The sequence below is a fragment of the Trichoderma gamsii genome (assembly GCF_001481775.2).
Source record: "Trichoderma gamsii strain T6085 chromosome Unknown Scaffold_30.2, whole genome shotgun sequence".
NCBI lineage: Eukaryota > Fungi > Ascomycota > Sordariomycetes > Hypocreales > Hypocreaceae > Trichoderma > Trichoderma gamsii.
In genome coordinates this window covers 1-272,023 of record NW_020171367.1, presented here as the reverse complement: position 1 = coordinate 272,023, position 272,023 = coordinate 1, and the positions used below count along the sequence as shown (strand labels likewise).

The 272,023-nt window shown below is 49.3% G+C and overlaps 77 protein-coding genes across 77 annotated transcripts in view; 40 read left to right on the top strand and 37 right to left on the bottom strand.

The window, feature by feature from the left end:
* The window catches only part of TGAM01_v207836 (hypothetical protein), a gene marked incomplete at both ends in the record, with an annotated part of 2,157 nt that extends 824 nt beyond the window's left edge, over positions 1-1,333 (bottom strand). Inside the window, 2 exons of the mRNA XM_018805300.2 lie at positions 1-711; positions 769-1,333. The exon at positions 1-711 is cut by the window's left edge and continues 824 nt beyond it. Of these exons, the coding sequence (XP_018661471.1) occupies positions 1-711; positions 769-1,333 (1,276 nt within the window). The remainder of the gene's footprint in view (positions 712-768) is intronic.
* A 2,002-nt stretch (positions 1,334-3,335) lies between these two features.
* Positions 3,336-3,881, top strand: TGAM01_v207835 (hypothetical protein; the record flags this gene model as incomplete). The annotated part of the gene is made up of 1 exon (XM_018805301.1): positions 3,336-3,881. The coding sequence occupies one exon, from the start codon at positions 3,336-3,338 to the stop codon at positions 3,879-3,881; it is 546 nt and encodes a 181-aa protein (XP_018661472.1).
* Positions 3,882-4,653: 772 nt separating this feature from the next.
* Positions 4,654-7,509, bottom strand: TGAM01_v207834 (coatomer subunit beta; the record flags this gene model as incomplete). Its single annotated transcript, XM_018805302.2, has 4 exons — positions 4,654-5,659; positions 5,721-7,182; positions 7,257-7,341; positions 7,492-7,509. 4 exons carry the CDS (start codon positions 7,507-7,509, stop codon positions 4,654-4,656), a joined length of 2,571 nt encoding a protein of 856 aa, XP_018661473.1.
* Positions 7,510-9,803: 2,294 nt separating this feature from the next.
* TGAM01_v207833 (serine/threonine-protein kinase gad8) lies at positions 9,804-15,280 on the top strand (the record flags this gene model as incomplete). The annotated part of the gene is made up of 9 exons (XM_024550184.1): positions 9,804-9,825; positions 9,970-10,098; positions 10,161-11,689; positions 11,752-11,927; positions 12,680-13,012; positions 13,354-13,914; positions 13,975-14,508; positions 14,577-14,683; positions 14,754-15,280. The coding sequence occupies 9 exons, from the start codon at positions 9,804-9,806 to the stop codon at positions 15,278-15,280; spliced, it is 3,918 nt and encodes a 1,305-aa protein (XP_024405079.1).
* Positions 15,281-16,412: 1,132 nt separating this feature from the next.
* TGAM01_v207832 (hypothetical protein) lies at positions 16,413-16,640 on the bottom strand (the record flags this gene model as incomplete). Its single annotated transcript, XM_024550183.1, has 1 exon — positions 16,413-16,640. One exon carries the CDS (start codon positions 16,638-16,640, stop codon positions 16,413-16,415), a length of 228 nt encoding a protein of 75 aa, XP_024405078.1.
* Positions 16,641-21,225: 4,585 nt separating this feature from the next.
* On the top strand, positions 21,226-22,472 carry TGAM01_v207831 (mannitol-1-phosphate 5-dehydrogenase; the record flags this gene model as incomplete). Its single annotated transcript, XM_018805305.1, has 2 exons — positions 21,226-21,274; positions 21,325-22,472. The coding sequence occupies 2 exons, from the start codon at positions 21,226-21,228 to the stop codon at positions 22,470-22,472; spliced, it is 1,197 nt and encodes a 398-aa protein (XP_018661476.1).
* Positions 22,473-27,031: 4,559 nt separating this feature from the next.
* TGAM01_v207830 (hypothetical protein) lies at positions 27,032-29,508 on the top strand (the record flags this gene model as incomplete). The annotated part of the gene is made up of 2 exons (XM_018805306.2): positions 27,032-27,448; positions 27,550-29,508. 2 exons carry the CDS (start codon positions 27,032-27,034, stop codon positions 29,506-29,508), a joined length of 2,376 nt encoding a protein of 791 aa, XP_018661477.2.
* A 361-nt stretch (positions 29,509-29,869) lies between these two features.
* Positions 29,870-30,746, bottom strand: TGAM01_v207829 (hypothetical protein; the record flags this gene model as incomplete). The annotated part of the gene is made up of 2 exons (XM_024550182.1): positions 29,870-30,575; positions 30,637-30,746. Coding segments are annotated over 2 exons (816 nt in total), but the record flags the coding sequence as incomplete, so codon positions are not given.
* Positions 30,747-31,169: 423 nt separating this feature from the next.
* Positions 31,170-33,612, top strand: TGAM01_v207828 (hypothetical protein; the record flags this gene model as incomplete). Its single annotated transcript, XM_018805308.1, has 3 exons — positions 31,170-31,329; positions 31,400-33,456; positions 33,520-33,612. The coding sequence occupies 3 exons, from the start codon at positions 31,170-31,172 to the stop codon at positions 33,610-33,612; spliced, it is 2,310 nt and encodes a 769-aa protein (XP_018661479.1).
* A 990-nt stretch (positions 33,613-34,602) lies between these two features.
* TGAM01_v207827 (hypothetical protein) lies at positions 34,603-35,430 on the top strand (the record flags this gene model as incomplete). The annotated part of the gene is made up of 1 exon (XM_018805309.1): positions 34,603-35,430. The coding sequence occupies one exon, from the start codon at positions 34,603-34,605 to the stop codon at positions 35,428-35,430; it is 828 nt and encodes a 275-aa protein (XP_018661480.1).
* Positions 35,431-37,144: 1,714 nt separating this feature from the next.
* Positions 37,145-39,193, top strand: TGAM01_v207826 (hypothetical protein; the record flags this gene model as incomplete). Its single annotated transcript, XM_018805310.1, has 2 exons — positions 37,145-37,397; positions 37,485-39,193. 2 exons carry the CDS (start codon positions 37,145-37,147, stop codon positions 39,191-39,193), a joined length of 1,962 nt encoding a protein of 653 aa, XP_018661481.1.
* A 2,813-nt stretch (positions 39,194-42,006) lies between these two features.
* Positions 42,007-42,771, bottom strand: TGAM01_v207825 (vesicle-associated membrane protein 7; the record flags this gene model as incomplete). Its single annotated transcript, XM_018805312.1, has 2 exons — positions 42,007-42,673; positions 42,737-42,771. The coding sequence occupies 2 exons, from the start codon at positions 42,769-42,771 to the stop codon at positions 42,007-42,009; spliced, it is 702 nt and encodes a 233-aa protein (XP_018661483.1).
* Positions 42,772-43,151: 380 nt separating this feature from the next.
* TGAM01_v207824 (hypothetical protein) lies at positions 43,152-45,491 on the top strand (the record flags this gene model as incomplete). Its single annotated transcript, XM_024550181.1, has 2 exons — positions 43,152-43,361; positions 43,419-45,491. 2 exons carry the CDS (start codon positions 43,152-43,154, stop codon positions 45,489-45,491), a joined length of 2,283 nt encoding a protein of 760 aa, XP_024405076.1.
* A 2,185-nt stretch (positions 45,492-47,676) lies between these two features.
* TGAM01_v207823 (hypothetical protein) lies at positions 47,677-48,621 on the top strand (the record flags this gene model as incomplete). The annotated part of the gene is made up of 1 exon (XM_018805314.1): positions 47,677-48,621. One exon carries the CDS (start codon positions 47,677-47,679, stop codon positions 48,619-48,621), a length of 945 nt encoding a protein of 314 aa, XP_018661485.1.
* Positions 48,622-49,315: 694 nt separating this feature from the next.
* Positions 49,316-51,782, bottom strand: TGAM01_v207822 (hypothetical protein; the record flags this gene model as incomplete). Its single annotated transcript, XM_024550180.1, has 14 exons — positions 49,316-49,466; positions 49,526-49,639; positions 49,700-49,749; positions 49,970-50,193; positions 50,247-50,325; positions 50,387-50,714; positions 50,784-50,861; positions 50,913-50,956; positions 51,028-51,069; positions 51,121-51,181; positions 51,239-51,276; positions 51,333-51,355; positions 51,415-51,514; positions 51,588-51,782. 14 exons carry the CDS (start codon positions 51,780-51,782, stop codon positions 49,316-49,318), a joined length of 1,527 nt encoding a protein of 508 aa, XP_024405075.1.
* Positions 51,783-52,771: 989 nt separating this feature from the next.
* Positions 52,772-55,522, bottom strand: TGAM01_v207821 (hypothetical protein; the record flags this gene model as incomplete). The annotated part of the gene is made up of 1 exon (XM_018805316.1): positions 52,772-55,522. One exon carries the CDS (start codon positions 55,520-55,522, stop codon positions 52,772-52,774), a length of 2,751 nt encoding a protein of 916 aa, XP_018661487.1.
* Positions 55,523-56,309: 787 nt separating this feature from the next.
* TGAM01_v207820 (hypothetical protein) lies at positions 56,310-57,050 on the bottom strand (the record flags this gene model as incomplete). The annotated part of the gene is made up of 1 exon (XM_018805317.1): positions 56,310-57,050. One exon carries the CDS (start codon positions 57,048-57,050, stop codon positions 56,310-56,312), a length of 741 nt encoding a protein of 246 aa, XP_018661488.1.
* Positions 57,051-59,476: 2,426 nt separating this feature from the next.
* TGAM01_v207819 (hypothetical protein) lies at positions 59,477-62,406 on the top strand (the record flags this gene model as incomplete). The annotated part of the gene is made up of 5 exons (XM_018805318.1): positions 59,477-59,654; positions 59,714-60,414; positions 60,523-60,825; positions 60,906-61,769; positions 61,831-62,406. The coding sequence occupies 5 exons, from the start codon at positions 59,477-59,479 to the stop codon at positions 62,404-62,406; spliced, it is 2,622 nt and encodes an 873-aa protein (XP_018661489.1).
* Positions 62,407-63,517: 1,111 nt separating this feature from the next.
* TGAM01_v207818 (hypothetical protein) lies at positions 63,518-68,241 on the top strand (the record flags this gene model as incomplete). The annotated part of the gene is made up of 4 exons (XM_018805319.1): positions 63,518-63,881; positions 63,943-65,006; positions 65,061-66,593; positions 66,646-68,241. 4 exons carry the CDS (start codon positions 63,518-63,520, stop codon positions 68,239-68,241), a joined length of 4,557 nt encoding a protein of 1,518 aa, XP_018661490.1.
* A 1,094-nt stretch (positions 68,242-69,335) lies between these two features.
* TGAM01_v207817 (hypothetical protein) lies at positions 69,336-71,667 on the bottom strand (the record flags this gene model as incomplete). The annotated part of the gene is made up of 2 exons (XM_018805320.1): positions 69,336-71,491; positions 71,580-71,667. The coding sequence occupies 2 exons, from the start codon at positions 71,665-71,667 to the stop codon at positions 69,336-69,338; spliced, it is 2,244 nt and encodes a 747-aa protein (XP_018661491.1).
* A 5,080-nt stretch (positions 71,668-76,747) lies between these two features.
* On the top strand, positions 76,748-78,775 carry TGAM01_v207816 (serine carboxypeptidase; the record flags this gene model as incomplete). Its single annotated transcript, XM_018805321.1, has 4 exons — positions 76,748-76,876; positions 76,944-77,056; positions 77,119-77,776; positions 77,840-78,775. 4 exons carry the CDS (start codon positions 76,748-76,750, stop codon positions 78,773-78,775), a joined length of 1,836 nt encoding a protein of 611 aa, XP_018661492.1.
* A 677-nt stretch (positions 78,776-79,452) lies between these two features.
* TGAM01_v207815 (hypothetical protein) lies at positions 79,453-79,893 on the bottom strand (the record flags this gene model as incomplete). Its single annotated transcript, XM_018805322.1, has 3 exons — positions 79,453-79,500; positions 79,556-79,641; positions 79,707-79,893. 3 exons carry the CDS (start codon positions 79,891-79,893, stop codon positions 79,453-79,455), a joined length of 321 nt encoding a protein of 106 aa, XP_018661493.1.
* A 2,366-nt stretch (positions 79,894-82,259) lies between these two features.
* On the bottom strand, positions 82,260-82,759 carry TGAM01_v207814 (hypothetical protein; the record flags this gene model as incomplete). Its single annotated transcript, XM_024550179.1, has 2 exons — positions 82,260-82,556; positions 82,613-82,759. 2 exons carry the CDS (start codon positions 82,757-82,759, stop codon positions 82,260-82,262), a joined length of 444 nt encoding a protein of 147 aa, XP_024405074.1.
* A 943-nt stretch (positions 82,760-83,702) lies between these two features.
* Positions 83,703-84,380, bottom strand: TGAM01_v207813 (3-octaprenyl-4-hydroxybenzoate carboxy-lyase UbiX; the record flags this gene model as incomplete). Its single annotated transcript, XM_018805323.1, has 1 exon — positions 83,703-84,380. One exon carries the CDS (start codon positions 84,378-84,380, stop codon positions 83,703-83,705), a length of 678 nt encoding a protein of 225 aa, XP_018661494.1.
* A 2,098-nt stretch (positions 84,381-86,478) lies between these two features.
* On the bottom strand, positions 86,479-89,092 carry TGAM01_v207812 (fungal specific transcription factor domain-containing protein; the record flags this gene model as incomplete). Its single annotated transcript, XM_024550178.1, has 4 exons — positions 86,479-86,611; positions 86,665-87,790; positions 87,849-88,108; positions 88,173-89,092. The coding sequence occupies 4 exons, from the start codon at positions 89,090-89,092 to the stop codon at positions 86,479-86,481; spliced, it is 2,439 nt and encodes an 812-aa protein (XP_024405073.1).
* Positions 89,093-89,389: 297 nt separating this feature from the next.
* TGAM01_v207811 (hypothetical protein) lies at positions 89,390-90,992 on the top strand (the record flags this gene model as incomplete). Its single annotated transcript, XM_018805325.1, has 2 exons — positions 89,390-90,379; positions 90,450-90,992. 2 exons carry the CDS (start codon positions 89,390-89,392, stop codon positions 90,990-90,992), a joined length of 1,533 nt encoding a protein of 510 aa, XP_018661496.1.
* A 663-nt stretch (positions 90,993-91,655) lies between these two features.
* Positions 91,656-93,413, bottom strand: TGAM01_v207810 (hypothetical protein; the record flags this gene model as incomplete). The annotated part of the gene is made up of 2 exons (XM_024550177.1): positions 91,656-93,317; positions 93,369-93,413. The coding sequence occupies 2 exons, from the start codon at positions 93,411-93,413 to the stop codon at positions 91,656-91,658; spliced, it is 1,707 nt and encodes a 568-aa protein (XP_024405072.1).
* Positions 93,414-94,357: 944 nt separating this feature from the next.
* Positions 94,358-96,747, top strand: TGAM01_v207809 (mitotic spindle assembly checkpoint protein MAD1; the record flags this gene model as incomplete). Its single annotated transcript, XM_018805327.2, has 2 exons — positions 94,358-94,486; positions 94,567-96,747. 2 exons carry the CDS (start codon positions 94,358-94,360, stop codon positions 96,745-96,747), a joined length of 2,310 nt encoding a protein of 769 aa, XP_018661498.2.
* A 597-nt stretch (positions 96,748-97,344) lies between these two features.
* On the bottom strand, positions 97,345-102,170 carry TGAM01_v207808 (hypothetical protein; the record flags this gene model as incomplete). The annotated part of the gene is made up of 2 exons (XM_024550176.1): positions 97,345-99,474; positions 99,525-102,170. 2 exons carry the CDS (start codon positions 102,168-102,170, stop codon positions 97,345-97,347), a joined length of 4,776 nt encoding a protein of 1,591 aa, XP_024405071.1.
* Positions 102,171-103,287: 1,117 nt separating this feature from the next.
* Positions 103,288-106,333, bottom strand: TGAM01_v207807 (hypothetical protein; the record flags this gene model as incomplete). Its single annotated transcript, XM_024550175.1, has 6 exons — positions 103,288-104,003; positions 104,059-105,111; positions 105,167-105,837; positions 105,919-106,004; positions 106,087-106,179; positions 106,295-106,333. 6 exons carry the CDS (start codon positions 106,331-106,333, stop codon positions 103,288-103,290), a joined length of 2,658 nt encoding a protein of 885 aa, XP_024405070.1.
* A 927-nt stretch (positions 106,334-107,260) lies between these two features.
* On the top strand, positions 107,261-108,615 carry TGAM01_v207805 (CMGC protein kinase; the record flags this gene model as incomplete). The annotated part of the gene is made up of 4 exons (XM_018805331.1): positions 107,261-107,325; positions 107,401-107,479; positions 107,551-108,504; positions 108,580-108,615. 4 exons carry the CDS (start codon positions 107,261-107,263, stop codon positions 108,613-108,615), a joined length of 1,134 nt encoding a protein of 377 aa, XP_018661502.1.
* Positions 108,616-108,791: 176 nt separating this feature from the next.
* TGAM01_v207806 (hypothetical protein) lies at positions 108,792-113,699 on the bottom strand (the record flags this gene model as incomplete). Its single annotated transcript, XM_018805332.2, has 3 exons — positions 108,792-108,843; positions 108,931-109,816; positions 109,871-113,699. 3 exons carry the CDS (start codon positions 113,697-113,699, stop codon positions 108,792-108,794), a joined length of 4,767 nt encoding a protein of 1,588 aa, XP_018661503.2.
* Positions 113,700-114,859: 1,160 nt separating this feature from the next.
* On the top strand, positions 114,860-116,848 carry TGAM01_v207804 (heterokaryon incompatibility protein; the record flags this gene model as incomplete). Its single annotated transcript, XM_018805333.1, has 1 exon — positions 114,860-116,848. One exon carries the CDS (start codon positions 114,860-114,862, stop codon positions 116,846-116,848), a length of 1,989 nt encoding a protein of 662 aa, XP_018661504.1.
* Positions 116,849-118,648: 1,800 nt separating this feature from the next.
* On the top strand, positions 118,649-121,186 carry TGAM01_v207803 (hypothetical protein; the record flags this gene model as incomplete). The annotated part of the gene is made up of 1 exon (XM_018805334.1): positions 118,649-121,186. The coding sequence occupies one exon, from the start codon at positions 118,649-118,651 to the stop codon at positions 121,184-121,186; it is 2,538 nt and encodes an 845-aa protein (XP_018661505.1).
* Positions 121,187-121,958: 772 nt separating this feature from the next.
* Positions 121,959-122,260, bottom strand: TGAM01_v207802 (hypothetical protein; the record flags this gene model as incomplete). The annotated part of the gene is made up of 2 exons (XM_018805335.1): positions 121,959-122,155; positions 122,227-122,260. The coding sequence occupies 2 exons, from the start codon at positions 122,258-122,260 to the stop codon at positions 121,959-121,961; spliced, it is 231 nt and encodes a 76-aa protein (XP_018661506.1).
* Positions 122,261-124,248: 1,988 nt separating this feature from the next.
* On the bottom strand, positions 124,249-126,017 carry TGAM01_v207801 (hypothetical protein; the record flags this gene model as incomplete). Its single annotated transcript, XM_018805336.1, has 2 exons — positions 124,249-124,281; positions 124,356-126,017. The coding sequence occupies 2 exons, from the start codon at positions 126,015-126,017 to the stop codon at positions 124,249-124,251; spliced, it is 1,695 nt and encodes a 564-aa protein (XP_018661507.1).
* Positions 126,018-129,432: 3,415 nt separating this feature from the next.
* TGAM01_v207800 (hypothetical protein) lies at positions 129,433-130,653 on the top strand (the record flags this gene model as incomplete). Its single annotated transcript, XM_018805337.1, has 2 exons — positions 129,433-129,516; positions 129,592-130,653. The coding sequence occupies 2 exons, from the start codon at positions 129,433-129,435 to the stop codon at positions 130,651-130,653; spliced, it is 1,146 nt and encodes a 381-aa protein (XP_018661508.1).
* Positions 130,654-131,023: 370 nt separating this feature from the next.
* On the bottom strand, positions 131,024-132,019 carry TGAM01_v207799 (palmitoyl protein thioesterase; the record flags this gene model as incomplete). Its single annotated transcript, XM_018805338.2, has 1 exon — positions 131,024-132,019. One exon carries the CDS (start codon positions 132,017-132,019, stop codon positions 131,024-131,026), a length of 996 nt encoding a protein of 331 aa, XP_018661509.2.
* A 1,073-nt stretch (positions 132,020-133,092) lies between these two features.
* On the top strand, positions 133,093-135,447 carry TGAM01_v207798 (hypothetical protein; the record flags this gene model as incomplete). Its single annotated transcript, XM_024550174.1, has 4 exons — positions 133,093-133,197; positions 133,956-134,212; positions 134,284-134,491; positions 134,575-135,447. 4 exons carry the CDS (start codon positions 133,093-133,095, stop codon positions 135,445-135,447), a joined length of 1,443 nt encoding a protein of 480 aa, XP_024405069.1.
* Positions 135,448-135,602: 155 nt separating this feature from the next.
* Positions 135,603-136,487, bottom strand: TGAM01_v207797 (dienelactone hydrolase; the record flags this gene model as incomplete). Its single annotated transcript, XM_018805340.1, has 3 exons — positions 135,603-135,926; positions 135,977-136,361; positions 136,438-136,487. The coding sequence occupies 3 exons, from the start codon at positions 136,485-136,487 to the stop codon at positions 135,603-135,605; spliced, it is 759 nt and encodes a 252-aa protein (XP_018661511.1).
* A 1,197-nt stretch (positions 136,488-137,684) lies between these two features.
* Positions 137,685-140,087, bottom strand: TGAM01_v207796 (hypothetical protein; the record flags this gene model as incomplete). The annotated part of the gene is made up of 1 exon (XM_018805341.1): positions 137,685-140,087. One exon carries the CDS (start codon positions 140,085-140,087, stop codon positions 137,685-137,687), a length of 2,403 nt encoding a protein of 800 aa, XP_018661512.1.
* A 4,163-nt stretch (positions 140,088-144,250) lies between these two features.
* On the bottom strand, positions 144,251-146,211 carry TGAM01_v207795 (hypothetical protein; the record flags this gene model as incomplete). The annotated part of the gene is made up of 2 exons (XM_018805342.2): positions 144,251-145,544; positions 145,613-146,211. 2 exons carry the CDS (start codon positions 146,209-146,211, stop codon positions 144,251-144,253), a joined length of 1,893 nt encoding a protein of 630 aa, XP_018661513.2.
* Positions 146,212-146,932: 721 nt separating this feature from the next.
* On the top strand, positions 146,933-147,875 carry TGAM01_v207794 (hypothetical protein; the record flags this gene model as incomplete). Its single annotated transcript, XM_024550173.1, has 2 exons — positions 146,933-147,573; positions 147,653-147,875. The coding sequence occupies 2 exons, from the start codon at positions 146,933-146,935 to the stop codon at positions 147,873-147,875; spliced, it is 864 nt and encodes a 287-aa protein (XP_024405068.1).
* Positions 147,876-148,983: 1,108 nt separating this feature from the next.
* Positions 148,984-150,346, bottom strand: TGAM01_v207793 (hypothetical protein; the record flags this gene model as incomplete). The annotated part of the gene is made up of 3 exons (XM_018805344.1): positions 148,984-149,510; positions 149,617-149,875; positions 149,936-150,346. The coding sequence occupies 3 exons, from the start codon at positions 150,344-150,346 to the stop codon at positions 148,984-148,986; spliced, it is 1,197 nt and encodes a 398-aa protein (XP_018661515.1).
* A 1,156-nt stretch (positions 150,347-151,502) lies between these two features.
* On the top strand, positions 151,503-152,099 carry TGAM01_v207792 (hypothetical protein; the record flags this gene model as incomplete). The annotated part of the gene is made up of 2 exons (XM_018805345.1): positions 151,503-151,708; positions 151,889-152,099. The coding sequence occupies 2 exons, from the start codon at positions 151,503-151,505 to the stop codon at positions 152,097-152,099; spliced, it is 417 nt and encodes a 138-aa protein (XP_018661516.1).
* A 1,000-nt stretch (positions 152,100-153,099) lies between these two features.
* Positions 153,100-153,654, top strand: TGAM01_v207791 (hypothetical protein; the record flags this gene model as incomplete). The annotated part of the gene is made up of 2 exons (XM_018805346.1): positions 153,100-153,453; positions 153,520-153,654. 2 exons carry the CDS (start codon positions 153,100-153,102, stop codon positions 153,652-153,654), a joined length of 489 nt encoding a protein of 162 aa, XP_018661517.1.
* A 319-nt stretch (positions 153,655-153,973) lies between these two features.
* Positions 153,974-154,396, bottom strand: TGAM01_v207790 (hypothetical protein; the record flags this gene model as incomplete). The annotated part of the gene is made up of 2 exons (XM_018805347.1): positions 153,974-154,061; positions 154,134-154,396. The coding sequence occupies 2 exons, from the start codon at positions 154,394-154,396 to the stop codon at positions 153,974-153,976; spliced, it is 351 nt and encodes a 116-aa protein (XP_018661518.1).
* A 1,600-nt stretch (positions 154,397-155,996) lies between these two features.
* TGAM01_v207789 (hypothetical protein) lies at positions 155,997-156,681 on the top strand (the record flags this gene model as incomplete). Its single annotated transcript, XM_024550172.1, has 2 exons — positions 155,997-156,308; positions 156,562-156,681. The coding sequence occupies 2 exons, from the start codon at positions 155,997-155,999 to the stop codon at positions 156,679-156,681; spliced, it is 432 nt and encodes a 143-aa protein (XP_024405067.1).
* A 2,393-nt stretch (positions 156,682-159,074) lies between these two features.
* TGAM01_v207788 (hypothetical protein) lies at positions 159,075-164,652 on the top strand (the record flags this gene model as incomplete). Its single annotated transcript, XM_024550171.1, has 6 exons — positions 159,075-161,157; positions 161,232-161,312; positions 161,375-161,560; positions 161,625-161,649; positions 161,721-162,293; positions 162,354-164,652. The coding sequence occupies 6 exons, from the start codon at positions 159,075-159,077 to the stop codon at positions 164,650-164,652; spliced, it is 5,247 nt and encodes a 1,748-aa protein (XP_024405066.1).
* Positions 164,653-165,204: 552 nt separating this feature from the next.
* On the top strand, positions 165,205-167,332 carry TGAM01_v207786 (heterokaryon incompatibility protein; the record flags this gene model as incomplete). Its single annotated transcript, XM_018805350.1, has 3 exons — positions 165,205-165,559; positions 165,616-165,921; positions 165,975-167,332. 3 exons carry the CDS (start codon positions 165,205-165,207, stop codon positions 167,330-167,332), a joined length of 2,019 nt encoding a protein of 672 aa, XP_018661521.1.
* Positions 167,333-167,526: 194 nt separating this feature from the next.
* TGAM01_v207787 (hypothetical protein) lies at positions 167,527-168,621 on the bottom strand (the record flags this gene model as incomplete). Its single annotated transcript, XM_018805351.1, has 1 exon — positions 167,527-168,621. One exon carries the CDS (start codon positions 168,619-168,621, stop codon positions 167,527-167,529), a length of 1,095 nt encoding a protein of 364 aa, XP_018661522.1.
* A 2,559-nt stretch (positions 168,622-171,180) lies between these two features.
* Positions 171,181-172,336, top strand: TGAM01_v207785 (hypothetical protein; the record flags this gene model as incomplete). The annotated part of the gene is made up of 3 exons (XM_018805352.1): positions 171,181-171,691; positions 171,742-172,099; positions 172,156-172,336. 3 exons carry the CDS (start codon positions 171,181-171,183, stop codon positions 172,334-172,336), a joined length of 1,050 nt encoding a protein of 349 aa, XP_018661523.1.
* Positions 172,337-173,882: 1,546 nt separating this feature from the next.
* On the top strand, positions 173,883-176,192 carry TGAM01_v207784 (period-4; the record flags this gene model as incomplete). The annotated part of the gene is made up of 3 exons (XM_018805353.2): positions 173,883-174,773; positions 174,828-176,032; positions 176,120-176,192. 3 exons carry the CDS (start codon positions 173,883-173,885, stop codon positions 176,190-176,192), a joined length of 2,169 nt encoding a protein of 722 aa, XP_018661524.2.
* A 621-nt stretch (positions 176,193-176,813) lies between these two features.
* Positions 176,814-178,850, top strand: TGAM01_v207783 (hypothetical protein; the record flags this gene model as incomplete). The annotated part of the gene is made up of 2 exons (XM_018805354.1): positions 176,814-176,998; positions 177,065-178,850. 2 exons carry the CDS (start codon positions 176,814-176,816, stop codon positions 178,848-178,850), a joined length of 1,971 nt encoding a protein of 656 aa, XP_018661525.1.
* Positions 178,851-179,605: 755 nt separating this feature from the next.
* On the bottom strand, positions 179,606-185,377 carry TGAM01_v207782 (beta-ketoacyl synthase domain-containing protein; the record flags this gene model as incomplete). Its single annotated transcript, XM_018805355.1, has 4 exons — positions 179,606-180,964; positions 181,036-183,471; positions 183,538-184,650; positions 184,718-185,377. The coding sequence occupies 4 exons, from the start codon at positions 185,375-185,377 to the stop codon at positions 179,606-179,608; spliced, it is 5,568 nt and encodes a 1,855-aa protein (XP_018661526.1).
* Positions 185,378-186,836: 1,459 nt separating this feature from the next.
* Positions 186,837-187,805, bottom strand: TGAM01_v207781 (hypothetical protein; the record flags this gene model as incomplete). Its single annotated transcript, XM_018805356.1, has 1 exon — positions 186,837-187,805. One exon carries the CDS (start codon positions 187,803-187,805, stop codon positions 186,837-186,839), a length of 969 nt encoding a protein of 322 aa, XP_018661527.1.
* Positions 187,806-188,896: 1,091 nt separating this feature from the next.
* On the top strand, positions 188,897-189,731 carry TGAM01_v207780 (hypothetical protein; the record flags this gene model as incomplete). Its single annotated transcript, XM_018805357.1, has 3 exons — positions 188,897-189,155; positions 189,218-189,307; positions 189,364-189,731. The coding sequence occupies 3 exons, from the start codon at positions 188,897-188,899 to the stop codon at positions 189,729-189,731; spliced, it is 717 nt and encodes a 238-aa protein (XP_018661528.1).
* Positions 189,732-190,585: 854 nt separating this feature from the next.
* On the top strand, positions 190,586-191,076 carry TGAM01_v207779 (hypothetical protein; the record flags this gene model as incomplete). Its single annotated transcript, XM_024550170.1, has 2 exons — positions 190,586-190,758; positions 190,818-191,076. The coding sequence occupies 2 exons, from the start codon at positions 190,586-190,588 to the stop codon at positions 191,074-191,076; spliced, it is 432 nt and encodes a 143-aa protein (XP_024405065.1).
* A 352-nt stretch (positions 191,077-191,428) lies between these two features.
* TGAM01_v207778 (hypothetical protein) lies at positions 191,429-193,913 on the top strand (the record flags this gene model as incomplete). Its single annotated transcript, XM_024550169.1, has 6 exons — positions 191,429-191,547; positions 191,611-192,007; positions 192,082-192,280; positions 192,341-192,372; positions 192,420-193,781; positions 193,863-193,913. The coding sequence occupies 6 exons, from the start codon at positions 191,429-191,431 to the stop codon at positions 193,911-193,913; spliced, it is 2,160 nt and encodes a 719-aa protein (XP_024405064.1).
* A 330-nt stretch (positions 193,914-194,243) lies between these two features.
* On the bottom strand, positions 194,244-195,891 carry TGAM01_v207777 (major facilitator superfamily transporter; the record flags this gene model as incomplete). The annotated part of the gene is made up of 2 exons (XM_018805359.1): positions 194,244-195,419; positions 195,487-195,891. The coding sequence occupies 2 exons, from the start codon at positions 195,889-195,891 to the stop codon at positions 194,244-194,246; spliced, it is 1,581 nt and encodes a 526-aa protein (XP_018661530.1).
* Positions 195,892-197,082: 1,191 nt separating this feature from the next.
* Positions 197,083-198,294, bottom strand: TGAM01_v207776 (RTA1 domain-containing protein; the record flags this gene model as incomplete). Its single annotated transcript, XM_024550168.1, has 4 exons — positions 197,083-197,833; positions 197,898-198,065; positions 198,120-198,219; positions 198,276-198,294. 4 exons carry the CDS (start codon positions 198,292-198,294, stop codon positions 197,083-197,085), a joined length of 1,038 nt encoding a protein of 345 aa, XP_024405063.1.
* Positions 198,295-198,870: 576 nt separating this feature from the next.
* TGAM01_v207775 (C6 zinc finger protein) lies at positions 198,871-199,497 on the bottom strand (the record flags this gene model as incomplete). Its single annotated transcript, XM_018805361.2, has 1 exon — positions 198,871-199,497. The coding sequence occupies one exon, from the start codon at positions 199,495-199,497 to the stop codon at positions 198,871-198,873; it is 627 nt and encodes a 208-aa protein (XP_018661532.2).
* A 1,595-nt stretch (positions 199,498-201,092) lies between these two features.
* On the top strand, positions 201,093-203,131 carry TGAM01_v207774 (hypothetical protein; the record flags this gene model as incomplete). Its single annotated transcript, XM_024550167.1, has 2 exons — positions 201,093-201,423; positions 201,480-203,131. 2 exons carry the CDS (start codon positions 201,093-201,095, stop codon positions 203,129-203,131), a joined length of 1,983 nt encoding a protein of 660 aa, XP_024405062.1.
* A 1,340-nt stretch (positions 203,132-204,471) lies between these two features.
* Positions 204,472-204,968, top strand: TGAM01_v207773 (protein SnodProt1 precursor; the record flags this gene model as incomplete). Its single annotated transcript, XM_018805363.1, has 2 exons — positions 204,472-204,532; positions 204,592-204,968. The coding sequence occupies 2 exons, from the start codon at positions 204,472-204,474 to the stop codon at positions 204,966-204,968; spliced, it is 438 nt and encodes a 145-aa protein (XP_018661534.1).
* Positions 204,969-206,865: 1,897 nt separating this feature from the next.
* On the top strand, positions 206,866-211,650 carry TGAM01_v207772 (ABC transporter; the record flags this gene model as incomplete). The annotated part of the gene is made up of 5 exons (XM_024550166.1): positions 206,866-207,078; positions 207,158-210,162; positions 210,231-210,683; positions 210,765-210,893; positions 210,951-211,650. The coding sequence occupies 5 exons, from the start codon at positions 206,866-206,868 to the stop codon at positions 211,648-211,650; spliced, it is 4,500 nt and encodes a 1,499-aa protein (XP_024405061.1).
* Positions 211,651-213,044: 1,394 nt separating this feature from the next.
* On the top strand, positions 213,045-213,818 carry TGAM01_v207771 (hypothetical protein; the record flags this gene model as incomplete). Its single annotated transcript, XM_018805365.1, has 1 exon — positions 213,045-213,818. One exon carries the CDS (start codon positions 213,045-213,047, stop codon positions 213,816-213,818), a length of 774 nt encoding a protein of 257 aa, XP_018661536.1.
* Positions 213,819-214,382: 564 nt separating this feature from the next.
* Positions 214,383-215,808, bottom strand: TGAM01_v207770 (hypothetical protein; the record flags this gene model as incomplete). Its single annotated transcript, XM_018805366.1, has 2 exons — positions 214,383-215,402; positions 215,461-215,808. 2 exons carry the CDS (start codon positions 215,806-215,808, stop codon positions 214,383-214,385), a joined length of 1,368 nt encoding a protein of 455 aa, XP_018661537.1.
* A 3,530-nt stretch (positions 215,809-219,338) lies between these two features.
* On the top strand, positions 219,339-221,404 carry TGAM01_v207769 (hypothetical protein; the record flags this gene model as incomplete). Its single annotated transcript, XM_024550165.1, has 5 exons — positions 219,339-219,610; positions 219,675-219,937; positions 220,115-220,446; positions 220,528-220,658; positions 220,729-221,404. 5 exons carry the CDS (start codon positions 219,339-219,341, stop codon positions 221,402-221,404), a joined length of 1,674 nt encoding a protein of 557 aa, XP_024405060.1.
* Positions 221,405-223,460: 2,056 nt separating this feature from the next.
* On the bottom strand, positions 223,461-225,325 carry TGAM01_v207768 (hypothetical protein; the record flags this gene model as incomplete). The annotated part of the gene is made up of 2 exons (XM_018805368.1): positions 223,461-225,150; positions 225,228-225,325. 2 exons carry the CDS (start codon positions 225,323-225,325, stop codon positions 223,461-223,463), a joined length of 1,788 nt encoding a protein of 595 aa, XP_018661539.1.
* Positions 225,326-226,536: 1,211 nt separating this feature from the next.
* TGAM01_v207767 (hypothetical protein) lies at positions 226,537-227,775 on the bottom strand (the record flags this gene model as incomplete). Its single annotated transcript, XM_018805369.1, has 3 exons — positions 226,537-227,069; positions 227,154-227,377; positions 227,699-227,775. The coding sequence occupies 3 exons, from the start codon at positions 227,773-227,775 to the stop codon at positions 226,537-226,539; spliced, it is 834 nt and encodes a 277-aa protein (XP_018661540.1).
* A 2,818-nt stretch (positions 227,776-230,593) lies between these two features.
* TGAM01_v207766 (hypothetical protein) lies at positions 230,594-255,292 on the top strand (the record flags this gene model as incomplete). Its single annotated transcript, XM_024550164.1, has 3 exons — positions 230,594-240,380; positions 240,507-253,960; positions 254,315-255,292. 3 exons carry the CDS (start codon positions 230,594-230,596, stop codon positions 255,290-255,292), a joined length of 24,219 nt encoding a protein of 8,072 aa, XP_024405059.1.
* An 863-nt stretch (positions 255,293-256,155) lies between these two features.
* TGAM01_v207765 (hypothetical protein) lies at positions 256,156-257,427 on the bottom strand (the record flags this gene model as incomplete). Its single annotated transcript, XM_018805371.1, has 1 exon — positions 256,156-257,427. The coding sequence occupies one exon, from the start codon at positions 257,425-257,427 to the stop codon at positions 256,156-256,158; it is 1,272 nt and encodes a 423-aa protein (XP_018661542.1).
* Positions 257,428-258,122: 695 nt separating this feature from the next.
* Positions 258,123-259,754, top strand: TGAM01_v207764 (hypothetical protein; the record flags this gene model as incomplete). The annotated part of the gene is made up of 3 exons (XM_024550163.1): positions 258,123-258,206; positions 258,280-258,765; positions 258,846-259,754. 3 exons carry the CDS (start codon positions 258,123-258,125, stop codon positions 259,752-259,754), a joined length of 1,479 nt encoding a protein of 492 aa, XP_024405058.1.
* Positions 259,755-260,974: 1,220 nt separating this feature from the next.
* Positions 260,975-262,141, top strand: TGAM01_v207763 (hypothetical protein; the record flags this gene model as incomplete). Its single annotated transcript, XM_018805373.2, has 1 exon — positions 260,975-262,141. The coding sequence occupies one exon, from the start codon at positions 260,975-260,977 to the stop codon at positions 262,139-262,141; it is 1,167 nt and encodes a 388-aa protein (XP_018661544.2).
* Positions 262,142-265,632: 3,491 nt separating this feature from the next.
* Positions 265,633-267,235, top strand: TGAM01_v207762 (hypothetical protein; the record flags this gene model as incomplete). The annotated part of the gene is made up of 5 exons (XM_024550162.1): positions 265,633-265,720; positions 265,791-266,527; positions 266,585-266,713; positions 266,762-266,874; positions 266,926-267,235. The coding sequence occupies 5 exons, from the start codon at positions 265,633-265,635 to the stop codon at positions 267,233-267,235; spliced, it is 1,377 nt and encodes a 458-aa protein (XP_024405057.1).
* Positions 267,236-267,637: 402 nt separating this feature from the next.
* On the bottom strand, positions 267,638-268,819 carry TGAM01_v207761 (hypothetical protein; the record flags this gene model as incomplete). The annotated part of the gene is made up of 3 exons (XM_018805376.1): positions 267,638-268,221; positions 268,279-268,699; positions 268,799-268,819. 3 exons carry the CDS (start codon positions 268,817-268,819, stop codon positions 267,638-267,640), a joined length of 1,026 nt encoding a protein of 341 aa, XP_018661547.1.
* A 1,201-nt stretch (positions 268,820-270,020) lies between these two features.
* TGAM01_v207760 (catalase) lies at positions 270,021-271,628 on the bottom strand (the record flags this gene model as incomplete). The annotated part of the gene is made up of 2 exons (XM_018805377.1): positions 270,021-271,328; positions 271,386-271,628. The coding sequence occupies 2 exons, from the start codon at positions 271,626-271,628 to the stop codon at positions 270,021-270,023; spliced, it is 1,551 nt and encodes a 516-aa protein (XP_018661548.1).
* Between the last annotated feature and the right edge of the window lie 395 nt (positions 271,629-272,023).

The window sequence follows — 272,023 nt, the reverse complement described above, 5'->3', positions numbered from 1 at the left end:
CCGATTCTCCGTCACATTCCCAGAATACCTGCTTGGCGGTAAAATGAAGAGTCCGTTTTGACAGGTAGCGCTCCTGTACAACCCAACCGCGGTTATTCAATACGTCCAATTCTGGATTTATCAAGGGAGATGGCATAAAGTCAAATATCAGGTCGTCTTTTTCAGGAAGCGGGCGTATCTGAACTGTCCAGTCTCTTGGCCGGTCAAAGAAACATCCAACGCTGCCATCTTCAGCAGAAGTAGCTGCAATATTTAGATCACATTGCCCATATATCTGGGCCATTAGGGCTGACTGCTGCGCCCAGTCCTCTGCGCTATCTTGAATTATGCATAAAGAATCTATCCATATATATGGAATATCAAGGTATCTGCAAGTGTCAATGGCATCTCGGAAAGTCTTTGTTAAAGCTTCTGGCGGGATTCGTTTTTGAAAGTCATTGATATTGTCTTTCTTGAGCGTCGTGAAATTAAGGAAGCCCCAGCGGTGGCTGAGGGCTGCGTAAGGGCTATTAGGGCTCAGCTCTTCAGGCAGACAAAGCCGAGCTTCTCCATTGGAGACCGCAACAAGTCTTGCAGCAGTAGGGCTGGCCTCAGCTACATCAGCATGTGGAAGACTGCATGTCTCATGCGAATCCCGGCAGTTTTGAAACCAAATTTTGCACAATGTTAAAGCATCTCGAGTGTTTGGAACTGGGGAATCGTAATCCAGACCTAAAAAGTGAACAGAAAGTTTCAGCGATATTCATCACAGTGGGTAGAGCGTCATACTTTGTGAACCTGCCACGAATGATTCAGTCCTAGCCGTCAAGCAGTATTGATCCTCTGCGCCACAAGGCTCCAGGTGTGTGAATCCTGGAGTTGGATCGCCGTCCATCCAAGGAATCGCTACCTGCCACGAAAATGAAGATCCACTGGCATGTAGTGTCGCTGTTTTCATCTTTTTGCCGGGCTTGACTTTATCCTTTAGCTCAATTCGAAACTCGCGGAGAAGCATTGAGCAGATTCCACATCCATCCTCGGCGGACGATTTCACAGCTGCGTAGCTTTCGTAATATTTGCCGTCGAATTGGCTGCCTGTTGCCACAACGTTCGAAATCAGCTGTAACAGGCGCCGACAGGTATTGCAAACCTCTGATGGAGCCCGATATTTTAACAGAGGTACTGAACTAGAAGGGAGATCTAGTTTCTTTGCCGATGCGCTGTCGGCTCGTTCAAAGAAACTATGCAGAGGCGTATATGCCGGCTCTGAATTCTCGGAGCTTTCTGAGTTCCCGGAACTTTCTGAGTCATATTCCTCATCAGAATCTGCCTCGGAATTACGGTTGGAATACATCAGGAGAATGCAATACTGAGGGTGGGTGGGTAATGTGAGTGCAGACTGAATGTAAACCTCCAGTGGCCTCAAGTATTTGTTGCCAGGTATATAAGTTTTGGTGAAAGCTGCTTTCGGCCTTTTTTTTACAGCCGAATTGCGGACTAGTGTTCAGCCAGTTGCATGAGGCTTACATCCAGCATTTATGATTACTCGCAGTTAGTAAACAATAATTAGACATATGCAAGAAGATTCGGGCCAATCAGTACCTAACTCCATTGTAAGTCCTACTGCTTATGTTATCACGGGCTTAAGCCAACCTCTATACGGAGGGCTGTACAGAGCCTCATTCACCGACTTCCAGACCAGCCAACCCTTGCTAGTTCGCAACTTCCATCACAACTCTCGCTCAAGAGCGTCTCTCCAAGAGCTCAGAATCGAACGACGTGTCAGAGGCTGATTTATATGTTCAAGCAGACATAGACCCCTGCGCTATGAAGCCGCCATTAACATGGATAGCAGAGGCAAAAGTATGCTGCACTTTGCAGCCTCGAACGGAAACAAGGAAATCGTTGAAACCTTGTGCGAAGTCAACTTTCAAAAGCGGCTTTGTGCAGCGGTTGCTTACTATTCGTCAGATTAATATGTCCCCCAATACAGCTGGCGGCCGCACTGAATGGATAAGTCTCAGCTTCTCCGCATCTATCCTACCTTTGGTGTAGAGATATACTATTTACATGCATATAGAGAAATAGTCGCATCATTCTTTGCAGGCGAATACGCCAAATGCTATCGTAAGTTGTAAGTCAGCAGAGTAAGAGTATGTTTGTTCCAATAAACCCTGGCTACCTCTATCCACCGCTGTAAAGCCAACCGGCAACTCTCCGAAAAAGTCCAGAACCCCTCGAAAAATGCGAAACCCCTGGTGGTGCCTAAAAGCACAAGCGATAAACTCAGTGCTTACTGCACGGTATTCATAGAGCATTGCACTCCTGCAGCAATTCCCTTTCTTTTCATTCTTTCTTTCTCTTGCCCCAATGCTGTCACTCTCAACACAAGTCATGCATCTAAATGTATGTGTCAATGCTGTTCGAGGCTATGCTGGAAACTATTTTAGTTGATACCTTAGTTAGCTCAGGCAGACCGACTATAGTAAACAACCTACTGCAGCAAAGCCAGCAAGCCACCATCTTACACGTCAACCAAAGCACATTTACCCTCTGCTTATGCAGGAGTCCGGATCATATCACATCAATTATTATACACTATAACGTAGTTTTGCTTTTATCAAATTGTATCAACGACATTCACAAACCCATAACTTGTACAAACCAGCATTCCTAGTCATCAGCCCATTGACTCTGTACAAAACGCCTCACCGAAACCCTCCCATAACCTCCAATCTCCCCAAACAGCCTCAGCACGCCACTAACCCCCATCCAGGCTATTCGCTCCCAAACTAGTACTCAGCTCTCAAAGCGTAGCAAACCCGTTTTAGCGCCAGAAGCCCCTTTTTTCCTATCCCGTCTTCTTCCACCATCCTTCCACACCCCTTCAAACACTCAAACAACGGCAGGAAAACGAAAAAAAAATGCTACACTAGGCATGTAATAGCGTAGCCGAGCTAAATCCTGCCAGGCTCAGCTGCCGCAGGGAAGCGACATTACGGAACCCACCGTCTTTGCGCCAAGTCTGGATTCGGTGAAGCGTCACTTCAAACACGCTGGGCTGAGCAAGGAGAACGTTGCAGCGTGGTTTGCATTGGACGCAGTTTGACGGACTTGTCTCTAGGCAACAGAACGCGAGCTATGACTCTGCCGAACTATTGGAATTGTTACTAGTAGCATGTAGTTGTAAAGCAGAAATAGTATATATATAGCGCCAAGACCCGTAGTTGACAGGAAACAGTCTCGTAGTAGTTTCTCAACTCCAGTCACTCACTCATACTCCGCGATAGTATCAACTCTCAATACGCTCACTCACTCACTCATTTGATATCAATCATCCACTCAAACCACCCATCATGCGTTCTGCCATCGCCATCCTCTCCCTCGCCGCCTCGGCCTCCGCCGCCCTCGACGTCCGCGCCCTCCTCCCCCGCGCAACCGGTATCTCAGGCTCCGACGCCAGCAAATGCGCCTCCGAGGCCCTGAGCATCGTCTCTTCCCTTCCCACGCCTCCTCCCGCCATCGTCTCCGACCTGACCGAGCACCCGCAGACCGACCCCTGCAAGCTCAGCGTCGCCTCCAGCCTCAGCGCTGACTACTCCTCCTACGAGGCAAAGGTGCTGTCCTGGTTCAGCAGCCACAAGGACGAGCTGACCTCGCTGGCGTCTGACTGCTCTGCCCTGGCCTCCTACACCAGCCTCGTGCCCGTCTGCAGCAACAGCCTGCTCGCTGCCGCCGGTGCTACTGGTACTGCTACCTCTGGTGTTGCTGCTCCTACTGGCTCTGGCGCCTCCAAGTCTTCTGGCGTTCCCAAGTCTGGCATCAGCACGGCCGGTGGTGCTCGTGAGACTGGAATGGGTCTTGCTGTCCTCGCCGCTGCTGGTCTTGCTGCTGTCCTGTAAACGGACTCTTGATTCAACGGATGGAGGAAAGGGGGGATATAGACATGTCTAATTTCACGCTTTTTACGGAGGATAGACGACATCTTAGAACGCTAATCAATTTTAATGAATCAATAAATAACAATTGCGAGCATTGCATCTTCCGCTCCGCATAATCATCACTGCTTTCTCTTCTTTCTTTTCTTTTGCCGTGAATTGACATTGACTGTGACAAGTTGCTTTGCGCTTAGCTCGTGTAAGTGAGCGGCCCGAATGTCTCGCGCTGAAACACTTTCACTAATCAGGGGCACGTGGCATTCAGGACATTGTCCAAGTATTGTGCAAAACATCGAAATTTTGATAGTCACAGACCCTCTTCAACAAAGATCATCATTTCCTAAAAAGGAAAAAGAGACCAAACACCGTCGATCAGAGAGATTAGCTATATAAACCTTGACTATGCTTAAAATGCTGCTTGACAACCCCAAGTGCCCCTTTAGCCAACCTCCTTACACCATCACCCTCTTCGAGGCTTGTTCACATCATTCACATAAATCCACTACAAGCTGGAATCAAAAAATTAATTAACATCTGTTTAGTATATTCAAGCAAACACAGGCCCCGTGACTACCCACAATCAACCACCCAACCATACAGCTGTTTTATAAGTAAAAAATATGGTGCAGTGTATAACGCAACACAACAGCTGAGAATCATATTCACATAAATCCCTCTTCTACGCCATCTGCCATCTAGAAAATAGTCGGTTGATTTTTTCTCCCTTGTGCCCTTTTTACGCCTCCTGCTCCTCCTTAGCCTCCTCCATTTCTTCGTCCTGTTCCTCTTCCTCTGCCTCTTCCTGAGCCTCAGCCTCGCCCTCTTCCTCAGACTTGCTATTAGGTGTCGCCATATCGACATCGGCGGCTACGCCACCCTCACTCTCCAGCTTCAGCCACTCATCCCACTCCGGGAACAGCTCCGCATCGTCATCGGGCACACCAATCAACTTGGCTACTCGTCCCTTCTTGTTCTTCTCCAAGCTCTCTTTCCATGATTTCGCCGCGGTCGCGGCTAGGCTAGGCTTGTATGTCTGGGCAAACAGAGTAGCTTCTACTGCCCGTCCAGTCTTGGTCAAGATGTCCACGCATCGGTCAATGTCTCCGACGAGCCAAGCGGCCGAGAATGCCACGTTGTGAGCATTGGCCTCTTCGGCCTGAGCGACCAGCTTGGCGAGACCCTCGTGGTCACCTGTTGATGAGTATACGAGGAGGAGAGAGCCCAAGTCCTTGCCGTGTGTAAAGCACTCCGCAGCAAGATTGACATCCCAGGCTGTCAGAGCCGCGTCTCCAACAGTCTTCCACTTGTGCTCGACGTCGGCTTGTCGGGCCAGGTCAAGAGCAATAGTGAGCTGATTCAGGGCCAATGCGAGCTCAAACTTGTGTTCGGGGTCAGTTGCAACCTCCAGAGCAAGGTCTTTGTGTCCTTGGCCTTCCAAGAATCTCGCAACCTTGTTCAGCTGATCGGCAGGGATAGTAGGCAGCAGCTCAGCAGCCGTCTCCATATCCTCGCGCAATACCAAGGTCTGGTATTCGAGAACGGGCTGTGACAGGGCAAAGGAGGTGACACCGACGTCTTTATCGGCAAGGTAGATGCGAGAATCTCTCTGGATGTAACCTAGGAGGTACATGGGCTTGTCGAAGTGAGAGATGGTGTAAGTCTGGTCGCCAACCAGGTAGTTGAGTCGGTTGGTGCTGTTGGTGTAAATGAAGCAGTCACCTACCCATTCACCCGTGCGAATGCTATGTCAAGTGTTAGAAAGCTTTCATGCACAAAATGGAAGAAATGCCCATCAATACTTACGATTCGTTGACATCGGTAATGACTTCGAACGCTGATTCGACGCCATCTTCCTCAACCTCTCCGGATTGCACAGCCTCGACGTAGTTTTCGCGAGAGAAGCGCAGTACGTAAAACGTATCTTCGCAAGCAATAGCCACCAGCTCGCCGCTCTCTGACCAGTAGACCTGTTTGGGCTCTACCTCGATTCTGCGAACCAGGCCACCAGTGTTCCAGTCGAAGAACGAGACACCGCCCTGGCCAGTTACACCCAGTAAAACACCTCCCGTAAGACCATCGGCCTGGAATCCAACATCGAGGCCTCCGCTCTTCTCCACAAAGTTCTTGAACACCTTGACGCTCATGGGCGACTCTCGGATGGCAAAGTCATTGCTGTTCTCTTTTGACGCCCACACAAAGTCCATGGCAGATCCAAAGGCCTTGTTGCGCCATGCCAGCGCCGTGTAAATGATGTACTCGCCGTCACCGCACACGGCAACGAATCGGCCATTTGGTGAGTGGATAAGCGTCTGGGGGTAGACTTCGCAGGTGCCTAGATCCTTGGTCGGTAATGTGATGGGCTCGTTATCCTTGATAGAAGCATCTCCCTTGATGATGGACGATACGACTTCGTTCTGCTTTGCCCAAATCAGCTTGCCGGAGGGATCCATGGAAACAGCCGGCTCCTCGCGTCCCAGCTTGATCACCACAGCACCGTCATCGTAACCAACGGCAACGCCCTGTTTTCCCTTCTGATAAGAGGCGCACCAGGCTCTTTCCAAGCTATAGCTCAATGACTGCTCCAGCCGGTATGTGTTGGCGTGCCAGAGCTTGATGGTGCCGTCTTCTGAACCAGAGATGATGACGGGCAGCTCAGGGTGGTAGCAGGCGAACGAAACGTTGTTGGTGTGCCCCTCGAGGGTTGCAATCAGAGACTTTGTGGTGTAGTCCCAGATCTTGACTGTTCGGTCGTCGGAAGTGGTGAGGAGGTAAGGCTTGTCGGAGTGGGGGTAGTAGTCGACATGGTTTACACCCTTGGTTTCATGGGCCTCGAGGGTGAAGTTGGCGGTGCCGGATCCCAAGCTCCAGATCTTGACAGTTCGGTCCAAACACGCCGACGCAAACGTGTTTGTATCTTTGGGGTTAATGGCAAGACCCATGACATAGTGGCTGTGGCCCTCAAAAACTTGGACACATTTCCAACCCTTGTCCCAGTCCCAAAGCTTGATGCTCATATCATCGGAGGCGGTCAGGACAAACGGCAGCGTTGGGTGAACGCAGATGGCTCTGATATAGTCGGGGTGGGCCTCAAAGGAGGTAATCTTTTCGGAGGTGTTGTAGTTGTAGACTCGCAGCTGGAAGTCATCTGATCCACAGACTATCCAGTTCTTTCGCGCAACGAATCTACCAGCTCGCACGGGGACATCTGTGAGCTCGAATGACTTGACAATCTGCTGCGTCTCGTATGACCAGATGTTGACGTGGCCTAGAAAGAGGAGAGTGCATTAGTGATGCGAGTCGAGATCGGCCTCTCGGTTCAGGCTGCCTGCTGTGACATACCGCTGTATAGGGTGGTGAGGATCCATGGCTCCTGAGGGTGGAAATCGATTCCCTTGACTCGTTCGCTTCGAGCGTAAAGCTGGCGCTGTTGTTGCAAAGCTCATGGTCAGTGACACGGTTGCGATATTGCAGAAGCGGTAAACTAGGCCGTCGTCTTGCGACGACATCCATAGCTTGGTATGCAGCATGCAGCGCGGACACCGCACGGAATGGGGCCAATGTATTGGAATCTGACCTTGACGTCCAATCTCATCTTGGCGGCTTTATCCTTCTAAGGCTCTGGTGTCGCGGATGTGGTCGAGGCAAAGGGAGGTGGCGTGGGTGAAAGTAGAGCGCGGGGTGAATCGAACTCGATGACCTCCCACATAAGACGCCGAGGCTGTGATGGATGCAACAATTGCTGGTCAGGACGAGCCGGGCAGAGTCTGCTGTCTCTGGAGCTCTTTGTCGTCGGCGGGGATCGGATCGCAGCAGATACGGCAGCTCTCAATTGGGCTTGACCAGCTTCTCGAAAATGTGTCCTGCTGGCGCTATCGAGAGTCGGAGCCGTATATGGCCAGGTGGTCAAGCTAGGGACGAGTGGGGGCCTGGTTTCTGAGGCATCAGTGTGAGCTGCTGCCAATGAGGTACCTGGGTACTTGTCGCTAGTGCCAGGGGTCAAGGTGGGAGGTCAGAAAAGGTACAACCAAATAGCGTACGTGGCTACAAAAACGAGCCGCTGTGGATGTACCATTTTAGCAGCTCTCTTCCAGTCCACAGCAGAAAAGGGGGAAAAGCGGCTCGAAATTTTGAGACTCCAGGGTAGCAGATTGAAGCAGCAATATTCTGATACAACTGCATGACGACGTTCTCGAATGATATTGAGTTCAGTAGAAGTGGTAATTGTATGAGTTTTATATATCAATTATCGGCGCTGCATTATTTATCTCGCTATAGGATGTGGCAGAACAATTTCTGAAGCAGGGCAGCATCTGGGAGCGAGGTACGATTCAAGTAAAAGATAACTGACTTATTGATGGATATCACTACTAGTAGTAATAATAGCAGGTAGCATCTACGGAGGATCTCTTGTACAAAACCAATGTAGAAACAATCCAAAGCCCAGCAGAGAATGTTCCTGTCCTTGTATGCAGGTAGATGCCTGACGACAGTATCACCAGATATTACGGCTTATGGTACATGTATGTAACAGACTGGACATATGAGTGTGGTACAAGACCTGTAATAGAGACGCTGTGTGTAGTACTTAGCAGTACTTACTAGGCCTTGAACACGTCTATCTGGGTACCTACCTAATGATAGTACGTTCCCTGGCACTGCTGATGGAGAAATACCACTTTGCGCCTAGACGGATTCTATAAAAGCGCACGCATTACGCACCCGCTGGCGTGTCAACCGAGTCTCGATGTGGCTGCGCATCTTGGTTGCCATCCCTAGGCCATGGAGCATTGAGTGTGGAACCAGGAACCGCGCATCAATGACGTACCATGCAACGTTAGGCTCAGGCACTGCTGTGAGATTTCAAGTGCTTCATGAGATCTATCTATCTGTACATTCAAAGAAGAAGAAGAAAGAGAATAACCACTTTGCCTTCAAACACAACACGGCAAGGGAAGGGACCGAAAAGCCAGGTCTCTCTCAGCAAGGTTCATGACACAAAACAGAGGGCACGGCAAAGAGGCCCTGTAAAACCCACCACCGGCTCGAATGAGTCGCCAACCCATCAAGGGTCTTGCACTGTGCCATCGCCGCCAACCGTCTGGAACTTTGTGTGCAGCACAGCGATAAGCAGCCGCGCACAGGCACTATCCCTCGACCTTTCTCCCCTGCAGCGCACAGTGTGCCTAGCGCCCGCGCGCCCCAACCGCCGCCAGCTTTTAGTGCTCGTCCAGCGGGCTTCAGAGCCACTCACCCCAGATTTGCTCCTTCGCGGCTTCGCCTCCTTCTGGTTTGATGATCCAGCCCTCGTTACAAAGACTTCGATCCATTTATATAATCAAGCGTTTGTCGCCTCTTCCCGTGCACCGCCCACTTCTTTTTTTACGTTGCTCCTCGTATCTTGATTTTCACAGCATAGCCGCGCTGTGATCTCTACTCTGCGACTCTGCTCTCTTCTCTTCTCTGCGACTCCAACTACACTGCATCTCATCTCATCTCATCTCGTCGCATCGCGTGTCCCTCAGACATCCTTACAGACAGCACAGGCTTTTATTGCCACCAAAAATAGGGGCCCGCCCTCCGCCAACCAACCCCCAGCCCTTCCATCCCTCAACTGGAGCGGGTGGGTTCTCGCGGGTTTCGACGTCTGCGGGGTTACTTGATTGGACTGAGCTCGAACCCAAAACACGCCCGGCCATATCGTCTGCATCAAAAGCGGCTGCTTCCTTTCGATACCTCGTCAGCTGCCTTATCTCGCAGCCGTCTATCGTATCGCATTCGCTCCTTGGCCTCCAACTTTTTCTTCTTTTTCTTCTCTTCTATCATCTGCGCCCGTCTCTCACTTTTAGCTTTCTATCCCATCGAGCGGTCTTGCCGGGTATCGTCACCATGTCGTGGAAGCTGACCAAGAGTATGTCTCTCCTTTTCCTGTTCCCCCGATGTCCCGTCCAACTCGCTGCTACTGGCAGTCCCACGCCGTGCTGGGCTCGACGGACGTCGCCTTTGGCCGCCTGCTGGCAATGGTTATCGCATGAGGCTGACTAGATTTGCGCAGAGCTCAAGGACACGCACCTCGGCCCGCTGAGCGCGTTTTCCCGGTCGCCGTCGACTTCCACCATCACCGACAAAGATGAAAAGGGGACCAGCCCCGGCGCCACCACGCCGACCAGCGAGACTGTTCCTGGTAAGCTGCAGCCGGCAATTGATGGATTCTGATTACCTGTTCTGACTCTTTAATATCCATAGGCGGCGCAGAGGCCCTGTCACAAGCGCCGGTCGTCAAGAAGCCCGGCATCTTGGTCGTTACCATCCACGAAGGCCAGGGCTTCTCCCTGCCCGAGCAACACAGAAGCGCATTCGCGTCCAGCCACCAGAGCTCTCGCTCCTCGGGCGGCGCCTTGACCGGCTCTGTGCGCCCAGATAAAACCGTTGCTGGGTCATATAGCAACGGCGCGAGACCGCATTCTTCTGGCGGCGGATTTGGCCTTTTGCCGACCAATCACGGCCGCATTTCCGGCAAATACATGCCCTATGCGCTCATCGACTTCGACAAGGTGCAGGTGTTTGTCAATTCGGTCGAAGGAAACCCCGAGAACCCCCTGTGGGCTGGTTCAAATACACAGTACAAGTTTGACGTTTCAAGAGTGACGGAGCTGGTGATTCATCTGTACATGCGGAACCCTGCTGCCCCCCCTGGGGCTGGACGAAGCCAAGACATCTTCCTGGGCGTGGCCCGGATAAACCCCAAGTTTGAGGAGAGACAGCATGCCACCGACGACGCAAAGGCTAGCAAAAAGGATCGCGAAAAGGCGTCCGAGGCCCAGCGTCAAAAGGGAGAGGGCCATGCTGGCGTTGAGTGGGTCGATGTCCAGTACGGCACGGGCAAGATCAAGGTTGGGGTTGAGTTCGTGGAGACACGGGCGGGAAAGCTCAAGATTGAAGACTTTGAACTGCTCAAGGTGGTGGGCAAAGGTAGTTTCGGCAAGGTGATGCAGGTGCGCAAGAAGGACACCAATCGAATCTACGCGCTCAAGACGATCAGAAAAGCGCACATCATCTCTCGATCAGAGGTGGCCCATACTCTGGCTGAGCGGTCTGTGCTGGCGCAGATTAACAATCCCTTCATCGTCCCCCTCAAGTTCAGTTTCCAATCGCCCGAAAAGCTGTATTTTGTGCTGGCATTCGTCAACGGAGGAGAGCTCTTCCACCATCTGCAGAAGGAGCATCGCTTTGACGTTAATAGGTCAAGGTTCTACACTGCAGAGCTTCTGTGCGCTTTGGAGTGCTTGCACGGATTTAGCGTCATCTACCGAGACTTGAAGCCGGAGAACATCTTGCTGGATTACCAGGGCCATATTGCGCTATGTGATTTCGGCCTCTGCAAGCTGGACATGAAGGACGAGGACCGAACGAATACATTTTGCGGTACCCCTGAGTACCTCGCCCCCGAGCTTCTCCTTGGTCAGGGATACAACAAGACTGTCGACTGGTGGACGTTGGGCGTTTTGCTCTACGAGATGTTGACTGGTCTTCCCCCATTCTACGACGAGAACACCAACGAAATGTACAGAAAGATTCTGTCCGAGCCGCTGCATTTCTCCGACGTAGTGCCCCCGGCTGCCAAGGACCTTTTGACCAAGCTGCTGAACCGGGACCCGAAGAAGCGACTTGGCGCCAATGGCTCGGCCGAGATCAAGGCCCATCCGTTCTTCCACGATATCGACTGGCGCAAGCTCCTCCAGCGGAAATACGAACCTACATTCAAGCCTAGCGTGGTACGTTATATTTCCTCTTACGAATGTTCTCTAGGTAATTTGCTGACTTTTCTTTTTTCTAGGCGGATGCCATGGACACAACCAATTTTGACGATGATTTCACAGGAGAAGTCCCGCAGGACTCATATGTAGATGGACCCATGCTGTCTCAGACGATGCAGGACCAGTTCCAGGGGTTCAGCTACAACCGCCCCATTGCGGGCTTGGGAGATGCCGGCGGAAGTGTCAGGGACCCCTCGTTTGTGGGCAGCCTCCAGGACAATTGAGCTTTTCAGGGCAGCATTTTATTTTCGGCGAATACCAATTTGAGTTGAGAACTAGACACTAGAAGCATGAATTCGAAGCGATAGGAAGGATAGGATGACGGAGACGAGGATGAAGAGGTGACTTGAGCGCGACTGATTTGATGCCATGCTTTCATCAAGACTAGCGAAGCTGATGGGACAGAGGAAGCGTTATGAGCGAAGAAGAGATGCGAGGCACGGGTCTATATTGGCTTGAAACATGCATGAGAACACATGTTATATGGAGTTTTAGCAGGAATCATGATTTTTATCAGCCCTTTATCTTTGTTTGTCTGCAACTAGAGTGACAGTAGCCAAGGCTTGCAGCCAACTGTAAGGGCATAGAGCTGACCAAATTTATATCCCGTCTTGTCGGTACTTATCCAGGAAGTGTCTAGAATGAATCAGGCAATTACCATCACCGTAGCTTGTTGAATCAAGAAGGATTCAGGTTGAAGTTGAATCAAATTGCGGCATGTCAGCACGTGTATACACGTATAATTCCCATACGTCCCCCACTAATGCTTCACAAGTAAGGGCGAAGCAGGATTTCTTCTGTGTTGAACAGAGCTTCGTGTATGGCAAGAACAGCGTAGAAGCAGGCCAAGATGGGCATTTGTAAGACTTGACAAGCGAATGACAATTCAAATATCAAGAAACATCAATCTAAGCATTCAATTACCATACGATAACTCGTGTCTAATAGAATGACCACCGCTGAGCTAAGCGCTTTGGTAAGCAACCAACCAATTGCAGCGGGCCGCCAAGTTCCAGCAAAGTTCCAGCAAAGTTCCCAGGTTCCCAGTAGTGAGGTCATCAGTGAGGGGCAGTGGCTCAAGCTCACTGAGGAAAGCATCAGAGCATGGGGAGCTCCCCCCTCTGTCAGGCCAGAAAAAGCTGCAAAGCCACATACACATAAAACCTCCGTCCAGTCTGTTGCGGCATTTCGACTCCCGGCATTGCATCTCGTCCAAGCGGCATCTTCCGAGTTTACGCTTTCGTCAATTGCTTGCTTGCTGAGCAACAGCTATTCCTGCTGGTGAGTGTTGAGTCAGTTCCTTTCCTCCCAAGCCGGGCAACTCCCCTGGTGTCCCGTCGGCCTCGTTCCCTTTGCGCCACCCCCACCACGTCGAGGTCCAGATGCTGGACGAGAAGCTTCCGCAGAGCCCGCGATGGCCGGGATGAGAAGCTTTTAGTCATGGCTGCGAGCTGTCGTGGGTTTATATACTGCTGTGCTTCCCCTTGGCTGGCTCGTGGCTGCTGCTTGAGCGTTGCTTCCTCATCACTGGTGCTGAATTGGACACCTCGAGCTGAACCTGCCTAATCCTAATACCTGCTTGCTTGCTCTATTATACCCCATTCCAACGTCTGTATTAACAGCTCGAATCTTCATCAGACTACCCAACAACTTGTATCACCAAATAAAACAGACAAACGACACGCAATGGCTCCGGCAAACACCCTCCCCGCGTGGAGCGAGCTCCAGGCTCACCGCGACGACGTGGCCAAGAACTTTGTGCTCAAGGAGGCCTTTTCCTCCGACGCCGACCGCTTCAGCCGGTTCTCGCGCACCTTCAAGGCCGCCGGCTCGGCCGACATCCTCTTCGACTTCAGCAAGAACTTCTTGACCAACGAGACGCTCGACCTGCTCGTCAAGCTGGCCGAGCAGGCCGGCGTCGAGCGCAAGCGCGATGCCATGTTCCGCGGCGACAAGATCAACTTCACCGAGAACCGCGCCGTCTACCACACCGCGCTGCGGAATGTCGGCGGCTGGGACATGAAGGTCGACGGCGTGGACGTCATGAGCGGGCCCAACGGCGTCAACAGCGTGCTGGACCACATGAAGGAGTTTTCGGAAAAGGTCCGCAGCGGCGAGTGGACTGGCTTTTCCGGCAAGAAGCTGACCAATATTGTCAACATTGGAATTGGTGGCTCTGATCTGTAAGTTTGAGCTCATCTGAGGGAATGTGAGTGAGAAATCTTTACTTACGTCTTATACAGCGGCCCTGTCATGGTCACCGAGGCTCTCAAGTACTACGGCGCCCCCGACATGACCCTCCACTTCGTTTCCAACATCGACGGCACTCACATGGCCGAGGCGCTCAAGGCCTCTGACCCCGAGACCACCCTCTTCCTCGTTGCCTCCAAGACCTTCACCACAGCAGAGACCACCACCAACGCCAACACCGCCAAGTCATGGTTCCTCGAGAAGACCGGCGGCAAGGGAGACGTCGCCAAGCACTTTGTTGCCCTGTCCACCAACGAGGCCGAGGTCACCAAGTTTGGCATCGACAGCGCCAACATGTTTGGCTTCGAGAGCTGGGTCGGCGGCCGCTACTCTGTGTGGAGTGCCATCGGCCTGAGTGTTGCGCTGTACATCGGCTACGACAACTTTTACAAGTTCCTCAGCGGTGCCCACGCCATGGACAAGCACTTCCGAGAGACTCCCCTGAAGGAGAACATTCCCGTCCTAGGAGGTCTGCTGAGTGTCTGGTACTCTGACTTTTTCCAGGCCCAGACTCACCTGGTTGCTCCGTAAGTTGAAAATTGCTTGAAGAGAAATTGTGTTGTTTGAGCGTTACTAACTGAGCCTCTCGTTCTAGCTTCGACCAATACCTTCACCGATTTCCTGCCTACCTCCAGCAGCTGTCCATGGAGTCTAACGGCAAGGCCATCACTTCTGATGGTTCCACCGCCAAGTACACCACTGGTGAGTTTCGACGTTCCATTTGCTACGGCTAGAACTGTGGTATAAAAGTGTGAGACTAATACTCTACCAGGCGCTATCCTGTTCGGCGAGCCTTGCACCAACGCCCAGCACTCCTTCTTCCAGCTGGTCCACCAGGGCACCAAGCTGATCCCCACCGACTTCATCCTGGCCGCCAAGTCCCACAACCCCATCCGGGACAACCTGCACCAGAAGATGCTGGCATCCAACTACTTTGCCCAGGCCGAGGCTCTCATGGTCGGCAAGACTGACGACCAGCTCCGAGCTGAGGGCACGCCCGAGGATCTCATCCCTCACAAGCGCTTCCTCGGCAACCGACCAACCACCTCCATCCTGGTGGGCGATGTCATCGGCCCGGCTGAGCTGGGCGCCCTGATTGTCTACTACGAGCACCTGACTTTTGTCGAGGGTGCCATCTGGGACATCAACAGCTTCGACCAGTGGGGCGTTGAGCTGGGCAAGGTCCTTGCCAAGAAGATTCTCAAGGAGCTCGACGAGCCTGGCAACGGCGAGGGCCACGATACTTCCACTGGTGGCTTGATTGGAGCTTTCAAGCAGTTTGCCAAGTTAAACAGTTAAAACATGAATTACAAAAAAAGCAACAAGGGAAAAAGGGGTCAAGCATGAGGGAAAGTTAGCATCTGAAAGACATGAGAATTAATGAAACGAGATGAACAAATGCTCCAATTTCTAACAGAGCTAGAATCTTCATGAGCATGAGTAGCCTATCTGCGGATTGGAAACGTGACATGTGTAGTGCGTCGATGTGATCGGCATGACCAACGCCTTGAAATGAGAAGCATGTGGTTTGCACTTGAGGCATTTGCCCAATATCACGAGAATACAAACCGTATAATACGTTCAATAGCAAACAATAATACCTCTCTCTCTTTTGAGTACGCCTCTTATTTAGCCTTACCTCTTCATACTTGGCCGCTCTCCACAAGAGTGAAGAGCAAGTACTCTACTTGTATGTACTTGCATCCCTCTATCCACACATTCTCCTAGAACTACTACTACTATAGACGCTTGACATGTACTCTCACACCACTAAGAAGGCATGCAAGTAATTAACTCAGATTATTATTTTCCGGGGCGCAGGACGCACATGCACGGGGAGGGCAGGCAGGCAGGCAGGCAGGCACACACACACACATGTGGGAAGAAAGAGTCATATGGGGAAGGCTGAAAGCTGAGGCTTTTTTTAGTGAAGATGAGATTTGGCGATGATTACGGGAATAAGCAGGCTTGGCGCTTCGTGACACCGACGCAGAGACAATGGCACATGTGAAGAGCGATTTCGGGAATGTGAATGTGAATGTGAATGTGAATGTGAATGTGAATGTACTTCCTATTAGAGTCGGCTGTAAGGAAAAGCACAGGGTAGCATTTCAAACTTATACGGGGTATGGAGTTGCAGTAGATGCGGGATAATACGGGGAAGATGTCGATGAGCGATTTGCGATCCATGGCTGGATATATGTGTACTTGGTGATAGATAATGCGATATTAGCCTAGGCTGAGGGGAGAAAAGGCTGGGCTAAAGATGCTGGTGAAACGGGTCTGGGGGAGGTTCCTCTGCCATGTGGGAAAAGTGGCGTGTTTGAGAAGGGAAGAACTACTGCAAGTGAAGGACATGTTGGGGGAATGTAACTGTCAGTTGGATGTTGTAGATGAGTGATGAGAGTGACATGATGGGGGTAAATGTGGTTCATCGTGGTGTATAATGAATGGATTGTAAGGCTGAGAGGCATCCAAGCGTGATTAATTTACACAAAGGCAGTGCAATTGGCCAGGACACTAAAATCCGAGAATATCCAAAAAAGAGAGAAATAGGCATACCAGAAGAAAGAGGCAGCCAATCCACATGTAAATGCAAGAAAGCAAGAGAGGAAAGGTGACAAAGGGGTAGCGGGCGCATGTAGGGATCTATCAGCATCGTGGATGAATATTGGTTATCGTGGGATTTGCTCGCCCATGGATCTGATGACGGTTTCGCCGCTATCTCGGGCAATCCTACAGTTCTAACTGGCCTTTGCACGATAGCACATGTATGGACTGACACATCATATTAGCGTCCCTGCACGTAAGAGGGAGATAACGACTTCTCGGCGGGATATAATCGTCTTGTACTGTACCTTACACGCACATGTTAGTGATAGGTAAGGGGGGCTATGTAAAAGAACGGAGTATTGCTACCCCCTTTTTAATGGCAAAAAGAGGCATAAGGAAGTGAATATTGAAATGCTGCATGCCAGGCACGTATTAATGTAACATAGCATGCCGGCTTGACTTGTCAGTTTGCTTCTCTTGATCGGGGAATCCGAGTCATGCCGCCGTCTCTCTTTTGTCGAGCTGAGCTGAGCTGAGCTGAGGGAGAGACAAGCTGGGCCAAAACCGCCACCGTCTAATACAGATTCATGCCTCGAGCCAAGTCCAGCTTAGCAGCAACATGGATTCATTCATTCTTCCGGGTTTGCGGCCTTTTTCGCTAGCAACTCGCCCCCATCAGAAGATACGACTTTAATGCCGCCAAAGGCGAAACGGTTGGGGCCCCATTTTCTTTGTAATCGGTCGGTTTGTTACGGCCGGTGCACAGTGGAGAACAAAAGAGGACCCCGGAGCACCGGCGGAGGGCGCTGCTTTAGGGAGGAGTGTCTCGGGAGAATTAGCCGTTGGTTGGCAATGGATATTGAAGGAGATTGTTTGATAAAAAGTCCCAAGCATGCACGAGGTAACGTTGGCGAGGGCGCAGGTACCTGCTAACTGCGGTGGATACTCACGTTGTCTTGTCTTTTTGCCAATGATCAAACGGATGTCGTTGATTGGGTCCCTTTGCTCCGCCGTTCCGGGAGAACGAGGCGAACAAGGCCGGAGGGATGCTGGAGAGCTGACGCTGAGGTCTTGACTGAGCGTTTCTGATTTGTAGACAGACAGACAGCGCAGAGAGGAGGTGACAGCCTGACATATTGCGGTGAGTCTGTTGCACCACGTTCCTGTCTTATCCAGGGATCAATATGTTTTGCAACGTGGCTGCTGTTTCTGCCAAGTATACGAAGCAGAATCGTGCAATCTCACCATCTTACGATAAGCGACGCCCAGCTGGCTACCAGGGGTCAAACAGCACAACAAATGAGGCCGAAGCAAAGGGCATCGTGAAATCAAACCGAGCCAAGCCACGCTCGTCTTTGGTTGCTTTGAAGCCGACGGAAAAAGCGCGCAAAAACTCGTCCATGTGTCGGCCCGTCTTGAGACTTTGAGACTTGGCGCGAGGCTTATGGGCTGTGAGTGGCCGAGACGGCGGCAAATCCATGCTTGGACAGCCCGCAACGGGTATCGTCAGTGAACATCACTTTCTTTTTTTTGCCTTCTCTGTCTTGTGTCTTGTTGGGCCCGATCCCCGTGTTTGCATGAAACTCGAGGCTAACGTCGTATCTTTCACGCAGTAGTATATTACTTTAGCATGTTTTATTTTTGATTGAAACCGGGCTCGTGCAGGTATCACAGCCAAGCTAGGAAAGCGAGGAATCATCCTTTTGGCCAAGTGGCTTGATGTCGCTATCACCGTGCACGACTGGCTTCTGGTTACGAACAGGCAATGTGTTTTGTTTTAACGAGAATGGCCAGTGCCTGCATGTCTGTTTCATAACCTGTTTTCCCTGTTTTCCCTGCCCGAGTAATGAAGGCTTGTCACGATGCCTAGCGTCCCGGCAGATGGAAAGAAAACTTGAAGTTGAGGTGTAACCTTGGCCTAGTGTCACGACGTCCCTAGTGTCACGACGTCAACTTACATGAGCGAGGACATGAGCAAGAATATGAGCAAGAACATAAACAGGCGGCACCGACACGCTGCAGACGTAGCATGTGGTTGATGGAGAGCTACGGGACAGAAAGAAGCAAGAGATCGACGAGCACATGTTTCCCCGCGGGCGTGTATTGGGTCAAGAGGAGATAGCGGAGACCATCAACTGACTAGAGAATCGCCCGCAGAGGTCCTACGGGAAGGCGTTTTTTTGAGGAGTCGTTGCTGCGAGATGGATATGGATGCCCCTTTGGACGGATGGATGCGGTGCCGACGCAAACCTCGTTCGTTTTCTTCCTTTGGCCCTTTTCTCCTTACTCTTCCGTTGCATGAGGGCGTATTCGATGCAAGGGAGAAATGAGAGCGTCCTGAGCAAGAGGAGCTATAGCATAGCAGCTGTAGTAGCCGCGTAGCCGTGATCCCAAAACAGCCATTGACGTTGATGGCTTTGCGTACAAGGACAACAAAAAGCCAGACCCAACCGGCGAGACGCGTTTCTTGTTTATGCTGGATGACAGCAGAGTGCATATTATTGCTCTTGTATTCTGCATCAGCATCTGCACCTGCATCGTGCACAGCTAGCTGTAGGTGAAACAGAAACACCAGATGCCACCTCCCGGCAAGCTGTGATTTGTGTGAAGCAGCTTGCTTGGTGATGGCTCCCCCTCAATCGACGTCATTGTGCTGCCGGGGCCCCCCCTGTGAGGCGACGATCGTAGATACGAACGTGTCTGCATCTGGTAAGCCCAGCAGCATCAGAGTTTGTCTTTGACAGGCAGCCTTGTGAAAGGGGAGGGGGAGGGTAGGGATCCTGAATCTAGGGGGGACAAGCCACGGATGATTATAGGAGATGAGCTCTTTGAAGGTGCGATGCGATGCTCCAGACACATCTCGAGAGCATCGATACATACCGAAGGTGTGGCCTCCAGGAGCGGCTTTCAACGAGCGAGGATTGACGCTAAATTGCCCATTGTGAACAAGTAGATGTTAGCTAGGTTTGAAGTTAATCAGCCATAGAGGAACAGAGACGAGACGAGACGAGACGAGACCTGAGCCGTTACCTAGTGTGAGCCACGAGTAAGCTTCCGTCTGGACCTCGCGGCTGGAATGATATCACCCAGCCTTGCCTCGCCTCGCCAGAAGACGAAGCAAAACAAAATTGCCAAATTCCTCTCCATAAGCTGACCGCCCACAGCGAGTGGCCCGTGACGCAGGGTTCAGCCATTCTGCATATTCCCCCGTAGCGGCCTCCATCGCATCGAAGCCAAATCGCATCGTGCAGCCAGCAGGTATCGTGAAGGATGGAAGCCACCGCCAAAGGGTGGTGAAGCGCTGTTGATGTCACTCCCCACCCGCTACAGCACAGCGTCCCCATTTCTTAGGCCGCCTCAGTGGGCCCCTTGGTTCGCACTAGCTGGTAGCCACCCGACCGCTAAAACCAGCGCAAGTTTCGGGGGGCTTTGCAGCAGTTAAACAGCGCGCGTCTGTTTCGTTGCTGGCTGGATGTTACCGTACCGTGCTATCGTGAGAATTCGACTGCAGGCAAAGCAGCGCCGCCGGATGACGTTAGGTTGGGCGGTGGAGACGGCACGCCGCACCAAAGACCACGACAAAAAGGCGCAAAGGAATTTCCTTGGTTTCGGCGCAGGCAAACGGTGGTTTCCAACCATTTCTTGGCCACGGTCCCCCCTGACGGGGAGTCGTTGGAAACGGCGGGCAAAGAGTCAGTCATGATGATGATGCTGGTGATGATGATGCGGGCGTGGCACAGCAGCAAACATGCGCAAAGAAAGCATCTGATGCCATGCTGGCGTAGTTTGTGAGATGCAGCGGCAAGGCGACACGATACAGCACAACACGCCATAGAGCTGAGACGCCGAGTTTCGGCTTCAGTTACTGACTGCAGCGTACAGCAATCAACAATACAGCGCAGCACATGCGCTGATATGGGTGCGGTGATGAGTGCATGTGAAAGAGTGGCACAGTAGAGTACATGAGACAGGTACTTAATTCTGCAGCGGCGTCAGGGCAAAGGCGCAAGTACCGACGCCCAAACTTTGCCAGCGCCAGACCCGCCTCGATCCTGCGCCACGTCCAGTCTGCGCCAGGCGTCAGCCAGTGGCCGCTGATTGGCCGCCGCGAGCCATGATGTCTTCATGTCGCCTCCACCCAACTCGCACCGTCTTGCGTCTCAACAGTCCGTTACATTCTCCAACTAGTGCTAAGGCAGAGCCCCTGCAGCCCCGCCTGTACCTGTACGCTGCGCGACTCCCTGGCCGTACTGGTAGCCTCTGACGATATGGCCGATCAGCTCGCCAAAGTTCCCTGAATGCTCGCTGCCGGACCCGCCATCGTCATCGGCACGCACGCCCTGCCTCCACCCCCGGCTTCTGGCCATGTTTCGAGCTCGGTGCTGCTCTGCTCGCATTATCGTGGGCTTTTGGCAGCAGCAGAGTTTCGCCTACGCGCGCCGAGCATTATATAAAGCGCGCTTCCCTCTTGCGTTTTAGTCTCGTCTCATCATCCTCAGCATCCAAACAATCCAAAACGGTCTACCGTTCAAAACCATCCACCTCACTTATAACTCAACCTCAAACCTACCTATATATCCTACCTATATATCCTACAACCATCCATCAGTCCGACTCTTGGTTACCGGCTGATCCTATCCTTTAAACTCTATCCACCTATCTCCTCCATCCACCTATACTCATAAACCACAATGGCCAAGATGGGCAAAAAGGCAGTTCACTTTGGCGCTGGCAACATCGGTAAGCCACTCTAATCTAACCAACCTTGATATCTGTTCTAACAACTCCAGGCCGCGGCTTTGTCGCCTGCTTCCTCCACAACTCCGGCTATGAAGTCGTCTTCGCCGATGTCAACGGCGACCTCATCGACAAGATCAACGCCACGCCCTCGTACAGAGTCATCGAGGTCGGCGCCGAGGGCACCTCTGAAAACACAATCACAAACTACCGCGCCATCAACTCCCGGACCCACGAGGAGGATCTGATCGAGGAGATCCGCACTGCCGACGTCGTCACCTGCTCTGTTGGCCCCAACATCCTCAAGTTCATCGCCCCCGTCATTGCCAAGGGCATCGACGCCCGCGCCGACGGCCCGGAGCAGAGTCCCCTGCATGTCATTGCCTGCGAGAACGCCATCGGCGCCACAGACACACTCGCCGGCCACATCAAGGACGCCCGAAACACCAACTCGGAGCGTCTGGAGTCTCACCACCTCCGTGCTCGCTATGCCAACTCCGCCATCGACCGCATCGTGCCCGCCCAGGACCCCAACGCCGGCCTGGACGTGACGCTCGAGAAGTTCTTCGAGTGGGTGGTCGACAAGACGCCCTTTGAGGACGTCGGCGTCCCCTCCATCGACGGCATCAACTGGGTCGACAACCTGGAGCCCTTTATCGAGCGCAAGCTCTACACCGTCAACACCGGCCACGCCACCGCCGCCTACCACGGCTACAACCGCCGCAAGCGCACCGTCTTCGACGCCCTGCAGGACAAGCAGATCATGGCCGAGGTGCGCGGCGCCCTGACCGAGACCAAGAACCTGCTCGTCGCCAAGCACGGCATCGACGAGGACGCCCAGATTGCCTACATGAACAAGATCATCAAGCGCATCGGCAACCCCCACCTGGAAGACGCCGTCGAGCGAGTCGGCCGTGCTCCCCTGCGAAAGCTGTCCCGCAAGGAGCGCTTCATCGGCCCTGCCGCCGAGGCTGCCGAGAACAACATGCCCATCGACTATCTCCTCGACGCCATTGAGATGACCTTCCGTTTCCAGGACGTCGAGGGCGACGACGAGTCCAAGGAGCTTTCGACCATCATGTCCGAGAACACCCCCGAGGACGTTGTCGCAAAGGTCTGCGGCATCCAGGCCACAGAGAAGATCTACCCCCGCCTGGTCGCAGTTGTCAAGCGCGTCCAGGACGACAGCCGCGAGGATTGACTAGCTCGTCAAGCTCCAGCCGAGGAACTCCGATCCAGGATATGATTGATGGGTCGCAGTCTTTTTTGTCTCTTCTTCTTCATTTCTACTTCGGCATCATTACACGCACAAGCCTGTTGAATGAATAGCCTGCACCTTTTTCTGCATTTCTCTTTTCAATTCGCTTCTTGAGCTTGTTTTATCAAATGCAATGAATGAACGGCAAGGCGCTGGGATTATTGGGAACATCATATAGATACATTATCTATTCTTTTTTTTTTTTTTTTTTTCGTAATTGGGTATTACTAGCACGGTTTTCACTTTCTTTAGTCAATCGATAGATTGATTGGTAGCATAACGAATCAGCATATCATATCAATGAAAACAAAAATTATTAAAAACAAAAAAAGATCTCTCTTCTTGTGATGGATAATTCCTTTGTGCTAAAATAACCTTATCTCAGTAAACCATCCCCAAATCGTTCAGCAGCAGGAAATGAGGTCACAATGATCTCAGTACTTACCAGACACGGAAACACACCAATCTTTCTCCCCGTCTAAAACGGTTCGCCTCCTTTTTAAACCAACAACCTTTCTCTCAAGATAGGTTGGTGTCACACAACATCATTTTGCGCTAAAGCATGCATGCCATGCCCACGCCTTGTCATGCTTAATTAACATCGTGTGCTTATATATCTGGAATTGCCTAATTAGGAAGGGGACGATACGCGGGCCCTTGGAGGTTTAGACTACCTCCATGCAATGATCGGTATTAGCACCCGGGCTTCCCCGAGAAAAGTGATTCAAAGTGAGACAGAATAGTAACAGGTGACTAAACAAAAGTCTCACGCAAAGGAGCATGCCAGTCAAAAGGGCATTTCTCCATTTCCGCTACTCCCAATCCTCCGAAATTGATGATACACGTAACCTTTTTCTTTAATTGATTCCAGGCCCAACAGTATGCATGCTAGCAGGCACATGGAAGATGGAGCAGGAAGTAAAACAGTACATCACTTATCTTGCTTTTCTTGCATCCTGCTTGCTACATTCTGCTGTACGACATTGTTCCGCGGCGATATGCGGAAGTCTTCCGCCACTCGATACTAACCTAAATGCAAGCCGAGCCCTCTACGTGGCATGCTGTAGCTTGAGCTGGGCATGGCTTACATGCGGCTAGAGACGTAAAGTGTTGGCAGAAGGAATATGCAAGGGGTTCTTTTCTGGATTTCTCGCGTGTTACAGACTACATGTATCTATCATACGACTAGTTGCAGTAATTAAACTCCAAGAGTCTGGACTGGCAATTGGCTTTCCATCATGCAGGGGTTATGCCTTTGAATGTCTACAGTCGTGGCTGAATGGGTTGGAGGATGGAACAGCTCATCATGTGCTACACTATTCGTGACCACGTGTATGCGGTAATGAGTAATGGCCTTACGTTTCCAGCACCTGTCTCTGAGGTTTGAAGCTGGAAAGGCATGACCAAGGATCTACAGGAACGTGTTCAAAGGGAAGCTGTTTCACGTTAGGTACAGCACCTCTTTAACTTACCCCATATCGTAGCCTCGTGATTTGATGCCGAGGGGCTGAGGAATGTTGATCACCAATCCGCCGGCGAAGCTCTCCCGGGCTTGTCGAGTAAGCCCCCTTTTGCTGCCCGTGATGAGTTGCATAAAACTAGTGCTTGTAAGTTGCCAACGGCCAGCTCTAAGTTTTCGATTGCCCTGCATGCATTAGCAGTAGCGTAGCAGCAGCATCATCTGCAGCAGCTTCGCTCCCTTTGACGCTGGCAAAAGCTTGCTTGCATAATTCACGCTTGCACCAAAACACCCTGGCCTCTCTCATCCACGGAGCAAAGCAAAGCACCATGCTGCTTCAGATAGGGGTATTCATCCTCTCCGGCCTTTGTGGCCGTGCGCCTCTTGCCGCTGCCATCACGGTCCCTGTCGATCCGGATGTGGCCCCACTTCCGCTCTCGACCTCCGGCGCTGTGACGTCTGCGTCGGAGCTGCTCCGGCAAAGCTGCCCCGAAGAGTTCCCGCCGCGAACGCCATACTCGCCGGAGCTTCTCATGTCGTCCTTTGCCGACTTTGGCACTGCTGGCGAGGACGTGTTTCCCAATGGCACCGTCTTCCCATCATCGGACAGTCTCGTGAGAGGGGCAATCGAGGCGTGGGGCCAGCACCAGAGCCTTGTCCTCCGGCCTGACGAGATATGGTTCGAGATTCTGGTGCAGCTCAACTTCTACATGACTGCACATGCCGAAGACATCCGACACCTCTTTGTCGACTTTGACGGCAAGCAAGAGATCCAAGTGTGGCGTCTGTCATGGCATGACGTGATCGCGGCGTTTGGGAGCGAGATCCAGAAGAGGGTCAAGACCGATTGGCTGCTGGACTGGATCACCCCCAGCTTCACCACGACAGAGGAGACGGACGGGCTCACAGCCACTGTCCTGATGATGGGCTTGATGCAGCACTACTTTGAGTTCAGTGGGGGCATCATCTGTGGCCTTCCCGAGGTGACCTTGTTAGGCACGAGAGACGATTGGGTGAAGCTGCTCAACAAGCTAGACAGGCTGAAGGAGTGGGGAGAGGAGCCGGCAGACTATGCCGAGCGTCTGCGGCCAATTCTTCAGCGCTTCGTCGACACATGGGACTGCCCCGACGGCGAAGAAACCAAAGACTTCTGGAAGAACATTGTGCGGTCCCAGCGCCTCTTCTCCTGCGGCGGGCCCCCTGACTACCGCATCTCAGGGTGGATCACCGGCTTCCTGCACTGGACCGCCGAGGGCTCGCTTCGTATCCCGCGCGACGTCGAAAAGGAGTACGTGCCCTCTGACGACGACCTGGTGCTCGACGGCGTCGCGTATTTCCCAGCAACGCTTAAGGACGTGCCCGTCGGCTACGCAAAGGCGCCGCTCAAGATGCTGGACTACCCAAGTCCAGGGGCCAACTCGACGGCGTATCTGCTGGCGGGCAACGTCGGCGTCCAGAGACTGGCGGTGACCTCGAGCGATGGACCGGGGGAGGACTGGAAAGTGACGGCGCAACCGATGAGTGCGTGGTTCTTGTACGGGCCTGTGGACGCGACGGTCAAGACTGGGCCGGGATATGGCAGCGGGGATGAGCTGCTGAAGATGGCGGCGGGGCTGGGAATGTGCGAGACGCATAGTAATGCCACAGAGGGTGATGGGGATGGAGATGGTGACGGCCCTATTCTTGTTGGGATTGGAGGCGATGGCAGCGGAACATCGTGGTGGTGATGATCATGATGGTGATAATCATGATGGTGATGACGGTGGTGATACCATCTTTGGTGTTTTAGTATTACAACCGACGATGATGATGCTGATGATGTATGTCGTTGATCTCATGACTTGTGCGAGGTCCAAAAAGGAAAGCTTGCATGTGTGCTATTCTTGGTACGGCGCGGGAGAATAGTTGATCCCATTTGAAGCACAGCCTACTAGGAATGGTGCCATCACAGAAACTTTGGGCATTGATATGCCGAGTTATCGACGATGAGCTCTTGGAAACAATTGCTGCGTTCACAATCAACTCATTGAATGTTCAATGTCACCTGCCTTATGCTGTTAGTGCTAGCAATACACGTATGTACAAGTATCTGCGCTCAACAATTCTCCGAGCATTCATGATTAATGATTGGAATCAGAGCCTGAACCGGCAGATTATGTGTTTGTGTCGGGCTCAGTCCACACATCTCACTCGCCAATGCTCATAAATCATGCTCATTCATAGTCATGCTCTCATGCAATATTCTCCGCATCTCCCGTATAAGCTGCACGCACGCAGCCATTGGCCCCTCTCATTGGCCGCAATGCATCCATAAACAGCCTGTACTGTCGACGATATGTAAGGTGAAGTGTTCATAAACACACTGGCCAGCGCCGTCCAAAATGCGGGACAGCGCAGTATAAATGCGCCTTGCCGCCGTGGCCCCCCCCAGCTCCAGTGGGCTGCTGCAGCGCTCACCGACACCTGTGATGCGCTGGTTGGCGGGGCGCACCCACTGCCAGCCCACTACGGGCGCCCACTGCGAGCCCGCTGGCCTGTCCGCTGGCAAGCCCACCAGCCCCTGCGGTGCCTGAGTGAATCAGTGGCCGGCATTCTACACAAGCGCTCTCCACCAGCCTTCTCCAGCTCCAACCTCACATCAACCTTCAATCTTATCCGCAGCCACTCACAGCCAGTCCCGCCGCATCTGCATCTGCATCTGAACTGGCAATCGACGTGCAGACACACTTGGAGTCCCAATTGCGAGCCCGACGATGCTGTAGCGGCCAATTGCTGGTTTGCCCGGATCTCTCGCTTTTCTCTCAAAGGGACGCTCTCTCGACGCTCTCGATACATCCAGCACTGCCTGCTCTTTTCCCACAGTCGTTTCTCCAAGTTTCAAGCCGGGACCAAGAGCAGTAAGCAAGCAAAGCAAAGCAAAGCAAAGCACGCACGCAGGAGGCGAGACAAGACGCAAAGCATCGCATCACCTGCATCGCAGCATCGCATCACCGCATCACCCCAACTGCGCCGCCAGCCACCGCGGCCGCACGAGGGCGCCGAGATGGCGACTGTCGTCCAGCAGACGCAGCTCCTTACTCGGACGCGCGCCTCTCGCGTGCCTTCATCCACCACACGGCCCCTTCGAGCAGCCGCCGCCGCTGCCGTGGCCGCCGCAGCGTTTGCCAGACCCGTGCGCGGCCTTGCGAAGCCCGAATCAACTGAGATCCCGTCCGGCAATGCCCCTGCAGAGCCGAATGCGGGTGGAGGCATAGCGGCTGCAGGTCCGGCCTCTCTGGCGCTGTTCCTGACCAACATCAAGCTGCTCAACCTCGACCAGCTCCCCGACTGGCCCGGCATTGCCGCCGAGACATTTGCGGCCTCGGGCACCACGCTGCAGGACCAGAAGAGGCGAGTACAGTGCGTAGAATGGGCCTTGTATCAGCTGTTTGTCATCTGGGATCCAGACGAGGCGGCGAATGTGCGTATTTTCTCCCATCTCCTGACTGCCAATCGACCCTCTCCATCCTCTGTGACATGGTGAAGTGCTGAGTGCTAATATGTCCGTCTCCCACCCGACAGAAGCTGAAGCCATTCTATCCACCGAGTGATCAGCTCCAGTCCGTCAACCTCCGTGCTGCACTCGTCAGGGCCCTCGAGCAAGCCAAGAAAAATGGCGACCTCGGGCGGGACACCATCATCCGCAAGACGATGCTGGATGAGTGCAAAGGCGAGAGGCTGGAGGAGGTCTTGGCCTTCTTTTCCACTGCTGTCCTGAAAAAAGTTGTTTCAGACAGCCTTGCCACAAGCCGCGGCTATCTATCGCCCGCCGTTGAGCTCGCCTTTGAGAACAAGGGCTACAAGAGTGAAAAGTCTCATTTGATTGCGCTTTCCATGGCCCACAAGGCGTCGATCCGCCAAGTCTTGCGACGCAAAGAAGCAGCCAAAGCTCGATTCAAGGATCTTGCCCACGTCCTAGACGACAAGGAGGATGACATCATTCGTAGACGGGAAACGCTCGAAATCAAAGAGATGGACGGCGGCGGCCAGACAGTGTCTGACAATGCCAGAGCCGAGATGCGAAGAGCTGTACACCATAATTGGGCCGGTAGCGAGGCCTGGATGGAGGCTCTTTTGAGTGGAGACCCAAAGCACGGCGGCCTTCTTGCTACAAGCTTCGACCGCGTCTGGAGAAGAGCCCAAAAGGGCCGACTGAACGACCTCGACACCGATGACGTTGGTCTCCTGGAGCAACTTGACAACCGAGTGAAGCTGCAGAAGGAGAGACTCCATAGATGGGATGCCTTCCGCAGGAATACATTTGGTGAAGCGGCATCCGTACCGTCCAAGCCCAGGACCTCATCCGCCAAAACCAAGGGCATTGACCTTGGCTTCTCAGCCCATTTAGACCTGCACACTGTGAGAAGAGTCAAGCCAATGAGAGCTGCACTGTTCCAGCATGCGCCCCAGATGACGGATGACTATGCTGCGCTGGTCTCAGATCTGAAATACGAGCTGGGAAAACTCGCGACCAAAGAGGTCAACACTGCCAGTCTTACAAGGAAGCGGACGCCCGTGAAGCAAGATCGCCGCGACCGCCGTCTCCTCTCCACCTCATCCTTTGAGGGCGGCGATGATGACGAAATTAGTGATTTGGAGGACGCTGAAAGTGTATTCCGTACCGATGGCTCAGTTACATCCTTCTCGTCGTTCCAGGATAAGTTTGCTGTGCCGAGCCGCACAGTGAGACCCGTGATATCTCGACCGAGCCTGTCGCAACTTTCTGGCCCCGAGACGCCGCCGGTCCTGAAGAAATGGCCGAGCCAGAAGAACTTCCCCGGGCGAAGCACCTATGACCTGACTCAGATTGACGACTCGCCGCTGGCCACTCCTCCTTCTCCAACGAAGAAGGTTTCAGGATATGATACCCCGACACGCCGTCGGTCTCCTCCTGAAAGGACAAAGTCCATGCCGGGACAAAAGGCATCTAATAGCCCTCCACGATCGTCTACAAAGGCGCCTGAAGACGATGTCCTTGAATCTATGAAGAACAAGACTCCAGCGCCTACGAAGCGCACGAAACCACGGCATACACTTTCCTTGGCTGAGCGTACTCGACTGTCGATGAGCCGTAAGAAGTCTCTGCTATTTGAAGATGAGGAGCTTGACCCCCCTACCCCTCTATCTGCCACCACCAAACCAGCAGATATCAAAGTCCCAGAGCCAGACTATTCGGAAGATCTCGCTAGTCGGACCCGTAAAAGCATGGCTGGATTCGAGCAGGCGCAACAAAAGGCCCAAATGGAGCGGCGTAGATCTCTCAGGAGGTCCAAGATGCCACAGCGAAAAGAAGGCGGCTACTTCCCCACGGTGGAGGAAGATCTCAACGAAGCCACTCTTTTGCTAGAGCAGCTGGCTGAGGAGGCAGACATGGAGGCTGTTTTCCGATCGCGGCCAAAGGTTGGGCAGAGCTTGCAGCCTAGCCCGACGAGAGAGGAATGGGGGGATATTCCGGAGCACAATGGCGTAAGGATGAAGTGAGTTGAATGTTATAGGGGGGGTTGTTTTGTTTTGATAGGTTATACTTGGATTTTTGCTTTGAGCGTTGAGCATGTATGTGTTTTACTCTGATGAATAGACTTTGGAACGGGAATAAATGATTAAACAGTATGGCAACATATAACCACCTTTTCCCTTTTTACCTTTTCATTTTTCTTCATTGACTTTTCTTCATAATAACGCCTTATTTATTTCGCATATAGGCGTTTCATACTCCATCTATCATATTGTACATGTATATATATAGTTCGTCTTAAATGGCATTGTCCAGACGCACCTTTTCTTCCCTGAATCCTGCTTCCCTTTTGAATCCATCTTTCATCATACATATCAGACTCCCCTTTTACCAGCCCTGCTTCTTCAACTCCATAACCTTGCTAACAGCAGCCTTGAACCCCGTCTTGAACCTCGCCCTCCACCGCTGACTCCGCAACCTCTTCTTCTTCAATCCCTTTCTCTCATGGAACTTTTGCGAGTGGTACTTGTTCCGCACCTTTTGGTCCCGGCACATCCTCTCCAGCACACGAATCGCCACGGCAGGCGTAGGCGCCGACGTCGGGGAGAGACGATCCTGGATGAAGACGGTGCGGCCAGTGACGGCCTCGGTGCGGATCTTGGGCCGCTGGAGGGGGTCGCCGACGTTGAGGGACTGGCCCCAGGCGGCAGATCGGGCGGCGACGATTTCGGCAATGTCGAAGTTGAAGGAGCTGGTGGATGAGTCGGCGGCGTTGTAGGGGAATTTGGACTGTGATTTCTCGGCGGATGAAGGTGATTCTGATTCGGCGGCGGGAGGAGGTGGGGGTGGTGGTGTGAACTCGGCGCTGGGCTCTGCTGTCTTGGTGGGTGTTTCGGGCTGAGCCTTTGGCGCTGCGGCAGGCTTCGGAGCTGGCGTAGGAGGAACAAAGTTGCCGATCAGAGGGTTTATTCTCTTGTCGAAATTCGGTCTCGAGGCGTTGAATCGCACAGCCAGTGTTGTAGAAAATGCGCGGGCCTGCGCCGGGGCAGCAAGTCTGGACAGCATCATGCTGCCGTATCTGGAGGTCGCAGCCCTGTAACAAATGTCAGACAAACAGAAAAGATCATCTTATGCATAGAACAAGTAAAACGCACATCTTTGCCGTCCTCAATGGCTCCTCCAATTCGACTCTTTCGCTACATGTATCCAAGCCAAAAGGTCTCCATCCCGCAAAAGGTCGTTGCAAAAAGCTGCGGGCGGATAAACGTTGATGCGGGGCACCGCTGCAAGCTTCAACTTATCTGCCGAAAGCCAATGGAGCCGCGATTCGAACCTGCAGATCGCAAAACCAACAACAGATCTCGACATTCGAAACCCTGGCGAAATAAACAGCTGGATATCGCGAGCCAGCTGAATTGAATACTCTACTGTGAAGCTATTCGCATGTTTCGAAGCAGCCTCCTGTGTCATCGCGCTTCAATGCAATCTGAGAACCCTGCAATTTGAAGCTGCTTTTCGTTGGAGACTTTGCTTATCGACGAGCTGCCTACCGAATCCCTGTTTTTTTGCCATTCAACAAGCTGTACCCTTCAGCGGCGCGAATATTTGACCTGCAGACACGACCAATTCGTCTCTCTGCTAACTGCCTACGTGACGCTGCTCTGAGTCGCAGAGCCTGTCCGTCACCATGGCGTACAATCCCTATGGAGGTACTCAGCACAGAGGCCGGCCTTATCCTCGCTATGCATCAGCTAATCGAGTCTCAGCACCGCACAATCCCTATGGCGCGCCACCTGGATATGGCTATCCGGGCGCGGCGCCTGGCATGGCCGCTCCTCCTGGGTTAGGTATGCTGCTCTCATATCTCTCCAGCACCGCCAATACAGGCTACCAGATGCTAACACGATCTTGCTCTAGGACCTCCACCAGGCATGTCTTCTGCCCCGGGAATGGCCCCTCCGCCGGGCTTCCAGCAAGCCAACGTGCCCCAAGCTAATCGTCCAAGTGGCCTGCCGCCCTTCCAAGCCCCGACCAACATGCCCAACATCAACTTCAACGCGCCCGTGATTCGACTGGGCACAGGAGCGTCAGCCGGTGGCGGCAGATCCGATGACCGACCAGCACAATCCGGAGGAAGAGCCGGGCTTGGCATGGAACGAGGTTCAGATCAAGGGCGAATGGCGGCGAGAGAGAGCATGCAGACGCTACTGCCCCCGACGAGCGATGAGAAACTCCGAACGATCTTCCTACATCAGATTCCAGAGGGATTGGGCGGCGACGAGGGCACGAAGAAGCTTCTTGGAGCCGTTGGTAAGCTGAGGCGCTGGGATTCGTCGGATAGCACGTCAGAAGAGCGAAAGGGAACCAAATTCGGCTTTGCCTTGTACGAGGACTTTGATTCCCTGGCAGCTGCGGTCAAGCTCCTTAGCGAAGAGGAGGTCCAAATCCCCACCAAGAAGCAGCCGAGTACTAGTGAGCCTCCAGCCGACGACTCCTTTGAAGATGTGGAAAAGATAAAACTGCAAGTCGCAGTGGATGCCACATCGCTTAGCTACCTGGAGTCTTATAAAGAAGGAAGGGCAGAGGATGCATCCTTTGAGCAGAGAATAGAGAGCGCCCGCGCTGCGCTGAAACAGGTTATCCGAGAGCTATTCTACCCCCCTGTTGTCGAGACAGCCGATACTAATGGCGATGTTACTATGGGCAATACCGAGACGGAGGAGAACGTGGAGGTGGTCAACATACCCCTGGCACAGGAAGATGAGCTGGCCGATATCCCCGCGGAGATGCGAGAGGTCGTGGCTGGAGAGATTGCTGCCTTCCGTGAGCGCAGCAATCAACGGGACATGGAGCGTCTACAGCGAGAAGAGGAGCTCGAAGAAATGGAACGACGACGAAATGGCGCTGGGCGATCAAGACTGGCTTCACCACCACGAAACTCTAACAACGTGCCGCTGGGGCCTCGAGGCGTATCGGTGCCCAACGCCCCCTCTGGACCCAAGGGCCAAGGCGGATCTAACAGAGTGGCCTTTGTCAATGGAGGAATGAACAATTCAGACTTGTCCGCTAGAAGAGACGACGAGGATACCGACGCCAGTGACGAAGAGCTCTGGAAGAGATATACGGCTGAACGCAAGGCCGAGGACGACAAGATTTATGCCGAGGCCGAGAGGAAATGGGTCAACAGAGAGCGGTCACGACAGGCGGCATTGGAGCGAGAAAGAGAGCGAGAAAGGCATGACGTTGAGAATCTCGAGAGACGGAAACAAGAGCAGCTGGAAAGAGAGAAGTCATGGGACGATGAGCGGGAGGCGACGCGCAAATCGCACATTTACTACCGAGACCGCGCCGGCTGGGCAAGGAAACGAAACTCAGACCGAGCTGAGGAAGAGGCGCGAGACGAGGCCGACCGCCAGGCCGAAAAGGTGGAGCGAAACCGCGAGCAGGCCCGACTGGAACATGCCCGGGGCATGGCCGACGATTTCCTGGACCAGCAGGCGCGGGAGATGGAGCAGCGCGAAGCCGCCGCCGCTGCCGCCGCGCCGCAGCCCTTCAAGCTGTCTCTCGGAGCAGCAGCCCAGCGAGCGCAAGCCTCACGCGCTGCGCCTCAGCGCCGCACAATCGCCGAAGTCGAAGGCCTCCTGGACGACGAGGAAGTCGAGTCCACCCGCCGCCAGCTCATCCCCATCCAGCTGGACGCCACCTCCGGCGCAGCAGGCATGTCGGAGGAAGAAATCTCGCAGGCCGTGCGGGCGCTCGCGCAGGAGATTCCGTCGGAAAAGGACGGCCTCTGGGCGTGGGAGGTCAAGTGGGACTTTATGGACGACGCGGTGGTGCGCGACAAGCTGCGGCCGTTTGTGGAGAAGAAGATTGTCGAGTACCTGGGCGTGCAGGAGGAGATGCTGGTGGAGGCTGTGGAGGAGCATTTGCGCAAGCATGGGACTGCTGGAGCGCTGGTGGAGGAGCTGGAGGGGGTGAGTTATGAAATACTCTTTTTACTTTTGTTGTTGCGAATACTAACAATTTGGCGATGATAGGCACTGGACGACGAAGCAGAGGATCTGGTCAAGAAGCTCTGGCGCATGCTCATCTTCTTCACCGAGTGCGAGAAACGAGGCTTGCCGGCGTAAAGGGCTGTATCGCGGACATGGGATACCACTACACGGATATTGTTTTCTGGCAATTACTTATACTAATCGGCTACTTGTTTTTTTTTTATTTTACTTCAATCCATCTTGGTACTTGCCTCTTTTTCTTCAACGTGCGCAAATGCCGATCAAATCAAACTGTCCAAGTCCTGTAGGAAGAAATGTATGTATATATGCGAACTGTGAGCAAGAAACAGGAGAGTCGAAAACACCAAAAATACTGTTTACATGTACAAACAACTAGGGAGGGGCCTGGGGCACTGGGGACTTTTGAAAATAGTCTAGGGAACGTTTGTAAATGAATACGTAATATTGTTCAACTTTCTGATTGTTTGATGTTGAAATTATAAGTTGGCCTGAGCGTGTAGATGGTGTTAGTTGAAACCTATACGCAACAATGATTCACCAGCAAATCACCCAAAATCTGGAACACAATATTAGCACCAAACCCAATCAACGTTTTTCAAATCCATTCACCCATTATCAACATCTTTTACAAATCATTAAAAGCAGCATCACCAAGTCCCGGCATATAAAGCAACCGCTCGGCTCAAAATGAGGAGAAGCACGGGCCGAGGCTGAGCCCCACAGCGCCGGGCCATTCAGGGCGCGTAGCCAAAAACAACCGGTCAAGTCTCTCTGCCCGTCCCTTATGCCCAACATTCACACCGTCAGGGTGAGTTTGAAAAGACATAATTGAAAGCTGAGCGTCCGCAGCGACGCCATGATCTATATTGCAGACGCAATCTCATTGTTTTTCATTGATTGAATGAGATAAAAATCTCTGGAGGACAGCAGAAAAAGAAAGGAGGCGAGACTTGGTGCTGGCCACTGCTGCGATTCGATTCGTTATCCGGATAACATACATATGCTGAGGCCGTTTACATCGTCAACCTCCTTTGCATCTCCTTTGATGAAACCAGACACCTGAGCGAATATCAAAAAGAGAGGACATAAAAGAGATATTTCACCATGGCCATATCCATCAGCTCACCCCCCAAGATCGACGATGTCATCGTCACCGCGCCGCGCTCGCACATCCTGCTCGTCACCATCAACCGCCCCAAGCAGCTCAACTGCATCCGCAACGACATGCACTTCCAGCTGGAGCGCCTCTGGGCGTGGTACGACGCCGAGCCGTCGCTGCGGTGCGCCATCATCACCGGCATGGGCCGGGCCTTCTGCGCCGGCGCCGACCTCAAGGAGTGGAACGACCGCAACGCCCACCCGGAGGAGGCGCCCAAGAAGACGCCCGAGAGCGGCTTCGGCGGGCTGAGCAACCGCCGCGGCAAGAAGCCCATCATCGCCGCCGTCAACGGCCTGTGCCTGGGCGGCGGCATGGAGATGATCATCAACTGCGACATGGTCATCGCCACCGTCGACGCCCGCTTCGCGCTGCCCGAGGCTGCCCGCGGCGTCGTGCCGATTCAGGGGGCGCTGCCGCGGCTGATCCGCTCCGTCGGCATGCAGCGCGCGTCCGAGATGGCGCTGCTCGGCCGCATCTACAAGGCCGACGAGATGCTGCGCTGGGGCCTGGTCAACCATGTGATTGTGCGCGGCGGCGACGTCGTCGGCGAGGCCCTCCAATGGGCCATTGAGCTGGCCAACAACTCGCCCGACTCGGTCATTGTGGCTCGCGAGGGCCTGCAGGCTGGCTGGGAGGCCGAGAACCCCAAGCAGAGCACCGACCGCATCCTGGCAGAGGTCTATCCGCAGATGGACGGGGGAGACAACATGACGGAAGGCTTGCGGGCCTTTGTCGAGAAGAGGAAGCCGATCTGGAAGGATAGCAAGCTGTGAGATGAAATGTAGCTGTCATAGTGTCTCTTCTGCCCGTCAAACAGGAGAATTGTGTGGTGGAATGTCTCAGTCTTTGCGTCTTGGTGATGCAATACATGCGAGCAGGCTGGAGATGGCAGCAGACAGTATGCTCCGTATATCGAATGTACATATGACTCGTGTAGTGCCGGCGTGTTCGTTAGCAAAGCTGTTTTGTCCTGCAAATAGTCTTTTATGCACGTAGCTGCCCATAGGTAGTAACTCTTGACGAAGAGTATGCAGCCAATTTTCAGGCCATAGGCCGTTAACGTAGCATCGCAGTGAGTCCGAGGTGTACTGCTCGCACCTCAATTCAGAGATCCAGCAACCTGGGAAGACCACACATCTTCTCACATACTCATACGCCATACACACACTTTTACAAGGTCTCGGCTTCCCTTGCTAAGAATCGATCAAGCCCCGAGACATTTCACTGGATCTTCCCACCTAAAATGGTCCAGCTGGCCGATCGGCTGCAGGCAAATCCAAGATCATCACAAAAGCCCAGACCCAGCAATTGGCGTAGAATGAAGAGATCCAACACATGTGGAGAACGAAATCTGCTGTCAGCCAATGGCCGCAAGCTGTGAAATTGCTCTTACACCCAAACAGTTCTAGGCACGGCCCGTTGCGGAGACGTCGAGAAGCTCTTTTTTGGGACGCCCAAAGACCGGGTGTAGAGTAGCACCATCCGTTCTTGGAGCACAGGAAGACTGGATACTGTACAACAGTACACATGAATTCATGGAAAGTTTCCGAGAAATAAGCACGTTGTTTCACAAACCTTTTGCCAAGCTGTCCTGAAAACCATGCCGTAAGTGGAGAGACAGAGAGACTGAGAGAGACAGAGCGGCTCGAGACAGCAACTGCGTGGCATCTTTTAGTGCAAAGCCATGCAGCAAATACGGAGCAGAGGAAGTCAAAGAGCGTGTCTAGATCGCAAGTGCTGAATGGCTTCATGCAACAGGCCAATGTGACAATCTTTCACTTCCCTGCTGCTTGTCTGCAACTACATCTCAGCCGCAGAGCTGGTCCGCCATTCTGTCCAATTCCCATCATGTAACTGGCCGAATAATATCCACTGGCAGAGCTATCCATAATACCATCGTCGCTCACTGGCCGATTGAGTGAGGCTCTGAGACATGCATAAGAGTAGCGTCTCCTTCTGCAGCTCTCCCCGCTCTTCCTGGTTTGCAGCGCGTAATATCGTGAAGCCATGAATCTCAAAGGCTGCCCCCAATCTCGGCCTTCTGCCAATCACTTAGACAAAAGGGGTCTTTAATTGGCCGCTAGCCCCCGGCATTTGAGCAAGCAGCAGCTCCACCACCTCGACAGGGCAGCGATCAGCGCCTTTCAGCCGACCGCTTCTCAGCCTCCGGCGTACAGACTGCACAAGAAGTGGTTAGCAGCAGCAGCTTTGCCCAGGCCAAGTCGAAAGCTAATGCGAAAGTCCGAGACATACGGCTGCAAGGCGATCCGTAGTCATCGGCCGCGATGAGCCACGCTCATGATCAGAAAAGTACTAATATTAAGGAGCGGGCGCCCTGTGCTTACAATGACAATTTCGTTCTGCCTAGCTTTCTCACTTTTTTGCTCGCCAAGCTTGCTTGTGATCAGGTACCGAAAGGCCCCTGGCTCCGCCTCATCCTCCACATTGCCTCTTTTGTCAGCTTGAGATTAATAGAGCCCACATATAATGGCTGCAGGCAGCATGTTGGATCCAAGCTCTGCCGAGCACCCAAAGAAACGCTCCAGCTTAGACTACATCATGACCAACATGATGGAACGCCCAGCAAGTCCCACGCCGCGGGACAGAGTTGCGAGGAAGCTGATTCTCTGCTTTGACGGCACGGGCAACAAGTTCCATGGCGATGAAAGCGACAGCAACATTCTCAAGATCTTTCGCATGCTTGATCGAACTGCAGACGATCAGTATCACTACTACCAGCGTAAGTGCTTCGACAATAGCCGGCGCGTGCACACTCGCGCAAAGTCGCTCTCATGAGCTCATGAAGTTGACTAACACTCATAACCAGCTGGTATTGGCACCTATGTCGTGTCTAGCTCGCTTTCACATACCAGCACGAAGGCGCGCATTCGATCATGGTACCAAAAAGCCAAGGATTCAGCGGTTGGTTCTTCCTTCGATCAGCATGTCGTGGGAGGCTACCGTTTCCTCATGAGATTCTACAATCCTGGGGATGAGATTTACATGTTTGGCTTCAGTCGCGGCGCGTACATTGCCCGCTTTCTGGCTGAGATGCTTGACTATGTTGGCCTCTTGTCTCATGGTAATGAAGAACTGGTTTCGTTTGCCTGGAAGGCGTTTTCCAGCTGGCAAAGTCGTCGCGGTGGCGACAAGGACGAAAAACTAGCGGATGAGGAAGAGAAGAAGAAGCACGAAATGTACCACTTCATGAAAGGCTTCCGCGAAACCTTTTCTCGACCCGTTGGCAGGATCCGTTTCCTTGGTCTGTTTGACACAGTCAACTCAGTGCCTCGCTTTGAGACGGCTTGGATGCAGCGAAGCAAGTTCCCTTACACCGCGCGTAGTAGCGCGAGAGTTATTCGGCATGCCGTCAGCATCGATGAGCGCCGGGCCAAGTTCCGACAGGATTTGATGTACCAGCAAGCGAATAGGCGCCGCAGCGGTCGCGCCCATTGGAAAGATTGGGAGCACATGCTTGGCCGCCCACACAGCAGCAGTGGAAATGGCGAAGAAACAGATGGCACAGCTAAGCCCTATCAGGAGGACCGGGGCAGACGCCCAAGCAAGTACGCAACACCCGGGGAGAGGAAGTCGTCAGCAAATCCAGAAGGCAGCAAATACATGCCATATAGGGCCAGATCAAAGTCCGGCGCTCGACCTGATCGCCGCGCCTCGGTAGCTGGCTGCAATGTCTCTGAACAAGTTTCCAATCTTGACTATGAGGACGGCGGTGATCAAGACATTGATGAAGTGTGGTTTTCTGGTGGCCATGGCGATGTGGGTGGTGGATGGCAAATGGAATCCGATGGCAAAAACGCAAGTCATGTGCCTTTGGTATGGATGGTCCGCGAGGCTATGCGTGCCGGCCTAAAGTTCGACCTGGAAAAGGTTCAGGAGCTAGATTGCTTCGACTTGTACAACGAAAGCGCAAAGGCCAGCTCCAAGAGCAACCGCAGGGGACCACAAAAAGGACCCGAGATTCATCTCAATCAGGAGGACGAAGACGGAGGAGAGCTTGTAGCTCCTCCAACACCGGATACTCTTGCAGATGATGACGGAGAAAAGGACTTCAAGGAGGTCTTCCTCGACATGATGCACAAGGCCCATCTCGCCCGAATCCACGACTCACTGGTGTATGGCGGCGGCCTCACTGCAGTCGCCGTCACTGCCTGGAACATGATGGAGTGGATGCCCTTCCGACGAATGGATCTGCAGGCGGACGGGACCTGGAAGCCCATCAACTGGCCGCTGCCTCGTGGAGAAGTTCGAGACATTCCCAACAACGCTCGCATCCACGGCAGCGTCATCCGCCGCATGAAGCTGGACAAGACATATCGTCCTGGCAACCTGATTGTAGGCGGAGGCGGTCGTGGCATACGTGTCGCACCCGAAGAGTATTCCATTGGAGAATGGATCTGTGTACAAGAAGAGGGCGACCCCATTGGTGAGATTTGGGTGCGAAATGGCGATCCTGTGAAGCTCGAGATTAGCAAGAAGAAGAAGAAGAAGAAGTCCAAAGGGGAGAAGCAAAACTAAACTGGGCATTAAAAGGATCGACTTTGGCTTTTTTTATGTCTTTGATTTTTGTTCTTTCATTCTTTCTTTCTTATGGATGAGTTATGGGAAATTTGTTCTTCATGTTCATACCCCAGGCACATTTGATGCCGTCCGTACTAGCACTTCGTATCTACACTACCTAGTTAGGTAGCTATACCACTATGTAATTAGCATGTCATCTTCCAGGTTCTAGCTTCCATCTACACTTATAAATTGTCGAATCGTTCTAGAATTTGTTTGCAGAAAGGCATTAACATTTTTGTGAGCGTGTCTGTGAAGCACTTCTTGATGCAGGTGAAGAGCAAGCTGCTTAAACTGGGCCGTGTCACGTGGAGCTCCTGAATCGCTTCCACCACGTCGACTCGACCGAAACCACAACGTTTGACCGCCCAGCTTCGTCAGCAAAACCGACGCAGTAGGTGCTGATGCTTACGGATTCGAGACGATGAACTGACGAAATCTACGCTCCTACAAACCGCCACTCTCCATTCGCTACAGCGGCCTCACAATGCCCATCCCGGCCGTCTTCTATCTGCTGGAGCACGGCTTTCCGCAGGTCGTCCACGACAATGTACGGCCCATCTTCTACACCGTCGCCGTCACAACCTTCTTCGTGCTCCTGAAGCTCTACACCTCCGGCCGGACGAACCCCTCGGAGCGCAACCTCCATGGCCGCGTCGTCATGATGACAGGCGGCACCAGCGGCATCGGCGCAGAAGTGGCACGCGAGCTCGCAGCCCGCGGCGCGCAACTGGTGCTGCTCACGCAGGTGCCCGGCTCCGACCCCTTTCTGATCGACTTCATCCAAGACATCCGCGACAAGACGGGCAACAATTTGATCTATGCGGAACAGGTCGACCTGTCCAGCCTGTACAGCATTCGAAAGTTTGCGACAAAATGGGTCGACAATGCACCTCCCCGAAGACTGGACATGGTTGTGCTGTGCGCATCGACCCTGACGCCCCCCGGCGGGACACGAAAGGTCACCGAAGAAGGCATCGAGGAGACGTGGATGGTCAACTTCCTCGCCAACTTTCACCTGCTGGGCATCCTCAGCCCGGCTCTCAAGGCACAGCCCTTTGACAGAGATGTCCGTGTCGTCATTGCGACATGTTCGTCATACATTGGATCTCCATCGCTGAAAGACGGTCTTGGCAACGTAGAGAACGGCTGGACTCCCGGATCTGCTTATGCACGAAGCAAGCTCGCCCTCAACGTCTTTGGACAGTACTTCCAGAAGCACCTAGATTCTTACAAGCGCCCCGACGAACTACCCATGAACACCCGAGTCGTCCTTGTGGACCCGGGGCTGAGTCGCACACCAGGCACGAGAAGGTGGCTGACGCGAGGCTCACTCCTCGGTCTTGCCCTGTACCTCTTCTTCTACGCCATACCCTGGTTCCTGCTCAAGTCGCCAAGCAAAGGAGCGCAGTCCATTCTCTACGCCGCAATGGATGGCACGCTTGGACGTATCGGCGGCGGCAGATTAGTCAAGGAGTGCATGGAAGTGGACTTTGCCCGGTCCGAAGTCAAGGACGACGACGTGGCCAAGAAGCTCTGGGAGGAGAGCGATGCGCTGATTGAAAAGACTGAAAAGGCCGCCGCCAAGAAGAGGGCGCAGAAGAAGGCCAACGAAGACAAGCAGGCTGAAGAGGACAAGGAAAAGGAAAAGGCAGCAGAGCTGGAGAGCTTGGTGGCAGCCATCAAAAAGGGAAAGGAGAAGGAAAGGCAGCAAAAGGAAAAGGAAAAGCAACAAAAGCAAGGCGGCAAGGGCAACAAGAAGAAATAAAAGAACCATCGCATTCGATTTGTTTTCTTTTTCATAGATTTGATAGATTTGCATCCATAAAGCGTCGATATAGAATCAAGGCTGTTTTCATGCTCATCTCTAACCCGCGCTGATCACACCTAGAAATGAACCTCGGCTTACCTAAGATCCTTGTGGCAGCAATTCCATCATAGCGACTTCATCCGGCTAATGCCAACTCTACTCCATCATTTCCCATTCAATCATCGCATTGGCTCACCATAAAGCCTCTTTTTTTCTCTTTTCTTTGTATTCTGTTAGAATCATTGTACAACAGACTCAGCTCCCTCCAGCGCAATGACGCATCCCCAGCCCGCCCCAACAGCCGCTCAGCTGCAAGCCGTCTGGAGCAAACACGCCTCGCCAGCTCACGACGCATCAACCACGCACCCCGTCTTCTTCACCGACAGGTTGCGCAAGCCGTCTCATCCTGCGCCGGCTCCGGTGCCAGCTACGGTGTTTAGTCCTGTGGCGCAGGGATACGTCTACCAGGAGGCGAGGGTTGGTCCGAATGCGCCAAAGTTATGAGTGGAAGGGGCAGATCATCTAAAATACGGTAAGTTCTGGTGATGCGGAAGAGCCTGTTAGCATCGGATCTGACTATCCAGATTTTTCTTCTTTTTTTAATGTAGTTGTCTGTCAATTGGGAATGTTGAAGCAATCGAGATTCCATTTGGAGTGGATTTTGTGTATTATTTGCTGGCCTGAAGGATACATAGTAGAAGGGCAATATTCGTAATACTTGCTTGCGCATTGAAAGAGAAGACAAAACAGAAGAAAATAGCATTGCATTACACTATAGCTCAAGTACTTCCAACCCAGGTCCCGTTTATTCACAAGCAGTAGAAGACCTCGAGAGGCTCATGATCCCCTTGACTCCCATAATATCAAATCCCTATTATCAATACACATACAGCATCTAGGCTTGCTGTTCCCATCATAAAAGAAGAAGAAGAAGAATAAAGAAACAATCACACTCTGTCCGTCAGCCCTTGACTGAAATGATAATTATCATCAGGATAAGAACCACGACCAGAATGAGGAGCGCCATGAGCTTCACATTCTTCCACCACATCTGTCGCTTCAACCCGCGGCTCCGCACCCGGAAGTCTCGAGCGCTGTTCCCCAGCCTGTCCGTCTTGTCAACGAGCAAGTCGATCCTCTCGCCTCGCTCGAGCAAGCTTTCGATATTCTTCGTCATGATGCCTCTAACATCGTCAATCTCCCGCTTCGCATTGCCAATCGCGTCGTTCATGCCGCCGCTCGTCGTGCCAAACTCCACCATCAGGTTCTTCATCTCGGCGTTGAACGAGCCGGCGCCGTAGTTTGGCATGTCGGCAAAGTCGCTGCTCTCGGGGAACTTTTCGAAAAAGCGCTTGCGAATCTCCAACAGGTAGCCAAATGGAACGCGACGGCCTAACGATCCGTCTGCGATGACGAGAAAAGTCAGGCCGCCGGCGGCCGGGTGGTCAGGATAATCGGACGGCGCCTCGGCGACATAGTGAATCTGGTGCGTGCCGTGGGTATACGTCAACTTCTGGGGGGTTGAATGCTCGATCTTTGGCAGGATGAGAGAGGCGAGCGATGAGGTCTGTGAGGAGGCTGAGGTGGTGCACTCAGATAGGATTGTTGTTTCGTGGGCGATGCAGGAGCTGCGACGGATGCTTTGTTAGCAGGCAAGACGCTGGGAATCCCTTAAAGGAGCTTGGACGCACTAAAGGAGCGGAGTTGCAGCAGAAGAGGACGCCATGGCGGCGATGGATGCTGCGGCGCTTGAATAAGGATAATAAAGGTTGGAGCTTTGGTGTTTGTTAGAGGGTAGAGAAAGTGGGAGCGCGCAATCAACGAAATCCGGTTGTCTGTGGTGTTGTAAGACCAAGAGTGACGGAGAGGCTAAAGTGAGCGAGAGTGAAACTATGACGAAACTCCATCCACAGTTTGCCGTCTTGGCTGCAGGCGGCCAAACGCTAATCCGCCGCCGAGAAAATTCCGTGAATGGCATGAAAAAGTTGGATGCAAATCTCGAGAATTTGTAGGGTAGGTGTGAATTGGTGAAAGAAGAGAAGCAATTGCTGTTTTCTTTTCATTTTACAGCTGTATCATGATACTGGCCATCTCTACACCGCTGTCATGAGAGCTGTGGCCTGCAACGGCGCTTTCAGAGGCCAACTGGGAGCATCATGTCTGCGGCGGCATCTCTCAACCACATCCCACCTTTGGCGGGCTCCTCTTCCTAAGACGCCTGTGAAGCAGAAAGCGACAGCAAACAAGGGAAGCTTGGCTGCTGCGCTCTCAAAACTACATTCTTCAAAGCCAGCACCTCACTCCCGAGTTGATTCAGTAAGTTTACTTAATTACACAAAGAAGAGATGAAGAAGACTCATGCGTAATGCTCAGGTTAGCCATGGCCATGATCCCAACACCCGGCTGCGGCTTGACTTTGGCAAATATTCTGGACGACACAAACTCTTTCGCTCTACTGTGCTCCATCGCTTTCAAATTGTACTAAATAAGCTGGGAGCAGCTCGGGTTGGCGTCACCTTTAGCGAAGATGAGCTGAGTCGCCACGCAGCCGTCTTTATGGACGCCATTGATCATGCATTCTCGCTGGCGGAAAAGGGAATCACTCGCCGTGACAAGAATTCGCTATTCTGGAATCTGCGCGATGCCTTTGTTTCTGGAGATATAAAAGGCCTTACCAAGGAGGTCCACTACTCGTTCCAGTCCTTCATCTTCGGCCAGCGCTTCTCTAAGAACATCGAGGACAGTCACAAGCGTCTGCTCGACTTTCGATTTCCCTACGAATGGTTCCCTGCGACGCGGACGATGCAACGCACCATCCACGTCCACGTCGGGCCTACCAACTCTGGCAAGACGTACAATGCGCTCAAGGCGCTGGAGAACTCCAAGTGCGGCGTCTACGCAGGGCCTCTCCGGCTGCTCGCCACCGAAGTGTACCAGCGCTTTAAAGCGAAGAATATCCCCTGCGCTCTCATTACCGGCGAAGAAGTGCGCATCCCTGAAAACACGGACCAGTACTTTTCCAGTTGCACGGTTGAGATGATACCGCTCAATACCCGTTTCGACGTTGCGGTCATCGACGAGATCCAGATGATTGCCGATGCCGATCGTGGAAATGCATGGACCGCAGCCGTGCTGGGCGTGCAGGCTAAAGAGGTCCACGTGTGTGGCGAAGAGCGAGCTGTCAAGGTCATACAGCAAATGTGCGCCAGCGTTGGAGACAAGTGTGTTGTTCATCGGTATGAGCGCTTGAGTCCTCTTAAGACGATGGACAAGCCGCTTGACAACGACTACAATCTCCTGCAAAAGGGAGATGCCATTGTTGCATTTAGCCGTGTAAATCTCCATTCACTAAAAACAAGCATAGAGAGGAAAACAGGGCGGCGTTGTGCAATCATTTATGGATCACTGCCGCCAGAGGTTCGGGCCCAGCAGGCAGCTTTGTTCAATGACCCCGACAACGACTATGATTTTGTTGTTGCTAGCGATGCAATTGGCATGGGATTGAACCTTGAAATTCGACGGGTCATTATGGAGTCTGTTACAAAGTTTGACGGCAGTCAAAACCGACTGCTGACTTTTCCCGAAATCAAGCAGATTGGCGGGCGAGCAGGACGATACAGATCGGCACAGAATCCAGATGGCTCGACGGATGAATCGGAAAAAGTCGGCCTCGTCACTACTATGGAACGGGCTGATCTGCGCAGTGTACAGCGAGCGTTTCAAAGAAATGTCGAGGACATCCAAGCAGCCTGCATCCAGCCTCCAGCAGGCATCGTGGAGCGATTTGCTTCATACTTTCCATCAGACACCCCCTTATCCTATATCCTCAAAAGAATCCAGGAGACGGCAACAGTCAGCTCGTTATACAAAATGGGCCTCGGATCCGACATTTTGGAAATCGCAGACATCATCCAGGATATTCCGCTTACCATTCACGACCGGCTAACTTTTTGCTACCTACCCGTTGCGCTCCGCGCCGAACGAGCCGTGGACGTGCTTCGAGCTCTAGCACAGGTCGTAGCCACAAACTCAAAGGGCGATCTCCTCGACATTGAGGAAATCCCATTAGAATTCCTCGACATAAACCCCGAAGACTTTTCAGGATCCGGCCAGCAGTATCTTTCCAAGCTGGAAGCGCTGCACGTTGCTCTGAACCAATACGTGTGGCTGTCGTATCGCTACTCGGGCATGTTCCGCAGCCAAGCTCTGGCGTTCCACGTGCGGACGCTGGTCGAGGAAAAGCTCATGAAAACGCTGGAGTGGCTTAATTACAGCGACGAGCAGCTGGAGCGGAAGCGACAGAGCAAGCGCCAGCAGGTCAAGTCTCGCAATGCGAACAGGTCTGCGATTGGTGAGGGGCATGTGGAAGGTGTGGAGCAGCATCCGGATGATGATTTGGTGATTGATGAATTACCTGAGAGGAAAGAAGAGGTGCCCGCTGTATGATGGAGTACCTGACCTACAACCTACAACCCGTCTACATTATTTTCATTACATTTTCACCATGTTCGCTGATCAGTTAGACCTGGAGAGGGATCAGTCTGGATATGATGCCCCTGGTTTGGAAAAGAAGGAAAAGGGAAAAGCATTTTAGAGCGAACTGCAATGGCTACAAGGAAGCTTTATTGCACTGTATGATAAACAGTATTGAAGGGGGGGCAACCGAAAGATTGTATGATTATGGTAGTATGAATATATCCTGGAAGGGATCAAATTATCATGGAGATATTTCTGCAGCGCTTGAGTGGAGAGCAGAAGGCACAGTGCATTGTATTCTCAATATCAGTTACGTATGTGCAAAGACTGGTGAGATAACCATATAAGACAATTGGGTACTGTTAGCAGCTATTGTGCTCTATGTGGATTGCTTCGTTTCTATTGATATGCTGTACATGGTAGAAAGATTACTATTCTGCGGACAGTTGGAGCTGTCAAAGATTAGTCGTGGCATACGTGTACGTGGCGCGATATCCGCGATGAACTTGGAGAAGGGTAGAAAAGCAATAGGAAGATTGAACTGAAGATACAAATCACATGGTAGTTCAACTTCTTTACATGGTGTTCTACTCTCGTCTGTCCTTGTACAATGCCTATCAAATGGTAGTCTTGCCATCTAGGCTTATATCATTTGTGAGAATCGATTCGATCGTTTACTCTTCCCTTTTCTTTTCCGCTCTTCAATGAGTTCCCTCGTGTCAATTCTCCCCTGCTCAAGTACATCATATCACATCTTTGATGAAGGTCTTGCTCTGCGGGGGAATCGCGTTTGACAGCACCACTCTTATGCATGCGTTGTCGAGCTATTTGACGTTGGTGGAGAAGAATATGTGGCTGCTTTTGTACTAGATGCTTTTTGAGTTTTCGTATTAGTATTGTATGAAGATGGAAAATACTAATCACAGAAAAGGGTGAATAAACTGAGGAGCGGTGGTTGCTATCTGCATGGTGTTTGTGTTTTGTAGAGCCTTTGATCTGAGTGGTAGCATCTTCTATCTGCTGTATGTAAGATGGCAGTATCAAAGTGAGAATGTATTGCTTAGACGGGCAGTTGATGGATTACATGTGAACGTCGGTAGGTACTAGGCAGTAAAATTCCATTTAGACTCTGCGCTGCAAGATCATCGATGCCTCCATCATTCCAACAACCCCAGTAGACATGGAGCTGTACCTAAATCTGGGCTCCACAAACTCCGGTTGCCAACAGGGAACTTTAACAGGCTTGCTCAATCGGCACAAATACTGCAATTTCATCACCTTCCTAAGAATAATTAGATAGGTACATATTTGAAGGTATATAACAGAGAAAATTTATTTTATTAAAGGTAAATAACTTTCGTCCCTCTAATAGTACTGTCAAGACTTCTAGTGGGAACATAACGATGCTTCAGCACCGGCTCATGGCTTGGGCACTATAACGCGCCTCAAGAGTCAATCAACGGCTCTCCCATGCATTGAGAACATGAGCTAAAAACGCCAATCCCACCCCAGCCGCTGCCTAAAGCAAAGGCTTCCGATTGGCCGTCAGCTGGAAAAGCGACCCGCTGTTGCGTTCCTGCCTAGGCACTAAGCTCTGGTTCCAGCTCCAGCGCAAGCTCCAGCTCTATAGAGGCCGCAAGCTCTACAGCCTACATACACATTCACCGCGATTCCTTTGCTCTTCTTCATTTGCCGGTCCTTTCTACAGAGCAGTCTGCAGCATCTTGTGCAAGGAGTATCATGTTGATTTCTGCTTTTGATATTTGATACAATTAATTTGCGAGTCTTTTCCTTTGTTTTGTGCTGTTCAGCAAGCCACGGGCAACTTTACTTGCTACCAGGAATCGGTTCGCGCTTGCCTTGCAGCTGAACTCTTCTTCACCTTGCTCTCAACGCCCTTCTTTCTTCTTTCTCCTTCTCCTTCTTTCTTCTTTCATCTTCATTCCATCCATCATCTCTTGTTGTTACGCTTCCAAAACGCCGTCATATACAACATACGTATATCGCATTCGACCCGAATTGTTCCATTTCCATCTTATCTCGCCATCGTTTGCTCGTCTCTTCGCCAAAGCCGCCAAAACCTCCAAAGCCCATCTGCAGTCTCAAAGCGCCCTATTGCTTCGGATTAGTTAATTACCCCAGACACGAACAAGACATGGAAGATTCAGCAAAAAGGGCCGTCGTGCGTTCGGCGCCCTACAGCTTCCGCCCACCCAGCCCGCCGATGATCCACATCCCTCTTCAGCCGCACTACGGCGCTGAAAGGCACAGCATTCTGCCTTCGCATCGCCCTGTCGAGTTCGCACGGCTCACTGACGATGAATTCGCCATCATCACCGGCAACAGGACCCAGACCGCTCAATATCGAGAGGGCTGGCCATACGAGTGGCGCAGAGACGCGCATTCCATCCTCGATTTCCTCTACCTGGGCCCGACAAGCGTGATCCGAGATGACGAGTTTATGCAGCGAGAGGCCTTCACCATGATGATCATTGTCCGTGATGCTCGAGCCCCCAGAGACTATCCCAGCGCGCGAGCGGTGTCCGCAAGGCTTGGCATTTCACAAGTCTACATCGACGTCAGCCCAGAGAATCAGCTTCCATCGTTCTACAAAATGGTCAATCAAGTCAATGACCATCTGTTGAATGTAAATGGCCCTCAAGCGAGTGGATCAGAGGACGCCTCGCAACGTGTTCGGAGACCGATGGGCAAGATTCTAGTTACTTGCGACTCTGGCAACGATCTCTCACCTACTTTGGTGGCCGCCTATCTCATACTCATGTATGGGCTGACGATGGAATCTGGCTTTGGATACGTCATTTCGCAAAGATTCTGCTGTGTATTCGACGGGAAGTCGAAAGAAGCTCTGCGGACGTGGCAGGAGCTGATTGAAGCCAGCGCTGCTGTGGCCAGCAATTCGCAGCATCATGCAGATGCAGTGGGACCGGCTTCTCACACTAAAGCTAAAGAAAATTCAAAACGCCGCCTTGACACCATGTTGAGCGAAGAGAAAACATATGTAGACTGTTGGCCAGTTGGCGACTGCGAGCGATTTGAGGGCCGACCAACCTTTGTACCGTTTATGGAACTTGACGGTTGATGAAGAGACTTTGACGACAATGCGTTTTAGCGAGACAAGAAAGGAAATGTATATATGGATAGACTGCCTCTTGGAGTTGAAAACAAGAGAAAGGAATTGGAATAGGCGTTATGGGACGAAAAAAATGGACTGTTTGCGGATACCAACACGTACGGCTGTCTATACTCTTGCAGCACGGTTATACAAGGGCTTCATCATCGAGGCCGGCCAGGACAAGGCACCTGATGGAATGGATCTGCGCTGCGGGTTTATGCTATGAACAACAGCGAAAATATCCTGGTGGCTGCATCAAGGCAGGTAACATTCTTGTCGCGTTATGTTAGCCCACTCTTATAGCAATTCGCTTTTAGATGCTTTAAGAGCGTGGGAAATTGGCATTAGAACAAGGTATTTTTGGAGATATCATACCTGTTGGCTTTTATTATAGATGTGATACGAATACACTCGGCATTATTGGTTGCATAACGTGATTTCCATGAGTGCTGTCATCACAAATGCTATTCTTAACAACTTTACTAAGTCAAAACATATGTTGATCACTCCAAGTTGAAATTGTATTACATGAATACTGTTGTGTTACATGTCTTCCAAAGAGGCATGTACTATGGGCCAATTATGTTACACCGCGCCTTTTAATTCTTAGGAAGGCGATTCGCTGCAGTGTAACAAGTCAAACATTTTCCCTAGGCCTCAATTACTGTGTATGAATCTGGTTCTGCTCCTTAACGCCCCCTTTCACCAGCACAACGGTCTGCATCCGCTGCTCGGCCTCAGTCACAGTCTTGGACCACCTCCACGCGGGGATTCTGCGCTCGTACAGCTCGTCAATCTCAGCTGCGGATCGGCTATGCCCAAAAGTTAGATGAAACTGTCTTGTTATGAGGAGTTAGAGATGTCGACTTACCCTGAGGTCTCTGGCACGTAGAGCCACATGATGATGCAAATGGGCACGGAAAAGGCGCCGTAGACGAAGCCGGCTTTGAGACTTAGATGGAGGAGCATGGGCGGAGTAGCGTAGCTTTACAGTGTTAGCTGAATGATATTTCAAACGTGACTTAAGAAGTTGGGTGAAATATACCAGGTGGCGATGCCTGTGATTGAGTTGAAGAAGAAAGTGATGGGTCCGGTCTTGACTGTATCAATCAATGTTAACAAACGCAACAGCTGAGTGACTAGGAGTGAAGCTTGCCTCGAAGAAGAGCAGAGGGCAGTTCGGCTGAGAAGACATAGTACGACATGACAATGACTTGATAACAGAATGTCCACAAGCAGCAAATTACCAACTGCAGAAACACGTTAGCCAACTAAATGTTCTGTCTCAACTTATTGCTAGATATGAATGACGCACGAGAGCAGTTCCCGCAGCGGCGTTTCCGGTTGTCGCGCCCGTCCAGAACAAGCCGCCGACGACGAAGAGGACCACACAGACGAGGGTCTCGCAGGAGTTGACGATTGTGCGACGGCCGAGTTTGTCGGTGGTTAGAGACCATAGCAAGACGGCAAGGAGGTTGCAGCAGCTAAGAATGACGGTGCCGAGGAACGGGTCGTTTAGACCAGCAAGAGAGAAAAAGTCTAACATTGGTTATTAGCAGCCAGTTCAAGCGAGGATAGGATATGAAACGCACAGGTTGAGTATGTGTTGATGATGGCGAGACCGGCGAATTGCTGAGATACACTCAGGATCACAACAATAAAGGCACGTTTCTGACCATTGTTTGTTAGTCTTCGATTTCCTTCCGGATAGAAACAGATCCCGCTCGCTCACCAAATTAAGACCCTTGAAAACATGGCGGTAGCTCGGCGCCTCCTGCAACACCTCCCTCTCATGCGCAATCGTCCTCACGATAATCCCATACTCCTCTTCAAAGTCAAACCCCTCAACACCTCCATAGAGCTGCTTCAACGACTTGATTGCCTTTTCCTTGTTGTCGTGGCGGGCGTAGAACCAGGGTGACTCGGGGATGAAGATCCAGCAGACAATCATGAGCGCGACGGGGGCCCAGATGATGCGCATGGCGAGGAGGTAGTTGTCGGGGTGTTTCTTGTTGAGCTGCTGCATCATGACGGAGACGATGATGCCGCCGATGTTGCTCCTTTTAAAAACGATAAGTTAGTGGTAAAGATGAGAAATGATGAGAAGGGAAAACTCTTGAGGGACATACCAGACTGCCTGAAAGGTGACCAAGCCACCTCGAATCTTGTTTGGGCAGATTTCCATGACATAGACCTGGCAGGTGATTCTAAACTAATCAGCGAGAATTACGGAGCATATCAAGGTTTGAAATGCTTACTGGAGAACGCCTATACCTGCACCGTTGCACAACTTGGCGACGGCCTATGCGACTTGAGTCAGCACGCGCGTGGTAAATGATATCACATGGCTGCCCGGCGTCATTCAAAACTTACCCATACAGCTGGTGTTTTCGCCGTATTTAGGAGCACACAGCCCTAATCATCGATGTTAGCTCATTCTATGCTCTTGCTCTCTATCCAACTCACAATGACGAGCCATATCCATGCAATGTAGAAGGACACTTTGCGTCCAAACTTGTCTGCAACCCTGGTGAGAGTTAGCCATCGCAAGGACTGTTAAAGATATACTTCATGGCAAACGTACCAAGCAATGTGTGTAAGTGTGATGATTTGGCCAACGTTCTATTGAAGTTGATCAGCATCAATCTAGCAGTCTTAAGATCTCAAAGTTAGCATACCAGAAGAGCACTCCAGGTGGATACTATGCACTATCGTCAGCTTCGAACACACACTCATGAGATACACAACACAGTTGCTTACACCAAGTCGGATCAAGCGCCCTCACGCCGCCCTCGCCCTTGACCGAACCAAATTGCTTGATGAAGCCAGCATTGGCAACGACACTGCCTCCAGCGCCGAGCTATATTACATCGTATCAAATAAGTATTAAGACTAGACATGAAGCCATCGTGAAAATCTAAAGTTTGACTCACTTCGAATCCCTCGCAGACATAACCGGTGTACACCGCGAGCGAGACGAGAACAACTCGCTTAAAGACCCAGAGCGTACGAGGAATTGATAACTCATCGAACCTCGACTTGACGAGGCCATATCCTTCATCCTTTGTCACGTCGTCGGCCGTAACGTTGTCGTCGAGGACTACCTCTGGTTTCTCGGACTGATTCATCGTCGGCTACTTTGATTCTTCGGCGATAGAGTTGGAGTTGATGGTATCGTGAAAGTACTGCATAAATGTCGGATAGAAACAAGCTGAAGAGCGGCTGGATGGAAGATGTGCCCATATATTCCTTGCCAGTCAGCCGATTATTTAGCAAAGCGGCGATGGACAGGGATAAAGAAGCAAGGCCTACTTCATATGCTGGCGCTTATACAAGTCGCTCGACTGTTAAGCAACACCCAATATCGGCTTGTGCTCTCTCCGCATCTTTCTCAAGCTTGCCTTTGCATACTTCATGCCATGCAGTCGATAGACTCTGGAATCGCCTCTATAGCTAACTTGCTAGTAAAAGCCAAATGATCTCTTGGCCACCTCTTTGGCGAGATGGTATCCAATTACCTACGCTGTAGCTACACACCATCACCGTCGGCCCGGAAAGAGTCCCCCCCTCGTCCAAAGCTAATCTCATTCCAGATTCTCAAATCCAGCGAAGGATCGTAGACTAGCCAGTTGCTTAGCTAGCGCATGGGCATGGGGCAGATGAATATGCCGGGGCCCCGCAAGCAGTGACACGAAAAGCTGGGGTTTCGGTGACAGATATCACGAGGAGGGTGAATGCGGTGTGAATAAGCCTGCGACGGGGTTCAAGCTTTTGGCGTCTGGGCCGCGGCAATTCGGGGCGATTCAATGCGACTCTGCCTCGGGCTTAAAGGGGCCGAGGGTCGTTGGCGCCAACCGTGAAGAAGAAGTGCCATGTTACGGTAAATATGAGAACGGTTGCCTGGAGCAAGATTATATTGGTCGAATGGTCAAATCAGGGTGGCTGACAATAGAGTTTCAAGGTTCTTTCAAGCATCTAGACCCTGGTCTGCTCATTGACACCCTTTGAGTATAAGCCAAGGACTACATATACGGTAAGATGAATCCATATGTCAACAGCGATAATAAAAAGCTATAAACAGTCAATAAGTCATTTGTAACAAATTATCTATCTCTAGTTATAACTCAAGCCGAAACGTAGAGCGCCTAAGCTCTGCTTTAGGAGGCCACTCGTCAGGCGTGTAACTGCAGGAAAACTCATAAGTTCCAGATCCAATCTCAGTTCCCTTCTCGTCGCCTTGCCCTGTCGCCTTCCAATCAGATGGCAAGATGACAACGGCCTTTGAGTTGGGAGGAATAGTAACTGTAAGATTAAATGCCCCATCCGTCTCATCAATCTTCCATGAGGAGACGATTCGCCCATATACGCTTTCGTATTCTACCTTGGCACTTGTTATTGTGCCACCTGGGACAGGTCGTATCTTAATCGTTCGCCACCCGGGCTCAAGTGGGCTTATCCCGCCAACGTTCTTATGCAGCCAGTTCACAACCGAGCCCAGCGCGTAGTGATTGAAGCTCGTCATGGAGCCCGGGTTGATGGATCCATCTGGCATCATGCTATCCCATCTTTCCCATATCGTAGTGGCGCCCATTGTAATTGGGTAGAGCCAAGACGGACAAGATTGTTCCAGCAGCATACGGAAGGCCAGTTGGGAGTTGCCAGTGTCGGAGAGCGCATGCGTAATGAGCGGTGTTCCCACAAAGCCAGTCGCTATTCGGTATTTGGCCGCGTGAACCAAGTGACTGAGACGGCTTGCGGCTTTCATAATTTGGTCTTTTCGGTCGAATAGGCCAAACGAAATTGCAAGCGAATACGCGGTCTGTGTATCGCTGACAAGAAGCCCCGATGGCGTGGTGTATTCGTTTTGAAACGCCTTCCTCACTTTTGTAGCCTCTTCAAGGTAGCGAGATGCGTCCTTCTCCTCCCCAAGCAGCGAGCTGACCTTGGATATGGTTTCGAGCACTCGAACCAGGTAGGCGTCGGCGACAAAAACACTATCAGTAAGACCCTTTCCGGGCTCTTCCGGCGGGGCAGAAGGGTCCAGCCAGTCGCCAAACTGCCAGACATTCTGATCCCAAAGACCATTTGGCCCTCGAGGAATGCCCTTGTCAACCCAAGCCTTCATGCTATCGTATTGTCTTCGCAGCACCTCTACGTCGCGAGAGCTATTGTACGAATCCCATGGCGTCAAGACAGTAACGTCGTGCCAGACAGACTGTGGGCCCGGTGGCCAGGCAGGAATGTCAAACACATCTGGGACTACCAATCCTGGAACTCCATGTCTCCTTTCCTCCAAGTGCTCGGCCGCAACATCACTGAGCCAGCTGCCGATGAAGCCACTCGTATCGAAGAGGAAATTTGCCGATGGGCTGAATACCTGAATATCTCCAGTCCAACCAAGTCGCTCGTCACGCTGCGGGCAGTCTGTAGGTACAGAAAGGAAATTGCCCTTCATGCTCCACAGCGCATTTTGATGCAGCTTGTTGATGAGGGGTTCGGAGCACGAGAACCAGCCAGTACGATTCATGTCACTATGCATCACGAGCGCTGTAATATCATCGCGGCTAGGCAGCCTTTCATTATCTGGCCAGCCATCGACTTGAACGTAACGAAAGCCGTGGAAAGTGAACTTTGGCGACCATGTTGACGGTTGATGCTGAGACAAGACCACGTTGTCAACCGGTCGGGCGCCTCTCAATGGCCGAGTCCCAAGCTCGCCGTGCTCGAGGACCTCGGCATGGCTGAATGATATCTTGTGGCCGTCAGAGGCTGAGGTAGGAAGACGCACTTGGAGCTTTCCAACGAGATTCTGGCCAAAGTCGACGAGGGTCTGGCCAGATTTTGATTTGAAGACGTCGACAGCAACTATTTCTTCCATAATGCGTACAGGAGGCGAGTCAGAAGCCACAAGACTTGCAGACGGGAATGCTAGTTCTTCGGTCGACCTCCACGAACCATCGCCAAAGGCTGGGTCCAAAGTCCAACCTCTTTGCTCTTCACGGGAATCGTAATCTTCTCCATCGTAGACCTCGCTGCGAGTGACTGCACTGTAGTGGGATTTCCAGGTATTATCCGATGCCAGCGTATGGGTCTCGCCGGTCTGGTAGACGACTTCGAGCTGCGCGATGAATGCCAGCCTGCTCCCATAGAAGCAGCGCTTGTTGTCCATTCCCAGCCGACCAGCGAACCAGCCCTCGGCTACTTCGACGCCGAGCACGTTGGAACTCTCTGGCGCCAGGACCGCTGCAACGTCGAATATCTGATAGGCATGCCTGTGGCCGTAGCTTGTCCACCCAGGCGCCATTTCCTCGGTGCCGATGCGGTGGCCATTGATGTACGCTGTGTACACACCATGGGCTGTGATGTACAGACGAGCTTTCGAGATCTTTGCCGAATTCGCAGGCAGAGAGAATGGCTTTCGAAACAGCACTGGCCGTATCGGCTCATTGTTGTTGGACAAGAGCGTTGAAGCCGTCAGCTTTGCCACCCAGTCTTGTTTGTCCAGCAGCGCAGTCTCGACGATGGCGGCATCAGACCACTCTGTGCTTTCTGCTGCTTCCTTTCCATATGCATCGAGCTTCTTCCCATGAACCTTGACCTTTATCCAGGCAGATTCGCGCGATTGGAGTGCATGACTCGGCCAAGGCACCAGAACAGAGTCGGAGCCTTGCACGTGGTAGTTGCTGATCGCCTCTGCCTTGTCGTGGCCTTGGCGACCGATCTGGATCTCATACGATTCTTGCTCCCAGCATTTTGAATCGGCGTCGCTAGAGGAGAAGCGCCAGGAAATGCGAGGCCTGGCATGACCAACACCAAAGCCAGAGGGGTGGTGTTCAAAAGAGACGGATGCGATGCGAACTGGAGACATGGCGAGAGCGTGTGCCACAATGCCTGTACAGATACAGGGCTTTGGGTTCTAGACTGTAGGCGACAGACAGCCTTTATGCAACGTCTGTTACATGATGGTCAGTGAATGATTGTTCCAGGGCTGCTGCTCGGCTGGTGGACATTGAAGCTGAGATGCGATGCGATGCGATGCGAGCGGTTCAAGCTCGGTACAGCTCTGGCCGAGCCTATAACTTGGGGTTACGCCGCTGGATTTTAGTGAGTCTTAGTGGCTTCGGCTCCTCCCGATGCTATCCACATCTCCACCATCTCCGCAAGGCAGCGATATGTTCCTCTTATTTAATCGCCATGAACACTATTGCGACACGTTTGAATGACATAGTGGGGACTTATCTATTCAATTCCCTTGGCATTTAGTTGAAGGTTGGCAGTTGGCGGCTGAGATGCAATGTGTTTAGACAAAAGGTTGAAGTCTTTGTTCCCATCTTGACTTGATTTAGGGAACTGCACATGTATTCAGCACCACAGCTACAGCGCAACATGGAAGGCAGCCAGTCCACGTAGGTGTCAATACACAAATTCCAAATACGTTCAAAGCAGTGTCAGAGGTTAGCATCAGTAGCATCAGAAGCCTACGTTATAGCTAGAGTGTAAGATTGAAGATAAAGTCAAATTTCTGAAACAATCGAACAACGCCTGTATCAAGCAATTAATGCCATATACTCTCTTGTCATTCTCGGCTTTCAAACCTCTTTGTATTTACATGCACAAAATACAATACAGCAACTGAAAAGCCATTGAACGGCCCTCTATGCTGGCCTACTCCAGATTTGATCTAACCAACGGCTGTAATCATACGACTTTTTGACCACCTCTCCCACCTCCTCTGCTCTGCGACGACTGATCCTCCAATCCTTCTGCTTCAACTGTAGATGGTCTGTTAGTCCGTCATCCGTAAAGAATTCAACATGTCTCAATCCAATAACCTCCGAGTTTTCAGACTGAGCTTCCAACCAGGTTCCGTCCGAACACGGTATCCAATAGACCCATTTGGTAGTATCCGGTCCTTCATTTCCTGACCCCTTCTCAAATATCATGCCATCCTCTCCCATCTCCATGTCTTGAGCTGCACTGGCACCAATCGTACTTGTAAGTGTTCGGGCGGCGGGGATGACAAAGGGCTGGCTATTGACTTGGACCGCAACGATACAGCAGTCGTAGAGGTCGAACCTCGTCTCACTTGAGCCCAGTAGCCAAGATGCACTCACCAGCAAGACATCGCCGAGAACAGCCTTGATATCGAGTGTTGCTTTTGTGTTGCTGCCACGAAGGCTCTCGACGGGGAATTTGTCTGTGGTTGGAACAGCGAGGAAGAGTTCCATCGACTCAAACGATAACAGATCTTGCCCATAGGAGTAGTCGCCTCGAGGATGAAAATGCGTCTCGTATTTTGCTAGGCCGAGTACTAATCGCTGAATATGCTCTTTGTCGGTCCGCCCAAGATCATTGAGAGAGTCTCTTCTTGGTCGAAACGCAGGAACCGGCTTCATTTCCTCTGCAAAGTGGAAGATGTTGGACCGGGCCAACGTCCAAAGTAGCTGGCATGACATCTAATGCGTTATCAACTTGTCGTTTTGTATGTGTAAAACTAGCCAGTTGGCAGCTAGGGAGGCCACGCAAGATAACGCAATCAATATCCAGCTAAGCTTCCACATCAGGCTTTGCCGAGGATTCACTGGAGCACCTAGAAGCAGCTTTCTATATCCCCCATGGTTGTCTGCAATTGGTAGTTCTCCTTCAAGTATATCGGCAACATCCGCAGCGGCATGTCTAACAGAAACTGGGCTCAAAGCATTCCGTATCAGCCTTGTCACCGCCACAAAGAAGCAAACAGTCCATGGAACTAGGATATTGGATAATGCCTGCTTTGTGAGGTTATCAAACTGTGTGACCTCCTCTTCTTTGCCCTTGCGAGTCTAGAAAAGAGTAAGAGACTACATGTATGTCAAGCGACAAGAGATGTTGTCAATACCTCAAAAGTAAACCAGATAGCGAAATAGTTTAGTCAAACTAGATGGATTTTAGGGTAATGGTTATTGGAGAGCAATTTGTAACTACAAGGTAAGAGAAATCATTATTTTCCAATATCCAACAAATTACTTTATTAAAATGGCCTGGACTGGGACGGTAGCAGGCTGAATAGAAACTAGATAGTGGACAAGATGGCTGCGAGGCCAGAGACGGTTTCTCCAATGAGCTTGAAGTAAAATCGTCAATACCGACAAATAACCTGCGAAGAAATTTTTGAATTGCATTTAAGTTAACACAGCCATCAGCTATACGATGATAATGTCATCAAAGTTATCTGATCGGGCTGCCGAGCAGAAAAATTGTAGTTCTATGCAGCATACGCTTTATAATGTATGAATTTCGAGGGGGCTAAAAACGCTGTGAGAAAGGTGGTGCGCAGATACTGACGCGGCCTGGCGTAGTTATGAAACCTTGGGGAGGGTTAAAAACGCTGTGAAAAAGATGGTGGCCAAAACATCCCGCTCCAACGTGGTCGGCTTTTAGATTAGTACGGGGCTTGAGGGGGGTTAAAACTGCTGTGAAATAATTGTGGCCAAGCACGGCTCCAATGTGGTAGGCTTTTAGACCCATACGAAGCCTGGGGGAGGGTTAAAAATGCTGTGAACGGAAGTGCCCTGCCAGCGTCGTCTTGAACAACTTCATGTCACACTCATTTGAAAGTCCTACTGGCCAAGTCCAGCTACTCGGACTTGCTTGAGCAATTCTTCAAGCGCAAGGTCTTAATCATACAGTGTATCGGAATCTTGAGCCGGCGACGGACGTACCATGTCGCTTCTGTTACTGGCTGGGAACACATCATTATTCGACCCAGCTGCTGAATTTGGCATACGCAGCATCACAAAGGAAGAGTTATAAACAAGGAAACACATTCATGAAATGGTAAAAAGACACCGTTGCTTTGTTGTTAAAGGGAAGATTGAACGAAAGGGCAAAACAGAAAATACAATGTATCTCGGGCGGTCCAATCTCCACTTGAAAAATCATCTTCTTTGACGAGTAGCAGTTCAAATGTAAATGTGCACTCAATCACAATTTAAAGGCAGAGACTGTACTCTTCATGCATCAAGAGTTTGATAGTTCTGGTAGAAGATTGACCGCGTATCACATGGTGATAGAATTTCGCGATGGAACCTGCCTCAATATTTTCCAATAAGCTCCGAACAGCAAAGTCTAATTAATTTCTTTGAATCACATCATTGCTTAATTCACTCATTGAATCGTGCCTGTGCATTCCAGCTGCGATAAGCTGGCTACTACTATATCTTCTCTGCCAAACAACCTCACGACTTTTATATGGCCAGCTGCCGGCACTGCCAACCCAAATACCCATAGACATGTCTGCCAGCTGGTCGGCATTTTCTTTCATAAATCTATTCAATCATTTTCTTTTCTTTTACCGAAATTTGGCGCGTTTATGTTGTTCATTTCAAGCGCGTCTTGTTGCCACGGTTCAGGCCAAGACCACACGCTTTCTCGCTTTCTCGCTTTCACTTCGCGCTTTTGTTCAGCGTCGCAACCTCAAACACTCACTCTCGCTTTGCAGCCTTTCCATGATCTTTTCTTAGTTGTTGTACACAAACATCCCTTTGTCTCTCTTTTTCTTATTCACTTTTTATGACATCTTCTTGAGGGTTGAACGCTGCTACAAAGAGTTGTAATTAGACCCAGCCCCTTGTATTCACCCGTTGTCTTCTCTCGTGTCTTGACATTATCGCGCATAAATGGTACGAGCAATCCGCGAGATTCTCTCCGAATGGAGCATACATATTCTAATCAATCACTTCAGTCAACCTTTGCCTCACCTTCAAACATTTAGCTCTCCAACAAAGTCAGAATCTTCAATATTCCCTCGTCTGCTCTTCTTGCCTCCAAGAAAGTTGCTACCATGTCATACGATAGCGGTGCCGACGCCGTTTTCAACCCTGCGGAGGATCCTTTGCCTTTAGCATCCGGTCTATTTAAGAAGCCAAAACTGGAGCCAAGCTTTGGAGCTCCGTTCGGCAAGTCTGATGGACACTATGAGGGAGCATCAACTCAGCAGGAAGGGGACTTGGAAGGCGACAGTAAGTTTCATACGAAGCCACTCTCTCAATGCTACAAAAAAAGACTCACTCGACTCAAGGAACGGCTCGTCGAGCTCGCGTTGCCCATTTACCACGACCTCCAGGCGCAGAAGCCGAAGATGATTCTTCGCCTCCATTTCCCGATTCCACCGAGCAAGACGTCGCCCAAGAACTTCTTACCCCCGAGACATTTAGTTATTGGAAGGCAAACAATCTCGTAGCATCCAAAGAGCCTCTTTCTCGCATTCCTCAGGAAAATCGTAACGGCAATCAAGGCTTGACGTTCAACACCTCCGCTGCAGCCATAGGACCGTACCCTGAATGGGAAGATCTGAGCCTAGGTGTTCAATGGATCATTATTCTGCGCCTCTGTGAAGAGCAGTCGTTTAGTGTAGCTGTATTTAATCAGCTCAAGCTTCACAAGACACAGATTCACAACTTCGTTACCACCTACATTGATCTCTGCGATGAATGGCACGGATGGGAACGAGCTGCTGTCCAACAATCAAAACTTCACACAGATAAAGTTGACAGAGAAGGCTCATCGCTTGTCGAGTGGCTACATGAGAACCGCCCAAAACAGCCCATCGACGACATCACCGATAAAGATGCGAAAAGGGGCCTTCAATTTCTGAGTGCACGTGGAGTTGTGAACCACAACATCGATTTGGACGAATGGGTCGACAACAAAGACCACAAATGCTTCGCCCATATCCAAATCGAAAAAACCTTTCTAGAAAACGCCACAGATCTCCTCATCGTGCGAAGAGCTGCAGCAACCAATCTGCTGTCTCCATACCATTTAGAGCAGACGATCAAGAACCAAGCAATCAATATGCGTAACAATGAACACAATGCTCACACCTAGGGCGCTATGAGCAACGATGCCTTCCTTGGAACGTTTAAAAACGCCATTCCCTTCAAAGATGTTTGTTGCTGCAAGCCTGTGGAGATTTCAAGCCAAGCCCAGACCGTTCTGAACACCATCTCAGCAAACATACGGACTGACACGCCAATCCCGACTCCAGCCTCGCAGTACGAAACAGAGCATGTCATGGGCGAGACTCTCAAGTCATTGAAGAACTTGATTCCTGAGCTGAAGCCCCAGTATGTATCTGGAGTATTGACCAAGACTCGATGGGAATATGATAATGGATATCCTATGGAGCATGTTAGTCCTTATGAACCGCTTGAGTGCTTTGGTCTTTGCGAGGTGTAAAGTTGAGAGAGCTAATGTCGACGCTTTTGCAGGTGGCCAATTACGATCTTACTGGTTATACGGCAGAGATGCAGTACATCCCTGAACAGGTGCACAAGAAATCGTCTCGCGGCCCTGCTTCGCTGCGAAGCATTGCTGGAAAGTCGAGTTCTCAGGCTTCTGGCCATTTCGCTGGTCACAAGTTTGATCTCTCCAAGGGTCAACCGGTGCAACAGCAGACTGCAAGGTATGAAAACCATCCTTCCCTCCGCTTCGACAAGTCGAAATACGTCAGTCCCGCGGCATTTGCCGCCGCTCTCGCAGGCAAACGCAATGCATCGAAGCCTCGGGTCGGAGCTGCTCAATCGCGCTTTATGACAAGCAATGACAAGGGACAGCTCATGGTTGGCATGGCGGCAGAAACTTCTTCGGCGGCTGGACAGACCTTTCAGAACCCTAGGCCTACTGGACTGCCTGCTGAAGGAGTATTCCGCACCCAATTTGAGATGTCCATGCAAGCAATGGACGGAGAGCCAGCGGATATTCCAGATCTGAGATTCGCAGAGGACTTTGAGGCCCAAAACAATACCTCTGCGTTGGAAAGAAACCAGCGAGCACGACGACCTAGTGCCCGTGCTCGTGAATCTTTGCAACTTGCTATGGAAATGGCACAAAGTACTGAAATAACTCCTGAGAAGCCTAGAGGAAAAAAGGTTCAGTTTTCGAGACCCAGCAGGAATCAAGCAGATCAAGTCGAAGATGAAAGAGAAAGGGGAGGCGAAAACGACGGTAAAAGTTCTTACCTGTCGTGGCCAGCGCAAGATACCAGGATCGAAGCCCCGGCGGCAGCAGCAGAATTAATTGGATTCTGCATCCGGCAGGGAAACGACCTGGTTCACCTGAACAACCCCAAGTTGGTAAGTAATTCACGTCTGTTTCGAGTCACTGGTATATTCAAGGTTATTGACATTGTAGCAGCCGTCATGGCCAGGTCTCGTGCACCAAGCCCCTACTCCAGAAATAAGTTCCAAACGTCAACTGGAAGAGCCGGGTCACTCTGGATCGGAGACTTCGACCACCGTCGGTGCGCAACAGGGACGACCTAGAAAACGACAAAAGGGGAGATCGGATAAGATATTTGGACTGCTCAAAACCCAGGAACTCAACTCGTGCCCGCCGCCAGTTTCTGCAATTCACTGTGCTTGGTCGGCAGAGGTTGCTGAATTTGCTGTCGTGGCCGAACAGGCGTACTATGCTCTGAGAGCCGATCACATCAACCCCGCCGCGCAAGTTCCAGAGCATCTTCAGATGAGTCTAGGCGAGATTCAAGCGACTCTCATGTCCAAAGAGGCTGAGTATAGACGAGCTGAGGCCATGCTTCAAGGAGTAAATGGACCAACTGCCAGGAGAGCTGAGCTTGCTGGTGTGGCTGACTCGGCGACGTTTGCAATCTCTGCTACAAAGGCTTCTTTCACTCTCACAGGGCCTGAGGGCATTCCTGCGTCTTGTCATGTCCAAGAGACTGGCACTAATCTACCAATGCAGCCGCAGTAGCCAACTGCTTGAGATGATTGACCTTGCTTGTTTGATCTCATCTCACGTTTTAGGATGACGGCAGTTCGTGCAGCGAGATTTTCTTCTCTTTTTCTTTCCATCTTCCACCCCGCATTTTTTTTCTATTCTGTCTTGATAATTGATAGCAATCATGGTTATGGCCCTCTGGATAGGGAGGTACGTCGGGGCATGCGCGTAGAGAGCTGTATAGGTATTCGGAGGCAGTGTTGCCCGATGACGAGAAAGGCGCGAAGTAGTTGTTGTTCAGTTCGTTTTGGTACTACCTGGTTTGCTTTGTCTTGTTGTGTTTTGTTTTAGGTACGCCAGGAAAGAGGATTCGGCGTTGGTATTTGCTTTTGATGTCTCTGTCAGGAGCCACATGTTTGCTTCCAGGCTGCGGTGGCGGAAGAAGGCGAGCGCGCGAATACAGTACGGCTTTCATGTTGGAGTTGTTTGTAGAAATATTATAGACGTGTATGGTTAAATTACTATTAAACAGATGACTTGCCGAACAGATGATAAGTGACTGTAATACTCTGTGTCTATTGGAGTGTAACGCGATTTCACCTCAGTGTGATGAAGGAAATAAAGCGAGGAAACACGTCACATTACACAACCGGAAATTAAAATGCAGTACCAACGTGCAAATGATGATAGCCGTCCACGTATCAATGGCCTGTCAAACAAAAGATGCTCTTATTACCTACCTAACCTACCTTTCTTTATGTATCTTTCACTGACGCCTTGTCCGCGGTCTGTGGCAGTTGCCGTGCTACATGACAACTGCACGTGCCCTGCCTTGTCCATCTCTCCCCCCTTGCTCTCCTGCTCTTTGTTTTCTCTTTTTTCTTTGTACTCTCAGCCTCAGTCAATGAAAAAGTGCCCTCACCGCTTTTCAAGCTCGATTTTATTCTTCCTTGTGACATCTCTTACTTGCCTTCATATTTTTTTCTTCCCGATTTCTTGCATCTGCACTGCGATATCGGCTTCATCTCCTCGAGGGACTTCGGGCTAGATTTCACACTCCTTATCGCGAAAGAGCCTGCCAAACTGCGGTGGCATAATTTCTACTCTATTAACAGTCTCATTCGACCTCTCCGCCATAAATAGAATGTCAGCTATACCAAACCCACCGCTGGAAGATGTTGTACGAGAACCTGATGATCAACCCGAACTCGAAGATATCGTCGAAGATGATGAGCAGAAGAAAGATGACGACCAAGCGCAAGAAGCACCGGTGGCAAAGAACAGAAAACAGGATATGAAATTCCAAGAGTGGCTTGAGAAGAACCAGAAAGAAGTCCTCAAGGCCTCGAAGGCGGATATGGACAGCCGGTTAGAGCGGCTGGACAAGATATCAATCGAAAAGCTACTCAGAGGCAGTTCTGAGAGAATTATTGCGAGCCCCCGCGAATACCAGATTGACTTGTACGAGCGAGCAAAGAACGAGAATACGATTGTGGTCCTTGACACAGGTATGGCGACGCGACTCTCGATCTCCTGATGACCGCAGCACTCACGATTGACGACTTATAGGCACTGGCAAAACACTAATCGCTGCACTTCTTCTACGGAGAGTCCTTGAAGTCGAAGTAGAGAACCGCGCAAAGGGCTACACGCCCAAGACTGCCTTCTTCATCGTGGAGAAGGTGGCGTTGTGTTTTCAGCAGCACGCTGTTCTGACCAGCAATCTCGAGTTTCCAATCGGCAAAATCTTCGGCGACATGAACGGTGATATTGGATGTCCAGAGTTTTGGCGTCAACAGTTTTCAGAAAACATGGCATTTGTATGTACTGCGCAGACATTGCTCAGCATGTTCGGCGCTGGTTTCATCTCCATGGACCGAGTTAACTTGCTTGTCTTCGACGAGGCGCATCATACAAAAAAGAACCACGCGTACGCCCGAATCATGGAGTATTACCCTCGTTGGGAGAATGAGCGTCCTCGTATACTCGGGATGACGGCATCCCCAGTGGACACATCAAAAGCAGATGTTCGCATAGCTGCTATGGACTTGGAAGAAACGCTCTGTGGTAAAATCGCCACAATCTCGGACGAGTCCATAGGGGGGTTTCGGGATAATCGAGATGAAACAGAGCGTACCGAATGCTATGAGAAACTGGAGGATCCCGAACACTCAAAGACAAATCTGTGGGAGGCCATCTCTCGCTGTATTGGTCACAATTCGCAATTCAAAGCGCATCTTAGCTTTACAAGGGACGCATCCTCAGTCTTGGGTACGTGGTGCGCAGACCGATACTGGCAGCTCCTAATCACAAACGACGAGATGGCTAAAATTGAGGCAAAGACTGGGCGTGACACTCTGGACCTTGACGTTTTCGACAGCGATGAGGCCATAGCGGCTGTTAGTAGAACGAGAGACATTATTCAAGATCACCAGTTCGGACCAATAACCAATAACTGGTCAGATCTTTCGTCAAAGGTCAAAACACTCCATGGAATCCTTGACAATGCCTTCAGTCAGCGGCTCTCGAAAAGGTGCATTGTGTTTGTGGAACAAAGAACGACTGCATTCCTGCTGGCAGATTTGTTCAGCCAACCAGGAATAAGTATCCCAGGAATGAGAACAGCCTACATGGTAAGTTTTTCTGACTCTTTTGCTCTTTTTGTATTGACAATCCTGCTTGCCTAGATTGGTTCCAACGTGACCTCGGGCGCGGCATGTATGTCCCTCAAGGACCAGGTCGTGTCTCTTCAAAAATTCAAACGCGGCGAATTCAACTGTCTTTTTGCCACTTCCGTAGCGGAGGAGGGAATTGACGTACCAGAATGCGACGTTATCGTTCGCTTTGACCTCTGCGTATCAGCCATTCAATATATTCAGTCAAAAGGCAGAGCTCGACAAAGCTCCTTCCTCTATGTTACCATGGTAGAAAGCAAGAACATCCTCCATCATCAAAAATTCCAGCAAGCGAAATCAGCTGCATTCGAGTTACAACGGTTTTGTCGTGCTCTACCCGACGATCGCAAAGTGGAAGACTTTGATGTCAGGCCTGAAGTATTGAGAAGCTGTGAGTCTGTTATTGCCACCGAGGCGGGTGGTGGCCTGAAGCTTGTCGACAGCTTGGCATGTTTAGCCAAGTATACATCATCTTTATCCCGAGATGGACTGCAAAAAGTGGAATACGTTGTCCAGCCCGACAAGAAACAATTCATTGCGAGCGTTGTCTTGCCAGATGGATCACCGATCAAGACTATCCAAGGAGTAACACAACGAACCAAACAGCTAGCAAGATGTTCGGCCGCCTTTGAAGCCTGCAGGATCTTGATTGAAAAAGGATACATCGATAAGCACCTCCAGCCGGCTTTTGCCAAGAAATTGCCTGCGATGCGAAATGCGAGATTGGCGCTTTCAGCAGACAAGAAGTCAGAGTATGAAATGCTGGTCAAGCCCAGGTTTTGGTCACTTTGTCTCGGCCCTGAGCTTCCTACCGCCCTGTATCAGACGACCATATCTCTCAGCCAGCCAGCAGCTCTTGGGTATCCATCCCGGCCTCTAATTCTTCTAACGAGAAATCCGCTGCCTGATATACCAAGCGCTCCCCTATTTTTTAGCGGTGGTCAAACGTCCGCTGTCCGACTTTCACATTCAGAGCCTTCCCTTGAAGTAACGGCAAAGGAGATAAGGGCGCTATCCGGCTTCACACTGAGGATCTTTGCACATGTTTTTAGTAAGGAATATGAGGCCGAACCACACGAGCTTCCATATTTTATTGCTCCGTGTAGCGTTTCCAAGAACCAAAATAAAGAATACGAATCAAATATCGACTGGGAGGCTGTGAATTATGTTGCAGCAACTGACTGTCTTGAGTGGTTAAACGCTCCAAAAGAGTTCTTCAAAGACAAGTTTGCCGCGGATCCATGGGACGGATCACGCAAATACATCTTGCGTGGGATCAACGAACAGCTGAAGCCATCTGATCCGACTCCGGCTGGTGTTCCCCAGCCAAAGAGCTTGGCGTATAAAAAGGTTGAGCAAACCATCAAAGAGTACAGCAACAGTCTTTCCTTGCAGTCGAGAAAGCGAAGAAATTGGAGTGATGATCAGCCAGTCGTCAACGCTGAACTTCTTTCGATAAGACGAAACTTTTTGGACGAGTTCTTTATCGATGACAAGGCGGACAGCACTTGTTACGTTATTCTTGAGCCCCTCAGGGTATCTCCTGTGAGTATTCCTTCATAATGTCACAATTTCTCCCAATTCTAATTATTTGCAGCTGCCGGTTGACATTGCCATCATGGCCTTACTTTTGCCTGTGGTCATGTACAGGATCGACTCTGTGTTGATCGCCTCGGAAATATGCTCATTAGTTGATCTGGCCGTTCGCCCTGAACTTGCTCTGGAAGCAGTCACCAAGGACAGTTTCAATACCGAAGAGCACGGTGAAAACCAGGTCGATTTTCAACCCGGCATGGGTAAGAATTACGAGCGCCTAGAATTTCTTGGCGACACCTTCTTAAAGATGGCTACCACTATCTCTGTGTACACACTCTACCCCAACGAGAACGAATTCGAGTACCATGTGAAGCGGATGTTAATGCTGAACAACAAAAACTTGTTTACTCATGCCATAGAGAAGAAGTTGCCGGGCTATATCCGTACCAGAGCATTTGACCGTCGAACATGGTATCCGAGCGATCTCAAGCTGAAGAAGGGCAAACCAACCAAAGCAAAGGCTAGGCATTGCTTATCACACAAATCGATTGCAGACGTTTGTGAAGCGCTCATTGGAGCAGCGTACTTGACAGGCAAGAGCAACAATAGCATGGATATGGCGGTAAAGGCAGTCACAGCCATGGTCGACTCGGAAAACCACACCATGGTCAACTTTAGCGACTACCGTGCAAGATATACGGCCCCGGAATGGCACAGCTATGAGCCAAATGCGGCGCAGCGCAACATGGTGGAACGCATTGCTGAGATCACGGGCTACCGCTTCCAGTGCGCGCCTCTTCTACGCAGTGCCTTTAAGCACTCATCGTACGTATACGAAGAAAAGATCAGGCGCGACTACCAACAACTTGAGTTTCTGGGAGATGCTTTGATAGACATGGTCGTGGTCGACTTTTTATATAGCCGATTCCCCGAAGCGGATCCAAAGTGGCTGACAGAACACAAGATGGCCATGGTGTCGAATCAGTTTCTGGGCTTCCTCAACGTTAAGCTTGGCCTTAGCAAGCATCTAATGCTTGCTACATCCCAACTCCACAGCAATATCAGGGAGTATACAGCCGAGGCCAAGGAAGCTGAGGAAAAGGCCAAGGCTTGCGAGCCACAAGACAGTGAAGCTGCAGCCGATGCCCCGAGTGTGACGCAAGATTTCTGGGCTGAGATTCAGCAGCCGCCGAAAGCTCTGGCCGACGTTGTTGAGTCTCTTGTGGGTGCCATGTTTGTCGACTCGGGGTACTCCTTCTCCGTGGTGCAAGACTTCTTTGCCAAGTTCATACAGCCCTACTTCGAAGACATGGCGCTACTCTCGTCATTCGCTTCCAATCACCCAGTCACCGTCCTAATACACACCTTGCAGGAAGACTACCGCTGTACTCAGTGGAAGCTTCACATGGCCAGCGTACCGCCCTCCACAGACGACGCGGGGGTCGCAATCTTGGCCGAGAGCGAGCTTCTCTGCGCGCTAATGATCCATGGCAACGTGATTGCCCATGCCACGTCGACAAAGAGCGGCGTGACTGCCAAGTTGACGGTTGCAAAATTAGCGCTGAAGAAGCTGGAATCTATCCAGGACGCGAACCATTTTAGGACGGAGATGGGGTGTGATTGTGGCGGTGGTGGTTCTGCGGCCGCTATGAACTAGGCTATTGCATTATTGTTCAGGGGAAGAAGGGAGCGATTCAATACCGTCGGTGAGACGAATAAGCACACCTTGTATCGTTGTATTTTTTTTTTTTTTTTTTTTTTTTTTTGGACTCGTACTCAGTCTTTGTTTCGTTGCAGTAATTTCTCTCAAAGAGCGTGCCTTGGAAACTTTTTTCTCTCTTTTCGCGTCGATGGTTTACAAGAATCCAGTCTCGATCTCCTCTCCACTTTCTTGCATATCTCCCTCCAGCCGCAGTGCTACGAAAGAACAAGGCGAGGGTTTTTGACAGCCCCATTGACTCGGAGGAGATTGCGAACGCGGAGGGTGTGCGGTTTTCTGGGACCAGCTGACGAGATCTATTGAAAACGGGTCGATGGGCTAGTTTACGAACTAATGCCCGGTGGTGATCGTTAGTTGCAGGAGAAAATCTAGGGGTGGGAGGAGGGTTTTCTATTCAGCTCCTCAGGGCTGAAACATGTTTTCTAGTTTGTCATAAATTGTACTGTCTGTGTTTCTTCTTTCGCCGCTCGATCGAAGCTACCATAGTTATCTTCAGGGGCGTTCCTTGCAATGAAGAATTGCAGCGGGTCTTGTAGATAACGCAGTACCCGGTGCCTTAACTCATCACAGATTAGATGAAGTAACTAAATAGAATGGCTAAGAAGAATTCCTTTTAATGGTTGCAGTTTGTTGTCTTACAGCTAATTATAGTGGCAAGAGTTGACGCCACGAGAGCGCGCGTTCGTGTTTTAGTTTGATGAAGAATCTAATTACAGTATATGGCTTTGATCCTGGTCGATATTATATCCAACAATCCCATTGTGTGCTCGTAAATTGTAGTAGAGTGAAAAGAAAGAATTAAAAAAAAAAAGAAGGCTACCTAAAAACCCGTGCTCTCATTATATGCAACTCCGCTGCTGCTTGCAGCGTAAATGTTTTCCAAAATCCACCCACGTCGAATCAACGCCTTGCTAAAACAAAAGAAAAGTCTCCATGTAAATGGTGGTCCTCCATAAGATTGTAATAATAGTTGCAGTCACAAAAGAAAATCATATCCAGCTTTTTCAAGGCTCTTCTTCTTCCGGTTCTCATCAACTCGTCGTGGCAGTAGTGTTGACTTCGCCGCTTTCCCCACTGGAAGACTTGCTTCTCCGCCTCGCAGGTGAAGCATCAAGCCGCTGTCTCCTCTTGATGTCCTTGCGGAGTTTTGCAATTGCCTTCATGTCTGCTGGTAGGCCATTCATCTTCAGAGAGCCAGGAGCAGCAGATGTTCTACCCCTTACTAGAGCAGAGAGTAGCTGTAGTGTTCGATCTTCAGGAATCTCATCGGAGTCCAAAGAGGTTTCCACATCTGAGTCAGAGTCGTAATCGTAACCGAGGGCCAGTAGTCGTTCGCGTTGAGTAAACGGCCTTGGAGAGGTTTGGCGCGGCTCGGGAGAAGTTACAGCCAGTCCAATGACAGATGATTCATCATCGCCCATTTCAGATACATCTGTTGAAGCGGCAGGCATTTCTGGCCATTTGGGTACGGCAAGGCTCTCCGGACCGTTGAATAGCCCTGGTAGACTCCTGCCGTCATCGCCGAAACCCTGGGCTCCGAACAAGAGTGCTTCGCCATCCCGACGAGTTTGCCGTTGCTCGTTGTAAAACGAGTCGGCATCTGAGTCGGATATACTGGTGGCGTCGTAGCTACTTACGCTGAGGCCTCCATATCGATGGCCTGGTGATAGTGGGCTGAAAGGAGGCTGCTCTTCTGATGGCGTAGCAGGGGAGATGAAAATAGATTCGCCGCCGGAATCCTCTTCTGCACCAGTTCGATCGGGAGCAATGGAGCTGTCACCACCTCGGGATCGAAGGTCGCGCGAAGAGCCGCCCATAAACTTCATCTCATGAAATAGAGAATTATGAGGTATGTCAATGGAGGTATCCGCCGTGCGGACGCTGCGGCCGCCAGTCAGCTGCTGACCGGAATAGTCAGATGGGGCGTACGACGAAATGGATCCTCGTCTTCCGAATGTCCGAATAGAGGGCTGCCTTTCAGTATCGTCTATTTGAAGATTGCCAGTGCTGCCAAAAGAAAATGAGGGCGCATATTCTGAGGCCGATGAGCTTGCATTCTCCCAATTTGATTTGGTCGGATGTAGATAGTCCCCTGCGTATCTGTTAAAACGGCTCCAGTCATTGTCCATTCTATGGCGGAAACTGTGCAGTTGGTTTGGAGAGGTGGGCGTTTTGCAACGCTGCTGGTACATTTGTCTAGATCGATCGAAATGAGGATGAGGAGGCAAAAGAGAGCTGTTAAGATTTTCTCGCGCCGAGCGAACTGATCCAGGCAAAGCACTAGAAAGTAATTTACCGCTGGGCAAACTATACTGCCTAGGCTTGTAGCGAGGAACGCCAGGTGGCGAAGCGGAACGAGTCCCATCATACAGCATGTTGCACTCGTCCCGCATATAACTACCATCCGCTGTCCTTGGAGCCTGCTGTGGCGTAGGTGCTCGGCTGCCAGTTACAGATATTTGGCCATAGGACATCTTTGATGAGGGGCGATAATCAAGAATCTCGTTGGCTTCAAAAAAGCTTTCCGCTGCAGGACTAACTCTTCCCCTAGAAGCAGGGCGGCTCCTGATAGACGTTTGCCGGGAGGATGGACGGCCGTTGAATCCGGCCGCAGAAACAGAGTTGAGTCTGGGATGCTCAAGCTCTGCTTGCCCCTTGAAGACGCGCTTGGAAGAACTGGCAGTGGATATACTACCATGTGGACGATATGGGAGCGTCGAGCCAGAAAGAGAGGAATAAAGGGCACAAGATCTTGGGCTTGTTAAAGTCTCGGCCATATTCCTGTCAGCGACATCTTCGCCATAATCACGAGTGCCGGACGCCTGGATTCTTGACTTGAAATTAGAAGGCTTTATCTCCCCTTGAGCATCAAGGATATCAACAAAAGCTGATGAGCTTCTGCGAGGAAGAGGAAAGTTCAATGACATGGGGGTGACTTGTTCGACATCGTGGCGGCTCTTGGGCCGGTCGCGGTCGCTAAATTTCGGAATAGGGTCTAGCTTTAGATATGTTATAGAATCTTTCGGATTGCGTCCGGTAGATTTGAGTTGAGGCTGGATTTTTGTGCTCTTGGAATCTTTTGGGTTTGTACCGGGACGTGCTTCGCTAATGCCCACAAGTCTCGGCTTCAGCACTCGTTGCGATGGGTCCGGCGTTCTCGTTCCGCTTTCACGACTAGCAATGATCCCTATCATAGCTGTTAGATGACTGTCTAACGGCTTGTGATCTTTTCAACAGGAAGGTGGAAAAGCAAAGTAAGTATATGAGAGACGAACCTCGGGCTTCCGTAGAAGCAGTCTGGCTCCTCAGCTCAGGCGACGTATCAACCTGGGGTCGTTTGTTCAAGAAATTGAGTAGACCCATGGCGGCGACACTCTGATCTTGCCCAGCTAATCCATACGCTAAAGAAATGGGCACCAGCTATTCGGCTCAGAGAATTCTCTTTCTATCTGTTGTAGCAGCAGCTTCAAGTAGTTGACGGGACAGGCCAATGCGACTGCTCTCTCGAATGGCTGGATCGACTTAAACAGAGTGATGCCCCGCTGTGGCAGATAAACAAATCTTGAGCGCTAAAATCACAATGCAAGTATTATTAGTACATATTAAAAAAAGAGAGACAGAAGATTGCAGCGAGGATAATAGAGAACGGGAAAGAAAAGACGGAATACGAAGAAGAAAGAGAAAAGAGCGAGGCCGGTCTAGATATCTGGGGGAAGAGACTAACAAGTAAGCCCGTGGCCTGGTATAAAAGCTTTGCCTAGGCTCTCGCACGCACCCCACGGGTGTGTATGGTAGGGGGTGCAGCCAGGTTGGAGCAGAGTCGTACAGAATCATAGTCCCAGCAGCTGGTGGTTTAGGAAAAAGCCACACGGGTATGGAATGGGTGCTCTGACCCGCTTGAATATCCGCCTTACGTATGGCCGGTCATCCATGAAGAAGCCCAATTGATCTTGGCTCCGGTGAAATTCGCGGATGCTTGTGCTCTGTGCCAGAAAAAAGCTGTAGAGCTCGGTGGATTGGCCAATAGTCGGACGCCGTAGTTGAAAGCCGGATGCTGGAGATGGAAACTAAGTAGACACTGCTTTTACATGAGTACAATTAGGAATTGCAGCTATGGGACGCAGTGAAACGCAAAGGCTGTACCTGTGTATATGCTATCGAGATTTGGCTCCGAGAGATGCCACACCATCGCCGTCGCCATGAAGAAAAGCCATTGAGTAACAGGCACAACCATGATCCACCAGGGGATTGCACATGCTCCACGATAAGCCGGCAGCCGGCTAGTAAGCCGCAGAGAAACTGAACCGTGAGCGCTCAGGCTAGGAGATGCTAGTCGTAATGGTCGGAACGGTGGTGGTGATGGTGGTGGCATCATCACGATGCTAAGAGCGCAAGAGCTTAGCCGAGATCGGCAAGGATGTGGCCAGCAAATCCGGGCCGACAAGGACGTGAGCGAGCAGCTGAGGGATCGCAAGAAAAGTGATTGATGATGGAGACAGGGGTAGTCCAGGACAGTATGTGGCGTTTGGTGGGATGGAGCCAGGTTAGGTGAAGAAGAGAAGAAGAAGAGAGAAAATGTCGCCCAGACAAGGGTCTGCCCAGTTCCAGAGATGGCAATGACACAATGGCAGCACGAGAGCGCTGCGAGGCGCTGTGGGTGCCTTCTAGGGCCTGGCTTTAGCGGTGCTAGTGGCCTGCAACCCCATAGCTTCAGCTGCTAGTGAACCTTGCACCTGGGAGCGAGTGATCTGGACAACATCGTCCCCTGTCAAAGGACCACACCCCCTTGTCCCGTAATCTTGGGTACGAGATTGAGACTGAGATTGAGATCCAGCCGGCCCGCAAGCTCTTTGATGCAGCCAGTGTCTGTCAGACGAGGCGATATCAATCTCGATACGGGTAAGCATGGAGTATCTCTGTTTTCCATCATGAAAAAGGAACATGTAGCTAATGATTCATTCATTTCGTATAGCGTGGCTTTTGACCATCCCATTTATGCAATAATCGCCTTCAGCTGCAGCCCCATCACTCATAACTGAGACAGGTCTACTCCCAAAAGATCGCCTGCAAGGTAGAAACTTTGATTAGCCTGACACACCGTAGATTCTCCCAATATCTTGGTTCCATCCATGTTTACTGCTGAGCGCCTTGAGCTGTCAACTTGCTGGATCTGCCAATGCCCTAAAAACGCCGCCTACGAAGCACCAGAATCCGGGGCATTTTAGCATTCGACGGCGCTGAAAGTCATTGGGCGGGGCGCGTCGATCTCAACTGCACCTGAGCTAACTCTGGAAACTTTCGGTAGCTCCAATCCCATCTCCCGCAAAAGGAAACATCAATTGATCAGCTGGGACATCATCATGGCTGGATCTCTAGAGCCCCTTTCTGTGGCGTCTGCTAAATCAGCTGTCAAAGTTTAGACAGACGGCATCTCTCCCGACCCGCGGCGCACAGAGGTTTGTCCTGTCTCTATTCACACACTGCTCGGCGGGCGTCACAGGCACAAAGCACGGGATTGAAGTCAAAGCTTGCTTGCGGGAAGTCGGCATAGCCAATGCTCCTACAAAGAATCGTGGGTCTCTAATTTGGCGATAAAGTCCAAGAACAGCGACCAAGCGACTCCAATGTCCTCGTTTGCTCATCGGCCGATCCGTGACGGCATAAATCCGACAAACAGCAGCATTCGTCTATCCAATTACAATGCGAGTAATCACCAGGAAATCGGCTCCGCACATCTACCCGTCAGACGTGACAAGCAACCCTTGCAAATGAGAGATTGACTTAGATTCTGCGAGTAATGCTGCGTCTGTTTGCTAGCCGTGACCATAGACGGCGAACAGAAGCGGTACGACTCGATAAGCTAGGTACGATTCACCATGTACAAAAGCCAATGATACGACATATTTGTCTCCTCTGCTAAACAATATGCAAGGAAACGGCAGAACAAGCTTCGACATACGTTCAATCGGCCACGGTGACTCGTGAGAGGAGAGAGGAGGTACAGGCCCACGGGCCATGGGCTACTGCCATGGGCTACTGCATTCTTTCGGGAGTTTGAGAGACGTTACTCGCTAGATTGGTCAGATCTTCACTTTATGCAGCGGTTCTCGTGTACAGCCAGCGTCGAAGACTGGCTAGAGCGACCAGCAGTAAGTGGCCGTGCTTGGGAAACTATCAATGCTGTGCATCCAATTACGCACAGACTGGACAGATATTCTGGAGCGCTCCCGGCCGTCATTAAAGTTTACGGCGAGCCAACAAAGAAAAAGCACAGGGACTACAGCCATGAAGCAATTGCCGATCTGGACTATACCAATTCCCCACAAGGATTATCTAGCGGTTGTTATACCCATGAAGCTGGGCGGTCGTGTGTACGGCCATTCTTTTGTACTAGCACTGCTCTACTATTGCAAAGCATGTACTGAGCACAACTGCTGATGTCCGTCGTTATACCCCTGGCCAAGGCGTGGCATCTCGCCCCCAAACATGAGGCTTCCTTGGCATCGACGCTCGTTTCGTCATATGCGCGAAGTTTGAGCTGTGCTTGTACGGCCAGGCGACATGACTCGCCATCCCGCCTCATCTCATGCGGTACAAAATTCACAAATAGCAGCAAGAATCACGAATAGAAGTACGGGTGGCTTCAAGCATGTTTGCCTGGCATCTTGCGGCTATTCTGTACCTGCATAGGGTCTCTCCGCACAGACAGCGGAAGTGCGAGTAATAATAGCTGGCAGATGAGCCTAATTCCACAATCCCTGTGGACGGAGCTGTCACATTTCGCTAAAATCGCACCAACTTTTGTCTGTTGATGCCAGTGTTTTATTGGACGGTCCATCACCAAGATCCACGTCACGATCGCCATTACATCCGAGTAAGCGTCAAGATCGGGACCTGAAGCCAACAGTGGGTCGGTCTGGCAAGCAGACTTATATTTTGGCTTTTCTTTTTCCTGGCTACTCGTCCTACGGAGTTTATACGCATCATTTGCCTAAAATTGTAGCATAGGAAGGACAACAGCCTTACCAGGGGTAGTTTTCCCACTGCGCAATTAGCAGGCGGCAGCGTGCAGAAGCGTCTTGGGTTATCACTTGCTCCTTTACACTGGGAACATTATCCTAGCCCGCGCTCCTAGACGTTTGTTGCTTCTAGGCTCACACGATACTATGAAGATCGCTGCAACGAAGAAGGCAGAAGGTGCTTATACAGTATTCTTCACCAAGTCAACAGCTATCAATCAGGGGTGGTATTGAACATTCATGAAATGAGATATTTGCCCCGTTGCTGGGCACATTAAGTCGATATTATGTCATACACTGGACAAGCATTTCGCGACTGTCTTCAAATTTTTCAAAAATGAACAATGCCCGAGCTGAAGCTTGGCTAAATTCAGAATGCAAGGGAGCAGCCTCAAATTTCTTCTAGAATCCAGGGAATCCCTCTCTAGAGCAACATTTGTCATTCGGAAGCTAATGTACGACACTAGTTCTTGGAATTGAGCATGAATACGATTGTCACACCAAAATTAACGCCATCACATCGCCATCACTGCTATGATCAGTTATTACAATTTGAGAGGATAAGACTGTGATCGGCCAGTAAAAATTACCCATTTACTTCAAGTGTCACATACCGGAAAGGTGGGTAGCCACTAAGCTGCAATCGCTGATCCCAAGCAAGACAATGTCTCGCACCAATGGCTGTGATTTGACGATGCCCCAGCTTCTCGATATCAGCTTGACGGTGAGGCTCTCAACTACCGGTTCCTGAGGGCTGAGCCATGTGCTGGCCCCGGAAACTTGTCGTATGTTTCATAGCCCATGTGATCGGGTCTTGCGTCGCCATTATTTTCCTTGCGAAGCGGCAAGATTGTGATTGCCATATCCACTCTCTGGGGAACGGGGAAGCGCCATTTGGCACTAATTCCTGTCATTCGCGTATCTGCGAAGAATTGCTATTTGGCATCGCATTCAGATGGCGCAAGTTCGACACTGAAGCCATGTTGCAATTTGGCGCCCGTGATTTAGCATCAAGCATGATACAGAGAAACGCCGTGGTGTTCCAGGGACAAGTCGCTTTTCACTGGTACAAGACAAAGCTGCACTGGGGCTAATGTTTCCAAACATCACAGACATCTAATTCCGTTTATTTCATTTCTCTTCACGTGCGGTAATTCAATATCAGCGACTGGAAACGTAAAGTGAAGAGGTGTCCGTGTTTGCGGCTGCCGATGTCTATTGCGACGAGACTTGGCAGCGGCTAAACGGGTCTTTATTTTTGCGGCTTAGACGCAGCGCACGCAATCAACCGCTTCTGGGCGATCTCGCGTCCAGCCCCTCTGCGCGTCACATTGGGACGCTGGAGTCAGTTTTGGTTCATTTGGTTCATTTTGTATAGTTGTTTTGAATTCTTGAACGGATTGGCTTATTGACCAGTCGACATCATGTTATCGGCTGCCGTGCTCTTAAGCGCTCTCGCTGGCGTGGCGGTCGCGCAGTTCCCTCCAAAGCCAGAGGGCGTCACTGTGCTTAGATCCAAGTTCCACGAGAATGTCACCATCTCCTTCAAGGAGGTCTGTCGCTCAGTCTCACTGTTTCTTACATTGAATCATTCCTATGCTAACAGTAGTGATAAAATAGCCCGGAATTTGCGAGACAACTCCCGGCGTCAAATCGTATGCGGGCCATGTCCACCTGCCTCCAGGGCTGCTTGAAGATGCAGACGGCGAGCCTCAACACTATCCCGTCAACACGTAAGCCACGCCCGATCTGGAGGAGTAATTCATTTATCATGTTATCTGACATCAATCACCAGATTCTTCTGGTTCTTCGAGGCCCGCAAGAACCCTTCTACAGCTCCACTAGCTATCTGGCTCAATGGAGGACCCGGCTCTTCATCCATGTACGGCATCTTCATGGAAAATGGGCCTTGTTTTGTGAATGACGACTCCAAATCCACTATGCTCAATCCCTGGAGCTGGAACAATGAGGTCAACATGCTGTACATCGACGAGCCCACCCAGGTTGGCTTCTCCTACGACATCCCAACCAACTGCACAGCCAACCTCTCAAGCGATGGGCTTGACATCAAACCCGCAGACTTCTCGCAAGGTATACCAAATCTGAACTTGACTTCCATGATTGGCACGTTTAGCAGCCAGAAGCAGTCCCACACAACCAACAGCACCGCTCAAGCCGCCCACGCTTTGTGGCACTTTGCGCAAACCTGGTTTTCCGAGTTCCCTCACTACAAGCCCAGCGACGATCGCATCAGTATCTGGGCAGAAAGCTACGGCGGCCACTATGGCCCAGGCTTTATGCGATTTTTCCAACAGCAGAACGAGAGGATTGCCAATGGTTCGATTGCCGATGAACACGCTCAATTCATTCACTTGGACACCCTTGGCATTGTCAATGGCTGGCTGGACTCTGTTATTCAGGAGGAGTCATATATTGACTTTCCGTACAAGAATGTTAGTATACAGTAATTTACCAGCCTGAAGCACATCACTAACCACGTTGTCCACTCCACTTAGACTTATGGAATCCAAGTCTTCAACCAGTCCATCTACAAGGAGTTGAAGCACAACTTCACCAAGCCCAACGGCTGCAAGGAGCAGATAGAGAGATGCCAGCAGAGCTTCACTTTCCTTGACGTATCCACCGTCAACGCTCAGAGAGCCAACCCGGCCAATATCTGTGACGATGTGAAGGATTGGTGCTATATGCCAGCTGCAAAGGTGTACTTTGAGCTTGACCGCAGCTGGCTTGACATTGGCCATACTCTCAATGATCCCTATCCGCCGAACCATATGTTTGGGTTTCTGACAGAGGAAAGTGTTCTTGGTGCCATTGGATCTCCAGTGAACTTCAGTGTCATCTCTACTGCTGTGAGCAGTAGTTTTGCCAAGTCTTACGACGAGTTCCACGGTGGATTCCTCGAAGCGGTGGGCTATCTCCTCGACCATGGCATCAAGGTCCACATGATGTATGGCGATCGGGACTACGCGTGTAACTGGATCGGTGGCGAGAAAGCTTCCTTGGCAGTTCCTTATTCACACAGCGAGGACTTTGCACGCGCCGGCTATGCACCCTTTCTGACGGAAAAGGGCGTAGCTGGCTTGACCCGCCAGTATGGTAACTATAGCTTCTCCAGAGTTTTCCAGGCGGGTCACATGGTCCCGGCGTACCAGCCGGAGGCTGCATACGAGATCTTCATGCGCGCTACCTTTAATCGGGATATCCCAACGGGGCTGCAGCCAGTGAAGGATGACTTGTCAACTGATGGGCCGAGCGACACTTGGCACGTTGTGAACGAGCCGCCGGAATTGCCGACGCCAAGGTGCTACATCTTGGCTCCTCAGAGCTGCTTGCCCAAGATATGGAAGAAGGTGATTGATGGGACAGCCAAGATCAGGGATTGGATCGTGGACGAATACGATGCAGAAGATGAATTTTCGGATGAGTTGTAGATGCTTTGATCAGGTTCATCTCTGGTACTTGCCGTCAGTTACTGCTACTAAATTATCACACCAATAATACCATCTTGAATACTTGTGCACGGCAACAGAGTATTACAGACAAAGCAAATGACAAAAAGAAAAGAAACGGAACAAGACTGAAAGCACAGACTGAAAGCCTCGACCAACTTGTTGCGGGTACGCAATAGTCTGTTCTAACGGGGACGTTTCGATTGGTGATGCGAACCAACAGGATTTCGAATCCGCAAAAGCAAAATCTGGGAAAAGGGGGTCGTTTAACACACCGCGAAGAGAGGGCTGGGGTTATGCGAAGGATGGTAGAGAAGCAGGCGGATTCAGATATACTTTGAGGATATGAACAGGTGAGCGTGATCAACATTTCACAACAGAAGAACGAGGTAGGTATGATTTCCAGCCCTGGAGTATGCCAGGCAAAATAGATTATAATGTCTAAGTTAACGTGTATCAACAAAGTGCATATCGAAGTGAAGCCATTCTAATCCCTCAACAGCGTTTCCTTCCCCACCGCTACCCTCGTCCGTCGTGATCCAAAAGCCGGCTCATAGTTTATTGACAGTACAGTACGAGAGCTTAATGTACAAGGCCTGTTCACGGTACTATACGAGAAGAGGTTGATTCGACCCTTATCGGGTCTTGTGAGGAGATGTTTAGTTGCGAGCGCCGACGGGGTCAACGCAGAGAAGAGCTTGGCCGGCCTGGACAAGATACAGTTAGTGAGGGATTGATTTGAACGGTATTGATGCAACCTACAATTGGTAGAACACAGCACTTAGGCTGCTTACCGATTTTGGAGCAGATACCGCCAAAAGTCTTGCAGTTGCTGGGTGCGGAAGGAGCTGTTTTTTTATGCCGTTAGAGAAAATGCTTGTTTTTGATCCGACTCATGCATGATTTCACTTACGAGCGACGCAATCAAGGTCCGCAACGCCAAGGACATTGACCTCGCAGCACTGCGGGACGGAGTAGAGCAGGCCGGGGGGGCAGAAGGCGGGAGCGGCCTGGCGACGGGCGACGCCGTTGCCGTTGCTGTCCACGGAGGGAGCGGCGAGGGCGGTGGCGAGGAAGAGAGTGACGGCGAAGAACTTCATTTTGGCGTTGTTTGGTGTGAAGAGAGTGACTGGTTGTTAAGCGAGTGAATGAGTGAGTGAGAGGGCTGGCTTGGTAAGGATGGAAGCGGATGAAGAGAGAAGAGAGAAACTGGGGAGAGGATTGCATCCCTATTTATCTTCCTCGATGGCATCCTAGGAATCAGGTTCTCTCATCCGCGTGTGCTGAAATCCGCGCGTTGAGCTCTCCGCGTCGTTGGTGATGGTAGTCCGGGGCGCAGCGCTGTTCCAACTCATTTCTCTCCCTGCATGAAAAGGGTAGCACCAACGCCATGAAGGCCATACTGCCAATTGGCAGCTCTGGTCTACCCGCCTCCCTGCAGCCGACCGGTGAGTGAGCTATTGGATGTTTTTGAGCCCCTTGCGCTTTGTGTTGCATAAAAGAAATTGGATGAAATGAATGATGGTACTGTCTTTGATTTATCTCGTGACTTTTTTACTTGTTTTTACCTCGTGTCGTGGGGGCTGTACGCTGTACTCCGGACCATGTAGGATATTAATCTTGGCATTTGCGGTGAGAGTGAGAGTCGTGGGCTCATCCATGATTCTCGCCGTCTCCTCTTCTCCCGCCTTTGTGATATGTTAGTGTTAGATCTTGGTGATTCGACTATTGTAGGGATCGTGAATGGGGTGAATCAAGATGCAATTCGACACTACTAACAACTACCGATAGTCGCTACTACAACCCAACACATAAATTGCTTTATTTCTCCCCTTACTTCTTGAGAAGAGCAGGGTACAACGATATCAATCAGGGGGAGGCGAAAAAGGTCGTATTCACGTGTATGCAGGCAATGGACAAGATGTAGCGCTTTTTACGGGGCCAGATGCATGCGAGGGAGTCCAAAAGAGGGTCTTTAGGCTGCAGGGCTGCGATAGTCATGAATATAGAGTTTGTCAGATGACTGCCGGGGTGGAAGTATGCAGCGTAATTATTTATTAATGTCTTGGCTCTATTTAATTTATGAAAGCTGGTGGATATTGTAGGATGGGGGCTGAGGCAGGATGAAAGGTGCTGCCTGGCGACCCTTGGTTACAGTAGGATTTACAATGATTATAGAGGCAGATATTTTGCGACAATGAATGTTATTCCCTGTGTGTAGATAGATTGCAATAGCAAACACAATTTGACTTGCAGTGATCGGCAGTCGCGGGCTACCATTGACGTAGAGGACTATATTGTTGCAAGGCTGTATGCATAAATAAACAAAAAACATAACCAGGATTAGGACTAAGACGTAGATCCGATCTCAATACTAGGATCAAATTGACTCTTAATGCCGGTCTTCTATCAGTTGTCTCTTGCAACCAACCCAGGCTCCTGGATCTCGGATGACGACTCCGTCTGCGCACTCACTCTTAATTTTTGCATCTTTCTTCGTCCAAGTCTAGATTTTGAACCTCTCTTTCAAAGTGTGTCTTCTTCCATCACCACTCATTGACTTCCTCCCCTCTACCAAAGTCTCAACATCGAGATTGCACCTTTCAGCCGCACCTGTCTTACATGCAGCCCCTGTCTCTGCCGCCCAAAAATACAACGACGTCGCCCAATCAGGCACCAGAGCGTGACACATTCCGATGAAATCTGATTTAGCACAACGCAGGTCCAGGGCTGTCAAGTCTCTCCCTCGCCTTGTTTTGTGGTGCTGTGTCTAATTGGACCTTGTTCTTGTGCGATGCATTGAGGATCCGCGATTGAGTAGCTGTCGGCTGTTAATGTCGGAGCAGCGGCTTCCGGGAAAAAGGAAATGACCCGGTAAACCGGCCCAGAAACTTGATTTTTGTTCGTGTTCTGTAGCCGCGGTAGGGCTTTGCAATTACCGAGCTGCATGATGCTGTCGTACAGCGAGACGCAGGGGCAGATTATGTGAGTTATCAGGTAATGGCATTTTGCTGCTACAAACATCTGTATACTCGTTTTTTGCACCATATCTGCCTCCTGTAGAATGTACTTGTATAGATAGTAGTAGTAGTAGTAGTAATTAGCACTTTCCACTCCTTACATAGGTGCTCGGGATTATTTGATAGCCCGTCTCATGGCGCATTGACTAGTATCAGCCTCGATGCAAGGGGGCTTATAGCAGACATCAACAATCATGTGCCTGGTTGCTGTTAGTCATATCATTGCATGCTCTTAGTCGGTAGTAGTATTGTGAAGTCCAGCGTCTTTATGTCTACTATCGATGATATACGGTAATACTATTGGTGTCGGCCTATTCGTGACCTTGCCTTGGACACCTGAAGTGAGCGATCAGTGCTTCCAATTCATCTCGTACAAAGATGCAAGAAAGCAAATACCAAGAGGCTCTGCACTATTGTCATTGCAAATCTCCTCGCCGTCTTCATAACTAATGATATCGCCAACGCGACACTGAAAAACTGAAACTAACAAATTGTCCTTCAGCAATTGGCCGTCTTATCGTGCATTCGAAAACACACTCATATGCTTCTTCTTCTTCACCTTGTTGTCCTTCTTCAAGATTAATAACTCTGCTCTTTGGCCGGGGTATAATGATACAAAAACAAATTTGATTTCTTCTTGTCCTGAACCCGCCGTTTTGAAGCCATATTATTGGCGGCCCCCAAAGAACTCTTTCACTTATAGTAAATCCTTCTTCATCGGCCAAAGCATGTAATATCACTCTCTTTCAAGTGTAAGCAAGAGATTATCACTGTCACTGATTACATTTTATATACATACCATTTCTTCATGGATATGAGGCACGAGACTCTCCAGAGAGAGGTTAGCCAAGAGGGCCTGCAGTGAGGGACTGAGTAGCAGCAGCAGTTCGGGTAGTTTCGCAACTGGTAGCCTCTTCAAATCCCGCCTATAAGGCGCATATACCATTGATGTCTTCAGAGGAGCATACAAGCTGCTCAGCTAGTTTGCGCATGTTGCTCAACGCCGTGCCAAGAGCCCCGCTGGAGTCGATGGTTGCTGGCTGAAGCACGCGCATGGCCTATAATTGAGTGATTTGATTGCGTAGCCCGAGACGCTGTTCTCTGGATAAACGGTGCCCACAAGAGCTCTGCATTTGACGCCAATGATTCATCAGCTCAACAGTGGATGATTTTGTCGTCAGCGCCTGTAGCAGTTGGATTGCGTGACAACATGAGGCTTTAGGTGCTTTCCGCCTGAACAGCATTGAGTCCTCTAAGCAACATGCACCTAAAGCTTGCTTTGCATGTGACTTAAATAGCCATCATGGAGAGTGCAAGGCTTCAGATTGGTGCTACAGAGCACTAAACATCAAAACAATAATTTCATCATGATTAAAATAATCCAATCAGAATCTACAGCGATCCGAGAATTGAAAGACTGCATCAGCAATTATTCTGTTGAATGCAGGGTAGGGATACGCCGAGCCGGAGTCTTAGCTGTAGGACGCTAAAGCTTTACTAATATAGCTGCAGTTTGTCATGTATCTAATATGCAAAAGGCAAGGTGCCAGAGTGGTTAATGGGTATGACTCGAAATCATATGGCTTCGGCCGCACAGGTTCGAATCCTGTTCTTGTCGCATAATTTTTTTGTCTTGAATTTCTATTCACAATTGTGATATAAGTCGTGTAATGCCTAGTCAGGCAGTATACCTCTTTTTGTGTGTTTATTGAAGCCAATTGCAATTGATCGATTACTTTTGATTCAAACTGTCTCAGATGTCCCTGTAAATCACAACGCCCAAATGCTTCGCAACCCATAACCCATCCATCCCGTCTATAGTTACATGCCATTATTCCCATCATTCATCATATACGCAAGAAACAAAGAGGTAAAAGCCCCATTCTTCTTTAATTGTCCTTCTTCCAGCCGTTCCACCGCTCAAACTCCTCCGTATCCAAATCAAACAAATCCAGCATCCGCCCCACGCTCTGGTTCACCAAATCGTCCACCGACGCCGGCCGGATATAATACGCAGGCACCGGCGGGAAGATGATGGCGCCCGCCCTCGTCACGTCCAGCATGTTGCGCAGGTGAATCTCGCTCAGCGGCGTCTCGCGCGCGACCAGCACCAGCTTGCGGCGCTCCTTGAGCATCACGTCGGCGGCGCGCGAGATCAGGTCGTCGCACAGCCCAGTGCTGATGCTGGCCAGCGTCTTCATGCTGCAGGGCACGACGATCATGCCGTCGACGCGGAACGAGCCGCTGGAGATGGCCGCGGCCATGTCGTTGATGTTGTAGACGTGGTCGGCCAGCGCGCGCACGTTGGACGGGTGGTAGTCGGTCTCGTACTTGAGCGTCTGCTCGGCCCATTTGGAGATGACCAGGTGCGTCTCGACGTTGAGGCGGCGCAGCGCGATGAGCAGCGTGATGCCCAGGATGGTGCCCGTGGCGCCCGTCATGGCGACGATGATGCGTTTGCGGCGAGGCTGGGTGGGTTGATATGGGGGAGCCGTGCCGTTGGAGCCATTGGAGCCATTGGCGTGGGAGATGGCGAGGCTTTCTTCGTCTGTGAGGGAGGGAGACATGTTGTTGTAGTCGGTATAAGTCGTGTAGTCAAGTGTCGTATCGTCGAGAACAAGTTTGGATGGATGAAGTTGGAGATTAAAGACGTGACAGAGAATAGCAGAAGAAAGTAGAAGAAATGCAAGAGTAAAAGTGTGTAAGCAGGGTTCAACTTGGGGATAGAATGGCCACTCAGCAAGATATGCGGCATCCTCCAGCTATATGTACGAAATCCAGCATCCAGCACCCAGCACCACAACTGCCTCTCGACTAATCCACAATTACAAACATCTCGGCACCATCGCCAACATTGCACGGCAAACAAAATAGTGAATTTAATAGATACACACACATACACAAGAAAAATAGTCGAAGCGTGACCTCATTCTTCTCCCGTCCAACTCAGCTCAGTCCGAGACTTGCATCTTCCAAACGACCGAGCCGAGGGAAGAGAAGATGAAAATGGCTGGTGTACCTTTTCTACAGAGGCCGTGCGCCGAGGTGGCCGAGCTGCCGAAGTCGGGCTGCGGACACTCGCGCAAAAGACACCATCTCGGAATTCAGTTGAGCAGTTTATGTAGGGATCATTAATCTCGTATGACGTTAGAGAAGTATACATAAATCAATCAATCTTATCATAGGCTTGTTTATTCAACAGATAATATATTTTATCAATGCATTTGTTGTTGTACTATTTGGCACTCTACTCGCTGCTACTACTTCATCCCAACGTCCCTCACTCAAGTACCTATTAGTCTAGTCCCAACCCTCAACTAAATCGTAACGAAATCGATCCCAGTTTAAAGTGCTTACTCTTCTTCATCATTTTCGCCTCTACCCAACAGCCTAAAGGAAAATCCCATCCCATCTTACCAATTCATATAAGGCTACGCGACCGCCCATCAAAGAAAATCAGCGCCACTGCGGCACGCTCCCGTCCGATCCTAATCTTCCGCTCAAATGGCGTATCCAAAGAGGATCGCATCGCTACGATAAGCGCTAAAATATTATTTCAGCTTATTCTGCAGGTGTGCATCTCTGCTATCATAATAAACCTGCTCAGCGAGAGACAAACAATGGCCAAAAAGTTGAATAATGGAGTGGTGGGTTAGTTGTAAGAAGGATTCGCTGCCCTTGAGTGCTGATTGGCTGTGCTTATGCCTTGCCTATAGGCAAAAGTCGTACTGCAGCATCTAGCATTAGATGGTGGAGGCGGGAGCATGATTCACAGTCACTAATCTGGACCCCTGGCCAGTATCCCTATGCTTCAATTAGGTACTTAGTAAGACTATACCACTTGAAAATAACATGGAAACTTGATGACCTGTCGACATTAATCAGCTCCTTGTACCTATTACACTCTCAATTACTCTCAATTATGCTCAACAACATCAGCCAAGGGGGCAGCACTCCACCTTGGATTAAAGTGTGGCATCCGCATGAGATATACTCCAATTCTTTATTCCGAGCCATCGGAATTGTACAGATACAGGGCCTGATAATGTCCTATCGACTCTATATACACGTTACTACCAAAACATGATACATGTATTGGCAAGTCAAAGATACCTGATGCACAGTAGGCCAGTCACTGAATGAGCATTAACTGTGATCATCTTTTTGGTAAGCATCACAACAGGATAGCCTTCAAACGTTGTTTAGTTGTTTTGGCCTCGTCTTATAGACGGAATTTGCTACATCTGACGCTTCAGTAAGTCAACTATTTTGATATGAAGCTCATCGCAGAGCGAGGCGCGGTTACTTAAACTCCCTCTGGATAGAATCACTGTGCGTACAAATCAAACTTGGACCTTACCTTCCTGCTGATAAAGGCAAGGTCCAAGGCTAACATGGACGCACAGAGATTCTACCCAGAGCGAGTGTAAGTAACCGCCGCCCAATATGATGAGCCCCAACAGGTCGTAAATAATACATCTTCATCTCGAAGGTATCGTAAACAGCGCCGTGATCCGTATCCAAAGCTGATAACCAAACATCTCTTCCGGTAATTTCGCTGCAAATTTATTTTCCACCTCGCAACAGTAACGCTGCGACGCCGGCCCACCCATCCTTTGTTCAAAATTCATCTACAGCCTCATAAGACCCTGCAACATCGTCAGATCAATTCACCACAAAGCTGGGGTCGTGGTGGGGAAACGTCACATCCTCCTCACCTTTCATAATTTGATCGAGATACATCAACGGCGACACCCCCGACGTGTCCCAGGGGTACGAGTATGCGTCCATGGAGAACCTGGTAAGAATCAGTCCGCATTCATCGAAAGCCCATGTCAAAAGTGAACAAACCCGTCAATTAGCATCGAGGTAAAGTTGTAGCTCATCGGGCCATCCACCGTCGGATCCAACGGAGGGCCTCCCGTATCTTGCATCCTCGGTAAAGCGTAATTCTGCTGCGGCATGTTCTCTGCCAGTGGTTGCTCGGGCAGCGATGCCGGCGTTGATGTTGTCGCCGCAGGACTGGTCAGCGCAGGGGCCTTTTGGAGGGCGCTTTGAAGAGCCACCAGTGCTCGGGTATGGCTCATTGACAGCCAAGGGTTGTTGTCTGACATCATGCCAGTCTCATCGTCCGCCTGCGCTGCTCGCGAAAAGATTTCCATCACGCGCTGCAGCACATCTCGGCTCTCCGCATCATTTCGCGTCTCCTCCCAAAGACAAAGCATAATCGTGGCACTCAGCACCGCATGGATCAGCGACCATGTGCGGATGGGTATGATACTTAGTGACTGAAACTCGATGAAAGACTTGGCCGTGCTCATCAAACTCTCCTTGGCTCGGCGCTTGAGAATTTGCAGGTTGTTGATCTCTTCGTTGGTCGTCGCCACAGTCCTGGTCAACGCTGGCCGAGAGATGACCGATGCCGCAAAGGATAGCTGTATTTGAATAGTGAGGTTTTCATACCGCTGCTGAATATTTTTGCAACTGTTTCGGTCTTCGAGATACGGCAAGGCTCGGGATTGGTATCCGTCTAGCTCGTCTAGCAGTTTCAACGACGCTTCGCAGCTTGGCTGCTCCAAGTTTAGGAGACTTATGCACACAGAAACAATGCCACACATCATATCCGAGAAGCCTAATGCTTCGTCGGAACGATACAGAAGGTTGTTTGTTGCCAAGGATTGGTTGGTCGCAATATGTGGCCGGCCATGGCACAGACTGAGCAAGCAATCCTGCTTGCATATCATATCCCAAAGAGCCTGCTTCTTCTTCCCTTTATCCTCTTGGAGCTGAGCTTCCGTCAGAGTGTGCAGACCCAGAGCCTGCGCTACTCGAACTGTGGTGCCCAACATGACCCATGCGCCGTCTGACTGTCCAACATCTTGAAGAACGGTCCCAATGATGAGCAGAGTCTGGACCACATCTAGTGATGGATGTAGAACGTAATTGGCAAGACGTAGACAATCAAATGCGCGTTGAACTAAATTGTGAAGCTGGGTCAGTCATGTAAACAGCGCTTATCATCAACGATTACTTACTGTAATCACGACAATGCTCAGAACGCCTCCTCGGAGACTGCATCACCGAGTAGTGAGCACTGGTAGCAAGTGCTGCCAGTAGCAGGGCAATCCGCGAAATGTACGCTTTGCACACCCATTTCGGAGAAAAGACATTGGGATCTTTGAGCTCACCGGCCTCGAGAGCCGACAAGTAATCGCAATAGGCAGACTCCAAGTCATCAGGATCTATCAAAACAGGATTGAGAGGATAGATTGTAGCGCCATGCGACGGGAAATATCTACGCACCAGGTTAGTAAACTTGGAACATGAGTGATTAAAATGAAACTGAAAAGACAACACACCTCAAAACCTCCTGCTTTTGCGGAATCAGCTTCAACAACTCCGCCCACCGCTCCTGTATCGTCTTGAGCTTCATAAACGGATAAAACTCAAGTGTATTGTGCAAGCCAAGCACCGGCCCAGCCTTCCTCCTCATCTCCACAGCGGGCGAATCCGCAGAGCCATGTAACATTGCAAGAACTGAGCTGTCCCCTTGATAATGCTCCTTTCTTATAGTCCGGTAGCAGTTGGCCTGCGGCGCACGAGAACAAGCCGCCGCTGCTACTGTGGAAGCCACTTCGGTTGCTTTGACAGTCGCAGCCGGCGACGTCCGGTTTGATGACGTCTCGGACTCGAGACTGTCTTCCCGCGATGGCAGCTCTTTTCCATGCTGCTCAGAACTTATCCTGTTTGCAGAAACAGAAGCAGAAACACCTTGAGATGCTGTCGTCGCCGTCGTCCCATCAGCGATGGCCTTCTTCGCACGCCTCCCGCGCCTCTTCTCCGGCGTGCCTACATTGTACGAGCATATCTCAGGATGGCCTCGCTTCTGACACGTCCGGCACGGCTGGCCATGATCGCACTTGACCTTGCGCTGGCGACATGGATAGCACGACCGGGCCTGCGAAATGCGCCGCAGGTACAGCACTCTGTCGATTTCCCTCTGCTCTGGCGTCGGCACATGTGCGGGCGTGCTGCCGCTCTGCTGTTGGATCTCCATCTTCTTTGTGACTGAGGCGAGCGTGAAGCTGGCAGCAGGATCCGAGGAGGGGCTGCTGCGTATGTTCCGAGCGTCCGAGAAAGCCAGGTCGAGGTTCGGGCGAAGGATTTGGAGGAGCGCGGTGGTGGTGACGTGCCCGGATGGCTCGGATGCTCGGCGCTTGATGATCCGCCGCGGCGGCTTGGCCCTTCTCGGCGCAGTGGCCGGGGTCGCATCGGGCATGACTGCAGCGTCGAGGCTCACTGCATGGGACAACGGGGACCGTTTCACAGAGTCGGTAATAAATCAAGAGACAAGATTGAAATCAAGTAAGCCAAGATGATTCCTGGTAGTCACGGAGTGAGAGCAGGTAGCATCAATTTGCGCGTAACTCCACCAGAAATCCCAGAGGGGGCAGTAGAGTATATATAGTATTCCCGCGGCTGAGCTGCCAGAGAGTATATGTAGAGAGCTGTAAGCGCTTCAATTGACTTATATCTCGAGTCAAAGAGCATAGATACCCTCTAAGTCCAATTCATCATGTCTTCTAAATATGACGCCAATGACCCCGAGCCCGCTCACCTGAGCTTCCGCTCCTTCATCAACGCCCTCCGCGAAGACGGCGATCTCGCAGACATCGAAGCCCCCATCGACCCCAACCTGCAGGCCGCCGCCATCACCCGCCTCGTCTACGAGACCGACGACAAGGCGCCCTTCTTCCACAACATCATCGGCGCCAAAGATGGCCTCTGGCGCATCCTCGGCGCCCCCGGCGGCGTCCGCAAGACGCCCGGCCACCAGTACAGCCGTCTGGCACGGCACGTAGCCCTGCCCCCCACGGCCAGCCTGCACGAGATCCAGGACAAGATGCTGTCCGCGACGCACCTCCCGCCCATTGAGCCCGAGATCGTCGCCACGGGCCCGTGCAAGGAGAACTCCATCGAGGGCGACGACATTGACCTGTGGTCGCTGCCCCTGCCGCAGATCCACCAGTCCGACGGCGGCAAGTATGTCCAGACCTTTGGCGTACACATCCTGCAGAACCTCGACGGCAGCTGGACCAACTGGTCCATCTCGCGAGCCATGGTGCACGACAAGAACAAGCTCGTCAGTCTGGCCGCCAACCCGCAGCACATCAGGCTCATCCACGACCAGTGGGCCAAGGAGGGCAAGAAGGAAATTCCCTGGGCGCTGGCCTTTGGTGTTCCTCCCACTGCGGCCATGGCTGCCTCGATGCCTCTGCCCGAGGGCGTCAGCGATCCTGGATACGTCGGCGCCATGTGCGGCGAGGCCATGAAGATGGTCAAGTGCGATACCAACGACATCCTGGTGCCGGCCAACTCGGAGATTGTCTTTGAGGGCACGCTGTCGATTGAGGAGACGGCCAAGGAGGGTCCCTTTGGCGAGATGCACGGCTACACGTTCCCCGGAAAGAGCATCATCGGCAACGTACACAAGATCACCAAGATCACCTACCGCAACAACGCCATCCTGCCCATCTCGTCATGTGGCCGCGCGACTGACGAGACTGTAAGTGTCCTCTGTGGTTTCTTCTCCATGTGCCTACATCACCTCAGTCAGCTAACACATCTTTCAACAGCACACCATGCTCGGACTCCTCGCTGCCGCCCGAATCCGCCAAGTCTGCCAGGACGCCGGCCTCCCCATCATCCAGACCTCGTGCCCCTGGTTCGCCCACGCCACCTGGACCGTCCTCAAGGTCGACACCACCAAGCTGCGCGCCCTCAAGACGACCGGCAAGGAATTCGCAAAGAAGGTCGGCGACCTCGTCTTCAACGTCAAGGCCGGCTTCGCCATGCACCGCCTGATCCTGGTGGGCGAGGACATTGACATTTACAACGACAAGGACGTGCTGTGGGCCTTCACCACTCGATGCCGGCCCAACCTGGACGAGGTTTTCTTCGAGGAGGTTCTCGGCTTCAGACTCATTCCCTTCATGGGCTATGGAAACGGTGACCCCGTCAAGGGCGGCAAGGTTGTGAGTGATGCGCTGCTGCCGGTGGAATTCACAACGGGCCAGAACTGGGAGACGTGCAACTTCAAGAACGCCTACCCGCAGAGCGTGCAGGACCAGGTGCTGAAGGACTGGGAGTCGTTTGGATTTGCCAAGTTGCAGGAGTAAATAAAGCGGAAACAAAATAGAATAGAAATACAAGAGATGCAGCCAAGTCATGCTGATGACTAATCCTGGCGCTATGAAATGAAGCAGCCATGTTCCAATCACTCGTTCTAAAAGACCTCACAAAATCGTCTTATATAACAATTATATGCCCAGATGAAAGTAAACGTCTCCAATCGTGTTTTCTACTACTATAGTTATTTTGATACACTGCAATACAAGGTGCAAAGCCGCTCGTCTTTCTCAGCAGCATTCGCTCCATTCCATCGTCAACGCCTATCGTACCAGCCAACCCAAGTCATCCATCTATCCTATCCATTGATTTCATATTTCCATCAGCGCCATCTCGCTCCGCCTATCCAGCTTTTTGCGACTCTTTTTTTTTTCCAATTCATCTTTTTGCCCCTCTTTCTTTTGCAAAATATGTCCTGTGTCTCCAATTTCCGTGGCTCATAACCAGCCGATGCAAAGTGTTGCGCGTCGCTCGGCTCTTGCTGCAATCGCTCCCAAATCTAAGCTCTATGTTCATTGTGTAGATGCATACGTGATACAATATGTAGCAAGAAAATAAACGTCAGAATGCCAAAGCTAGAAAAAAAAATGCGTCGTCGTTAGGGCGACTGGAAGAGAGACAGGGCGTGGGCTGCCCTGAGTACAAGCTGTACTTTACTCTTCCTTTTTCTGCGACTTTTTAGCCTCTTTGCTTTCAGACTTCTTCTCGGACCTGCCCTTCTTCCACTTGGACACCTTTTCGCCCAAGTATCGCCATGATCTGCTAAAGCCACCCATGATCAAGCCCTTGATGCTTTGAGCTGTGCTAGGCCAGTTGACTGTCTGCTTGATGACCTGGCGAGTTATCTTCTTCAACTGTTCGGGGTCATCCGCGGCAATCCGCTTCTCAAACTCTCCCGCTTGACGGCGCTTTACCGCTCCGTCCGAGTCAGAAGCTGCCTCCATCATAGCATCGAATTCGTCTCGGGGAACGCCAAACTTCTTGCGGTATTGAAAATAGAGACGAGACCTGAAACTTCCCGGTAAACGCCTGACCATGTTACCTCGTTTCACCAAGTCCATATCCTGCTGCATTCTGGCATTGGCTTCGGGATTCAGAATCCAGCTTTCGTCATCAAGTCGAACGGGATCCACGAATGCTACGTTGGGAAGTGTCCTAACTAATGGAGCATAGAGCCGACGGAAATGCACCATGTTGTTGGAGACAATATTGGCTACCTTGCTCTTGTTCTCGGTAGGGAGAGCCATTCGTGGGTCGCCGAGGTAGCTGAGGCCAGCAATGGTGCTATATAGGTCGGCCTCGGTAAAATCGGAAGGCAGCAGAAGGAGTGCGGTTCGGACAGCAGCGATGAGGTTTATCTGATTCGCCAGTCGGACCTGGGGATGGTCACGGAGAATCTTGACAGGCTTCTGCAGGCGCCCTGCCAAATAGAGGTTATCCCAAGTGGACAAGTCCCTAACCAAGTTGTCGATGCTTGTGACGCCGTATTTGACCAACATGCCGCTAACTTCAACGTAGGGGTTAAAGTACACGCCAGCACCCCAGTTCTGGACTCGCGAGACAAAGCCCGAGCCCAGCGATGCGACGCCAGAGTAATGGTCCCGGTGCTGCTTCATGTTGATAGAGTGCCAGTGTTCTGTGTGCGTGACTCCGAAGATGAAATCAATCATCTTGGGTGAGCCTCCTTGGGCCTTGACTAAAGCTTCGGGTGGCCTAGGATGGACAGCTCGAAAGTCAGCCTCGCTGATGCTGCGGCCGGGCTTTTCCTGGGGGAAAACGCCCGAGCCGTAGGCGAAGCAGTAGACAATGGGCGCATTGAACTGGCGCAACATCATACGCAGGGCCTCTTTGAGCTCATAGTTGATAATCATATGCTGGTTGACGCCAAACAGGCGATGCGGAAGCTCATCGAATCCTTGAATGGCAAAGTCAACAGTGTCCTCCCACTCGTCGCCGTATAAGTTGAATTTGCCTCCAGCAGACTCTTTTTTACGACTGCTTGATGTTGACGATGTGGAAGTAGATGTCGATGACGATGATGAAGACGTCGCCGCTGTAGATTTTGGAGTCGATGGCGTTGAAGCTGGTTGATCAGGGCTTTGGGCACCTGCCGGTCGGTTCTGCTGGGAAGTCGTCGAATCGGAAGACCATCGTTTCTGGTATGCGGAAAACGAAGAGAACGATGTTGAAGAGGATGATGATGAGATGGAAGGCAATCGTTCGTACTTTGAGCGAACCTCAAGACTGGAGAGGAACAAGGGCGATAGCCGAGGTCTACGAAGCGCAAACGTCGATGGTAGAGAGATCCTTGCGGCCTGTTAAAAGCTTCATGTTAATACATGTTGCGCGGTAGTTGTTTGAGACACCCAAGTCATTTTACTTGCCTCGAGGCTCCGCGCATGGGCGGCCATGGTGGATGAAATGGGAGCTCAATTCAACGCTCTCTTAGGGCGAACTGGGTAGATCCAGGTAGGATTCGGGTTTAGCAGAGCCGGGATTCCGTGTGGTTGCTGTAGTGGCTGAGCCTGTGTAATAACGATTGGAAGATGATTGGTATCAGACGACCTCTGGTTAATTGGCGAGCCCAGCGAGATCACTGCGGCTGCTCGTCGGAAGTGGCATGTCAAAAGGCTTGTTTGCTGGATTTCGGTTGTGGATATTGGCGGGATGAATGGATGAAGGATGGACGGAGCTAAGCTGAGCTTCCCACTTTCTTGGGTCTTGTCCGAGTGGGTCACGGGAGCTGCGTCATGGGTTTAAGTTGAGTGTACTTCCAAGAGATTGTCAATTGATGGGACATTGAATGTTGATTTGTGTACTTGCAAGTTTAGTTTAATACAAGTAGCAAAGTTTCATTTGGATATATATTCTCATATGAAATGCATCACAGTTGTGCTTTGCGAAGCGTGTAGAGCCAGAGGAAATTGCTGATTCATGTAAGTTCACGTACCTGTACCGCAAACCCCGAGCCAAGCCGGTACATGGTGGATTGCCGATTGGCTCGCGCAGATCTTATCTGTTGGCCTGTTGATGCGGAACTGAGTCTCAGGAACGCAATGCTCAATTCCATGCTCAGAGCCTGCACACCTAACTCGTATAACCAATTGTGTGAACTATAAAAAAGGATTACTATCAAAGGTTCAACTTTGGCCATTACTGCAATTCCTCACCTGCAAATCGATATATGTTCATTTACCTGCTTTGCAGCTTATCTGATATCATCACGTGACTACGTTATTCGCAGCCAAGCTACCCATTTCCGACGCGAAGCAGCGCGTTTGGCAGACAAAGAAAACAGAAGCTCAGCACCCATCGTCAGTATTTCCTTCTTTCAAGGCCAAAGCCAACCTTTGAGATGCGCGGCCGCGCAATGCAGGATGCCGGCACTCCTACTGGCCGTCCAGGCTCTCGGCCGGCCAGCAGGTTGCGCGCTGGAAGCACCTCAGGCCTGCCCCGACCAAATCTGTCAATTCGTGATTCCAGAGTAAGTCAAGCAGCCAATTGGCTGAGCATGCCTCGGTGTTAGGCTTTGTATATACTTTCTAACTCACTTATGCGTTGCAGATAGGATCGTTTCGTGCTTCAACATCCGCCCATAACCTCACCGGAGAACACAACACAAGTAGACCGTCATCTAGACAAAGCAATGCAACCCCATCGCTCCGAGGATCAGTCGAGAATTTGAAAGAGAATGCCGTGCAGCCAGAGCCAGATGCTTCCGAGAAGTATCGGAAAGAAATTGAGGCCCTCAAGGCCGAAATTGGGACCTTGCAATACCGCCTGCAGACCGCTGAACAAGAGAAGGAGATCGCTCTATCTCAGCAAAACAATAAGATAGAGCAAGCCCGTCGGCGCGAACAAGAAGAAGCACAGCAGCGTCAATCAGCTGAATCGGAAAAGGCAAAGACAGACAGTAAGATGGAGTCAATCCGATCCGAAATGGAAGAGCTGAAAGAAGCTGTGGAAAATGACAAACGGTCACTCGAGTCCAAACTTCGGGCTGCTGAGGACGAAACTCGCCTTTTGCAAGAACAACTAGAAGATCTGACCAGCGCAAAAGATGAGGCGGCGAGAAGGGCCGACAAAAGAGCCAACGATCTTCAAATGCAAATTTCTGCAGCAAACAGCTCGTTACAGGACATGCAGCAGGAGGCGGAAGCACATGAGACATCAATGCGACAATACCAGGAACAGATTTTGGAAAAAGACACATTGATTGGCAACCTGGAGGCGGACGTACTACGGCTCAAGGCCCAAAGTGGTGATGCGGAGACGATGGATATCATTAAGAGGGAGCTATCAGAGCAGGTTTCGCACATTCGAGCTCTAGAGGCTTCCAACCGCGAACAACTTACGGAGCTAAAGCGGCTTCGAGCTGTCAATAAAGCTGTTGAGATTGTCGAGGAGGAAAAGAGGTCACTAGTGAGAAAGGTGGAGGCCGCTGAGAGACTAGAGGCGGAACTGGCAGAGGCCAGGATACAACGTCAGAGGCTGGAGGATGAGCGTCTTTCATGGTCAGCTTATCTCGAGAGAGTCTCCGAAACTGGTCAGGCCGAGTTCGATTCACCAGAGCAGATTGCGAGGGCGCTTGTACAGGAGCGACTGACCAGTGCCTCCTATGTCGAGCAGCTTGGCGCTGTTCGTGCCGAGATTGCGGCTCAGCAAAGCCATACCCAGGCCTTGGAAGAAGAGAGAGCGCAATTGAGGAGCGAATTCGAGAATGCCACAACGTCTGCCCAGGCTGCTAATGTCGACCAGGTCCGCATGCGTCTCGACCGGCAGCGTGCCTTGGCTCTGAAGGAAGTTGAATACTTGCGCGCACAGCTCAAAGCGTTTGACACGGAAGAGCAAGCCCTACAACCTGAACAATTTGATGGAACCCGCGTGGCACGTATCCAGGAGCTGGAGGACATGGTGGACAATTACAAGATGGAGGTTCAGCGGTTACACGACGAGCTCTCATCAATGGATCCGTTATCACAGCAGCCATCATCGCCGTTGCTGCTCGCTGGAAGCAAGCGAAGTCGGGCCGAGGACGATGTCGCCCAGGAGCAGATGGGCCAGCTTACGCGTAAGAATCGCAAGCTTCAAGAAGAGTTGGCGAGCGTGCAGACGCAGGTCGCTATGCTCGAAAAGGATCTCTCTACAACGCGCGAGCAGCTTTCTGCCGCCAAAGAGCAGGCCAAAACGCGAGTGTTATCGCTAAGATCTAATCCCACGTCGGATTATGAGGCGATCAAGCGGGCCACTCTTGAGGCCCTGCAGAAGGAGAACAAGGAGTTGTTAGCGACATTGCGGTCAAAAGAGACAAGCCCTTCAATACCCCTGATCCCGACATCAGTACTGGGCGCCATGGAGCGCGAAATCGCAGCAGCAAAAGCCGAAACCGCCAGCGCCCAGAAATCCGCGCGCCGCCTCAAGGAAGTCTGGGGCTCCAAATCGCAAGAGTTCAAAGAAGCCATCTTCTCGACACTGGGCTGGACCGTCACCTTCATCCCCAACGGCAAGATGCGAGTCGAGAGCACCTTTTATCCCTCGCAGACGGACGAGCATGAGAACTCGATTGTATTTGACGGCGAGAGGGGCACGATGAAGGTGGGTGGCGGGCCCAAGAGCGCGTTTGCGCAAAAGATTGGTGACCACATTGGCTTTTGGGTCAGGGAGAAGGGGTGCATACCGGGCTTTTTGGCGGCGCTGACATTGGAGTTTTATGAAGAGCATGCGAGGGCGGCTTCGGGGGAGTGAAGGAAAGACAGAAGGGAGAAGAGATAAAATAAACGGAAAGGAAAAAGGAAACAATCAATTGACAAAGGTAGATGTAATAGTACGATATCGATTTATGCAAGCGCTGCACCGATATCGCAACTTTGTTTTGGGTGGCTTTCTACCTTTTGACCGTTATGAAGGATGTAATTAGACTTTATATTGAAACACTCGTATGATGTTTGCAAGATCACCTCTTGTGATATGCCGGTGTTTATCTTTTGTCAAGAATGGGATTTTCATGCAAGTCTTTGGAAGTATATAGGTATGATGGCTTGTATCTTTCTCAAAAAGTTGAACAGACTTTCTCGTTTGTGATCATAAGGGAAAGTTATCCAGCATCCCAATTCTATTATCCAACACTCTAGCTGTATTACAGCACTCCGGTTATAGCTCAATAAAGCTATTAGACTATAGATAAAATTCACTATTTAATTGCTATATCTGCCTAAAAGTAGCAGCAGTAGCAGCAGTAGCCCATGCTATAGCTGGAATCTTAGATAATTGAACTGGCATGCAGGATAGGGTAGCTAATATATTAATGTGTACCATTCTTTTTATCCTGTTATTCATATAAATCTAGTCTTTGACTATTGATGACCTGTTAGATGCCATCTCGGCGTCCAATTCAGCAAGGCTAAGAGAAATTAAAGCAAGTGTTTTATTAGAAAGAACAATAGCAATGTTTCCTCCCGCAAAAGTAACATCCACGGATCGATATTCCATAGGGAGCCAGAGAAAAGGCTCTCCTCGTCGCACAAGCCACTGCATGTTTGGACTATTACCAAACTCTTCAGTAATACCAGGTATTGAATCTGGATTCTGCAACATGTTGGTGAGAAAACATTGAACTTGGACGTGAGGTGCATATCTGTATATATGCCAGGCGTCATTGCCCACGCTTAATGTCCATACCAAATTGGAATCGAAAGTCTGTAGGCATGCGCCCGTATTCAGATCCCATATCGCTGCGATGCCCTTTTCTGACAATGACCCCAAACGCTTGCCGTCCGACGAGAATTGGATATTCTTTATCGCCGTTGCAAAATAGAATGTGTAAACAATTGCGCCGTTAATCGCGTCCCTGATTTCAATTTTCGGAGTTGCGATGCTGGGAATTTCGGATCTAATCCTTTGCGAGTGAGGCTTATCCTCCGCCACCGCCAGTCGACTGCCGTTGGGAGAAAATATAATTGACTTTGCGTCGCTGGAAACTTCGAATTCACACCTGTTATGATGTGGATTTGCGGCCAAGTCCCGAATTGTAATTTCATTCCATCTCGAATATGCTAATTGCGTGCTGTCCGGAGAAAATGCCAACTGCGGCGGGGCGTAATAAACTTTGTCCCGAGTTGAACTACCGACATGGAGCTGCTGCTGACATGTTCCTGCTACAGGATCCCAAATTTCAATAGTAAAAGGATATGTTATCACAAAATAATTTGTTATGAGTGCAAGGCGTGTGCTATCCGGTGAAAATATGACTGAATGGACCTCTTCTTGTTTTACAGGGTCCACGGAAGAGGCCAGAGTAAGATCCCAGATCATGATAGTAGAGGAATCTGCAACAAAGGCCACGTCCGTGCCGTCAGGAGAAAAGGCTACGCAAGCTTCAACACTTATCGCGTTCGGAAAGTCCATGAGACAAGCGCCTGTTTTTACGTCCCAAATGCCAAGATTTTGCGACGCATAAACCGCCGCCAGGTGTGAACCATCCAGTGAAAAAGCACACTGTTCACTAAGCCAACTGCAGTCCGTGAGTTTCTGCAGACATCTACCAGTTGCGGCTTCCACGATGTAGATTGGCCCAGATTTTCTGATTCGCCTTTTTCGAGCCTTCATTCTGAGCGCGAATAGCATGCCATCTAATGTAAACTCTACATCCACAAGGCGATGTTCGCTAACTATCTGGACGCGGGAACCCGTTATTGGACTTCGAACTACTGTAATTGCGTCCTCGTCTGATGCCTCGTCTTCGTCTGATGTCTCGTCCTCGTCTGATATCTCGTCTTCGTCTGATGTCTCGTCCTCGTCCTCATCTACGTTTTGTGCATCGTGGTGGAAGACAGCTGGTTCTCGGACGTCTTGGTAGTAATCTTCCGTTTGAAGCTGCATCTCTGTCGTAAGATCCCATATTCGAAAGTCGTCCTCCTCCCAAAGTTGATTTGACAAAATTAACTGCATGCCATTGGGCGAATATGTCATTGACCCATAATACCGACCATTATTGAGCGTCTTTATACAGGTGCCACTTGTTGGATCCAAGATTCTGATGCACAAGTCGAAAGATAATGCCAATTGACTGCTGTCAGGCGAAAACACCATGCTCGTACAACCCCAGGTACCTTCGAACTCAAGTGACTGCAAGCAAGCCCCTGTGGCCCGATCCCACACCCTAAGATTATTGCTGATATCATAGGACGCTAGTCTCAGATTATCTGGCGAATACGCCAGTGAAGTAATGTCGCTTTGATGGCCTTCTAATATTTGCAAACGTGCATCCCATCCAAATCGCACGCTAGGCTTGTGTGAGATCCATTTCGCCTGGTTTGGTTCGAAAGCTTGTCGTACTATGCTAGATGTAGGAGCAAAAAGAAGAACCGAAAAGTATAATTGCAGAGGAGTAAATTCAATTGCTGGCCTGAAGGACAACACAAGCTGACGAGCATCTCTCATAAACGTGTGTAGCAGACCAAGGTCTTGTGCTGTCTAGACACACACAAAGAGTTAACCATCCCATTATAAATGACAATTCATACGAAGATTGGCTGACGTACCAATGCTTCCAGCATTTTTATAGCGATAATACCCTCCGTCAGCTTGCCCATTAGACAAAGTGCTTCTAGCCAATAAAATAAAAAGGTTTTGAGAAAGAAATGAACCATCCCATCATCTTCTAGGCTGGCTTGCGAGATAGTCTTGCCAGAAGAGTCGACTATAGAATCTCGAAGGTGATCAACCCAAAATAAACAAGCATATTTTAGAGGTCCTAGCGGATCCGGATTGGGTACACTGGATACAGAAGGTTGAGCCCCGGGATGGCGGAGCCCATATATGTCTCGTCGAAGAGTTTGTGAAAGGATCCGTATTGATTTTGAAAAGATGTCGTGGTGTTTTCGAGCTTTTCCGGAGTCGAAGATCTCGTCAGATGCGTTATCGAGCAGAAACTCTTTGGCCGATTGGTGTACGAAGTAAACCACGTCATCCTTCAAAACAAGAAAGGACCCGCACGTAGCAACGATGTCTCTCAGTTCTTCAATGCCATCGTCATTTGCGGGCATTTGAACGAACGAAGTCAACTCCAACAATGAAATTGGTCGATAAGTAAGCGACATCAGCCCTAACAATTCTAGACATATTTGTCTATCGCGCGACTCACACACTTGCTCCATCATACGCGCGTATAGCGGTCTAAGCTCAGGGGGGAAAGCAGCCATCAGATCTTGCAAATGCCGTTTCTTCACACCCCCTTTAAAAAGCTCTTTATAAATCAAGGCAACCCATAAAAAGGTGCCATTAGCATTAGCCAGCAAATGACTTTGAACAAGGTTGCGAGATTTCTGATCTAGCTTTTTGAGTATGGCCAGTTGATGGACTTTATGTTCAATGTAAACGCGAACGGCATCGGAAATTGACTGTTCGTTTAGCTCGAGAGACAACAGCAATTTTTTGGAGCCTGTGTTTAGCTTCTCCTCAATATCAGGCCAGTTTCGACTTGAGACAATCCATTTTGCATCTGATATTCCTGGCGCTTGGGCAATGAAATCAAGAAGATTCGAACGATCAACCACACACTCATCAAGACCATCAACAACGAAGACCTTGTCTTTTAAACTTGAGTTTTGTAGAATGTGTGCCAAAATATGTGACATAGCTGTCCAGGAATTGGTGTTATTGAACAATTCTTTGCCTGCGTGTTCATACTTCTCCATAACATACGCGAGAGCCAGTTCGTCTTCGCAGGCAATAGAGTAGGCCAGGCTACATAGGACTTTGGTGGCGCTGTTTAGCTGGGCATTGGTTGCCTGGCAAAAGAAGTAGCTCGGCCGCGTTACGCCGTCCGCCTTTAGTTCATCGATGAGACCGCACATGAGCATCGTCTTGCCTTTGCCAGGGTCCCCTTTGATCCACAAGAGTCCACCATCAGGATTATTGCGCCATTGGGTAAACTCGGCATTTGAGAGAATCCAAACATACGAATCTTTCAAGAGACCTCCGTTGGTGTCTTCAATTCTTTTCTTGTCAAGAGTAGGATCAGTTACATGCATGTCCCTCAGACACTTGTCCTCCTCTTCAGTTCTTTCTCTGCGTTTTTCAGTTCTTCGTCTGCGTTCTTCGATGGCCAATGGAGGATGAGACCTATCTGTCTTGGGATACCGCTCAATCAATGCCCTTGCTGTTGCAGCGGCCGTGGCGGCGGCAAAACACTGCCAACCTGAGTCTGCATTCCAGTGACCATCGGCATAGTTGGATATGCCTTTGACGATGATACATGGAAGCTCGTCCCAGATGCCTGCGCCCTCCATTTCGAATGCCAGGAGTCCATGGCGGTGAGCGACTTGGTCACGATATATTCCAGATTTCAGCGTGGTATCACCTGAGCCAAAGCGACCGATGAAAATGGAAAGATTGTGAGTCTGATCGTTGAGCCGCTGACGTTGAACGAGATGTTCATTTTCACAGCCAAGATCATCGCAAGAGAGCGCGTGAGAGTGATCACATGGTACTTCCTCGCAGCAACGATATGGCAGCAAGACTTGGTGCTTGTGGACATAGCTCGATTCAAAGAGTCGATCTTTGAGTATGCCAGGATACTCGTACTTCACCGGCCTTCGCGTTTTCTTTTGGCTGGCATGACGTTGCAGCTGTTCTAATAGTACAGCAGCGCGATTCTCCAGGCGTTCTCGCCCCTGGTTTGTTTCCATAACGGCAAGGATGCTGCGAATATTTGCGCACGGTCTCCCTAATTTGTCTTCGAGTGTTTCCTTGGTGAGAAATCTTTCATGATGTTGTCTTCCAAGGTCATATTGGATGACAGTCTTGCTGATTACAACATCTCCCAGAAGAATCTCTTCATTGTCCTTCGTGTAAGGCACCCCTCCACAAATTCCCACCAACAAAGCGAGGGTAATTCTTGGAAAGCTCGATCGAAAGCTGGATGCTGCGCTTGCTGCGCTGACTTTACCTGCATCAGGAAGAAGCACCAGCACGATGCTGAAGCTGCCCATTCGCCCAGTGGTATATGTGTTTTGATCGCCAATAGCTCTACCATACTGATCACCGTCTTCATCCCAGAATTTGTCAATCAAAAGGGCGACGGCATCGTATTCAACGGCTAAAGCACAAATGATTGCGATTTCGAAGTCGTCGCGACTGTTTGGCGGAGGCGAATTGGGACTGGCCATGCTGCCTGATTGCCGGACAAGATATGCCCATTATACAAAGGCATCAGGTATAGCGACATCAAGAGGCGACGGTGAGCTATCTGAGTGATAAAACAAATAAGTTGGAGAAATCCGCAAGGTTGAGTACACGAAAGCGTGCGGGGTTCGGCAACAGGCTGTTGCAAAAGGAATCAGGCTGCGATATAGCACCTCTTTCCGCCTCTTATTGGCTGCTGCAAAGCATGATAGGAACAAAAGTTCGAATCCAGCCAATCAGGTTGAAGTCGACGAGTTGACGTGCCGCAGCTGCATGGATGGATGTTTGGGATCACTGAATCTTCTCGTTTAGCAATTCAAGCGAATACCAACAAGCAACCATTAATCCGTGGGAAGAAATATCTCTACGTGGTATAATAAGTAGATTTCCATTTACAGATAACGCTACATCACCCACCTGGCTTGCTAAACGCAGCAACTGACAATACTTCGTATAGACTTCACTTGTTTGATCATCAAATCAGTTAGAAACGGAAAATCGAGAAACGTCCAAGAGAAAAAAAGAAAAAAAAAATGTACCATTACGAATGTTTCATATCTTATCTTCTTCTTTCTTCATGCTACCTATTCCTACAACTCCGAAACTCAGACACTGTGTGATCCTCCTCTTCCTCTTCCTCTTCCTCTCCCCTCATCTCAAAATATACGCGCAGTATATCAAGAACACAAATAAAAAAGACAAAAGGATAAAAAGCGAGGGTAATGCATCAAACAAAAGGACAAACAAATATTAGTTAAGAAACACAAATGAGCGTGTATACACATCAGCGCAACAAAGGCTTCCCTCCAACAACATACATTAAAAATGAAAAAGGAAAGATCTCTTGATATCACGAGCGAATAAAGCAGTTAGACTTTTGAAAAAAGAAATCGGCGTACGGCCGCGCGATTTTACTTCTCTTCTGAAATAAAGGAAAGAAAAAAGAAAGTCGCATAAAATTATTTGCCCCCTTCGCTCTCAACGCTTGAATTACCAGCACCCACGTTTCAGTCAGCATATTCAATATTACCAACGATATTCATTCCCCCATTTCCCACTCAAGACGCTGACATGTAAGCGCTTTCTAATAAGTCAAGACTATTATTTCCCCTCGTACTTGCCGCTCACAAGCTTCCTCGTAATCGGCACATCTACCCACGTCTGCTCTGCGAGCGACGGGTTTGAGCTAGCAGGGTTCTCTTCATCCGCAAATGGATCGCTCTCCACGGCGTCCTTGTTCACAGTCTCCAGTCTGGAGATGGAGATGCCGCTGCCGACGACATCTTCACCCGAGACAGCGTATTCCCACCTAGCTTCAACGTTGCCGGGCTGCGGCTCCACGCCGTCGGCGCCAACGATGCGGCAGACGATCTTCTGTGCGACATCTGTGAGAGTTACGTCTCCCAGTCTCCAGTAAACAATATGCTTGTCCTTCAAATGGGTGCCGCTGGGTTTCGTCTGGGCTCCGGTGGCTTTGCCGTCATATGAGACCACAAAGACAACGTTGTGGAGAGTGACGGGAGCTGTCCACTTGCATTCGGGATTGAGATGATACTGCAGGAGAAGGCCGAGCTTGTCGCCCTGAGATTTCCAAACGGGGTTGACAAGGAGAGGAACATGTTGGTTGAGAGAATGGGCCTCTGATCCGTCAGAGAAAACGCGGTAAGAGAAAGCAGTCGCGGTCTTGGAAGCAGAAAGGTGAGAAACGTCCAGGGCGTACTGGTCGGGCTGGTCAGGAGAAGCGTTGTGAACAAAGATTCGGTTGGGGCCGATGCGTTCCAAGTTGGCAAAGTTGTTGATACGAATGGTTTCATGTGCTGTACAAGTATTAGCATTTCTGCATCATGCAAGAAGAGGAAATAGTCAACTTACTCTTGGCAGTGTCAACATCGCCTGTAGGATTATTGGCAAAAGCAACCTCTCCCGTAACTGACGTGCTCTTCAGCTCGCCGCCCTCAAAGTGAGCTGAAACAGTCTCGATAATGGAGGCATTCAGTCCGGGCCCCGTCAGCTCCGGGTGCTTCGTATGATGGCTGCCGAGCGAGTTTCCGGACCGCACAGACTGGGTATCGGAGGCGGCGCTAGCCTCGGAAGCAAGTGCAGCCACGGCGGCGGGCCGAGACGACGGAGGACGAGGAGGAGATCCCGGAACGGCGGGCATGGCAGGGATGGCGTTATCTGACTGGCCATCACCAAAGTGAGGCAACACAGGCGCATAGATGGTGTTGCGCACGTCACGGCGGCCCCTCACCGTCATGGAGCGTCGGTTTATGTTGGCGGAGCCCACTCGAAGTGTATTGGCCACATTCGACAGGGCGGCCTGTGCCGCCTCAGGGTCCTCTTCTTCGATTGGTGAATTCTGAATATTAAGCTTGAAACCTTGATCGGCTTCGTCGGCAGCGGCTTCTCTCTGGGCCTCCGAGATGGGGTCGTTCATTGGTGCCCGTATTGTGAAGCCCTCCTCATCTTTGGAAACAATCGGAGAAGTGGCCTCCTGTTGGCTTGGCTGGGCTGATGACGGTTCGGATGAGGCGGTAGCCTCGGATTGCTGTTGCTCCACATTATGGTTGCCATTAACTACACTTGACGGCATCTCTGGAGCGGGAGAATCCAAAAGAGATTCGCCAGGTCCAAGGCCATTTGTGTTACCATTTCCATTCAACGACGGCTCCCCGTGCATGGCGTCGGACGATGATTGCGGCCTGCGGGCTGCATCTGGCATCTCAGGCAAGATGGACAATCGGTTGGATTCCTGGAGGTTGCTGGAGGAAGTCATCGGGGAGACGGCCCGGCCATGGCTGCTGCCAAGTCGCCCAAAGGTTGCGCCAGTTGATGATTTCTGAGGTGAGAGAGAACCGAAGCCTGCGTGGACGCTCTGTCGTCGTCGACCACCAAACATGGTACCTAATCTGCGTAGTTTGGATTCTACCATTGACAATTCGTTAGCACAGGCGCGTTGCTGGACATGCTCGTTACATACCCGGCTTAGCTTCATTGTTGGGTAGCGAATTGTGCTCGCTAACATCGTCTTCTGGCGGCGGCTGCGAGGGATTCGGCGTCGATGGAGCACTAGTCCCGCTGGCGGAATTCTGCGACATGTGCGTCGTCGAGCGTCTCGTCACCGTCCTCGATGGTGGCAGTGAGCCTTTGCCAGCAGTCACCTTTTGCACAAAGCTCTGCACTTCCCTCTCCGTGCTAATCTCCAACATCTGTGCCAGTGTCTCGACGGCGATGTCGGTGCTTCGCTGTGCCCGATCAGACTCGTGGGTTTCAAGTTGAGTCAACAGGTCACGCAGCAAGTTGACGCGCGACTCATCGAGCACCTGGAGCGTCTCAAAGATGAAGGGCGACTGCGATTCCCACTGCTGCGTGGCCGACTCAAGCTTGGACGACGCGAGGTCGACCTTTTGAGTGCTGGCCTTGCCGCCCTTCTTGGTGAGCTTGTCGGACTGGCTTCGCGCGTCGTCGAGCTCCCGGGCCATGGTGGCCAAGTTGTTTGCGATGTTGGTCATGTTCTGGGTGTCCTGGCGCTGCGGGAAGGCCCTCAGCGGCTGCTCGACATCATTGCCGAGGCGATCGGCGAACAGCTGGTGGGACTGTGCGTTGCGTTCGACGGACTCGATGATTCGGGACCACGGAACCTGGAAAACACTGCACAAACATGTTTGTTAGCGATGGCATTCGACAACCGGCCTCGAGCACAGAGGCATTGACGAGGATTCGGCGACTCACCCCAGCTCGGACTGCGCATTGGGGACTCGGAACTGGGCCAGCTTGCGCATGGCCAGCACATATTGCTCTTCGACGCGACGGCGCTCCTACAGGCGACAATTGGTCAACATCAGCTTCCTCATCTCTCTTTTTCCCATCACCGGATGTTCCGCCGGTGCTGTTGCGTACCTGGAGCCAGTCGGCGATCTCGAGGTTGATCTTGTTGATGCGCTTCATCCGGTCGTTGAGCGTCTGCACGGCCTGGCCGGGCTGCAGAACAGCCTGTGCGAAGGGCGCCCGAAAAGGGCAGCGTGTTAGTCCATTGCGCTTTGTCCAGCAGCTCGAACGAGCAGGATTGAAGATATTCCGGAGAGTAGAATGGAAGCTGTTCTCTTACCAGCATGGCCGGGTACTCTGTCCTCGCCGTCTCGTCCATGGTGGTCTGGCGACAGTCGCTCTGACTAAGTAATCAATAAATTAAAGGTAAAGGTAGGGATAGCTTCGACGCCGTTGACGCTGCGATCGACACAGGGGGATATTCAAGTATTCAAGGTAAATTGTACAAAAAGAAAGCTGGAACACGGTGCCACGTTCCTAATCGAATGCGCGCATGGCGATGTGCCCGGCTTGCTGAGGAGTGACGCCGCTCGAATGTTTTGGTGGAGAGGAAAAAGAAGGATGGTGGAGAATTGGTGACGGAAGAACTGGCGAGACGGCGATGGTAGTGCAGTCGCTGTCTGCACGGGGGAGCTCGAGCCAACCAGCGCAGCGCTGCAGCCCGCTGTAATTTGGGCCATCGGCCTTAGTGGCTGGGGCCCTTTTCTCCAGCGGTGGGTAGCAGGTGGCAGCCTCGCTGTGGGCGTTAATTGAGGAGAAGGGCCACGCCAGGCCCTGGAAACCCAAGCATGGCGCCCAATTATGGGGGGCCGATGCCGCCATGGCCAGCCTTGTCAGCACCAAAAGCAGCTGCCTGGGCCAATGGGGCGCTTTCTGGCACATTTTGGTGGCGCTGGAGGCTGCAAAACGGTGGAAGTCTGTTTTTCGGAGAAGCCTCGGGCCAATGTTTAATGAGTTTGTTTCCCTCCAAGCCAAAACCTCGACTGCATCGTCAGCTTTGGGCCATGACGGCCATGGATCCCGGCTCGGTTTCAACGAAATGGAGCCCAATCGGCTAATGACGTGTCGCCCCGGCCTGCTGGCATGATCGAGAGGGGGAGAAGCATTAATTGCTGCTTGCTTGAGAGAATAGCGTGCATAAGTTTTAATGCGCAGAGAACTGCTAAATTTAACAGTCGGGCGTTGGAATATCCACCGGAACTGATGCTATTGCCGTTGTTTCTCGACCAATAGTCAATCAACAGCCATGGCCTCCTCGGCATGGAAATCGGATCTTTCATCCGTTGATCGATATGAGATTATATCTAAAATGTATGTGAAGTATCTCCTTCATTTTCTTTCTCTTTTCATAAAGCAATGGTTGCTGACACTCAATTCGTCTCACAGCTCAGAGTCTCTCCCCTCGCATGACATGAGTGAGGCCATCACCATTGAACAAGCCGCATACGACAACTCAACCTCACGAGTATATCACCCATAGCACTACTCTTTCAACTCAATTCAATTCAATCAATCAATTACTAACAAAAATAACAGGAAGAATACAACTCTGCTTGTCAACCTAGCGCAGCCATCTCTTCTCCTCCATTCTCATCAACTCCCACAGAGCCAAGCACGGGCATCCGCATCGGCCCATATCTCAACTGCACCCCCATCTCAGACGGCATCACCTCCGAAGTCTTCCGCACTCAATCCGGCAACCAAACCCTCGCCCTCAAAGTCATCGTCGCCCACCAAAACCTCGAACCGCACAACCCCCTCCGCGAAATCAAGATCCTCCAAACCCTCAAGCCACCATGCATCCCCCTCCTCGAAACCTTCCGCGACCAAGAGCAGCGCCTCGTCCTCGCCTTTCCCTACATGCCGCTCACCCTCGCCGACATACTCGATAAAAGCCCCTCCGGCCTGGAACCATCTCACATCCGCTCCATCTTCACCGACGCCCTCCACGCCCTCGCATCCATCCACTCTCACGGCATCATCCACCGCGACATCAAGCCTTCTGCCATCCTCCTCTCCTCTCCCTCCGGCCCAGCCCACCTCTCCGACTTCGGCACCGCCTGGCACCCGACCTTCTCTTCTTCATCAGAACCACCAGCCGCCAAGATCCTCGACATCGGCACCGGCCCCTACCGCGCCCCCGAGGTACTCTTCGGCAACAAGGCCTACTCCGCCGCCGTCGACATGTGGGCTCTGGGCGCCATGCTCGCAGAGGCCATCCGCTCGCCGCCAGCGCCGCTGTTCGAGTCGCGCGCCGTCCACGAGGACGGCAACCAGCTGGGCCTGATTCTGAGCATCTTCAAGACGCTGGGCACGCCGACGCCCGAGACGTGGCCCGAGGCAAACGAGTTTCGCGTCACGCCCTTTGAGCTCTGGACCGTGTTTCCACAGAGGGGATGGGAGGTGATTTTACCGCATGTCGATGCAGGGTTTAGAGACGCCGTAGCGAGATTAGTTCGGTACGATGGGAGCAGGGCTTCGGCCGACGAGGTATGTCTCTGCTTGGGTCAGAATTTTTAACATTACGGACAAAATTACTAACATGTCCTTTTTTCTTTCTTGCAGGCTTTAGCATTCAAGTGCTTCACAAGTGACGAGTAAAGTCTGCCAAAAATCATTGGAAAATATACCAACAACCCTCTATACGCTCTATACGCATCTAGCGGGCCCTTCTCATATACATCTTGCATAATTCATCATATACATTAAACAACACCATCGTAAGATAATAATATGGCTATTCAAACGAAAGACATCCAAAAAAATAATTTTTCCTTCTAACCACGTCTTCTCTTCTGTGAATCAGCCCCCAGGTAATCAATCGGATTTCTACACAGCGGGCACGTATTCTGGCTGCTCGTTTGGAACCACTTATACAGGCACGACCGGTGGAATAAGTTCTTGCACGTCTGGCACCGCTTGTCTGCCATGCGCTTGTCCGCCGCAATGACGCTGTAGCAGATGGCACACTCGGTCTGGCCCTTGAGCGCGCCCACAATGTTTCGCTTGAGAATCTGCACACCGTCCACGACGCTGCCGCCGGAAAACGTAATCACGCCCTGGGTCGTCATGATCCAGCTGTTCCATGTGCGGTCCTTGACGGCCACGGCTTCCTGGCCCGTGACTGTGACGGATTCGATGGGGTAATTGGGCGAGACTTTGATGACGATGGAGGCTGTAAGCTCGTCAATCTCGTAGCCGACAATGACTTCTCGCGCGTTTTTGGAGATCTTGACAAGGACTTCCTGCTCTTCGTCTCCAGGAGGCTCCTGCTCATCCGCCCACGTCTGCACATCGTCAAGGGCCTCCGAGATGATCAGAGGTGAAAAGTACTTTGTCGTCCATGCCTCCACCGCAATGCGCGTTTGCTTAGAGCGGCAGTCTAGATACCAGGCTTTAAAGAGGCCAGGAATGTATTTCAGCGTGAGAAAGTACAGGTGCACGAGCAGCCAGTGCATGCTTCTTTCTTCGGGCTCTGATCTGGCGACCTTGACGTCGTAGTCTTGGATATGCTCTGTGGTAAGCTGCTCTCTCTCGAGATTCAGTGGTCGTGCGGCAGAGTGACCAAGCACATCAAACATAAAGTCCAAAAAGGGGACAATGCAGTTGTCTGTCTTGAGATTCTCGGTAAAGTCGTTTCTCAATTTATAAGAAGATGCAGAGTAGGCGTCAAAAACAAGCTTCCACGATAGCAGGTAGCTTCGAATCGGGGATGGGAACAGTGCCAGCGCTTCGTCGGGGTATCGATCCAGAGTTGGTGCGTCGAGAAGCAACGATAGCAATTCATCCGGCAGGCGAGCCTCTGTGCATGAGTTAGTCAGATATCACCAATGATATGAGGACACAAATATCTTACCTGTCTTGTCTAAAACAGTGTCAATAGATCGCTGCTCTTGGATGGCTGGAATCGCCCTGTGCAGGATATCAAAGGCAGCCGTCTGGATGTCCTGTGACTCCGAAGCAACCAGTTCATAAATGTCCGAGACGTCTTTGATACTTTTGATGGACACCTTCTCTACCTCGCGACACAGCATGGCATCTACAATCTCCAGAGGTTGGCTGCTGGCACCGCGAGGCAGCTTGAGCAATCCAATCAACGACTTGGATCGCTTGCTTGCTGATTCTCTGAGAGCATCTTGCAGGTCATCGTTTGGATCTTCCATGCTCTTCAGCGTCTTGATAAGCTTAAGAGAAGAGTGGATGAAGGGCAGAGCATCAGGAAGAGGATACTCAACCGCCCTGTCCCACAGATCCAAACTGAAATCAATGGCCTTTTCCCAGTATGAGCCAAACACATCGCTCATGCAAGGAAGCAACTGGTTCAGCACGCGACAAATCTCAGGAGAAAGCGGAGCGCTCAAAGATTCTTCATTCTCGAGCCAAGAGGTAATCTGCTTGACTGCAAAAACGATACGGTTGCTGGCTACAGGCAGCTGCCCACTCTCGTATACTTGCGCAGATAGATTGAGCAAGACGAGCGTTATCATGGTCTTGTCGCCACTTGCAGAAGCGCCTGCGATGTCACTAACAAGGCGATTAAGGAAAGTGCTCGCAAGCTTGGAAGTCTCCAAGGTCTCTCCGAGGCCCGAGAGCATAGCAGCGGCGAGAAGAGCCGTTTCAGGAGCCGCCTTTGTCAGCACTGGCTTGAGTAGAGCCTCTTCCAGCTCTGACGACAGGCTATGAGCCTCAGAAAAGACCTGTACAATCTCACTCATAGCACGAGCACTGTACACGCCTCTGGGTGTCAGCTCCTTCGATTCCTCCTTGAGAAGATCCACCAGTCCACGGAAAATGTGAGCCTGTTCATTGTCCACAGAATTATCCCACCACTTTGACACCAGCGACTTCTTGTTAATGAAGTTCTTCAGCGTAGTCACCAGAGATTCTGCCTCTGACACGGACTCGTCAGACTCCAAGCCAAGCCACAGTGAGTTTTCGTCCATGGAGTCGATCTGGTCAGTAACGAGTTGTATGGTGAGGCACTGGATAAAGAGCAACTCGATCTGAAACTCGCGTGGAAGGGTAGCGATATCAATACCTTCTTTCAAAAGGATCGCAGAATAAAGAGACATTCTCAAAGGTATAGAGCGGCCTTTCTTGTCTCTGTGCACGCGAACCTCGGTCGGACGATCTGCGGATTTTGTCAAAGTAACGGCGCCACCCAGACTGTTTGTGATGGACAATGAGGGGTTGATAGGCTGATCCAAAAATGGTGCTAGCTTCTGCATCCAAATGTTTGTGCTTGGGAAGATGTCTTCAACGGCGATGCCAGCCGTGTGTGCTTGCTGAGCCTGCTTGGAGAGAGTTTCAATATCCAACGACTGGGGGCCTGCTCGCTCGAGGTTGTCGTGAATGATTTGAATTACCGGCTGATTGCCCGATCCACCTCCTTGAAGCAGTGCTCGAATTGCAATGGCCTTTGATGAAACAACGGTGTTGCCAAGTTCAGTCAGACTCAACAACTGCGCAACCAAAGCAGCATGGAGAGAGCTATCCTCGGTGAAGAGCTTTGGCTTTCCCTTGGCAAGAATTTCCAATGCTCTCAGCGCTGGCTCCACAAATTCAGGCTCTTTATCGAGGATTTCCAGTACCTTCTCAGAGAGTTGCTTGCAGTTCTCGTCAGAAAGACCTTGACCAGTCATACCAGCTTCTAGCAGACCCCATCCAGATGCTTCGCCCTTTATAGCCTCGATCGCTTCCGTGACGATATAAGTCTGGAGCTTAGCGTCGGCTTGGGTAGGCTCAGAAGCCTTTTCTTCAGAAATAAGGGATGTAAGAGCTGAGTTGCGGACAACACGGTCAGAGACTTCCGAGACTGCCTCGACCCAAGCGCCCCAAATCTTGCGGTAGGTTGGTTCTCTTGATGGAATGGCCCCCAGGAGGTTGAGGCAGGAAAGAAGGGGCCTGCTTGAAGCAGATTGAATAACCTTTTCGATGGAGTCTCCCGCAGCTGCCGACAAGAATTCAGCAGTTTTGTCTCCTGTCTCGCCATCGAAAAGATGTTGAGAGGTGCTGAGCGCATATTCTAGGACTCCTGCAGCGCCAAATGGTTTCATATTTCGATTTCGCAAAATGTCTATACAATGGCTGATGACTTTCTTGGAGGGAGCGGCTGTCTGCTCCGGCAGAGATTCGCCAAGATTAACCAGCTTTCTGTGGATTTCTCCGACGAGGCTGAACCATCGTCGACCCTCTTCAAAGATCTTCTCCTGAGACGACTGATACTCTCGGGACACCTCCGGGAGAGAATTAGAGATCCTGCTGCATAGTATATCAGCCAAACGTTCCCACTCCTCTGCCGATACGGAAACGACATTTGGAGAGCTGCGTAGGACAGTAAGATGAGCTTCGACTAGAATAGTCATGGCGTTTGGCCCAAGCGGAACAGCCACAGGCTTGTCGGATATGGTCAGGAGAAAGTCTTCGAAAATGGGGCAAATCTGCCGGCGGGCAAAGTCGAGTTTCTCCTCTTCGGGAAGATTTTTATTTAGGCGTTTGAGGGTATCGATGAAGCACTTCCAGGCCATGGAAGTATTCGTCCGGGGCTCCTCACGATTCGTCACACCGGCTTTTACAGCCTCCAGAAATTCAGAAGCCGTCTCCAGCTTGGTAATCTGGTCTTCTGGAAGGACAGAAATGAGCTCGTCGAGGTGTTCCCAGAACTTGGCAGGGCAGCCCTGTGAGCCCTTTTCGATAAACTGCCGTAGCCGCAAGAGCGCAGGCTTCTTTTCTTTGGGGGAAGGCGTCCAGATATCGGGCGCAACTTGTGATAGCCTCGTCAGCGCCCGGACATAGTCGAGCGCGGAACCAGTCTGGCTCGTCTTGAGGCCGCCTGTAACTATGGCCTGTTTCGCCTGGGTAGACTCGGCATAGGGAAGTTTGCGACTGAGGCACGTAATGACAAGGTGGCATACGGACCTGCGCACAGAGGAGTCGCTGAAGGTAATCGCGCGCCACACAGTCTCCTCGTCAAAGAACTCGTCGAGTTTGTGGCTCTGCTTGCTGATTTCTTCATCGTTTAGTCGTTGGAGGAGGCTGAGGACCAGCGACAAGCCGGTGCCAACGACTCTGAGATATTTGGCTTCTGCGTCATCTTTGGTCGTCGATCGCTCATCGCTCAGGGTATCTTGTGTTTCCCGGATCGCAACAAGGGCGTAGTCGAGGATCTGCGTCTGGCATTTCCTCCAAAAGGCCGCGACCTTTTCTGGAGTGTTGATGAAGGAAGAGAGGCCATCGCTGGCGGCGCGCGCAACTCCTCGATCCCGGTCATAGAGGCCGGCCAGCCACGCGCCCACAATCTTCGGGATATGTCGTTCTGCACGCCTCCTCGCAGACTTGATGAGCTCAAACTGCAGGTTGTGAGCCAACTCGCGCACTCGGCGAGCGTTGTCGATGGCTGTTCGTGGGTAGATGTCGGTCCAGACGTCCAGAATGGCATCCTCGACGCCGCCGTTCTTCTCAAAAGGCTGTGCCTGCACATAGACCAGCAAATCCTCCAGAGCCTTGGTCTTTGTGGTGCTGTCCTTCTTCAGCAGGTTCTTGAGAGACACGACGACATTCGGATCCGACACGGCGCTAAATGACGGGGGTTCGGTGAGGTACGACAGGGTGCCAGTCCCGCCCGGGGCACCGAAGCCGCCGAACTTGGCTCCCGAAGCACGGCTGGCAGCGGCGGTGCGCTTCATGGTTGGTCGGTTTGAGAGAGGCTGAAGCTGCAGAGGGGTCGGAGAAGGAGGAGGCGCGAGAAAAGGAGGGCGTTGCGCGAGGCGGAAGGAGTTGAGAAGCGCTTCGCCAGATGGTGATGAGGACTTGAAGGTTCGAAATTGTGGAAGAGGGACCGAAAATTACTAATAGCTGGATGCGTGGGCTTGCCGCTGTAAAAGCCGCCTGTGATGTCAGCATCGCCTGCCAGAGCGCTTGCAGCTCGCCGCGTTTAGTGACGAGTCACGCCGGTTACAGCGGGGTTGCTGCTGGGCGAGTGTTATCGATACCAAGGTTAACGAGCATTAGGTAAGCGCCACTGGGGAATATTCGCGCTGTTAGGCTTGTGTATTTGAAATCAAGCGGCGCGGAAGCTAATGCTACTGTCGAAAAAGGAATAATGTTTAGAAGCTTTGAATAGAGGTCGGGGACAAATAGAGTCTAGCTAATGGATTGGGGAGATGATGGAAGACGTAGGTTTAAAAGATGGCTTATCGCCCAAAGCTTGTCTGCGTTTGCTTTGAGAGCGAAATTCATGTTTATTTCTCTCTCTGTATCTCTACTCAGTGCATAGCTCGATAAGCCTCTGCCGATTCAGGCAAGAGCAGTGAATAAGGTTGCGGAATGGGTCGATTAACTCAGCACATTAGGTAACGGCCGCAAAATGCATCTCTGCCGAAAGAAGCTCGAGATCCGACAATCTTGAATTCTTTTCAATGCGTCGAGGCGGTCTGATGCGGTGTAAGTCAACTGGCACTAAGCATCGCATAGGCCGCTAATTGGTATGACAAAATGACTTGCAGATGCTTTGATGAGACTGTTTGAGGCCAATGAGATGGCGACGCAACGTGCAGACTGCAGCATCTGACCAACAACTCCAACGAGAATACATAAGGAATAGCCATTTTGAGTCTAGGATATGTGTGCTAATTTCCGTCTTCTCGACTCAAAAATGGAATGCCGTGGGTGTATTACTTGGTATATTGCCTCTTTAGTCCTTTCAGCGCTTTGCGCAAATCACATGATAAAGGCAGAAACACATGTTACTCCGCAATTGAACCACTTCAGCTTACTACAAGTATATGCAGGTATAATCTGAGAACAGCACGCAAATTTGCACTTTACGCCACAGGTTCAAGTTACCATGGGCGCAGCCACAGGAAGGAACCCTTATAAACTTCTTGGAGCTTCGTCTTTTCGCCTTCTGGAAGTATGGCGTACAGGAAACGGTGATATTGCGGGGCACCTCGAAACATTTTCACTAAGTTCTCAAGACTATCCCAGCTTTGCTACTGTTTCGTATGCATGGGGTAAAGTAACGAGGAATAAGTCGATTGACTTGGATGGCGAACCATTTGCCGTGTTAGACAGCACCTATCCTCTTCTTGAAGCTATCTGTGACAACGCAAATCTCAAACCGTATACATGGTTCTGGATTGATTCTATATGCATCAATAGCGATGATGATGAGGAACGTGCGTCTCAAGTCCAGTTAATGGGCCAGTTATATGAGAGCTCGTACATTACCATTGTCTGGCTAGGAGCAGGAGATATTGAATCCGACCAGGGAATGGATTTTTTCCTCACCCTTAGCCAAAGAAGAGACGAACTGGTTGAAACTTGGAAAGAAAGACAGTCCAGGGAAATGCCTTCAGATCTGAACATCCCCGAGAAGTGGAGGGTACTGAGAGAACTTTTGCAAAGGCCGTGGTGGAGAAGAGTATGGACGATACAGGAGTTCATTCTGCCACGTCGTCTAGTCTTCTTCTGCGGAAACAAGCATATGTTGCACTCGCAGTTTCCGAAAGCAATGTACGCTATCTCTTGTTGCAATCCAGATGAGTCCCTTATTGGGAGCAATACCCGGAATGCAGCCTGGAACAGACGCAGACTTCGTCAGTGGAGTGAACGCCAACGGAGGAGCGGACAGCAAAGTCCCATTGAGATGAGCCTCATCGCTTTGGTTGCTTACACGAGTGACTGCTTTGTCACCAATCCCAAGGATCGAATTTATGCTTTGCTGGGATTGGCAAACAAGGAGGACAGAAGTGTTGTTGGCCAGCCAAACTATCGCAGCGATGTTTCGGCTGAGACTATATATACAAATGTCGTCAGATCCTTTATTAAGACCTACAACAGCTTAGACATTATTTGCTTCGCAACCCTTTTCAACAGCTCAAACCAGCTCCCAGAACAGAACAAAGTAGTAGTTACCGCACCATCTTGGGTTCCCAATTGGAATATCCGTGTTCAGGTTTTCGTGACCCCTCTCTTGGTCAGCCAAAGCGGTATCTCTTACATTGGCAACTTTCGTCCTATTGTTGACAGGTCGGACACGGAACATCCAGCCCTCTATACTGCGGCCGGAAATACTTTGCCTGAATGTTCAATCTCGGACGACTCTAAGATGACCTGCAAGGGCATCATCTTGGACTGTGTTGACGGTCTTGGAACCACACGTGTTACGCCAAAAGGCGGGGATCCGGACCAGCATGATTCGAAGCTCGTTCCGTCGCCGTCAGATAGAAATCGAGACACTGATCGATCAACTTCAAACTATGACTTTGCGCAGCGTAGAGAACAAGCCAGTAGATTATTGGACAAACTCATTCGCAGCATGGTTCTCGATCGACAAGACCGCTATCTCAGCATTCGCACTCCCTTGGACCGATTCAGAGTAGAGTTTGCGCACCTCATGGCTTCCAGGGAGAGTAACAGGAACACATCTGCTTATAAGCGGTTCTATGCCTGGGTCAATGACAATGAAGGGCTTGAAATATGGGGATTCAAGCTAAAGGAGCTTTTTCAGTCTGCTTCAATGGCCACAGTCCCACCAGACTTTGACCTTTCGGAACAGAGAGAAGATGGCCTCCCGTCTAGACTAAACGACACGACCGGTCCACGGGAAATGAGGAAGAGGCTGATGGTGACGGAGCAAGGGTTCGTGGGTATGGCGCCGTCGCAGGCGAAAAGGGGTGATGTTGTGTGTGTCTTGTATGGATGCCGTGTACCTGTTTTGCTTCGATCCCGTGGGGACAACTACAAATTTATTGGCGAGTGTTATGTCGATGGATTTATGAATGGCGAGGTTTTTGATAGAAGCCTCAAGAGTAGGGATTTGGTACTGGTATAAAACAGTTATTAAGTAAAAAAACTATTAAAATAATGAGTAATAAGCTTTATACTACTTTTCTCAATTTGAAACAATATTTATCTCTACTATTTTTTAATAAATTCAATAATTGGTTTTTTAAAAAAATACAGCCCCTGCATAAGGCTTGCCGAAAACGCCACTCGACATCCGACACTCTCTGCTTCTACACTTCGGTACCAGATGGGGTGTTTACATGTGCAGTCTCTTCAATTGCTTTACTGTAACTCCAGACAATAAAGCCGCATGGCAACACTGGTGCGATGTATCAAATCAATGTACCAGGTATAGCACCATCGTACGAGCATGCTAATATCGCAAGCAGTGCGGCAATTTAGCCTCGAGGCTCCTGATAGGCACTCAAAGTGCCTCGAGTCCGTGCATCCCGCCAAGTTGCCACTGGCCCGCCCAAGCCGCGTTTGCCTGCTGCGCTGCCACACCAACAAAAGAACGCAAAACAGGCCGATCGTCGTCCCAAGTGCCATGTGTCTTCTTCGAGCGTTGCATCAGATGCCCTTTTGCCGGCCACACCCGCGCTGCATTAGCGCATTTGCCCGAGCATCACCGGCGATTTTGCGTCTCTCCACGGATTCCTGGCTTCGTCGAGCCACTTCTCCATGTTCCTCTCCCTCAGCCCGTTTTCACGTGATGCCCGTCTCGTCGCTGGCATCTTGTTTCGCCCCCAGCCCGCCGCAAATGGCACTGATTGGCCTCTGCTGAGGCGGCTTGGCTCGGTCAATTCGGCCGCCAACCCCACTGTGACGTCGCCCCAGCGCTACCCCGGCCTCTAGAGCGCGCTGAAAAGGGCACCAGCTTTGCTTTGGGAACGTCGCTTGATATCGCTGGTGGGGAATCTGGGGCCCCTGCATAAGAAGTGGACGTGCATCTTGGAGTCGATGCTAGTGAGGACGGAGTATCAGAAGCAGAGATGCCATTGATTGATTGCTGCCTGCCAGTAGTAAGTAGTGTTTGCTGTATATCCCTTGCCGTATTATACTGACACAGTGGCGGTCACGATGCTTACTGCAGTGCTGCAATCTCACTGCTAGACAGCATGAGGCATGTGGCGAGCCTTGATAGGTACATCCAGCATGCAGCATCCGATCCATGGCAAACCTACAGTACCTCTGCACTGCTGTAGGCGCTGAAGAGTTCCAAGTCTTGCTCCAAACGGGGCAGTTCCGCCTGGGGTGGAGCGGCTACGAGCCACTGAGCTGAACCCACCGTCCAGCGCTGTTTAGCGGATTTACCCCGCAGGCCTCGCTGACCCCAGCGCGGTGACCAGAGTTGGCTCACCTTCAGTCCAGATAAGCCGCTGATGTGCATCCCACGATTCGTGCTTGTTACCTGTACTTAGTAGCTGCCCTCGCACATCGTTGCTCTCCTCCTTTCTCCCTCACTCTTCTCTTCTTCCTCCTCCTCCTCGTAATCTTCTCTCTACATAACCACCAAACATCACTCGCCCTTCCACCTCTCCTTTATAATACTCCGTTGCCTCTCTTTATACCATTCCAGCCCTGGTGGTCGAAGTAACCTCCCTCTCTACCATCTCTCTGCTCTGGCCGTTCCCCGCACACCCGGCTCTGCCCGAGTTCCATGTCACATGCAATTGCTGCTGGGGTGATTCAGTTTGACACTTTCTATTCGGTACGTGATTTCGCTTCATCGTGACGCTGTCAATGCCCTGCTTTTGCGGCAGATCAAAGTGGTGTGCTAATGCTGATTTGTCGCCAGACCCGGTAGTGCATTCTTCGCTCCGCGATTGGCTCGATATCCTCCACAATGCTGCCAGCTTCGCAAATCGCCTCGCCTCGCGCCAGGCTTCTCCTCGCCCGCGGTGCTCTGGCTTCTGCGCAATCAAGTACCAGCCAGCAGTGCCGACAATTCTGCGGCTTCGATCTTGGACGCCAGCGCCAGCGCGTCTACGCCTTGAAATATATGGTTAACCGACACCTGTCCCCGGAGAACCCCAAGGCAGGGAGCACCAAATCAGCCGCCTCTCCTTCTGGAAAGTACACCAGAGTAAAGGACATCAAGTCGTGGTCGGATGACTTGTCTGGGGCCCGTCCCGGTCGCAACATCGAGGATGTCGAGCGGGAGGCCATCAACCATCTGTTCAACAAGGAGGATAGCGTATGGACATTGCTGCAGAATCTCCGACAGCAAATGCATCCACACCGCAGTTCCGGCAAAGTCACAGCCGAGAACGTTTTGAAAGCCACTACAGGCGACAGCCTCAGCTTCATCGACCCCATTACCAACCGCAAGGTGACTCGCGGCGAGCATGGCAAGTACTCGGCCACAGGCTTCGATGACCCGAATGCACCTCGAAAATTGACTCCTGAAGAGGAGTCGAAGCAGTACACAGATCTCGGCGACTACAAGCCCGCTAAATGGAACGAGCCCGATGGTCTACCCCAATTGACCCCCGAGGAGCGATCCAAGCTATACGAGGACTTGCCTGAGTACTCCAAGATGAAGATTGACGATCCAAACGCACCACGAAAGCTGACCCCTGAAGAAGAGTCAAAGAACTACGACGATTTGGACCAGTACAAGCCCGTGACGTGGAACGAGCCAGATGGCCTCCCACAGCTTACACCCGAAGAACAGTCCAAGCTTTACGAAGATCTTGACAAGTATGGCCCCGTTAGGTGGCATGAGCCTGACGGACTGCAAGAGAGAAGCCAGGAAGAAAAGTCCAAGGATTACAAAGACCTGCACAAATATGGCCCCGTCACCTGGGACGAGCCAAATGGCCTTCGTCGCTTGACTCCAGAGGAAAAGTCGAAAAACTACACAGATCTGCATGCGTACGGCAACCCCTTTACCTGCCGGGAATCTGTGCTCAAGGACTACGAGGCCATTGAGAACGACCCCACGCCAAAGGCAGAGCCAATTGCTGCCAAGGTTGAGGTGCGTGATTGTAAGCCAGAGCAATATGATGACCTGGACAAGTACGGACCTGTTCGTTGGAATGAGCCCGATGGCCTCCGCCCATTGACTCCTGAGGAGCTTTCTAAAAACTACGAGGACCTCAACCGGTACGCGCAATATCCCAATGCTGGCCCTGCGGTTCCGCGAATTCACCCAGAAGAGGCATCCAAGGCGTACCGAGACTTGCCCCAATACTCTGCATTCCCCAATGCAGGGCCGGCAGTAGAGAGAATCCATCCGGAAGAAGCCTCCAAGGTCTACAAGGACCTTCCTGGCTATGCCATTGACGGATACGAAGAACCAGACAAGATTCGCCACATCCACCCCGAGGAGTTGACAAAGAATTACACTGATTTGAACGCATATGAGCCTCAGGCCTTTGACTCTCCTGATACGCCTTACCCTATGCACCCTGAGGAAGCGTCCAAGGCGTACAAGGATCTCCATGGTTACAAGGCAGCCCCTCCAGATGTGGAGAGCGAGCTGGAGACGTTGACGGCGGATGAGATTCGAAGCCAGGTGTTGAGCAGGGCCAACGTGGGTGCTAAAGAGGTGGCAGTAGAAAAAGATGAGGCAGAGATGGAACTGAGTTCTATGGATGAGAGTTTTCCCAGTGAGTTGTCAAAATCCGAAGCCGAACCGATCGAACGCATCACCGGTAGACTGGCCCAGTTACGCGCCGAGAAGGACCCCTACTCTAACGATCCAAAGGGACTAGAAACTAGCTATTCGGAGGAGTGTGGCAGTGAGGCGGCGGCGGCGGCCGTAGTCAAGCACTACGAGTCCTCGCCAGCCTCTGCCGCAGCGGTAACAGATGAGCCAACCATGTACAAGATCCTCGCCTTCGACAAGTCAACCGAATCTGTTAGCGTTGCCGAGACCACATCCGACGATCATGACGTTTCTACTCCCGCAAAACTGACGGACGTGTTGCTGCAACTGTCGCACCCGTCCAAATTTCTCCCTTACTTTAAACCACTACAGGAGCGCGGCTACGATATCCAATCAGGCGGCGGCGACGTGCTTATTTTCCGCAAGAACCGGCCTGCTTCCCCCAACGCCAGCGATCTTCCTTCCGACCCGGTGCCCAGCAACACAAACCCCACGCGCATCAATCCCGTTGATATGATGGGGCAGTCGGTGACGGGCAAGTTTGCCAGCCCTACTGGATTCGTTAACTACGACGACAGTCTTGAGGATTACCACAAGAAGCGAGCTCCACCTTATAGCAGCACTAATACACAAAAGAGCGCTCCCGAGCGGCCAGTAGCTCCCGAGAAGAAGAAGAGGAGCTTTGGCAAGAAGCTTGTGATGGGCACTGTGTGGGTAGGAGGAGCAGCGTATGCTGTTGGGGCTGTCGCAGAGCACCTTTCGGCCAAATAAGCAGAATGGCTCAGGCTATATTTGTTACTTGATTGCTAGTCTTTTTTTTTCCCTTTTCATTTCCAAGATTGGCTGCATAAGGGCCACTCCCACGACGACATGCATAGGCTCGGGAGTAGGAGTTTGTTTGCATTTATCATTTCTCCTCTTAGTCTTGTCCTTTTACTCCGCTTCTTCTCTTTCCGCTTTTCTTTTCGCTTCTTTTATTTCTTCTCTTCTTTTTTCAACTACGGGATCAAGTTTGAAATACCCCCCTCGATCGCGAATGCGGGCTGGGAGCGACATGTCGCGATCACGATGCCTTTTTTATTTCTCGTCATTGAACCGTCTGTACATTAGCTAGCAGTTTTCTGGCTTAGGCCGGCTTGAATTGGAATCTCCCAGTTGGTGTCACAAGAAGTATCGTCAAAAGATGTGTGCATGCGTAGTACTGGAGGACAATAAACGTGAATCTTATTGCGTAAGAGTAATGCTAATGGGATTGACTGGTTACTACATATTCCTAGTAATAACTAAGGACAAGAAGCTGGCTCATGATGTTCGATAATTCATTCTTTTTAGGTCATGTATTTAGTTCAAAACTCCCAGTTCCCTTTGCATGCTAATTTTCATTTCCTTTTTTTTTTCCTTTCTTTTTTAAATGCTCATGCCATACAATCCTTTTTAATGCCATTTTCCTAGGTTCCCATACAAGCAAGCAGCGCTCTGTTTCCTTTTCGCAAGGCCATCTTTTTTTGTTCTTTTTTTTTTTCATCTTGTGATGTATTTGATTTCAGCCCCTCTCCGTAAAGCCCTGATCGCCCGACCGCACGCCATCAATGCCGCTCATCTGCAGCTCGTGCTTCTGGTCCTGGTTGCTCCAGCTGAGGCGGCGGTCGAGCGAGCTGGGCTTCCAGGTGGAGGAGTGGCGGATGGCGGATTGGCAGGCGGGGGAGGAGTCTTGTGGGTGGAAGGACTGAGGTTGTTGGGCTGTGAAGATTGTTGATGTTAGTATTGTTGATGATGAGGAGGAGGAGGAGGAGGGAGAGGGAGAGACTGACTTTTGGTTGGGGTTTGTGGTGGTGAAGAGTCCATTGTGGATGTTGTTTGCATTGTAGGTGATTGTAGGAGTGTTGAGATGTGTTGATTGAGTAGTTGACTGGTTGACTGATATATAAGTAAATCTATCTGCAAGTCAATAAACAAGTTAACATCACATACATCATCAAGCGTCATTCAATTACATCAAAGACAAGAGGGGCAGACATCACACATACCAAGACAAGATTTGATGTCCAAGGTGTTTCAGTTCCAAGGTACGTAAGTTTGATAAATCAAGAATAAAAGAGTAAACAAATAAAAACGCACCCGCAGCTTTATTTATACTTTTTTCCCTTTTCTCCAAAGCTATCCAATATTCCTGCCCAAAGCTCCAAGCTCCAAGCTATATCTTGCTCTCGCCACCCAAAATGCGGGGGTTCCGAATCGGATCGGATCAGAGCATATCACACACAACCTTGGCTTTTTTTCATTAGGCCGGCCGCCAATCCCGCGTCAATCAGCATCATACGACGCTGCGGTGATGCAGGTGGTGTTACATTGGAATCCTGGAAATCACACACACCACATTAACTTTAGATGGGGAGATGGGTAGCCAAGGGGTGCGAAGAGAGACAGGGACCGTGAAACGAAAACGCATACACAAAGTTAGAACATAGACACTATCTATTAAAGAAAATAATTGAGCACTCTAATTCTGTTATTTAACACTAGACTTCAAATATAGCTTAGTAGTAATAATAGCGGCAGTAGTAGTAGCATTAGTAGCAGTAGCAGTAGCAGCAGTAGCAGTAGCAGTACCAAGTGCTAGATAACCTAGTGTTATGGTGTGTAAAGTCGAGAAATGTATGCCCATTGTTGTGGAATTCCCTCTTTTTCTTCGCACCCCCTGGTAGCCAAGTTCCGTTAAGCCAAGATTTATCGAGATCTGAGATTTACTTGATTAAAAAAAAACAAGCTTACCTAGGGAAATTAATAAATTAATTGAATCAGACAATCACGATAGGCATCACGTAACAGAGATTTTCGCTTGTACAGTTATCAGCTGCGTCACACAATCCCCCGTGCATTGATGTTTTACTGGATGGGGCGAATGCAACTCGGGTCGATCAGGTGCGTCATGATAAGTTATTTTCAAAGATAAGAGTGACTTGTATATTTTTATTCGCTTCTAATAAGTGCCCTCAGTCTGTAGTGTAATGTGATGATGTGATGTGATCGGCTTAGAAGGGGGCTATACTAGGTATTCATACATGTACAGATGGGTAGGTGTGTAATAGCAGGTGTAATAATTCAACAAATGCAGGGGATGTCAATGGATGGTGTTCGCCTCCGCAGAATTTTGTTCATCTTTCTTCTTCTTCATGCTTCTGTCTGTCTGTCTTCATGCTTCTGTTCATTCTCTGCAAACTCAACATTGACAATAAAAACACAATATCAAGAGCGCGTCCCAAATAACTCCTTCGGACGTGGATGGCCGCGATGATCATGAGCAAAATCAGACGAAAAAACTCCTTACAAGTCCCCAGTCCAGTTCTCCATATCCCTTCCAGTTTTGTCCGCCATACCCGTCCCACGTAGCTGAATCTTTTTTTTTCCCCACCGAATTGACTCCTTTCAAGGCCGAGGAGCGGCTCTATTCACAGGAGAGAACCCAGGAAGAAACGGGGCAAAAAACACGCGCACGCACAAGCTTCACTTCCCCATTCATCCCCATCGTGACTATTATCGTCAAATGGACGAGGAAAATAAAGACCCAATGATAACAAATCTTACAAGTTCTCGTCCACGGCAATAAACAAGAGGGCCTCCACTTAAGGTCATCCACCTTGGGAGGTTACCTCGAACAAAAAGAAAAGGCGGGTATTGATCTTTTTTATATGCGAGTCCATAACAAATTCAATCAATCGTTCCTCCGTGTAATTTCGTGTTTATGTTTTTGTTTCTTTTTTTTTATATGATACTCAATGTCAATGTCGCTTCCTTTCTACATCCGTGTTGGTCTTTTCGATAACAAGTCCGGCTCAAGGCGTCTTAGGGCGCTTCCAGTAGTATTGCTAGATGGGGACGCGTTAATAATGGCAGTCTAAAAGACTAGAATCCAACTACGTAAGCTAGAAAAAACACTAACCTTGTGCTGCTTTCGGCACGCCCGCAGGCTGGGCTTTCGCAGTCCATCCACAACTGCAGCGCGACGTTGAGCATCGGTATCGGCCTCGGGGACGTAGTAATACTCGCTCTCCAGCGCCTTGCCGGCTGCGTCCTTGCCCTGGCGCTCGATGATGCCAATGCAAGCAGTGGTCTCGATGAGCACCCTCAGAGCATCACGAGTAAGGTCCCTGGTTTGCTCGGCGGGCAGGTTGTGCATGATGGTGGACAGCGGCGTGGAAGACAGGCGCGAGTAGGCAAGCTGGTTGACGACATGGTTGGAGATGGCGGCATCGGCTTCTGAAAGAATCTTGGGGGGCTTCTCTTCCTCTTCCTCCTCGTCTTCTTCCTCTTCCTCTTCTTCTTTCTTTACTTCTTCCTCTTCACTCTCCTCTTTCTTCACTGGTCGACCATGCGGGGTCGGGGTTTGCTCGCGAGAATCCTCCTTCTTCGCCCTTTTGCGCGGGCTGGCCTCGGTACTGTCCAAATCCCGGGTCGATTTCCTAGGCACCAGAGTCTCGGTCGAGCCCTTCTTCAAGGCCCGCTTGAGAGAAGTCACGCGAGGTGATTTCGTCGAAATGGACTCCATGCGCGACGAGATGTTGGCGCCATAGGGCCCAAAGGAATGGATGATGGGATCGTTTTCCTCGTCCGGATCACTCTCGTCGTCGTCCTCGTCGGGCTCAAAATCGCTGGAGAAGCTAGCCGTAACCTCGGTCCGCATGCTGACGCCAACATCAGGGTCCTCGTGGCCATCAGAGTCCGGCAGGTTTTCCTCGTCGTCCTCGTAGATCTGGATGCCGGACTCTTCGTCTGCTGCTACCACAGACCGTCGCCGAGGAGCCGGAGTAGGGCTGTCAGGGGACTGGATACGCGCAGCAGCTCGCCGCAGAGGGGATGCCTGCAGCATGGCCGAGGCCCTCGTCTGCGAGCGAGGCGGCGAGTCTTCCCAGCTGGCATCCGACAGCAGGCCATTCGCGTCCACAGCCGAGGAGCTGCGCTTGGGCCACTGGATCAGGACGCGGGCATCGTGCACGTCAACCATGATTTCAGTGCCCTCCGTCTCGCTGCTGAAGCTGTCACCTTTGAGCAGCTCCCACGTCCGGCCCTGGCAGTGCAGCGTCAGGCCGTTCCAGCCATTGCAGGTAATCTCGATTTTGTTAGCCTCGAGCGGAGTGGCCCCCTGCAGGTACCGGGCCTTGACATGCACGCGTGAGATGAGGCGGTTGGCAGAAAGCTGAAAGTGAGACGAGTTGGACGACCGGCCCATCAGCAGCATCTCGCCATTCTCGTTGAGCTCAATGGACGGCACGGCGGAAAGAGGCGTCCGCTCGGAGATGCCCCGGCTCGCCTTTTCCCGCACCGGCGAGCTGGACAAGATGCCGGTGCTGGACGTTGGGATGTTTGGCGTGGGATACCGCAGATGGGGCGCCGAGCCGACATTCTGGCGTTTTGCAGGGCGCGGCAGGCCGGGCGAGGACGAGGGCTCAAAGGGCGGCAGCAGTGAGGGCGCCGGACGCTTCAGCGGCGAGAGCGACGTCGACGAGGCTGAGGTGGACGAAGTTGACGATGTCGATGATGTTGTTGTTGATAATGGAGCGGGGAGCACCTCGGCGGCTGCCGGCTTTCGCGTAGGCGAGTCCATGGCTGCTGCGGCAGTGAATGTGGCCTGAGGGCGTCAAGACGCGATCATGCCCTTGAGTCACTGCGGCTCTTGGTGTTCCTCCCGGCAGCTCCAACCGCAATTCCTCCCAGGCCTCTTCTCTCGCCAATTCGTTCAAGTCGCGTCGGAGAGTCGGTTGATGTTGTTTGTTATTACGAGCTTTTCGCTCCCCACTTACAAAGGCCCAGCCAGTTGGGCCTAACACGGTATAGGTAGGTGTGGATGCGTGCCCGTAGTGTATGGGAACTGGACTGAACTGGACTGAACTGAACTCTACACGATCAGCTATCAAGCAATTCAATGCACTGCAGCTCTCTTCTCTGTCCTTTTCGTCTTTTCCCTTTCTTTGCTCCCTCTTCTTGCCCTTTTAATTCCCTGATCCTATCGGCCGACGACAGACCGAACAGAAGGGAGCAAGGATCAAAAGGGCCGGATGTCGATGAATGGACAAAGGAATTGGGGGGAGCAAGAAAGAAAGAGGATTAAGTAAGAGGGAAAAGAAAGAGGAGAAGAGAACAGAAAGGAAGAAAAGAGTGACAGGTAACCACCGCTATATTTTTTTCCGTTCTGCCCACACAAATGCACGGCCAGAGACGTGGGTTTTGGGGGAAGGGGTGAGAAGAGACCAGGGCTGGGCCTGGCGCAGGCGGTATTTAAACGAGCGGAGACGAGCAGGAAAAAAAAGAGAGAGACCCAAGACACGAACGCGCGCGACAAGGGACGCATCGCGTTGGCGTTGGCGTTGTGCAGCAAGGAAATTCAGTTACCTGGAGCTTGTGGTTATAGCGCCTGCGACCGCTGAAGCGTAAATTGCTACAGCGTCCTTTCAGCGAGGGAGGGCGCTAAGGCGTGGCAGAGTTACAGCGGATCGAGCGCTAATTTCATGGGCGCGCCGGACGCTATGGCAACCAAGGGCGGGTGGAGGCGGGAAAGCTGGGGGCAGTTTTAGGGGGAGGAATCTGTGCTGGGAACAGGCTGAATGCTGCTGCTGCTATGGCGACGTTTCTCAGCTGCCTGGGGAGAGCAAGAGAATCAATTGATTGTGTGAACCCAGTTTTGTGTGTCTGTGCTGTGCTGCATACAGGCATTATAATCAATGGATGGGGACTAGGCATGGCATGGGGCCATGGGCTGGAGTTTGTGTTGCTGATGTTGGAGGCTGGAGCTGGCCGGAGCTATCGATCAGTGGCTTTAGTTGGAGCTGGCTGGGGCTATCATATGCAAGTCTCTCGCTTGGGTGCATGTCCGACTTGACTCTTCGGATGCATGTATTACTTGTTGCCTGTATGTTTTATGCTGGGCGTGGCATCGATTGATTTGATTTTGCTCGAAAAAAGGGCACTCTATCAGTGGTACACGTAGGAATCAATATGGGAGCAAATTGGCGCTCGTGCTGTGGTATGCAGTACATGCAAGTACGTATGCAGCAATATGCACGTGTGGATATCGCTCCGATTATATACATGGAATACGCACCTCGAACCATACTTGCACGCATTTGCCGTGATAAGAGACGGCTATCAAATGTCAATTCTCACTTGCATGTGCTCTCTCTCTCTCGTACGCATCGCAAAATCATTCTGCTTTTCCCACGGTACATACCATCCAGCACAAACGATGTTACACGTCCTCACACAATCTAGACCCGAAACCTCGCATCAGCCTCTCACATAAAATTGCATCCATAAAGCGCCCTGTTTCTCTCCAATGGAATTCCCGGCAATGGGGGTCTCTAACCACTTCTCACTAGTAATCCTGCGCCGTGCCATGGTTAATTTCCTCATTCTGCACCACCCATCAGCTTTGGATCTGTAGCACCATTCAAGCCCGTGCTATTGCAAAACTGCCGCGCCTTTTTCCTAGCCTTGATTGATACAAGTTCGTCACGTCTCCACCACCAGACGCCTTTTTGGCTCCAGGACCGCGTTTCGACGCATGCGAGCCATTGGATATTTTCTCATCGAGATCGGTTCTTCTCTTCGGCGTTCGCTTAATTAGTCTTCTCGCCGTTTCTCTCTTTTTTTACTTTAGCCGCCGGAAAAGAGGCCAGGAGAGAGAGAGAGCATGCAGGTCAAGGGCGCCGTGGATGAGATCCCTGTCGGCTTCATTCCCTTTGCAGGCAAAGTCTGGTCCTCGCCATCTGCAGGCCGAGTAATATGCCCCAGTTACCCAGTGCTACGAGTAAGAGTTCAATTGCTTGTGATAAGGTAATTAGGCGTTGCTGCGGCACTGCAAGTCTCCATTGGTGATGCCTGTCTGTTTGCCAGCCTCTTCCATTCATGAATGTACTTTGCATCACAGCATTCTACTTTCGATCGAATACGCTCCCAACGTCAATGGCTGTCCTATACGATTCTTGACTGGCTGCGCTGCACTGCACTGCTTGGAGTCGTCCACGTCAAGCTGCCTGGCATATTCCTACATGATTGCTCCGACGTTACTCCTAGAGTTCCCTGCAGATTGTACGTAATGCGAGCTGAGTGGCTGGGCTGGCTCAACTCCGTGGCCCAGCATCGCGCTTCTCGCTCGCATGCCCCGCCACTGTGCGGTACAAACCATGTCATTTTATATCGCGACGCAGTCTCACTCGTGCTGCCGAGCTGCAGTTGCCGTGACATTGCGTGCTCCTTGCCGTCGGGTTTGGAAATCTTAGGCAGAAGTGCATCGCCATCGCAAATGGTCTATATGCCACAGAATCGTAGAATGGAGACTATAGTCTTGACAAATGTTAGAAAATCTTAGCAGCGCTATTAAACAAAAATTGTACTTGCAGTAGTCGTGAGGGGATATGCAGGACTGCAGACGCGCTGCCAGGTGTTTGCTAGTACAGCCAACGTGACTTACATGATGCTGTGGTATAACTTTTAGGCTTTTTATACGAAAGATGGCAAACAAGCATACGGAGTGGATTGGAAATATCAACTGCAGCACGCATAGACTCATGTCTATATCAAATAGTCATACGGAACCTCTAATCAACTGATTAAATCATTCAAGTCAACACAATTTCCAGTTCTACAGCCATCAATCCCAAAATTCTGCATTCAATTCTGCTACGGGGTAGGCATCTTCAATGCTTCCATATCTCCAAAGTGGATACCTTTTCGAATCTTCCGTCTCCGGCCGCCGTTCCGTGTTCCGTTTTTTTTGACCGGCAACCGGGACTTGCATATTCCGAAAAGTTGCTGCACTAGCGCCTCGGAGAAACCTCGCTTGATTAGATTTTGTAATAATTTTTTCTTAGATATCGAAAAAAAAGTTGGCGATAGTCGAACAGTTGTAGTTTTTTTGTGAATTGCAGCCAATCTTTCACTTTGCAAGCACAGAGCAGCTGCAAAAACCTCAATTGTCTTCTTTTTGTTGTTCTATCTTTATTTCTGGACAACAGATATTCAAAATGGCTCCTTCAAAAAAGGAAGTTGCGAAAAAAGAGGTTGCAGTTGTCGGCTCCAACGCCGTGGCTGCAATTGATGCTGCCCAGGTGAGTTTACCAATTTCTCTTCTCTCAACAAAAGAAGCAATCTGTTGGCAGAATCTAACCGAAATCCACCAACAGACCCTCAAGGCCTCCAAAGCCCTCCTCTCACACATCAAGTCCGCCGCAAAGGAACAATCCGAGTCCTCCTCCAAGCGCAACCTCCTCCAAGAAGCCAACGACGGCGAAACCGACCAGATCGTCTGGCTCACCCTCACCACCAAGCGCCACATGTCCGAAAAGGCCCGCCTGCAGCCCGGAAAGATTCTCCTCCCGCACAGCCTCAACGCCGCCGCCGAGACCACCGTCTGCCTCATCACGGCCGACCCGCAGCGCGCCTACAAGAACATTGTCGCCGCGGACGAGTTCCCCGCCGACCTGCGCAAGAAGATTACGCGCGTCATTGATGTTACCAAGCTAAAGGCCAAGTATGGCCAGTACGAGGCCCAGCGCAAGCTGTTTGCCGAGCACGACGTCTTTCTCGGCGACGACCGTATTATTAACCGCCTGCCCAAGATCCTCGGCAAGACTTTTTACAAGACGACTCTCAAGCGCCCTGTGCCCGTCGTGCTTAAGCCAAAGGCTCGCAAGGTCGATGGAAAGCGCACCAAGCCCCAGAAGAAGGAGGGCGAGGTTAACGCCGCCACGCCCGCAGAGATTGCAAAGGAGATTGAAAAGGCCCTCGGCTCTGCGCTCGTCAGCCTGTCGCCCAGCACAAACACCGCCGTGCGCGTGGGCTTCTCCGACTGGACGGCCGAGCAGATTGCCGCCAACGTCGAGGCCGTGGCGACTGCCATGGTCGAGAAGTGGGTTCCCCAGCAGTGGCGCAACGTCAAGAGCATCTACATCAAGGGCGCCGAGACGGCTGCCCTGCCCATCTGGATGACGGACGAGCTGTGGCTGGACGAGAAGGACGTCATTGCCGACTCGGAGGGCAAGGCTGAGAAGGCCAACATTGGCAAGAAGCGCAAGAATGCTGAGGAGCAGGCTGAAGCTGCACCTGTGGCTAAGAAGGCCAAGAAGGCGGCCAAGGAGGAGAAGCCCAAGCCTGAGGGCAACGACGATAAGTTGGACCAGCAGATTTCGGATCGTAAGACGAGACTGAGAAGCGCAAAGGCCAAGGCGGCGAAGGCGGCGGAGTAAAAAGGGAACAGGGAAAAAATGATTTTAAGTTGACATAATTATCTGTGTGTATGCGCATAATAAGGATGATTAGATATCTGGCACTGGCGTTGCGGCGTATTAGATGGACAGTCAAAAACATATGAATAGAAGAAATGAAATATATTCGTATTGTACTAAAAGAAGATATTATATTCGTGTGCATTTGTTTCTATAGGGGCCATGTCGGAAATTTAAACGCCCAAGTTATTACACAGTAAAGAGAAACGTGTAGTAGCACACAATGGTCAGGAGAGACAAGACGATATCAATCAAAAGGCTGACAACTTAGTAATAAGGAGAAACAAGTCACGGAACAAAAAGGATACGCGCGCAGTCAGATAAAGTCAAATCACAGCTCCCCCTGGCTCAAGTCGGCATCCTTCTCCGGGGGAAACGTCTTGTTCATGGGGCCAAAGAATTCAGTCATAACCTCCTTCAAGACCTCCTCAGAAATCTGCATGTGCTCGCCTGTGATGGATCGGAATCGCAGCCCGCCCTTCTCGTCCAGCTGGCGCAGGCCAATCCAGTCCTCCTTGTACTGCGTCTGCTCTCGCAGGGGCGTAACCTCGGTGCCGTTGACTTCGGCGAACCAGGAAGACTGCTTAGGAATGGCGGTGGTGTCGTCCTCAAACATGTACATGACAAAGTTTGTCAGGCTGGCAATGTTCTTCTTGTACTGCTCGTTCTTGAGCTCGCGCTCGTTGTTGATGTCGGCCAAGAAGTTTGAGCCTTGGAGATACGAGTCGTAGTCTGTGAGGTCGCGGTAGTACTGCGCGGGCACCAGGCGGCTCTGGACAAAGTTGCTCCAAGTGTTGAATCTCAGCAGGGCCATGGCACCCTTGCAGAGCAGGTCGGTGTTGCCGCATGTTTTGAACTCATTGATGCCGTTGTGCTGGCTGCCGAAAGTGACGAGGCTGCGGATGGGGGGATTGTTGCAGCGCTCGACGTAGCCGCGTAGGAACTGGCCACCTTGGGAGAAGCCGATGGCGTCGATGGCAGGGGCCGTGGAGAGAATTGGATGCTCGGCGAGGGCGGCGCACACGGCTTCAATTTGTTCGGTGACGTTGCCGAAGAAGGTCGCTGAGCGATCCGAGTTGGCATCTGTGCCGAGGGCGATGGCGTAGGCGAAAGTGCCGGGGTGAATCTTGTCTGCGAGCTCGCCTACTCCTTTGATTCCATCGGCATTGAAGGCGTCGCCGAGGCCGTGCCAGATGACGACGGGGAGAGGCGTATCGTCATCTTCGTCGTCTGCGGCATGTTGGAGACTGGGAATGCGCCAGCCAACGGCGCGGCTAGCCAGGAGGGCTGTCGTCAGGAGACTGGGAAGAGAGCCTGTGGCGCGCATTTTTGCGAAGATGCCTAAAGAGCGTTGATGGAGGCACAAATATTGTAAGCGTTTAAAGAGATTGGATGAGAAAATATTGAAGGAGTGATGAGAATACAAGATGAGTGGCTGGAAGAAGCTGACGATGATGCTTGCGCATGCGACGTACGGGATGCTTATCCTTATCGCGGGCAGAAACATAATCCGGGGGCGGGCGGTGGCTGGAATAGCGCTGGCGGTCCACTAAAGATTTGCGCTCGTAGGCGCCAATCAGCGGCGTCAGTTTTACCAAGTTGGAAACATGAGGCACTGGCAGTGGAAGTAGTAAGGCTTGTGAATGAGCAGATTGGCTATGTCAACTCAGAGAAAGAAACTAATGTTCTCAAATTAAACATATTCACTCACGCGCTGACTTGATAAATGTTCTACGTAAATTCACGAATATGGCGGGAAAAGAGCTATTAGCTTGGAAAAAGACTATTGGCCGGGCTTTGTTAGTTGAGCATGAGACACTCTTCCTTGCACATCATGAACCAGGCACCAGGCTATCAACTCCTAAATAAGCATCGCACCACCTGTTTAGGCCCGTTTCTGCTTTAAATAAACATCCATGAATGCGCCGTCTTGGGCAGCTCACAGCGCAGAGCCAGTAAACGACTGCCTCGCCCTCCCATCCAGACTTAGCCCCTTACGTATAGCTGAAACTTGTAACGAAACAGGCCGCTGTCTGTCTCATGCGCTGGCCTAAAGGCGCTCGTTTTTGTTCAGCGCCTATTGTCCGCTGGGAATAATCGCGGAGGCGTGTTTCAGATGACGAGTGAATGGCTGCGCGTCAGCCCCTGATGGCTGCTGCGTCGTGAACACCATATAAGTGCGCTGCATCCGCCTTTTAGGTCTGTGAAGAGATCGTTTCGTTTTGTTCAGTATCCATTTCTTTCACGCTGCCGTCAATCTACTGAGCTAGCTCTCGTAGTATTTCATACAAGTTCTTCATTCTTTTGCTATTTATTGAATCTTCACACCACATTTGCGCCAGCCGCACCGATACCCTCATCACACATCTTCGTCTCTATTCTCAGCATACATTCGCAACCATGCAGCCTTCTACTCTCTTCCTCGCTGTCCTGGGCTCTGCCTCTGTGGCCATGGGCCTTCCCTTCAACCTCTACCGACCAAACTTTTCTGGCGGCTCTACTCCTGTGAGCAATGCTCCGGCCGTGCCTGAGCTCAGCAAGCCCAACTAGAGCAGCGGGCTTTGGCTGAATACACTATTGCACTCGGTTTTCAAATACTTGATGATGAGACATTTTTTGAAGTCACGCTTCTCATGGCAGGGTAAAGATGCAGCCTTTTTACAAAATAAAACGAAACAATATTACGCATGATGAATATACCTTTGTGCATTATGCTGAGAGGCGTTGAGCATATTGCTAGCTACACGTCCAAGAATTTTGAGACTTGTTGAATTCGACAGCGGTCAGAGATGGTCCAATAGAATATTAGATATAAGTGGAATATATATTTTTTCTTGATTTTTCTAAATAGATATGCTTTCTTCCAGTGACTTGAATGTATTTTCCCGATTGCTCCATTTAATGTAGGGTAAGTCGCTGTGCCATTCACAATCGCTAAACTGCGTCATTAGCGGAGCTAATCCGCGTGTGCGGCATGTTTGCGCGCTGTGGAAAGTTTAGTGGACTTGATTGCATCTTGATACTTTCGGACATCAGCCACTCTACGTATGCTCCCTCCTCGACTTAGCGATTCAGATTCGATATCACGATGAAAAGGCGTCAATAATGTCCCATACGACTACTAAAAAGCATTGAGAGCAGTGTTGATTGTGCCCTTGGCTGGAAAGGAGCAGCAGAGAATCAAGAACAGGACATCATAGCTTGGCTGCTGCCGCCTTCGACTCAATTCGACCCGATTCGCGGCTTAAAACGACCATACTCAGATTTTACCTCGTTCTACCACTATATTATCATCAATAATGTCCTCAACAGACGCTGAAGTGCCTCCAGCGGCTTCAAATGGCGACCCAGCCTCGCGAATTGGGCCTCACCCCGGCTACATCTCCAGCTCGAACCAATACTCTTCCGAGCTCAAGATTCGACGCATGCTCAAGGACAATGGCTGCGATCCCGCGCGAGAGGATAATTACCGCCTGCAGGGCGTTCAGCTCATAGACACTGTGAGGCAGCACCTGAATCTGTGCGTAAGATGACCTTCTCTACTTCTCTACTTTGTTTCTGCAAAAGCTAACCAGGGTGATGAAACCACAGGCCGGTGCGGACCTTTGACACGGCGTGCACGTATTTCCACAAGTTTCGCCTCAACTTCCGCGATGCCGAGTACAACTACCAGGACGCGGCCCTGGCCTCGCTGTTTGTCGCGTGCAAGGTTGAAGATACGATTAAGAAGTCCAAGGATATCCTCGCGGCGGCCTACAACGTTAAGAACCCTGAGAAGCCCGTGGCGTCGGACGACAAGGTGCGTGAGCTTTGCCCCTCGACCCTAGATCTATACAGCATTATATATGTCTACTTGACCTAGACTAACAAGCATATACATAGATCTTCGAATCTCCTGGCAAAATCATTATTGGCCTAGAGCGACTGATCCTCGAAACGATTGGCTTTGACTTTCGCACACGCTATCCCCAGAAGCTGCTGGTAAAGGTTATTCGCAGTATTCTCGGCCCTGAAGAGGGGAAATCCTTCTTCAACATTGCCTATGCCATGAGCATCGACATGTACAAAACGTTCGTCCCCATCAAGCGAACTACCTTCTCCATGGTCATGGCCCTGGTGGAGCTCACAGCCCGCATGACTGGCGAGCATTTGGACAAAGTCGAGGCCTTTGTTGCTCAGCGGCGGCAGTATTCTCGACCGGCTGTGCTCGAGACGATGCTGGACATTCTGGATTTATACGTACAATACCACAAGTCGACCAAGGTCGGCGCGCAATTTGACCTAAACCGATTCATGGACATCAAGATCGCCCTTAACACGGAGCTCGAAAAGGAATTCATCTCTCGACACATGTATTACTGCAGTCGCTGCGAGAACGAGGATGCCCCTCTCGTCACCCCTGGCTCTGCGACTTCACCCACCGCAACAGCGTCATCGTGGCCTGGCGATGCGTCAATGAGGCGAACAGCTCGTGGGCAGGATGGTACCATGCGGTTCGTTTTTGACCCTGAGGCAGCTCGAGAGGAGCAAGACACAGTGGCGCAGTTTCACAACGAGGAGTATGAAGAGTACGAGGTTGAGGTGGAAGAGCCGATACCGCCGCCGAGATATGAGCACGCCGAAGGGGGTGGTCGCGGAGGTTATCGTGGTGGACACGGCCATCACGGCTCTCGGGACCGGGGGGACCATAGGCGAGGAGGGCCGTATGGCAGTTACAGGGGTGACAGACACTACCGGGGCAGAAGATATCATTGAGCGAGGTAACGAAGGACATGAAACTTGCCCGGGCTTTGGATCAGCTAGGAAAGTAGAAGTTATTGGGCCTTTCTGGTATAGATTGCTAGTTGTACTAATAAACTTATACACTTATTAATTATCTGTTTTACAAGAAAACATTCTACAAAAATAGTCTAAATTAGCAAATGTTCATTAAACCAAGTGACTGCTTGATCAAACGCTTGTTCTTTTGCAAATTTCTCTATCTTCACATCTGGATCGCCTCGAATACCGAAGCCATGCTCGACTCCTGAAAACAAGTTGATTTGAAAAGGCTGGCCGGTTTTGATCAGTATTTCTTCCGATTTGTGCCTTTTAGAGGCTGGGAAGATCGAGTCCGTTTGAGCTGCAGCAATGGATAAAGGACCAGTCAAGGCAGCCAACTCGTCCTCTTCAACAAAACTGGGGTGTGCGACAAATGCCGCTTCAATACCACTCTTGAAGTGTCGTATCACATACTACTAACGTCAACATAAAAATTGGATGAATTGATATGAGCTGAACTTACCTTGGCACCGAAGCAATATCCAACACCCCCAATTTTAGATACTCCGAGCTCTCTTAGTGCTTTAATCGCTGCAATAACAATAGGGTCGACGTATTCAGTAGTGTGTGGGCTTTTACCATCAAAACCCTTTGCAACCCAGTTCAAGAGATCAACATTGGGGAATTTGTTGAGTGGAATTGCATCGCCGTTGAATACGTCTGGGACTAGTGTGGTGTATCCTTTGGCGGCGAAGCTATCTGCCAATAGTTGACTGTTGGCGTAGATGCCCATGACTTCTGGAACAAAAAGAATGCCGACACCGCTGTGAGCATTGTCTTCCGATGGTGTAGCGAGATAGGCATCGATTCCACCGTCTATCTTGAGAAACTTGCCCTTTGGATCACCTCTGAAGTAAAGACGGTATTAATATCTTCTACATACTCCGGCACGTTCCGAAAATACCGGCACGTCATGGTACGTACATGTGAAGAGTTCCAGTCGTGCAGCAGCTGCCTGGGGGATGCGACGCCATGATATTGAGATGAATTAGTGCTCTGAGAATAGTCTAGTAAGAGTAATTTAACAGATAGGACTGAGATAGAGAGGCTGAACGCATTGGTATACTCCAACAGTCGACTTAGCAGTCTTAAATATACATGATACATGAGCTCGGAGACGCTTGGATAATTGTCTGAAGTGATTAATAAACATGAATTCATAACAAATGCCTATTTTGCCATTAGCGCTCCCAACTGTTACATAAAGCAGAGAATAGGGAAATTTACCTATTGACTTTTTAGGTAATTATATACAAGGGCTGACAAATTGTTTTCTGAAATATAATACAGCTAATTGTGGGTAAATATTTGTGTCCGAGGACAGCTCTGGATTATGCTGTCTGAAGTAGAAAGACATAATGGTAACAGAGCGGTGATTCTATTTCGTGCTTACTTTGCGGCCTTTGACTTCGGAACGCTGGTTGACGCTAGTTTCACTTCTTTTGCGGTACAGATAGCTTGCGATTCGATATCAATTGCTACTAATAGTACTTTTGGTAGAGATACATGATGACCATACTGTTCCTTACGGTAATAGCACGGGTCGGTCGAAAACGCTCACTGAAGTTTGGGACGCTTAATGCCTGTCAAAAGGTTTACGAGCCGTGGCGCTATGAAGTCTTCAAAAGTTGTGATAATTTCCACTTTATTGCTTGCAGCCATTGTATAACACTCATCAAATGGGAATTTACCGATGCAGTACTCAATTTTTCCTTTGACTTAAGAGTCGTACAGAAAAGACCGTTCTAGTATAGAGTACGTTTTGTATCCAAACTGCATCATCTACCTTTTAATAGGTATGTCATATCCTACCTAGGGAAGTATGTCTGAATTAGGTAGACAAAGAGTATTCGCTCCCCGGGTTTAATCGCTCCCCGGGTTCATTTTTTACCCTCCGCTGTAGGTCAATAAGACAGTCAATCTGAATATAGAAACGTTTGATTACTGGTAGATGACAGTAGAAACAGTAGATGACGGTAGAAACAGTAGATGACGGTAGAAACAGTAGATGACGGTAGAAACAGTAGATGACGGTAGAAACAGTAGATGACGGTAGAAACAGTAGATAATAATAGAAGCAACAGATAGCAGTGCAATAAACTCATGTCAACAGCCACACTCAAGGTGCCAAATATCGAAAAGGATGGAATGCTGGGCAATATCTCCCAATATCAAATATGCTGCATGTTTTTTCCCCTAGGCCTTAGCAAGCCCACATCGAAAGTCGTGTTTGGTCCTCCAGCCACCAGCTCCATTGCATCTCCGCCAGGGGTCTCCCTAACCTTGATATTCTGGGCCCAAAGCGACGACTTGGTCTTTTCTGCGTTGCGAAACACCTCAGTCGGCGACGAGTCCCAGGCCAGTATGATGAGCTCCGCAGCGTTATTCCACGTGTTTGTAAGCCACCAGTCATCCCAGAAACAAAAAACATAGAGGAGGTGAAAGCCAGCGTAAAGGACAACCATGGAAACGTGCATAAGCAGAACGATGACGTCGAGTATGATGACGGCGGACCAGCCGTATGCCCAGCCATAGCGACTGACTTGGATCCTGATGGACGTGAATTGCTTCATGAAACTTGCCTCTGAGGAGTTGGTAGGATAGAAGTCAAAGTCTATAGCTGTCCAGGTGACGTTGCCGTTCCCAGGGGTGTTTAGAACAACCATGTTCCAGGTTCCGTCACCGAGACGTGATAGCCCATCGGCAATTGCGAGGCTCAGAATGGTGGCCGTTGTGTTTGCTGCCGCCTGCATGAGCTGTGTAGTGTCGTTTAAGTAGGTGTTGTTGTTTACTCCCACCGTGAAGGCGCCGTAACCAGTGCCGTTGTTTTCAATTTCTCTGACGTAGGTGTCCAGCATCGCCTCGATACTCGTGAGGTTTTGCGTGTGGCCAAACATATACCCAAGGGGATTCAGAGCGTCTGCCCAGTTGAGGCCTATCTGGATAGCATCTCCGATGCCCAGCTGCTGGCCTGAGATTGCCTTTGGCTTTGGTTTTCGTTTTGGTGTGGCGGAGGTGGAATCTGTGCTGTTTGCGAGAGCCGCCGGGCTGGATAGATTGCTGAGGACTATATCGCTAATTGTGGGCTGGTAAGTCGCCGAGGACGCCGCCCATCGAGCGTCAATGATGCAAGGGATGGCGTAGAAACTCTCCCGTCCGTCCACCCAGCCAGGTATCTTGGCCACGGCACCCAATGATGGACGCCACATGTTCGTCGTCTGCTGCCGTCCGTCTTGGGTCTTTGAAAGATCAACCCATGTGAAATGGACGGCATCCGATTTATTGTGGAGGACAAAGGCTTCATGGGGCACTGGCCAGGACATTTGAGGATTGTATCGATCGGCTCCAGAGTCGGTGTAATTGGTGAGCTGATCTGTGAGGAAGCTGACCGTACCTGTCTCAGTGGCAACAACAGCGTGGCACTGCACTTGAACAACGGGGGCGTATATTGGGTCGGTGGAAGTGTACATCGGCAACGTGATGGAGCTGGCGGTGAGGTTGGAATGATGCTTCACATACAGGGAAAAGAGGCCGAACATACGGATGACCCAGTTCGAGTGCGTCGCCGCGATGGCAGTTCCATCCGCGATCAAGTCTGCCGTAAGCGTCCTCTGCGTGCCGCTGGTCCCTGTTACTGTGATATTGGGCGTTGCATGGTCCTGATAATTCGATACTACCCAAGTTTCCACGACGTCGAAGCCATACGCAGGGCACCAGAAGTTCGAAGAAGCGTCATCCAAGCAGGCAGTCGCGTTTTCTGGTATAAAGTTGTTGCTATTGGGATCGTAGGTCTCCAGGGGCCAATTGCTCTCGTTCAACGCCAGGGGATATGTCTCGCCGCTCCTGACGGACAGGTAAAGGGGCAGTATCTGGCCCTTGTACGGGTCTGATACGTTCCACCAGTCAAGGCTGGGCTGCATCACGCCGGCCGAGGCTGGGCCCACGAGCTGGCAAAGAATGGCTGAGACGAGCAGCAGTAGGCTGAGAACAACTGTCTTCCAACTTGCGTCGAAGCCGAGAGCTGACCAGAATTTGGACGACAGGATATTGGCGGGCGTGTCGATCCTGTAACTGCTCATCAGCAGGCCTAGCGTGATGCCCTCTTGTCTAACCAGGCGGCGCCGTGCGAAATACAGCACGATTGCGCCGATGGAAGCTACCATGAGAATTTCATGGGCTTTGGAAGCGAACTGGAGAGCTTTGATGATGTCGTTTAGGTCAAGAGACACAAGATATACCCAGCGCCATCTTTTAGATAATATCGACTCGTCTGTCCAGTACACTTGTTTGAAATGAAGTAGGCAGATGCTGATGCTTATGCCGATGGCGACAAAGTGAATGAGCCATTCCAAGAGATGACCCGTGGAAAGAGATCGACTCAGGACAACCTTGCCTTGATTGTTGGTAACTTCTGTAGTAGTAGAGGTGATGGTCTTAGAGGCAGCAGGCGAGTCATGTGCGGAGCTTTCATTACCCGCTGCTTCTTCAGGCTCGAGGCTTCCGCGGCTCTCAATCATAATACCTGTAGGCTCGGACCGTTCATTTGGGGCAATGCGTTGATAAAGAGTGGTCATGGCAGAAGAGATGGCTCTTTTGCGTAGATTTCAATCTGGCTCGATGACATGAACTCGTAAGATCCCTGCAGGGGAAGAAGAGAATCGCAAGTGGAAAAGAGAGACAAAGAGGAGAAGAGAGCGAGGAGACGAGAAATAAGCCAGGCAGACTCTATCGGTTGTTTCACAGCCTCGTCTTATTGCCTCTTAGACCCTTGATTTGCGGCTGATACTCTCTCTCTCTATTGGCTCAGCCCCACGTTCAGCTCCTCATTCAACGACAACGGTATGGATGCGTGGCACCTATTAATAGGATCAGAAATCAGAATCCTTCAGGAGGAGGGTGCCATTACAGCCTGATTGACATATTGTACTTTCGTGATGGTTGCCTACATCACAAGCACTTTGGTGGACAAAGGTAGCCGGAAACGGCAGTGTCTTACATGGCTGTGCTGCATATTAGCTCTAGGAAATCATATCGTTTTTATATCCCTAATGTCTATAACAAGTTTCTGGTTAGCCTATCGTCTCTTTCTTCTTCATTGCGGGCTGTTGTGACATACCTGTACTTGATGAGGTCTACCAGGTACATGTACCTAGGTAAGTATATGTGTGTAGGATGGATGTAGATGAGGCTGAATACGCTGTAGTCCTACATCATTGGTGGAATATTAATCACAGTTTACAACATTCATAGGTGGGAGGCATGTTCCCTGTTAGTTCTGAGGTGTGGTCCTTGTGTCACTAGGATCACCCTGTTGAATTATTCGCTTCGTATTGCCTTTTCATTAATCCCTTTTTGGTGTGCCCGCAGTACCCTAACTCAAAATAGCCATTTTGTTTACATCATATTTGAGCCTTGTAGAGAGGCTCTCCGTCGATAATCTTTTGCTGGCCAAATTTCTTGAGGCGGATGGCCTGGATGGCAATGAAGCCAGTGGTGTCCATGGGAGAGAAGCCCTCAAGGGAGTCTATGGAAGCGTCCTGCTTAGAGTAGAGGTTGGAGGCGTTGCTGGAGCGGCCAAGGACATAGGCGTTGCCCTTTTAAGCAGCCAGCTTGACCTCTCCGGTAACGTTGCGCTGAGAGAAGACGATGGAGTTCTCGACCTGGGAGACGTTCAGCTTTGTTCATTTTCCAGGAGTTTTCGTTGATGACTTACAAACTCTCGCTCGGGGCTGAAGTAGAAGCCGTTGTAGAGGATCTTGGCATACGCCAAGCTTGTGAACTGGTCGCGGAGCTCACGGACACGGGAGTCCATGACGAGACCTTCGAGATCGATGTGGGCCAAGCGGGCAACTAATGGCAGTCAGCATGTCTTCATATCTCATGAAAGACGCAGTCAAGGCGAGAAACTTACTGGTCAATCCGGGGGTACTACAATAGAAGAAGAAATTGTCAGTAAGAACGTCCAAAATAGAACCAGATGCATTCTTTCGGGAATATGCTTACTCGTAGCGGCCTATATAAAAATGAGTTAGTAAATGATTGTTATGCTAGCAGTTGTCTTGGGTTGACGTACCTCGGCTCTTCAGGCTAATGAAACCTACACAGTTTTGTTAGCATATCATTATATTAATGATCAAGGGGTAGTGTTCTGATCCATCCATCAAAGCCATGCCCTCACAAGCACCAAGGAAGAGTTGTATGATACGTACGGTTCTCGACAATCTGCATCACAGTTAGCCAACATCCAGAAATAAAAAAAATGATAAAAACTCACATAGACACGGCCAATACCATGCTCGTAGCCAATCTCTGTTTCACGGGTTAGGTAAGTCATTCTAGAGTCAGTGTTTCTAGGGTGAGACGAACGGTTCCATCGCTTGAAGGAGGCCACAGAATCGGTAACTACTTCGTCACCAATAACGACCTAGGAGATAATACTGGTACCAAGAATTAGTCTACGCGATCATTTTAGGTGATGGAGAGAACATACCCCTTGTCGAAATGAATTGAGAATTCCTGGGGGACTTCAGGGGCTTCTTTGGGAGACCTGTGCACTCTATTAGGTATCAGAAAATGGCTTGGCCTGAGAGGAAGCGTACTTGGTCATGACTCACACGTTGTCAGGAGGGGGAAGGCTTGGGTCCTCCTGATAAATGTTAGTAAATGTATTTACCAAAAATCACAGTTCATCAAGAACTATACCTATCAAGATGCCCGCCTCGTACGAGCACTCCATTTTCAAGAAAATTAGCATATTCTGTAAAGAACACTGTCCATATCTCGCTAAAACGTTTACTTACGTGAACAAGGTTCTGTGAAACTATGTTGGTAACCTGAGAAAGCGACCAAGGACCATGGTATACTAACCTCGTCCATGCTCCATGGCTTAGAAGGGGTTGATGAAACGGGGATTCCGTTCTCTGCGGCATACTTTAACAAATCGCTACGTCCTCTGGAAGATGGTCAATACTAGCAAGGCAGTAAGACAAGCTGACGAGATACTCACCGGAATCTCTCGATCAACTCAGGCAGACGCCAAGGCGCAATGACCTTGATAGAGGGGTTGAGAGTAGTCTAGGCAAGCTCGAATCGGACATGACTAAGCTTCGTGTTAGCTGCCGAGTCCACAAGCCATCTCGACCTTATAAGACGCAAGGGAGAGATATTGATCACATTACGTTACTACCAGAGTTACACTGGGAGAAAAAAAAGATTCAAAGGGTCAATGATTTTTCATAGAACCAAAAAATAACCGCACCATCTCAGTTGGCAGGATATATAGGAAAAGCCCAACGCGGGGGTCGAACCCGCAACCTTGAGATTGCAATACAGAACGTGTACTTCATAAGAGTCTCACGCTCTACCGATTGAGCTAGCCGGGCCGATCATGTGACTGGAAACCAATCGTAATCGCCAACTGAGCTCGATGCGGCTCGTTGAAACACATCGACACTAAGCTTTCTTATACGTTTTTGGTCAACTGGACCGATCCTCCTGCGTGCGACTCCCTAACTTCTGCCATCTCTCCTTCGTTTTATTCCTTGTTGCCGATGTCTGTTTCATGCGCTCGACTTGGCTGATTTCGTGACAAAAACGTACATTTATCCCTAATAAATAAGAAATGCGCCTGTTACTATATCCTCCTTTTCGCCATCTTTCTCGGAGCTATTGGACGACATATCCGCTGAACCGACCGAGTTTGAGCCCTTGAACTCATTTCGAAGTTTCCGGACGTCACTGCCAGATACCCAACAAAGCTGATCTCCAATGGCTTTTAGGCTTTGGCACTGCCAGCACACCTTGTTCGGTAGGATGACCACACTGCGACGCTTTCGCACGGCCAATGCTGCCGCTGCGATCCTCGCAATGGGATTCTCATGCGCACGTATCACCGAATCTTGACCTTCTTGCGGGGGGTCCAGAAGTTCCAGCCAGGTATCAACAGATACAAGGTCGAGGTCAGGAACGCCTCTTTCGGCGCCATTCAGATGAGGACAGGATAACTTTGGTGCTCTCATCCAGCGCATTGATGCTTCTAAGATGTCCAAATCGGCAATCCATTTGCCCCTGTCATACACTGAGACGGCGGTTTCGAGCAATCGGGCAGGAACATCGCGAACACTCCTTTGGCCCACGTGCAGGGAATGTTCATATCCGGTGAAAGAGAGGTGGAAGGACGTTCCTTGGAAGCTGTCCTGCGCCAGGCCGTCAAACTTCTCGTGTGCAATCAGATGCCACAGTGAAGGATCAAAATCCTGGACCATCGGATCGGGTGGTGTAACTAAGAAAGTGAGACCCGGTTTGCCAACATTGCCAATGATTCTCTCGATGAAGTGATGAGGGATTTCGTTTATGGGGTCGCTGAGGAGACGACTGCCGACGAATATGGAGTTTGCGTGACAGACTGCGAAACTGTGATCCCCCAATTCTTCGGGATCCAAATCGATTGTCCCCGTCTCGAAAAAGGCAATGCAGCACATGGTGGTCCTTAGCTTCATGGATTGAAGAGACACCAGGCTTTTCAGACTTTGCCACCATTTTGACTTGCTTATTTGCATGCGAATAACTTGGAGGTCTACTCGCGCTCCAGGCAATCTTGAGTAGATTTTGCTCGCCGTCTCAATTGCGCAGAGCGATTCGAAGTAGTCGCCAGATTTCTCCAAAGAGGTGGACTTACTGACCTCTTCAAGTGTTTCCACGATGTGGGCCGAGCTGATATTTCCTTCTTTGATGCATCTTACAGCTGCATGACATCCATGCAGTTATTTTGCATCGGCTTTCGTAGTTTGTGGCTCCAAGGAAGGTAAATTGCCGTTTTGGCATCGCCACAGACGAAATAATATGGTTCCGGTTGAGCCCCAAAGCTTGGGGGGATAGAGGCACATTCCTGAATTCGTTCTTCCCCAACCGTAAAGAATGCAGCTCTCGAGAATTCTTCATCTTTCAGCCATCCGTGAATGAAATCGGGCGTCGAGAATTGCTCGTCGTCATCTTCTGACCATCTAATGCCGCGACTGCTAGTGGACTTTATGCTATGGTCATTCACAAATATGCTCGGGCCATTCTCAAACTTTTGCTTCTTCGATGGAGGTTCCGAGTCGGGATCAACATCGATGTAGGTATAATGATATATGGCACCCTGGCTGACCCGGTATCTAATGACTGCAGCAGCCGCAATTCGAGGCTCGAGTTCTCTTGCACCCCAGCTCCGAAGGAAAGAAATTGCGGCCTCGGTATCACTATCGAAAAATTTCATCAGAAGAGAGAAATTTGCCAGCCCAAATGCTGGCGCAGGGTAATTCTGCGGCGAGGCCAAACAGGCTGCGCAATTTCGCTGACCAAATCTAATGAGTCTAGTTAGATTTTGCTTTTCAACGCCGGTCGATTGGGTGTATCGATCAATAGCTGCTGTAAACAGAGATAACCACTCAGCCCAGTCGTGGCCACTCCAGTTTCGAAAGGCCGCAGCCTTCTTATGCGCTGCCACTGCTGCGTTGCTGATACATTTTATCAACTCTAATGCATCGTCGACATCGAGCACTGGCTGTTGCCACGAACCCAAAGCACTGCCAATAGCAACAAGTGTGAAATCATCAAACTGAACTTGCGATTCGCCTACACCCGCATGTCGCATTGCCGTGATTGGCTCTCCATAATACCTTGCTTGGGTCAATGGCAAAGACCAGAAGACACCCTTTCCATCTTCAGTCTTGTTTGTTAGGCCGATAGATATGAGACCGCCTTGGCTAACCAAAGGGTCGGATTGGCTGATATGTTGGTTAGTACCAGCAAAGAACATGTCAGGATACAGGTGCCATGCGGATAGCGCCAAGAGGATAGCACCGTTGCTGATGTGATGTGGAGCGCCTTTGATAAGACTCTCCATGGTTTCCAGGGCATTTATCCAGGCTTCCAAGATGGCAGAATAAATGTTACCGCCCGACCAAACAGGCAAGGAGATATTGTCGATGATTAGACGTAATTGGGTCTGTCGGAGCTTTTGGCCTTCATCGGCGGTCTGAAGCCATGATCTAAACGATGCCGTACAATTAGAAAGAAACGAGGCCACAGCGACATTAGATTACACGCAGTCACATACCTCGCACTTGCGTCCCATTCGTCCAGCTCAGTTCGAGTCAGCTCGATATGAGAGGCAGCCAAGTCTGAGATTTTGAGGGGCCCGTCGCATTCTGTAATGCCGCTTTGGAGGTGTAATTTCCTCTGCTGAACGAATTCCGTCCATATAGCTATAGCTTCTTCTCTCTTCCATATCCTCGCCAGCATGCAGGCGAGTAAATGCATCGTTACGGCCTCGCTTCCCGAAGTAGCAGAGGCCCAAATACTGGTCCCGTCCGCCCCAACGTGGTCTGCAAATAGTCCCTGTTTTGGTGTTCCTTTGGGGTTGACGGTCGGTAGCTTGGCGATCTCGCTGACTCGAAGTCCATATGCATGGATGAGCTTGGGCACGGGAGGAATCACGCTTTGAAACAAAGCTGTAAGTTTTCGCGCTGCAACATGTATTGCTCCATCTTCGGCGGCCTTTCTTCGATGAGAGGAGAGAGACTCTCCAAGCGCGTGATACTCTTCTGGTGCGTCGTATTTAATCAGCGCAAAGTTGAAGTTGAGGTTGGCAAGCGTCAAAGTTGTCTCGTGAGATGCTTTCATGAATGCAGTTGTTAAATTTGAAAGGGATGCCATTGATCGAAGTCGCCTATTTTCAGTGAAGGTTCTACCAAACTGCAACTGAATGTATGTGAAGATATTGGAATAGGCATTTTGAACTGCCCAGTCTCGGACGCGACGCGGACTTGACTGCCACAATTGCCACACCATAATAAACGTAGCCAATTGGTTATCTGCATTGTGCTGGTAAGCAAGGATCTTATTGGCGCGAATGCCTCGCAGGATCGACATGCAGCCTGATATACATTAATAGCTCTGCCACCCCAACAGCCATCAGGTTATCTACCCAATCTCTCTACCCAAGCCAAATAACTTCCAGATAAAAATGATAATACAATAATTTGCGCAAGCCTTTAAATCGAACCGTGATCCACAGAGGAGTATGGCACTAGAACCTATCGTTATGCATTATCGTGACTTCATGGGCGATGCTCGATTAGGCACGTAAATTCGCAAATCTGGCTGAGCTTGATGTGGGGAAGAAGTCGGCACTAAATTTTAGATGTATGTGAGGCGGTATATAAGGCGAAATAGGTTTGGTGGCGGGGTACGCATATTTATCTCGCTTCTGCCTCGTATAAGTGGCTGTTTTACATGTAATTATGCTTTTGCGTCGGACCGACCACTTCAAGTACCTGTATATATATTACGCTGAGGACACCATCGCATGATAAATCCTGTTTCCATCCTGTTGAAGAGACCTCTGGCAGGATAATCGGCTTCGAATGTTTGTATCATGTCCCCTATAAAGCATACAACGGTGAATGTGTCGTCTCAGGACGCTCGCAACGACAGCGATCCATGTCCCGTCTATACCGAGGATGCGGAGCCTTTCCTACCAAACAATACAATTTCCCCAAAATGGCTGGTGAAATCTGTTGACGATGAAGACGATAATAAGGCTATCGCCGTTGAAATGGAAAGACGCCGTCGGCAATACACAACTATGCAGCGTATCATCATCAGTCCTGAGACACCACCCGAAGTGCGACCATTTAGATGGCTCATCTCCTATCATGCGCTTCCCAAGGGATACAGCAGCGAGCACGGTCAGAAAGGCCCACTGCCGCCCTGGCGCATGCTTGTGCGGTGCTTTTTAGTCGATGCTCCCTCCCAGTTAAGCGATCCGGGTCAGATAACGTCTATAAGGTCATGGAAAGATTATCCTGTGACAAAAAGGACAGAGTCTCATCATCGTACACAACTTGACGATGCTCCGCCTAATATAACCTGTGGAAAGCGATTTGTGTTTTCACGCCAGAAACACAAATTTCTTTACGGAGATTGGCTTTTCGTCGTCTATCTCTGGGGTGCGGACCAACCGTGGGTGGACCGTGTTGATGTACGGAAGTTGCTGTTATCATGTAACGTATTCAGGTGAGTACATGTCAACTTGTCTTTTCGTTTACCTCTATTTTCTGTTCCTGCCGCATTGCTTACCACGTTATCGTCCCAGCGTCCAAGCTTGGGAATGGGCTGATGCCAAGACGCCATATATGTTTTATGAACTTCGAAAGGGAGAAGATGGCGCGCTGGTGGATACAGCAAACGACACTCCCCAGAGTGATCGTGACGATCTAGCGCAGCTTTATGGCCGTTCACCGGAAAGACTCTCTGAACTGCGCCGTATTATGAATGCTCAGTCAAGGTATATCCTTGGACGATGGACACACTGCTAATCCTTGGAACCCAGTGCTGCGAAAAGCTTGAGCACACTTGCTACATAATTGTCAAAAAGCTGATGTGAGCCAGCGCTCACATGTCGTAAGGCCTCTTCACTTCTACTCATGCGAGTTGTCGATGGAGGCCGGGGATGACGAGAGTAATGGGCATCTCTACGAGAGTAACGAGCGCCGTGACGAGATTTTTTCTATACAGATATTATTAGTGATTTATATTCAGTTAAATTCTGGGATTCAAAGTCAGGTAGCTGATATGGTCAGACACAGATTTTGACCACTCAGTTTCGGTTGAAAATAGGCCAAGATGTGCTACAAGGCGTAAATTGGTATGTTGGATTATGAAATATCTGTGTGTATCCTACCTCAGCTTGCGGGAATTGCTTCTACAGTCTTTACTAATTCCACCATCATTGCTACTTTGACTATTTCTACTATTTTTATTAGATTAAGAAACCTCAATACACCGAATAGAATTATAAACCTGCTGGATCTACTACGCCTGACTAGACTAAATGTACTCCAGTCTCACGTAGCTGCTCTAAATCCGCTCAATTTTCTTTACCATCTTAACTTTCTGCAGCTCTCAGCTGTTCGTTGTCGCTGGCTCGCCTGTTCTCGGCTCGTCCCATCTCTTCCATAAAGTCGAATACCGGAGGCAAGTCCTATTACGGGCTAAAGGGATATCCTGCGTCAGCAGAGAAACCGACCAGACTATCTCGCAGACGATAATCCACGTCTGCGGTCATCAGGTCACAAGACTCTGGCAGCTTACGCCATACATACTCCAAGTCCTGTTTCACTAAACGCATTTCCTTTCGTAGTTCGGAGATAATAGCCGCCGTCTGCTTCTTTGTATTAATATCTATCTTCTTGGTCAATTGGGTTGGTGGCCAGTTCATGTTCCAGGTAGCTTCTTCTTGGCTTTTACAGTCCATTGACATGACTCAATGGCAGCGGTTGATTCTTTCTTCCATTCTCAGTATAAATCAGGCTTTATTGTATATTTTCAATGTGTAAACTCCTCTATAGTGAGCTCGCACTTGTCCAAAACTACTATTTTGCCGAGTTGCTGTCGTCAAGTTGACATCACGAGTAGCTTTCCCCTTTATTCCTCCTCACTGTCCAAATCACTCTCATCGTCGCTATCGTCGCTATCCTCGTACATCCCCAGCCTGTTTGCACGTTCAGCTCTTTCTACTACCGCCATATGCACCCGGCGGGCTGCTTCTACAGATTCGTCCTCGGTCAGTTTCAAAGGTGACTCAAAACCGTAATCCACGATCCAAGTCTCCACAACATGCATGTGGGTGGTTCCGAAATGAGTAGCCAGGGAAAGCAACATGCTCTCTCGCATGTACTTGCTTGGTGTTGGGAAAGGGCGTTGCTCGTGATACCGGGCCCAGACAGCCTCCCATCCAAGACGTTGAATATCTTTGATGCGAATGAGCGCCATAATGAAATGGAAATAGAGAAAGCGTGGGACTGGGCGGTTCTCGTTGAGAAACACTAGCTCCTTCCCATGTATGTCCTTGCCATATAAGCCTGGGACTAATTTATCCTTCTGTAAATAAGGCGAAACGATCTCTGCGCGCCATTGTGTAATGGGAGTTTCCTTAGCATCGACGGGGACAACTACGATGTCATAGCTGTCGAACCACCCCTTAACCCAATCCGACAAAAGAAGTGCATTTCCCAGCTCCTAGAAGTGATTGGCTTCGGTCGCCAAATAGCAATTTACCAAAGCCGTGGTCGTCGAGAAAAGGGGGTACGATGTGTGCGGCTCTATGAAAATCTGATGAATGCCAACTGCCGGTTATATGGCACCAAGTTGCATTATGAGGGGCGTCTTCGTGGCTCTCGTCGTGGTGGTCGCCATAGTTGCCTTTGTAGTAGGCCAAAGCGTCTCGACGCCATCTCGAATCGCGACCTTTCCATGGACGCCATCTTGATTTGGCTTTTCTCGGAAACTGGCTTTTCCATTTGTCAAGCTCGTCAAGCTTGTAGAGAGCCATGAGGCTTTGAGAGAGGTCACCGCCAGATGGGTCTATCAATCATACTTGTGAAGGGCCTCCAAATCGCATCTTGCTCGTTTGATGCCTCCACAGGTCGCTTCCCGCAGAAAAGTAACGCTGGTTCTGACTTTGGACTATTTCATCAGCGTCCCTATCTTTTGCACCAGCTTTCCGCTGCTTGGCCACCGTATCTCGCTCGAGTTGAATCGCCTCTTTCTTCCTGTAAGCGATCTCAATTCCAAGGGATGCGAGCATGATGCTCCCCTGAGGATCTGGTTCCGGCTGCTCTTGGTCTGGCGCTACCTCTGGTTCTACAACCCGCTTTAAAGCATCGAATGCGCTCTGAAGCTCCGCCAAGATACGTCGAGTGGTGTCAGGCTCGGTTGTCGTCGTGTCCAGGATGCTCTCGGATGAACTTGAGCTGTTTGTTGCTGTGTCTTGGTCGGTGGCGGCCATGATGTAAGCGGATGCAGCCTGTGCGAATTGAGTGAGCGTTTGGTCAATTTGCTTCTAGATGAGAAGGTTCTGTTATAAGAAGCAATCCTGAGGGTACATTGTCCTCTTTTTATATTCTGTGTGCGTGGATCTGGTCTTTTTATTCCATTGCTGGCTGAAATATTGTCTTTTGGCCGTTTCCAGCTGAACTATACTGAGAAAATCTCCACTACTACATCTAGTACATCTAGTACATCTAGTACATCTAGTACATCTAGTACATCTAGTACATCTAGTACATCTAGTACATCTAGTACATCTAGTACATCTAGTACATCTACTACATCTACTACATCTACTACATCTACTACATCTACTACATCTACTACATCTACTACATCTACTACACTTATTATACCTACCTACCTACCTACTATGCCTACTATATACTGTACCTACTACACCTACTACACCTACTACACCTGCTACACCTGCTACACCTTCTCCTACGTTACATGTCTTCAAATCGATGCGTTGTATTGAGTCATCAACTATAAGAGTGCACATACAAGGTCAGTGATCAGACCGGTTTACAATGATGCTTGTATTGCCTCACTTCTCCATTTGGAGTCTCTCTTTCGGCCAATGATGGCAGAGATGCATGTGCAAAAGACCCCTTGCCTGTATACATGTATGGCAGTAGCTAAGGTACCCAGTTGCCTGCTCTCGGGAAGACGCTAAAGACGTGGAGATGCGGGTAGCGAAATCTTAAAAAGCGGCACGGAGAAAAGGCTTGCCTTGATCCCTGTCTTTAGCTCATCCAAAAATAGAAACAAACACAAACAAGGTTCAGGGCTGATATCAACAATGTGTAGATCCAAATTTCGAACACAAACAGCCCAGAAGCGCATTCATTGTCTCTTTTCATTCACACTCACTCCCTCTTTGGACCTACCTCTTTGTGCTCTTGCAGCATGCGACAAGCACAGGGCATGTTGTTTTAGCCCAGCTTCTTGAGATCTCATAATTTCTTTTTCCAAATAAATCATCAGTCACCCTCAACGACATCAAAGATTTGACCGCAATTGCTAAACTACCACTTTGAACGTTCTTCCCAGTATTTGATCTTTCGCACAACCAAATTGGCTGAGCTGGAGCTTAGCGTACCGTTTCCACTATGGATGACTATTTTCTCAAAGTCAACATGCTCAACGACGAAGCCCAAGCTGCAGCCATAACGGATTCGACCGAGGCCATCGCTAGTGGCGCCGCTCCCGCGCCGGCATCTCTCGCGCCAGCATCTCTCGCGCCAGCCAACGCCGTGGCAGATCCGGCGCCCGCAAACCAAGACAGCGCATTTGATGCCTTAGTCTGGCCCGACGAGTGAGAGATGACGCTCCGAACAATGTGGAAAATTTCTTTGCCCACGTACGCAGTGAAGAGGCTTACTGGGACTCACTTGCTACCAAGCTGCTCCAGATGGGTCTAATAGGTTGCTGCGATGCCGATATTTCAGTTTGCAGGACCAACGCACTGGTATCCGAGAAACCTCCAAGACTGCAGATCGTCGTTGTCGTTGACAGTTGTCAATGAGGCTGGCGAGGCTGTGGAGACTATTACCCAGAGGGTGAAAGAAGACAATCTTCCAACCCAGCCTCAGGATCCTGTCTCGCTTATCGAACGACTCATTCTGGAGCGCAATCGAGAGCGAAAAGCCGCAAAGGAAGATCAACCAAGCACCTCGACCTGGGCTAATATCTTTTATGGCAATTGATTTGGCTCATTCGGCGATTTACTCAATGGGCAAATGCCCATTCCCTTTTTCCTCCGTAGTAGGTGAGACCTTTGCGAAAGTCTATTCCTCCCTTTCTTAATAGATGAAACCCTGGTGAAAGCCGGAATTTTCTCGTTCCTTGGTGGATGAAAGTCTATCTCCTCAATGTCGAAAGATCATGTCCTCGATTCCTAGTATCTGATCCCCCCGAGCATCTACTCGTCTCATGAACGCGAGACAGTGGCGTCAGGGAGCGGGTTCGACTCCCGCGTGACGTCTCATAGCCGTATGAAGCTCAGAATGGCCTAGCTGTTGCGTAACACGATGGAGCGGTGTGATTGTATTGACGGATTCATAGAGCGCCACCAGGAACAAACGCTATCACCAACTACTAGCCTCAATAAAATACATTCATATCGAACCTAATAGCGACTTCACAGTATAAACACTATCGAGCAGTGCTAGGCGGTTAATTAGCCTCCAAGCCACGGACAGAAAATACACTGGGCGTATGAATGACGATATCAATCGTCACCAATTCCTCGCACAATTTACATCCCTCTTCTTGACATTGGCGTGACAATAACGGCAAAGCTGTCTCCTCAAATTGTCGATATCTTTTGGGACCATCTTCCTTGAAGTCAAGATGGCTTCTCCTTTGTCTCCCATTTCGAGTGCCTTTCTAGCTCTGCCATTGGAAAGTCGCCGGCAGATTTACGGACTCTGTATCCCACAAAGGATTCGATACGATGTTTCCAGTACCCTGTGCTACAGAAATTATCCGGACTTGTTCAATGAGATACCCGATCATCCTCTCAGGGCTTGGAGAGAGGTAACGCTATTTGATCGACAGCGATGGTGACGACGGAAGGCGACGTCAGCTTTCAACAGACACTAAAGTGAAGCGAAAAAGAGTCCCTTGGCATTTGTTAATGACCATCGGAATGCATTGCCTGCATTACTTCTCTGCTGCCATCAGATTATTGAGGAGGTGACGGACATGTTATACGCAGAGAACACGTTTCGAGTCAACATCCAAGATGGTGATGAGCTCACTCTCGCAGACTTGCTCAGCTCCAAGCCAAGGCAGAAGATACGCAAAATGGTGCTCATCCTACGACCTGGGGGAGCCTCTTACCGACCCAGGTTCAGCATGGACCCTGATATCTGGGATAGCATCCTGGGTAACCTTCAGATAATAGCGGTTGTTGTAGAGCAGCCAGAGCCAGCCTTCCAAGAAGTGTTTGAGAAAGCAACACCAGAAGAAGGGTTTGCGAAATGGATTGCCTGGATAACACCAATTTTTGAGTACCTATGTCGGGCTCTTGATAGAGAAGCCAAAATCGTGGTGGACGTAAATGATGAAGAAAAGACGGCTTAAGTAATAAAAGAGGCAATGCCGGGGCACTGTCACTTTCAGCAACTACCTATAGCCGACTACAATTTCGGAAGAGAAAAGTTCACTTCGGCATCAGGATTCTGGGGAGGATACTGGGGCCGACTTGAAGACGACCCAATCACCGCTCGGGACTGCATCGACGATGACGACTACTAGTACGATCTTTATGATTCCGATTGAGGCCTGCCAGCGGCTCACGAGACTCGACCATATAGGGGGCTAAACGCCCTTTTCTATAAATGCAATCCTCCCATACCTGCATTATTTCACAAGAACTCAAACTTAAACAGAATATCGTATCCACCATGCATCCACAGATCCACCTACATCAGTCTACTAAAGACTGTTACATCTTCCGTAGTATAGTGGTCAGTATGCAAGCTTGTCACGCTTGAGACCCGGGTTCAATTCCCGGCGGGAGAGATCCGCCAGGCCTCCAAGAGGCTCTTCAATTTTTTTTTTTTTATAATTTTCTCTATGACGTTTTAAGAGATAAGTTATCCAGCATTCCAGCTATTTCGTGGGCTACTGCTGCTACTGCTGCTACTGCTGCTAAGGGTGACCTATCACCAATGTAGAGTAGAGTGGATTCCGTCTGAAATAAATACAATTGACGTAGAACAGAAGAAGTCTACCTCTGCATGAGATCTCGGTTGTCTCTTGTGAGAGCTGTGACCTGTTTCTGATATGCGACGATGCAGGCTTCGGCGTCTTCGAGATCCGGGCCTTGCGAGAGGTCCACGGCGTTGGCCTTCTTGCCATGGAGTTTGATGCCTTTGATCTCGAAATTGAAGCATTTGTTCGGATCAAGGAGCTTTCCGCGGGCATCCACGACTGCCAACGTTGCCGTATGTAGCTTCGTGCCCGTGTTGTCGGACACTTTGTTTGATCTTGCCATGTTTGATGTCCCGGCAATAGTTCTTGGTAGCTCGGGGCGGGTATATGCGAAAGCGCTGGCTTGGCGGAGACTGAAGGAAAAAAAGCCAACAAGTGAAGCCAATATTGGCACGTCAAGTGTGGAACTCGGGCGAACTGCCAGGGGCAATCCTCCATCTATGCAACAACCAACATGCTCCATGATCCACATCCGACAGCGTTTAGAATCAAGCACTGTTGAGCATACTACGAGACCTATACCATGGGCCTAATGACGCTTACGAACAGGCAGAGCTGATGATGCTACTTTTTTTGTGACGGATGCTGTGCCTTGGGATATCGATGATGTGAAACTTGTAGAGGCTGGCATCTCTTTGCTACCACGTGGAATCGGGATGCTTTCAGGTCTAACAGCTGGAGCTACTACAATCAGGAACAGACGAGAACAAGGGACATTTAAAAAAAAAATTACCGACGATACATATTGCCTACATAGGAAATATTACATACATTGAAAGAAGAATGAAAAGGAAAAAAAAAAGAAGTCAATTGAGCTACTGGTTCTTGGCTGCTTCGATTCTGGCCTTTGCATCTTTGAGGGAGCGCTCGACGTTTGGTTGTCTCAAGGATCCGTCCCATTTCTTGGCAAGTCTATCTGCTTGGAAGAAGGATAGCTCCTCAGACGAATAGTATTAGCAATCTGTTCAAACAAGTAGAACAATGAATCATTACAAGTGCTTACCGTCAGTCACCTGCATTGATTGCCGAAACTGTCTGCAAGTACTGCTTTCCTCCCGTCGTCACAAAATCGGTATACATGACCCACTCGTGATTGGCATCTACCAAAAAGCTCAGTGGTGCCAGGAGTGCGGGGAGTGTTTTCATGAACCGTTCGGTACGTGTCTTCTGAATGATGGATGGCGGTGTGAGTGCAAAAGGCGATTGCCAGTGTTTTCCGAACACTCGTCATATGCTACACCTCTGGTCGTTGCGTATCTTATGGCCGACTTCCTCACCAAGAGCGACTCCCATCTCATCGGCAACGCGGCTGGCAAGCTCTGTTGTAGCCCTGATGTTGATGGTGAAGTCTGAAAGAATGAGGATTGTATTTTTAACGGAAAGAGCTTTGCCAGCGAAACGTGGCAAAGAAATGTATGGCGTTCAAGTGCAAGTGAGTCGAAAGTGTCAACAGCTGGTAAGGGCTTCTGCCATTGGTAATTGCTGATGTGACTGTTTGCCAGCTGGTGGCCGTCACCAAAAACAACCGCGGGTTGCCAGGTAGAGACTTAACACTGGGACTGGGCTGAGCCGCAATTCGATTCCCGAAACAGCTGATGGGGATGGCTGCCACGAATCAGATGCTGCTCACCTTGGCGTGGGGACTCCGCGTGAGTTAACAAGGTACTATCAGGTTGGTCGTCCCAGCCCCCCTCGAGCACTGCCTTTCTCTTCTCACAACTTCAGTCAACTCAACACTCTGCCATCAAACAAGCAAACAAGTGCACCAAAGCTCCATCATCAAATAATTTCAGGTCTTCGTACTTTATTATTCTGAGCAGCAAAGTAAGTAGTCTCTCATCTTTGGTAAGAGTCGACAACGCTCACTCGTAAAAACAAACAGAATGCCACGATACAATCCTCAGTGGGAAAACCAGATCAAGACGTACCGAAAAAACCGCGTCCTGATCGTCGTCAGAAGCCTTCCATTCAGCGCCACGACGACCCAAGTCGAGTCTGCCATCCGGGCCAGACTCACCAAGCCCGACTCTGCCACCTTTTTGTGGCCCCCGGGTGCGACCCGCCCAGATCGTCACATCAGTTGGGTAATGCTTGCTTTCAGCAGGCGACCTGATACCCAAATGGCCCTGGAAGAGCTCCAGAACTTCGAGATCCGCGGCCGTCCAATCCATGTCGAGCGAGCGCACAAAGACGCAGTAAGTATTTACATCTTTCACTCATTCTCTGTGTTTCACTGCTAATGAATACTGTAGCGTCTCCCCAATCCCTCGTTTAGAATGAGAGCAGCGCGCAATTCTGCCTCTGCTACCAACGCTGCTATCACCACCACTACTGCTGCTGCTACTACTACTATTACTACTGCTTCCGCTGCTTCTACCGCCGATTCCTCCATCCAGCCCGCTCCGACTGAAGACACCACGGCCCGCAATGCTTCCGATTCTGTCGAAGAGACACTCGTGCCATCACGGGACTTTGAATGGTGGTGGTAGATACAAATGGTCATACGGACGAGAGCAGGACAGTCTTCAACCGGATGATGGGCGAAAGCCCACATTCTCCCCTTCATGAATGGCGAAAGCCAAAATCAACCCCCCTCGAAAGCGGGCGAAAGCCCAATTTCTTTCATTCCGTAAGCGGTGAAAACCGGCATTCATAAAGGGTGAAAAACCTTGGGCTTCGGCCCTAAGGTCGCTTTGGCAGCCCTTCGGGGTGTGGGTTCGATTCCTACAGAGATCCTCCATCCTGGTGTTGCAATTATTGAGGTGTAGTGCCTGCTGTTTCTTGTCTTCTTTTCTGAAAGAGATGCCTGGCAATGGAACTTCGTGGCTTTCCAACCCGTACCTACGTTATCCCCCTCTTTAATATTATTGTCACTGCAGCTAACTACATGTAACTACCCCACGGCTATCTAGACATGAATCCGCGGACCTCATTCGCTCTGATCCTTTGTCCGATACGTTGTGTTCACCAGCAGCAAGAGAGTCTCGATTGCCTCGGTATACTGTACCATATGGGCGCTATCAGAGGAGAAGAGCAAATATGGGAGTAGGATTAATCAAAAGCAATTGACTTGAAGGATCAAAAACACATGGTCATCTGGCTTTTGGGCGATCATAATCTATACTGCTTCAATCTTTATCCACGCTGTTTTTGTCTTTGCATTCGCTCTAGCGGTGAAGGAGCTCTTACGTGTTCCTTTTCTTGGGCATTTTATTTGACATTGTTTGACATTGCAATGTGATCTGCTCTCCGCGCGTAACGCTTCGCCTACCGTCTTCCTTCTATTTTGCAATCTGAAGGATGAAATCATGATCTCGCGATGGAGGTTAAAAAGCACTAAATGGCCTGCTACTTTTAAGATTTAGCTGCCGCCTTTAACCGCCCACGATGTAATTAAGTGGCGCTGCCAGCACTCCACAAGTAAGCCACTATATGTACCTATAGCCAAGGACATAAGTAGATTACCCCCCAAATTTCCTGATTTTTCCGTGTATCCTCTTGTTGCATATAACAGATCTCGTGGGGGATACCTGGTCGAATTTGCATTCAATGCCGATGATTTGGGTTGAGCCGAATTCTCCTTCCAGCTCCTTGTCACAGAAATCTACGTTATCTGATTCGTTATCATCATCGACAGGGACTTCTTGTGAGGCCCTGTCTGTCAGCTCGGGACTTTTCCTCCATTTCCTCCTGTTTATCGGTTATCTGGTTGCGATAGTATCAGAAACGCTCTTTAGATTAACAGATTTGTGGTCTTATTTAGTCACTGCATTTCAAAAAGAGGAGGGAAAAATAAGGAGAAAGCTGCCGCTCAATGGTGAGCGGCGATATTTAAAGTCCTGTCACAGCATACCGATCGTCCCAGAAGTATATAAAATGTTCAGAAGCCAGAACCTTTGGCAAAGCAATGCAGATTAATCTAGGTACCGATTCAAGGAAATATGCAGCGTGGCAACCCAAAAAGCACTCCACAAAGTAAGTCAATGAAGAACTCTAAGCATATTCGCTAGTGCCGCTGCGATAATCGCGCAGGAAGGTTCCTGTGGCCAAAATTTGGTTGCTTTTAGATCTGTCTCTGGATTTGAAAATTAGAAATGCACAGCCCTCTAGCTAAGATAATTTTCTTCGTCTGCGTCACCGCTTGGTAGTACCATGGCCGTTTGTCATACCCACCCCCAAGTGAGAAATCCAGTGAATTAGAGAAACTCAAGCTTGGCAAACTTCCGATAGATATCTTCCTTAGCAGCGCCAGCAATGGATCGAGATGGAAATTCCGCCCTGGGATCTAGTTGGTGATCACGTATGACTGCTATTATGCTGACAAGCCTCAATCACAGCTCCGCTGTCGAAGATGGATGCCATTGGCCGTATGTGAGCTGCGTTCTCCATGTGCCAAATTTGGGGTCATTACGAGTTGGGGGCCTGTTTGTGCACCACGTACATGTATAACGGTTAATGGTAGTGCTTCCGCGCAACAACTTACTGCATTCCCTCGGCAACTCTAACAGCAGCAGCATGCGTAGCAAATGCGCTTAGCAGAAACAGGCCGCTAGAAACCTCAAAGCCTTATGTAGGACATAATCCTCCTTGTTTTTTTTTTTTGCCTCGCTTTTTTTTTTGTCTGGATTAATGTTATCTACGCGAGACCAAAGATGTAGAAATTGATCATTCCAGAGTGCTTGTGTTCGGAAGTGGATTTATTGTTTAGGTAACGGTAGATGCCTATGTCCATTTATTGTTAGTGTTCAGGCATATATACCAAATCAGGTCCATCAGGCGAAAAAAATGCTGCGTCGGGTACATGTAATATTAGCGGGGGTTTGTCTTACCATTCGTGTAAGAAATTGAGCGAATGGGAGCAGCCCTTCTTTTGGGCACAAGCAGGGCTATTTATGCCTTGGCCATGCAACATCGGGCTGTGGGGTGGCAATCTCATGATCAACTTCTCTTCATATCTCGCAATGCGTCTCATCAATGTCAAAACGTCCCGCCTGGAGGAATTTCCGGGATCCAGCGTGCCTCCCTATGCTATACTTTCACATACTTGGGGCTCTGATTCCGAAGAACTCAATTTTCGCGACATTGAAGATGGAAATATCAATAAGCCCGGCATCGGATCTCTTAAATTTCGCGGATGTAGCCAACTGGCTGCCAAGGATGGTCTCGGCTACGCTTGGATTGATACCTGCTGCATTGACAAGACTAATTCAGTCGAACTTGGCGAGGCGATAAACTCCATGTTCCGATGGTATCAGTCTGCTGCGATATGCTATGCTTTTCTATCTGATGTTCCGGGTGATGAATATCCTCATGAAGAAGGGTCTAAGTTTCGGAAAAGCCGATGGTTTCGGAGGGGATGGACTCTGCAAGAAATGCTTGCACCCACATATCTACGGTTCTATGGTATCATTGCCTTATCCGATACATCCCATGGACAAGTTGCTTTTAATGGCAATGAAGTTCTCGACTGGCGCTTCTTAGGAACAAAATGCGATATGGGTGCCACCATCTCTTCAATTACAGGTATACCACTTGAATACCTGTTGGGTGTTGCTCGACTTCATGGAGCAAGCGTTGCGCAGCGTATGTCGTGGGCGGCACACAGGGAGACAAAACGGAAAGAGGACTGGGCATACTGTCTATTGGGACTCTTTAATATAACAATGCCAATGATTTACGGAGAAGGCTGTGATCAAGCGTTCTTCCGGCTACAAGAGCATATCATGAAGATAACAAGGGATGATTCAATCCTAGCATGGAGCCTTACCAACGAACCGTCTGCCCACAAGGCTTGCACAGCCATAAGTGGAGGAGCTATGGCCAGGTCTCCCTTGGATTTTGCAAACTCGGGGCACATCATCCGCCGTGAGCAGCCTTCGCAGTATACGAGGCCAGTTGAGATATCTGGCGGCAGCGTTCGAGTTTATCTGCCACTGGTTACGTCTTACCATACAAATGTTGGATTACTTTGCTGCGGGCCTGAAAATAACGCGGAACAAGTAGTTGGAATACCTCTCGTAAAACTTCCCGCCGGGTCAGCAGATGAATTCGTTCGGCCTGAAGGATACAACTCTTCTTTATACTTGATAGCACAGCCAGATAATTTTCCCAAGCAGATTCAAATCAGGCTTGGCAGTCAAGACAGTCAAGACAGCGCATCTGTTGACTCAAGTGGGATTTACTTTCACTACGACGAAGTAGCTTTCAGCAAAATTGATCTAAAAATAATTGAAGTGGCGCCCCAACCATGCTGGGAAAAAGAACGAGCTTTAATTATGTCCACAACCGCCAACGACCCAGTTTCAAATCAAATATTACTTCGGCTACGCCATAACAAACAAGAGTCCAAAGACTTTATTTTACTTCTAAGATATGAAGACCAAAGACTAAACGCTTTAGCCGAGTGTTTAGTTTTTGTGACTAGCAGAAACACTTCGTTGGAAAAGTTGTTCAAAATCCTTCCCCGCATGATGGAAAAGCTGAATGGAAAAGTACGAGCTAAGAATGAGTTTATCTCTCTGCGCATCGCATTAGAACGACCGAATAAACAGCCGTTCTTTGTCATACGGCCGAAGAAAATACTTGATGAGACATTTGCTACTGTTGACGCAACGATGGATTTAGAGGAGACCACTTTACAACAAGAATATTCACAGCTGTTAGACGGAAGTGAGATATCCATAAGAGAAGACAAGGAGACGAAAGATGACATTAATCTCCACAACAGTAGTCTACCAAATGTCAAGAGAGAGGGAGAGAACGTTTCAGCCAAGAATGGGACACTTGAACAGAGACAAGGGGCTTCAGCTGTCGAGGAGAACGGATATGCCGAGAGCCGTTTGTTATTGGCAAGCAAGCAAACTGTGATAGGAGAGAATTCGAAAGAGACGTCTTCAAAATTCAATGCAGCATCATACCTTCCTTATTCAAACACTCCCGGGCCGAATCTACACACTGACAAAATGTTTGTCGCCGATGGCCAAGGGGACCAGAATGTGTGCTTTGGCTATGCCATCCTATATAGGGATCGACGCGACATCACATGTGAGACCTTCTGTCATTACCTATATGTATTGAGTACCTTAGATTTTTGCACTATGCTAACAGCGGGCATTGAGTGAATCTCCCGGGCATGTCGTCGATGTTTCGTCTGGCTGAGGCAATCAACGGAAGGCAAAGCGACTTGAATGGACCAGAGCGTATGAAACCATAGTCCTTATTGTGAATCGATCCATCTCTAACCTGGTAACTCACATTCAAGGGTATGCTACAATCAACTGGCTCGAGCTTCAGCCAGACTGGTCTCCCGTCAATAGTAACTACCAACATATCCAGCAACTCAGCCAAATGACACCAGAAACAGGGAACTGGGTCTTAGACACCAGTCAGTTCCAAACTTGGAGAGATCCGAAGACTGAATCTAGTATTCTGCTTATGCATGGATATTGTAAGTTGTAAAATATACATACTTGGGTCTCTTTGCCTTGCTGATAGTAACATTCTGGTCACAGTGGGATCCGGAAAATCGATGCTTACGTACGTTTTATGTATTTCATAAGAACAGAGGGCCTACTATTATGCATCATAATACTAATATTCTATCTTAGCTCCCTCATTATTGAAACGATCAAGAATGAAGCCAAGATAGGGAGCGATATGGCGTGCGTCTACTGCTATCCCCAGAGAGAAGAAGATGCTCAGTCGCCCACACGAATCTGGGTTACTCTACTATCGCAGCTCTTGCAACAAAGCCCCCGGGTAATCTCGAAAAAAATACTATCCAGATTCAGCGCGTCGCTCCAAGGATCTTCGACCCTGCATGCGAATGAATACTGGGACTTATTCAGCTCTCAGGCAGAGACATTCAAGACTGTCTATTTAATATTTGATGACCCAAATAACTACTTCGGCCAAAACAAAAATACCATAAAGGAATTCTGGCAGACCCTGGAGAAGCTGCCAGATAACGTGAAGCTACTTCTCACGTCCAGGGAACGTTTGCTTGGTACCCGTCTTCGGATCAGCCATTATTTGCGTATTACGCCACAAGAAACAGACCTTATCAAATACTTAAACGGCTGGCTACGACAAGATGCAAATGTGAGTCAATTGCTGAAGGAATCAGAAGATAGGAATCTTGTAATACGTAAAGTTACCAGCCAAGCACTTGAAAGTGGCATGTTAGTCTCAACTATTTGCAAATACTCGTTTGAAGTATAAGCGATATTAACTTCTCTCAGATTTCTTCTCGCTAGGCTACACATGGAAAAACTCAGCAAATGCCGCTCATTGGATTCAATCAAAGACGTTCTGATGCACCTACCAATTGATATAGAAACAGCGCTCGAAGATTTGTTCAAACAGATCGCCATGAACGAGCAATTTGATATAGATTTGGCTAAACATGTCCTGAACTGGATCGTTCACGCAAAGGTGAGCCTCAGTGTGAACCAGGTCTTAGAAAGCTTTGTTATACAATACAGCAATGGGAAACACTATCGGGAGACTCGACCTACAACGAAGAGCTTAATAACCGCAGGGGCTGGCCTAATAATTGTCGACCAAGACGAAAAGGCTGTACGCTTGGTTCACGAGTCGGCAAAAAACCAGCTTCAGAAGAAAAACATTCTACCCAAACACGCAGACTTAGCAATCGCCAAAACGTGCTTGGTCTGCTTACTGTGTGCAACTAACGACTCTGGTATTGATGAGCAACAGTCTTTACTATCGTACGCCGCGAATTACTGGAGCTCACATCTTGGCACAAAATATCAAAATGCTGATAAAGAAGCTAAGGAACTCATCAAAAAACTTCTTACTGGTGACACTAAGCTTTTACGAGCATTTAAAGCAATGCATAGCATCTCGAACTCTGGACTGGGCGGCATGACCGGGATACATGCTGTTGTTCAATTTGACCTCCGCTCCTATGTCAAAAGCCTTGTTGAATCAGGTGTTAATATCAATGCACAATGTGTTGATGGCCAGACAGCTCTGCATTGGGCCGTCAGGCTGCGTCGGGTGCATCTACTCAAAGAGTTACTAGACAACTCAGCAGATCCCAATATACAGGACAAAGAGAAAAACACGGCGCTTCACAGAGCTCTCATGCTACCAGAAAGAGACTGCATCCGGATCGTAAAAAGGTTACTCAATGGTGGTGCAAGGCCTGACATTCCTGGTGCAAAAGGACTGACAGCGCTGTCGTCTACAATCAAATATGGGCCAACAGTCATCGCCGAGATGCTGTTGAAAAGCCTGGAAGATGTGAACGCTGCAATCAGCCCAGGCTACAACTCTTTGGGAGAAATCTTCCTTTACGGTTCTAAAAAGGCAATGTTGGGTAGCTCAGACAATAGTCTGGAGCAGCTGGATCATACCGCCAGCGAACATGTTAAATACCTCATCAATGTCGTACTTGAACTAGGCATTGATCTCAACCGCCCTACAACTAGCGGCTGGCTCCCCCTGATCCACGCAGTCCAGACGGAGCAGCCCTCAGCAGTGAGACTCCTGCTAGAGAGAGTCCCACACCCGGCCAATGTCAATCAAAAGGATCCAAACCTTCAACAATCGCCGCTTCAATGGGCCATTGATTACAATAATGAAGTCGACGTGGCGCGCCTACTTATCAAACATGGAGCAAATGTAAACGAAAAGAGATCTGACGGAAGGACACTATTGATCTCAGCGGTAAAAAGCAATAACGAAGATAAAGTTTGCCTACTTCTGAAAGGGGGTGCCGAGCCAGACATTCCAGATCACCATAACTGGACAGCGCTTCTCCATGCTATTCACAACACTATTAACGGCTGCAACAAGAACATTATATGGCTACTGGTTTCCAACAAGGCGAATGTTTGTGTTCAGAACAATAAAGCTTTCGCTTTAGCGATGGAACACCACGATCATTCTCTTGCCTGGCTACTCTTAGAACATGGTGCCGACCCCAATGCCGTCGACGATAAAGGCATGACGCACCTACATCGAGCTTCTAGCAATGATGACGCCAACAGCGTGAAAGACGTCCGCTTTCTCTTGCAATCTGGGGCAGACGCCAGCCGCCAAGATAAACCATGGTATAGGACTCCGCTACACATCGCTGTACAGAAAGGTCTGGACAAGGTAGTTGTTCATTTAGCATCGCAGACAGAACACCTCGAGATCACAGACTCTGATGGACACACAGCCCTCATGCTTGCGGTATTGTATCCCTCAATATCCATAGTGCGCATATTGCTCAAGAATAAAGCTTCGTGTATCACCCGGGATCCCAACGGAATGACAGCGATCCAATACGCAGCATCCCTGGGGTTTAACGACGCACTGGAGGAAATGTTACACAGCACCAGCAGCCCTAACGATATAAACCTCAAGGATAATATGGGACATTCAGCGTTGTATCACGCTCTGTCCAATAACAAAGCTGACAATCGGACCATACGCATACTCATGGAAGGTGGCGCGGATTTTTATACTGAAGGAAATAGAGGCGCCATGACATCGCTGATGCTCGCTGCGCATCGAGGCAAGGGATAATATATGCATGTGCGCGAGCTCCTAAAGGCTGGTCAGTGTTTACTACCTACCTAGGTATGCACAGAGTAGTACTTACGGGCGTGCATGTTATAGCTAAAGTGCTGGACACTAGCGTTACTGTAGTCTGTGAAATTGAGAATTGTGTGCTGATTGTTTGAGAATTCTCTCTTCTTCTTGGCAGGCCTTGGCGGGCTGTGAATCACAACGCTTCATAATTCACATAGCATCGCCGAAATTCCAACGAGCAGCAGCCGCTTAGAGCTTAGCAAGCTTGCTTACGTAAGCGCCCGGTTAGCTCAATCGGTAGAGCGTGAGACTCTTAAATCACACGTTCTGACTTGGCGATGCGATATCTCAAGGTTGCGGGTTCGACCCCCGCATTGGGCTTTTCCTATACAAGCATCTGGCTGGGATATCACGGCGGTTATCTTTTGCTAGTTAATTTTTTTGGCCTTTCTACCAACCTTTTGGCTCACACACAACTTGTCTCGGGACGCGATACCATAGCTGTCTTTTTAGAGCTCACCTTTCAGTGACCAAGAACGCCTCGAGATGGCTGGGGATACGCAATCGCATTTTCTCTGCTCGCCTTGCCAGAGCTTCATTAGCTGGACAAAAACTCCAAACTTGCCATCAGATGCCTACTTTGTGGTACCATACAAGGCGAGCTTTGAAGCTCTCGAAGCTTCAGCGGCTCAATGCCCCCTTTGTCAATACGTTTGCCGAGATGTTTTGAACGGGAAACCGCGTTATAACGGCTATGAACCAACTGAAGTGTCATACAGAATATTTGCAGAGGTCAAAATTAGTTCGGGAAGACGTTTGATCAATGTCACCTGGGTGGAAGACCTTCCATTTCCGAGCGCAGGCCCTAGAGACCCGGTGTATTATCTTGCACATCCTGAGAGTGAGTTCAACTACATTGTCACCACTCCATATCGCCGATGCTAAAAGGGGAATTAGGTGTAAAAACTAGAGTTATGTGGCAAGAAAGTGTGCCTTCGTTTGAGTCTCGCCTCAAGGCCATTTCGATATGGCTATCCTACTGCGACTGTCACCATATGCGGTGTGTGGAAAGGCCATCTGTTATGCCACGAAGGCTTCTGGACTTGAAAGATGCCGAACGATCAAAAGTGGTCAGGTTGATTGAGACTTCTACTACCGTTGGCGTAGATATTCGTTATGCTACTCTTAGTCACTGCTGGGGACCCAAAACCTCCAAGCCGCCACTAAAGACCACTTCCGACAATATAAATTACCACTTTAAAGGTATATCATCTTTGCCAAAACAATACTGGTACTATCAATTGACTATGAGAAAGGTATACCATTGGATGATTTGAACCTGAACTTCAAGGATGCTGTCTTGATCTCCATCAAGCTTGGTGTCCAGTACATATGGATAGACTCTCTCTGCATCATCCAAGATAACTCTAGCGACTGGGAAATTGAGGCAGAAAAGATGGCAGACATATACCGCCAAAGTTATATCAATCTGGCTGCCTCTGCTGCACATGATGCTCATGGAGGCATGGTCGATTTATCTTCCATGTATATCTCCAAGGCTATACCTACCGCCGTAATTCGTTATCGCTCAACCGACGCAACTGTACGACATACAGCAGACGTACCAGACGACGAACTCATGATCAGGCCTTCATCGCTGAAACAAGAGTACCGCGATCTTCTGTCCTATAAAACGTCTCCATACTTTGCAAGGGGCTGGGTTCTTCAAGAAGTTGCACTGGCGCCGCGAACAATATATTTCACAACTAATCAAATCATGTGGCAGTGTCGAGAACTTTTTGAGTCAGAGGATGGAACATGGTCTGCCGAGAATGTGATTCCCGCGCTAGATTACAGTTTTTCTGTTGAGAACTGCTTCGACTTTACAAGCAAAGTCCGGGCTTATAACCTATGGCAGATGTGGCTGAAGTCCTATGCGACACGAGAACTCACATATTCTTCCGATGCGGCAGCGGCAGCAGCAGGTTTAATTAATTACTATAAGTCCGCTACCGGTCATACACCCATGCTTGGACTATGGAAAGAAACGCTGTACGCCGATTTGAAGTGGGCCATTCGGGGTCGTCCGTTCAAGGGCACTGAGCCATCGCATTCACGCCCAGCAAGCAACTTTCCGTCTTGGTCTTGGTTATGCATGCTTCCCCGTGGTCAATCTGGGACGGGGTTTCAAAATGTTATATTTCATGACAAGATAATCCCGTCTCTTCGCATTGAAGAATATGAAGAGAAGTGGAGCGGCCCGGCATTTACATCGAAGCTTGAGTATGCAAAGCTAGTGATTTCAACAATGGCGCAGGACGGCGTGCTTTCTTTTACCAAGAAGGGGGATGCAACGATTGAAGTGAATGGAAGCTGTGTTTGGCAACAATACCCAACAATCGAATATGAACTACCCCAGAGATCAGAATATGCCGTTAAACTAGCTCATATCGAACAGATCATATATCGGCACAAGGACGGGAAAGCATATCAATACCGTGATGGCTTTCTTGTCCTGAGATTAGCGGCAAACAATCCTCCGCGCTACGAGCGACTCGGGTATGGCGAACTGGACTGCTTCTCAATAGACGACAGTGTGGATAGACCGGGCCCGACGGGCCACTTGGAGAGGCATTTTAAGGAGTCAGACCGGCAGAGCATTGAACTAGTGTAGCATTTACGGGAAGAGAAATTTACCATGGAGTGTGATAATCCTACAGATCATGTATTTCCCGTATTCTTCTTTGCTAGGAGCTTGACTTGAGATTTCATTTGTGAACACTACAGCTAACTATCTCGCAATGGGAGTCCGAGCAAGAAACATTTTAGGACGCTGATCATGATCCATCAAAGAATGATACTTCCATTCTAGGGAGACAATGGAATTTCCTGAGTGGCGCAGTGAATCCCGCCTCCCAAGATGGGCAGCTGCTCAATGAGAACGGGCAAGATCCTCCTCTCGTCACCAAAGACTCGTTGCGCAGTCCGAATGGCGGCGGCATCATGCGCCGGATCGCCAAACTGAGGCAGAATGACACCACCCGCGGGCAAAAAGTAGTTGACATAACTGCGCACGGCACGGTCTTCTTCGATGCCCTTGACGCCCTGGACGTCTTTGGGAGGAGGATCGAAGAGATCCTCATCAGGCTCCTCTATCTCGATAATCTCAAATGGACGGCCTTTTGCGTCAGTCGCAGAGCTCAAGATCTCGAGAGTCTCCTCATAGACTACCGTCCAGTCGGTCGGCTTCACCTCGTTGGCCTTGCTCAAGACGATAACGCCTGGACGGGCGAAGCGGGCCAGGGCGTCGATGTGGCAATCAGTTGAGTCAAGACCTGGCCTGCCGGGAATCCAGATGACCTTCTCAACTCCAAGAGTGCGAATAAGTTCATCTTCGATTTCCTGGCGGCTCTTGCCAGGGTTTCTGTTGTCATTAACAATAGAGCTCTCTGTGACCAGCAGAGTTCCGTCGCCGTCCACCTCCAGTGCGCCGCCTTCGGTCACGATGGATGTTTCAATCCGCTCATATTTTGCTTCTTTCAGAAACTTCTTTGCGAAATCAACAATCGTGGGCGTGGGGTATTTGCCCCCCCAGCCATTGAAGTTATAGTCAAGGCCGACGAGGCCGCGGTCACCTCCAGGGCTCTCTTTGATAGCAAACACAGGTGCAAAGTCCCTCGTCCAGACATCCAATTCTGCTCCCTCAACTCTTTGCGTTTTGAGGTCAAAGGGGGCATCAACCTCGGCGAAATATGCCTCGGCCTCTTCAATACGCTCAGCGCCCACGACGACAGTGACGGGTTCGAATTGGGCAATGGCCGCCGCAAGATTTGAGACCTCTTGCGTTGCCTTTGCCAGAATGTCTGGGTAATCCTTGAGGATCCCTTCCAAGCCTGGCCACGCTAGAATAACGCGTCTGTGAGGCGTCCATTCTGCTAGGCGTCTAAGGGTGAAGTCAGACATGGTTTAGTAAAGTGGTTTGGTAAAGTGGTTGATGAAGGCAATTTTTCTTAGGTTAAGCTTAGGAATATTTAAAGTTCAGTTTATTTTGACGTTGAATCAAAGTCAAAGTCTTGTTCTGCTCTTGCTAGGAGACGAAGGGGGTTTTATATCGTGTTCTTCGTCCTTACACTACTCTTCCACTCAACACCCAGGCTCTTTTCTTAGTTGTCTGAGTCTATGTAATGCTTCTTTTATTCTTACTCTTACATGTGTACATCAATATTACTCATAGCTCAGAGTCTAAGGTCCGCTAACGATGCAAGGAGCAAAGAGCTGCAGCAAATAGTAGATGCATGGATGGTTGTGAGCGCGCATCTACTCCTTTCTGGAAATTGTGACTTACTAAGAATAATATACATTAGTTTGCATACCAATGCACAAAGTGTTATTACATATGGCCATGAAAGGCTTTACCAATGAGCGTCAGGTACATGCAGCTAGCAAGTCTAGCCGCATCCCTCAAGGATAAGCCGCATCTTGTAGTAGTGTAACTGCATAGTAGTTAAAACTTATGGGGGATTTATAAAGCTCTCTAGCTATGACTTAAACTTACATATGAGAGGCTAAAATTCTCATATACATCTAAAAGTAGCAGTTATAACACGATAAGATGTAGCAGATGTCGCGTTAGTAAAAGTGGCGGGTATTAGGATGATGGATAGGTATTATCAGCTGCTATAGTCTCGGCTCTTTACTACTTTAATCCAGTGCTCTTTTGCCCTGTGAGTCAATAGAATACTGCGCCAAACGTACAAAAACGACATCGACTAGTTCTACTGTCATCGCCACTTTATCGTAGGCATGAAAACTGTACCTACAACGCGGCCCAATAACATTTGCAGGACGACTGATCATTCCTAGGCCTTATTATGTAATGCCCATGGCATAGATCAGCCAATACATACCGGCTTATTATAAGCTTAATTTATACGCCGTAGGGGCTGATGATTTTGTCGACCAGTCGCCTCCTACGCAGTAGATAAATGGCTATAAAACATGCTTGTTAACAGCAAAGATCAAGATGAATAAATTTTAGCAGTATCTTTGTTGAACTCTTAGGCTAGTTTCAAGATATGGACACTCAGGAGGAACGACGTATAAGAAGCACAGTTCATCGCTACATGTAATTGAGATTGAGCTCGGCCAAGATCCACATATTTGATGCTTGCATGAGGAAATCCCAAAGAAGCAAACATCCGGCTAATACTATTCTTATAACCACGCCTCCTCAGCCACAGCACCGGTAATTGAGCATCACATTGTTCATAAAGTCTCAACTGCAACGCTGAGATTGCATGTAATCAGCGCCGCAGTTGTATCTTTGTACCCATTAACTTAGAACTTCAACTTGTAAGCTTTGGTGCGTAATTTTGGCTGTTTCTCGATTCAAGACGGCAATGCAGGCAGCAGATACGCTCGTGGAAAGCGCAGGCGCCATTCTCTTCCGGCCTTTGACTCATTAGATCTGTATCACCCTCTCAGGAGAGCACAACGAGCATATGACAATCTTGGGGAGTCTTGTCTAGTCACTGCAGCGAAACCGCCAAAATGATGGATGTTCCTTGTCCTGTCTAATCCGTCGAACTGATTCCTTTACTGCTGTCCCTTAGTGCTGTAAATAAGAGATAGGGCCTCCATCAGCATGCGAAGCACCGGTTTGAGGGAGAGCTTCAGCTTCGGCGAGGTCGTATAGAAGTTGACATTTGGCAGCGACTGTGAATTCCTCAAGCAAGCAAGTTATGTTTTTGACACTACCGTGGAACACTCTTACTGAATTCGTAATCCAGGGTTGGTATCTCATGACTTGGGCAGTGCCGTTCTCTCATCGCTTTGCGGGTCTTACGCTTTGCAAGAGGCGAAATGTAGATCACTCGAGAGGTGATGCAGGCACAAAGAAAGATGCAATTTACAGTTCTGGGTTCCCCAAACGATTCGAACTTCTCTCGCTATCGTATAGATTGTGGTGCTCATGGCCGCTCTATTTTGGCATTTTGCCTTCCAAAAGAAAGAGATTGTAAGCTGAAGTAGCTTCCATATCAGGCAGTCCATTATCGCTGACCTGGAGAAGTGGGGAAGCTGGAGCTCAAGTATCTTCAGTACGTCATAATCCTTGATGTGTAATGACGGCAGTGCAGCAAATCTAAAAGATCGCCAACGCCGATTGAGCAAAGACGAGGTATAACAAGTCTGAAAATGAAATCCGCCGCTGGTTCTACAGCTACTTAGACTTCGTACCGGGTCGGGTCCAAAGACCGGGTCTCGATCCACATGGCAGAGCTAAAGAGCATTTAGAATCCAAGGTGGGGTTCTCGGTATGGCATAAGGAGCGATCATTAATAATGAGCGTCGATGAATGAGAATGTATTTGTCAAGTCGTCGAAATCATGGCATCGCGCTTGCATTTTAAATCTTGTCATAGATATAACTACGTGAACAGAAATTGAATCCTCAGACGCTGAGCATCACAATTGGCGCCCTCTGCAGAGAACCTTAAATACACATTATAACATCAAAACCGCAATGGCTTCAGTCACCTCACGCCAAGCCTTCCGCAGGACGGACGATTATACCTCAGGCAGCGCCAAGGTGAAGCTCGTCACGGAGGACTTGCCGCTTCCTCTTCACCCAACCGCTGTTCTGATCAAGGTCCGCGCCGTTTCTCTCAACTACCGTGACGCCAACATCGCCAATGGCGGCAACCCGTGGCCAGTCATTCCCAATGGCGTTCCTGGCAATGATGCGGCTGGCGAGATTATCGCAGTTGGTGACAGAGTGTCGCTCGTGTGTGTGGGAGATAGAGTAGCCCCCATCACTGATTCCGAGTACGTCAGTGCTCGCTCAACCGGGCGATCTTGGCTCGCCGCAAACGAAGATGGAACGCTGGCGACGCATCTTGTTTTCGATGAAAAGCTAGTCACGAAGGTTCCTGCGCATCTGGACTGGGTACAGGCGAGCATCATTCCATGCGCGGGAACAACAGCTTGGTCTGCACTCAAGGGGGCTACCATGGGCCAAACCGTCCTAATCCAGGGTAATTCTCCCGGCAGTTCATGTTGTCTGTTGGCTAATATCGCTTCTCAGGTACTGGTGGAGTTGCGACATTTGCTCTGAAGCTAGCCCGAGCCTCTGGCCTTAGAATCATCCTAACCTCTTCAAGTGACGAGAAGCTCAACACGGTAAAAGAGCAATTTGGAAAGCCTGACATTGAGACCATCAACTACAAGACGAACCCAGAGTGGCACGAGCAGGTCTTAAAACTCACCAACGGCATTGGCGTCGATCTAGTAGTTGAGAATGGCGGCAGCTCTTCTCTCGTCAAGAGCATGCTATGCACTCGGCGTGGTGGCATTGTCAGTCAGGTCGGTTATCTTGGGGGTCCGAAGCCTGAACATTTGAAGGAGTTTGTTGCCACCATCATTGACCGCAGGCTAAACATAAGGTCTGTAATGTCTCCCAGCATACTGGGATCCTGGATTGATCTAATCTGTGTACTAGAGGAATCAACTGTGGCTCCAAAGACGACCAAGAAGATCTCATGGCGGCGATTTCAGCTGCGAAGATGACTTTTGAGGATATTATCGACTCAATATGGGAATTTGAAAAGGCAGAAGAGGCTATTGAATTTGTCTGGCAGGGTAAACAGCTTGGGAAAGTCGTCATTAAGGTTGGAGAGTAAAGCATCATGCACCCTCTGCAGAGATATGTTGCTGAGGCGGCTGGAGACGAGGACCAAAGAACAAATCTTGGACATTAATTAGAGCCAGCTTAACAAATAACGGCTGTCATGAATGAGACTGCACAGCATGAACCACAGCAGATTCGCCAGCATAGCCAAAATTGCAAGCCAACGGTCATAGTAGGATCGGAAGCGCAAAACTGAGAAACAGAATGAAGTGTTATAGGAAAAACTGCTGATGCTACAGGTACTGATACTACCGATGCTACCGATGCTGCTATTTTTCAGTGTACTTGGTAGTTGCAATGATGTTTAATACGTGGACTGGCTACATTGTTGAGCTACAGCTGGGGTGCAGGACGATGAAATCAGGACGCTAAATAACTTTTCCCTTCTCCCACTTACGGAAGTTGTGATATTGCACTGAGCCTATCTCAAACGGAAAAAGAACAAGGTGCCGCTATTCACTTTTTGTTCCTTTGTTTGCACATGGGCCGTCCCGTGGTCGTGGTGGAAGGCTGGGAGCTGAAAGGTAATGGGCTTTTTGCTCTCCATTCACTCAAACCTTTGCTAGTCATCGCATCTGGGAAACTGCTAGGAGGCCTACAAGCGTCTATTATGTTAGAAGTTACGTGCTGGATCATGATCTCGTGGGTTGTTATCTGCTTTTTTCTTCACTTACTGCGTGGCACCTTCACCAGGTCAAACGATTGGCGGTGTTTCATTGCTAGATATTCATCAAACGCAAAGAACTGTGAGCTCAGGGTTACATTATTGGCGCAATTGCCAGTGTTTGTGGACAAATATGTTTCGGGTCATAGAAGAGACTGAACCCTTTGAATCATAGTCCATTTATTGGTACAAAAAGCGCTAAAAAGGCGCTAGAAAGCGCCATGGTCCACCTCGAGAAATTATAGCTTTGGTTTGGCTCTATCTACACCACAGATATAGACAAACCTTGCTGAAAGACGCATGTTCATATGACTGCTGGTTTCAATCGATGGATTGTATGTTCGACTCAAACCGTTTTGCCGCTCGGCTCGTCCTTGGTCCGTGGCACATTCAGACAAACAGCACTCTGCAATTATGGCAATAGCGGAGCCGTCACCAGGGCCGGTTATGTTGTTCCAATGCCTTTCAGAACAGCAGCATCGTGAAAATGACTTCCCTAGCCTACCAATCCGCCAGTAGTGGCCTTACAAACAAAGAGAATATTTTGTTGAAGAATCCTTCATCATTCTTGTGGCTCACGGATTCACCACTATCCGCACACTACCTCATCACTATGGGGCTTTCCATGCTCGTTTGCGTGTCCTCCCGTTGGAAGCAGCATTTTGTACGACATGCAGACTCAAACAACATTTACTATTCATTTATTTCATTAATGCCTCTTCCAGGAGCCCGCACTTTACCCTTCCTACTCTTAGAAGACACCACAGTCGTCGTTCGAGTTCCAAACCCAGAAACAGTCTTCCAGTAACGCTTCTACTCTCTTCTTTGCCGAATACTCGTACCGCACTTGAAAGATCAACCGCTACTCATTGCTATGGACGATAACGACGGCGATATCATAGCCTACATATACCCGGCCGTGGGAACTATAGGGAAACAACTGGCGCAAGAGGCCATAGAGCTAAACAAGGGGCACCCAGGATATACGCCTCCAAGACGCTCTCACCTTCACGATCGGAATGCGCTGCATAGCGGAAATCCCAAGACACGGAAAGAGGGAAATGGCAAGAAAACGGCGAATGAAGAGGCCCAGCATCCTTTCGAATATGAAGCTTGTATCAAGGTGACATTCAGTCACATTCCCAAAACTCGCCATGGGCTAAGGTGTGGACACGGTGAGGATGCCGAGCTCCAGCTTGATCCCCTTCAAGGCGTCGGACTCTATCACTTTGCCCTCACATTTGACGACAGCTATCGTCTGATCGTTCGGGACTTGTGGTCTACGAGCGGCACCACGGTCATATACGGGAAGGCCGAACGGGGCCCGTGGTCCAACTTCAACTGGATTGTTGGCGGAAGTGATTTTCTTGATGGAGTTAGTTCTATTATTGTCAAAGTGCACAGCCTTCTGCAGTTCCAGCTCTTCATACCGCATCACGATATTCAGTCCAAGCTTTACAGGGACAAAGTCGATCGATACCGTGCTGGATGTGTGGATGTTCAACAGATCCTCAGCCTTGGCCATGTTGGTCTCTCAAGCCAGGCCAGAACCACACTTCCATCTGGCATGTTCACATGCGCAAAAAGACCGACCAAGGCCGTGACTCTTCAGAAGAAGATTGGCGAGGGATCGTTCGCGTCCGTCTACCGTGTTTGGGTTGTCGATACTGGATTGCAATATGCTTTGAAGAAACCGAAAGCATCGATGTTACTCGATAGGGATGCATGGGAAAGAGAGGCTTTTATCATGGAGCGATCCAAGCATGTCAGTCTAGACAGAGGCGTCTTTGTTTTAGGGATACTGCTAACACTTGACCAGAAACACATTGTATCTTTCCTCGGCGTATGTGCACCACCAAACGCGTGGCTGCGACTTGAATATATGTCTGAAGGCACTCTTAGCGACCACATCAAAGCCAACAACCACTTTTCCCGAGTAGAATGCGGACAGATTCTAACACAGGCATTGGATGCTCTGACTTACCTGCACTCGAGTGATCCGCAAATTGTGCACAGGGATATCAAGCCAAATAATATTCTCATTTCGTATCGACGCCCGAACGATATTTTTATCAAGCTTGCAGACTTCGGTATCGCTCACGAAGGAGGCACCCTCATGACCATGTGCGGCACATACTGCTACATAGCGCCTGAGATATATGTGGGAACGGCTATTCAGAAGAGTCAAAGGGAGGCTTATACGGCTCTTGTTGATGTCTGGTCACTGGGCGTCGTACTCGCGGAGCTCTTGTGTGGGCTGCCTAAAGATGGTGGGATATATAGCATGGGAGTGGATTGGTGCGAAACCATCTATGAGAGGGTGGAAATGAAGAGTAGGGTTGGGAATGATGAAATATTATCGTTCATTCTGGAATCGATGCTTCGTCTAGAGCCAGGCGACAGAATGACTGCTGCGGATTGCCATAAACGAGCAGTAGACTTATGTGTTCGAACCCGAGGACGAAGCTGTAGCGTCAATGATGGCGGTTGCTCGACTGGATGCGAAGATGTCGAGAATACCATCATCCCAAGAAGCCGCCACAGGCTCGACAATCAGATCGGAACGACAAGCAGCGACTTGGGTATGAGAGACTCGTCACTAAGCAGATACATTATCAGCAATCCTGAACGATATGCCGGCTCTGCCAAGGCACCACCTCCTCAGGCAAAAGCAACAATGGTTCATGTCGGGCAGTTTCTTCCCAAGTTTCGCAATCCTGACGACAGCCTCTTCTATGAGTCTACCATCGGAAAGATTCTAGATGAAGGCTATGATGAGGAATCCGAGACAGCTTCAACAATTATCCCCATCCATCGCGCCGAGTCCCAAGAAAGAGTCGAGCAAGCATTGATCACGTCGGTGTCGCCACATACAGCGTCTGTGGAAGATTCACTTCTTTCAACCATGGAGTGGTCGAACTTTGACGATGACGACGACGCTGAGATAACAATAGAACAGGTAGAGACTCTGATGAGCAACGAATCTCACGCATCGGCCTCCCTCAAGAGACCAAGCACTTCCATGTAAGTACACGTACCTCATTCACAGAAGAAGGCCTCTGCGTACCTCAGCAGGTATGTATGTACACCGAAGCTGACGTGAAATCTTAGGAGCCCGCCGTCGCCAAACCCTATGGAAAGGATCAAGAAGCGACCCAAGACGAGCGAAAGAGAAGATCAATGAATCGTGTAGAAGCGTGTAGGAGGCAAGCCTTGCTAGTAAATTTGACGGCGGCGGAGAAATTTTGTTTAGGGTTGACAAATATTATCATGCTTGGATTAGGATTAGATTTGTGTAGTAAGACTTGTGTAGTACAAAATGTAATGCTAGAAAGTTACGGTATGCAGCACCCCCCTATCCTGTTATCCGGCATTCCAGTTAGAGCGTGGGCTACTGCTGCGACTGCGGCGACTGCTATTACTACTGCTAATAATATTAATACTACTATTAAACATATTTGGCAGTTGTGTACATCAAACATGTAGACGGGCTGCCTTCTACCGCTGGTATGTTGGACAATGAAATCGGGGTGCTGGATGACTTCTCCCTAAACCGTGCACTCGGCTGTGACACCTGGCCTGCGCTCAACGCTTTGTTCCTCACGTGCAGGAGTGGCAGCGTTTGCGTTTGTATCTCCATGTCCTTTGTTTGACTCGTAACGGTGTACCCGCTACCTTCAACAAATCTGGCCTTGCACAGGTAGAGAGGCAGAAAAACGAGATAAAAACGCCAGCCATCTTCCTCGTTAACATCCTTACTTCATACGCAGCGCCGCAAGAGAGCCATCTTCTCTACGTGTGAGAAATGGAGTCCCTGAAATTTATGAGGCTGCTTCCAGTCGACGAAGCTCTCAGCGTTGCTCCAGAGGAGCTCGAGGAATTTGTCAAGGAGAATTACGACAAGAAACACGAAACATTGCTCATTGACAACATCCCCGACTGGGAACATGTGTCTCAGGAAAAGAGGGACCTCCTGGACGAAAAGCTGCAGTAAGTTGGTTTTCTACAATGGTACCTGGTAGTTCATTACGATTTAGCCTGACATGAATCATTTAGAGCGGCCATGCGGAAGGCCATAAGGCATTCGGTGGATCCTGACGACCTTGCCGCACGACTGGCCCAAGTACCTTCAGAGAGAGGCTCACCGGTACGGCACATGAGCCCTACGGCATCATCTGAGGATGGGGAATGCGAAGCGGAATTTGGGCCGCAAGAGTATCAAGCTAGATGCTATCAAGCTCTTCTCGAAGAGGGCGGCCGGCCACTGTTCGACGTTGGACTTCTTCCGTCAATCTCGGCAAACGTGGACGAATATCACGACTTACTACGGCCGTGGAGGCTGTATCCAAATTCAACGCACCCTACCGACTGGGAAGTATTCCATAGGCAGTTGCTTCGCTGGCAAGAGTTTGGCGCCGCGCAACTCTGGCACAGAGGACGCATACTTGAGTTTTCTGAATATCTCGAACAGAAACGACGTCACGCGCATATGCAGGGTAGAGCTAAAAAGTATATATACGGGGTTAGATACGAACAGGTGCAACGCGGCCTATGGGAGCGCGAACATGGCCCATCACACCCACAGCGATATGATACTGACGATGAAGCAAAAGCTGCCATTGTTGAGTATAACCACGTCTTGAAGAAGCTTCTTGAACAGTACGGATTCGCCCAACCCTTTCAGCTGCATCTTGACCTGAAAAAGCAAGACCAGTGGACAACGTTTGTCGAGTATCTCGGGTTCGAATGCCATCAACTCCACCTGGTTACTGAATCTACCCAGAGGATGCGCCCCGAGCCTGTAGCTGAGCGGGAGGAGCCTGCAAAGGCAGAAGTGATGGCGCCTTCTGCTACAAGTACTGCATCTCAGCACAAGCGAGGCTATAGAATCGAGGGAGATGCGACAGCGACTGACGACCAGAAAGAGACACATGGACAGACAGCAAAAAGACAGAAGCAGTCCAAGACACGGGTGAATCAGGAGCATGCAGAACAAGAAGAAAAGATTTCGCTACCAAATCCAGCCCTCTCTAGAGCGACTCGTGCTCGTGAGCAGAAATATCAGGAGGCCAAGGCAAGAGTGGTCTACCACCAGCACAGAGTTGAGTGGATTCTGTCCGAATTAAGCAAAATTGAGGCAGAACAGAAGTCAAAAGAGACGAAAATTTGTGATGGGAAGCCAGCAAGCGAAGCTAGCACAGACGAGTCAATTGTGGAATCCGGACCAACTAACGAGGAGAAGATGACGGACCGCAAGAGCGATGACTCGCCGACAGCTCAAGTCGTAGAACTCTACGACCCAGGGGATGAGGCTATCCCAGAGGATGAAGCTGTTCTAGAAGACGCAGCTGTCTCAGCGAATAAAGCTCTCCCAGAGGATGAAACTGTCTCTGAGGACAAATCTGACTCCGAGGACAAATCTGACTCCGAGGACAAAACTGTTTCTGAAGACAAAGTTGTTCCAGTGGATAAAGCTATTCTGGAAGATGAAGCTGCTCCAGAAGATGAAGCTCTCTCAGAGGACGAAACTGTTCCAGAGCCACAGGTCGAACCAGGCAACAAACCATCCCCAGAGAGTCACAGCTTTTCCGAGAGCAAGAAAGCATCGACATCATTCAGCAACAAAGATGGCGATGTAGATCTAAAGAGTGCAGCGGCTGTTTCGGCTCAAGTCAGCTTGGCAGCCACAGGCGATTCTCACGAGACTTGCAATGATGAACGGAGAACTTTGCAACCGAGTGCAAATGAGGATGTGGCTGTTACCGCTTCTACATCGTCAGAGATAGATGAGACGCAAGCGCCCAAGGGACGCAGCCCATCACAAGCACCAGAGGTCGCTTAAACGTCAGAAATCTTCTAAACTTTCATCAGAGCATGATTGCATAGGTATGGGAGGCATTTCCGTGACGAGAAAGGTGTTTCCAGATTTTAAAGGAAGTGAACGATGCGCGCGCGGGATATTATATAAAAGAACATTCGATGGGGGGCACAAGCCCAAAGATCTAATTCGGCCTTTTTCTTATTTAACTAGCTTGCTCCTATTTTCTCTTTTCTAAAACATTCTCATTTATATCATCTTTACGTGATTTCCATTTCTTCTTTTTTTTTTTTTTTTTTTTCAATTCTTATTTAGAAGTTTTAAGACCGGAAGAAAGCTTTCCAGCACCCACATTTGTTACTCAGCGCTTCAGATATAGCTTTCAAATGTATTGCTCCTGCTGCGACTATTGTCACTGTTGATCCTGCTACTCCTGCTGCTGCATGTAGAAATGAGATTATGATCTATATGTACGCTAAATGGTGAGAAAGAACTGACAAGAGTTGTCCCGCGAGCTTGAACTACACTTCAATTTGCACTCTTACTAAAGCTGAGCAAGGCTAGAACCATAAACACTGTCCAAATTTCGGAAAACATAAAGGTTTACAATTACACTCGCTTTTATTGTTACACAACTACTTCGGACTTCTCACCCTACATATCTACCAATGGTAAACACCCAAGGCCAAAGCGACAAAAGAAGCAAACAAACGCACAACAGCATTTACATGTATAACTAATAGAGAACACTTTCTCACTCTTACAAAACACTCTTTACTTTAGCTGTAGTACTCTACCAACCACGCACGCAAGTCTCCTACCGTCTGGTACTCCAAGAATAAGCTGCCATTTACCACAACGCCGAGCTCCTCCCGAAACTTCTCAGCAATGACGAGGCTCATCAGGCTGTCAACCCCTAGATGCATAAAGTTGGCGTCGTCGGTTAGATCAGCTGGATCAAGGCCCGATTCGTCGGCTAGAAGCGCCATGGCTTTACTGGCCGTGCTGTCCGCCGCGGGTGGCGCCGCCATAACTGGAGCCACCGCAGAGATGGGGATTGGCATAGGGACGGAGGCGTGAGCAACGACTATTGGCGTCTGTACTGGTATGTCTAGCGACTGCTCCTTTTCGTGGTCCAACTTGACTTCTGTCACGACAACCTTGGTAACAGCGACGTCAGGTTTTGACTTGTCATATTTCGTCACCGCCGGCTTCGATATGACAGGTTTAGACACGACAGGCTTTGATACTGTACTATGGGCTTTAGTGGTGACACTGCCGCCGTTCTTAATGTCAGGCGGCGAAAAGAATCGGTTGAGAAGCACTCGAGGATAGCGTCGGAATTTGATGGCCCGAGCAAGGCCAATGATCTCGCCCTCCTGCAAGATGTAAACATCGCCCAGATAGACGGTTGGGTCCTCAGTAGTCGGAATCATCATGACATAGGATTGATACTTGGCTCCGGCAACGAGTGGGCGAGCGATACGCAACGAGCCACAGCCAGGGGTGACGCAAAAGTTGGCGCGAGTGTCTATGGCGTCGGACACGTTCATTACGAAACCCGCCAAGTGGGCAACGCTGTCGATGAAGAATGGCGGAACAGTCCAAACGCCGCTGGACTTGGACGTGAGCGTCACCTCGGCAAAGCCCTCGAGTTCGTGCATCACCACCGACTGCATGCCCCGGTACTCGTCTGCGTAGTGGACCAGGTTGTTGGAGAAGAGGAGATATGCCATACTGTGAGACAGCCGGTTTGCTATGCCCTTCTCAGCGAGGTCTTGAAGGGCGTCGATGCGGCTTTTTACCAGATGCGTCATCGGCATCCAGCTGACAAGATTGTCGGCTGAAGACCCGTAGCGGATCTGGGCCGTCACTATGGGCTCTTCATCAGCGAGCGCGGAAGCATCAGATGCGAGGTTATGCCACTCGAGGCCGGCTACCCCTGAGTCAATGTTGGAGGTAGAGATGGACACCTGGATCATCTGCGGCACATTTGTATTCTTCTGCGCTACTATGCCCTCGCGTACAGACATATTGTACACTTCCATGTCGATGGCAGCACCTCCCACCTTTGCCTGTGGTCGCAGGTTCTCATAGAGGTATTTGCCAAGGGTGAAGGCAATGTCTGCGTGGATAGACTACAAGTTGTGGAACAGCAATGTTAGCATCTCCCATTTCGATAACAGGACATTCATGATTGTGTACTTACCGAAGTGACTACGCCTGCTCCGTTCATCTGATGGCCACGCGCAGCTTTCAGGAAATCAGGCTGCACTAAATCAGAGTGCACAACAACGCGGCCGGCAGAGCCATCAAACGTCTCTTCTACAACTTCATGGACTAGCGACGTTCTAAGGCTAGAGCGTGGGAGCGTCTGAGTGGTTCTCGTCTGCTCTTGTAGCAGCAGCTGTTTCTTCTCTTCGTCATAGAAAGTATTGCCCTTGGAGAGAGCCCAATCGCCATTATACTGGAGCCAGTAATTCTTGTCGTTCCATGCATACGTTGGCAGATCCAAGAGGCGCAGCAAATGCTCGAATGGACGATGGAACTCATCAAAGCGCAGCGGCACACCAGCACTATACAGGAGGCCCAGCGAGTGACTCAGTGTCTTCCAGTCGTCTTCGCTCCGTCGCATGGACGGTGCAGCCACTGGCAGAGAGAATGAATCGGCCAAGATGCTGCGAGCCAGGCCGAGGCATACGGGATGAGGGCCAATCTCAACCCACGCCATGGACTCGTCAATTAATCCAGCGTGGTGCGCAGCCTTGATGCCGGCGACGAAATGGACAGGCTCACGAGCTGCACGTCGCAGATAATTCGCATTGATTACCTTTTCGTCAAAGATACAGCGGCCCAGCAGCGGCGATATGATGGGAATGGTGGGTGCATGGTAAATCACGCCTTTGCTTGCCAAATCCTCATATTCATCCAACATTGAGTCTGTCTGGGAGGAGTGGAAAGCAAAGGCTATATCCAAAAGAGAGCACTTGAGTCCGGGACCATCTGGGCCAGATTCCTGCAGAGCAGCCGCCAAGGCGTCCATATCAGCCCTGGGTCCGCTGAGGACCGTGTCACTTGGTCCATTGATACATGAGACTTCAAAGGGCAGATCTTTGGCTTTAGCTATCTCGCTTATCGTATCAAGAGGTGCTTTCACAGCCAACATCTTATGGCTGCCGCTCGTACACTTCTGCTCCAAGAAGATGGCGCGGCTGCCAACCAGGAAGATGGTATCCGCGGCTGAGAGAACACCAGCAACATGTAATGCAGCATACTCGCCCAGGCTGTGGCCGACAACTACATTAGGATATACCCCGAGCGAGTTCCAATACTTGGCGAGCGCAATTTCGATGCAGACAAGGGCGAGATGTGTCCTGATTGGGGAATGCGCATGGTCCTGTGAATAACTGCCGTCGATGACGGGGATGATCGATGGAAAGCCCTGGCCTTGGACCAACGAGTCGAGATGGAGAATTTGTTCGCGAAAGACTGGAGACTCACGGAACAGCCCAAGGTCCATTGATCGGTGGGAAGCCCCTTGACCAGTAAATGCAAACACCACTCGCGGGGGACCTGTATGGGGAATAGGCTTGTGTGTATCCGCTGACTCAATGTGCGCGACAAGTTGCTTTTTCAAGGTAGACACCATGCCGTCTGGCGACGATACGGGCACAGAAATGGCTGCGCGGTGGTTGTGATGCTGACGCCGGGCTGTTGTAGTATAAGCGAGATCAGCCATTGAAACATCCGGATGCGCGTCTAGGTAAGCGACCAGGCGTTCCAGGTTGGCCCTGAGCGAGACTTTGCCCTTGGCTGAGACCACGATGAGGTGGGCTGCACGGGGATCATTCTTCCCTGCCCTCTCTCGTAACGGTGGCTCCTCGATGATGAGGCTGGAGTTGCCGCCAGATGCCCCGAAGTTGTTGACGACGACAACGCGCTTGCGCTCGGTATTGCGCTGCCATGACACTTTTTCGTAGGGAATATGAAGGTTTCTGCGCTGCATCTCCTGATCGCTGGGGAAGCTTGGGTTGATCACGCCTTTTATGCCGACGTGCTTCGGTATGGCCCCCTTTTGGAACATCAACAGCACTTTGAGCAGTGCTGTTGTGCCCGCCACCGCCTCACCATGCCCGATATTGGACTTGACGGCGCCGATATAGAGTGGCTGCTTTGACGAACGACGGCGTGTTGTCAGGGGTGCAAAGACGTTGCAGACTGACTGGAACTCCTGCGCATCGCCAGCTTGTGTTCCAGTACCATGCATTTCAATGTAGCTGATATCCAGCGGATCCACGGCGGCTTTGCGCAGTAAGGCTCGGGTGAGATCAGCTTGATGGCCAGCATGGGGATGCGTAATGGAGACCGCCTCAGCCGAATGATTGGTTCCTGCAGCGAGAATCACACCGAGGATGTTGTCGTTGTCGGCCTCGGCATCTTCGAGTCTCTTCAGCACCAATGAAACTACACCATCCGCGCGGCAATATCCGTCGGCCTCGCTGTCCCACGTCTTGCACGCGTTGGGGGTCTTGGATAAGAAGTGGCCGTTACTCAGTCCAGCAAAGCCGTCTGAGTTGGTGAGTACGTTTGTACCGCCGGCCACTGCCATGTCTGTGTCGCCGTTCCAGAGAGAGTTGCACGCAAGCTAGTCCAAGAGAGAAGATCAGCATCTGTCTACATTAGAGAGCGAAAAAGAAACAACTTGACATACGTGAATAGTCGCCAAACCGGATGAACAGGCAGTATCGACGCTGTAGCTGGGGCCAGCAAACTTGAAGAAGTAGTTGATTCGTCCCGGCCCAAAGGCTCGACATCCTCCTGTTACAAAGTAGGTGCCGATTTCCTGACCTGAGTTGACCTCATGGTAATCATCGCTAGCTTGTCCATAGAAAGAGCCCACACGCTCCAGCTTTGACGATTCGGTACGGTTTGCGACGTAGCCGGCACGCTCAAGAGCCTCATAGGCCGTGGCAATGACCAATCGCTGCATTGGATCGGTCTGTTGAGCTTCACGGGGCGACATGTTGAAGAAGGGCGCATCGAAGAGGCCTGGACCGTCGATGAAGCAGCCGTACGGCGTAAAGCTTGTGTTCATGCGTTTCCCTGTAGGATCGTAATGCGTATCGACGTTGAAGCGATCTGCCGGAATCTTACGGTGGACATCCAGCCCAGCGTCTAGGATATCCCAGAACTTGTCCGTATCAGTTGCCCCTGCGGGCAATCGGCATGCCATTCCCACAATGGCAATATTGGACTGCGAGGTGTCTCGAGTCGTTTGTGGTGTTGCAGCCTCACTCACCCACGGAATCAAGTCCCGCACCGAGGCTCGTAGAATGCTCAAGCCTTGCTGTTCTTGCTCCTGAATTGCCTTGAGCAGATCTCGCACGGGGAATGATGTACGAAAAATGAGAATCTGGCATTCTATCGCTTCCAAGTATTTTGCTTTTCGCAGGATACCCTCGATAACCTTGTCGAACTGGATGAGCCCTACGAGAAGGTCATCGATTATGTTCCGGAACAGCTCGCTGGCACTGCTGACTGAGAACGGCTCGCCCGTTGATATGGAAAAGACGGGAACGCCAGGTGAGTAGCGCGCATCCAGCAACTTCATTGATGGAATGTCCACGACCTGGTCGGTATGCACAGAGTTGAATACGTGAGGTGCGTGGCCCAGGCCGCCGTATACCTGCATCATCGACCAGTCGCGGCTTCGGAAGAAGTTGGACACGGAAAAGAGGTGCTTAAGCCGTGCTGGTGGGCCGCTGACGATTACAGAGGCACGGCTTATGGCGCTGATGAAGATTTTGCTGGCCTCTGGGGTAAGCTAGATATCTCATGTTAGCGATTGCTCGGAGGAGTAAACAGAGTGGAACTGGAAGCTGACAACATACCTCGACTGCATGAAAGGCATCAAGCTCCTTATGAGCATCTTCAGCCCCAACTCCCGGCACTATATAGGCCCAGCTATCCCCGGTACCCTCAGCGGGCTTTGGCTGTAAGTTCTGTGATACTTGATCGACAAGAACAACCAGTCGGAAGGCTACACGAATCACCTCGGCTCCAACAACAGGTATATCGCCAAGTGTTGGGGCAAGAGACACTGCTGCCGTCATCAAAAGTCCGGCGCCCAGTCCAGCCAGGCAGGCATCCACGCTGTGGAAGTCATAACTGTCTTTTCCATCCTCGTAGTAGCCGATGAATGTGGCCAACTGCACAGCGCAGAGCAGAACCTCGTCAATGGAGCAACCGAATGGCCCCTTGATGTGCTTTGCCTCGTCGGCCAGGTCAAAGATGCACTCAAAATGAGGAATCAGCTCCCGAAAATGTGTAGGGAGCTGGCGAACCTCTTCACGAAGAGCCAATGTGGCTTCATGGATGAACCGCGCAAGAATAGGATACTGCTTGCCTTTACTGTGGGCGACGAGACGCCTTATTAACGTCTTTCTGTCGTCGTGGGGAAACTCGTTGCTGAAGAAGACAAGCTTCAGCTCTCTCGAGTGAATGAGTGAGGGAGCTGAAGCTGAATCTGATGAAGGGGTAACATCTGACATAGCTGGTGTTGTTTCCTCGAGAAATGACTATAATAATGGCGGTGGTCTCGATGAAGTAAAAGTATTGTCTGGAGCTATGGCGTTGTGTACATATATTTGGAAGAAAAGAAAGCGGCATTGGTGTTTATATAGCAGAACATCAGCTACTATATTGTATAGCCGCTATCTTTACTTTTATTATGTCGGTTAGTTAGTTGCTCCGAAGAACTTGCTCTTCTAGCCCCCATCAGCATTATATTAATTCAGTGTAACTTCTTTACCGCCTCCATGATTCCGCAAAATTCATGGAGCTCCGAGTTATAAACAAGACGGAGAGTTAATCGCTGGGATTGTTTCATAAGAGGACCGAAGAACGTGATCACTTGGCCCCCCTCAGAACCATACTAGAGCAGGATCAACGATAATGCCTTGTTGCACGAAAATCTTGGCACAGCGAATCAGAGTACCGCGGCTCGTTTGTACTGGACGTACTAATGTACTTCAAGTCACACATAAACTACACTCTTTCTATCTATATTGATATGAAGCGTCCGAAGGGCTGCATGAATCCTATTCCATGCTTTATCTTCACGATAATGACTGTCCGAAATGTCCGAAAATATTGCTATAAATAGAAGCGATATAGAAAAAATATCCGTTCTGCATTGTATCAATAGATCTCGGAAGCGTGCGACACTGCCTTACCCCGAGGTGACAAGGTACTATACCTGGGTTTGGAGAATATAACCATTTAATTTCTTTTGCCAAGAGATAGAGGATCTCTGGGAAGGATAATTCCGGATTTCTATATGATAAGAGCCAGATATTCTCACATCTACCTTTTCTTGAGTCTGGAGTGATAAGACTCTGCGCTAATTCATAAAAAGAACGAGTAATATGGTCGTCCTTATCGCTTTTTGTCGCTGAAGGATGTTGTTTAGAGATATATGATTATTGTATAAGAGCTTCAAACGTCTCCTTTAAGTACTACTCCCATCGCAACATTTGCATTAAACAGTGAAAAGTTCCGTATCATCCAATACACTGGGATCGGTAGTCGCGGATATCGCCAAACTTACGCGGCAGTCAACATTTGCTGTGCCTTTATGATTACTATTCTCAAGTGGGGTCCAGCGATGGCTGACCAGATCCAGCATCCCTTGCCTACCTGATTCGCTTTGTCGTCGTGGGGCTGAGGACCTGAAAATAGGGCTGAAATCTCCGACGGACACCACCAGGGTCCATTGCTAGGATTGTGGCAAGTCTCATAAGCATTGCGTCAGACGTGGCAGCGTAGAGCCGCTTTCGATTACAGACATTTTATTCGTATATAACGAGTCATTCCTGAGAGCTTGAGCCCAGTTGCGACAAACTTCAAGCGGGCAAGAATTGTTTGCGATGAAGTGGAATCCAAGACAAGATTTATCCATATATAAGCTTAATAGTTGCTTTATTTAAATTATTGTTCTTTCACATATCCTTACAGGAATTGCTCTTTATTCTCACTTGCCCATTGAGCAAAGCCTGTGGCAGGCTGTCCGCCATACTTTTCCACATTAGCGACTGCTTCCGCATAAAGGTCGTCCGCATAGAGACGATCGTTGCCTTTCGATCTAGAAATCAGCTTCCTCACAAGGTCTCTGGCAATATTCTCCGGGATCCCATTGGCCTTGAACACCTCGATGCCCTCTTCCTCTTGATCCACGCCCTTGAGTGTGAGCTCCTTGCCGAGAGCTTTGCCTATGGCAGCCAGAGCGTCTTTCTGAGACAGCAGTTGCGGTCCACACAGCGTTACGAATGCCGGGCTGGGCGAGCCATCAGGAGACTTTGGGCCACGAACGAGGAATCCCGCACATACGCGGCTGATGTCGGACGACGCGATGTAGTCAAAAGACACGTTTGGTGCCACCAGCTTCACCTCGCCAGTGCGGACCATGGAGCGCCATTGTAATGTGTTGGTCGCGAAATAAGAAGGCCGCACAGCCACGTAGCCGCCTTTGCCGAATGTGTTTTGGAGGTTAATCTCTACTTGAGCGTGGGAGAAGGCGATGAAGTCGGACGGCGGCACGGTCGTGAGGTCGTCTCCTTTGTTGGTGCTTTCGACTGTAACGCTCGAGCTGCTGAGGAAGACAACGAACTCGATGCCAGCAGACTTCAGTGCCTCGATGACTGGGCGCATGCCATCTGTCACTCCAAACATCAAGTAGATAAAGGCGCGTTTGGCGCCTGATTTGACCACGGCAGCCTTGATGCTCTCCGCGTCCGTGAGGTCGGCTTGTAGTCGTTCGAATCCACGCTCTCGCTCTTCATCGGGGCTGAGTCCGGGAATGGGTTTGTTAACATCTCGCAAGGCGAGGAAGACTTTGGCTCCTTGCTCATTGGCCACTCGAGCAGCTATAGAGCCAATGCTGCCAGTGGCGCCAAAGATGATTACGCTGGGGTTCGACATGGTTGTGGATATGCTTTTCTTTCCTCTTTTGGGTTGTTCAGGTTGAGTTGGAGAAGATGTTTGGATGCAGTGAAACATAAAGAAGTCTTCACTTTCATTTATATACAAATTAACGTGCTATATGTTTACTTCTTTCATACTCAACCCGCTATTACCAAGCTTGGACATAGCGCTAATATCCGCTGTTAAGTCCAGGCTGGCCGAGGGCGAATAGGACGTTTCACTTGTGATAGCACTTGTCGGAGGTTTTGGCTGCCGACACCCGAGTCCGATACGCAAAAGTGTATCTAAACATTAAGAGAAAGACGACGCTGGGCAATACTAACGTTGGAGGTAGCAGTAATACCATGTGGTCGGTTGCCTTTTTTTGCCGCTTTCTACCCTTCATTGAGTGTGGATTGCTGAACTTCTCCACGCCGCTAGCAGCTTCAACCCGCTCTCGGCCGATGCTTTAATTTTTTCTAAGTCCTCGATTGTCATTGCAAGCTGTGAGTTGATGCCGTTTCTGTTAATAGAATTAGTAATTGTGCAGTACAGTGGCTAGTACATTATAAATACACACAACCTGATTGAGGCGAAGGATCAAGAACCATGCCGCCTTCATGTTGTTAGGTCATGGCACTATGCGTAAGGTTTGTGGCGCATATATCGGAATGACTCGTCAAGAGGCTACCGAACAGGAATACAATCTTGCCAAGAGTGCGCAGGCTATGCAGTTACAGAATATCCTGACGCACCCAATGAGAGGCATCAGGGCAGGCCATTGTCGCCTGATTCAAACTGTTCGGGGTATCCACTTCTATCGGCAGGCGATCTCCCGATGTTGTAATCTGCGCGGCGCTCGGGCTTGTCGAAATACCGAATTGTGTTTCTCTTTCTCGACTGCATCCATTCGTCCTCTGCTCGGACTTCGTTGTTTACCGTAATTGCCAAGTAAAGAACTTGTGAAACTGGAAGAGAGAATAGATAGGATTTATTTACTGAGGGTTGATCATGCATTTAATTGAGGAAAGTCGCAGTAACCACTCGCTATTACCCACCAGTCTCTCAATCTCGAAAACGCAACATTTGATTCCCAAATCTCATTCATCATGACCGAGCGTGTGCTTGTAATTGGAGCCACTGGCAACATTGGCGTGTCCGCCGTCAAGGGTGCCCTACACTCTGGACGCCAGGTTCTGGCTATAGTCCGTAACCAGGCTTCGGCTAACAAGCTTTACAAACATGCGGGAACATCTGAGGGCATTACGGTTGTTGAAGCCGATGTTACATCTGAGACAGGAGTCAAGAGTGTAGTTGACCAGGTTAAAGCTGGCAAGCTACCAGCCTTCCAGCACGTATATACTTGCGGTTAGTTTAATTCGTTCAAGATGAAAATTTCAATTCCTGTCTTGCTAACAATTACTATCCAGTGGGTGGTGAATACACCAATGTTGCTCTCAAAGATATCACAACTGAGAGGCTTCGTAAGAACATGAACATGGGCTTCGAAGCCAACTTTTGTAGGACCAGTAATAAGCATACTTAACATTCATCTCTAACGCGATTGATGCTACAGTTGCCTATCGAGACACAATCGAGTATCTATACGAGCAAAACCACTCAGACAGCACATGGACTATCTGCACGGGCGCGCAGGGCGAACTCGCCATCTTTGGGCTGCCGGCTATGACACAAGGCCCTCTATTCTCCATGACCACAGCAGCCTCCCGCGAGAATGAGAAAACAAATGTGCGCGTTAATGAGGTGTATTTGATGTTCCGGGTTGAGGTCGATGAGGATGCTACAGCGCATGGCGTCTCAAGCAGCACTGAGTTTGCTTCTGTCTATGAGGGTATCCTTTCTAATCCTGAGATTCGCGGCTCGCGGGTGCGTGTTGCCAGCCCTGCAGACTTTAAAGACTTGAAGTGGGCCAAGAAGTTCTAGGATGCTTAATTGTCTTCTTTTTGTTTGGCAACTCAAGAACATGCCGTGGTGTATGGATGGCGGAGAGTGGCCTTCAGAGGAGGTTCAAGGAGAGAGGAAATAAATGGTAAAAAAAGCCATTTTGTAAAGAAACAGCTCAAGTTTGCTTTTGCCAAAATGCCTGAGATATTGTCCTGTCATGGTGATGCGTCGCGTACTTATTTAATCTATGTAAGATCAAGTGCCTGAAGAAACATCAAGTCAGCTTTGCGCTTCATTGATAATCTAGCCATTCTCAAAGTGAAGCCCAACATTGAAACAACAATTCGTTCTCAGCTGCTGTACTTCATTAAATTATTGCGTCGTTTTAATACTAAATGCATGAATGTAATCCACTCCGCGTGGTCACTTCACTTTCTCGATCTAGAACCAGCCTGAACAGAGCTTTAACGCTACATCTCTGTTTAGAGAAGGCAGGTATTAGAGTCTCGGCGATAATATTATGCTTATTTATGAGCATCATTCCTACACTAAGAGTTTAAGCAGAAAATTCTAGATGGCTAACTACTTGTCACGTATGTAGACTATGTTTGGGGCTGTGCACATTGGCTGCCTCTGACAATTGCGGTTCATTGCCAGCAAGTGCTATTAAGGCAATGGTATTGCCTGTTTAGGTCACATTTTGTTTGCCCTTGCTTGTGCAATAGCGTGCTTATAAGCAGGCGGCCGATCCTGAGCGAGGTCATAGCTCACGGCAGCCTCAGAATTCTCAACCCTCAACAAGCAGTCGTTAAATCTAGGTTTCTGTTATATTACTATCCCCGAGGGACCTTGCTATTCAGTTTACGATAAGAATAAATCAACAAGAAATCCAGATGACCAAACAATTACGACAAGCCAGCCCGCCTGTGGACGAGTCCATATCAAAACATAAACACTCTTGCGATGCGCCCCCAACCATTCCTCACAATGAGCCAACGACTCCAGCTGCACGAGCAAGAACCGCGTTTGTAGATGCATTTTATGCATATGGCAAAGACAAAATCCGGTACCTACTCTTGTACCTTCTAAGCTCGAAGAGATTTTGAAACTAAACATCGTTTTTAGCCCGGTATACATTACTATCATTGCTCAGGTCCTGGCCTATCCTTTCTGCAAGGTCGGAGGATGTTCAAACTGTAGCGGTCTAGCTCTTTGTGTAACGACCTTTTCATCAATGGTTCATTTTGCGGCGATAAGTTACGCTGAATTTCGCGACAATCCAAAAGAGCACGTCGGTCGCAATCTCATTCTGCTGAGCTTAATGCTTTGCTCATTTTGCGTTTTTTTTGTCGCCTATTCTAAAACTAAATGTGTACCTAGCTAGTACGGGCGCTTGAACAGTCTCTACAGAATATCGATGAAAGAATTAAAACAAGGCTCGTCAGGACTTTCTATCAATAGTCATACCACGCTCAACTGAGGTGATCAGTGCCTAATGTAATGTGACTGGTACGCGTACAAGAATTAGCAAGAATCGGGCTGTCTATTCTCTCACTCTGCCTAGGCCAATGACGCGCCATGACAAATAGCACCCGAGATCTCCGAGATTTCCGATAATCCAATAAGCGTCGTGGGTTTGGATGTTTCAACTGCCAGTAGTACGATGCGTGAATCTGACTCTTGGCAAAGAAGAAAAATAAAATAACCTTAGACGCGTATTTCCGGGTGTTACACGAATGCTCTATACCTTGCATCTAATGGAGCCTCAGTTATCTCAAAATTCCCAAAAGCCTCGGAAACGAAGACACCAAAAGCCACGAGTGCTGCTGTCTTGCAACACCTGCAGAAAAGACAAGTATGAAAGAGCCATTTCTAATATAGGAACTTGAATATAACTCGTGATATTAATCTATTCAAGGTTGAAATGCGACCGGAGAAAACCCTGCGCAACGTGCGTGAAGCGACATCGGGAAGCATCTTGCACCTACGGCCGTGAAAGGCCGGCTCCAGCGAATATTGCAGGCAGTTCCACAGTTAACGATCGCTTCCTGGTTGACGACCGTTTACGTTCATTTGATGGAAGACTGCGGCATTTAGAAGATAAAATATCCAAGAAAAATGCATCTTGGACCGAACTCCGAGATTCTGAGCTGCCTTGTCCTACCACACAACGCAGTGGCTCCGATACAATATCATGTCGAGTGGGTTCGAAACCTTTGCTCGATTCGGCTTCTCAACGTGATATATCGCCATCGACAACTAATGCCACCCTCTTTACGAATAAAAGCCATTGGTTGGCCATCATGAATGACGCTGTTAGTTGTCTTTTGTAAATGGAGTTCCATTCACGCTCTCTCTACAGCCTTGGGGTTTGCTAACTTACATTTAGACTGTGGAGCTTGAAAAATGTAATATCAACATTGAAGACGGCATAGAAAATAAGCAACAAAGAAGTTGTCAAGGCCCCGCGCTGCTCACAGGTTTTTTCAAAGACACGTTATTCATGGAGCATCTCGGAAAGTTACCACCGCGAGAAACAGCTGATGCGCTTGTGTATCGTTGTCTGGATTCTATGGAACCATTTCTGAGTAAGACTACATCCAATTATACCGGTCAGTTTGATTATCTAATTTGGGCAATTTCAACAGTTACTTTACACGCTCCAACTTTCAAACAAGAGGTATTAACCCAGCTACGTACAATACCACTCTTGCTAACTTTTGACAGTATTTGGAATTCTGGGAAAATCCCGAAAGCTTCCCCCCAGCCTGGTTGTCGCTACTCTATGGGATTCTATGCTGCAGCATATGGATGGACCATACCACCGACTCCAATGTGGCAGGCTTGAGTCTGCCCAGTGATTTTGAGTTTTATCGTATTCAAAGCGCGGCTTTCTTGGCGAAATCTGATATGGCGATTCCTGGAAAATACAAGGTTGAGGCGGCTGTTGTTTATCTGGGAATGGAATACGAGCGGACCGATAATCTGAAAACTGATGTCTCTGTTTTGCTAGGACTTGTATCACGACTGGCCATCGTCAGTGGTTATCATCGTGACACTCAAATCCACAACCAGATTACCATTTTCGAGGCAGAAATGCGTCGAAGAGCATGGCTCACGCTTTTGGTGACAGACTGTGTCGTAGCGTATGAGACTGGGCTGCCCCGGGTAGTTCCCAGCGGACTAGGGGATGCAAAACGTCCTCAAAATCTACTGGATGAAGACTTTGGCCCCTTCACTCTAGAGCTGCCATCAGCCCGAATCGCTACCAGGGCCTGCAACAGAATCATATATATGGAAAAAATGAATGCGATATTATCCATGGCTGCCGATATTGCGGATTTGGCACCTGATCTCGCATCCCAGCCTGAGAAAGTGGCCAGTCTATGCGGACAATTAAATGCTATCAGAGATAGTATCCCCACGGTTCTTCGCATTGCAGCAACTGGGTCGTCGATCACAGATGAGAAAATGGCCATTTGGAGATCTAATCTGGAGATGACGTATCAGCGTACTTGCTGTGTCCTACATCGACCATTCCTCACGAAGAGATCAACGGACTTCCAAACGCAATTTTTTCGAGAGACGTGCGTTTCTGCAGCAGAACGAATACTGGAGCTAGAAAACGAGATATTCCAGGTATATTCGCGTAAAACTTCGAACCGCCATAAAGTCTGGTTTCAGGCCTCTCGTTGTGTTTCTGATGGGCTTACGGCTGCAATGGTTGTATGTCTAGAGCTGGTGTATCGGAGGGAAGCAGAGGGATCAGCGATTCCTGTGGACTCTGACCGGCTAGTCCAGCTACTGAAAAATTTGCATGCGAGCTGGAAGAGCGCTCCAAGGATATCTTTGGAGTTTGATACAGCTACCAAGATTCTGGTCGTGATGTTGCGTCGACTAGGCATCTGTAAAGGAAATCGAGGTACAGATGAAGCCATTGCTTCGCGGCAGATGGACTTTTGTATCTCAGACACAATGCCTCAAGAGCTTTGTCCTACACATGATATGGAAGATGAAGAGTTTACTGCTTCACAAAATGCCATCTATGAGCTGCTTAGCATTGATACGATGGAAGATTTATTTGACTGGGTAAGCAATACTCCACACGCTGAATTTTAAAAAAGTCGCATTATATCATACACGATGAACCACTAACAAACTGAGTTATAGACTCTTTGGGATCATGAAATGCATCTTCTCGATACCAGAACATGCGATTGAGTCTATCAGAAATATAATGCGTTAATGAAGGGAAAAGAGCTCGTAAGGCGTCTAAAAACGATATATCGGAGAAGAATGTAGATACATAATCGCAATGCGATATTAATGGATGTTTTGCCAGTCTATTATTCAGTAATAACGCATATAAAGTAGAAATGATGATAAAAGAAACAGAAGGATCCGATTTGAAACCTGAATACTGAATCAAAAAACAGACCTTAGGCAGATTTGCTGATTTGATGTTGGGCGTGTGAGGTACTGTGGTGGTTGACGAGCAACTCTGATTTGGTGGATGGTTATGCAAGCTACCAGTTCGTCAAATACAGCCACTTAAAGCTGTACCGGATACTTTTCACGGATGGTTTTTCCGTATCTAGAAAAGATGATGGGTACGGGAATGAATGCTATTGAAATGAAGCCCAGCAAAGAATTTCCCCACCCAAGACCGAGTGATGCAAAGAGCCTTGGACCAGCAAGTGGAAGCAGAGCGCCCAGTAGCGATCGAGAAGCGACAAGTGCAGCGCTGCCTGATGCCGCATGAGTCGGGTATGAATCGATGATGTACGTCTGAATGGGGAGATATAAGCCCATCAACCCGAAGCCGAACGGTACCATTCCGATCATGGGTACAATCCAATGAACGCCTTTGTCGGTCGTCCAACCGTACCAGAAGAAGCTGATGGGACAAAAGGCGGCGTAAAAGATCATCATTGGCAGCCTCATCTCCGGTTCGAATTTGCCGCCGTTCCGCCGTGCCATTTTTGCCATTATCCGATCGTTGGTGAGGGCAGTCAGTATTAGTCCAGCCATGAAGCCGATGCCAATGCCCAAGTAGGCCAACCCTGATAAACCAGTCGAGAAGCCATATTTGTCCTTGAACACGGAAGGAATTGTAGTGAAGAAAAGATAGAGTAGCCCGTACTCTAATGCCAGATATGTTGAGAGAAGAAAGACGATGGGAGACTTGCAGAACAAGAGAATTGGCCGTATCATGCCGGCTCTCAGCTTGGTCAAGAGAGATGTATCGGCTCCCACCTTTGCATAAACGCTGCGGAGATCTTCTCTGCCAAGCTCATTCGCGAGGCGCTTCGTTTTCCATTGAATGAGTACCGGAGCGTAGGTCTCGCGGTTGAGAATCTCAATGCCAGCAGAGGTGATTCCTCCAACGATCAAGAGAACCCAAAACACCCAGCGCCAGCCCACAGTCTCGCTCATGAAACCTCCGCATATCGGTCCTACTACAGGGCCCAGCAAAGGTCCCATGCTCCAGAGAGATGTTGCTAAGCCACGGCTCTCGATGGGAAAAAGGTCGGCGATAACGCCGGCTCCCAGAGTCAAACACCCAGAGCCGCCCACACCACAAAGAAGCCGGAACACAATCAGACTTGCAATATTCGGGGCTTTGGCGCAACCGATTTGCCATACAACGAAGAACCAGTTTGCACTGCTGAGAACAATTCGACGACCGTAGATCTCACTTAGAGGCGCAAGTAAGAGGGGACCAAACTGCATGTTGAGTCAGTACACTAGTGTATCTCTTTCTCTTCTAATATTGTGACGTGATGGTACTTACTGCATAGCCTAGCAAGTAGATGCTCACAGTAAAGGAAAGTATAGCTTCATTGGTGACCCCGAAATCGGCCCCGACATACTCGGTAGCGGGCGACAGCATGCTGGACGCGAGCGGCGAGACGAAAGTGATGCCGGCCATCAACGCCAACAACCCCCATTTACGACTTGACGGAAAGTTTTGAGGGTTCTCGGGGTCATCTTGCCCTTCCCAGCCAACGATGCCTTCGCTGAGATTTGTTTCTGGGAAGCGTTGCTTGTCCGGCTTTGTAGCATGAGTACCCTTTCCGACAGACTTTTCAATATCTGTTGGCGACCCGGAGTTGCTATTCAATGCTACATTTGCATTGATGGACTTTGCAACATCTTTGGTGGAAGTTTCTCCATCTTTGAACTGAAGTTGTGACATCTTGGAGAACGAATCTTACTAGTCCGGTAAAGAGAGCGCATTAAGATGTGCAGAATAAGAGATCCTGAGCCTCTTCATTCTCGAACAGACACTCAGAGTTTTATCCATTTTGTCTCCCTATCAATCGATTTCCGAAGTCATATACAACTCTGATTTGTAAGGTGTTGAGGTTTGCCATTTATCGCGGATTTGATCGCACATCTCGGTTTTGTCGCAAATATCGGATTTCACGATGGCCCCGCATTTTGCCAAGGAAGCTATAAATGAGACATACCTCCACCGTGAAACTTGGTCCTCTTCACATATAAACCTCCCCCATCTCGAACCGAGAAACTGGTAAAGCCAACTTTTGAATAGCAATTTTCGAGTCTGTCAACCATCTATTCATCTTCCAAAGCATAAAGTTGACACCGTCGATAGTGAACTCCTCTGTCGCCTCGGCCTTGCCGTCCGGGTATGTTATCCAAGACGGGTACCCATCCGTACCGGATTATCTCAACCTTCGTTTAGTCGCCGGCCTTTCACCAAAAACTGCTTCACAAGCTATCGAAGTCTCCAAAGGTAGCTGGTATGGCTGCTTTATAACTTCGGAAGAAGATGGCTCAGCCATCGGAATGGGTCGCATCATTGGTGATGGTGGATGGTACTTCCACATAGCGGACATGGCAATCCACCCACAGCACCAACGAAAGGGCTTGGGGGACCAGATCTTGAAAAGGCTGCTATGGGAAATCTCAGAGAAAGCTCCTAAAGACGGAGCTCCTTACATCACACTGATGGCAGACGGGCCCGGAAGAAAATTGTACCAAAAGAATGGATTTGTTGAAACGGCTCCTCATTCACTCGGCATGGTACTTAAGATAGCGTCGGACGTCATCAATGAAGAAAGTGAAAAAAGCATACAATGACACTAATGACATCTTGACCAAGAGTTTATCACCTTTTGACAATACTCAAGGCAGAATAAAGACGTCAGGTCATCGATGTCCAAGGCAACTTGGGATATTTGACACAAAAAATAGAAGGCTAAAGAAAATATTATGATAAAATCACTTAGACGAACAAAGGAAAGTCTATATATTTTAATAAATAACCTAAGCGAACAGGCTCTTTCAGATACAATCCCTTTCGACTCAGCTATTATTGGACAGTGATCCATGCGTCGCAAGACTATGATTCACGCCAAGGTAATCACTTAAGCATATGCGCTCCAGCTTGCTCATTTCCGCTGTCTCTCGAGTACTCGGTCAGCTCTTCAAGTCTCACAACAGGACTCTTTGCGCCATATAACACCCCAAATGTGAACCTGTGCACAGCTTTCTGCCAAAACGGCCGAGTATCCGGTGGCACTTCGACCATGGCCTCAATTCCATCTTGTGCCAGATAGATATGCGGGTTTGCCGGCAACAAGCGACCTGCGTTCCATACATTCCATAGTATAGAGTTGAGAAGCATAAGAGTGGCCTCGAAGATGTAGAAGTAGACTTCGTATCGCAAAAGAGGATTCAGTTGTTTAAGGGCCTCGAGGTCAGTGATATCTACCTTTGTATCGCCAGTGTGTTCTACCAGGCGATAGATGCATCTTATGAAGATTAGCGTCATACTCATGTATAGCGTCGCTAGCAGAGTGTAGACATTTTTGGATGGTACCGAAGCTTTGATACATCTGACGTGGAAAGTAGACGTCATGCCGATGAAGATGGTGATAACTATGAGTTGTATGATGAGGACTGCCAATATCAAGTGGCTTCCAAGCGTTTGTGTACCAGGCGACGCCGATGGATTAAAAGATAAAGAAGCTCCCACGCCATTCAAGGCTTCGACGATAGCCATGAGGCCTCCAAATATACGGAGAACACTGGAAGCAGGCAGTGGAGCGCAGTGAGGAACGTAAAAAAACACGCGGCCGAGGACATGGTAATTCGAAAGCTCGAGAAGGGGCCTGCAGTTCGACATCCATTAGCCATTCAATATTGTCCATGCTTAGAATAGATTCGTTAACTTACGGGCATGCATATATGAAGACTTGACCAAGGATAAAGGGGATGAGAACATCATTTGAATCTTCTTCGTAGATGTAGTGGTACGACGAGTACTCTCGACTCACAAAGCCTGCCACGAATACTACAGCGCATGCAGACTGTAATCCGACCAATCTAAATGCCTTATATTGACTAAAGTCATAAGTCTTCCCAGTCCTTATTTGCCACAGAGGTATATATGCTTACAAGCATTGCCAAATATGAAAGACGGCAGAAATAGCAAAGGCGATGGCAAAGAAGATTGGAGCTCCGTGATTGGGAGCGTAGACGTATAGGCTCCACAGAACTATGAATGCTTAGTTGAGCATTTGTATGGTGAAGTTGAGAATGTGGTCTTCTTACCCGGATCTCCGCTTGCCATTGCTGAGAAAGAAAAAGAAAGGGATAGAAAAGGCGAAGAGTGTTAAAGTCGAATAATGCAAAAGTCGAATGGCGTGTATATATTATGATAGATGGAAGTGGTGGTTCTATGTGTAAATAGCGTGATACCCGTCGTAGGCGACAAGAAGGAGAGAATGGAAGAATAAGAAAGGAAGAACTGCTAGGAAATAACGACTAAAGAAGCTGAAGAAAGTAATGAGTAAAACAAAGGAATCATGGCGACTTCAGGGCTTTTATCAACCTGCCAAAGCTTGGAAAAGAGAGGCTATAGAGCAGCCAACTGTTCCTGATACAACTAGCGCTTTGCCTGATTAGGAGAAAAAAAGTGCCAAGACTTTTAGGTCCCGGCAGCACTTTTCAGACCCACTCTGGCCGCGTGTTGAAGTTGACGGCGAGAGTTTCAAGTGCAGCTGAATACGGCGATAAGAGTAGACGGCAAAGGGGCAAGAGTCAAGTAAATGTTAGGCATATCGCAGGCAGTCTAGTGAAACTCTGATATATTCTGATAGACTTATTATTAATAGATTGGCGCTGCTTTTTATAGATGCCTGGAGGATCACTTATACAGCGGCATGAGGCGGCTTGTATCCACAGCAATCTGCAGCGTGAAGATGTACGGCCTATCGAAACAATCATCCCAGCGAGTTTCTCCAGAACTCCAAAACTCTTCAAGAGCTCGTTTCGCTGTTAGTGGAACATAAGTGCCAGCATCGTGGCTGAGTCCCGCCAATTGGTTAGCAACAAAGGTGCGCATTGCCTCACCGCCACGAACCGCTTCTACTCCAAGTACAACCAACGGCCAAACCATGAACCTCTTGAGCCTTTTGCTGGCGAGTGCCTCTTTTAGAAGGATTTGCAAAGTTTTTCCATGCTCGGCACATTGCGTTCTCAAGGCTGAAGACTGAGGAAGAATTGACAAGCTCTGCAGCGATAAGATGCAGTATAGCGCAACAGCAGCCTGATATGCCCTGCCCACTAATATCCAGTCTTCGTGGCATGAGTCTTTAGACTCAGCCAACTTCTGGGGTGAAAAGGAGTCGATGCGCTCCAAGACTTCATAAGCCACCTCCTGGAGGGCTTTGGCGTCAAAAAGGTCCGGCCTTGCACCTTGCATGCGTAGATGATTGATCTTGAAGATTTCGGGAAACAGCTGCATCGGGCATAGATGAATTTGAGATGCCATTATGTTGTACTTTTCAAGTAGGAAACTCAGAGCCTCAACATGTAAGTGTTCCATAAAGAGATCTGAAGCCGGACATGTAGTGTCCCCAATTACTGCAATACTAAATACCTCGAGTCAGTTCACTATAACAATAAATAGTAGTTCGAATAGAGTATCATACAACCAAAAGCACAGCATCAACGGTTTCATGCTTATTGACTTATATAGTACGTAGAATCCGCCACGTAACGTGATCAGTTTGTATATTGCGCGTAAATGGCATCGCCAATCGAGCGACCTTCCTTGGTGGAGCTATTTGAGAATTGGTCATGTAAGCACAGCGAACAACTCTGATGTGTCCTGGGGTAGATTTGACTAACGTCTGCAAGTAAAAGTGTCAAAATTCCCGCGATAATTGTATTACCGGCCCGCTTGTCTTCCATGTTGAGGTACTCATTCAAAGATCGGACAGCGAGGCCCCAATAGAAGTAGAACTTCTGCATTAGTGGTTTGAGCTGAAGGGCATTGCTTGTTTGGTTGACTCGGTGGCTCATAATCATGCACAGCATGCCATATTTCAGATAATCCGGGCTAAGATGCGCAGCTTGGAGATGCTTTATCGAAATCCGGTAAAGATAAGGATTCTGGCCAAAATCATGGATTGGCGCTAGGTCCGTGTAGATGCAGGAATTGACTACCCAGATATTAGCTGGTTTATCCCACGTATATCACCATGGAAATTGAAAACCTGCAGTATTCGAGGGCTTGTGCGATAACCTGGATTTCGTCGTTCATCTCAAGAGGTGAAATTGTTATACGCGCATATCTTCCCACCGGCGTTAATTCCCTTATCATTTCTGCCGTTATTTCCTCATAGTCGTCTTGATTTCTTCGTCGTAAAGTCTTCTTGTGTTTCTGATCCCGAGATACGACTTTGCCGGGCGTGATCCACTTCAGTCTGGTAGGCTTCACGTCGCCATATCCCGGACATGGTATGCCTGATACATGGCATCGCTTGCATCCAGGCTCTCCGGAATCACATACCAAGCACCGTCGACGGCATTCCCAGCAGTGGCGCTTGCCTTGGCCTCCCGTATTTTGCATCCGCTGTCTTGGAGATTCGGAAGATAGAGGCGTTGAGTGGGTCATATCCAGCACTCGAGTTTCTTTTGAACAATTAGATGGTTCCAAATAGCCGTTAAAAGCGATTTAACAGTTGTAAAGCTATCAGTGCAAAGTCTTCTTCAATTACCCACCTCTTTCAGCTTCGATATTTGAGCAATGAAAAGGAGGCTGCAGTCTAGGCAGCCTTATTAAGCGTGTCAGGGGTGCTTCAAGTTTGCGCCACAATTTGGCGTCAGCAATCCGCTAGTAGGCCTAGTGGGCACGGGTACAGTAGCAGTTTCAAGATGTGTGTGCAGGATTGTACCTGTGGCTATGTACCCTAGAGCATTTGAAGCTATGGAGGATCTGCATATTCAACATTTATCGGCATACATGTGAAGAAGCCCCTCAGTACGAAATCTATGGTAAATTACAACACTGTTTGAATTGAAGCTAGAATGACCACATATCTCTGTGTTAGATCAGTTCAACCACTTTGACTCACCTTTACCATGAGAGATCCATCCTCTACACCGTGCAAAATATGTTTCGATCTAAACGAAACCATCATCCGTGAAAAATGTGACGCAGAGGGGTTTTACACACACTGCCTACAAGAACTCGTTCAATCTGCGAAGCAATGCTCAACATGTAGCCTCATTATGAAGGCATGCAAACACTGCCATCCAGAAGCTGCTGAGAATCCAGCTATCTATACCCTGAGTTTCGCGGCCGACAAGAAGTTGTCGAGTGAAAGTCTATCTTTGGGCATCTGGCCTACTGAAGGCGTGGCAGATATGACTCACACAACATCTCGAAAGGTGAACATTTACGCAAAACCGGGTAACGCCTCACACAATAATGCATTGGTTAAGTAAAGAGGCTGACAACTGCATAAGGAGAGCCGTGCCCTTGGCCGCTTTTTAAACCGTGGTCAGGTGTCCCCAAGGATAGAGATCATCTCGCTAAGCAAATCTTGGGCTGGGTAAACGATTGTGAGCGAGATCACAAAGATTGCCGAGTGTCGCATGCGTCGATACTCCCAAAGAGAGTTGTTCAAGCTGTATCGGACGTGAGAGGAGCTTCCAAAGTTCGTCTTGTTGAACCTGAACCACTCACAGAGAGTCGCTATGCGTGTCTTAGCCACTGCTGGGGGAAGACTCAAATCTTGCGGACTGTGTCTGACAATATCGAGAGACTCAGAGATGAAATTCCATGGAACTCCTTGTCTCGCACATTCCAAGATGCGATCAAGTTCAGTCGCGAGATTGGCATAGAATATATTTGGATTGATTCTCTATGCATCATCCAAGATTCTGCGAGTGATTGGGAGAGCGAAGCAGCAAAGATGGCAGATTATTATGCCAACTGCCACATCACCCTAGCGGCAACAGCTTCGATAGATGGGAGTATTGGATTCTTCCCAAAACTACCTGAACATGACGAGCCATTGGAAATTCAAGGCATACATCATGGCCAACGTTATCACCTGATCGCGGAAACAGGAATCTCGCATCCATATGAAGTGCAACCAGATTCATTACTCACGCCAGAATTCCCTTTGATGACTCGCGGTTGGGTATACCAAGAGCAAATACTGTCCCGTCGCTATGTCCATTTCTGCGCCAAAGAAGTTGTCTGGGATTGTCGATCTCAGACCCTCTGTCAGTGTGAGTCAAGATATGAAAACACACATTGGGATCTCTTCCGTACAAACTCGAGCAGGAGTATCATGCGCAATGATGTCAAGAGTGGAAGCGCAACTAAGCAGCGGGAGCTTTGGCACGACAATATCATGAGTATGATGGAACTAGAGTTTACCTACCTGAGCGACCGGCTACCAGCAATGGCTGGGATTGTATCTCAGTTTGCTGAACTATTCAACACGAGGTATCTTGCAGGGTTATGGGAGGCTACTTTCATTATCGACAGCTGCTGGTTTATGGACGAGTTTAGTCGCCGACCCAAAGAGCTGAGAAGCCTTCCATCGTGGTCGTGGGCATCCGTTACTGGAGGAATCGATGTCACTTGGTGCCAGCGACCCTTGACAGACGATACCGTCAACATCTTCTCCAAAGTTCTACATATAGATTGTGTATCTGAGGGTCCCCTTTATCTCGGGCGTCTTAGCAAGAGTCTTGTCACGCTGGAGGGACCGTCTGTGAGTGCGACTATCAGAGTCTGTACTAACGACGAACCCAATCCTTCTCCCGAGAAACTCTTTAATCTTCGTTTTAAACCCATCGGCGACGATCTAGGAGAATCATCAATCTCTGGCTGGTCTTTCAGCCCAGATGCACCAAACACTGAGACCAACATCTGTGATAATGGAGACTTGAGGGTTATCAAGATGATGGCGGGGCATTTAAAAAGGACGGGGAAAGAATGGGCGATTTTTCTTGTGGTGCAAAAGGTGGAAAACCAAGATAATTGGGAGAGGATTGGGCTACTATTTGGTAACAGTCTAAGACAGAAGCAAGGGACCAGAAAAGTTTCCTTTTTGGAGTGGTTCGAAAGCGCCGCTCAAGAGCAAACGGTACAGATCCAGTAATACATGTAGTCGGTCTCTATGAAGGGCAAGTGATTCAGTCCCTCACGGCATGGCCACATGTAAGGGCTATTTCGAGTCTCGGAGTACGGATGCGCGAATTAGGATTAAGAACTGCAAGAATACTACAAGACTTCCATCTTCTTACCCTATTCGTACTTACGATGCGCCAATATGCAATACTTCTCTTTTATTGAGCGACAGGTCTGAGCTTTCCGGCCATCTTAACACTAGTGCTCAGTTATAAACTCCAATGATTGCTTATGTGTAAAGATCAAAATATATTGGTTGTACTGGGATGAGCCGCGAGGTCTTGCAATAAGTTTTGGGCGCGTGAGACAATTGACGAATTGATCGTACTTGGGTACGTAGGTAGCTACCTAGTATACGTCTGTAGTACTAGCAGTGTGTCTCAGTTGAGAAGAGAATACGAGGAATAACTGCAGCGACTTCCCAGCAAGATCTGTTTGATCCTTGGCCTAATTTTACAGAGTAATACTAGCTGGTGTCTCACCTTGCCTCACATGATCCTGTGGTATGATGTCACTGACTCTGATGCCTCGGTTTGAAAGAGTTATTTGGACAAATGCAAATGAGGATAAATCCACGATGGTATGTAGGGCGGTTTCACAACGCTCTCTTTACCTCACCGCTTCTCGACGAAAATCTTCTTTTCTCAATTACTTGGCCGCGTCTAGCCGTTAAGCTTCTCTGTCATGACTGTTATACTCCGAAACTTGTAAGTACAGAGATAGTCTTTGTAGTTTTATGGAGCTCACTGTTAACTATATGTTCTTTGTATCAATTTGCCCTTTTCCGTAATATTCATACTTACGTACTTCTTTTCGTAACTCATTATTAGTAACATGAGGATGGGAGTCTTGTTTATAATCCCGGCTACTACGACCCCCTGACCGGAGCCTCCAAGGCAATCACCGCAGTGGTAACACCACGTGTAATCGGGGATTTCTAACGATGGGAAGGAGATTCGGATCGGAAATGCTCCAACAGATCAATACACTTACACTAGTGGCCGGTAATAGGTAACCACGAAGGCAGGCTATCTCTATCCCCTTTTGCGTTAACGCTTTTCGCATGTTCGTATTAGTATTCTTGTCTCAGATATTTTTGGGTATGGTGCATAGCTGGAGCAACAATAACCTCAAATGAGATGATGGTACGATAACAAAACATTATAAATGGTGGCATGCTTCCCAACTCTGAACATCTGAACAGCCTTCAACATCACCGCTTCAACGCTCCTCATACGTATAATTGCAAATTATCTATAAATATATATATATAACTATATCTATATCTTTTGTGATAACGAATTCTTCGATATGCGGGTCTCAAACATTTTCACCGCTGCTACGCTTGTCACTGCCATCACTGCCACCTACGGTATGGACTGCCCTCTAAGACCAATTTGGGTTCTACATGTACACTAACAATTTATTCAGTATCTTTCGATCCAGGCTATGATGATGCTTCAAAGTCTCTACGAGGTGTATCTTGCTCTGATGGCCTCAACGGACTCATAACCAAGTATCACTGGGAAACCCAGGGCCAAATTTCTCGATTCCCATACATTGGTGGCGTTCAAGGTACTACTTGGAACTCCACATCGTGCGGCGCCTGCTACAAGCTAGAGTTTGCTGGCAGAAGCATACACGTATTGGGGATAGATGCTGCCTATAATGGCGGCTTGAATATTGGCCTCCATGCCTTGAATGACCTCACGAATGGTAATGCTGTCGCATGGGGACACGTGGATGCTACTGTGACTCAGGTTTCTGGGCGGGACTGTGGCCTCCCAAACGCACACAAAGCAAATTAAGAAAGTCTGAAGAAGCATACAAGTTCTCAATAATAAATAAGAAATGATGTATGCAACCCACATAGTAAGATACTGTTTCGTCTATAAAGGTGCTTACATAGAATTAAGTCGCGTCTACTTGTGATATGATAGTACAAAGACGCCCAAAAGGAGATGTATTCCAAATGATGCAAGTCCCGCGCCGACATTTAAATGCCTAATATCGCTAGATAGTCCATACTAGTTCCTTGAAGCAAAAGAGGTATAATATTTTACAACATTATCTCAGCAGTAAAGATTAAACCTGGCATAGCTGTTTATGAAGCTCATACAGCCCCCAATACGTCAGCCCATTATCCCAAGCGCTCATTGCACGAGACTTAAGCGGGAACAGCGCTCGCTGATCAATTAGATTAAGAGCGCAGCGCTTGACAGGTAATGCAACTACATGTAGACTAATCCATCTCCATGTCTGACCTATACTGATAGTTCTGATCATGAGGCCCGCTTGATTGATATAACACAAATGATCCAGCATCCTAATTCTGTTATCTACCACTCTAGTTATAACCTGGGCTACTACTGCTGCTGATGCTACTGACGCCCCGGGTACCACTAATGCTATAGATGCTATGAATGCTATAGATGCTATAGATGCTATAGATGCTATTGATGCTTTGGGTGCTACTGATGCCCCTTTTAAAGGTATTTGGCAGTTGTGTACTTTGATATGTGGACTAGCTGCCTTATTAGGCTACAGTTGGTGTACTGTGTAATGGTGCTGGACAACTTTTTCCGAAGTTATTTATAGCCACATTTGACTCAGAGGAGCAACTCAATGCTATAACGACAAGCACCTTTTAGAAGGGTATGATAGCAACTTACAGTTGCAAATAATGATTTGTCTGAGTTGTTCATTGCCTGAAATACTTCGCTCATTGATACATATCTGAATTAAAGTTCTTACCAATATATTTAATTATTTTCTAAAACGGGCATACGCATTCTCTAGTTATATCATCTCTTAGCCCGCAAGCCATCTACGGAAACATATAGTTAAAGGAACACCGCGTTTACCGTTTTAATTTACACAATGATTGGACTGCGGTATCCTCTCATTTTGAAGATAATAAATAGCCCGGGTAAGTCGAGCGCCGGCCATCTTCATTTAGACAGTTATTGGGTAACCTTGGGTATCCATTGCCATGCCAGCAACATTAGCTATGAATTCACCGTTTATCTCAACGTAAAGGAAACATATCCCATACGACTTCCCATACAGACTCGGCTTAGTTCTAAAATAGAGCAGTCCGTAAGACGATTAATAAAGTACAATCAGCGGCGAAAAAGACCCCCTCCGCAATTGGCCGCTAACAGAATCTAGCAGGATGCCATTACTCTAGGCTCTAACTCGCTGCAGCTATCCCGTACAATATTTGGCCGATTGAACAAAAGCACCTTGCCCCTGGTTCACACCCTTGCAAAAGCGCCCTAGTTAGTCAGGTAAACTCGCATGTTGCGGGCCGTAACAGCAGCATTTCTTGACAGCAAAGGTCTTAATTCCCGATTCCAGTAAAGAGTGAACGGAGCGACGACGGAGAAAACGGCCGCAAAGGCATTTTTATTGCCGCTTGGCCGCATATGACTCCTCACCGGTGCGATGATGTTTGTCTATTAGGTACTGCCAGCCTGCAGCTAATTCCATCAACCAGACCATATCAAGAGAGATATCTATGATGCGTTTGCAGATTCGTTGCAGATTCGTGTGTTAGGCGCGCAATGCGTGTTACTGTACCCGCATCCTTTTCGCTAATCTCATAAGACTCTTTCTCTCTAATCCCAAGTCGAGATGGCTTCCGGCACATCTTGATTCTTTGGCATCCCCAGGTAAAAGACATTTTTACACCCTTGAAGGGGGATGGATTATTCCAGTTGTTCAAACGATGCCACATTCGGGCCTGCTGTCCATGGCTGCAACCATAGAGAGTTTGACTTCACTCTGAGATTTGAGGCGATATTCTTTTCAATACTTCCTGCCGCAATTTTCACCATTCTCGCGCTTGCTCGCATCTTCTGGGTATTCAAAGAGCCTGTCATCGTGAAGGGCCAAGTTTTCCAATTTTCTAAAGCTGTAGGTACAATCGTTTGTATATGTGCTCCAGATGGTAGAGAAGCAACTAGGGCGGAATACTGAGGCTAATTTATTCTAGGCATTCATTGCACTTTGCACCGCATTACGTTTCTCGTCATTTGTTCTCAGTATCGTCTGGCGCGGCGAACAAGCTGCTCTCTTCATCTCATCCGCTACACTAGAGTTAGTTGCCCTCGTGTTAGCCCTACCTCTGTCTTTTCTTGAACATGCTCGTTCACCACGCCCGTCGATGCTGCTGAGCAGCTACTTGGTGCTCTCACTGCTCTTCGATATTGTACGAACTCGCTCGTTCTGGCTCTTAGCTGTGACGCGCGCCGAAAATTCGTTTGCTGCCGTCTTTACAGCCGCCGTTGGCGTAAAAGCTGTTGCATTCCTGGCCGAGTCTCAAACCAAAACGAGATGGATTCAATGGGATACTGCTTTGCACAGTCCAGAAGAAACGGCCGGGTTCTTTGGATTGACAGCATTCAGTTGGCTCTGGAAATTGTTCGCAATTGGTCGCAAGAAAGTGCTGAATTTGGATGATTTATTCTCTCTTGATCGGCATATGGCTAGCGATGCTTTACGAATAAAGCTTCAGACTTCAATAAAAGTCTCTTCAACCCATGGTCAGAAGCACGGACTTACCAAAGCTCTTGCAAAATCTCTATTGGGGTCTTTCTTACTTCCGATACCACCGAGACTCGCCCTGTCGGCTTTCAGGTTCTGCCAGCCTTTCCTCATCAACTCATTGCTATCGTATCTACTGATACCAGCATCTGAGAGGCCTGTCAACTATGGTTATGGCTTGATAGTGGCGACGTTTCTTGTATATGGAGGCATTGCTGTTTCAACATCCATTTACTATTACCTACGAGAAAGGACAATTTGGATGGCTCGCGGAGCTCTGGCCAGTGCCATCTATGAGCAGACCCTACGATCTAGGCTCTCGGTAGTCGGTGACTCTTCCGTACTCACTCTGATGAGCACAGATATTGAGCGTACCAGACAGGGCTTCATGTCTATGCATGAATTCTGGGCAAGCTTCGTCGAAACTGGAGTTGCCCTTTGGTTGCTGTACAGGGAGCTTGGTGTTGCTTTTGTTGCACCCATCGTTGTCGTTTGCGTCTGCGTTGTCAGTGTGACTATCGCGAGTCGTTTGAGCGGTCCCAGGCAAAACCTTTGGATGCAGAAGATTCAAGAAAGGGTTGGTGCTCTTTCTCATGTTGTTGCGAATATGAAGACCTTGAAGATTGCTGGTCTGGCAGAGTCAGCTGAGACACTTATTCAGCGCCTCCGCGAGGTTGAGATCGGTATTGGTGGCAGTTGGCGAATGACTATTGTCCTGTTTGTGATTATTGGCTTTGCTCCATCCATGCTCGGCCCGATGTTCACATTTGCCGTCACATCACGGGCTCTTGACACCACTCGAGTATTCACGGCGCTGTCTTTTCTTGTTCTTCTCACAGAGCCACTATCTCAGATCTTCCAATATGTACCTTTTATGATGGCCTCTTTTCAATGTCTTACGCGCATACAGAATTTCTTAGAGGAAGAATGTTGTATAGACTTTCGTGAAGACGCTAGTCCGTCTCATCTCAAGTATGAGCTAAATGAAGGTGATGTAAAAAGGAATATGGGCGAAGACTGTGACGGGATAATACAAGTTATTGACGGCAGTTTTGGCTGGGAGAAGGAGAAGCTTGTTCTATCAAAGCTTTCTTTTAGCATTGCTGCCAACTCCCTCACGATTGTGATTGGGCCTACTGCTTGTGGCAAATCGACTCTTCTCAAAGCTCTGTTAGGGGAGACGCCCGTTCATGATGGTCGAGTGCTGATAGAGTCTGCAGCTCGTCGCATCGGCTACTGCGATCAAACTCCTTTTCTAACCAACGCCAGCGTGAGAGATAACATTCTCGGATATTCTGCGTTTGATGAAGCTAGATACAACGAAGTCCTTGAAGCGACAATGCTTCTTCCAGATCTTGCTTTACTTCCCCAAGGTGATCTTACAAAAATAGGGAGCAATGGGGTGAGTCTGAGTGGCGGACAAAGGCAAAGGGTATCAATGGCCCGCGCATTGTATTCAGACTCAAAGCTCTTCTTTTTCGACGACACGCTTAGTGGACTAGATGCGGATACTGAGGAGCAGATATTCCAACGAGTCTTCGACACCAAAGGTCTCATTCGCCGTCGCAATGCCACAGCAGTCCTATGTACCCATGCGGTGCGACATCTGCCGTCTGCAGACCATATCATCGCCCTTAGTCAGGAAGGCCTGATTGCTGAGCAGGGTATTTTTGATGATCTCGCTTCAATTGGCGGCTACGTCCAAAGTCTGGAAGTCCAAATTAATAAGAAATCATCCGAAAATTCGCCTTCAGACTCTTCATCTGTTCTATCCACTGCAGAGAAAGTCGAAGAACCCCCTGCTACTACAGCTCGCACACCACCACCGGCCATGTGGAGCGCAACAGATGAGCATAGTCGAAAGACCAGAGACTGGTCTGTCTATAAACACTATGCAGGGAGCATGAAGTCGATAACCTTGCTGTCATTTCTATTTGTTGGCATAGCACTCGGCTTTTTCTTCAACTTTCCGTCGATCTGGCTGAACTTTTGGTCCGCCGATGTGACGTCTGCTCACCGAGCTCACTCTCAGGCGTACTGGATTGGCATCTATTCCTTATTCCAAATCTTCAGCCTGGCCTCTATAGGCATCATATGTGCCATTCTATTCATCTCCATGACCGCGCAGTCTGGCACCGTTTTACATCATCAGACGTTGCGTACTGTTATTGGGGCTCCATTGCGGTTTTTCACGACTGTAGACGCTGGTATTGTCACAAATCTCTTCTCCCAGGATATTTCACTCGTGGATATAGAGCTTCCCCAGGCTCTCCTCAATGTCATGGCAGAGCTATGCATGTCTATTGGCATGGCCGTTGTTGTGGCTACGGCTTCGCCGTATATCGCGATCAGCTATCCGTTCGTTGTTGCTCTCATGTGGCTGATTCAAAACATTTACCTCTCTACTTCTCGACAGCTTCGATTGCTAGATCTAGAAACGAAAAGTCCACTATAGTGAGTTAAATCGCGCTGACTCTTCTCTTGCACGAAAGTATAGGAGCTATGCTGACTCGTATCTCCAGTACGCATTTTACAGACACAGTCACCGGAGTCGCAACCCTTCGCGCTTTTGGCTGGACCCAAGAAAGCCTTGAATTCAATCTAGGCCTCTTGGACGATTCGCAGCGCCCAGCATATCTCCTTGCCATGGTCCAGCACTGCCTAACTTTTTTTCTTTCAGCAGTCGTCACGGTGTTAGCCACACTAGTTGTAGTTCTTGTCACTCAGGTCAAGGCAGTCACAGGTGCTGGATTTGCTGGAGCCTCGATGGTCAGCTTAATGTCTCTTGGAGATTACGTCTCGAACCTGATACGCATGTACACCCTCTTGGAGATATCAATCGGGGCTGTGAGCCGGCTCAAGTCTTTTCGTGAGACGGTGTTGCCAGAGAGTTCTCCTGAAGAGAATGCAGTGCTGCCACCACTTTGGCCGTTACACGGATCGCTGGAGATTAAAGATGTCTCCGCTTCGTACCAGTACGTTATAACACACCTGCCTATCGTGCATGCATCATTGTGATGATTCAAGCGTACCTCGGCGCTAACGTTCTCCTATAGCAGTGAATTGAATCACTCACTAGAACTAGAGGACTCTAACAGCTTAAATGCTACAGATCTTGTTCTTAGAAATGTTAGCATGAGTATTGCCCCGGGCGAGAAGATTGCCATTTGCGGTCGCAGTGGAAGGTAAGCCTGCTTACAGCTTGTATACCACTCTTTCCAAGTTGCTGATCATAGTTCTAGCGGTAAATCTTCTCTTCTGCTGCTTCTTCTTCGTCTTCTAGACCCCCTTTCAACATGCGCAGACGGCATTACAATCGATGATGTATCACTGAATCAAGTCAGTCGTTCAATTCTACGACAGCGTGTTATTGCTGTGCCCCAAGATTCCATCTTCTTTCCAGACGGACACTCTTTCAGAACAAACCTCGATCCATACAATCTGTCAACTGAGAGCGATTGCACCGAAGTCCTTCAATCAGTAGGCCTCTGGCAGGCTATAGAAGATAACGGTGGCTTAAACGGCAGCCTCTCTACTAGTATGCTTTCACATGGCCAGAGACAGCTTTTTGGCTTCGCCCGCGCCATACTACGACGACGCATACGCAGCAGTGCCGCTCGTACTGAATTTGGAGAATCAGATGGATATCTAGGTGGCGCCTTTGAGAAGGGAGGTGACATCGGTGGCCTGCTGCTCTTGGACGAGGTAGGGTCGTCTGTGGATAAGGACACCGATCGCACAATACAAAGACTTATCAGGGATGAATTTGCTCGATATACCACGATTGCAATATCTCATCGGCTAGATGCTATAATGGATTTTGATCGCGTGGTTGTGATGGATAAGGGGCGTGTTGTTGAGTCTGGCCATCCTCGAGAGTTGGTGAAACGGGACGAGGGCGCTTTCAAAAGTCTTTGGACTGCCGGAGGTCGAGAGATATGATCAATGAGGACAGGGCTAAGTTTTTATGGAGGATTGACATTCATACTTCTGAATCTTATAATGACTATATGTTAGATGACGACATTGATATACCTAGATAGATCATGCCTCTCGTGCAAGGGCTTAGTTATTGGTTTGATTGTGTTATCATCCTTAACGAGTGGATGTTAATTTGAATTGTAAAAGTCCTTCCAGGCTTTTAAACTCTTCTGTAAGCTTGACTGTCTATTCTTTTCTTTGTTTTTCCAGGACTTCTGTACCCTGGATGATCTTGTTCTACATATGCTTAATGGGCCTTCCGTATGTTCAGGTGTCTGTTCTTCTTATAAGTCCCTGCGCTCTTTGAGCCTTTTCAAACCCTGATTCTTGTTGTTAATACGTGCTTTTGTCTTGCTGCTTTCGTGGCGAGTCTTTGTTCCTTGTATCCGTTTAATCTCTGGGTTTCCCGGCCCTTTGCTATTTTTGGATGACCCCTTATATGTATTTAGTTCTCATAGTCTTTCCATAAATCTGGGTAGCCTTGTTCTACATTGGCCTGCCAAGCCTTCTGTAAGTTTGCCATTTGTTCTCTTCTCCAACTTCAAGGGCCACATCAAGGGCCTTCTTCATATTTGCCTGGCAATCTTTTGTGCTCTTTTCCAAGCCCTTCCGACCCTTTCCTGAATTTTGGAGTTGTTCGTCGGTAGATTGTATTCCTGCGCCGGCCAGTCTGGAGAATACACCCCTTGACAATATTGGCGTGGAGACAGATCTTGCTGCAGCGTTCCAGATGAGAACCGTGGAATAATCTCCTGTATTGTACCACCATGAAGGAACCGGCTGGCATGAGGCGTATCGTTACAACCTGACTTCTTGAGGCCATAACGATGGTACGTACATCAGATCAACAACAGAACGGTCAACTAATCAAGAAAGAAGCAACTATAGGAAGCGCTCCTCCATATAGGTGCGACGTACGCAAGCGCTCCTTGGTATAGTAGAGCGATGGGCAACAGCTCCATGGGAATAGCGGCAGTAGCAATAGTAGCAGTAATAGCTTATACTATTTAAATAACAAAAGTCCTCGATATAAAGCTAAGGTGCCAAGTAACTTACATAGATTACTTACAAAGATTACTAGATCTCTTGACTCCTGTCTCTCTACCTTTGTTAGTACTTCCAGTTTCCGAAGATTCATTCAATCTGCAAATTCGCCATCGCTTGCATGTAATCTGTGACTCTTTGCCGCCACCGATCTTCAACCCCCACTAATAAGCGGCCTAGCGTCCAAGCCCGCGATCGCGATATCGCAACTTGGAGATTTCGCAGCCCCTCCAACTTCTCAAACCTGTTTTCCTATTCCTTGTTTTCTATATATACCACCAGTGTCTCTAACAACTGCCAAAACCGTCGCCATGCCTCGAAAGCTGTCGTTTCCGACCTCGTCGTCACAACTCTCTCTCGCCTCCTCCGCCGCTGGCACCCCCGTAACTCCAACCTTCAGCTCCACGCCATCAGGCCTGTCATCAACTCCAATGTCTGCAACTCCTTCTCCCTTTCCGCGCGCCAACCTGCCCGAGTCGCTATGCGATCCTTCGCTGCCGTTTCCGCGACTCATCGTATTTGACTTGGACTACACACTCTGGCCGTTCTGGGTAGACACGCATGTCACGCCGCCGCTGAAGATCAACGCCACGCATACCGGCGCCACAGACCGCACGGGCGAGGATTTCGCATTCTACGAAGAGGTGCCCGAGATATTAGCCGTGCTGCCATATCTCAATGGCCCGAATAAGATAAAGCTAGGCGTGGCATCGCGGACGAGCGCCCCGAATTTGGCTCGCGAGCTGCTCAAGGGCCTACACACTCCGCCGACGGCATCCTTCCAGGACGAGGAAGGCGGCGGCAGCGGTAGAAAGTCTTCGGCGTTGTCAAAAAAGAAGGTTTCAATTGATGTATTTGACGGAGGGCTGGAGATATACCCCGGGAGTAAGATTAAGCATTTCGAGACCTTGCAGAAGCGGACGGGGATTCGATTCGAGGATATGCTGTTTTTCGATGACGAGTCGAGAAATCGAGAGACGGAACAGTTGGGCTTGACGATGAAGCTGGTTATGGATGGAGTTACGTGGGAAGAGATTGGGCAGGGGATCGAGCTATGGAGAAGCAGGAGGAGTAGAGCTCAATAAAGTGAATAAAGCAAAAGAGAAGAAGTATACACCTATATACCAGAGCCATGTATAGACTACGGAGATTTAGGAGACTGTTAGAATATAGAGCAAAACAATCGAGCAATCAAATAGTCATCATTTATGCATAATGAATCCATTCCCCAAACCAAGTCCTATCGAAATTATCCACACCTATATAAGAAAAAAAATTCAACCATCTCCGTAGATATGTGGTATATTCCAAGTCCGATTATATATTCCCAATCCAGTTAACATCAATACTCCTCACCGCCTCATCCTCGTCTGATCCAAAAGTGTCCAAGTTTCCTCCTCTTCTCCTCTCAAAGACGAGGATGATGATAAACTCATAAATTCCAACAATGTCAAACCACACGAATAGTCTGTCTCCCTCTTTATCTTTTCGCAATATACAATGTCGAAAAGATACGGGAAGATGCTTATGAAGAGGCATTCTGTATACATGTATGCAATATGTGATGGCGCTATTCAAAAACAAAGATGAATGAAAGCATGGGTGCTCATATTCAATGCATTTGCCCTTTGTATGTATCATGAGGTGTTTTATGCCGCGGCAGTAGCAGTAGCAGTGGGCATGGTGGTCACTTCTGCCGTCGTCGTGCCGTTGGTCTTTTCGCTGTTAATGTTCAGCTTCTCCAGCGCGTCGGCGGCACCATCCGTCTGAGTAGTTTCGTCGGTCGTTCCGTCAAGAGTGGCTTCTGTGGTCTGAGTTCCCTCAGAAACATCGTCGGTCGTCGTAGCAGTGGTCTCTGTCGCCGTGTTCGCTACGCTGTCTGGTTGCGTGGCCTCTTCGGTCGTCTTTTCAGCCAGCTTAAACGCCTTGGGGAGCGTGCAGATGACTTCTCGCTGCGTCTTGCCCTTCTCGGCGCCCAGTCGAACACAAGCCAGTCGGTCCTCGCCCGGGACGTCCTCCCAGAGCAGCGGTCCGCTGGGGAACGAGTTGTAGCCCTTTTCCCAACGAACGACGCCATCCCATGCAGGATCAGGAATGCCCAGCTGGCCAAATGTGTAGTCGAGCTCACCGCCGTACTTCTTGGGGATGTTCTTTGGGTCGATGAAGGCTTCCAGCGTGGGCTTGACCTCGTGGGGAGCGAGCACAAAGATCTTGGACACGGTGATGGGATCGAACCAGCGCTTGACCCAGCCCCAGACTGTGCTGAAGAAGATGGGCGCGCCAATAATGAAGATTCTATCCAGCGTCTCGGGATAGTGTGCCGTGGCCAGCTGTGATGCGGCCTGCATGTGGCCCTTGAGGTTCCAAAACTGCTTCAGTCCAACACCGGAGATGTCCACGATATTGGTGCTCATAGTGACGGGCACATCGGCGTGCTCACGATCCAGCAGCTGCGTGCAGAAAGGCTGGTTAAAGCGGGTGAGGTTTTCGTAGAGAGCAAAGAGCCGCAGAAGGCCTGGAGGAGTCTTGCCATCAGTCTTGGCCTGTGAAAATGTGCTGTTTGCGCCCTGCTTCTCGTAGTTGGCGATTGTCTTGGAGTCGAGGGTGCGGATTTCGAAGACGTAGAGGGGAATGCCGCGACGGTCACGGCGGCCAGTCCATTGCGGATACTATGAGATATAAGTCAGTTTCCAACCCTGTGCGCGGCAGAGAATAGAGCAAACTTACCAGGCGACGGCTCTGCTCGTACGCCTCGAGCTCAATGGTCTGGTACAGGGTATCAATGTTGTTCGCCGCCCGCCACTCTTCTGTATCCTTAAACTGAACCAACGCATCGTCCACGATCCATCGTCTGGCTCGCAGATACCGGAGCAGCGTCTGGTCGTCGTGCGAGGCTGGAGGGCCGGCTTTCCACAGGCCCTTCTCGGCCAGCACCACTTTGAAGCGCTCTAGAGCCTCCTCTTGGGTTCCGTTCAGGTGGCCCAAGTGGCCGTTGGGGAAGATTCCCGGGTTGGTGGCTGAGTTTGAGGACATAACCCGGCCAGCCGGCGCGGAGCCTTCGAAGTCGGCCGTCATGATGCTCTTTGGCGGTCGTAAAAAGCTAGATGCGTACAAAACAAGATAGAGATTCGATATGTCGTGTAACTTGGAGGTGCAATATACGAGTATATAGAGAAAATAGAAGGCGATTTCAGCTCGGCAGTCGAAAGGGGAAAAAAATTATAAAGAAATAAGCGTATCCAGGGAGGGTCTTCGGCTCAGCGAACAAGATGAAAGCCCGCACCCAACAACGGCGGTTAAAAGGGGGGCTGACGGAGTATACCGAAGAAATAATCAGAAAAAAAAGGCACGCTTATTAGCAGCTGAAGTCGCGTTTTTAACCAAGTTGCTCAAGCAGCGAGCAGAAACAGCTCAGCAGTTCCTTTGACTGGTCGGTTCGCGATTAATAAATGGGTGTGTGTGGGGAAAAGCCAGGACAGGCAGATCTAAACAGCGGCGGTGGTGACGGCAGCTTCGGAGGCCGATGTGACGCCGCCGCCCTGGAAAGAATCTGGCAGAATCTAAGCAGCTGGGCACCTTTGAAAATGTAATGAGGACAAAAAAAGGGGGGCGGTTGGTTGGCAGCCGATGTGCGATATGACGAAAGCAGAAACAGGGAAATAGTCGTGTCCGTGCCTGGGAACAGACGCTGGTCGTGGTCGATGATGATATTTCTCAAGATGTGTTGTTGCTTACAACCGCTTCTTGCATGCTACAAAGCCGCCGGCGGACCACACCAGGGGAGGCCTGATGTCTCTTATATCATCACGCGGCTACGGAATTACTGAGCGTGGCACTAATCCTGATGCCGATCTCCGATTACAACACAAGACTCATGATATTCCAAGACACTATCCTCTTCTCCCGCCAGCCTATCCGCGACAGCCACCTGTGACGACAATGACTTGGGCTTACTCTTGGCCTCGATCTCTCTCGACAAGCTGTGCTATATATAACCCGGCCGGCGGATGCCTCGGAACAAGGCCAATTTCCGGCTAGCCCGACCTTGCCCTCATCGAATCGATCAGAGCCCAGCAAACTGGTTTAGGTCTGCAGGGACAATCAAAATACTGTTCAGGATATTCCAGCAACGAAAGGTTTTTCGGTCGGCCTAAAATCCGCCGTCAGATGGCCATGAGCCCAGCAATTTAACCTCTCGATGGACGCCATCTGACCTCGTCCAACCCGCCCCGACAATGCCTGAGCTAGGTTCCCAAATGATCGGTTTAACTCATTATGGCGTTAGCCTCACCAATGACAGCTTTCAACTCCACGGGGGCTTTCAAGGCACGTCAGCCGGGGGCATGTTCCGTGCTAGTAAGCGTAAAATGACCCTATCAAGGCTATCATATCTCACCTAGGTGAGAGAGAGTTGACAGCAGAGCTTGATAGGAAAAGGCGATTATGTAAAGGCGAGTAATGAAAGCAGCTGAGGCTTGATTTCCGAGAAAAGCCCAAAGCCATCGAGACCTGCCAAGATGATCGAGGCAACGACGGTAGGCGGACGACGGGCTTAATTCCGTGCCGTGTTTTTGTCAGCTTTTGGCGCTGGTGGCGCATGGGTTGCAGTCGCCACATCTTAAGTCCACGGAGGTTTGCGTCCTTGGATATGACGATGAGGCGTTGCTTGTTGTTGTTGGCAATTAGCATTTTACCCAGGGATGACTTTAGAGCACGTGCATATATGGGCTTCGGTGATTTCTTTTGATTACAAGTAGTTTCACTTACATATGAAAAGCGCCATAGTATCTGGTTTATTTATGTGCCAACACATCTGCTCACGGCTATCGCATGAGCTGTGAAGGATTCAGGACTAGCCATATCTTCAGCAGTCCCATCCAATGAAACTGAGTACCTGTAATAGCTGCAGCTTTCATGTTTTCATGAATGCCTTGATTTTCTACGCTAAGCTGCGCCATTTAGATTGCATTCATTATGTTAGATCTGGTCCCAAATGCAATGTCATAATGCAAGGTCATCACTGGTTTCGGAAGATAGCAAGAGCAAAAGAAAAAAAAGCAACGAAATGCAGATGGATAACATTCGTGAAAACATCTCTAGATTAAGTCTTAAGACTCTAGTACTCTTAAAACGAGCAATCATTAATACTAATTCCATTATCTAGATCACCACCAACGTCATTGCACCCCGGACACTGGCCATCTTGCATAGCCGTCCGATGATACAAGGGTCGATTAGAAGCCACTTGAAGGCCCAAAGAGGCCCCAAAGGCCCTAAAGGCGACATCTCGCGGGACGTCGATCCGCCTTAGCGCTGCCGTGGCCTCCCGGCTGTTGTATTAGCGCTGAAATCAATGCGGGTGTCTCTGAAGACGGCTTGGAAGCGGTACTGAGGAGGGGCTCTCATATATTGCGACGGCCAAAGGAGGGGCTGTGATTGGAGAGTGGTCTGACTGCTTGCTGCAGGTTGTCGGAGCGCTGACATGAATATCCGGACTCATGGTGTTTTGCTAGGATATATACTGCTCATGTTTGTACTCTGCATATATGAATATACACGCTTCGCTACATCTCAGCCAAGTATATAAGTTGCACCACAGGCACGAGAAACCGCTGCCTGGAGTGCAGATGGTGGCTCAGCATCTCATACAGCTGCATCGTGCGTACATGTAGGCTGTGCAGCTGCTAGCCATGCACACAGCCTGTGCGCTTGAATGAAAGCCGACTGCTATCATCCTCGCCATTGGCCATATAGCCGATCATGGAGGCTTTGAGATATATTGCGTCGGGACCTCATCGTGCTTCTCAGCCCATGCTCGGTCCCGTATCCGGGCCTTTATTCTCGGTGCTACCTGGGGGCCCTTTTGTCGACTGAGTGCACACAAAAGAATGGACACAAATGTGCTGCCTGACTTGATTGATGGATTCAATTTCAGGGCTAGTCAAACTGATCTCATCATACAATCACTTGGCCCAAATACTATCTACATGTATTCCGGCAACCTGCTTCTTCTATCACTGCCTACCTATCGGACGAGTTCACATGCTGCTGCCTATTTCCGTGTCCTATTTCCATTTATCTAGCCTTCTGAATGTTTCATTAAGTTTTCTTGCCGTAAAGCTGCTGTATACAAGAATTACCGTCAGGGCGTCAGCGCTTGCGGCTCTCGTTTCACTCACTCAACCTTTCTCCCATAGAAGCGCCTCTGCCCCCCTTGTAGAAGGTATTGGATAATACTCCTCTATCCCGCCAATGCTCCATAATAATAGCTGATGACTACGACATACCTTGACATATAATCAATACAAGGACCCCCCCAGATCGAGGCAGCTCCCCAGCAGAAACTCCAAACCTAGCACCCACGAGTCAAGCAAACGCCACGCCCCTCGACCATCTTCTTAAACCTCCCCATGACCACAGAGCTGGGACCAGCGCCCGCCGCCGGTTGATACCGAAACCAGGGACAGAAGCCGGCCGTGCTCGAGCCCGCCAACCCGGGAACCTTCTCGCTCGCTTAATCCCCCGCAGCATGAATTGCCGCCGGCCAAGATGACAATCTCCTCCAAAGGGCCGCAGTGTTGGGAGTGTCAGCGCCGCGACTCGCCATGCGATGGCAAGACCCCGATATGCGGCAACTGCAGCTCCGCCGGCATGGTCTGCCCCGGCTTCACCAACAACCGGCCGCTGACGTGGCTGCGCACCGGCATGATCTCGCGGATCCCGAAGAAGGGCAAGCCGGCGGCCCGGCCGAGTGCGACGGCTGCGGCGCGAGACTCGAGACGGCGCAGCATCGCGAGCTCCTCGACCGCGGCAACGGCATCGCCAAAGCCCAAGGCGAGCACGCCGCCGCGGTCTCGGATAAGGAAGACGGCGGCAAGTAAAAGCGATCGAGGCAGCGATGCTGGCACTCCGTCCGGGGCATCATCCTCTGGCTGTAGTAGCAGCGACTCGCCTCCGGATTCGAGCGCAAATTCAACAACAACAACTACAACAGTCGTTAGCAAGGCAGCCCAGAGCAGAGACGGCGACGGAAACGACGATGGAGGCTCATCTCAGAGCTCAAGAGATCCGAGACACCAGCTTGTTGCCTGCAGGAATCGATCTGTCAATAACCCTGCGGATGGCGCTACGCAGATCCATGTAACGGCTATTCCTCCCGACCTAAGACCGCAGGATTGGGACTATATCGACGCCATAAAGATGTGTAAGTTTGATTCTCCCATGTTACGAATCTCCACTCTTCAAATCTCCACCTTGTCCAGGCCTTCTAGGCTACAACTTTTCGCATATCTTGTATATGCGCAGCCTTGCGCCGACCAGACAAGCACATACATCTTCAATTAGTTGCTCTTCAAATCTAACACTGAGATCTGCTCTTCAGACAACAACCAACTGCTGCCAAGGCTGCGCGCACGGCAGATCATACAGAATCCCGCTTGGGTCGTCGAACTAAATGGCGATGCTCTCCAGTCTCTCTCGGTTGCAAACCGCCACTGCTTTCTTGCCATTGCGGTTGGCTATCACATCATGTATGTGACACTGAAGAACAACCTCAGCCTGGAACCTGCGACTACCGGGCCGGCAGCTCCTTTGTGGTGGAAATTCTATCTTCACATTAATACGTCTATAAGCGCCCTCAACGATGATATCCAGCAGAGCTTCCCAAATATTCTTAGCATATTCTCAAGCATGGCGCACTTGATGAGTGCAGATGTAAGCATCTCTTTCCTTTTTCGATCTCATGAGGATTCTGTAAGAGAGACAATAAGCAGCTACTTACTTTGTGGTTACTAGATCTTGCTCTTTAATTCAAAATCATGGCGCGTTCATGCCGAGGCCTATCTCCTGCTAATCAAACTCTGCGGCGGCCTCAAGAAGCTGATGAACTCTTCCACAACTCCGTTGCTGATGCAAAGCTTTGTCATGTAAGACCATTGTCCTGATGACCTTCTCGACTCGACTTTCAAGCTGATTATTGTTCTTCTGTATTGTCAGCGGCGTCACTGTTTTCAACACCACCAGCCCGAGTGATGGACTGATGGTCGACGCCTGCAACTTTGACGTCGACGATGTCATGACCCTATACGAACTCGGCAGCAGCCCACTGTTTTACTGTCCTGCTCCCTTGTTCAAAGAAATGTTTCTCATCAACCGCCTACGACGAGAGGCCGCAGTCTCCGAAGGCGACTCTAAACCCAGTCTCTGCGCCATACTCGAACGAATCGATGCATACCCCGTCCAAACCATGACCGACTCCATGGACGCCAAGAAAGCAAAAGATCTCCATCTCGTCTCGCTGCTTTTCAAATCCGCAGTGGCCGTCTTTGGCTCCATGACGCTGCCTTGTACTTCCGAATGCTCCTCTCGCACGACATGCGCAGAACTCCAGAAAACCCACCGCAAGCAGCTCTTTCATCTTCTCGACACCTCATCCGATTTCATGCCGCTCCTCGACCATATACTCTGGCCGGTGATTGTTGCCGGTGCTGCTGTACCCACAGAGTCTGTAGAGAACCGAATGCTGGTGGAGATGTACTTGCTGAACAGCGTGCGAGATCCCTATACGGGAGGATGCACCAGAGTCGCGTTGGCGACGATGAGGAATTTCTGGGATTCGGGAAAGACAAAGTGGGATGAGTGCTTTGACAAGCCTCATGCGTGGATGATATAGACGCTTGTTGCTCGCGAATACGTTTTTTACTTTGGCACGTCTAAGAGATGCAGGCAACTCAGTCTGTTTGCAAAAAATCTGAGCAGAACACGACAAATATACTGTCGATAAACTTCTTAGCCTCAAAGTATACTTTTCCCATGCTGGGTTTACGCACGATGCCTGCTGAACTTTTGGCTACAGCAAGGTCAGGGTTCGAATTTTAATGTTTGCTTTCATGCGATAATATCCGTTATACCACTCAGCTTGAAATAAAGAGGAAAGGGCGCGGTTACAACAGTCATTTCTTAGAAAGAGCAACTCGCTCTCTGCTACATCTAATATCCCGTGAAAGGGAAAAAGCAAAAGCAATTCGTTATATAGATAGGGAAAAATTATCCAGCACTTAGTTCCATGATCTAATATCTCGGTTAGTATAGCTTAATAAAATACATGTAGTTAATTCGTTAGAAATACTATTCTAGCAATAGTAGCATTAGTAGCAATAGTAGCAATAGTAGCAATAGTAGCAATAGTAGCAATAGTAGCAATAGTAGCAATTGTAGCAATTGTAGCAATTGTAGCAATTGTAGCAATTGTAGCAATTGTAGCAATTGTAGCAATTGTAGCAATTGTAGCAATTGTAGCAATTGTAGCAATTGTAGCAATTGTAGCAATTGTAGCAATTGTAGCAATTGTAGCAATTGTAGCAATTGTAGCAATAGTAGCAATTGTAATAATGGCCCGGGATATATTTGGGTGCTGGATAACTTCTCTCCGTGTATATTAACACATGTGTGGTGGATACAAGAGTTTGAACTCGACTCATAGTTAATTATTTAGGTTTCAGCTCTGAGCTCCTTTCCCCATCCAGGATTCTTTGCCGTTGTTCTGAACGAAATCCTGTCTGTTGTTACTACCATCGTGGTACAGCCGATCTTTCTTTTTTACTACCGTAAACTTAAGTTCTGAGGGTCCAGGACATGTCGAAAGAGCCTACTTCTTTTTTGCTGGTTGGGTAATGCCTATCTATCCAGTTAGTTTTCCTTTAAAGTACACCTATAAGACACTAAAAAAACAAACCATAGGCCGAAGAAGATTGCCCCTGGTGGGCCAGATGGTTTGGCCATTGATTCCAAGATGTACGGAGATGATCTTCTTGATTGCATCGAGAAATGCTTCCCATAGCGCATCAATTTCAGGCAGAGTGAGTGCCAGCTCTTCCGCTCTACATCTATGATAAACTCAACAAGGTCTCTTAATGCTTTTGGATAGGTTGCTTCGCTTATTCGAACGATAAACTGCAGGATGTCTTCCTTTATTTGTGCTGAGGCGGTAGAGGGTTCCAATAGTAGATTAATCCAGTCGACATGTTCAGCTGCATTCCAGATATGGCCTAATGTAGCGGTTAGTCGATAATGAAAATCTATAGATCCATTGATCTTTCATTTTATACCAAACACTTAGTAGTAGCCCATTAATGCTGTCGCTGAAAGGTGGGATGCTAGATAAGATAGGTAACTTTTCCCTTAATTAGATCCTGAATGTCAAGATTGCAGCCGAGGCAGTTGACATGTTTGTTTAGGCCGGAGGTACCGTTGTAGACGAAGTGAAAGAAAACGAACTTCGCCCAAGTAGGCGGTTTCTTGTACTGCCTTGTGCATGCTAGGAGTTCCATTAACAGGAGGATTCGATAGGACTTGTCCATGATCATCGACATGTAATCCTCTTGCTCGGCGGTGGCCATGTTAACGGCTTGTCTACTGCGTTTGCGTAGTCTGGGTCGGTACCGTCAATGTCGATATCGGTGAGCTCGATTCTGAGCGGGGAGTTTCCAGCGTTGGCTCGTATGTTGGCGTTGAGGTAGATACCTATCTGTAAGCAGGGAGCAAACTTTCAATACATCGGCATCTTCCAAGCATTTCTTTCCAACATGCACCTGACCCGACTTGGATCATACTAGAGGTCAAGAAACCTCAAAAAAACATGTCCATTCAGCGCTGGTATCAAAATAGCTATAATAAATAATGTGTCTCTAACGAATCGTATACCATCTGCTTCAAACTCCCCATGCTTCCTAAGCCTTTTTGCTTTCTTCATCCAAATCTTCGCCCGACGGCCCACTCCGTTTTAGACCTTCCCTCGATTCATCCCGTTTGGACCCTTGGCCTTGGTCTTGCTCATCCACCGTTCCCTCTGCACTCCTGATGCTGCTGGCCCTGCTCACATTTGCGCTGAGAGGACTCTGCATCCGCAATCCGAGATCCTTTTCGGCATCTGGAGGCTTTGCGATATCTGCGCCTTTCCAATCCGCAGCTTTGGTTTGCGGTACCGGCTCGCCTTCTTTGGGCTCGATGACCTCTTCTTCTGCCTTAGCCTCACCGCTGTCTGCAACTCGCCATACAACCGACATGCGATCAAAGGCTCTCGTCCCTTTCCTGCTTGATCCTCTAATACCGTCCATGGCCTCCCATTCTATTTCAAACACGCCATTTCTGTCTGCTTTGCCCTCCTTCTCTGGACCATTTCCCTCGAAAAACACATTGAACCACACATGAGCGACGGCTGTAACCATTGTCAGGCCCATGGATTTGGATGTCCTGTTTCGCCGCTCAACGGATATGTTGACGTCGCTGTGGGCAATGCGGATCGGGGTCATGGGTTTCATGATGACGGCTTTGCCACCAGGTTCTGTTTCGTCTGGAGCCTCTGTGCGAACCTCTGATGGAGAGGATATTGTCGGAGAAGGAGCCTTTTCATTAGAATTGATCTTGGCTCGAAATTTGTCAATTTTTGAATGGGATCCCGGCGGTGATACTTTTTCGATCAGCTTGGCGCTCTTCCGTCGCAGAAGCTGCTCCATCGACGGGTCATTTGATCGCGCCGAGGATGGAGAGTCAAGAGAGCCCTTCTTCTTGGGTTCGCCATTTGATGAACTTTCTGACTCTTTGTCCTTGTCCTTTGGACTCGAGTACCCTGCCAAATCCCACATCATCTCCGTCAGGCCGCCGCCTTCAGGCGCACCTGCTTCAACCACCATCCTCTCTTCCTTTGAGAAGGTGTGCACAGTCTCAATCTTCTTGCCTTCGTCAACGAAACATTCGACCTCCATTTTGACACCGTTTCGAAGCCCCCACACGTGAATCTCAACAATCTCAATTGGACGATCGGTGTATTTCTTTCCGCCCTTTGTCCAGCGGTCGACGTAATTGACCCATCGTAGCTGCGAAGGAATCGATACGCCAGCTCCAAACTGAGGCCTCATGCGACGCTGCGTGAACTGTGTGAGCGCATCTTCAGCCTTCCAACCCTCCTCTGCAATGAGATAGCTGCAGCTGGCGGTGCCGCTGCGCCCTTTGCCCGCTTTGCAGTGCACCACCACGACTCGATTCTTATTTCTCTCGGTCTTGATCGGCTCTGTGGTTGAATCCTTTGCAACGTTCCCCATTGGCGGGTTGGACGATAATGGCTGCGCAGCCTTGCCTTTATCCGTCCCCGCAGACGTCCCGCCCGGCGCATCCCCCCCGTGCAGCCAATTCCTCATGCTCGCCATTATCATCGGCACCAATCTGAATGGCGGGGGATGATGGTCGGGCCATGGGTAATGCCATATCCGATTGTAGACAGCTTCGTCCGGGTATCCTGTGCCTTCAGCACGGAATTCCCAGATGGCCCAATTATCGCCGTGTTTTGAGTCGAGGAAAGCAACGAGCTGGTCGAGAGGGGTTCGGTAGGCCAGTTGGGGGTATGTCTGCGAGGGGCCAGATCTGAATATGCGTGCAAAGCCAATGTCAGAATGTCACTGGTACCATGCATCGCGTCACTCTTGGTAGCTTCTACTCACGTTGCAATGATAAAGTCCGTCACGTAGCAAAGGTCCAAGCCCGCCTCTGGGTGCCACGCCCGCGGGCTCGCAATGAGTTGTCGCAGAAATGAAGCCATTGCCCTTCAGATGGGAAGATTGGGACGAATAGAGGCGTTTGGCAGAGAACAGAGAGGAATGTGGCGCCGACTCTAAAAAAAAATCTGAAGCTGCAGCCTCTATGAGTGGGCTGAGAGATTCGCCAAGTATGAGAGAGAAGAGAAGCTGATTACTCCAAATAGCAGTGCTCTGCGCTGATGCTGATGCTAATGCAAGGCCAGAGAGAATCTGGGCTGCGAAATCGATGACCTCGCCGCTGATCAGGACAGAATCCTTGGCGTCTTCAATTGTCGGGCTTTGTTAGTGGAGCTCGCTCAGTACAACGGTGGCGTCTAGGGCTTGCTTCACTGGACTCCAGTGTCGCTACAGAAGCTTCAGCGGGCTGCTTAGGCGACGTCATCGTCAGCTTGCCCCACGATAGCACTTATTGCAAGCCGCTGCCCCTCAGCCCGCCCGCGTGCTTCACCCAGCTTTAGGGGACTAGTGCGAGATTAGTGGCGTCACCAAAATGGATGACATCAAGTTGATCCATGACATCAAATCAAGCTTGTTTTGAAGCTATTCACAACGCGATTCACCTTTGAGGGGGAACGGGAAAAAAGAAAAAGAAAAAAAAACAGATGGATGCATTCGGATAAACATGTTTAGTTGCAAAGTCCCCTGATTGGGTTTATTACACCTTTGTTTCTTCTAGTAGCTTTGAGCGATCCAAACACGTAATTGTAATTATAATAGATAAAAGATATTTTAGACATCTTGCCGAGAGAGTTGCTCAACACTATCAACAGCCACCAGTATAATCCCATTACGCGCCAAACTACAAGCTCTCCTTCCATACTATATAACCGATCTGATTTAGCGGGGATAACATGGACAAGCACTTCCTTGCACCATTCTTCAACTGCTGATCTCAGCTGGTAAATCTCACATCCTCTTACTTGCCCCTATTCTAGCCATCATAGAAAAAGATTCGATATTCTCGACTCCAGTTGATCAAGGCCAAATTCGAAACTTTCCGTTAAAGATCACTAGCAAGCCTTTGGCGTAGTAGTATAAGCAGTTGCCAGGGGTAGATTGCCAGTTTCGCCGATTCGCTATTCGTCGGACACAGCGGCCGAGCTGCCAAACTTGACTTTCCATCGAACTGAAGCTTCCCGAGTAAAATACACATAAAGCGCATCGCTCAGTCGCCATTATTTTTCCCGATCACGTGTTTGACGATATCGGGCAATTATGACGTCTTCTTGGCAGGGCCACCGCCGATGTACTTGTTCAGCTCGGTCATGTCGTGGAACTGGACCGCGATCTTCCTGACAATATCCCAGGCTTGCTTGAGCTGAGGTGGAGTTCCCTGGGCGCCAACAAAGTGGTCGGCTCGTGCGGCGACGTGAGCAAAGGAAGTCTGGACATGGCTGCTCTGGGCATAGCGAGATCGAAGGAATGTGGTGTACAGGCCAAGCAAGATCCACGACCTACGCTGGAAAAGGATGGCTGAAAGGAAAACCCGAACCCACAAGCTGATCTCCAGATAGGCGACCACGGTCATAGAAAAGTCGTAGTATTCCTTGACAAAGTTTCCGATCCTGTCGGCCAAAGGGCTGCTAACCTTGGGTCGGGCAGCGCCCTCGGCGGCAGGCGGCGGGGGCTGGAAGACTGGAATCAGGTTGGCGCGCGTGTAGGTGGCAACGTGGAAGATGGAGTAGACCGAGTACGGGAGTAAAGCAAGGGGATACTGGGGCATGAAGAGCCAGACAAGGGCCAGAGCTATCCAAAATTGTCAGAAATGCGATTATGAGCACCACGCAGAGGCACATCACGCGACGTGTCCATATCGGTATTCGTGCTTACCTAGGTACTGAACGTTCTCATCGGCAAGCAGCCCAAGAACACCGTTGGGCGCTTTGGTTCCGGTCTTTGCGCGGGCTCGCTGAGTCTTGTAGACGACAATTCCGTAGGTAAGAGCGGCAGCGGCAAACGACGTTCGGTAGGAGAACTGAGCCATGCCGCTGTAGTAGTTCATGAATAGCCATGACAGCGCATAGCGGGAGGTAGTGAGGATAAGAGTCAGGTGCCTGCAGTAGACAAAGCGTCAGCCATGTATCTCCATGTTTGTTGTCCAATTCGTTTGCCCGTTGGCTCCCGTCATCCGAGAATCTTGCCCCTTATCCCACGCCTGTGGTATTTTGTCTCTCGGGTTGCTTCGGCGGCAGATTACAGATGAGACGAATGGAGCTCGAGGGAGGACGGAGCAAGATGGAGCTGAAGAATTGGTATATCAAAGGATTGTTGGAGGTCATACCCAACAAACCAGGCAACTGTACGACAAAGACATGGTTAGCGAGTAGTTCACATGCAAATTGTGTAGAGAAAAATTATTAGGATTGGGCAGCTACGCACATTGTAGAGTCTGGGCCAGAGCCAGAAAGCGCTCCTGGAGCGTGCTGTTCGAGCTTGGCGGCGGAGGAGCCATTGTGTAGTATCAACTGCTGTCGAGCAGCCAAAGACGCGCCGGCTGAGGGGTCGTGACGTTAGGCAGAAGGCGAAGATGACGATGAGAGCTTCGAGGGCGCGGGAGCTCGGCAAAAGAGCTGGTGGGCGAAGCGATGAGGGGTAGCTTCGGAAAAGACGAATCCTGGAATGAGCTGAGTAGCGATGTGTGACAAAAGAAGTTTGCGAGTTCGAGAATGCTGGTGTATAGTATAGAGACAAAGGAAGCAAGCTGAGATGGAAGATGACAAGGAGAAGGGAAGAAACGGTGGTGGGAAGAAGCAGAAGCAATGGTGGTCTGGCTAGCTGGTGGCTTGGGGGAGCTGGAGCTGGAGCCTTGCTTTATCGGCTTTCTATTGGCTTCGGCGCTGGCTGCAAACCGGGTCAGAAGAGAAAAAAATAAGTGGATGCCGTCACTTGTTTGTTTGAGATTCAGGGCATGATGAGGCCAGCTTTCAAGCGACGCTCTGTCTATCTACTTTTTGCTGCGTCTTTTCCTTTTTCTGCCTCGTCTTTCAGAGGCCACGAGTACAATGCGTGGCCATGTGCTCGAAGCCTCTAGGCTACTGCACTGTCTTGTGATTGTGCCTTGTTAGTCATTTTGCGGCGTGATAGCGCGTCTTGTTATCCGGCACTTTCACGTCTACTATATGGCATAGGACATGGTTAAAATCTGTCTTCTTTTCTGCTTTCCCTCTCGTCTTTGCCCCTCCGTTGACGTGCTATCTTGATGCCACGATGCATTGAGATAAAGCTGCCACTAGTCGCCCAGCATTCCAGGATGCGCTGGCCATACGTATCCGATCGATAACGATCTGCCGACTATGATGAGTGATGACGAAAGATGGACGCCGCCACAGTCTAGCTGCACGAGCTCCAAATTGCTTGCAAGTCTCCCGCAGGCTAATGCTGTTAGTGTGCCACGCTCAGAGGCGCTATGGTGTGTGGCTTTGCGGAGAGGTCGCGTTTGAGTGGGAGATGATGCGATTGATAGTGCTAAGCTGTAAGTTATAGAGATGGAAGGCCTCCAGTGAGCTCGAGATACTGTAAATTCTAAGTGGAGGGGAGATTTAAAGGGCCCAGACAGATTGCATGATTACTTGATAAGAAAATATAGACATAAAGACGAACTGGTTTCAATAAGCACATCGGATCATGCTGAGCGTTAAAGCTGTGTTTAGGCTCCTATCGTAGCAAGGATTGAGAATCGAGACTACAAGTGACGGGTATTGAGTATCGTTGCTATAGGTACTTCACCCAGCAAGCCGCGCCAGCAACTACTCGCGTAATTGTTATTAACATAGAATTCTCATTGGAATAACAATAGTGCAATCTAATGCAACCGATTTCTCCTCTCAGCGGCGTAGATTTGTCTTTTATGCCCAAAATTTCTTTCTTTCTAGGGTAAAACACTCATTGTCAGGTACATGTAGACCCCATGCAGATCGTCTTACTAAGCTAGTATTTCGGCTATGCCTCGCACGCAGCTTCTTCAATATTCGCTGCCGTCGACTCCCGTCCAGACACCTGTAAAAATGTCAACACAGTTGCTACCAAGTACAGCATGCCGCCCATTGAATGCTCCCGGATCTATGGTCTCTTACGTATGGCTTATTGTGTGCAGAGCACCAACTTTCAGCATACCAGAGTGGCTGACTGACGTAAGGGTCACATGAGCCTTCTGCAGCTATACCGCCGTAAATGTCGAGACAGATGTCTAGGAACGTGTCATGCTCGTGGTGCATGTCTTCTGAGACGACTTCAATACGATATTCCCAATTATGTGAAAATGTCTTTTCCGAGTTGCCTGGTCTATGAGCGAGAGAGTGCACAAACTTGATGCGGAGAGTACTCTACTGGCAGCGGCATACAATCGAACGGACTGCTGCTACTGCTTACAGAATTTCAACTAACACTAATATTGCTCCATCTGCTTTGGTCCATCTCATCAATCTATACACGCTTTCCAGATTTCTCGAGAAACCTAATTTCGACGATGCATGTCGCCAGCCGGAGATGCTCTGTTTTCTCACTCAGAGCTCTCCCTTGCATATCCAATTTAGACAGCGGTCTAAGCCACGCTCTTTCGATGTGGCGGCCATCAACGCCCTGATTCGCCTAATGCGAATCCAGTGAAGCGAAAAAGGGATGCATCCGATGACCACCATGCATTCCACACCTGCAGACTCGTCATATTGGGCTCGAGTCTCGAAACGACCATGATATTGCAGCGGCTTCGATACACTTATTGATATGATACTGCGTGTAATTTGGACATATTCCGGTCATTTGGAAACCTTTCGGCTATTGTATCTCGATATGCTCTACAAAGTCGCGCTAAAGGTTATTATACCGCGTTGGATAGGATACGTCGAATTATGCCTCTACACATAGGGTCATCACAACGTGAGACATTTCATCTAGTAGCCTTGACCGCGGGCAGGCGATCAAAATATCCACCATCATGTCTCCTTTGGAAGACGTTGATTGCTCCCATTTATGTGGCTTATCCCATTTAGGAGGAGAATGCCATCCCTTTGGGATATGATCTATGATCCAGCAATGCTAACTTCCTGTAAGATGAAGTGCGTTGGCTGTGACATAGCTCTTGTCTCAAATGTCTTTTGTAGAAGCACTTTCTTCTCCTCACTTCTTTGCAGCCGTGATTGCAACTACAGTTATAAGCTATCAATTATTCTCGATGTATATTTCCTTCACCTAAGCAAAGCGTACCGATAACGACGACAATATACACGTCATACGAAAGGATGGCCACTCAGGATCTTGAGGCACGACACAATATGGAGAGAGAACTTTTGAAAGATGAAGCTCTCAAGCAGGCAAAGATTTTGAATCTGGCCTCGCCATATGACGAGCCGCAATGGGCCGTGGCTATTTCTCTAGCCAAGCCAGCGGACCGCCTCGAGCAGGCGGATGTGTCCGCCGTAATCAAGAGAGCGCGTAAAGCGCTTCGAAAGATGAAGGATTATGGCCCGAGCGGACGCTTCCCTATTCCCAAAAGATGGACTGTTCTCAACGAGCTTCCCATCACCTCTAAGGGCCAAGTCGATGAAAAGGCCCTCTATCGACTCTTGAACACGTGGGATTCAACGGAATCTGACCTCTCGCCAAGAGAGAAGAGAGCCCGCATCGCCGCAGAAGCAGTGCGCGCTGACTCTCACCAGAGTTCCGAAGCCGATATTCTTCCCCAAGAAACAGAGCTTGTTCTCCGAGAACTCTGGAGCCGAGTTCTCAATATTGAGCCTCAGGATATCAGCTTGAAAGACAGCTTTTTGAGCCTTGGAGGAGACTCGATTATTGCCATCGAGCTTGTTGCATTAGCTGAAAAGTATGGAATTGGCCTCACAGCTGTTACGATAGTTCGCAATCCTGTCCTTACGAAGATGGCTGCTGTGGCGGCCTTGGATGAGATCAATCACGCGGCATACGACGTTGAGCTTTTGAGCCTATTGCCTCAGGCAGAAGTTGATACAATTTTGGAGGAAATTAGAGCCAAGTGCGAATTGACTGATGAAAACACCATTCGGGATGCTTTTCCCTGCACGGCGCTCCAAGCTGGTATCATGGCTCTGGCAGAGAAACAGCCCGGATCGTACATGACGAGGCAGATATACGAGCTGCCAAGCCATGTTGATGTTCCGCGATTCAAAATGGCATGGGAAAAGACAGTAGAACGCTGCGATAACCTGCGGACTAGACTTCTGCCGGTAAATGGCCAGACGATCCAGGCAGTGATCGAGGGCAATGCCACATGGGAGGAAACAGCTGGCGAAACAATGGATTCCTTTGTGTCCAAGGCCAAGGAAATTACCATGACATATGGGTCTCGCTTGTGTCGATACGCGTTGGTCCACAATGCAGATGGGAAATCCTATTTTGTCTGGATCATTCACCACGCGATTTTTGATGGATTGAGTGCCCGCCTCACTCTTGATATACTGTATCAGCTATATTATGGCCAGGAAGCGAGTGCTTTGCGGCCGTATTCGGGCTTCATCAAGTATACCCAGTCCATTGACCAAGATGCTGCGAGCGCCTTTTGGAAGAAACAGCTGCAGGACGCTCATCGAGCCAACTTTCCTCGGATTTTCAATTCGAAGTCTAATATTGCTGGTCGTGTCGTGACAAAGGAGATTCCTTTTCCACATATCGCGGGAATGTCTATTACAAAAGCAACGGTATTACGAGCTGCCTGGGCCATTGTTTTGGGTCGGTACTGCGACACAGATGATGTTTGCTTTGGCACTACTGTTTCCGGGAGACAAGCCCCTGTCCCGGGAATCAATCATATGGCTGGGCCTATTATTGCAACGGCGCCCATTCGAGTCCGCCTCATGCGCGACGAATCTGTCAACACGTTCTTGCAAGATGTCCAGACGCAGGCGTCTGAGATGGTTGAATTCGAGCAATACGGGCTTCAGAATATTGCAAGACTCAGTGAAGACGCAAGAGATGCGTGTGATTTTTCGAGTCTATTTGTAATTCAGCCTTCAAGGTCATTATCGTCCACGGCCGACTCCAAGACTGAAAAGGCGATACTGCTACGTGGGAGCTCTGCAGAAAAGGAGTTGTCTGATGCCTCTATGCAGAACTACTTCAACTATCCTCTTGTTTTGGAAACTTTTGTAGAGGATGGTCATGTCGACTTGCGCATTACATATGACTCAAATTCCATTGGCAAAGGCATAGTTGAAGCGCTATTCCACCACTTTGACCATGTGGTACAACAGCTTCTTCAACCGCTAAATCAGCCGCTCTCTGCAGTTACTCTCGCGGGAAAATGGGACTTGGAGCTTGCTAAGCAATTCAATAGTGAAGAGCCTGAGATTGTGGACCTCTGCTTTCACCAGATGGTTGAGAACCAAGCGTTAAGGCGGCCAAGTAGCGTTGCAATCTGCGCCTGGGATGGCACTTTCACATATCGTGAGATTAGCAGGGTGTCAAATAGGCTAGCTCACCATCTAGTGGACAAGTATAATGTTCAAAAAGAGGACTTGGTTCACGTGTGTTTTGAGAAATCGGCCTGGTACTTCATTGCAATCCTCGCAATCAACAAAGCTGGAGCAGCGTGGGTTCCTCTCGACCCTTCTCACCCCGAGCAGCGGCTGAGGCAAATCGTTTTGCAGACAAAAGCGAAGCTGGCACTGACTTCACCTGCTTGCTCGAGTCTATGTAACGGCCTAGTAGATTCAGTTCTTCAGGTGTGTCCAGATTTGAACAGCCGTTTGACCGAGTGCAGTACGCGTTCTCCGAATGTGGATGTGTCGCCGCGAAACGCTGCGTACGTTTTATTCACGAGTGGAAGCACAGGCACGCCGAAAGGTTTCGTGATGGAACATGGTTCTCTATGTACAAGCGCAAAGGCTATTGCAAAGAGGCTTGGCATAACGCCTCAGGCCAGAATGCTGCAATTCGCTTCATACGTTTTTGATCTCTCAGTCCTCGAATTCGTCCAGCCTTTGACCAATGGAGCTTGTTGTTGCGTGCCTTCAGCAGAAACTCGCATGGACGGCATAGCTCAATTCATCAGAGACATGAAAATCAACTGGGCCGGTTTCACGCCGTCTTTTGCGAGGACCATTGATCCATTAGAGGTTCCAAGCTTGGAAGTGTTGATGATCACAGGAGAGGCTTTTGAGCGCGACGTCTTCCAAACGTGGGCTGGTAGACCGGGGCTAAGATTAATCACTGGATGGGGTCCTGCAGAGACCTGTGTTTGGAGCAGTATGCGGGAGATTATGTCGGCGGATGAGTCTAATCTTGACATCGGACGTCAAGTTGGAGGCTTTTGCTGGATTGTTGATCCTTCTAATGCCCAGCAGCTGGCGCCCATTGGAGTTGTCGGCGAAATTGTCATCCAAGGCCCTACAATTACGCGCGAGTACCTGAATGATCCGGAAAAGACGAGCAAGGCCGTCGTTACTACGCTGCCGGACTGGGCGCCCTCTCGTGAGTCCAAGTATTGGAATCGATTCTACAAATCAGGCGACTTGGCTTACTATAATTCCAATGGCACCATGGAATTTGTCAGTCGCAAGGACACGCAAGTGAAAATTAAAGGTTTCCGTGTTGAATTGGGAGAAATCGAGCATCACATTCGAGAGACTTTGAACGGCGTTGCCCTGGTTGTCGTGGACATCCTCAAGAAAGACACCAACTCTCAATTGGTCGTGTATTTCTCCTTTTCCAACGAGAGACGTACTCCCAGCCAGCTGAAAAATACGAGCGAAGACATGTTCTTTCAACTCTCAGAAGATTTGAGGAAGAAGGTTGTGGTAATGATAGGCGAACTAAGTGCTCTATTGCCACCATATATGATTCCCACTTTGTTTATTCCATGCCGCTTCATGCCGGCAAACACATCTTTGAAGCTGGATAGAAATTTGCTGCGCAACTTCACCCAAAGAATGAATCAAAACGAACTGGTTCAATACTCACTTGGTGCCAAAGACAAGCGAAAACCGGAAACTGAAATGGAAATCCATATGCAGAAGCTCTGGTCAGAGGCACTGAGAATCGCAACAGACATGATTGGACGGGATGACAGCTTTCTTCAGATTGGCGGTGACTCGCTGGGTGCCATCCATCTGGTTGCGGCTGCTCGTAAGGCCGGTTTGTCTCTGACTGTCAAAGATATCTTTGATGATCCGCGATTGAGGGTTGTAGCTTCGAAAACGACCGTAACAAGCGCCTACTCCGAGAAGCCGGCTGATATCTCGCCGTTTAGTTTATTGGGCGACTCTCTGAGCAGCGCATTTATCACGGACATACTACGATCGAAGTATAATCTACCGCAAAAAGTCGTCGTTGAAGATGCATTTCCATGCACTTCGCTCCAACAGGGTCTTCTGGCACTCTCAGTCGCACAATCTGGGTCCTATGTCGCCAGACAGGTATACAGGCTGTCTAATGCTATAGATATTGCCAAGTTTAGATCGGCTTGGGAAAAGACTCTCTCGCTGTGCTCTAATTTACGGACGCGGATCGTGCCTGTTGGCGATGTTACCGTCCAGGCAATTATCAAGGGAGATGACGACTGGGATTCAACCGACGGATTGAGCGTCGAGGCGTATATTCAACGGCCTGAAATGCTTGCAATGGGCCACGGTACACGACTATGTCGATACGCTCTCATCCAAGAAGCTGATGGCCTGTATTTCGTTTTCAGTGCCCACCATTGTATATTTGATGGTTGGAGTCTGCCCCTTATATATGGCACTCTCGGTGCGCTGTATCGTGGGACAACTGCTCCAACGATCCGACCATATGCTGATTTTGTCAAATATACGATGGGATTGGATCGAGACGCCGCAGTGAAGTATTGGACTGCTCAGCTCCAGGGCGCGCAACAAGCCTCGTTTCCTCCTGCTGTAGAACTTACGCGGCAGTCAGACATCAAAGCTACTCGTGTGTTAACTCACACCGTTCAGTTTGCCTCGCCAGCGAACCGTTCGATCACAAAAGCGTCCGTTTTACGGGCTGCCTGGGCACTTGTACTTGGCCGGTACTGCGATACTGATGATATCTGTTTTGGCACGGTATCATCTGGGCGAAATGCCGATCTCCAAGATTTAGAATCCATCCCCGGTTTGGTAGTGGCCACTGTCCCAGTTCGGATGCGGATTGATCGTGAAATGGCAGTTGGTTCATTTCTTCAGATGGTGCAAAGCCATACAAATGATATGATTCCGTACGAGCAGCTTGGTCTACAGGAAATATTGAAGCTGAGCGAGGAGGCGAAACAAGCCTGCAACTTCACCAGTCTCTTGACGTTGCAACCAATACAGGTAGATGCCGCTGGTGGATCCCTCCTGACTCCTGTCACCTCTGGGAGTGAGATCTTCACAAAGACCTTGCAGAATTATTTCAGCTACCCACTTATAGTGCAATGTCAACTACACGAGCAAGGCGCGACATTGGAGCTTATCTATGATGCAAGCATCTTACAAGAATGGAGAATTCAAGCAATATCTCTTCATATCGACAACGTAATCCAGCAACTTTGTGATCAAACCGATAGACCATTGAGTTCTATTTCTGTTGCTGGCCCCTGGGATGCCCAACAGGCTGCAGGGTGGAATCCCCCTATTGAGAGGGTGGGCTGCTGTGTTCATGACTTGATCTCTTCTCAAGCCAAGCAGGTACCAGGACATGAAGCGCTTTTCTCCTCGGAAGAGTCTTTAACATATGCTGAACTTGACCGTTTATCCGATGCTTTGGCGACGCATCTCCTGTCATTTGGAGTAGGTTCAGAAGTCGTTGTTCCCTTCTGCATAGAAAAATCTGTCTGGGCCATTGTCGCTATGCTGGCAATTATGAAGGCCGGCGGGGTCTATCTCCCTCTTGATCCTTCGCATCCATTGAACCGAAGGAAAACGATTGTTGCGGAAGTAGGTGCTAGCGTCGTAATAGTATCTCCATCGACTTCTGCTACATGCGACGGTCTAACGGAGCAGACGTTTGTTTTATCGCATTCATCAATAACTGAGCTCTCTACATCGTTCAAGAATGCTGTTAGGCCAACGAATAGATCCTCGCCGCGTAACGCCGCATATGTTTTATACACCTCTGGATCAACCGGAAAGCCCAAAGGCACTGTCATTGAGCATGTTGCTGTTTGTACTAGCATCCAAGGATTTGGAAAAGCGGCAAATCTCAACAACACATCTAGATCTCTACAGTTTTCAGCCTTCACATTTGATATAAGTGTAGCTGAAATCCTGGGTACTCTTGTCTTTGGCGGCACAGTCTGTATTCCCTCAGAGAAAGAGCGCTTGCAAGGTATCCCCGAGTTCATCAGACGGGCAAAGGTCAATATAGCCTTTCTTACGCCTTCGTTTCTCCGAACCATGTCTCCGAGCGAAGTCCCTGATCTTAAAGCCATGATGCTTGTCGGTGAGGCTGCTGCTCGCGATACTTTGGATGCATGGTGCGGCCATGTGCGTCTGCTGAATTTGTATGGACCCACGGAAATTACTGTTTGTTGTACAGCCCATGAGTATATCTTGAGTGATAGTCCAACAATGATTGGTAGGCCATACAATAGCGCCTGTTGGATAATTGAACCAGGCAATCCCGACAAATTTGCGCCTATTGGATGTGTGGGCGAGCTTGTGATCCAGGGAAATACCGTTGGCCGCGGATATATGAACGAGCCAGAGAAAACAAGCCAAGTTTTCGTTTCAAAGATTGAGGGTGCTCCATCTGAGCCATCACGGTTTTATTTGACTGGTGATTTAGTGCGATACTTGGCCGGTGGCGCGATGGAGTATTTTGGGCGCAAAGACAAGCAAGTCAAGCTTCGTGGGCATCGTATCGAACTTGGCGAGATTGAGGCCACTATCAAGCGGCTGATGCCAGAAGTTGCTTACGCTGCCGCTGAAGTCCTTCGAAGGGACATTGGAGATTCTCTGATCGCGTTTATATCTTATAAAGATAATGATGTACACCCATCGGGAGACACTATTATTCCATTGGAGCCATCAATGCGCGAACAGCTCACAGGTCTGATTGGCAAACTGAGACACGAGCTGCCAGGCTATATGGTTCCTAGCTTGGTAATCCCTCTTCGCGAGATGCCATTTAATGCGGCGTTGAAACTAGATCGTGGAAAACTCCTAGGGCTGATTAAAGACTGGACAACAGAGCAACTTACGGCTTACTCTTTATCAGAGAGGGATAGAGTCGCGCCAACAACCGAGATGGAAATCAAGCTGCAACGCCTGTGGGCTCAAGTATTGAAGATTGATGCAGAAACAATAGGCAAAAACGACGCCTTCTTCCAAATTGGCGGTGATTCGTTATCGGCGATTCGACTTTCTTCTTTAGCGAACCAGCACGGCATTAAGCTGCCTGTAGATGCCATATTTGCCGACTCAAAGTTGTCGTCTCTGGCTATTGTAGCTGAAACTGCTGGAGCTGTTGAAAGAGAAGCTGAATTGGCACCATTCAGCTTGCTTCCCTTTGAAAGAACCGACATAATCACGAAAGCTATTAGACAACAATGCAAGCTATCAGATGACCAAGCTATTCAGGACATTTACCCGTGCAGCGCACTTCAGGAAGGTCTAATGGCTCTGACCGTGACCAAGCCAGGCTCTTACATAGCGAAGAACGCTTACAAGCTGCCTGCTTACCTCGATGTAGCAACGTTTAAGGCAGCATGGGAGAAAACCATTAGTCTATGCGACAACCTGCGGACAAGAATACTAATTGTTGAAGATGTTTGTGTCCAAATCGTACTGGATCAAGACGCCTCATGGGAAGAAGCCTCCGCTATTGATGCCGAATCATATGTCTTACGCTCACAGAATGTGAGGATGGATTATGGGTCGCGGCTCTCACAATACAGCATTCTCGAAACCAAAAATGGTGAAACGTATTTCTTCTGGACGATTCATCACGCAATTTTTGACGGATGGACCCTTAGCATCATCATAAATACACTGACTGCGCTTCTGAGACACGAAGCGCCGCCGACTCTGGTTTCTATGCGGAAGTTTGTCAAATACTTCATGGACATGGATGTCAAGGCTGCCAAAAAGTATTGGCTCAATCAGCTACGAGACGCGCAGCCAGCTTCGTTCCCTCCTCGGACGTCAAGACGCCAAGCTACTGTTGAAGAAAAGAGAACCTGCGTTTTGACTAGTACTATGAAGTTCTCCCCTTCGCGTAGTACCATCACGAAAGCTACAGTTATGAGAGCTGCCTGGGCTATCATTCTTGCTAAATACTGTGACAGCGATGACGTCTGCTTTGGAACAACTGTTTCAGGACGAACTGCCTCTATCCCTGGGCTTGAATCGATGCCCGGAGTGACGATTGCAACAGTGCCTGTCCGAATTCGTCTGGGCTCTGATATAACATTAAGTAACTACCTTGAGAGGGTTCAAATCCAAGGATCGGAAATGGTAGCGTATGAGCAATTTGGTCTCTCAAACATCACAAAGCTAAGCCCGCAGATCAAAGAAGCCTGCGATTTTTCAAGCTTGATGGTTGTGCAGCCTGCTGGTGGCGATGATCCTAATTCGATTCTGCAGTCTTTGAACTCTAGCGAGAAGTTCACGGAGGAGACGCTACAAAACTATTTTACTTACCCCTTAATCCTTCACTGCTTCATTGGAGAGGAGTCGGTGAAGCTCGTCTTCATTTACGATGCTACTCTGCTGGTGGAATCTCAGATACAAGCCCTCTCCTTCCAATTTGAGAATGTTATTCAGCAACTGGTGACATCCGATGACCGAAAGCTTACGGACGTTAATATTGCTGGAAATTCAGACTTCGAATACGCCCTTGCTGTCAATGGCCAGCCTCCCGACGTTGTAGAGGAATGTATTCATACTCTTATTGACCGAACTGCGGCGAAATATCCGGACCTGCCTGCTGTATCGGCTTGGGATGCTGAATTTATTTATAAAGAACTCATTGCCGCCGCCGATAGGCTAGCAAGCTATCTAGTTAACTCTCTCAGCGTCCAAGTCGGGGATATAATACATGTTTGCTTCGAAAAGTCGGCCTGGTACGTGGTGGCTACACTTGCAATCAGCAAGGCTGGAGCAGCATGGTCGCCTCTTGATCCTGCCCACCCGCTTCAACGTCACAAACAAGTTGTCGCACAAACGGGATCTTCACTTGCTTTGGCATCACCATCGAACGTATCGAGATGCGTTAGATTGGTGGGAAAAGCCCTCGAAGTATCGGCAAAATTGGACGCCAAGCTGATGAAAGAAGGCCAACATGACAGTAACCTGAATGTTAAGGTGACGCCTCGACACATAGCCTACATATTATTCACTTCCGGCTCCACAGGCATCCCGAAAGGTGTTGTAATCGAACATGTGGCTCTATCCAGCGGTCAAACGGCGGCCAGCAAAAGAGTCGGATATGGCCCGGGAGTGAGGATGCTGCAATTTGCTTCATACGTGTTTGACGCCTCGGTAGGAGAGATCATCTCGCCTCTCCTAACAGGAGCCTGTGTGTGTATACCGTCGTGGGATACCCAAATGAATTGTCTGACTCAGTATATCTGCGATGCGCAAGTGACCTGGGCCATGTTGACACCTTCATTTGCTCGTACAATCCAGCCTGATAGTGTGCCATGTCTCCAGATGCTGATGCTGGTAGGTGAAGCAGTGGGACGCGACGTTTTCGAATTGTGGTTTGGAAAGGTTCGTCTCATGAATGGATGGGGCCCTACGGAAACTTGCGTCTTTGGAGCTATCCACGAATGGAAAGCCAGAGGGGAATCACAATTGACAATTGGGCAATCGCTTGGCGGATTTTGCTGGATTGTTGATGCAAACGACCCCAATAAGCTGGCTCCTATCGGGACCTTGGGTGAAGTCATCATTCAAGGCCCAAACTTACTCCGCGAATACCTGGCAGATGAGAAAAAGACTGCTTCGTCAATAATGCAAGCTCCGGAATGGGCCCCGTACCAGGATTCCCCGTACTGGAGACGATGCTACAAAACTGGAGATCTGGCCATGTACAACCCAGACGGCTCTATCCAATATCACAGCCGTAAAGATATGCAAGTCAAGATTCGTGGGCTTCGTATCGAGCTAGGTGAAATTGAACACCACATTCACACCAAACTCGATGGAGTTTGCCAAGTTGCTGTTGATGTCCTGAAAACGGACGTTTCTACCAGTTTGGCTGCGTTTGTTTGCTTCAATAATGACACTATTGCAGCCGGCACACCTGTTCCCGATGATCTCATCCAGCCTGTCACAGATGACTTGAAGGATCTTCTTTATAAACTTCGTGATCGTCTCAGCTCTGCATTGCCGACGTATATGATGCCAGCGCTATTCATACCTTGCAGCGCTATGCCACTCGTTACCTCTGGAAAAATGGATCGAAAGATGTTGCTTGGATTGACGAAGCAACTTGATCGACAGGAGTTGAATCCGTATACGCTGGAGGATGGTGAAAGAGTCAAGGAATTGCCACAGACAGACATGGAACGCCGTCTTCAGCAGATGTGGAGCGAAATACTTCGCATTTCGCCAGAAGAAATTTGCCGTGATACGAATTTCCTCGGAATTGGTGGTGATTCTGTCGCTGCTATTCGGCTCGTGTCTCACGCTCGAAACCAGGGCATTTCTCTAACCGTGGGCGACATCTTTGACGATCCAAGATTGCTCTCAGTGGCCCTTAAAGCTTATTCCATGGAAGAGGATGTAGAAGAAACCATTATCCCCCCGTTCAGCTTACTGGAACGAGAACACTTGAGTCTCATTCTAAATGGTTCCACCAAAAGCCTTCTTAGGATTTCTAGTGACAAGCAGATTGAGGATGCCTATCCATGTTCGAGAATGCAAGAAGGCCTAATGGCCCTAGCCATGAAGCAGCCGGGCTCATACATTGCCAAATTTATTTATCGCCTTTCTGAGAGTACCGATATTCCAAAGTTTAAAGATGCCTGGGAGCGTACTGTCAAGGCTGTTGGTAGTCTAAGAACCCGTATTGTCCAGTTGAGTGGCTTGTCTTTTCAGATTGTCATTAATGAAGATATGCCGTGGGATAATACCAGCGGAAAGTCATTGGAAACATATTTATCCGATCTCAAAAGCGCGCAGATGAAATATGGTTCTCGCCTAAGCCAGTATGCTGTTCTCACAGAAGAGGCTTCACAAAAGTCCTACTTCATCCTGACAATGCATCATGCCATTTTTGATGGCTGGTCTATAAGGAATATTCTCAACATGCTGCAAAACTTCTACCATGGCCACAACGATGTCATATCTCAACCTTACACTAGATTCATCCAGTATACCTTGGAGCTCAATCATGATGCGGCTGTTGAGTACTGGGATTCACAGTTACAAGGAGGCAAACGTGCCTCATTCCCACCTACAAAAGCAGTTTCAAACTCTAGCTCAGCGAATGCTAGCAACACGCGTATACTGAGCCGCAGAGTCGAAGTGCCCAGCATCGCTAGCTCTGGTGTCACAATGGCAACAGTCTTGAGGGCGACTTGGGCTCTTGTCCTAGCTCGTTATTGCGAGACAGACGATGTATGTTTTGGAGCAACCATTTCAGGAAGACAAGCTGCGGTGCATGGCCTTGTGGAAATGATAGGACCAATTATTGCAACAGTACCAGTACGACTTCATACTGACTCCAAACAATCCATTGCGACATTTTTGCGCTACGTTCAGGACCATGCTAGTGACATGGTTCCCTATGAGCAATTTGGTACTCAAAACATAGCAAAAATTAGCAACGATGCTAAAGATGCCTGTGACTTTTCAAGTCTTCTAGTCGTCCAGCCCATGCAGTCGTTGCTTGGAGACGGCAATGAGAACATCATGGTGGCTTCTGAGGAAGGCAAACACGCAGAAACCTTTGAGAACTACTTCAGCTATCCTTTAGTCATCCAGGGCCACTTGTACGAGAATGAAATTGAGCTTGTACTTATATACAACTCGCAAGTATTGATGGAACAGCGACTCATTGCATTGTCGCACCAATTTGAACATGTGGCCCAACAACTCGCTTCTGAGACAGGTATGACTATCGGAGATGTATCTGTAGCCTCAGACTGGGATATCCAACAGGCAGCCAAGCTCAATCACGAGATGCCTGCTCTTGTTGACTCATGTGTTCACACTCTTATCGAGAAGCAAGCTATTGTTCGCCCGAGTGCCCTTGCAATCGATGCGTGGGATGGTCGTTTTACTTATGCAGAATACAACCAGTCTGCAAATCGATTGGCGTATCATTTGGTTAATGAATATGGCGTCAAGGCGGGAGAATTTATCCATGTCTGTTTCGAAAAGTCAGCTTGGCATATGATATCCATTCTGGCAATCAACAAGGCCGGAGCTTGCTGGGTGCCTCTTGATCCTTCACATCCTCCGCAACGGCTTGCCCAAATCGTCTCGCAGACCAAGGCAACAATTGCATTGACGTCACCGAGTAATAAAGCCATATGTGAGAGCCTGCTGCCTACCATTATTGAGGTTACCGCGTCCCTGGACAAGATGCTGGCCAACACCTTCAAAGTCTTGGATAAAAGGGGCCCCGAGACAAACGTATCACCAAAAGAAGCTGTTTATATGTTATTTACCAGCGGCTCAACAGGCACGCCAAAAGGATTCGTGATGCAACATGGTGCCGTATCTACCAGTCAATCCGCCGTTGCAAAAAGACTGGGCATGACAGCAGGAGTCAAGATATTGCAGTTTGCATCCTATGTCTTCGACCTATCTATCGGCGAAATGATCGCGCCTCTGATTACAGGCGCCTGTGTTTGCATACCTTCTGAACATGCAAGAATGAACGGACTGCCCGAATATATTCGCGAGACAGGAATAAATTGGGCCTTCTTCACGCCATCCTTCATTCGCACTATTAACCCCGCCGATGTGTCCGGCCTGGAACTCGTCTTACTGGCCGGTGAAGCTGTTCCACGAGACGTCCTGAACACTTGGTTCGGAAAAGTCCGATTAGTCAATGGCTGGGGGCCTGCTGAGACATGCGTTTTCAGTACTCTTCATGAATGGACTTCTATCCACGAGTCGTCTTTAACCGTTGGCAAACCTGTCGGCGGTCTCTGTTGGATTGTGGATGCTGAAAACCCGTCAAAACTTGCTCCAATTGGCGCTACCGGCGAGATTCTTATCCAAGGCCCGACGCTGCTGCGGGAGTATCTTGCTGATGCAGACCGAACAAACGCAACGATACTGACGTCTCTCCCTGACTGGGCTCCTCACCAGCATTTGTCACACTATAGCCGCTTTTATAAGTCAGGAGATCTAGGCTTTTACAATCCAGATGGCACCATTGAGTTTTCAGCTCGAAAGGATACACAAATCAAGATCAGAGGCCTCCGCGTTGAGCTCAGCGAAATTGAGCATCATCTTCAGATTGCCCTTCCACAGGCACAGCAAATTGCAGTCGACGTGTTCAGAACGGAGCAAGGAACGAATTTAGTTGCTTATTTCTGCATGAGTAGCGAGACTAGAACAGGCAATAAAGATGGAGATGATGGGATGTTCCTCTCCATTGATGAAGAGTTACAGACATGCTTGACAGCTACAGTTGGTGAGCTGAATGTCGCACTTCCACGGTATATGGTACCAACTCTCTTCATACCTTGCAGCTATATGCCAGTCATCACTTCTACTAAGCTTGATCGCAAAAAGCTTCGTCAAGCAACCAGTAAGGTATCTCAGGAGAATCTTGCATTATACTCCCTTGTGCGATCCAAAAAGCGCGCTCCTGAAACCCCCATGGAATCTCTGTTGCAAAAAATATGGGCAGAAATTCTTAACATTCCTATGGAGTCGATAGGTCGTGACGATAGCTTCTTATCGCTTGGTGGTGACTCAATTGCCGTGATTCACTTGGTTAATACTGCTCGCGATGACGGCATTGTACTTCAAGCTAAGGATATCTTTAACGATCCCCGTTTGCTGGCTGTAGCCGCGAGCGTAAAAGAGGTAGACGGCACAGAAGTGGACATTTCTGAGATATTACCGTTTGATCAAGTCGACAAAGCCACACAGAAATGGGCAATCGGGAAATCTCTGGCAGCTCAACTTCAATTATCCGGTAATCAAATCGTTGAGGACGCCTATCCATGCACAAAACTACAGGAGGGTCTGATGGCCCTTAGCTTGATGTACCCAGGCTCATACACTGCAAAATATGTCTACAAGCTCTCTGAAAGAGTGGACATGGATCGTTTTAGAAGCGCATGGGAAGAAACTATTGACCTTTGTGGCATACTGCGGACACGCATCGCGCTATTTGACGGAAACTGTGTTCAAGTCGTGGTTAAGAATGACCAGCTGTGGGATGATACCAGCAACAGCTTGAAGACTGCTGTAGAAAGGACAACAACGCTCCGAATGTCTTATGATTCACAGCTATCACAGTTTACGATTACAAAAGATGATGACGGAAACAATTACTTCCTGTGGACTATTCACCATGCGATTCACGATGGATGGACGGTCCCACTTCTGTTACAAACATTTTATCAAGCTTATCAAGATCGTGATCCTTTTATTCCAGTGCCCTATTCTAGATTCATCCGGCACTTGGCAGATACCGATGAATCTGAAGCTCGTGCCTACTGGACAAAGGAGCTTGCGAATGCCAAACACTCCAACTTTCCAGCGACAAGACCAGGTAGCAAGATTTTACATACCGGAACGACAAGCTCTATTCTCAATTTTCCCGCTTTATCCAGCTCTATGATTACAAAAGCTACGATTTTGCGCGCAGCTTGGGCAATAGTTTTAGCAAAATACTGCAGCTCTGACGATGTCTGCTTTGGCGCTACGATATCTGGTCGCCAAGCCTCTGTCGATGGGTTGCTTAACGTGGCTGGGCCAACAGTTGCTACTGTGCCTATTCGGGTCCGCTTGGAGCGAAAGCAACAAGTATTAGACTTCCTTCAAGTTATTCAGCGCCAAGCGACTGAGATGATGCCTTTTGAACAGTATGGCTTACAGAATATCTCCAGACTGAGCCCTGAAGCCAAGGTAGCTTGCGATTTTTCCAGCCTGTTGTTGATTCAGCCGATGCAGCAGTTTACTGAAGATAGCGAAATGGCCAGCGTCATGGCCATTGCGGATACTGGACTCGATGCTCAAGAAACTCTGGTGCAGAACTACTACACCTATCCGCTGGTCATTCAAGGACATATCTATAGCGATCATGTGGAATTTGTGACGATTTATGACACCGATGCCATCTCTCAATCTCAGATAGAAGCTCTGATACATCAATTTGACGGAGTTGTCGAGCAGCTAGTCTTGCGACAAAGACTAACGCTTGATGAAATATCAGTTACCAGCTCTCAAGATGTACAGCTTTCTCTGCAGCTTAATGATAATAAGCCGGAAATTATAGACTGCTGTGTCCATACACTCATCTCTTGTCAAGCCAAAATATCACCAGACGCGCCTGCTATTCACGCTTGGGATGGCCAGCTCACATATGCTGGACTTGAAGAAGCTACTGACAGATTAGCTTTACATCTGATTCAGAAATTCAATGTTTGCGTCGGAGATATTATCCATGTTTGTTTCGAAAAGTCCATATGGTATGTCGTGGCCATTCTCGCCATCAACAAGGCCGGCGCCACATGGGCACCGCTTGATCCTGCACACCCTATTCAGCGGTTACATTCAGTCGCTAAGCAGACTGGTTCTATGTTGACGCTGTCTTCTGCGTCTCACATGAAGGTGTGCAGGCAGTTAACGAAAAGAGTGGTGGAGGTAAGCTCGGAGCTTGACAAAATGCTCCAACAAGTCCCCGTCAGCAACCTGCCGCGCGTTGATGTGACTGGAGAAGATGCGGCATATGTTCTTTTTACCTCTGGAACAACTGGCATTCCCAAGGGCATTGTCATGGAGCATAAGGCTCTCTGTACGAGCCAAACAGACATCAGCAAGCGACTTAAACTCACCAAAGACGTTAGAATGCTTCAGTTCTCTTCGTTCGTTTTTGATGTATCTGTTGGTGAGATCATGGCGCCTCTTATGCATGGTGCTTGCGTCTGCATTCCTTCAGACGACATGCGATTGAATGGAGCTCTGAACGAGTTTGTCCGTTCGGCTGAGGTGACATGGGCATACTTGACTCCATCCTTTACGCAAACACTGAAACCAGAAGATTTCACTGGCTTGAAGCTGCTGCTCCTCGTTGGCGAAGCGTTCCCACAAGAGGTGCTGGATCGATGGTTCGGAAAGTTGCGGTTAATCAATGCCTGGGGTCCAGCCGAGACCTGTGTTTTCAGCTCCATTCACGAATGGAAATCTTCAACGGAGCTGGTGTCGACTATTGGTCGGCCAGTTGGCTCTTATGTTTGGGTGGTTGACGCTGATAACCCTCAGCGGATAGCACCAGTTGGCTGTCAAGGCGAAATTGTTGTCCAAGGGCCGGCTTTACTACGCGAATATCTCTCTGACTCCGAGAAAACTTCGACAACACTGCTGTCTAATCTCCCAGATTGGGCGCCAGACCACACGGCAAAAGACTGGAATAGGTTTTACAAGACTGGCGATCTGGGTTATTTTGGCCAGGATGGCAACCTTCATTATGTGGGTCGAAAAGATTCGCAAGTCAAGATCAGAGGTTTACGTGTTGAACTGGGCGAAATTGAGCATCAAGTTCGTAGTGCTCTAAGCTCTGCGCGCCAAGTCTCCGTTGACGTCTTCAAGAATGAAACCGCCACTCATCTTGTCGTATATCTTTGTTTTACGGATGCTACCAAGACACCCAATCAGATGCTCAATCAAAATGACGACGGCCTCCTTATGGCTATTACCGACGATTTGCGTAAGACGCTTGGCGAACTAGTAGAGGCTTTGAATCTGGCCCTCCCTCGCCATATGATCCCGACGCTCTTCGTTCCTCTGAATTATCTTCCTCTTATATCTTCTGCCAAATTAGACAGAAACAAGCTTCGAAAAATGATTGGGGATTTCTCTCAGCAACAGTGGAGTCAATTTGCTCTTGCGGACGGCGCTCCAAAGAGTGGTCCTGAAACTTCGATGGAGGCTCGTTTGCAAAAGCTTTGGGCTACTATTTTACAGATTCCAATTGACACAATTGGCAGAAACGATAGCTTCTTGCGTATCGGAGGCGACTCAATCGGCGCCATTCAGCTTGTCTCGCTGGCTCGGGAAGCTGGTATCCATCTTCAGATCAATCAGATTTTTGAAAACTCGCGCCTCAGCCATCTGGCATCAGTCGCGCGTGAGGTTGAAGGAACCGAAAATGGACTAGAAGAAATTATTCCACCCTTTGGCCTGTTAAGCCAATCTATGAAAGCCAGTGTTACAGACCCCAGCCGCCGCGGCGAATACGGCCTAGAAGAGATTGATGTTATTGAAGATGCCTTCCCGTGCACGAAACTCCAAGAGGGTCTTATGGCCATTGCTGCGAAGCAACAAGGTTCTTATCTAGCCAAGTATCTATTCAAGATCCCGTCTCATGTGGACATTGAGCGAATCAAATCTGCTTGGGAACAAACTATTGCTAGTTGTAGCAATTTGCGCACAAAGATAGTTCTCGTCGATAACGTCCCAATCCAATTTCAGCTGAAGGCAAATACGACATGGACAACTGTCCACAGCACTCTTGAAGCATATAGAGCTTCTTGCAAGAATATCGAAGTTGGCTATAATACGGCACTCTGCAACTACTGCTTGTTTGAAGATAATGGCGAGCACTACTTTGCGCTCAACATGCATCACGCTATCTTTGATGGCTGGAGCCTTTCGCTCATCTTTCAGACACTGTCCGCAGCCTACGAAGGAACAAATCTACCCAAGCTATTACCTTATACAAAGTTTGTGAAGTATGTCAATGGAATAAGCAATGACGATTCTGTCAACTATTGGAAAGCTCAACTCAATGAGGCGAAGCCGGCCATGTTTCCTCTACAGCAAACGAAGCCAAATACTAAACAAGCTACCGCGGTATTAGAACAAAAAATCCATGTCCCGCGCATGGAGAATTCTACACTTACCAAGGCCACCATATTACGAGCGGCGTGGTCCATCATTCTTGCGCGGTATAGTGACACAGATGACATCTGTTTCGGTTCTGTTGTCTCTGGCCGTAACGCATCGGTCCCTGGCCTAGCGGCTATACCAGGTCTCGTCACGGCCACAGTCCCAGTACGGGTCAAACTTGATCGCAATAAATCTATAACGCAGTTCTTGGAGGGTATCCAGTCTCAGGCATCAGAAATGGTACCCTATGAGCAATTTGGAATCCAGAACATTGCCAAAATCGACGAACACACCAAAGTAGCCTGCAGCTTTTCCAGCTTGATGATTGTGCAGCCAGCAAAGCAAATGGGTCTGACAGCTGACGAAAATGACACTCCTATACTGGAGCGAGCTCCTGGGAGCGAAGATCTAGAGCATGCAATGGAGAGCTTTTTCAATTATCCCTTGATAGTTCAGTGCTATCTCTTTGGTGATGAGGTCGACTTGTTGCTCGTTTATGACACCAACACTCTAGCTAAGCACCAACTATCTGCTCTACTTAACCAGTTCGAACATGTTGTGGAGCAGCTACTCACGCTGGATGAGACGCCTTTAGAGGAGATATCTTTATCGAGCTCATGGGATCTTGCACAAGCTATTGGATACAATAAGCAAAACGTTGAGCTCGTCGATGCATGTATCCATGACTTGTTCTCTGTCCAAGTGCAACGCAACCCTATGAAAGAAGCACTATTTTCTTCCGAAATGTCTATGACGTACAGTGATCTTGATCGCTATTCAACACTGCTGTCTAATCATCTTCGCCTCCTCAAGGCGGGTCCGGGAACATTCATTCCTTTTTGCTTTGAGAAATCGGTATGGGCAGTGGTTACAATGCTTGCAATATTTAAATCTGGTGCAGCTTTTGTTCCATTAGACCCATCTCACCCACGCGCTCGTCTGGATACTTTGATTCAGGAGACAGAAGCTGAGATAATGGTTGTTTCTTCAGCATCTATGTCATCGTGCAACGACCTTGTCAAAAATGTGGTAGAGATGTCACCCTCATTCATCTCCGCGCTTGAAAGCACTGAAGCGGTAAAGCCAGACCTTGCCACTATCAAACGATCCACAAGCGACTCCGCCTACGTTATTTTTACCTCAGGATCAACAGGCAAGCCCAAGGGCGTTGTCATCCAGCATTTCGCTCTGAGCACAAGCATGAAAGGCTTGGGCCGGACGGTTGGTGCAGATTCATCAACAAGAACCTTCCAGTTTGCTGGATACATATTTGACGCTATGCTGTACGAGATATTCGTCCCGTTAATAAATGGCGGCACAGTCTGCATCCCTTCAAATTCAGAAAGACTTCAAGATGTCGCTGGCTTTATTTCGAAAGCGAAGTGTAATCATATGTTCCTTACGCCATCCTTCGCAAGGACGATCGATCCATCCTCCGTTCCTACTATCAAAACACTGACAGTCGGCGGTGAACTTGTGACCAAAGACATATTCGAGGCTTGGTGTGGCGCGGTGCGGCTTTTTAATGTTTATGGGCCAACAGAGACCTGCGTTATAGCGCTGGCTCATGAGGTGCGGTCAAGTGACGTGTCTGGCAAGATTATAGGACAAGGCTTCAATAGCGCCACTTGGATTGTTGATGCTGATGATCGCCGTCGACTTACTCCCATTGGATGTGTTGGTGAACTTGTCCTCCAAGGCCATGTTCTGTCTTCTGGCTATTACAAAGACGCCGACAAAACGAAAGCATCTTTTTCAGAAGCTATCGGCTGCCTAACGCCCTCACTTATAGGCGGGCCCCAAAGATTCTATTTCACGGGAGACCTGGTCAGATACACTCCTGATGGGCTCATAGAATATGTCGCAAGGAAAGATTTGCAAGTTAAGCTTCGCGGTCAACGAATTGAGCTTGGTGAGATTGAGTATCACTTGAAGCGATCGCTTCCGAATATCGATCACGTTGCTGTTGATGTTCTTCATCATAAGTCGGGTGCTACTCTGACTGCCTTTATTAGCTTTACGGATGGACATACTGGAGATGATATCCTTTTGCCATTTGATGATTCTGTACGCTCATCATTAGTATCAGTTGGCACTTATTTGAAGGCTCGCCTCCCGCCTTATATGATGCCTAAGCTAATCTTGCCTCTCAAACGTATGCCTTTCGTCGCTTCATTGAAAGTCGATCGCAAGTTGCTCTTGAATATAGCGGCTAGCTTATCAACTGAGCAAATCGCTGGCTATTCTCCACGAAGACAAGAAAGGGCAGAGCCAGCAACTGAAATGGAGCGCAAGTTATGTGAGCTGTCCGAGATTGTTCTGAAGACTAGCGCCGGAGAGATCGGTCGGCATGATAGGTTCCTGGAGATTGGTGGTGACTCCATCACTGCGATCCAACTGGTGAATCTAGCGCAGAAAGCTGGTATCAGCCTGACAGTAGCAGACATATTTGCGGATTCTGAGATATCGGTGCTATCCGCATTAGCCAGCGGCCAAGAGCTAAGCAAGGTCACTGATCTTGAGCGATTTGCCCTCTTATCGACCGAGAAACTCGATGCGTTGTTGACAGAGGTGTCTAATCTGTGCGGCTTAACAGACAACAAGTTCGTTGAGGATGCTTATCCATGTACCCAGCTTCAGCAAGGCATCATGGCATTATCTGTTAAACAGCTAGGATCCTACGTGGCGAAGAATACTTATAAACTTCCGAATCATGTCGATATAGGCCGATTCAAGGCAGCCTGGGAGAAGACCTTGGAGATCTGCACCAACCTACGGACGAGAATTATACTTGTCAATAATACGGCCGTCCAAGTAATCCTTCAAGATTGCCACGAATGGGATACTACAGATGGCATTGACTTTCCCACGTATTGTCAATCGATGTCTGAGATAAAGATGGGATATGGATCCAGCCTCGTCCGATACGCCTTGGTTCGACACGATGGAAGTTATTATTTCTGTCTCACCATGCATCACAGTATTTTTGATGGCTGGTCAATGAGCTGTATCATGGGCACACTGGATGCTATCTATCGAGGAAACGAGCCTCCACCTCTAGCCCAATATGCCCGTTTTGTGAAGTATACCATGGACCTCCAACATGATACTACCAGCGCATACTGGCTAGAACAACTCCATGACGCCAAACGTGCTTCATTCCCAGCCAGTATCAGCGAGACTACTGCTGTAAGCGGAGTTACCCGCTATGTTAGCAAGAAGATAGACTTCTCCAATTGTCCCAAAACTTCGGTCACCAAGGCGTCTGTCATTAGAGCCGCGTGGGCTATTATCCTTGGACGCTATTCTGATGCCAATGATGTATGCTTTGGCGCCAGTGTTTCTGGCCGTAATGCAGCTCTCATTGGCGCTGATTCTATGCCTGGAGTAATGCTAGCGACAGTGCCGGTCCGTGTTCAGCTTGATAGGGATCAGGCAGTATCAGAATATCTGCGCAACATTCAAGCACAGAGCAATAATATGACGGCATATGAGCAATTCGGTCTTCAAAGAATTTCTTCGCTAAGCGCGAATGCCAAAGAGGCATGCAATTTTTCCAGTTTACTTGTGATCCAACCCGCTGGATTTTTCACAGAGGGAAGTAAAAGCTCGGATGCAATCCTAATTGATGAGAGTTCTGAGGAAGCAATCGAGGATAGAATCCAAAATTTCATCAACTATCCTCTTGTAGTCCAGGCGCTACTATTCGACAATAGGGTTGAGGTTGTACTCATGTACAACACAGCTTGCGTATCTAGGTCCCAGGCAGTGGCGCTCTCTGAGCAATTCAACCATGTTATTCAACAGCTGCTTTCTCAGGGACAACAGTCGCTGGGTGAGATTTCTGTTGCAGGGCCATGGGATCTACAGCAAGCAATCCAGTGGAACTCAGCCGACCTTAGCCCAACTGATGACTGCCTTCATAACCTTGTCTCGAAACAAGCTCGACGCCGACCCAACCACGAGGCGATTTACTCTACTGGAGGTTCTATGACTTACGCGAAGCTCGATCTTCTTTCTTCGCAACTGGCCGTTGTCTTGCGAAGAAAGGGGGTCAAACCAGATGTATTTGTGCCCATATGTCTTGAAAAATCAGTCTGGGCTATTGTTGCTATGCTCGGCGTACTGAAAGCTGGCGGTGCCTTTGTTCCACTGGACCCAAGTCATCCTGTCGCTCGTCGACAAGCATTGGTCGACGCTATTGGAGCTCAAATTCTACTAGTATCTCCATCTATTGCTCATGAATGTACGAACATGACCAAAAACATCATTGAGCTGTCTTCAAATCTTGAATCAGATTTGTCTAAGATCCAAAACACCACAATCACGAACATAGCTAAGCCGACAAATGCTGCATATTTGATATTCACATCTGGCTCGACCGGTTTGCCTAAAGGAGTTGTCGTCGAACACCAGGGTATCTGCACGTCTCTTATTGGAGAGCATAGGGCATTCAATACCAACGAGGACTCTCGCTGGTTCCAATTCGCAAATTACGTCTTTGACGCTTGCATCACAGAGATATTCGCTGCTCTGACTGCGGGCGGTACTGTCTGTGTGCCCACTGAGACAGAACGAATGCAGCATACCGCGAAGTTTATGACGGATGCCCAGGTCAATATCGCTCTGTTGACGCCAACGGTCGTCAAGACATTAGCGCCCGACTCAGTCCCGTCACTCAAGACACTTATTCTTGGTGGTGAGGCTGCTTCAAAGGATATCTTGCAAACATGGTACGGACGTTTGGACTTGCGTAATGCGTATGGTCCTGCCGAGGCTTGCATTTCGTCGTCTGCGCATATTTATACGTCCTTGACAGATCTTATCACCACTATAGGCCGTGGATTTGCCCACCATTGCTGGATTGTGGACTCTGAAAACGACCAAAAGCTTGCGCCAATTGGCTGCGTAGGAGAGCTTTTGGTTCAAGGCCCTGCTTTGGCACGAGGTTATTTTGCCGATGAAGAAAGAACGAGACAGGCCTTCTTGGAAGATGTGAAATGGTTGCCCGCGGAACATACGAAATTCCGCAGATTCTACAAAACAGGAGATTTGGTGAGGTACATTAAAGACGGAACGCTGGAATATCTCGGGAGGAAGGATACACAAATCAAGATTCGCGGCCAGCGTATCGAGGTTGGCGAGATTGAATACCAGGTCAAGAAATTGGAAAAGAAGATTGAACATGTCGCAGTTGACATTGTGAACAAAGACTCGCTGGCAGCATTTGTTTGCTTCAAGGGTGAGACAATTGACGGCGCAGCGAAAGAGAATATCAAGTTCCAGGCCAAAGATGATGATACGGAAGGCTTATTTTCTCAGCTTTGGGCAAATATGAGCCATGTTTTACCTCAGCACATGCTGCCATCTTATATCATTCCGGTTGCGCAAATGCCTCACAATAGTGCCGGCAAACTCAATCGCAAACTGCTCTTGCAAGCAGTCGCCCAACTTCCTACGGGTGAACTCGCGCAGTACTTATCTGGCCAACGAACAGTCTTCCGCGATTGTACCAATGATATGGAGATCTGGATTCGTTCCCAATGGGCGTCCGTGTTAAACTTGCCTGCAGAATCTATTAGTGTGGACGACAACTTTTACCAATTGGGTGGCGATTCTATTCGCATCGTCACTCTTGCCAAGTCTATTCTCAGTCAATATGGCGTGAGTTTGGGTCTCTCCATTTTGAACAGCAAACATACCACAATCAGTAGCATGGCCAAATTCGTTGAACGCGGTGGAGACGTTGTTTCTGATCAGGGATCAGAGACGAGTCTGGTGAAGAGGATAGAGTCTTTTGCCAAGAACATCTCTGCTTCTAAGCTGAAGAACTTGATCAATCGGCCAATCGTTAAGCTATCCGATAAATCAACAGTGTTTCTCACAGGAGCTACGGGCTTCTTAGGAACAGAACTCCTCCGACAGCTACTGCGTAACATCTACGTCAAATCAGTCATTGTACTCGTCCGAAGCAACTCGCCACAGCATGGACTAGAACGAGTTAGGGCCACAGCCCAGACAGCCAAATGGTGGCGCAAGAACGACGCAAAGAAGATTGAAGTTTGGGTCGGTGACTTGGGAAAATCGCAGTTTGGACTCGACGCATCCCAGTGGGAGAGACTATCGGGAACATCCAAGACGCACAGTAACATTGACGCCATTGTTCACAACGGAGCTGTGGTTAATTGGAATGCGGATTATGACAAGCTGAAAGCGGCCAACGTCGACTCAACCTTTGAACTGTTCAACATCACGGCCGCATCTCCTGCGCATCCAAGATTTGTTTTTGTGTCTGGTGGTCTGAAAACAGATATTGAAGGCGATCAATCAGCCGTTGCCGCACAGCTTGAACAGCTAAACGGATACGTGCAGACCAAGTTTGTTTGCGAAAATATTATCCAGAATGCTTTGAAGAGCCTCCCTGCCAAGCAAAATCGGCTTTCCATTGTCAAGCCCGGCCGCATTATTGGATCGCAGGGTAACGGAGTTGCCAACGTGGATGATTTGATTTGGCGAGTAGTTTCAGGAGCTGCTGCCATCCACGCTTATCCAGTTGAGCCTGCAGAAAACTGGATGTACATTGCAGATGTTAGCAGCGTTGCGTCAACCGTGCTAAATCAAGTCCTGGAAGAGGACCCCGTTCGCCCCTTTATCCATGTGACTGGGGGCATGCCTACGCCGGTGTTTTGGGAACTGGTTAACGAGGCGCTGGATATAAAGTGCAAGCCTGTGCCGTGGGAAGAATGGAAAGAGACTGCATTAGCTGCTATGAACGAAATGGGAGACAAGCATCCTCTATGGCCAGTTCAGCACTTTTTGGGAGCTCTCGGCGCGCCAAGATCGGCAAAGGAGTTGGCTACTGAGCCCTCGGAGCATAAGCAGTGGCATGCGGCGGTTAAGAAGAATGTGCAGTACTTGACGAGCATTGGGTTCATTGCCTCGTCTGTGAGAAAGTTAGGAAACGTGAAGGATGGTGCTATTAAGCGAATACATTAAGAAAGGGGGAGGGTTGAACAAATGTCATGTCTGCTTTTCTTTTTTTTTTCCTTACCTACATATGTTGTTACTAGCCAAATCAATCGTTGAGTATGTTTACTTTTAGGTGCTATTTACCTCTTCAAGACCAACGAGAGAATTTTCCAATTTGTATTACGTCTATTACGCGGGATATTTTTACAATTCCGTCTACAACGAATCATCATAGTGAAGCTTGAGAAAAGTCAAAAGCAGACCTCGTTGATTCAGTCTGTTTATAGGCAACATTAAGTCGACGAGATTACGTGATCCGCTACAACAGGCGCTGCAACGCCTGGTACATCTTCCGTAGTATAGTGGTCAGTATGCAAGCTTGTCACGCTTGAGACCCGGGTTCAATTCCCGGCGGGAGAGATCCGCCAGGCCTCTAAGAGGCTGTTCTTTTTTGTCACTTTTGTCTTTTTGCTTTCCGTCTCCGTAAGTTCGGTATTGTCCATTTCTCTCAATCAGACCGTTTATGGCTTCTTCAGACTCATATTGAAATATTATAGCTGTAAGCTATTGCATCAGAATCTTCCACTTACAGCTGCAAAGCAGTTAGAAGCACAAGTGTAAAGTCGTTGTTGAAAGTTTATAATGACTCGAAAAAGTTCTATGTAACTAGACGTATACTACCAGAAGAATCTATACTACCCCTGTTCACTCTCCATGTACAAAGAACGCGTTATTGCCAAATTCTCATCAAAGAAGTTCAAGGACTATCTATATATACCTGACATGTATAATACATGCATGATACCTCTCACAACTACCCGCCAAAACACATCAGTGTATGCATCAAGTCTGCTCGGCTATCCACAACCACTGCCCTACCAAATCTGAAACTATTTCCAGTTGTCTGCGTTAAACTGAACACCGCCAATCCAGACCCTCTGGACGTTCCGCGTAGTAGAAATGTTGACCGTGGGATCTCCATTGATAAGCACCAGGTCAGCTCTCGCTCCCTCTACAATCATGCCTCGGTCATGTAGGCCATAGACTGTTGCTGGCACCACGGTGGCCGCTCGCAGCGCCTGCAGCGGCGTCAAGCCGGCATCCACCAGATTCTCCAGCTCATCGTGAAGGCTGGTTCCAAAGGCAACAAAGGCTGGCACACCGGGAACCGCATTGGCGTCTGTGCCCGCCATGATCGGCACGCCCGCTGCGTGAAGCCTTGCGACAGTCGCGTTGGCGGGCGCAAACGACGAGTTGGTGGGATGTGCCTGCTGGATGATGGCGCGCATCATGGTCAGCGTGGGACATACGGCCTTGGTAGCGCCGCGCCTGAACATGCTCAGGAGCCGGTCATCGACGGGGACATCCAGCGGCGCGTGATGGATCTGGTCGGCTCCGGTAATCAAGCCCTGCTCGTACGCGGCGTAGCTGGCCGTGTGGAGGACCACTTGCTTGCCGGACTTGTGGGCCGCCTTGACCAGCGCCGTCTGCTCATCTTGCGTGAGTCCGGGACCAGGAGCGCTGCCGATGAGCTTGACGAAGTCGGCCCCCTGTGCTACTTGGCGAGCCACCCACGCAGGCGCCTCGCTGGCGTTCTGGACGAACTGAAAGGTCTCGTTGGCTGGTACCAGCGCCGCGGTGCTGCTCTCTGCAGTCGTGCCCTGGAAGGACGCCACAATCAGCTGCGTGAGGCCTGCGTGGTCGCGCAACGAAGCACAGAGCTCCACGTTGAGGCACGCGGCCAGCGCAGTCGTTGTAACGCCGTTGCTGGCCATGGAGACCAGGTTCGATATGTTGGATGGATGTGCGTGCGAGTCCATCAGGCCCGGGATCATAGTCAGTCCACCGGCATCAAAGACGTGTTCCAGGGGCGGACAGGCTGTGCTTGGACGACATACACTGCCTATACGGCCACTGGACGTGATGATGACGGTGCTGGGGGGACCAACTACCAATCCGTCAAAGACACGGACATTGGTGATGGCCATCTGCTCAGCAGTGCCGTTCTGTTTGTTGAGAGACCGGGCGGCGATGTTGTGGGCGATGGCAGCATCATAGTTTATGAATTCTCGGCTGCCAATATCACCATGAAACTGGCAAGACAGTGCAGTGCCGATAAAGTATTGCAAGAGCGCAATGCCGTATAGAAGTTGAGGCGCCATATTGGACAATAGAGTCATCTCCTTGGCAAGATTAAGCTTGAGATATCGGATCAAAGATGCAGTTGTGGCATGGAAGCTTCAGCTCCCTTATATAGGAAAAAGCTGTGCCATCAAGAAGTGATAGGCCTCCATGATATTCTCATCTTGGTAACAACCAGCGGCTCAGCCGGACTGACACGCAAGACCTGAGGCGTAGAAGCCAGAGAAAAGCCGGTCCAAAGCCGTCATCTCATATGTCGCCCCTGGAATTTTCAACGGCAAGGCGACCGAGATGAGCTATTGAGTTTGTCGGAAGTCTGGAAGATCAGATGGAGTCGCATATTGGATTCGGATGCCGAGTGTGTAGTCTAGCATGGATTGTGATGGCAGATCTTAAACGGCGACCAGGGGATTGCAAATCCTCCCTAGTCCTAATTTGGAAGAAATATGCGATCACGTGCAGCACTTAACATTTAACTCCTTGAGTGTATCATGCCAAAGCTGGAAGACATGGCCAGGTTGAAACCGTTAGAGTGAGCCCTTGTGAGTGAGGACAAGGGCCAGCAATTAAATGCCTATGACTCGAGAATGTAGTAGACACTTTTGAGTCCCTGGGCTCCTATAAAAGGTCGTTAGAGACGATTCGACGCCCATGACTTCTTCTATGCTTCGTACACATTCTTGAAACTTCATAACTCTTAACATACAATAATACTATGAGCGCAACTACCAAGGTTGGGCCCCGGGATGGCCGGTTGAAAAGCAAAGGATGTCTGGCTTGCATTAGACAGAAGGTCAAGGTACGCCAAAAGCAGCCCCCCCTTATCATCATCATCACTGCCGGATCGCACAATTTACACTCATTGGCCTTAGTGCGATGAAAACAAGCCCCATTGTTTACGGTGCCAACGCGGACACAGAGTCTGTCCCGGCTATCGTGATCAGCAGAGAGTTGTATTTCGCTACGAAAATAGACCTGAGACGCCTGGGATATGGGACACTTCCTCTCGTTCCCCATCCCCTCCTCTTCAACCTATGTCTACCGACTGGCTGCAGGTCGCTATAGTCCACTTTTTCCACAACTTCGTTATACCCCCTGATGGGCTATTTCCAGGCTTTTTGGAATTGCTACCACGTCTAGTTGGCATGAACCCGGACTCGTCGTATTTTAATAGATCAGTGGAGGCTATATCGATGGCCACCCTAGCCAAGACAAAACATATGGGCAGTGAGTATATCAACATGGCTAGGACTGCGTATGGATTAGCCCTGCAAAGCTTGGGGTCTTCGCTGCAGCAAGAGAAAGACTCTCCCTCTGCAGCCGTCCTTGCCACTGTGGATATTCTTTGGAGGTACGATGTACGTATGCCGGATTTCCGCTTTTCCCAGCTCCTAGATGTAAACAAATGCTGACAGAAAGTAATCCCCTTTAAACAAAGCTTATTATGGGAGAAGACAATTTGGCATGTAGGAGCCCCCACACGCAAGGCCAGCTGGAATTTCTCAAGACACGGCTCTCCAAAGAGAAGTCCAACGACGACGACAAGTGGCTCAACCGATCTGTACGCACGGGCGTAGTCATGCAACGCATTATACTTCATCCAAATGAAAATGCTGCTGCAGCTGAAGCAAACCTCCCCGTCGAAACGTCAATGCTGGAGACGCCGTCCAGCACCCTTCGCGAACGCCTACTTCCCTGGGCTGCATCCAGCGGCGCACAAGTTTCTGCATGTCTCCGAAAGCCCCTAGACGTAGAGCCCCTGATGGCCTGTCTAGAATCCTTGCAGGGATTGAGACGAGCTCTACAAGAGTGGGAAAACGAATTGCCTCTAGAATGGCGACCTACCGTCATCCCAAATCCCCAATTTCATACCAACAGCTCTGTTTACCTTCCAGACTGCCTCATCATCTTCCCCAATATAAGCGTATCAAGCATCTGGACATCTTACTATATCGCGCAGCTATCTGTTCTAAAAAGCATAGCAGCCATCAACTCCCTCGACTCAATGGCGTCGATATCCGCCCTGGACTCCTTGGACGTGCAGTCGAGCCTTGTTGCTGTTGCCGACGCCATCTGTAGCACTGTGCCTTATATGCTCGGGCTGATCAACAGCAGCGGAGAAGTGATTGCCGAAGGAGATACGCGCTGTGCTAAAGCCTTCTTCGTCACGAGAAGCCTGTACCTGGCCGTCCAAGTCTCAGGGCTGCCGGATCTTCAAGTGCAGTGGATGCTTGACACTTTGGAATTTATTGGACATGAGCGAGGAGTCGGGCAAGCACTGATTGTAAAGCAAGATTTGGCTGTCCGCCGAGAACTGGGGATTTTGGGGCTGAGCCACTTGTCATAATACATGAAATGGATTGGAAGAGCTTCGCCCAGGCTTGAAATACCCAGATGAGCTGATGGCTGACTGATGGCTGCTCAGAAAGCTTCCCAATTAGGCAATTTTCAGCGCCAGCTAAAATCTCCGCGCATTGCTCCACCATAGCTGAGCGACGAGTTACTAGTGGTGGTGTTTTCAATCTACTATATCGACAAAATTGTTGGTCAAATAATCTCGGCATGGAATCTTCTGCAGGTTAATTGTTGGTGGATGAATTCGGATTTGAGAAGCCTTGCCAAGTACATGTAAGACTTCTCGCTGCGCAAATCCTTTAACTTTTCAGTAAAGTTATTCAAGCGAAGCCTTAGGAACATTCATCGTCCGAGTTAGCTACTATTGGCCGGACGGCTCGGTTTGTCGATCCGGGGAACTGTTCTCGGTAACAAATCGGTTGGACGCGGGCGGTAAAATCTCATCCGCTAGAGCATAAGTCTCTGGCTTTGATTCAAGAGCAACTGCAAACTCCTCAACTGCCGACTCAGCAAGTCGTACTTCCGGCTTAGAGGCTGGTAGCCCTACAAGTGGCTGGTTTGAGTGGCTGATCTTGGTTCGACAGCCAAGAGCTCCAAGAAACAGGTCTGGCGAGTTAGAATCAACCATATTCTCACTGATGACTGTTTAGCTTGAGCCACATTACACCGCGAACATCGGATAATCCTTCAGCGAGGAAAAAGACCAATTATGTAAAATCCCTCTAGTACAAGCAGAGACTGTTGTCGACTCCGCCATTGGTGGCTTGTTCCAGGCCTGGAGAGAACAGCGCCTCAGACTATCCGCTACCATGCGGACGGTAATGAGGCTAAATACCTATTGACGTATTGTTGACATGCCAGTTCGGCAGCACTACTGCGAACGAATGCGTATTTGCAACTTCAGCTCTTCAGCTTCAGCCTTGGCACCCAGTGTGGTAATAAGGTTCCGGCTAGAGATGGTTGCCACACTCGTTCCGATACGGCGGCTTCGGGCTTCAATTATGAAGACAGTGTTTCGATATAATGAGCAAACCGCCAGGGGTTGCATTCGTAGTTAAGTCAAAATTGTCAATCATCCCCGATATTCTGAATAATTACAATCTCCATCGACCTCCATGATGAAGAGTAACAGCAACAAAGCTATGATAACCATCATCTCTCCATGACTTCACTCCCGCCTAGTTCAAGCAGCTTCTAGCTTGCTGTTTTATGATGACGTTTCTACTACGAACCCGATCCTTCGGTGCTGGTAACGATGGAATCAACCAGACCGATTTAACCATCATCATCGTATTCTTATCGCTGGCCCTGTATAACGTCCTCGAATTACTCTGTATAATATGGGGCACGTTTAAGCGATATGCCGGGCTGTACTTTTGGTCATTCTTAATCGCGACGCTGGGCATCGCTTTATCCTGCGTAGGATTCTGCATCAAATTCTTCGGACCTAACTCGCTAGGATATCTCTCATGCACTCTCAGCTTGACAGGATGGGTAGCTATGGTGACGGGACAATCATTCGTCCTTTGGTCTCGTCTACACTTGGTGCTGAGAAACAAAAGACGGTTGAAAATAATCATGTGGATCATCATTTTTAATGCCGTGGTATGCCATGGCATGGTTATCCCTTTGGTCTACGGGTCATTCTCCAATAATCCGGAAATATTCGATGAACCGTATCAAGTTACGGAAAGGATTGAAATCATAGTCTTTTTCTTACAAGAGACTATGCTTTCTAGCATATACATTTACGAAACAGCAAAGTTACTGCGATCTGGAAGCGCCCTTGGGAAGAGGCGTTCGATACGTCGCGTCTTAAAGAACCTTATCCTCGTCAACATCCTCGTCATCGTTCTCGACACCACAATTCTCGTTCTCGAATTCGCAAATCTCTACAACTTCCAGATATCGTATAAGCCATTCGCGTATAGCGTCAAATTGAAGCTCGAATTCACCGTTCTCAATCGCCTCGTTGAGCTGACAGCCGGAGGACGAGACTCACATGCCAATGGGCACGGCGATTTTTCCAGCGGATCGTCTGGTGGTCGTAATAATAGCAATGCTTCTGATATCCTGGACAATTTTAACAGCAACAAGTCCATTTGCGGCGGCTCGTATCACGCGTATGCCAGAGGTGGATGCAGCGACAATCCGCCACAGCCGACACCATCAGAGGTGGAAAATGGAAATGTAGTTATGATGACAACTGCCATTACTGTCCGTCGAGAGAAGGTCCATGGTACTGAGATACGATCGAAAAAATCGAGTGAAGAGAAATCGCCTGGCGAATCAACAAGTGGAACGTCAAAGGATACGGCTGATAACAGCACAGAGAGGTCATCCTCTCAATCTGACCTGACAAAGGTTAATAGCATTTAGACAAAATAGGCTTTTCATTGCAATAGAATATAACACAGATAAAGAATTGACTCAAAAAGTAGCGACTGTAGGCCGTGTTAAATAGATTGATGTTACAATGTTTTATTGGTAAAAGCATTCCCTTATCTGACATTTCGCATATCCTCAATGCACGCGTATCCTACGCACACCCAGACTTCTAATACTAGACGACCCGATTGATACTTTCGCGTCGACTTGGACCAATACCAGTCTAGCATTTAGTCAGTTTCTATTTCTGTAATAGGAATTCTTCTATCGGTCGTCATCATTGAGTCATGCTTGCTGGAGACGTTACAAGGCAATAATGCAACGTCGGGCAGCCATAAACGCCAAGTGATGCACTGATAACCCAAAATGGAAGGAATATTGAGGGCAGCTGAGGGCAGCTGAGACACGTAAATGTCTCACCTGACACATATGTAGACTAGTACCGAGTCTATACATAAGAAATATTCCCCAAAAAGAAAATTTCTGCAAGTTATGTGAATTTCAAGATTTCACGGATACTTTTATTCAAGTTTACAGACAATAATTCCACAAGGTGGAAGAAGCACGTAGCATATAGAGGCGGAAGAGCAGGCCGGATAATGCTGGAGGTCCACAACGCCTGAAATTAATCATCAACATAAAAAGGCGGAGATGGTAAGGGTATTGTTGCAGATGGAGCATAGCATAACCGTTTATATGAATATGTCGAAGACTTTTTGTCTTGCAACCTGAGTGACTCGTAGGAGCAATATGTAGTATTGACAGTGCGACGTATGCAACTTAGTCTTGATACAGGAGACTCGTTCATTGTCTTAGACTTCATTTGACATTTTGATAGAAGCTGAGGCTAGTGCCTATCTTGAAATCATCATTCTCGATGGTTTTATGACATAAAACGATACGATAAGAGAATTTCGATCCAGTTGTTCACGGAGCCTTTCATGTTTCGGTTGGGTGGGATAATGCGGGAGAACCCCAATGTTGCCTAGCTCATCGTGAAGAGCCTTGTGTAGTTACGACCAGCGAAAAAACAACCTCCATGACAGCACTCCAGAGATCACGTCATGATGTCTAAGAATGCGGGGTGGGGGCCTCCTTCGGTTTGATCTGTTATAAACCGTGTCAGCGGGAAGAGAATCATAAACTCTCCTCCTTCATCGTCTACACCACCACTACCGATCTTACCACCACCGTCTCTATCGTCATTATGTTTGTTACACTTGTTGTTGGCATTTTTGCTTTCATTGGGTTTATCATCTATCGCCAATTCTTTCGAAAGAAAGATGACTTGCTGAGTCTTCCTCCAGGGCCAAGGGCTCTACCAATTATTGGCAATCTCTTGGATCTTCCGCCCACTGGAACGCCTGAGTTTCAGCATTGGCTCCCATTCAAAGATCTCTACGGCCCTCTTAGCTCTGTAACAGTTCTAGGGCAAACAATGGTCATCATTCATGATAAGCAGGCAGCGGATGACATCATGAACAAGATGTCTCATAAGACTTCCAGCCGGCCAAATGCAGTTTTCGCTAGCGAGCTGTGTGGTTTTGATAAATTCACATCTGGTAGACCATATGATGCAACCTTTCGGCTGCATAGGAAAGTCATGCACCAACAGGCAGGTACTAAACTGCTTGCTATGGGGTTTAACACCGTCCAAGACGTAGAGTCGCGTCATCTTTTGCAGCGCATCCTGGATGATCCTGACAATCTTGTTAAGCATTATAGAACGTGAGTTTAACCATTCGTCATGTAAGTAAAATAATGGGGCAGTCCAATATTTAACCGGCTTGACAGTTTGGCGGGCGCTATTATCCTAAAAATCATATATGGTTATTCAATCAATCCGCATGCGGCTGATCCTTTGGTGGAAATGATCGAGAAGATGATGGACAACTTGTCAATTGCTATAACTCCGATGAGAAACCTGGTTGACATTTTTCCTGCCCTTCAGCATCTGCCTAATGGATTTCCCGGAACAGCGTTCAAAAACACAGCCCAGGAAATGAAAAGGATCAACCTTGATACAGTTCGTATTCCCTATAAATTCGTTAGACAGCAAATGGCAAACGGTACCCATCGTCCTTCATTCGTGTCAAACCTTATCGAACGGTACAGCAGTGATAAGTCGAATGACGCAAGGCTAGACCATGACACTGAGGATGCTATCAAGTGGGCGGCAGCAATTATGTACGGTGGAGGTGCAGATACCACTATGTCGGCTCTGAGCGTTTTCACATTAGCCATGATCTTGTTTCCAGAAGTCCAGAAGAAGGCACAAGAGGAAATCGACAGCGTAATTGGCGCAAATCCGAGTCGACTGCCTACGTTCGAAGATGAAGAACGGCTGCCATACGTCTCAGCCGCTGCCAAAGAATTATTAAGATGGTTTACTGCTGCACCAATTACCACGCCGCACATGTCCGATGAAGAGATTATCTACAGCGGCTATCGGATTCCAAAAGGAACAATATTGCTCGTCGCAGCTTGGTGGTTCAGCCACGATCCACAAACATACTCAGATCCATCTCGTTTTTCTCCAGAGAGGTTTTTAGAGCCACGGAATGAGCCCGAACCTATCGAAGCATTTGGCTGGGGCCGCAGAATATGCCCTGGAAGATTCATATCAAATGATAACCTCTTTATAGCGATTGCGCGGCTCTTAGCCACTTTCAACATCACCAAGGCAACCGACGAAGAGGGAAATTTCATCGAACCCAAATTAGAATACATAACAGGGGTAGTTGCTCACCCTAAGAGTTTCCCATATGCTATTGCTGTGAGAAGCCAGAAACACGAAGAACTGATTCGTTCTGCCGAGGTGGATTATCCGTGGGAAAAGAGCGACGCTGATCTTCTTGTATTCGACGGCGGCGAGAAGCCTACAGATCAAAACTTGAAGTTTCCATATTAGCTGGCTATTTGCAGTATGTTGCTGATGGCAAAGGACAAAGAAAACAAAAAATGGCAATTTATCACATTCGCCCGGTTCAAAATACTTCATATCGTCTCAGAGTTCTTAACAATACCATTGCATGTTCAGCTTAAAAATTTCGTACCGGTTTATCAGAGGCTGCCCAAGCAAGACTTGGGGGATTACTCAACAACGGAAAGGTTTCGGCATGCTGAAGAGACTTCTCAAGCCTACCAGTTCAAAAAGAAGAAGAAAATAACCCCCCCTTCCCTTTTTCTAAATCATGAATTTAGTCCACGAAGAATTAAATAAGTAAAAGTCTTGCACCGAGACGCATGATCTCCCGCTGCAGCTCATACGGGTTCTAAACTGAAGTAGAGGCGTAAGGCTAGCTGGGGATAGAATATGGCGTATAGCGATTGCTTTGTAATAGGTACATTATGCTAGCAGCTGATGGCCTAGCTCCACAACATAAACGGACTTAAGAACGCGCTTCTTCCCACCTGCAGCTTGCCTCATTGCACATGGAAAGCCCTTTCAGCTTCGATACAATCAAAAGTAGCTGTTCACTATGGATGAGTCTACAAGAAGCGCAACCAGCAAGACACCAGCTACTTTTAACGAAATCTGTACTATTTGCCATAAGCCTTTCACAAAAGGTAGGAGTTAAATAATTTAACGTCTTGTTTCTTGCACAGCCCTGAAATACTGGCTAAACTTATGTTGCAGAATATTCATTCAACCGCCACGTCTCTTATTGTCGCCGTGCCAAAGCAAAGCGCAAAAATCGGCCGAGATCTTGTCGCCGCTGCTACGTATCAAAAACTAAATGCAGTCTCTCACGGCCTCAATGTAGTCGATGCCAGGCTCAAGGATTAGAATGCATGTATGAAGGAGCCGTTCAGCAGCCGCTAATAGAAAATCCGTCTATTTTACAACAGCAGAAGCCGGGTTTGACCGCCGATTCGTGCCAGACCGAATCTTTAGCACCGGGCACGCTATCTTCAGATTACACGACACATCCATATAGTACATCTTCCAGTTCGTCGGATGTGCATCAATCCAGCGATGAACAGAGTGCAAACAATTCGAATACTGAAAAGACCCCGTTTCCCAATAGTACTAATTCATGGCAGACAGCCCTGAATTTTCACTCCTCTACTTTAGAAGAAGAAGATGGGACTCAATCTGGGGCTTCGACAGAATTATTGCATACATATCAAGTGTTTACTACGTCAAAATTTGCGGCGGGTCTTCTTTCGCAGGCCATATCTGCCTTTCCACAGATGATGTTGCGCCGCCAGACATTTCCACCCTTCATACACGCTCATTGGCATCTGCCATCATTGCCCGAGACCTTGGCCAATTGCATGAGCATAGCACAGCTTTTCGCTACTCGGACGACTGAGACAAGACCATTCCTTTGGCGAACAATTGGGACTGAAGTTAAGCGCCTGCAAGATGAAGTATGCCCTTACGAAAGGTTTTTCGCAGCTTTGGGGATTTAGACTAATATTGCAAAGGTGGAATTAGCCACGCTACTTGATCTTCAAAATGCCCTGCAATCCGTTATACTCTTTGTCATCATGGCAATTGTCGACCAGGATTCCGGCACATTATCTCTAGCGCCGAATTTTTTCCTAATATTCAAAGTACGAATCGGTTGAGAATGATCTTAGGCTCTGGACTAATTCTTACAGGTACTGTGTAACCGATCTCGCGATCTTCTTGGAGGCAGCTGTTTCACATATCCAGGAGAGGCATTGCCAAATACGAGCTGGGAAGACTGGATCTATGCTGAGACCCGACGCAGGTATGTTCGTAAAAACATCTGCATCAGCCACAGATATTAACATAACTCAAGAATTATTTGCGTCTGGTTTTTGATAAGCCGCATCCTCTCTGTACAAGCCGGCAGCAGCTCCATGCCTGAATATCCCATGAGCTTACTGCCTGTGGTTTCTAGTAAAACACTCTGGGAAGCCCGCAGTATTACAGAGTGGCAAACTGAAAAGGCATTATACGACGCAAGCGACCCTATGACCTCGTTTGAGGAGCTTATCGACGCAAAGAGACGGTCGAATCAGCCATACTATCGACGGAAATTGGAAACATGGGACGCGGGGGCGGACAAGATGGGAATAATGCTGAATATTGCGGCGGAATTGGTGTAGGCCTTGCCTACTGAAAAGCAAGTAGCTTCTCATAATCTTGAATGATATATTTGTATACTGATTTAGATGTCGCGCTTGCGTTGGCTAACCCGAGATAATGTATCTAAATTGGCTTTCCTTGAATCTCAAGACAAAGAGGCATCCCTACGTATCAGATTTGAAGTTTCCACAAATTCCTGTAAGCGCCGTTCGAAGTAACCCGTGAATACGTACCTTTACAGATAGCATCGAGTAAACACGGTGAGATTTGTCTATAAACGCATGTTTTATTCTTCAATGCTTGTGAAATCCTTTGCTATTGTAATATCTATATAATTCACACGTAACACAAGCTGAGGTTGGCAAGGATATCGCTGCCTACTCATAACCATAGAGCGGGCTCGGATGTATAGAATAAACCGCTTACTTCCGACCAATCAGCTCCAGATATTGTCCAGCAGCACTGATCACTTGCTCTTCAAAAGACTTGAAAGTAATTCCAAAAGTCTTTTCAGCCTTAGTGCTGTCAACCCTAACTTTCAGAGTCTTCGGACGCTCTGCTGTATCGACCTTGAAGATGCCCTCGGCACATTCCTTCGGGAAATGCTTCTTGATAATATCAAAAGCCTGTGACCATTCCACATTCTCGAGAGAGTGAGAGTTTGACAAATAGTCTTCGTTGCCAGGAATAGCTGGATCAAGAGCTCGGACATGCATCAGCGCCACATCGTCGACATGGACTGGGTTACACGCGGTTGTTCTCTGTTGCGGATGGCCTACCAACAGGCCCAAAAGCATTCCGTTGGAACCTTTGAAGAGCTCCTCTACCGTAGTGGCGGAGTCATCACGGCCAAGTACAAACACTGGCTCGATGGTAATAAGATCGAATGATGGCTTATACTTGGCCATCCACTCTTTAGTAGCTTCAAAAGCCAAAGCCTTTGACGCAGCGTATGCTGTAATCCAGTTGGTGTATGGTCCAGCAGTGACAGCGCTGCGGTGAGTCTCTGTAACATCATGGCATACATATTAGCAAAATTCTCTATGTGCGGGATATCACATACCATCAACAACAGCATTTGTGCCAGCGACAGCAAAGCCGGCGATCGAAAGATAAGAGCCGGTGATGACAACTCTTTGGATGCTTTCCACCTTGGCTGCCGACTCTAGCATTCCTACGCTCCCTTTGATTGCCGGCTGAATATAGCTGGATTCAAATTCGCTTTCGAGTAGATCAGGCGCGGCAAAAGGCGAGGCCACATGCACAACGTATTTCGCTCCTTTGACAGCATCATCATAAGCGCCCGATACGGTAATATCGGGAACAGTAATGTACTCTATCTGAGACTCATACGGGGCAGTAGACTTGAAAGCTTTAATCTTTGCTGGACCTTTATCGTTTCTGACTGCAACGCGGACTTTATAACCCGCTTCCAGGAGCAACACTAAAGTTCGGATACCAATAAGGCCCGTGGCTCCAGTAAGCTGTCAATTTGTGAGTAAATGTTCTATTTTCAATATCAAAGCAACCAACTCATAATCCAAGGAATAAATGAAGGTTGAATAACGAGGAGCGATACTCACAAGAACAAGATCGTTGGCCATGGTTGTTGTAGAGTAAGTAGCAAGTTCTGTCGTAGTTTAGACTGTATTAAATTCTCTGGATTATGACTCGACGAAGCAGACTCTTTATAGTTATTCAAGAACTACCAACTGAATAACAGTTTAGTAAACTTTTAATTACCAGAGTATTCAATAATAACTAAACACTAGAGCGCATGATGAATCATTGCAAGGATGGTTGAGGTTATCTCGGCGGAGTTACAAGCACACTTTGCCGACGCCCCGACGGAGCAACTGAGATTTTTCTCTATGAAGACTTATGATATTGTTACTTGATTCTTTTGAAATATTTGCATTTGCGATATTCGGTCAGGGAGGCCGACTATCATGGTCGACTAATACGGGCGACCAATAAAGCCGACCACAGGGGCCGACCAAAGTGGCCGACTAGCGGAGCCGAACAATGTGGCCGGTTTATAGTTTCCTGACTTGACAATATTATACCTGAGCAATTAATTGGCGTAGACGAACAAATTGTTTCTAATTGGTAATCCCTAAAGGAAATTGGCCTTCAACAGAAATCCAAGTTGTCAAACATTCGTTACCTATGCTAGCAGAGAAGTCATTCGTCACTTACCTGTCTTCACAAGAAGGTAGCATTGGGAAGTTGTCAAATTCAATCATGCTACAGCGTCCCGTGATTACGCAATACGTAATAAGCGATTTATCTTAGAGCAGCCTTAATGCGAGTTGTCGCAGTTAACCGTGATGCTATGTTTTCACCTTAACGCCGATGGCGATAGGACTGAAAACTCCGATCCTCTTATTACCGACCCACAACAAATGGAAATAGTTAAAAAGCTGTCATCTTTCTTTCCACGGCGACTTTCACTTCCAGATTATGGTATGATGGCTTCCGAGCGCCTGTAAATCGGCACGTGTAACGAGATTGATATGGTTGTCGTTTTGAATCAACGGTTGAAACTTCCATCTACATCGAGAATATCCTTGCACCTGAGGGCTTTACTCGCGCCAATAGTCAATATTTCCCTATCGCACGACAAGATCTTTACACTTCTTGGTAAAGAAACAGAAGAAGACGGATTTTTTTGAACAATACTCCTGCAAATTCAAAGGATGTTGGACAGCAGTGTTATAAGGATACCCTTTGCGGCTGCTCCTCTTCAGGTTATCTATCAAAATCGAGCTGCGCAAATGTTGTATTTTTCTATTGAGAACGCTATTACAGACGTGATCTCGCTTGGGCAAGGTGTTCGTCTACCTTCTCTTCTACTCTGACTGCTAGTTCGCTGTGAATCTTCTTCAAGACTTGGAATACCTTGTCTCTCGTCTCCATTTCAACGCCTGCAATGTCGCGACCAAGGCTTCTTACCATTCTGTCTTGCCAGCCTTCATATTGCGGATCATCTAAGTGCGTCCAGAAAGTGCGAGCAAATTTAAGATCTAGCTCCTCCTTCTCTTCGTTTGACTGGGACGCAATTTCAGCCAGCCATTTCTTGTGCTCAGGTATAGACGAGCTTTCAAAGTGGCGGAATTGCATTGTGTCCTTGGGAGTCATGAAACCTGGATGCGAGCCATAGTTCCCAAGGACAGAGGCCGCTCCATCTCGGAGTAATGGGTTAAATGCATTCTTTGGCTGATTGACTGGAATCTGCTGGTAATTAACGCCAAGTCTATAGCGCTGTGCGTCTGGATATGCAAAGAAGCGAGCTTGTAACAGAGGATCCTCTGAGGGTTCGATTCCCGGAACCAAGTGAGACGGAGAGAATGCGGCTTGCTCAATTTGAGCAAAGTGATTTTCAGGGTTTCGGTTCAACGTGAGTTTCCCGACTACCCTGGCGCCAACTGTCCCTAGGTCTGTTGGGTATGTCCCCATATCCCAGTGCTTTGTCATGTCTAGGATGTTATACCCAAACTTTCGGACATCTGCTGGATCAATGACCTGCACTTTGGCCGTATATGTTGGGTATTCACCGCGTTCAATAGCATCGTAAAGATCTCGAGCAGCATGATCAGGGTCGTTGCCAGTCATGTGTGGAATATCTTCATCAGAGTGGTTTTTGTAGCCCAGATCAGCCTCCAAGTACATGTGAACATATTTGAAGGATCCGTCTGGCATCACCCATTTGTGTGCATGTCCCATATATCCGTTCATATGCCGGTACGAAGAGAAAGTGCCGTAATCACTGTACAACCACATCACCATATGGAGTGATTCTGGGTTCTGAATGACCCAGTTCCAGAATCTCGTTTGGTCTCGCAGATTAGAGCGAGGATCCTTTTTCTGGGCGTGGATCATGCCAGGAAACTTGATGGGATCGCGAATGAAAAAGAAAGGCACATCGTTCCATACCCAATCCCAGTTGCCCTCCTCGGTATAGCACTTGACAGCAAACCCACGAGCATCACGAACAGAATCGGCAGAACCGCGCTCGCCGCCAGTGGTGGAAAAGCGAACAAGACATTGTGTCTTCTTCCCGATCCCATTTAGCATGCCAATGCTACATATGTCTGAGATATCATGTGTAACCTGTCAATAGCCAAGTTAGTGTGAAGCAAGGCGGCATGGATGATTATACAAATATACCTCGAATTCTCCGAACGCGCCAGCTCCTTTGGCGTGAACAACTCGTTCCGGTATTCTCTCTCGGTTCAAATGTGACAAGAGATCGATAAGTTGGAAATCTCTCAGAAGTAGCATACCAGATGCCGTAGGAGAAGACTCGGGCCTTTTTGCTGGGCACCCATTTGACGTTGTAAAAACTTGTGGTTTTTGCTGATGTTCATTGTCACTTGTGCCTCCTTTGGGCGCCTTATCGGTATGAGCCATTGCTGAATGAAAGAGATCTCTGCTGATCGTAGTGGTTCAAACACGACCAAAGCTTCAACTGCAGAGTGAAAATACACTTTTAACTTGCTTGGGAAGATACAGAGAGAGCATAACTAATACTGGAAAGAGTTGAGCTTAGTAGAAGTCCCAGCTGTAAGTCGGCCGATGTGAGACATGGGTCCTGACTAGATCCGTAAGAGTATTACGGCGGAGCCAGTGGCGGCGGGACGGCCCATCGCCCTAATACCGATTTTGAATGCCCTACGTTCAGGGTTGTAAATTTAGTTCTTAGTTTTTAGTTTTTAGTTTAGTAACTAAAACTAATTTAGTTTTTAGTAACTAATTAACTAATTAAATTAGTTTTAGTTAATTAACTAACTAAACTAATTTATTTT